Genomic DNA, 253,127 nt, shown 5'->3' with positions numbered 1-253,127 from the left:
CCATCATGCCATATATATTAAAAAAAAGAAAAAAACCTACTTCTTCTTATATGGATTTTAAAAACACATTGCCTTTCAATTTCATTAATTCACTGTTAGTTCTATACTTCAGAAATGCTAGCTTAATGAAAATTTATGGGCACAGAACAACTTACTTACTTAGTCACTTAATTATGTTTACAGCCTAATTTGTCCTCCCAGTAAAGCTTAAATCTGGTAATAGGGTAATAGAGTATCCTATTGATTTCCAGGATTCCATCATTTCAACATACCAACTAAGTTTATCTTCTGCAACAGCTATCCCACTTTAGTTGTATTTATTTGCTTTCTGAAATACAAGTTGGCAAAGCCAACTATAAGTAAGTGTTGTTTCAGTTTTAATCAACAGCCACCCCAGTATTTCAGCTGGCATCCTGCTATTTTTCTTAAATGTGCTTAACACAACCTGGAAACTTCAGGCTTACCTAATTATACTAGCTGTGTAATATGAACAAATTTTTGTCTACAGGGCAATGCTGCTGCAAATGAAAACTAATGCATCAGCAAACAAAAACAAGACCACATAGAAAAATGTTTCCAAACAGGCTTAAGTAAGTGCAGCTTCATTCCAAGCTTCTGCCTTGATGCATTAGAAGTGCAGAGAGAGAGCCCTGTTTCTTACTTTCTGATACATTTAAAAAAAGAACTCAAATGAAAAAATCATTAGTAAATTACACAACATGTGCAATTTGAAAGGCTACTTTTATGAAATCCCATCAGTTGACTGTGTAAGGTCTTGCTCAGGGCTTGCTCCCCCCCCCCCAAAAAATATATATATATATATATATATATTTCTCCATAGAAATACTGTATGTCTTTCTGTTCACTAGAAATAATGATTTTTGTTGAGCTGGGAGTATAGCTTAGTGCATGTTCCTTCGCATAAGCGGAAAGCATTCACTGTAATTACTGTACCACACTCACACCAGTGGAAGTTAGACAGCTGCACAGGTTGCTTATGACTCGCCTCACGAGGCATGTTCTTCAATGCAGAAATGACTGATCAGTTAAAGTGATTTCACAAAAAACTCCCTGGTATTTTTTTTCTGCAGAAACTGCTGTTGAGACAGAATGATTTGTTATTACAGAAGTGCTTAACAGAGACAGACATCAGTGTACATGCAAGTAAAGGAATAATTTGAAAAGATAGGACCTTACCCAATATAAAGCTCCTATTTCCATGGAATTCCCTAGGATTTATACAGGACTATATTCCCAATTAGTGTAGGACTTGGTTCCCGTGACAGCGAACAGAGGAAAGTATATAATTTTATCTATATAAAAACTAAAAGTTTAGTACAAGGTACAATATTAAAAAAAAACAACCAAACAAAAAACAAACAAAAAAAAACCAAAAAACCAAACACTCTAAAGTAAAAACTGTTAACATGTATTACTTACTTATGTATTTATTTTACCATGCTGCCAGTGATAAAGTTTTAGGTGTAAAAAGTATTCGTCCTGAAGTTACTGCAAGTTACTACAGAAATAAAGGGATGTCAGGAACTAGCCTGTGAAAGTCTATTTATTTAGCTGCACCTCATTTCCCTCCTCCACAAATACACTTGGCTGTAAAGCTCAAGCCCGTAGCTGCTCCAGACCGGCTACCTGTACCTGTGCTGCTTACGGCACACACGGATACTTGGTTAATCACGGACCCAGTCTGCCAAATCCAGAGGGAAAGAAGTGTCTGTATTTTATAGCATTAAGTGCCCAAGAGCAGGCAACTTGTGTGGGTTTAGGCAGCTTAGGTTTGCCACTGCATTAGGAGACCACAGCCCCTACACAGGAGAGAAAAACAAGTAGTGTAACCATGTCACCCTACTTAGAAACCTAACCAGGGAGTAAATCTGAATTGCTCTCTGAATGTCCTGTTTCCCTGTACAAGCCAGCAAACTGGCAGAGGAGTACTGTTACCAAGAGGCACTGCCACCGGTTGCTTCGCTTTTCCAAAGAGATGACTAATATTGCCGGCAGTTCCCCCCTGCCCCACCATCTTTTTTTGCTTTACCTAGGAAACTCACTCAGTGCTAGTTTATCATCCACACACATAATTAATTAATTGACTGATTCTGATTACTACATCTCAGTTTGGATAATAAGCCTGTAGGACACTGAACTGGCTGAAAAAAACCCACCTTAACCTAGAAACATTCCCATCGCTGTTCCTTTGGAAAGCCCACATGCCGCCACCCACTACTGAGGTGAGTGAGTGGAACGGGGTATGAGCCCCACATTTGTCACTGTGGTAGCTTGGCAAGGTAAATTCTACCCTGACTCCCCCCCTCCCCAAAATGTTTTCAGATGTCTTTCATTTTTCAAGGAACTGAACCCATCTCCCCGCCCCAGAGGGAGTTAAATTAAGCAGCAGCATCCATAAACAGAGCTCTTTCTTTAAGTATGGTCCAGGTTCTAGTGCTTTCTTGGAAACCCTCCTCTAGCTCACTCTCTGAGCAGAAACCAGGTATTTATGACATTCAAAGCCCCTAGAAGTTTCTCTAAAATCTTTGCAGGCCCACACAGCCCCTCTCTCCCTCCCCACTGATGGTCACTATCTCTGCAACTACCGTGCAGTGATTTAACTGGAAAGTGATGTTGGTATTAGCTAAGTAGGCAGACTGCATGGAGCCACATGTGATGACAGGGTTTCTTGGGGAAAGCCAGCTGTGAGCTCAGCTGCAGGAATAGGACTCAAGAGTTTATCAGAAAGAGAAACAGAATCAGCCTGCCCCTGCCCTCCCTAGACTCCCCATGAACAGCTACGTTACACTGCTTGGTTTTTCAAGAGCAGGGATGTCCCTAAGTAAGTCTCACGGTTAAAACTGGTCCTGCTCTTCAGGGAAAACAGAAATTGTGAACTCAGGCCTGTGCACAACTGAAGGAATCGCAGATTTGCAAATGCAACAGAAAAACTGGATCGATGTGTCATATAATTACCCACTCACTTTCCATAAACAAAATAACTCACCAGCTTGAAAGTGCAGTTTGTTGTCATGGAACTTGCTTGATATTTGGTGCTAATAAAAAATGAAGTTTTAAAACTCCTTCCTGTGAAGTTCATGCATTAACATTTTTCCCCATTAAACACCTTCTTACTCGTAACTGTGCACCACAGCTGGTTACCTTGACACAATACACATCACACAATTCCCTCTGGTTTAAAAGAAGAAATACCACATGGAAAGCTGGCATTATTAAAGGCTTATTGCAAATCATACTACCTTGTTTCCGATGGAATCACGAGTTAATGTACATTCAAAAATCCATGTATGTACATTCTTCTCAGAACGATATCGAGTATAAGTATATTCCAATACAAGCAATCTTTGGCTGCTATGGATGACACAAGACTGTGGTTTTCCAAACTTCTATGCTATTACACTGTAGAAGGTGAGAGAGAAACTAAAAATGACAGGTAAGAAGAAAATGCAGATGAAAAACATGGGAGAATGCTGGCAACAGAGGAAAGAGCTAGGGGCATAATACCTGGCACCTGAGCAGAGCCTTTTTTCCTCCTTTTAAGGTACAGAAATAGAGCAGCATCTCATGAACTACATGGTAGCCCTTTTATGACAAACACTGTCTTCTTTTAAAAAGATGCTCAAAAGATGCTCCCAGAACCAAAAATTCTCTCTATAAACTGTTCCATCTAATCCCTATGATTTAGTGGATTTCAGCTTTTCGAGTCTTCTAAAAACTCCCAGACAGTGATTCCTGAAGTCCTAGGACTGACACAACCCTTATATATAATGTGCTGTTATTCAGATCTACAGAACTGAAGCGGTGATGTCCTATCGTACTGCAGCCTGGGACAACCTGCTGCTCCTTGGGATCCTCCTATTGCCCAGGGCAATCATACAGGTGACTTCCGAGCCCTGGCAAAGTAGTTGCTACTGTCCCTGGAGAAAGAGGAGAAGCTACCAACTCACCTTGAATACACAGTGGTGAAAGGTCTGCAGGTAACTGCTCAGTGCAGCTTCATTTACCTGTTTTTCCTTCATCCTGCTTTCCTGTCCTCTTCCAAATTTCACACTGAAAACCCATCTACTCCCTTCGTAGGTGACCCAGGTTCATGGAGCTGCTGAAGGACACTTGGAACAGTCAGATGACAAAAATGGTTACATGGGTTACAGACATTTCTCTTGCATCCTCCAACCTTTAGTACTTCCGGCCTCCCAGGGAGATCAATCCAGGCAGCAGTGGGGATGAAATTGTATGCAACTTAAACATTACTGAAAACTGCTGAGATCCATGATACTTAAAATAACTCAGCGTGTCCCAGCCAGTGTGTCACTGGTCCACATACTCACATGGAGTATAGCATACTGCAAGTTAAAAAAGATTTGTCAGCATCAGTGTAATTATACAGAGCATGAGGACATTCAGCTTTGCAATCAGACCTAATACCAAACAGCAGAGTGCCCTGGTGCCTTATTTATACAAGCAGCTCCTTGCTAAGCATAGACAGAAATATGGGACAATACTGCTATTGTCAGTCCTGATGGTGCAAGCTCATTTCATTTTCATTTTTATTTATTGAGTTCTCACTGAAAATTAAAGATTCCCTGAGAGCTTCAGAGCATGAAGTGAAGTGGCAAATTAAATTGAAAATTGAGATAATCCCCAGAAATGTGAACACAAGTAAAGCAGCTTTAAGCCCAATAACCTTTCAGACTGGTAAATTCTTGCATAAATAATAATAATTAAAAAAAAATCTCCTACAATGAAAATATTCTCAAGGCTTTCAATTTGCCTGAAGACATCCCAGAATGCAACACATTGTATCTACACTATCATCTGCAGTGAGATCTCTCAGATCTCTATCAAAGAATGATAAAAGTACTGATGTGGGTTAAGTGAATCCACACTTAAAAAAAAAAAGGAACAAGTCCAACAGAGCAGGTCTTTTTTGAATTTCTTCTGGTTAGCTTACTAAAAGTACACATCTCTAGCCTCAACACAATTTTCATTTCAGCTCTGCATTCACCCTCAGTATTTCCACACAGCAACGTTTGCTGATTTGAAAGCATCAAGATCTCTGTTCAGGTAAGAAAGTTGCTCAGTTTGGCTCTGCAGCTCTTTCTAAAGCCTCGATAAAACTGGTCCCGCAGCAACAATGTAATAATAAGTGAAAACCCTGAAGGAATGACATTCTGAGCACACAGGCATGCAGAGGTGGGATTTAAGCCCCAGGAATGAAAGTAGATTTGCCCGTAGGCAAGACTGTGCTGTAGTTTCCGTTACATCTTCAATGCAATTTTTGAAGCAGAGAACATGATGAATCCCCAGGGAAACTGCACAATCACAATGCCTAAGCATATTTAAAGATTATCATTCAGGGCTTTTAAATCCTACTCTATGTTTCCACTTATCCACTGAGCTGGCAGCCCAATCTCACATTGGCAGGCTTGCTCTCCCTCTAACAGTAGAGAGCTTATTAAATATTAAGGTCTTAATCTTCGGTACCTCTGTATGACTGAAAAATTCTGAGCAGGGCACAGAAGATAAACATTTTCCAAGAAGAAAAAAAACAAAAACAAAAAAACCTCTCAAAAGTGGTATTAGATAGAAGCAAATATCCCCAAAATGGCTGGAAAGCTGTGTAATAAATCTATTCATTTTAAAGTAGCTGCTTTATCCCTGCAGTCACATGCTCCCCAGTTGTCTAGACAGTGTTCACTGGCTCACTTCTGCAGGACAAAAGCTCACCTTTCTCCGGCCCTGAAATCCCAACTTAGCAATTAGAAAGGGGTTCACAGCAGGATTCACGCTATTCTGATAATGCTGATGCAAAACCCTGGACAGGTAAAGAGAAACACTTGGCAAAGGGTAGAGGGACCAGTGGCATGTCTGATACTTGATCTCCACTATTTTCCATATTTTTGAAATTTGATTTTCCACCTAACAAGGATGGGGAGAGTCCAAGTCAGATGGATTTCCCCTCCCCCCCTATATTTCAAGTGGATCACTTCAGATCTAGCACAACTTGGGGCAAAAAAAAAGGAAAGCTTTTAGCTGAGATTTTTAGCTTTTCGTACTGTTAAGCCATTCCACTGGATCCAACAGTAAATCAGATGGTCTCCAGGAAAACAGTAGCAAATCAAGTTCCTTCTTTGGATGCTCTTCTGCAGAAAAAGGCCAGGAAGCACCGACAAGGGTGCCAGAAACCTGATGGGTCCCTCAGATCAAAGATAACCCCCCATAGGGAGCGCAAGCAAACCTGCTGTGCCCTGGCCAGTCCTGGGAGCCTGTCTTGGGAGTGTGGCTTACTGTACAGCCTGAGGAACGAAGACCTTTCTGGTTTCAAATAGGTCCTTGGTCTTCTTTCTCTCTATGCCCTTGCCTCCAACCCAAGTTTTCCACTGCAGTCAGATTCTCAGCTCTCAATTCTAAATCCATGAAGCAGATGAAGGGTCTTCTGTCTCCTTTACAAGCAAACTACTCCCTGCAGATCACCATCCCCTGTGGGCTGGCACGCTGAAGCCCCGCCACCTTTCCAACCACAACCAGAGGCACTTTGTCTTCCCCACAGACAGAAATGTCAATTTGAATTTCCCGTTCTAGACTCGAGACATGCTCAGATTTCAAACAACGGTCAGACAGACGTTACACTACTGGCAGCAAAACCTGGATATTTCCCAAAAGGAAAGAATTACGGGACATAAGGGTTCTGCATGTGCATACACCATCCCAGCAATCAATCAAGGCTCAACCATGATGAAGCAAAACCTAAGCAGCTGCCCGAGGTACAGCGGAACTGCACCTTAGCACAGACCGACGGAGACAACCCTGCGCTCTGCGCTACAGGACGCTGCCTTGGCAATGCCCATAGCTGCCGGGCACTGCCATTCCTAATACGCTACTTGCAGGTGGGCCTGAGAGAGTACTTGCAAACGTCATGCACACACACGCACAAATTTTCCATGGTGCTGTCAGATCTCAAAATGCAAAGCTACAGTTAGGATGTATTTGGCTAGAGGCTCAGCTTAGGCTCAGCTTCATGTTTCCCTGGTCTATGTCATGTATATGCTCATCAGTATGGAACAAAGTATTTCACTGTTCATGTTTGAGGAACACAATTAACATTCATAAAAATGAGCTCATCTCCATTGGCAGGTACTACAATAAAGTAAGAAGGTCTTGAGGGCTAGAAAATACATGAGGCTTCAAAATCTTGGGAGGGATAAAATAGCATTCACAATTCTGTAAGGGGTTTTGTACTGCAACTCAATCCCTTTATTAATAGGGGATTACAACAATCACAGCATTTGGTATCATTCAGCACACACACACACAACTCGTGTATTAACTCCTGTACATTCAAAACTCAATTCGGTTCTACCACAATGATACACTTATGCACTGTGCACTTCATGTGTGTACTAAGTTTAGTTTGCATACACCTCATTCCATAGCTGAACATCTATTTTATAAGAACAGTCTTTAGAAATGCTCATGACAGGTGCTTGCAGATACTACTTTATGTAGGAATAACAGAAACAAAAAACATAGAATCATTTTAATGGACAAAACAAGCTGCAAAAAAATAATTTTTTTTAAAATCACGTTAATTGCTCTGATATTGTGCAGATGTTAAGAACTTTCCAGTGCTTAATGGTCCGTGAGATATTAAATAAAAATTAGCTTTTCAGCTTCTTTATAGTATCACAGTTACTAAGTTCTTTTATACTCTGATAGGTAAGCCAAGCTTACCTATAAGCCATAAATTTTATGTACCCGAATATAAAACTTTGCAGGTCTATCTCATCATAATTTAATTTCTTTCCTTATCCCTCTTAATTCTCAAAGTTTAATTTAACATTGGCAGAAATTAACTGGACTAGTTAAAATGGAGAACAGCCATCATTAAGAATGCACATTTTACTAGCCTCCATTCCAAACACTCTGGCAAATAATAGGGATTTGTTCTTGAAAGCAGTCTTCAGATCAAGATCCTGCATACAGACCTATTAGCACTAACTTGCATTTTGACAAAGACCATATATGGGACACAATCCATGACAAAGACTCAAAACAAGAGGTATTGTTTAAGACAATACTACACAGCACCATAGAGTTCATTAATTTTGTGCAAATAATTAACCTCAGCTTCACTTTAATTTCTAACTGCTTCTGTTTGCAAGTTTCTGATGTACATTTTCAATAGGAACGGCAAAAGGATGAGATATTTATCAGACCATGGATAATTCTGAAACTAAACCAAAGGTCTGTCCTCAAGGTGATGCACATTTGAGGGGCTGCATACAAAACACCGCCTTTCAGCTGGATAACATCAGCAGTTCTGCTGTCTTGACAGAAAACCAAGCTTTACAGTGAAAAAAGAAGCCTCAGATGGAGACATGTCATTGGAGAATTCAGAAGGCTTACCAGGTGGTAGCTCTCTTTCAACGCTGTAGCAACTTCTCACTAAGCAAAAATTTCATTATGTTTGTTTTGCTCTGAAAATAGAAGTAAGTTCTTTCAAACGCAACTGTTTAGTGTCAGAATAGCCCAGAAAGAGCAATTTGATGCTGCCAGGGGAAATACCTTAAAAAGGGCAAAAGGGCATTATCATGAAAGCAGCACTATCAATAGAAGTGGGCTGAGCTATACAACTGCCTGAGGTAGTTCTGTTCTCAGAAGTGTGCTCCTCCTCATCAGGTAGGGCCATGCTGCTATTCCAAATAATGTTTTTAAATTTTGTGCAGAAAGGGGGAAAGCCCTTGTTCCTTCCTTTGATTCCTCCTGTTCTTCCTGAGTCAATACAACTACAAGCTGGATTCTCTTCCGGTTTGAGATTCATTAAAAGACTACAGTCAAGCTGCAGCTGTATTGATAATTTCTGTTTTAATTATAAACAACAGTAAAAACCCTTGGACACAACTTGGGCTCCAGACATCCAAATCGGTGGCAAAACAGGGCTGGTGGCATCTTTAAGCAGCAATGGTGCCTGAATAGCAACAACACTTGAACACAGACACACAGACACAGCCACAAAAAAAAGTTATTCAGTTCCTACAAGGAAAATGCCTTGGGCCAGAAAGTTGAGCAACAGTTGACTCAGATGTCATAGAAACACGAAAAGCACACCGCCGCTTTCTGAAGGATACAAACATATCCTCTGATGTGCATAGTCAAGCAAGAGCAAAAAGCACAAGGCTAGCCGTGCAAATGTGATCAATTCCAGATCCCTTTCTCTGTTTTCAGTGATCCAGGTAAAATGCAGGAAATGCCAGAAGTTCCAAGGCACCGGAAAAAAAAAAAGTGTGCATATATTGGAGGTTTGGCTTGGAGAGAAGGTGCCTTACAGGAAGAACAACTTAGCTAATGGCAACAGAACTAAAACGCTGTCACCATATAATCAGTGACTTTGTCACTGGGGAAATATTCAGGCCTTTCAAAAATCTATCTACTGTCTCTGGTTTTCTGGCTTCTTCCTGTAGTTTATTCCTCCACCAAACAGTCTGCTGTGCAAATAACTATTTCCATTTATCAACTGTAAATTTATTGATCTCCGTATCTACAAGGAAACCCATTTCCTCTTATTCTATGGTGGAGAAAGGAGGGACTCATTGCTTTTCCCCATAGAGTTCAGAACAGCAGCATGCTAAACTCACCCCTTCTGTTCACTCAAGCATGCACACAATCCTATTTCATTGCCAATAGATTATTTTGAAGGGAATAATTTTGAGAATACTCTCACAGAGCCCAGCGAGGAAAAGACCCTATTTTGGCTTGTCTTGTTCTAGTTTCCAATGATTCAGCAGCTGGATCTAGCTGGCAGGTTAAAGGACAGAGAGACAGAAACCTTGGCTCCCGTTTGGCTTTATGATGGACTTAGCACATAACTATGAAAAAACAATTTTCTCCTTTGTTTCTCCATCATCCTTTATCTGTCAGATTTGTTTAGGCTATGGACACCTAAGAACACTACGTTCTTCTAAAGTATACACTTTTCCCTTCTCTCCTTTCCTGCATTTTCTGATTACTTTCCACTCTGAGAAGCCTACCTGTTACTTCAGTTTAGTTACTGTCCCTAACAACCAAGGGCTCCTAAATACCTTGTGAGAGCGAGAGCGTGCGCACCTTCTGATAAATCATGACAGATGAGTTTAACACTGCACACTCTTGCAATTCAAATTATACACCAATACCCAAATCTGGGAAGGCAGCAAGTATTTACAGTATTCATTTTGCGAGCTACAAAATTCACTCAGTAACTTCATTCTGTGCCAAAAAAGCATCAAGTGAATCCATCAGAACATCACTCTTATTTTTTACAAGTATATTGGCCAAGACCAGAGAACTGATTCTGCCAAAGTATTTCCTACTCCTTAGCTCCAAGAAAGAAAAGGCTCAATGCACAGAGAAAATCTGGGGAATGCAGGGGTTTGGGTTTCTTTTGCCAAGTCTAAGCTGAAAAGAGAAAGCACATCTCCAAAACCAGTTTCTTCCCGCTGCCTCTCCCACTTCTCTCCAGCAGCAGTGAGCACTCTGTTTCTCCTTCCTGCACTCTCCACTGCTGAAGAGGTGCAGGCAGATAAGCCCAATAGCTGCTCTCAGGAGGAGGAGACTGAGTCTGACAAGAAATCTGGATCTCTCCATGTCAAAGGTGTGTGCACTTGATGTCAGAGAAAACAGGAGACTTCTCACTCTCCTAGGGATCATGAACACTATTCTTATCACTTTATTTGTATTATTATTTTTTGCTTGTATTCAAGTAACTGATAAACCTGGCTAAGTGAAAGTCAAACGTTACTGCACATTCCCTCTTTTATCAGATGCAGTAATTCCAATTCCTAAAGCAAATACTAATGGCATAATTTAGCCTTCAGTGCTTTCAAATAGTTCATGCTTCCAAACTGGGCTTTAAAGACTTGAGCTCAGCCCACCTCCCCTGTGCAACTGCATCTTCATGTCAACTACAATTTCAAGGTTGGTATGAACACCGAAAGAAGGAATTAGATAGAATTGTAAACCACAGCACACTGTTTGACAAAGAAAGTCTATCTAAAACAATTCCAAACTAACAGCAAAAGCAATTTAATTTTAATAGAAAGTTCTGAGTTGAAAAGCTTAAGCAGCATGCAAAGGAATGATAAAGCAGATGACCAGTTAGTGCCATAATTCTAAAAGCATCACTGAATAAAACGCTTTCTATTGTTAATTCAAATTAATTACACCAGTAAGCTAGCCAGATTCTGAAAAAGAAAAAAAAACTGTCTGGTTTTAAGTCATATCTACAATCACAATACAAGACAATACCTTCAAAAAGACAGGTACTTGCCACAGGGACTTCAAAAGAAGCTTATTTGTGTACTTGCATGCGCAGAATTTGTCTGCATCAATTATTCCAAACGCCTCCAGCTGGGGCATCACCAGCTCTAAGGCTAGTGTAAAACAAGGGCACTTCAGCCTCTGCCTAGAGCAAAGGCACTAGGGTATGGTACAGCAGGGTCAAAACAACACAACTGCCTGTTTTACACAACAGCTTTTAACACTACTGGAACAGCAGATACTTTCACGGGGGAAATCAGCCCAGAGGTGGCATCTCTGAGCAGAGTTGAGCACTGTCAGCCTACCGCAGTATCACTGGAGTGGAAATGGGGATAGAAAGCCAATTCCGCAAATAAAATGGTATAAATCGCTTCTCCCTTCACTGCAGTTAGGCCGTGCTCCTGGGCACCTTTTCCCTAACTTTCACTGTGCTACAATGCTGGCAGTGCTACTGCTGGGCCTTCATTCACTTATGAAATACAAGCTTGTCCAAGCATTTATTTTGTACAGCCTCCAGAAGAAACAAAGGAAAACACGCAAAGGTAATGCAAAACGTAACACCAGTCAACTAACTTAAAGCATCTGACCTTTACTGTCCCGCAAAGGTTCACTTAATAAAAAAAATATTAAAGACTGGGTAAAAACATACCTGTCCTAAATACTTTCCCAAGTTGGGCAGAGATTGCCTCTTTGCTATTTCTAGACACAGTTCCATTCATCATACCTGCAGAGGGAGCACGTGCCAGAGCAGGCTCTCCTGCACTGCAGGAAAACTCACGGAAACGTATCAAAAGACCCTTCCGATTTGCAGATTGTAAGGAAGAACAGAGGAGAAAATCAGTGTTTTACATTCTATCCTGTTCTTGGGGTATTTTTTTCAACTACTTTAACACTTCCAATGCAATAAGGAAGGGAAAACAACATACTCTATCTTACCTTTTGGAGCAGGATGAGTGGCAGAGATATTCATAATCTATAAATTTACATATTGGAGGAAAGCTGTGAAACGGCACAGTCGTCTGACTTCCACACCATGCATGCTGATCTTGAAGTAGGTGAGATATATCACTCAATTAATCCCAGATGCAATCACACACATAGCAGGAACATCACAATAGGAGATGACACAGCAGGAACATTAAATAGAGCTGGTCCAAGAAAGCGTGCCCAGATTTACAGAAAAATGCAGCAATCCGCAAGCAATCTTACAGCAAGTTACTTACACAAAAAGTACTTGCATATATTTTAGAAACTTGGAGGGTCTGTGCCCTTCCACCACTACTTGCACATCTGTTGTGATTTCAGGTAAACGAAATGAGGCAAGTTAGGAAGTCTCCAGAAAGTCAGTATGTTCCTTATCTACACTGAACATTTACACATGAGCTTCATCACCTCCCTTCAAAACAAGCTGCGAGCAATGTAATGCACCATGACAAAGTTCTGCCGCCACCTGGGCAGTTGGCTGAGAATTCATAGAGAGAGAGGCAGCTTTCTAATTCATTCTATGCTTTGCCTTCCTACCTTAGACAATTGCTAAATCTCATCTTATTAAAACTCCACACAGTGAACGGATCAAAATACGATCGTTTATATGCCACATAAAGGTGATTCACAAGCAGCACTCTGCTCTGCTCTCAGCAGTCAATGTGGAGAATTAGTCCTAACTTCTTGGAAATTGGAGTCAGGAAGAGCTTTTTTTTTTTACTAACAGCTTTTAAGGAATATTTTTTGGTTTCTGTGAAAATGCTGTACAGATATACCATAAACAAACATTAAAATAAATCTAGAAAAGGTAAATGACATGAATAAAAATGTAAAACAACTAAATGCTTTACAGTTTTAGTCTTAGATTCCATCCAGCTATATTTTTTTGAAAAATAACATTCTGTAATAGTATTCTAGTTCCAATGTAATACATTTAAAGGCAGATTTTCAGCTTTTAATCTCAAATGCTAACACTCATAGTAAGTGATCTTACTTATTTTTGCAACTTTTTGAATAAACAGTGTTAATCAAATTCTATTCCTTTTTTTTTTTTTTTCCTAAAGCAAAGGTTCCTCCCAACAGAGACTATCAAAGTGACTGCATGGTAGACTACAGAAAACTGATCCAGGCTCATTTAGTTGTACCTGCTAAAAGGTCGTACAGTATACTATCTTAGCTCTAATGGTGTTGATTTTCATTCAGCACCTAGAAAAGATCACTGAGAATTTTGAGGAATAAGTAAAATAGCTACAAAGAGTCTCTTCAAGCTGCAAAAGTAGAGTTCATCTGCTTTGTGCTGCCATGTGTTTAACTGAAGGCAAATAGCTGCACTGTGCATTAATCAAAAGAATAAAGTTTACCAGACATCTCCTAAATTCAGGAGCAACTGTAAATAATGTTCCCAACGAAAAGCCATTAACTTTGCAGTCTCCACAGATAAATATGCACAAAACACCACCCTCCTGCAAAAAATAATCACCACTAGTAGCTCGTAACAGAAGCGGAAAAAGCTATTCCATGTTTTCACCCAAGCCCATAAACATCACTAAATTATTACCATTTGATCAGCAACTTTTTATAACTAAAAAGCAGTAAAGAAGCTGTTTTCCTATTGCCATCCTTCCCTCCGCCTCGCCTCTTCTCTCACTCCCAACTTTCTTACCTGGCAACTACCAAGAAAGAAATATTGATGTATTTTCTGGCCATTAATTCTGGAACTTTTAACCTACATATGAATACAAAGTGGAACAATAAAATAAGGTACAGAAGAAATTTTCCACAATAAAGTACCATCTCACAATGACAGAGACTAAACAATTTAGTTTGTACAACTCTCTGTTAAAACTGTGATTACAAAGATTCTGTGCAAGCTCCAGTTTTTGAGACAGTTACACTTAACATAAGAGATGCCTTTCTGGAGATAACACAAGATACCATTATCCCATGAGTATCTCTTGTGATCTTCCCAGTCTGCAGATAACTCTTTTCTGTCTTGATAAAAGATAGCCCCAGCTCTGCTAACAGTTAAAATGATTTTTAGAACAATAATTGACAATAAAAATATTAGCTTCATATAAAAGGCTGACTATAACAGAACCTTTTTTTCTCAATGAATGCAACAAAAGCCCCAAAGAAAAACGAATTTATCTGAACTTTGCATGAATCTAACCCCAAAAAGTGAAAAATGGAGAAAGACAAGAGCATGCACCCATTGTAAGAAAGCTCTGCTTTGCATGAGATAGACAAAACTTCATGTTATTTTCATAGCATATTATGCTAATACACAGAAATTTGCTCTTAAAACAGAATCTGATGACATAGTACAGTTTGTTTTCTTAAAAGTATCTTAGAAAACTGAGTGATGGAATACTGTGTTGAAATAAACACACTTCCACTTACCATTTGCTCTACTAGATATATGCTGTATTAGCAGGAACACTAGATACTTGTACCTCAGTCACATCCTTGATTCTTCACATCTGATTTCTTTGGCCCTGCAAGTACTTAATTTAAGGACTACTTGCTTCTAAGCAAGAACACACACTTTACATGCATTTTTTTTTCCTTTGTAGATGAGGAAAAAATACATTTCTCAGCATTGTAAAACAATGCTTGCCTTGTTTCAAGAAAAACAGAAAGCCACCTACCTAGTGTCATGGTTCGTAGAGCTGCACCACCACAGCCCTTCCACCCACCTTCTGCCCTTTGCTCAGCCTGCCCTGTTTGTCCAAGGAAAAGTTACAAACACAGGTTCACTGCTGACTCCACTTCCACACTAGCATTTCTCTCCTGTGTGATCCTTTCATACATGCACTGAGTTACAAACTCCAAAAGAAACCTGTCCTCCTGCAGGATCACTGATGGCATGTAATTCTGTGGATTCTCTAGTATCTAATAAAAGGCAAGTGGACACTGCCATGCACTGGAAAGTTAAACAAACACAAGACACAAATCCACTAGAAGTCAGTCTTCATTCATTCTAGGAGCTCACCTGTCTTCTAGTGCTCACTTTTCTTTTTGAACACTGAGTTCACAATAAAGAATTATGCCTACTTTGTTTCTTTTGGAACATTATAAAGTAACAAACATGTCTGGCCCTTTACAGAAGAAGGGCAGCATCCTTGGCCTCAGTCACTTCTATACCATGGATACCTCAAACTCACAGTGCACTTACCATCTGGTATTTATTTTCCATGACGCAGCAAAGGTTAATTTGATCTTTTGACACAGAGGTATCCATTCTGTCTCTAAGGATGGAAAAGATACTTCATTCTAACATATAGCTGAGCTCAGAGACAAATATTAGCACTTGAACTTCTCAGAGAACCACCATGGAGTATAAAAAATGATGAAAAACATGAGACAAATTGCATGCCTCTTTTCTACACATAAACAACAAGCTAAAATGAAGCACTCTTTTCTTCTCCAACCGTCCAATTTTGAAATCTCTAGTTATTAGATGGTATAAAAATGGATGCCATTTCATATCATAATCCTATCACAATCCCTTCCATTTTTTACTGACCATCTTTTTCTGAAACACTCTGGTTCAGTAGTGCCACTGAAAGTAGAGAAAAACAACTAAATAGAGTTTAATTCTTGTGCTATTCTAGATACTTTTGCCCAAGTGACTTGAAATTGCTTTTGAATGAACTAGAAAGCTCAAGTTAATTGAACATGAGGATTCACACAGCAAATTATCTTAGCAGTAATGGTTTGGAAAAAAAAAGCTTGATTAGTAAACTCTGCTGGATACTTGCAATGTGAGAAGTCAAGAGATACCAGAACTGTATCAGAAAGGTGAAGATCAATAGTTCTTTAATCAATGGTGGATTACAGTAGGATTTATTCTGCTGAAACCAGCAGGTGCAGATAAATCCCCCTCAGAGATTAACTACTGGAAGAGTGGATGCAAAGAGAGGCGTATGGTTATCTTTGTGACAACTAAGTGGCAAGAAGAGCACCAGAGGCTGTACAGAGCTATTGCCTGGATCTCCGCTGGTGACTGGCAACTTCCTCATCAAATTCTCAGCACTTCTTCTTAGTTCCTTCCAAAAAACTGCCTTGAAGCCCATAGATTTCTACAAACACAAAGCCTATAAAGTGAAAAGTAGGGACAATTTCAGAATGGTTTTTGGTCTTTGTTTTTAAATTGATGGATTGTTAGAGCTTTAGGTTAATATAAATTCCATATCGTGGAGGTTAAAGTGTCGATGGGAATGGTAAAGGAACAACAGCTTTATTTGGACAGATGCTGACCACATTCACACCACCCACTTAAGCCAAGGGACAGTCAGCTCTGGGACTCTGAGTATGGGACTATCCACAAAATAATCCACCACTGTATGCCTACACCATTTTCATTATAACCTTTGGTGATAAAAGCTACAGTTCCCACAAACTTACCACTAATGCATAATGCACTAGTATTATAAACTGAGACATTAAACAGGCTAAGCACAAGAGAGAAACCACGGAACACCTCCGGGATGCAAAAGTGAGTTAGAAACAAGTCATGAACTGAAATTACTGTGATTTTGTACTACTTACGGAATTTATTAAAATGAAGAACATAGCTACCAAGCAGAGCTTGTCAACGTTTGATTCTCTATCAGAAAGATATCCAACTGGTCCCCCCATCCTTATTTTATGTTTACTTACATTAACAACAAAAGACAGCAAAATGTAGAGAGTCCATCATATATTAAACTCGCTGGACATAATCTGATGGAGATATTTGTTCACTTACCAGCAATTGTTTCAACAGGCCTCTATCTTAAATCTTGATCAGATGGTATCCACTTCTCAGTGTTGTTTTCTTGTAGAAAATATTCCAGAAAATACTCTGAATTCTACTGCCATCCCAGTTGTGCTGTTCTGTTTTCAATTACTGTGAATTCAGGAACTTTCAAAGAAACTTCTATGTTTTATCTCTGGATTTTATCAGATACTAACAGTCATGTTTATATAATAAATCAGAAAAGGTTCTTTATTGGGAAAAATTGAAGTTTAATACACATGATATAAATTACAAAAGTTATTTTTAAAAATCAGCTCTTCAGAATACCCAAATTAATTGAAGGTGGAGTCTCAATGAAGCAAATAAAGTCTTTTGCAGATCATCTCCTATTTTAAAGCAGGTCATAAAAATAATCCAGGCCTTGTCCCAGCTCCCAGATGGATATTCCAGTGCCCAATTCTTTTGCAAGCTCTAAACGCAATTGGATGGACTAAGACAAAGACACACAAAGCAATTAGCTTTTACTTAAAAGCATTAGACATTCCCTGCTGCTATTTCTTCACACCATTATCAGGTTTTTAAAAAATAACTATCCTTGAACCAGATGCTGAAAAGTCTAACATGTATTTCAAATATTCTCTAGTTACTAAGCATTCGGCAAGAGACAGTTAATTGCACCAGTTAATTCAATGATCTAATACATGATAGCTACCTAAATAGACAAAATATCACCAAAATAAGTTAGATTTATGAACTATGCAAAGAACTATTCTAAATTAGGCTATCATTTTGCAATGTACAGAAATTCTGACTCTTCACAGAAGTTTCCCAAGGGTAAAATAAAAATTTCTCACTGAAGACAATTAGAACAACTTGTCAAACACCATCAAGGTCTCTTACCTATCCTTGCCTTCTCCCAGGACAGAGTCATAATTTTCCATGTCAGAATTTCATTTAAAAGAGATTCTGGGAGATTAACACTGAAAAATATCCTTATCTTTGCTACAGGCACTGATTTATACATTTATAACAGAAGTAATGTTCCAATTTATATTCTGCACTTCCCTCAGTTCAATCAAAATAGTTTTTGAATCTTCTACTTTCACATTTTCATACTTTGAAGTGTAGCACTGAGATGTCTGAACTGCTCATATCACAAGGCTGTGTTTAAAGCTCATTTCCAGAGGAAACAGAACCAAATATCAAGACGTCATTAAGAGATCTGCTGGGACTATAGTTCATGACCGCTTTTAATTAATCACAAACAAGTCAGTTCCGAGCAGACAACCTACCACTGATGACAGTTAAAAGAGGGAAGAAACACACTTGCGAAGGGGACATAAAACAGTATTTAGTGTTCCACTGACCAACCTTACGCGAACAATTTGTTTTGCCTCAGCGTACAAATCTTGTAAAATATTTCACTACAAATTTGTCAAAATTGGAAGGAAATTCTGTTTCTCTATAAAATTTACCAAACACCACAGTTGAGTATCTGCTATTATTATGAGAAAATTTAATTTTAAACAAATGTTAAGGGATAAACGTTCCTTAATAAACTTAATTAACCCAGTTAGTACTGACAATAGTCTGGTGAAATCATTCCACACAACCAAGAGAGAATGCAGCATGGCAATACTCAGAGCAATGTATCTATTCTCTGGGAGGTTTGCAATGAGACTTTCCACACTGGTACTAGCAAGAACATAGTTAGACATGGTAATTACTAACCCATATGTGTTAGCACTTCAACTAGTATTAGATTACTGAAGGAAGTATCTTCATCCTAATGGAACTTAGGGGAATATTTGCATTTAGAAAAAAGGAGTTTTGATAATTTCACACTGGTTTAACCATATACAATGTCTGTTCTCTCTAAACATAATATACTTCTATCACAGAAGTAATTTCCTTCCAATATTAAAAGCAAGCAGAGGCTTAAGATACTGCCTTTAGATTAATATAAGAAAATATAAGACAGCTTCCTAGGAAGGCTGAAACCTGGCTGAAATAACCATTGTATCACATATACTGGCATACTGGAGATCATTATGTGGACAGAAATTATATGCTTCACCACAGGATTACAATACGGCCAAGCATTTCAGTTTTCAAAACCCTAAAATATGTTCCGGGGGAAAGAATTGGAAAAAATGGGGTGATGCAAGGCTACAGTGTGAAAAAGACCCTGCTACAGAGGAAGACAAAAACTCCCTCAAGCTTCCAGCCAACATGATCAGAGAGAAATTTTCTTCCATGCTTCTTCTCCGACAATCAGCACGTCTGTACGCACGTGAACACTGTACTCGAATAGATCCCCTCAGAGCACTGCTTCACCCTTATGTGTCTCTAGACATGGCTAATCTTCAAAGATCCCCCAAACCAAATTATGCATTAGATAGAAAACCTAAACTTGTCGTACAGGCAAGCAGCTGAAGCCTTGAATTGTAACTAGTATGTCAGGGTGAACTTCTTTCACAAAAGCCCCGTTCAGCATTTTGTAGAGAGTCTCAATAATCCAATATGTCAAGGAAACACCTCTTTCTTTTTCCTACCCTCTAACCAGAAAAAGGGGCACCTACCTTCAGTGTTGGATAGAAGACAGCATGTTTTCCTCCTTTATTTCTGCAAAGCACAAAAATGAAATAGTCACAAGAGGCTTGGTAGATTCCCATAGGATTTTTAGCTGAGGTTAGAATTCAAAGACAGTTCTTTCCCATAAAAAGGAAACAAAAGCAGACAGTGCTGGAGAAATCTACTAATTTTATTCTGAAGAAGCTACTATCATTTAAAAAAAAAAGATACATTGGGATGTTCAGCACAAGGGACTTTGCCAATGTCAAAGGCAGAGACTACTTGCCATTTGGTAACTGGTATATTTGAAATTTCTTACCTAGTGGCCATTTCGCACTGGAGGCTCAGGGGTTCTTTCTCCAAAACCAGGCACTTCTACTATCAATGTCCATTTGGTTCATACTTGCACTCTAGCTACTTTAGTTACAGAGAGTGGGGCCAAAATTTTCTCTTACTTCTCTTCCTTTTCTATTGCAGATAAAAACTTCTGTCCTGTTCCTGCTCTACTGAAGATACAGACACAGCACACAAATCCAAAGTGGAAGGGAAGCAAGGGCAGGTAGGAGAAGGTATGCCTGAACAAGGTATCTAGAAAGTCAAGTATGCAAGCTTGGCACTATCCTGCACATACTAGTTCCAGGAACATTTGTCAGAAAGGTTCCCAGGACAACCTCTCCCAGCTTCAAAAAGCTTTGATGAAGCTAGCAGGACTAGCGTTAGAAAGTTCAAAAGAAGACTGTGTACAGTCAGAGACCTGATTTTCAGATCCAGTGTGTTTTATGCATCAAAACTTCTTCCAGAAAGCCCCAAAATAAGAATTTCCAAAGACTGCCTTTCAAAGGCAAACAGTGTAGTAATGACAGGCTTTCCCTTTCCCACATGTTCAGTTTGCAAGGAAATATTTAGGAAATGTGTTTGAGGAGTGAATCCCAGATGCTTGCCATTCAAAGCCTTCAGGTTTACTTTTGTGAGTGCAAGCTTTTATCCAGTGGTCACTGGGCCTCCAATTAGATTTTGCACTGAAGATGAGTGAAACAACATTCTGATTTATTCCTTTTTAGTTAACAGAAATGACCTTGTAATTGACACAGACAAAATAATTTCAAAACAGGATATCAAAGAACTCAAAATGAAAGGTCATAGAGTCCAGTCCTCCCATGCAATTACATGAAAAAAAAAAAAAAAGAAAAAGAAAAAGAAATACTGCCAGCCAAAAGTAAATATTTTTTTCTGATAAGGAATACATAAAGCTGAGATGTCTAAAAGCACTGCAGGGTGAAAGAAGCTTGGAAAATTAAATTTAAGATATGAAGGTAGTACAAGTTTTAGGGTTTTTTTTAAGTTTAAAAATATTTAAATCAAGAAGGTATTTAGGAAGAAAGCAATGTAGTTGTATTGAATTTTTTCTTAAAGCCTCATAAAATGCGTTTTGTTTTCAGCAGTGTCTCTTCTTTACATTACCAATACATTGTATAATACACAAAATAAAATTTTGTAGATGTAATAAAGTTTTGTTTATATAATTTTATCAAAAAGAGAGTGAATAAAAACAGTGAATTATTAGAGTCTTGATTAGCACCCGCTGTTCACTTAAAATCTGTTGTAAATGGAATTTTCCAAGCATCAACAATCCTCTTGTCATTTCAGTATGAGAAAGATGGAACAAAGAAAGCTACTTCTCTTTTTCTTCAGGCTCTTTCTAAAGAAAACACCCCCAGTCTTTTTAACTACTCCATCTGAAAGTCCCTTGATCTTATTCCTTCTCTATAGTCCATTCGAGTTGATGCAAGTTTGTTGCTTGGCCATTCTCATCACTAGGACTTATAAAACCAGGGTCTTATTCCACAATCTTTTCTCAGAACTACTTTTGGCTGAGTTACTGGTAATCACCTACCATCTTGCAGTACTAATCTCAGATGTTCTGAACAACTGACACTTAGTAGATACCTTTAGATGGATAGCTTCTTAAGATGTAACTCTCTAAATTTCTATTCTTATGCTTGCATTAGCTTGTATGCTTCAATTTATTTCTCCCTCTTGAAGCACTCTTATGCTACAATTCAGCACTGCCATACAGATCACAAACAGCAGAATTGCCATTTACTGAATTCGGTTGCATACTATAGTTAACTAGTAATTCATTGTGTACTGGACCATGCCTGAGAATATCTGCAGAACAGTAGGTAAATAACTGTAACTCACTTTTTATATTCAAGGTAGTGTTCAGCAATTTGCTCATCCCAGATAATTTTTGGTTTGTGCTCCTTCAAGGTTTCAATATACCTACAAATTAAAAACACAGATATGGAATTAACTTCTTTGCTAAAAGCAGTTACAAAATTAAGTAACAGAAATTTCTGAAAAAGCAATTTACTGTGTTTAGATGTTGAACATTTATAAAAAAAATATCCTCTAGCTAACAATTTCAGGTATCAAGTACAAATAATTTTCTCAGCCACATTTATATTTTGCCATGTTTGCATTTTTAGACTTTTTCTGAGGCAATGAATGAATTAATATTCATCAGTTGACAAGATCTATAATGACATAATTACAGCACTTCAATATTTCTGCAATTTGATTCTTACATGCCAAAACACATAACTGAAGTCATTTCTAGGAGGGACCTAATTAGGTCCTCTAAGGTCAATCAACGCAATTCTAAATTATAAACCACTATTATGTGATGAGAAAAGCTCCTTTATAAATGGGGCTCAGTAAATCTTCTTAGAATGAACTGAAAAAGTATGAAGACTATCTGCAATGAAAAGCTACTGCCAAATAATAACCTTACACATGAGTTTTCACCACCACTAGCTTCTTGGCATTAATTTCTTGTACAGTCACTTTAAAAGTGCCAATGACTCCTACATACTGCCAAAGCTCCTGTTGATGATAAAGGCCATATGGACATCATAGTATTAGTCTCTCTCATATGCTCCTCTCTCTCCTATGCATAGAAGTCTTCTACATCTGCATCTCTAGCCACCAAGAAAGCTGAATTTAGCTCTGCTGACATTTTTCCTGACTAAACATTAGGGATTATCTAGCCACTGCTCAAGGAGCATTGTTTTTTTCTTTTTTTCCTTGGGCACTGTAATAGTAATTCGAATCCAAATTCCCATTAGCAGTACTCCATCTTTATGGCAATTACATAAAGATATCACAAGTAAACAAGTTGGTTGTAAGGTAACATTAATTAAGAATAGATTTCTATTTCTGCAAGATCAATTAAAACCATATCTTCCATAATACATCTCATCATTGACATACTTTATCTGCTCATGATAGGATTCACAAGGAGAAATTAGGCTTCAAATCTTACTTTTAAATAAAAAAATCCATCTCCTAAGTAAATAATGTTATAACTGATTTCCATCAACCATTATCTTGATCCTATCAGTGCTGAAATTCCATCTCACTATATACTTTCAAAAAAAGGGAATCAGTTCATATTTCTGAATTTGTGAAAGATTTATTCTCTCCTTCTGCATTATTCTTAATGCAATTACAATGTTCAGTATCGGAGGGAATATTTTCTTTCTTTTGCTGTGGCTTGCTCAGTCATATATTGCTAAATAGTCAATCCACTATAAGAAACTTTAGACAACGTTTTCATTTCATATTTAAGCCAAATGAAGTATCTCATCACCCAAACCAGGCATGCTATTTTAGTATCTACGTAAGCAAACATATGGTAGCAGCTACTACTTAGTTCCTCAATACACCCATGCCCTGGAAGAGTACAACTTTTCAAATAATGCAGTTAAGCCTTAGGTCTTTTCCTCCCTTAAGAAATACAAATCTTAAGTTGCCCTGCTAGACAAATATGCAAAGTGATCCAGTTTTGTATATTTAAAATTCAGGGATCACATTTAACACTTCCAGAATCAGTAATAACAAGAGACATCCCTCATGTGGAATGTAGGACCAAGAGGTTGCAGCCGAAAGACAAGTGTTATCAGTCAAGCCATCCTGGCACATAGTTTTCTTCCTGTACATGTGATTTTAGGATCGGAAATACTAACTTCTCTTGCTAAAATCCCAATCAAATTAAAGAATGATCAGCAAAAAAAAGAACATTTTTTTTTAAGTATGAAATGTAACTTGTAGCAATTTTTATAGCCTATTATATGTAAGGTGAACTGTACAACTAGAATTGTACACAGAGAATTTACTTCCCCTTCTCCAGCTCTGGACATTTACTACCATAGTATGCAACAAGATCATCTTCAAATCACATCTATGGTGATGATACAACCTTGTGTAGTAGAAAAAAAAGGAATAAATATTAGAGCCAAAATTGTCACAATTACCCTCTAATCTTGGGTGGTCTGACTGAAACATGTTAATTTGATTTTTACATTGTCTCTATATAGGACAATAAAAATTCAAAGTTACTACGTTTAAAACAGTGAGCTCCCATTTACTTCTGCAAATCAATCATCAGACCTTTCAACCAGACAACAAGGCTGCTGTGAAAAGTCTGGAAAAGCTGCCAGTGCAGCAACACACCAAAGCAGTCACAGAGGCTTCCTACTGCCCTAACCCGGGAATAATCCGTTCCTTTCCCGCAGCCCTATGCCATAGTCGCAGCTCATTTTCTCGCAGTAAGACAGACAGGTGCTTTACAGACAACATCTCCCATTTACATCACATCTCCTGTTATCTCTGGGCTCACCCAATAGGTGCATTGTAAGAGGAAGGGTCCCTGTAGCACCTGTATCATAGCACACTTGCCTGACTCAGATCAATGCTACCCAGACACTCTTAATATATAATTTCCTAACTGAGGCAGTTCTTGACTTAACGAGTGCTTGAAATATGTAATTATTTTATTAAAAAAAAAAAGGCAGACTGAAAAGAGCAGATTTCCTTCACACCGAGCTGCACAATTGTGGGCAATCAGTATGCATGGGATGCAGGCATAGAAATTCAATTCCAGCTTCCTAAGGAGGGAAAGGGACAGGCAAAGATAATCAATCTCATCGCACACAGCCCTCCATCTTCTTTCCACCTCTCACCTCATTCTACTCCTTTCTGCTTGTATTTATTGCTTTTTCTCTCTCCTTTCTTCTTATCTAATTTCTCCCTGTCTCTCTTCACTGCCAGTGTCCCAGCTCTCAGCTGCTTTTATGTTCCTATCCAGACTCTAATTTATTTGATTCCTCATCCATCAGCTTTTGCTAGGCTTCTTTTACCAAGCTGCCTCACCAACTACAGCAGGATAAACACTGAGAAAGCTCAACTTCACTATCTGGCACTACATATTCCCTAGGAATTTGTGGCCGTTTGCAGAGACAGTTATGCTCAACTTCTCCAGCCCTGGCCTGAAGCACAGTCAGTGCTGATGAAGTATCTGGAGAATGTTGATGCTAGCCCTAAGGAACCTCCAAGGCAGCCTGTGGAAGCGATAAATGTACATGGATTATCAGTAATAGGAACAAAAGGCACACACCACCTGCATGTTCACCCTGCAAATTTCAAAATAATTTTCTAAAGCACCTAACTACCATCCTGGCTCAGTTAAATAGGTCTGGGTTTAACTTAATCAAAGCAACACATTTCTCCCCAAAACTTTCCTTCTGAAATAGCTAAACATTTAAAATATCAGTTCAGTTCTGACAACTGGCTTTGAAAGTGTAAAAGTTACAGCCTACTAAAAGTAATGTGAGCGTGTCTGGGAATGTGATTTTAAGTCTGCCTGCCACCTTTTATCCAAGACTCAAGATCTGCAACACTTACTGCAATTTACAACTGTGGCTCTGCCAAAAAAGACATTTCTTGGTCTACAGACATAGTCTATTATTCTTACATGACTCCGTTCGTTACAAAGCCACTGGGCAGGGTTGTACTTGAACACAGCCTCTTCCAGCATTCCCGTTGGTGGAACAAAACATACACATGATGGAGTACCTGTAAAGTCAGTTCTGTTAAATGAATAGCACTAATACAGCTGTGCCTACACACCACTGCACTTTGCAGCACATTCAACTAATAAATAAAGGATCCAAGAGAAAGATTCTTAGAGTTTATGGCTGGTGCTCCTTTTCTAAGATGCTTGTCCACCAAAGTATGAAAAATGGTATGGCGCCTTAGGGAAAAAACAGGCTTCTACAGCCCTCTCCAAAAAAGATATTCATCTTCAAGGGTGATGCCTTTTTCACCAACAATATGAAGCAACAGGTCTTTAGTATTGTATCTTTTGAGTGAAGAATATACATGCTAGGAAAATATATAGCTTTGTACATAATTTTTAGACGAGGATTTATTTACTAATGTACACATTTTTAATCCTCAGGTGCTTTGCTTTACTAAAACCAAGTCACTCTTCAAAATGGTAAGAAAAACAGCTTCAGAGAAAAGGAAATCAATACTGAGCATGCATCTAAATTTCATGCTTTTTTCTAACACTAAATTCTCTCCTCAAGCCTCACGTGAGCAAAACTCTGACTAGAAGCAACAGGTCTCTAAATATACAAGAAAAACTCAGGCTTTTGCTCTCTTTGGGGCATTCAGACTATGTGATCTTTGATGATGTATTCCTGATTTTCTATTTCTGGAGACTGTCATTTGCTCCTGCTGCAGCACACTGGGCCTGTCTTCCAGTGCAACAAACACAAATGACTCAGTGAAAGGATATAAAATGACTGTCTAGTTTGTGGAAGGGTTGGGCGCTGGGAGGAAAAAAAAAGGGGAAACGCAGACTCAGGCTCATCTTTATATGGAATAAGTACCACCCAAGTCCTTATGCCAAGTGCTGGTCCAAACTTTCAGGGTTGCTGAGTTAATAGCAACCATTAGGTTGACAAGTTTGACAGGAATTTCAGAAAGTTAAACCAGGGCCTCAAAAGCAATGAGTTAAGCAAATACAAAGAATAAATTAGTCCATCCCTACCCTCGGGTACAGACTTGTTCCCAGTTAGGACGAGACTATGCATGGATGCACCGGAGAAGATCTGTAGCATGCATTTTTTTTTCTAGACAGCTTCAGTTACAATGGCTGCACCTTGACCACATCACAAGTGCATCACACAGCAACAGTGCATATACATGGTAATAAAAGTTAAGTTTTAGACTAAACTAGACATAGTCTATCTTCCTCCTTTTCCAAGTATTGTCTCTCTTCATAAAAGTATAAGAAATTGTGTAGAAAGCTGTACTCTGAAGCTCAGGAGTCTAGATTTCTGATGTAAAATAAATACACAGAAATACCTCCAAAACAACTTTCGTAGTAGTACCCAGAGAACATTGCTCAGCTTGGTCCATAACTCCCAAGCAGGATGGGTCAACCTCCCCACTGCTCTGTACATCAGGGCACTGTGCAAAAAGACAAATATGCATCTTCAAAACAAGCTTTTTTCAGGAAGGATATAGCCTGTAGGTCAAAAAGGTTCTACTTAACGTTGAATTTTAATTACCATGACACATTTTCATCTTTTACCTGTTCAGCCTTTTCTTAATCTATTTCCTATTTCATGTGAGAAAATATCATGCAATGATCTGATCTAGAGACATTTCAAGTTTTTAAACAGAAAAGGTTTTAAAATTGGGTAAAACATAATCAATGATAAGAGGAACACTCTTTTTAGAAGGTACTTTTGTACTGGTGGTGAGAAAAGAGCTGGAAAGATGGGCATGGGCCAAAAGAAATAACATAAAACTGTCTGATGGGTTGCTATAGTTATGAAATTGTCAAAAATAAGTTTTATATTCAAATATTCCATTTTACAGCTGCAGTAGAAATGTTTTACTGAATCTAGCAGTTGAATCTCAAGAATATTTTTATCCTTCTCTGTTTTCTTTGTAGAGGATAATTTCTAAATAGCCCCTGCAAAATTGCTGAATATACTGCTAGCTATTAACCAAATTCAACCATGAAACTAGCAGTTCTGATAAATAACTCTTTAAATAGTAATAAATGAAAACATGAAAGGAAAATTTGATAAATTATATATATAAAGTTCCTGCTCATTTGATGCCCAAGATTCACAGAATCATAGAATCGGTAAGGCTGGAAGGGACCTCTGGAGATCATCTAGTCCAACCCCCCTGCTCAAGCAGGGTCACCTACAGCATATTAGACAGGGTTGCATCCAGGCGGACCTTCAAGATCTCCAGAGAAGGAGACTCCATAACCTCTCTGCGCAACCTGTGCCAGGGCTCTGTCACTCTCACAGCGAAGAAACTCCCCCTCACGTTCAGGCAGAACTTCCTGTGCTTCGGTTTCTGCCCATTGCCTCTTGTCCTGTCACACGGCACCACTGAAAAGAGTTTGTCCCTGTCCCCTTGACACCCTCCCTTCAGGTACTTGTACACATTGATAAGATCCCCCCTCAGACTTCTCTTCCCCAGGCTAAACAGGCCCAGCTCTCACAGTGATTCCTCAGAGGGCAGATGCTCCAGCCCTCTGATCATCTTTGTATGCCTACGCTGGACTCTCTCCAGTAGCTCCATGTCTCTCTTGTACTGGGCAGCCCAGAACTGGACGCAGTGCTCAAGATGAGGCCTCCCCAGGGCTGAGGAGAGGGGCAGGATCACCTCCCTCGACCTGCTGGCAACAGCCTTCTTAATGCACCCCAGGAGACTATTGGCCTTCTTGGCCACAAGGGCACGTTGCAGGCTCATAGTCAACTTGTCATCCACCAGCACTCCCAGGTCCTTCTCTGCAGAGCTGCTCTCCAGAAGATCAGCCCCCACCTCGTACTGGTGGGTTAGAGTTAGGGTTAGGTTAGGGTTAGGTTAGTTAGTGAACCTCACTGAACACTTGTCTAACCCATGCTTCCTGGGCTTATCTAGTAGAATGCCATGGGAGACATGGTGTCAAAAGCCCTGCTGAAGTCAAGGTAGACAACGTCCACTGTTCTCACCTCATTTACCCAGCCAGCCATTCCATCAGAGAAGGCTATCAAATTGGTTAAGCAGGATTTCCCCTTGGTGAATCCATGCTGGCTACTCCTCATCACCTTCAAGATTCCAGCATGCAAAAGGTAAAGAAGTCTTGCAATTTAACTATCTTTAGATATTAGTCTTCAAAAGTTTTGTGAGTATGCAAAAATTTATGAAAAGAGTAGTTATACAGTCAGTAACAGTATAATACTACATACAGGTGCTTAGAAATACACACACACACACACAGAGAGAGAAAGAGATTTGAATAACAAAGTTCAATAATAAATAGAACTGTGAAGCAAGTTTTCACGACAAAGGTTCCACCACAGTCATTTTGGCACTTTTTAACTCATCTCCTCTCACAACTCGATGTTCAGTAGCATCATATTTACTATATATAACTATAAAATACAAACTTAAAAGGATGGTGAAGTTGTATCCCATTCTACCCCTTTCTTAGGCATTGAAGAATCTGGACTTAACACAAATTTCAAAAGTTCTTTCAAAATCAGAGAGATTATCCAAGAAAAATATAGCTAGTGTGTATTTTCTGGAGGAACAAAAGAATGTAGTAAAGAAATACAAGTAGAAATATTAGCTAATATTAAATCAGTTTTTACTCCAAGGATTTATGCATGAGTAGAGCGGAAAGCACATTCTCGAAACCTTACTTATTCAGAATGCATAGTATGTTATTCAGAAATAGGTATGATCTTCATATTATTTCATGTAAGACAACCTAAAATTGAACACCATTTGCAAGAGGCACCAATCTGTTCATTTGCACTATTGCGTGGTGCCTTGGGTAAAAGCTGTTAAAGGATTCAAGTGGCAGTTCAGAATAGAAAAAAATCTATAAACAAGCATCATCCTTCTCTATTAATCTTCTTTCTGTTGTTGCCCAGTCCTTTGTTCTGTCAGTTTTTAAAAGGCAGTAACAGTATTTTTAAGACTTCCAACAGAGTAGCTCCACTTGTGCGAATGTTGCTTTTAAGTTCTATAAAGTAATTTGCATTGATTTCTCCCCAATACTTCATTGCTGTCCTCGTATATGACACTTTTCAGTGAAGTTCTACTTATTGCCAACCTTTCCCACCAACCTAAGACAAGCTACTACCTTGTACTATGGTGCCAAGCCAGGAAGCGCCAGCACCATGAGAAGGGGCAGGACAACGTCAGCAAGAGTTCTTACGTTGCTCTGGGAACTTGGAAAATGCCCCTTGTTCAGCACTCTCATTGCAGTTTAGAAATAATAATACTTCAGTGAATTAATTCCTGAGGGGCAGCCATGCAGTCCTGTTTTACAGGACTTTGGAGACACTAAATACAAGGTCAGGCTTTTCAAAAGCATGGCTGAATGAAGAAATCATCTTGCTTCTGTCTCAAGGAAACAATCATCATTAACTCCTAAAGTCTTATTCTGGATACAGCAAACAATATAAACATTACAGCATTTCCACACATACAGGTTTAGGTTTTAATGATGTCCATTACACTCCTTTAAATCCACTTTTTTTTTTTTTTTTTTTTTTTTTTTTTTTTTTTTTTTTTTTAAGAGAAAAAGCCCTGTTTTATAGCATAGCAATGGTATTGAAGACAGAAAATCTCTCTTTTATGGAAAGAAAAAAGAATTACCTAAGATCACCTTGACTTACTGCTAGAATCCAACTTTTCTTTTTCTAAGCTAAAGAAGATAAAACACTGGTTTGTTTGGACTAATCTTTCTTTCTCTTGTTAGAAAGTCTGTGTTCCAACTGGATCAAGGCCTTTATTACTTTGGGCTATTTAGTGCATTTGTTTCTGTAAAACATACCTCAAAATGGAACACTGAAGTGAATCAACAGTTGACTATTCTGACCCCAAAATTGCCAAACATCTCACAACTGAGTTAGGGACTATAAAGGAAGGGCCCCTCTGCAAATTCTGTAATCTAATCCAGCCACCCAAAACATTTTCAATTTCAGATAATATGGAGAAAATGTTTTTGTTCTTTTTTATTGAATATTGTGTAAATCTGGTGAATTCAAAGTGTTCTAGGAAAAATTTCATCTTTGTGGGCACTATAAATCCACCTGAAAGTACTCTAAAATGCATAACTGATTTTTCTTGGTACAACAGAATGGTTTTCTTTCACAGAAAACAATTAAAGTCAGATATGGATCAAAGAATACAATTACTCATGCACATGCTGATCCTGGAAAAGAAAGTGTCAACATTTATATGCTTAAGGTTTTGATTCAGTCTGACAGATATGTAAAAGGAATATATGAAAATATTCTGAAACAAAACAAGATCTTCATTTCTAAGCCAACAGATATTTCCCAGATAATAGAGATATAACAAACTGAGGCAGAGCTTTGCAGATCTGTTTGCATACTTTCTGTTTTGTGTCTATAGAGATTTCATTTATTCTTTTTTTTTTTTCTATTTTTCAAGACATTTACCTGCGGCTACAAAATATGAACTTTTTTTCACTGCAAATCATTCATGATAACAGCTGTTTACTAAGTTGTTTTTTGTCATATGCATCAACTTGGCATATTTTCTATGAAGAATCTTCCTTGTTCTGACTATAACCAAAGTTTCAACTTCTTTCTATCTAAAATATCAGACAATCTTTACCCTTGTATTTGTTCTGTTAGTCATAAATCTTTTCTTTTTGATTTATCAAATCTAACACATGACAGGTCACTATTTCCAGTGGAGTTTGGTTTGACATCTTTTGCTGTCTTGACAAAATGAGTTCTTTGTCTTTAACAGCCTGCTATACAGTTGAGGCATCTATGTCTGCTCCAGCCAAAGGGCACCTCCCTATCAGGCAGAAAACAGGTTAATGGTAGAGTAGTTCACTATGCCAGAAAAAAAAAAAAAAAACATGATTCAGACAACCTCCAAGAAACAGAAAAACTCTAGAGAACTGAATGGAGTAAACACAGATTTATGGATTAGCTCACAGAATTAGTCTATTTACTCACATTGAATAAGCTATCAGATACATGCTGGTTCCACAAGCAATGGATTTTTTCGTAATGAACTCAGTATATCAGTCAATTTGAAGTCTTCAGTAAATGCATATCTTAATTTGGTACTGATTATCTTTACACACATTTTGAAAACTAAATTTTTCAAATGTTGTATTGCCTAAACTGACTATTTCAACAAAAACGTGACATTGTCTTTGCTATTCATCAGAAAAATATTATAAATTACACGTTCCCCTGGGCAAAGATGAACATAATTCTCTCTCCAATTAGGAAATAGGTCACCTTAAGGTTAATATATATATTTTTCTATTCATTTCTGTTATAAATTGCACCAAATAAGTTTATTACACGCTCACATTTAAGCAAGGATCTTCTCTGTCCATCTCCAGTTTTAAGTTGAATTAAGCAGCAAAGAGAAAAATTAGATGTCTAAAACATTAATGTGAATCCTTTAATAATTTAAAAACTGATCTGAGGTACATGGTTCTCTCTCATATGTCCAATTTTCTAATTCAAAATGTTTTCCTCAACCATTACAATTGCCCCTGGTATACATTCAGGACAACTCGAAAAGCCTTGTTTAAATCAGATAGCCAGAATATATTTTGCAAATCTGTTAATGCATTATAATGAGAAAGCAAACTGATTTTCCTCCAAATTCATACCATCCACCATCAAAAACACAAACCATGGACAATACTGAACCTAATATAAAACCTAAGGACACATCAATTGCCCCTAAAAAAACCAGGAAAATATTTTTCATCAATTATTAAAAGTCATTGCAATTGCACCACAGGGAGTCACTAGTCCCCCACCTGCTGATAAACAATCATTATTTATACAAACATAATTAAAGTACCGCATGCTGTCTTTTGCAATATCTAAGTTGATTCCTCTGCTCTATAGTGTCTGATTTCTACAATGTAGCTTGTTTACACTACACAGGAAAGTGCCAGTTCAATATTGTCCTATTGTACCAGCACAATATAGCTATTTCTTGTAGTGCTGATCAAAAGCCAAGTGCTATTTGGTGAGATATTTAGCATCTGCACACATGCAAATTGTTTTAAATTGGTTTGAAAACCTATTGTTATATTACTCATGAAAGGGCAATTTCAATAAAATGGGAAAAGCTGACATATCACATGTCCGTAGTTGTCACATGTCAGATCATATCATCTATACTTAGCTATTAAAATACTGTATTATTTCTACACTTCATTTTAAAATCAAAGGAACATTACCACTATTTATTATGATATGAGGAAAAAGTAGTAGGAGGATATACTGATTTTGCTAATTCTAGTGACAAAAGTATTATGGTAAAGTATTATTAAGGAGAATATTCAGCAAAAAGACTCTTGTCAAAGTCCCTAAGTTTCTTTTAGGATGCCATTTTTTGAGCAGAACTTCCACCATTCTGAAGAAAGAAAAAAATCATGGTTTCTTGCTTCTTTTCTTAATTGCTTGCCTCATTAGGTCTCTCTAAAGCTAGGTATCAGGGATTTCTTCTCTCTTTGGACAGGATTTCTTAGCTGGTTATTTTGTAGCATATGAAAACAAAGATTAGAATATGGAAGTTCGTATCAAACCAAAATCTTTCTAGAGGCCTCCGCTACACAGATGACTCCCCTTGGAAAATAACCCTCTTGTCAGGACAAGCTTCAGACTATTGATGCTATTTCAGAACAATTATATCAGCACATGCAATTCGCACTGCCAGAACTTGCTTTGAGGGCAGTGAAAGCAGTCCTACCACACCAAGGTAGTTTTCAACATAATCCAGGATGAGAATCAGCTCAGCATCAAAGGCTTTAGCATAAAATATGAATTTCCACTGGAGACTAGGAATAGTAAATGAAAGATGAAATCAACTATATTGAGTAATAAATAATAAATCCTGCTGTCAAAATGAAATACACATAACGTATAAGTTATGTAACAAGCATCTACCATGTGGAAGAGAAGAAGCTGAGTCACAGAACTGTTAACCTTACAGAATTCGAAATACTTAAAATTGCCTCCAGGCTTCTAAGAGAATGAGTATATCTAAGGAATACTTGAAAATCTGAATTGTTGAGAAGTCTGGGTGATTTTTTTCCTGAAAGTCAGAAGCAAACTACCACACTAGCATTACTGCAGCTTAACTGCTATCTCTCATAAAGGAAACACAAGTCATAGTCAATTCTTAAAGATGTATCATCTTGCAACAGTAGAGATATTAGTCCCTCTTTGACTGGACAACACAAGTTTAAGTCTTGCTCCAGCTCATCCAATATTTTGGCTTGCTATGCAGTCTGAGATAAGATATAGTCCCTCTGCTTAAAGCTTTTTCTCAGTGTGATGAAAACTAATGCTTCTTTATCCTTACAGGCTTGTTTGAAGTATCAGTAGTTTAATCCTAGCAATAGTCCTTGAAGATAATATTGCTTGTTTAAGGGCACAATTTCTGAAATGCTTATGTGACTCTCAAGTGAGGTTGAAGTATTTTTCAGATACATTAGTCTAAGTACAATATTGTGTTCCGCTCCTCCAGGAACTGACATTATAGCCAAAGCATACAAAAGAATGATGCTGTATATCTTTCGTTGTGAGACTGAAAAAATGTAGATACACAAATATATCTGCAGTTCAGCTGCAGCTGTAAATAACAAAACACAGAATTACATCAGTTCTGTTGCACGTCAAGTTGAATTTTTCTGTTCAGATTTTAAAAACCTTTCAAACTTTCCTCGTGCTCTAACCATTCTTACCAGTTTTATTCATAGTTGAGCCACGAACGTTGCCTTATACCGAATTTGGACCCTGGTCCAGGGCAAACTTAGATGATCTTAATTCAGTGTGTAGGAGACTAAGTGCAATCCACATCAAGTATGAAAATGAAGGTTGATGGAACAAACATCTACTTTGATATCTTGAATTCTTCCAAAGCCCATTTGTTGAAAAAGGTAGAGAGGAAGAGACCTATGTTACTTCCCCCCTCTTGACTAAAAGGTCAGACATTCTTGAAGCCAGTGCTAACATCACTGCTAATTCTTCCAGTTGGTTCTTGCATCCCAGTCTTCTCAACCTTACCTTGATTAAAGCCATCCGAACACAAATTTGAGGTCAATAGCAATGTTGCCCACCAGATTAAACCATAAAACCCAGCAGGAACAACTCTTCCTCATTGTGTGTTAGGAAAGGAGCAGCACAGCTCTTTCAAGCCCATCTCAGTCCTGACTGTACAAGAGGCAACATTCATGGTTGCCAGGAGGCCTGTGTGAGGTAGGTGGGCACTCAGCCCCACTGTTCTCACAAGGTTGCTAGGAGGCCCTGGTGAACACAGAGGATCAAGACCAAAGCCCATGTAGAGCACACCTACAGAAAGGTTATGCTTTCAGTAGGGGGAAAGGGGAAGGAAAGCGAACGTATACAGGATGCGAGCAGCTGGAAGCACAAAGGACAGAAGGCGGCTGTAGCTCCCAGGCATCCTTCTCTAGTCAGGCAGAGAGCAAAACTCACAGGCTGCAGGACTCTGAGGACATAACGCTGGCCCAGGGTAGCAGCAGCCTGAGGAGATAAAGGCTGGCTCTGTTCCTTCTCCAGAAACAGAGTTACATCCAAACAGAAGCAACACTGTTTGCAAGGAACTAGAACTTCAAGTCACGAACAAAACCAACTAGAGTAAGAGGGCACAGCCTGAGTAAAGTGATCACTATTTGGATTTTATCTCCTTCACAAATGCTGAGAATGAGACAGCAATATTTCCAGCGAGCCTCAGATAATAGTGTTCAAATCCTTTCACAACAATCATGTCAGATTAAACATTTCCATGACAAGTATCACTGCCTGCTCCTCCTTAGCCCCTTTAAATGGCCAAGCTCAATATGTCAGGAAGTTTATCTTCATCTGAAAGAAATCATAAATTCAGTCCCTGATTGAGTGGACTCTAATTCAGGAAGGCAACTATGCTAAAGGAAAATCTGTGGCCCATCAGTAAACTCCATAAGTCTCCAGTGTCCTAGGAAGCTATGAACTACATATTTTAGGACCAAGTTAAATGAAGAATGAAGAACATTTCTGCTAACTGATGACTTTTCAGTTCATTTTCCATACTTAGTAGAGGGTTTTTTTCCTCTCAGTAGACCAGATTTTAGTAACAGTTAAATGGAATTATTCTCGATTTATACCAACATAAGTAAGACAAGTCTTTCAGCCTTTGTTTTTGAAAAGACAGAATGATGACAAATTAATGCAAATGAATATTAATGTCTCATAAATAATGCAAATCTCATAGGGCTAGTATATTTTTAACGTGCCTTAGAATAATCTGGATGGGGTATAATTCCTCTACTCTTGGCATGACTTGAATTGAAGATGGGATATGAAATAATAAAGCATACCTTATCTAATGAGTGTGGAAATTTATGTCTTTTTAGGAAACTATCTTCATCAGGGCAGTTAAGTGAATACTTAAGAACATAGATTTTAAATCTCTTGATATTTGGCTAAACTAATACAAATTCATGTGGCAATATTTAAAGAAAACTGACACTTTTCATCACAAAAAAATAGCAGAGCATATTTCCTATCTTTGCTTTAACTCAGACAAATATTTGTGTATTTTCGTTTAGTATCTGCTGGACAAACATACCTGTACTACTGCTAAAATTTGTTAAGGTTAAGATTAATTTTTAAAGCAACCAACAATATGTATATATTTATTTGAAAGGTTTTTCAAAAGAATATTCACTCAACTCAAATGACATCACTCTGCAGCCCAAATTAAGGGACAAAATAATAAGTGTTAACCCATTCATCCTTGTACACTGGCAAAGGTAAAACAATTAGGCATTTATAGATCTAAAGAGGTTTCATATGCAAATATATTAAATTGCAATTAACACTATCTCTTTTCACTCCACATATGATTCATTCAACACATGGAATAATGACGAATCCAGATATGTAATTAATAAAAGAAGAAACTCCTTAAAACACCTACCAGTTATAAATCTAAACAAGTTAAACATTAACAAAGATGATGATATGCATGTAACAGAAGTCCAATCCCATAAGGCCCAAAGAAAAATGAAACAGTGAAGACTCCCACTAGGATATTAATAAATAAAAATCATAGTGGAGAAGAGATTCATATGATGTAGAAGGAAGAAATACTGCCCTTTTTTTAAAAAAAATGCACAATTTTGAAATAAGCGTTGGGGGGAAAAAGGTTATCACGTTTTTTTTCATGCTTTCAATTCTAACCACTTTTTCCAAATGCTCAAGAAAAACATTTGATACTTTTATTTAAAAATGGATGATGTTGAATATGTCTGGCAAGAAATCAAGCAGATTTACTGCCACAAATAAGTAAATTTTTCTACTTTGCGGCAGATCTGAGGGGAGAAGTAAACCTTTACTTTTCATTACAATGCGCCATTTCAAAACCATATGGCAGAGGTGTAATCTGGGAATAATTCTTTATGCCCCTACATGCCTAATTATTATAAGCTCCTGCTACAGTCATATACACAGGGATGAAGTATGAATGACCTTGTTAAGTAAAGAAAACATAAAAAGAGAATGATAGCAAAGGTAGAAGATGAAGAGAAACAGATGGCACTGTCAACTGTAAAACTGCCAAGCCCTAGAATGTAAGAACATGAACAATTTGCAGAGAATATTGCTTGGATTAGATGAAAAAGGTCTAACTGCAATCATTGAAGGGCTTACTGACCTGTATTTGGGATTCTAAGGCTTTTGCTGAGCATTATTTCAACTGTGCTTTTTCGTATACAAGGTGGAGGGCTGTAATCTGTTTCATTCATTCTCCATTGCAGCTGCTGTTTCTGAACCATAAAACTCATTCCTGCTTAACAAACATTGTAGTCTAGCATATTGCTACCGCACCATTTCAGAAGCTCTTTTATTTTTATTACCCTCCTCAGAATGGCATAGTTTTTTCACTTTATGCAAAGAACTATCCCTGCTGGATAATGGATTCTGTACTTAGCATCAAAAGATACTTGGTTAATCAAATCCAGAAATTCTGAAGAGGAACTAAAATTACCTCCTTAAAACATGAAAAGAAAAATCAGGTTCTTGGCTTTTCAATAGCTCTGATTCCATGAAGTGGTATCAGTTGAACTAGTTTTTCTGACTGGTTTTTGTATTTGTTGGCTCAAAATCCCCAATACTGCATTGTGAATAATCCTTTCCTCCCCAAAGCTCTACAGAAACCAGTGTGGATTATCACAATTGCTCTCTCTGATCAAAGTTCAAGGAGTTTCAGTACAGGAGAGAAAACTAGGAGGAAAAATAAAAAGAACCTGTAGAAATACACTAGAAAGAGCGCAGTAGATTTTATTTTGCACTTTAACCGGGTGGCTATCAAAACAGGGAAGCACAAAATGCATGTCATAGGTTTCTTAAGTAGACAGGAAGAGATACAGGACAAAAAAGAGTGAGGTCCAGAGACTGTTTTTATCCTTTAATCTTTCAGAGTAAAAGCAGGAATTCAAATATGCTGAAAACTGGTTTGGATAAGGGGAATGAAGAGACAGTTAAATTATTAGAATAATTAATTCATATTCACAAAATATATTACAATTACAATTTGTTCCTGACCCTTTTTGGTCCTGTAACCATGGCAAGAACCTCTTTAATTACTTGCCTCATTTGCAATAAAATACAATTAAGTGGTACTAATTATTTGACACAAGGTATTTTAAATATGAAAAAGGCTAGAGAGTTGCTACAACAACAAAATTTAATGAAGACGATTGGCAAGTATTACAGATTCATGACTATAATTGTTCCTCCTATATCATAAGAGTTTTGAACTAGATCCTCATTTTCAAACCCATCAGCTTTGCTGCAATTTGCTATTGTGCACCGGACTATACTGAATACAACTGTACTCAAAGAATTCAAAAAGTCATCAAACTGTTACATCATTTCAGGCCTCACAGTGACGCATAAACATTAAGCAATTCAGATAGAGGTTGGTAGCTAGCAATTAAAATAAAGAAGCTATCCAGAAACAACTTCTTCCTCCAAAAGAGTCCGAGATAATGTTATAAATTAAACTAGACAAAAGCAATACCAATCCAATTAGAACTTGTAGGGATTTTGTATAATAAAGCAGTGACTTCTCTTTACAAGGTCTCAATGTATAAATATTTATTCAGAAATATTGTAACAATGTTAACAGATATCTAGAAGAAAATAACTCAAAGTACATATTGAAAAATTATAAGAAGTCTGCAATTTCTTTACATGATTACAGATATCTTCACTGTGTCCCAAAAGGACACTTGATCATGAAGGGAAAGAGGAATCTAAGATTTTACCAAGTTAATATATGGGATTTGGTTTAAGGAAAATATCCTATACAATGAAACTATAATTTCAAGAGCATTTTGCTCTTGTTTATACTTAAAGCAAATTACTGTTCACCATCTGAATTTGGCTGATCACTCAAGTTCAAATTTTATTTTTAATATAATCAGAGGATTCAAGAGGAATTAGAAAGCTGCCTTAATTTTACAGATACTGAAGTACCATTCTCTAAACAAATGATTGAGTGCTAAAGGTAATTCCTAAGCTGCATGGAACCAGAAATACTCTTTCATTCCAGCAAACAGGTTTATATTGCTTATAATTAAATAAAAATAACATATCCAAGTTTTCACACTTTTGCATTTGAATTACTGTATCTGAAGCTTACACAGTATATTTCCTTTTTACCCAGAGGCTAAATCAGTTCCTGAAAAGTTTCAGCACTAACGATTAAAATTGATGTCAATCACTGGAATTTTTCATGTGTTATCTATCATTAGCTACAACCTCATACAGAATAGAGGAAAAAAATCTTGACTCATGTCTGATATTCATCTTCAAATGAATATCCAAATCTTCCTTTGTGGCCTTCCGCTTTCTTTAGCAAGTCAAATCAAATGAGGCAAAACAGCAGACTTTGATAAAACAAGAGTAATACTAACAAGCGCTTTTGAAAACCCACAGCTACCACTTTGCAATATTTTAAGAAAGTATCAAATGTTTCTCTCATTCCTTGAAAAAATGAGCAAAACTCTTTTCTCCACTGATAGCCCATTTTAACAGAGCACAAACACATTTATTTCAACAAGTATATCCAAAAAAGAAGTTAGCTAAATCCTAAATGAAAACTATCCAAAACATTAAGACATTTTAGTAACATGAAAGTAAAACCAAAAATATAGAAGTAAATCCAAAAAGTCTATCTAGAAGTCATTAGAAAAATGAAAGCAATAGTAACTCCACCAGTCCAAAACTAGTTATTTTGCGATGTGTAGACAGCAACAGCTTTTTTGCTGTTTCATTTGATTCTCTGTGTATCTCCTATTAGGTGTAATATTCTGGTTCTATGACAAAAATCAATTTAACCAATTTAAGCTTATTTTACACTTAAAATGCATATGGAATTTCAAATGTTCATGTCTTCAAGTGTAAGAAATATTTCAATAACCTACTTGACTATTTTCACATAAAAGTTAGTAAGAGGACATATTCTATCAATTTGGGGTAAATATCAGGGCAGTATCATCATCTTCACCACCCCAGCACAAAAATCAGCAAAAAGCTGATGGAATATTTGCTTTACAATTGCCACGGGATTGATCAATCAAGCTATCTAAAATATTTTTAAAATGGAAATGAAAAGATTCAAAGAAGTGTGTGGTTGGAAGAATGAAAGTATATCAGAATTAAAACCATTTCGCATACACAAAAAAAGGTATTAGAAACTGATGCATGTGGAACTTTGTATTTTATCTTCAATATTACTGCTGACACACATATCACTCATGAAGAACAGAAGAGTTATGCATAATGCAAGTATCTGCAATCTTTTCACTCAATACTTAAGTCTACTGTCTTAGAATTTTCACAACTATTTAAACAAGAATCAATTGCTAGCGGATTTCCTCCTAAAACATTTCCAAGCGGATGTAGAAGATTATGTGATCTCTTACTTAGTTTGATTTTCACAGCTACTGGGAAAACAACACATTCATTATAGCCAAAGTCACATCTTACAGTCCAGATCTGGTAGACTTTAAGATGCCACGATTGAGCATACTTCATTCCACCCCTGCAAATACCGAAGATCATCATCCTTATGTATAAAAATAATCCTTCTGCACAGTCAAGTATTGAAAAATGAAATTGGAACATCATATATTTTACTGAAAACAGCCAAGATGATGATTTCCATTAGCACAAGCAAACAGAACAATTTAATTTCAGCAACTCTTGAACTTGACTAAACGACTGCTTAACTTTCATTGCCTTCAAAGTGTATTTTAATGTAATTATACAATCACTGTATGCAAAACATCCTAATAACTTTCATAATTTATGCATTCTAAAACATTATGAAGGCTAATGAACCTTGCTGGTTTGATTTATCATGCAAGATAACCTGGTTAGAAAGATAATCAATTATTAAGAAGCCACTTTCTCATAATGCAAAACAGAATAAGTCTTCTCTACTGCAGCAAATACTATAAAGTACATCCCACTGATAAATAAAGGCTACTTTATTCATTTCAGAATTTTCTATAAAACTATCATGACTTCAGAGGTGTGAACAACTATTTGTCAAAAATCTATTCATATTTTAGAGACAGAAGAGATGATACTTATTTTAACGCTGCTCTGGCACCTTCAGGCTGCCTCACCAGCACTACCCGCTTAATCTTCTGAGCATCCCATCTTCCAGAGAGAGGAAGAGGCAGAGATGTCAATTTATGTATTGCACTGTACTCAAAATCATCACAGGAAAAGGAGCCCACTATGGTAGAACAAGGTGTTTCTAGACTAGTAAATGACTAATTAACAAACAGGTTCTTGAAGCAGACCTAATCCACAACTCTAATACAATTATACACACACAAACACACACACACATATATATAAAGAAGTAACTGAAAAAAAAAGTAACTGATTGCATTTCTTTCTTTACAGTCTATACACAGTGTATATCATCCCTCCCCTAAAAACTGTGTTTAACAAAGTCTATTATGAACAGCCCCACAACATACCAAGCGCCAAATCAAACTGCATTGTAACGATTACAAAGACCACCTGGATAACCCGATTTATCCCAGGAGATGAGTATCCTAAACATGCACGTATAAGATTTTGATTCTATTCCTAAACACTGTTAAAAATCAGTCAGACTAGTAAAACTTAAGGGAGCAGGACCTAGGAGTTAGTATACAGAACAGCTTTCAGAGTAAAACACTTTATTGCTAGTTTGCTGCTCATACCCCTCTTTTTTAATAACAGGCAATTCACTTCTGAATATGGAATATTCCCATCATAAAACAAGGTTATGTCTGCTTTTACACAACGTATTGAAACTTTAGACTGAGTAGCATACACACATAAAGTACTTCCAAGGCTCTTTTAGAAGCTTGCACAGATTCAATTCTAACTTGTACATATCACTCATGAAGAAATTCTGTATTTTTATAGCATAGGAGAGGACATTGAAGCATTTAGCAGTAATCTTTGACAGAAGTTTGATTTTGTCCTGTTCTATATATGCAAGCCCAATAATTAAAAACTCCTTGCAGTATGTAAACAGCAAGCTAGCAACTATTAGAAAATACTCCTAACTATAGAAACAATGTGACCAATAACAACTTTTATATGAAGCTTTGTTTCAGTTATCTTTCTTAGGCATCTATTGATATTCATGCTTCAACAAATCTAAGATTTATCCTGATTTATCAGTTAACTCCTTGAAACTTGGGGAGAAATCCAAAGGTAAAACAAGATGTTGGAAAAAGCAACAGTCAGGCTGCAGTTACGGTGTCTAATCAATGCCAGCACGACCATCTCTCATCAGAGAGAACCAAGTAAACCAACACTGTGAAGACAAAAAACAACACTGGGCACACCACTATTAAAATAAAATCACACTGAAGTCTAACAAACCTTCTGTTTGTACTGAGTTAGCTCCTATCTGCCTTCAAAAGGCATTAGGTATCTGTTAAATACTATACAAAAAAGACACAGACTGTGAGGTACCTAATGTAATGCTTCAGAGAAGATACTTGATGGTTGTTAGGCTCTTCAGTTTGCCTTTGAATAGCCCCAAACGGCCAGCTGGAGAATCTTTGTAATTAGCATTCAAGCAGCAGCTTCCAGTTGTTGATCAAGCCTCTCACAGCTAGAATTGGATGGTAAAGGGGTCTGGCTTAGCACACTTCCATAACCCAGGAAAGGAAGTCTGCAGCTCAGGAGGCCGACCAGATGAAGCGAAATAGAATTGGACGGCAAGAGCCTTATTACAGAAGCTCAAAGTGGCCCCAGAGACATTCATTATGCACTGAATATCAAACCCTGCTTTAACCCACTAATAGAATGTTAAATACATCAAAGAAAATGCTGATGAGTGACAATCTGGCACCGGCTGTCCCACTGAGGCATGTGAGCAATGAGAATTAAGTAATTTGTGGAACACTCCCTAGCTTAGCTAGGTCAAATGCAGGGGAGGACCTTGTAGAAATAAATATGCAGTCCATTACAACAGATATGTCAGACAGAACAATGGCTGCATTTAAATATGATTTCAGGGCAAATAAGGAACTATTTGGAAGGGCAAGCTTCTTCCTATTGGTTACACTGTGTTTAAAACTGATGTCTACTCTGTGACAGTATTAGTTGCTTCACTTGAACTATTTATACATCAAAACCCTAAGCAGCTCCCTTCAAGAACATTACTAAAATGAAAAAAAAATACATTTCTGTGCATCATAAAATCAGATGCACAGAAATAGATGAATAAATAAAACTACATCTACATAGGTTCTCAAAACCCCAGAGAGCAGTCCCAACACAGGAGAGTGAGGAATGCAGGTACATTGAGATAATCTTGCTAACAGAAAGGGTGTTCAATTTGCAACTCTAAATCAGAAAAAAATAAAGGCTTGTTAAAAACAGTAAATAACGAAGTTCAAGTACAGTCTTATCGCTCCAATCCCAGCAAAACGTCTTGCTAAGTTATTTCAGACAAATCAGCTGTAATCATCATAGATGAGTCTCAAATGACTAGCTGTTGAAATTCACGCATGGCTTTGGTCAAGTTGGTTCATTTTACGGGAAAAAAGAGCAACAGGAGCCACAATGACAGCTCAGGAAGTAGAAAGACAGACATTGGAATATAATGGCAAGTATAACCTGTGGTTTGCAATTGATTGTCTCAAAACTAGCGAAGTACAGAGCTTCAAAGAACTGACTGTCAAAAATATCAAGTCTTTTAAACTGAAACATTTCAAAACCTGTGTTTGAAAGACATATCTGAGGATTGCTCTCAAGGGAAACCTGAAGCCCTATTAAAAACAAATAAAAAAACATTTCCTCATTTCACCCTGATTACTCAAAATAGCTAAAGCAGTACAAAGTTCCTCCAAGTGTCCTATTTAGGATATCAACGACAAACACAACTTCTAAGGCATTTAAAATGCAGAAAATAAAGCTATAGTGCCTAGAGCTGGGTTCACATAGGAGACTGAGAAGAAAGTCAGAAGCAGCACACAATTACTCTTGTCTATCATTTGGATGTCACAATCCAGATCTGATAAATCTTGTTTTATTACTGTTTTTTTTTTTTTAATTTTTAATTTTGAATGCTATTTCTCCATGTTAGTTACCAAGAAGAATGCTGTTTATAAGAAATCCTCATTGTCAAAATATGTCAAAAATACACTGACTAGAGAGGTACAAATACAAGGCCTAGAAACACAAAATGAATGTTTCTGTCCCTGATTTGCACATGGCACCGCAACACAAAACTTGCATCTGGGGTTTCATTCCCTAACACGCTAAGCACCACCTTGCAGGTATTAAGGCCTAGATCCTCAAAAGTTTCACAGGTTTCACTTCTATTAAGGCCCCTAATTTTAAGACTTCAGTAAGAGCTAGGTGCCCAAATGCCTTGGACAACCTGGTCTGCAGACCCCAGAGCACATATTTAAATGTACTGGGAGAAGAGGAGGCTCAAGACTTTAGCATTCCAAACCCATCGTATTTCATTTAAATGGTCAATAAGTGACAGAGTGGTCATCTATCATATTATTTAAATATACTGACAAACTTAAAAAGCATTGAAATGAATAATTAAGGTAGCATAAATTTTGCATTGCCCACAAAATGAATATACTTTATGTTTCTCTAATATAAAAGAAATGCATATTTCATTATAAAACAACATGGATTGTTGCTGGCAGTAAGACTGGGTTTATGCATTATTCACTGATGAAAAAAAAATCATTAATTCTAAGATTTTTTGATGTCATTCATGCCCTCCCACAATGCTAAATCTATGACACTCAAATGAGGAATGAAGGAGTTTCAAAACTTCTGTATCATCTCCTTCTGCTGGCAGCAAAAGGCTGAGAAATTGTATGGTTGTATGTTGTCCGGTCATTACATGCTGATTTGCAGTCTACAGTGGGATAAATACGAAGACTGTGACAAAGCTGTAATTGTAGTGGACAATGTTTCTGTGAGGAGTAAGTTTCTTGGCCTGACCCCCAAACAGAGAAGAGGTGCCTAGCATTTTGAGAGAGATCACAGCAATGAATTACCTAGCAGTAAAACAGTAACCGAAATCCTACACTACGAAATGCGAAACAGTAACTATTCTTTTCACTTCTCCCTTTGTGAGCATTACCTGGTCTCAAAACAAACCGGTTACCACCTAAAACTGACTCTAAAAAGAACATTTCGTGTCATTAAATATAATACATATAAAGATCTGTTAGAATGATTTTAACTTCTCTCCCTTATTTAAAAAAAAAAAACAACAAAGTTAAAACCATTTCCAACTGGTGGCTTAAAAAAACCAGTGCATCACTTGCAATAAAACTCCCAACATCATTTCAAGAATGTAATCATAGTATATTAAAGTTTATTTAAACAACCCACTATCATAAACAGAGCCAGGATTAAAATGGAAGCCTGTTCATAACATTATAACTTCAGTTTGATAAACTTTGGAGATTTCAGAACTGGAACACCATGTGCACGAGTGAAACACCAAGAAGATATTGCAAAATTTGATGAGTCCAAAAAAGATGTCCAGAAAGAAAAGACTCTGGGAACTTGTAAGACAGACTGAAAGACAGGAATTCTTTACTTTTGCAATTACAAGTAATAAAAAAATATATAAATAATGAACACTTTAAAGAACATAGAACAGGATTATGTGTCACTTTGCAGTTCTGAAGTATAAATAAGATAATCCTGTTGTTCTAATAAATGTATATCATCCATTTCTGGATGAGATATAAAATCATAAAATTTTGAAAGTATTTCCATTGTCAAGAAGAGTAGGCTAGTCCATCACGTGGTACATACTGAACCTAAGTAGCAAATCACAGTTTAACCACCCTATGACACTCAAATGAGGAATGAAGGTGTTTCAAAACTTCTGTATCATCTCCTTCTGCTGGCAGCAAAAGGCTGAGAAATTGTATGGTTGTATGTTGTCCGGTCATTACATGCTGACTTGCAGTCTACAGTGGGATAAATAGGAAGACTGTGACAAAGCTGTAATTTTGTGGACAATGTTTCTGTGAGGAGTAAGTTTCTTGGCCTGACCCCCACACAGAGAAGAGGTGCCTAGCATTTTGAGAGAGATCACAGCAATGAATTACCTAGCAGTTAAACGGTAACTGAAATCCAAAACAAATATATGCTTTATAAGCTGATGCAGTTCACATCAGCAGAGCCTACATAAGTTATTCATACAGAATAGGAATAGATAGAATAGGAAAAAGAATAAACTCAAACTTGCCTCTTATCTGTGAAACTGAAAGATTTCAATGCAATTTGCTTTCCTCATTTCACTATGGAAGTATGAAAAAAAAACAATGAATTAAGCCACTTGTCATTCTGCATAGATGAGTACCAATAATAATAAAATAGCAAACTACAGAAACATAGAAATTGAAGATTTTCCAAGTAAAGAAATAGGATTTAGACACCTAAATGAAAGTCAGAAGCTGGACAATTTAATGCACCTCCTGTTTCTCTTCTGCTTTTGTGAGCAAATTTTTGTTAATTAGTAGCAATTTAAAAACTATGATGTATGCAGGCTGTCTCTTCATTATGAAGTACAATATTTACAGAGTTAAACAGAAAGGGATTCCAGAATCCTTGCAATGACAATTTTAATTTTGCAAAAGTAATAAACAGACTTGTCTTCATTCGCCTCACATTTTTTCACATTATATGCAAATACCATACTGTTTCCATTTGCATTAACAAGCCCTTCCATTGCCATTCCATGCTTCCTTGTTTTATTAAAGGGCAACATCGCAATAAGCATTTTAGAACTTTTTGTCATTTTTTCTGCACTGGAGGTCATACAAAGTACCTTCAATAAATCTTTTAAATTTCATTTCTTCAAGATGCATTTCCATCAACAACTTTTGACAAGTGAAGACTCTCACTGAGTTACAGATTTTGGTTAAGGTTATGGAACTGCAGCTTTACTGAATGCCTCAGGGCGAACACACTCAGCAGTACTCTATCAGACTGCACCCCATCGCCCAGATCACATACAATAAAGTGTTTGCTGACTAGCTATTCAAATGGAGCAACCTTGGAGAAGGGCAAGCTACACAGGGCGAAACTTGCTTTACATTTGAACTGTAACAGGTTTTAAATAAAAGTATGAACTTTGATCTTCACACAAGGCTGTCTGGGAAAGAATCACCTGACAAAAAGAGTCAGGGGATTATAAAAGGAGACTTACTTAATGGCTCTTACAGAGAAAAAGCATTCAAGGGAACTACTTCCTCCCCTTACCTTCCCACCTCCTCCTCTCCTCCTACCAGCAAAGTAGGAGAGGAAAACGTATGTGCAGGATGGGAACAATGAACAATGAACTCTTAAAGCCTTTGATGTTAACTTCAAATAATGCTTTTTGATGGAAGTGAATCCCTGAGAAATACATAGATGTTTATTATTTTGTCTTCCTCCAGCTTTTCCTTAGCTTTTCTAGCTAAAGTGAAGAGTGTTTCTTTTCTTGGAACCATTAGCAAGTCCCAGTGGGTATCTGCTTGTTTGCTTTCCCTTCAAATATCGCAAATACCTAGTAAGACAAGCTGCAAAATCAAAAGGTACAACAGGAGCTCATTGCTAGCAATGAGTCTGCAGGATCCATGCTCATCTGGGAACTTAAAGAAGCTGGTTAAAGGGTATACTACACTAGTGGGGAACAAACAAGGGATCTATCTACAGGAGATCTGTCAGAGAACGAAGAAGTCCTGTAGCCAACCAATTGAGACCCAGTAAAATTTGAGAGCACAAGGATGACGGTGACTTTCAAACTCAACAGTGCACACAGAGTATCACTTCTGTTCCTTGACGATGCCCTTTTTCCAAATCCTAAAGAGATTTTCATAGTTAAGTCTTACCTACAGAAACCTCATTTTTCTGTGAAATCCCTAAGGGAATCTCACAGGATTAACAGCACTAATTAGTTTAATTAGAACTGCCACAAGCTGAAAATAAACATCTGCGTCTAATCTCAAAAGGTCAGGTCAGCTGCACTGAAGAACACAGAATCATAGAATAGATATCTATGTTCTCATTTTATTTCACAGGAACAGACTTTTACAGATGTATTTTTCTCTTGAACTCAGTCTAGCCACTCATTTCAATGTTTCTCAGAACTTATGCACCAGATTAAAGATTTGGCTACGGCTTACATGAGAAAGCGTAAGTACTTGACTGCACTGCAGGTGGAATCAGAACAACTACCAAACATAATCTTACATGCTTTACTGTTTTGAATTTAGACTGTGCATATTCACACTGACTGCAGAACAACACCGACCTGCTGAAGTCAGCTGAACCCAGTTCTTTGCTAAGGTCACTATATTGGTTCTGTTTGTCTTGTAGACAAGTCTTAAGTTGTTCTAGTAATAGATTTCACCCCAAGGCTTGTCTTAATAGGGTGACTTTTATGTTTTATTTTTCATACCTTAAATTAACTTGCTGCCAAGAAAACAGTGATAATTTTCTAGCAATCACTGTAGCTTAAATGAAGGTTTTATTGGGACAACAGTGTTGCTTATGGGTGTGATTCTTTTTTCGTTACAGTATCTCACCTGGCAAAAGAGACATCATATGTGACATCACATGAAACTCACATATTCCTGCAAAAATTTCACACTCAAACTCTTAAATGGGTTTTATGCAACTGTATAACATCAAAACATTTAGGTGTTTTCTATGCTTATAAATAGAGGGCATGAATTAAGAAAAACTGTTTTCAGTCTTTACACATGTACACACATAGATAACAGTGATTTTTCTGAAAAACAATCCAAATTTTCAACAGAACTGGCATTTCAATAATGATACCACTGAAACAGCAGTGCTGGACTAAACACAAGTAAACAGGATATCAGAAATTAAAGAAATGTAAATTGTTAATTAGTCACTGGTTTGAAATTCGGCGAAGACCTCAAGAATCCACAGACTTTCATTTTATTCTCTGTCCTCTGTTCTGACTCCTAGAAATACCAGTGAGCTTAGAATGTAACACCTCTTGAGTTGTTTACCACCTATGGTATTTTTAAACTTTAACCAATATCCTATGTATCTACACTTCACTTCTACAACTTCCTTAAGTATCTGTTAGCCTTCCATTTATCTGTGCTTAAAAACCAAAATATTAGGGTGTAACATAAAAGAAATCATTTTGATGGAGAAAAATAATATTCAGCCAATCAATTACAGTACCAGGCAATTAGATACTAAGGTTAATTAAGCCCTGTGCTTTTGAACTGTATTTTCCCTAATAATGGCTTTGTTTCATATTACCTGTATAGAACATCAGCACCTCCGACCCCACCACCTCCTCCCCCTTCCAAAAAAATTTGTCTGTTTTTCTTTACCAGCTTTTCTGCAATTCTGCTGTGACTACATAGCTTGAAGGCTCAGGCTTGACTTAATGCCACGGAAAACTAAAAAGATTCCCTAAGCCATACTTTTCAAAGGCATTGCTTTATCTACTGAAGTAAATTATAAATATTTCCTAAACCACCAAAATTTGTTTATTTGGAAGTATGTCTCCACTCTTAAATCTGGCATACAGTCTACTTACTTCTTCATCTTCCAAACAATAACGTTAGTTGGATTTAGTAAGCAGTGGTTATGATCCAGCCTGTTAATAGCAAGATTGATCCATGGGGTGTTTTATAGCTTGTTGAAGTTTATTAGCCATTGCAGATCATCAATAGTAACTATTTAACCAGCTAATTACTAAATCTGTTGTTGTCAGTGATGCTCGAGGTTCTCCCCATATACCTAGTAACATCTACTCCTGAAAAACACCTACCTGATATTCCTTTTATAGGAGATTTTTATTGTAATTTTGTACTCTGGGATAACACAGTTTTTACTTGACATTTCTTTGAGAAACACTAGACCAGGTAACAGCTGCAGTCATGAGAAGCTTTTTAAAAATACAGGAAAAATTCAAATATTAAATGTCTTTCGGTACCTTAGTTCGATAAGCAATGATTTTAAAAAGTCAGTGCTCTGACGGGCAGGCTAGGGATTATGACAGCATCTAATAATCTTCTCCATCAACAATTTATTCTTAGTAGAGTGTCTGTAATATGAAGACGGCATTTAGAAACATCAAGAATCTCTTTAATAACTGTTGCATAGGAGCAGGTAACTACTGTACTGTACTTCAGATGTCTGTACACAATTATTGACTCCTCTGATGCTCTAAGAGCAAACCAAAAGTCAGTAACACATTAGGAATGTCATCAAGATTTGAGATTTTCCCTATTAGAAGCGAACACAGAATCATGTTTGTTCAATACTATATATACTTCAAAGTTTCAAATTTACACAAATCAGGTACAGCAGTTTTATCAATATACATTCTGGGCAGCAGTGCCCAAGCTTTCACCAGCAAAGAGCAGAGGCCAAGCATTCTTCTGAAACAGAGTTATACTTGTAGAAATTCCTAGGGAAGAAAATGCATACATAACATTAATTCACCTATTTATTCCTTCATTTATTCCTCCTGAAAATATAATTACTAGTCTTGCTTTCACTCAGGCACCATTCTAAAGCAGGGATTTCTACAGCACCCTTCCTTAATGGTTCTGTGGGAAAAGCAGCAGCAAATCAGCTGACAATAGCATGTCATGCTTGCAAATTCCTCTATTTATAAAAATGTAAATGGACTAAGGGGCAGGGGAGCATTTCTAACCACAAGTCCCTCTAGGATTTCCACTGTTGTCCACCTGCACAAGGAAGGTGCTCTTAAGATAGTAAAACAGAAAAATGAAAAGAGATATATTTTCTTTTCACTCATTCTTACAGATCATCTAAGATTCATTGTAAGACTACACGTCCCTAATGTAACAGACCTAGAGTTAGGCATTCCTCTTATTCGTAGTCTAAGACTGTACGCCATACACTGCCTATTTCTTCTACTTTGCTTTCCAGTAATAACTTGACACTGATATAATACACAAGTATGATACTTTGAAAAACAGTAACACATTATCTTTGCTTGTTCAACAACATGAGTGCAGTTATGAAAATCTCTCTTGTGCCCTCTCTCTGCTCTAGGTTTTGTGAGACATGAGCACAACAGTAGGCAGTAGAGAGTACTGTCCCAGTGGATTGTTAAATCTTCTCACTAATTATATTTTAAGCGTTGATCAATGCTGAAAGTGAACTATTGCATTACAAATACCTGACATGGCATGTATCTTAAGCTACTATTAAGTCTACAATCCTATGAATAACCAAGTAACAAAAGTTTTTTAACCACGGTTTAACAGAATAACCACATTTGAGAGAAACAGTTTATTTTACTGAAATTTGATTGTTTCAAAAGCTACATATCAAGTCTAGCTCAACCATAATTCAAATCACTGTTTTATATTCTCAAACATGTCATTGTAGCTTGTCTCTACTAATAAATGCAAAAATTTGTTTTTTAATTATGTAACAATACTCCTTACCCTTCCAAAAGTCAACTTTTAAGTCTATTTACATGGCAAGGCAAGAAAAGTAGAATGAAAGATGTAATAATTAGACATTTGATAAGCATTAACACCTCTATTTTGTAGACAATAAAGCATATTCACTTCTCAATTTTCAGCTGCTACCTCCAGTCCAGACCCACTTATCTTCTCACCTATTTTCTAAGCTAGGAATTCCACCAGCACAGTGTACAAACTTAAGATGACCCTTACAAATACTAATCCTGCATAAATATAACATATCAGAACCTGGGAAGAGTATATTGTCTACAATTCTGCTTTTCTGAGAGTTTGAAAGATTCACATTCCTGGATTTCAGTTCCTTGCTCGAAATAGCTAGAAACTCTTGAAGCTCCTAGGAGTTCTTATGGTGGCCACTTGCTTTGTGGAAAAACGTGAAGGAAAACAGAAAATGAAGAAAAGGCACAACTTCCACAGGAACTGTTTTCTAAGATGAAGTCAAAGTGGACATGCACCAAAGACTATGGATAAGCTTAGAGCAGAGCATACAGCCACTGGCAGTGCCACTTACATTGCAGTCTATCGCTCACTCTCTTAAGACAAAAACTCTACGAGAGCCTAGCAAGCAATCTTCTACCAAGAAACCGAAATCTGAAAACAAGGATCATGACAGATGGTATCTTGAGACAGAGCAGCCAGCCCTACGATGTGTGTCAGAATCCTAGTTTTGTCAAACTTCGACTTTTAAGTGAAATTTCTTAAGATGGAGCTCTACCGAATAGGAATCTATGCAGAGAAATTTTGCTTCTAAAGTAGCAGACTATAAGTCTCATGAAAGCCCATACAGAACCTCTTATAATGCCATTTGCTAATACAAATGACTGGGAGTACTGGGTTTATGCTTGCAATCATTACTGTGTTTTTCAGTTGTACTTTGATAAACCCCCCATTTTGGTTAATGACACAGATGGTCTGCAAAGTGCTGAAAAGGTCCAGCTAGGCTCATTAAGAAAGCTCAGATGGAGAAGCAACTTTTTACAGCACTGCAGTTTTTAAAAGGCTACTATTTTCCTCCAACACAAAGAACTTAAAGACCTCACGTTTGTAAACCTGAGTGAAAACACAATCCAGGGTGAAGCAAAGATGTAACAAAATCCATACACGGGATTCTTGTGATTTGCTGAAAGACAGCTCTTGTCTAAAATGACATAAAACTGCATCACATACAAAGTGGTTATTCACTCAGTCTTGTACTAAGAACTCAAGCCATTACAAATGATATCGAGCAGCCCTTCCTGACCACTAACTGAAACGGGAAGCAGTATCTCTCTCTACCTTTTAATGAATATGACACCGTTGGCCAAAGCAAAGAAGTAACACTGCAGTTTGGTGAGGGTAGAGCAAAGGAAGAATCCGTGCTTTTTGGAATAACTTTTTTAAGCTATGAACTCCTGACACAATAAATAGTTAACCTCACTGCATCTTTTCCCCAACATCGTGATAAACAGAGAGCAGGGAATATCATTCATCCAACCCCTTATAAACACTCCTTTTGACTATGATAGCAGAATTTGTATTGATAACCTGGTCAGAAAAGTAAGCATCTTACAGAAAATCCTCTCTCATAGACCAGTATAGTAGCATTCAGAACAAAAAAGTTTCAAAGTTAAAAACTAGAGCTTCGAGACTGAGAAATAAGAAAAGTATCCTTCAAGTAATCTAAAGTATTTCATGTACTTTGGACAGGCATTAGTAATTTGAGATTTGTGTTTAAGAACTCGCTTCAAATGAAACTGGACTTCTACTCAACTCCATGAAAATTCAGCAAGAGTGTATTGGGCTCATGTCCCTACCAATAAAGAAGTTAAAGATTACTACACTACTCAAAAGCATGGCTTTCTGAAAGAAAAATATTTTTTTTTCAAATATCTTATTTAACTTAAACTTCATGCAAACTGTAGTATTTAGACAACTAACTCTATCCTGAAAAAAAAACTCGAGACCACCATGTATTAGCCCAAAATAAAATGACTAAAGATACTTCTCTCTTTTTTTTTTTTTCTTCCAAGTATGCCATTATTATGGCTGACTGCAGAACAGGAATCACCATAAAAGTACTTGTTCATTTATGTAAGTCATTTCTGCTCATGAAAAATTAGGCATCATATCTGGATACTGGATATTAGCTAATTATAAAAGATTACAGTGTAAGAAATATCATTATTACTCTTCAGTATAAAATAGAAAAAATGCAAGTTACAAAAAAGTTAATTCATCACCTCTACAAACCTCCAAATTACCCAGAACTCTGTAACATGTCCTCAGGATAGAATCAGTACAATTCATATAACCATCTTTAGCTAAAGGATGGATGAACGTGCATAATCTGTTTATAAAACTGATCTCATACAAACCAACAAGTTTGAATGAATATTTTTCAGTCTGTAGGACAGCAACAATTTTTGGTAGAATGCAAGTCTATATGCTTGCAGCCTTTTAGTTTAACCTAAAAGAAAATAGTGACCTATTTTGGTTCATCATTCAAAAATGCTTAACACACTGGGTAAGAGAGGAAATTACATTATACCAGTCATTATCTATGCCCCAAATGTTTTTATTTGTTACACTCAGCTTTACCATTACCAAGCCACCTTTCCACTTCAGCAAGCCTTGATGTCCTACATCTGTCCTACATGTTCTTTTCAGTACCATCACCACTAAATGATCACTGTGCAACAGTACTATCATTGGCTTTGCAAAATAAATGTGCATGTTGGAACATTAAATTCTTCAAATCTAATTACCAGCACATACATGACATTGGGGGTTTTTGTTGCTGTCATTTTTACGCTGTCTGATGAAGAGATACTGGGCAACCCTACCTAATGCTCAGATGTCAAGTTCATAGCTGGTGCATGAATTCCACAAATTAAAGTAATTTGAGTTGGTTACAATTCCCCGTGCAAGTATATAATTAATAAAGTGGGAATAAATCTTGATGTACAATTTGTGCCAGCACTTGCTCTGATTTCCCAGACAGCCACAGCCTCATTACCTCCAGATTTGTGCATCTCATTATGATGCTGACACTCACACTTGTGTGATTAGCGCCAGAATTACAGATTCATCCTGATTTAGTGTGGCCTTTATTGCTGTTAATTAGGCAAAGAAATGTGAAAACTGTTACAGCATTTTAACTATCTGAATGCAATGAGATTTGTACACTTAAAAAACAGAACAAGAGACAGAAAAGTAACATAATCTTTTCCTCGAACAGCAGTTGCTGGTTGTGATGGGAACAACCGACTGACAGAAGTCTGACAGTTTGTTTTGCTCCTATTTAAGGTGATAATTTTTTTTAACCTATTCTGGCTTGTAAAAGATAGACTAAAAATGGCCTTAATTAATAAAGATTAAGAAAAAGAATAAAGATGATATGAAACAACCCTATAGCCTTTTTTCCCCAAACTAGTCTGTATATCATACCTGTAAGCAGTCTCTAAGTGAGTGTCTATAAATAATATAAAAAGCTTTACCGAGATTAAACCCACAGTTCACTCTTGGCTTTCTTACTGTGTAATCAGGAATGTTTGATTGCTTACAGACACTCACTTAGAGAAAATTCACAGAAAAGACTTTTTATGGGACTACATCCAGTAGGTCATAAAGCAGCAGCATTCAGCACAGGCACTTACTAGAAAAGCTTTGTTGCCCCTGTTATGAGAAGGGTAATGCATGTTACACTGGGAAAGCCATTTAAATCTCATACAACTGATAAACCAATAAACAGAGAAGCAAAAAAATATTAATTTACTTGGTAAATCTGTTAAGACTTAAATTTTCTTGTTAAAAGTGTTCTGATCATTTGAGATGAAAGCAGGACAGCGATTTTATTTGCCTTGAAAAGGAAGTTTGGAAATTGTGAGGATATTCCTTTCGATGGTTGTGTCTCTGTTAAAGTGAATGTAGTCATGCAGGTTGTAAAAGACCTCTGGAGGTGCTTAGACCAACGTCCTGGTCAGAGCAGGTCAAGTCACAGAAGGTTGCTCAGGGAGTCATACAGTCAAGTTTTAAGCATCTCCAAGGAAGAAGATTCCACAACCTCTCCGGTCTCTTGGTCTATTGTTTGACCACCTTCACAGAGAAGATATTTCTTCCAATACCTAGCTGAAGTTTCCCACATTGCAGCTGAGTCTGTTGCCTGTTGTCATTCCACTGCGTACCTTTGAGAAGAGCCTGGCTCTGTTTTCTCTACATCTTCCCATCAGGTAGCTGCAGATGACAATAGGATCTCCCCTTTACTTTCTCTTCATAAGGCTGAATGACAGCAATTCCCTCAGGCTGTCCTTGTACATTGTGTGCTCCAGCCCCTAACCATCTTGGTGGCCCTCCACTGGACTCGCTGTAGAATGTCAAAATCTTTTTTGTCCTGGGGAGTTCAAAGCTGAACAGATTATTCCACATGCAGTTTCATGAGTGCCAAATAGAGGGAAATAATCGCTTCTCTTGACCTATCAACATAGTCAATGGGGCACAGAGGTTGCAGGTGAGTCTACACTGCCTCCCCTTGGTGCCATGACTCTGCCAGGGACCTTTGTATGTAGTAACCTTTAGAACTAGACTGTAAGAAAGGAGAACTAAGCATGACTGGCAGAAGGAAGGAAATAAGATTGCCTGGAGATTAGAGATTGTAGCCTCTCACTGTAGTAGTCACTGGACCTGGGTTGACCTAAGTTTGTGCGTATTGCACCCTGATATGTACCGTGGTCAGCATGACACCATCCTTATCAGCGATCTCAGCCAACATGGCTGCCCTGCTGCAGTCATCTGTCATGGCACGTGCACAGATGCACAATTTCCCAAGCGTAGCTGTGGTATGACCTGTATATAACTGTACAGAGCACAAACTATAATGGGTCACTTGTGAGTGAGGGAGGTGTTGCATTATTTGATCTCACTGTTCTTTAAAGTAGATGTTTTGTTTAAAATTAGTTTGCTTTACTAGTTTTAATTAATTGATTTTTGATAATAAAATATATTCACACTAATTGATCAATTGTCACAACACATTATGATAGAACTTGGTTCATAGTTAGAAAGGCATTAAAAGTATTGAGAGCCATGTATTGATCTTTACATGCCAGCACCATGACTGCCCTACAACAGCTTGTTGGAGAAGGCAGGCAGCAAGTGGCTGCCCCTATGACAGTGGACTATTGAGCCAGTACTCCATCAGTGGCTGGTACCTCTGGCTCTGCTTGCTAAAATGCTAGTTTATGCACATAGTGCACACAGGCTCATACACATACACACATAAATGTGCGCATTTAAATACTGAACTGCACCACACCCCTTGTGTTTATTTTTCTACAGATACTTAATTAGGGCAAACTGTTTTCACAAGCAGTGTGGCAAGCTGCAGAGACTGCAAGAGTAGAATCTGTAAAAAAAGCAGTGGAGCTGTCCCACAGTTTTTGTTATAGACTCAGATTTGTCTGGACATTATGTAGGACATTATTCTCACTATGTAAATTTAGTTAACCATTTAAATCATTCTTCAACAGTTTAACCTATATAAATATTATCATGCTAGACCATGAATAATTTTCTGTACATAATACTTTCACAATTCTGTTAAAGGTCTCTTAAGCCTTTCTCCTCCTTTCATCACACATTTGATACAATTTTGGGAATCTTCTTTTGCAGGATCACAAAAAAAGATCAGTATTACCTTTATTTTCAAAAAGGAAATTGAACTAGTGTTACAGTTTTTAGATTTCGAGTAGACAGATTTTACATGGACAAGCATCAGGAAATTCAAACAGTAAGGTCCTCAAAGGAATACTAACTTTAATATATTTTATGCACTAACCTATATAGCAAATACATTCATCAATAGCCCATAACATTAGAATAAGTGGTGTGGTGATGCTCTGAGATTTTCTCTGACCTCCATGCACTTAAATTCTCTCTTAATTATACATTTGTATCTTCGTATTTTTAAATAAAAGTCAAGGAAAATATTTACAAGTAAGACTATTTCTTATTGTTCTACACTCTTCTAGTGATAATAAACTCAGAATACTGTGATGAACATACTGAAGTACTTCCATTATTGCTACTACAGAGCTAATAATATTTAACACGTAAAAGCCCATCATGCCTTTACCCAGATATTTAGTGTTCAAAAAGCATAGAAAACTGAGGGCTTCAGAGAGAAGTCAGCAATAACTTCTTTTATATAGAGAAAAGAAATGGCATCCTTTTCAGCACGGTCATCTATCATTTTCCCTGCACACTGATCAGACAAGACAGTCCACTTTTACTCAAATTAAAAATCAGAGGTGCTTCCTTCAGTATTTGGGTTAAAACTCTGCTAGAGAAATGGTATTCTCTCACTTGCAAGGTAATATATTTCCTCCAGTGTACTTCTAGAGTGCTAATACATTGTCTTTTCCTTGCTTTGCCACAGGTCTGCCTAGATATTCTGCTATAAAACAGAAACACTGCGATATTTAGAATTAAATTCTGCTCTACTGGAGCAAAGTAGGAATATGTGAAAGTATTATGTGATTCCCCTCCTCCTGCCTCCCCTCTACTTTAGTATTACAGTCAATCCCCTGAAAATAATTTTGGGAACAGTACCACAAAGAATATATTATTGAATTGAGTACCTGCCAGAGGAGCTACGGAAGAAAACCAAGATTGATTGATTTAATATACAGAAATAAATACAAATTTATCCAACTCTTTTTCATGCTAAAGCCAGTTTCCCCTAAAAACATTTTACAAGATTAAATACCAGCACCTTCCAGTACCAGATGTGTAAATATTACACAGTTTGCCAAAGGCTACACAATTCAATACCACAGTCATGCGTGAGGTTGAGTTCCTTGCCGAGTCCCTTAAACCACTAATCAGTGAAATCCTTAAGTAAAGGCAAGCAATACATATTCCTAATATCAGCATGAAAATGTTGATGAAACACACACACGCTGCAGTCAGCGTGAAACTACTACAGCTCTTTAAGCCTCTTGAAAAAGTAGACACCAAAACTAAACTGGTCTTCTCTCTCCTAATTTCTCCTCAGAGATACTGCATAGCTGCTTGTTTTACTTTAAATAGTGCTTGTTTAGCCCTTTATGCATTGTTCCACAGGATTTGTCTTCTGGGTTCAAAAATGTAGACAAGCTTAGCATAGATATTCTTAATAAGCATCCTTTCTCCCTTGCCCCTTAAACTTTACTAGATCGTAATTATTTTACTTGCCAAACTTTCCATTTTTGACCTTCTATTTGCACACATACTACTACAATCTCCAACTTCAGAGAAAACATTACAGCTATCACAGAAGACTAGAGAAGACAGCACTGGCTCCATTAGGCCAGCTGACCATCCCATGTCGATGCACATTTTCCCAGGGAAATAGATTTATCTTCCTGGGAATATGATGGTCTCTTTAACACCAATGATGAGCATAGCCAGGCAGTGTAAAATGGTAAGACTGATTCACAAATGTGAAGTCAAACACATCAGAAGGTCCACCCTAGCCAGCCTCACTAAACCAGCTCAGAAAAACAGATCTCTTCCAATTGAAAGATGAATTAATTATAAATAATGAATAAAATCTATTTTACAGCCACAGTTTCATACGGCTTTTTTCAAAGACAATTAAGAGCAGTATGAAGTTATTACTGCCTTCCCTCCCGACCATTTTTTGGCTTTGTGAAGAATAAGAACTGTTATTTCTCTGGCTGAAAAATCAAAAAGTTGATGTTTTACCCTAACGTCTAGAAGGTGTTTCTCTCTGTAACTTTTGCACATTAATGGCTCACATTTTCATAATCTTGCAGACTGCTACACAAGTTTATTTTCCACACAATAATATCTAAGTAGCACAAGATGGTTAAATTAATTTTTAGCACTGCAGGACTGGAGGCACTTAAACCAATTCCTAAAACTCATTTAAAAACAAAACCTACCACATATTGAAATGTTATAGGACAATTGAAAAAGAACTGTTAAACTAGACCTACCTACAAAAATTACACTGGATAAAAATTTATTCAGCTTCTGAAAGTGTCTTAGTCACACCTGAAATAGTCATTTGATACTACTGCATTCAACTTTCCTCTTTTATAAATTCTTTCTCCACACTGATAGTTTTCAATACTTGAGGTACAGAATACAGTCACAGTTCTGATTTCATACATAAACAACTTGAGAATGTCTTTTGTGAAGGAAATCAGTCATTTTATGAAGCAATTTTCTGCTAAGCAAGAAGAGAAAACAACCCCTAAAATTTGCCACCAGCAGCTTAGGCTGCAAAACCACTCCACTGCAAAGTAATGGAATACACTAGGCAACTACAGAACTTCTGTTTCAAATAAATAAATAAACAAACACTGAGTGTCTACAACAGCCAGCCTGGGTTAATAACATCAGAGTGGACTATCAATGATGACGTACTCTCTCCCTGAGCCTGTATTTCTTGTATTACCAGATAGGAATCCTCCTTTTCTATATGCTTTGCTTTCATTGATAAGTTGAGACTCATTGGATGTGACAGTCTCTTGTACAAAGAAAGGAAAGAGATGTTGTACAAGAAGCTTATATTATTGAGAAGTTTGAATTTGCTGAAGAAGTGTCATCAAGAATCTAGAGTCTTCCATTCAGTAAGATGGACTCGTACCAAGTTTGTACCAAGCCAAAGATCCCTACAGCAAGCTTATGTTTTCTCAGAGAGGAAAGTTGCTTAAGAATACATTCTAAATCCTAGGCATACTTATTCTGCCACTTGTCCTCAGCCTCAAGATGACTGCCACATCCTCCATTGTTATCTATCAAATTTTCCCCCAAAATAGACATTTAAAGCCTGTAATTTAAAAGTAAAATGCTCAAGAGCAGGAAAAGATGGGGATTACAGTAAAAAATAAAGCATCAGTATTGCTCAAGTGTTTGGTAAGACAACCAAAGAGGCACTGAGAACATGGACAGACCACAGCATTCAAGTCCATCAATGCTATTCAAGATGGTGACTCAAATAAAAGAATTTACTATCGCTTGTAAATCATGTATCACCTGAAGGCAAGCCAATTCTAGTTTTAAAGAAGTCAAAATGCTAGGCCTTCATATATCACTTAGATCTTGAAAGACTTCTTTAATGTGAGATAGTTACACTTCTACCGGTCCATCAAAAGGATTATGCCTTTTTATCTAATACTGGTTCCCTGGCACTGCTCATGGGCCATCAGCATAATATCACTTAAGAAATATTGACCCATCTCTCCCTGGATACTACTTCCAAAATTGTGTCATCTTGAAAGAAAACATAAAATGTCAAGTATACTCATTCTACTAATGGCCACTGTTAAAGGAATTACACTTATCCAGTGTAATGAGCTGCAAGTTTCTGAATGTTAATTCACCATGCAAGACTAAATGACAGGAGGGGAACAGTTAGCTTGACCACTGAGGCCTTTATGAATTGCAGACATTCGCAAATCTCCGTATGAAAATGCCCTGAAGTATGTATTTGCAATTTTACTGCTGTTACAGAGTATTAAAAGTCATTCATATGCCACAGCTAGAATGAGACAAAACGAGAAAGCTTATACAAACATCTATTATGAAGAATGAGTACTGAATGTAAAAATAATTGAAAATTAGATTGTATGCAGCCACTGGAAGGCTAGACTTGTCAGAGCTCTAAAAATACACAATAATGTATTTGTTTGTTAGTAGCTGTAAAGAACATGCAGCTCTTCTGCACCAATTTATACACACTGGTTACTGAGATAGTTACTATATGCATACATCAATTCACTTTAGGAATAGAGCTGTTAGGAAGCTCTCTAGAACCACTGCATTAGCAATATTTGCCAGGTTGTCAATCAGGTGCCTAGTAAACATCACTCATGGAAATATTAAGAGGTCTTAAAGCTTCAACAATAGCTGCAAGACTTATTTTGCCAAAATGGGAAAGCAAAGATCTAAAGGACAATAAACAACCAGGAAGTCATTCTCAGCTTTCAACTAAGCAAAAATCATTGCAGGGGCCTGATAAGTAATCACAGGTTGCACACAAGTGAATCACCTAGCACTCCCTTTAAAAATGAATTCTCCTGCAGATGAAGAAAGTAAAATTAAGTCAAGTGGGACCATTCAGCTAGAGGAGAAAAGGAGCAAGAACAGCAGCTAATACAAGCATCCTAACAGAGACGTTAGTGTCGTTTCAGGTAGAATGTCAAGCCTCCGGAAGTTTGCCTTAAGAAACTTCCCTTTATTTTTCCCTAGTATTAAGAATTCGCAACATTCAACATCATATATGGATTCACTAGCATCAATTAGTGATCTAATGGCTTAAAACACACTGTGCAACTAACCTAAATGCTGTTTGTTAACATCAATATGTTCTGTGCTTATCTAATAATTATAAAAGTACACATGCAAAGAAAACATTGTTTAAAGAAAGTATTTCCAGAGGACAACTCTTTTTCCTCAAATCATTCAAAGTAATTCCAACATCAGGAACCATCATGCCCACCTACACATACACAAAGTAGACATAGCTCCCATGGAAATTAATAATGGAAGATACACTCTATGAATAGCAACCTATACTTTCACCAAATCATACTGCCCATTACTTCATTTCAACCATCAGTTAGAGAACCTTCTTACCAGCAAGAAAGTGTCACTAAAAGAATGAGGCAGTTTGGAGGAGAGTAAAAATGATTTTGTCTTCTGATATTCAGAGATCACGGTAAAAATTAACAAGCATGTGTTGCCATAAATGCTATACTCAAGAATTCAAGCTGTCTGGAGATGAAAGGATAGAAATTAAAGCTCAACTCTGGCTGAACAGATAGGCTAGGAACATCCTCCTTTGATTTTCAACTGGCCACTTTGCATAATATACTGTGTGTAAGGGAGTTGTTACCTCTGAATATGACACAGTAGAGAACTGGCAAAATACTTGTTATAGAATGTATTAAGGTTTGAGGCAACTTTTTAAATGTGTTTCTGGGATACACTGCCCTTTGTGAGCACATTTTGCTAAGCTTCAAATGTATCATTGCAATTTAAGAGCTAAACTATGTACCAATCGCTGATACACTGGTTTGCTGAAAGATACAAAACAAGTCCAAAACGCAACAGAAAAGTACATTAGCCTCAACGGAGTTCTCTTTTCAATGTCAAAACTACAGAAGTACAGCACCAATAGGTATTTACAATTAAAGAAAAAGGCTTTTGAATCTTACAGTCCTTAAAAGTACATTAGCGATAATGTCATTCAATATCAAATGTCACAGAGCTTTACAAAATGTCACTCTGAAATGGAGCACATCTCTGCAAATGAACACATTCAGAATAATGCACATAATCATGTCAAAATTGGGCAAACCCACTGCTGACATAGTGCCATAGGTTACCTTGTGTGAGTGGAAATAACCTTTGATTTTCAGGTCTGATAGAAGATTGTGGTAAACTGCATTTACTAGAAACTTACAAAAATTAACACAAGTTTCTAATTTGTACACAAAAGTAGACGAGTTAATAGCATGGACAAATAGGGTTTTTTTTTATTATTAACATCTTTTTTAAGCAAAGTGCTTAAATTACATTATCTCTGGCATCCAGCACCAGAGAAGGCAAAAAATCTTTCAAATTAAAACTCAAATTTTCATTCTTTTGCACTAGTTGAGATGGGGCAACTATGCTGCAGAGATCAACCCTGCGTTGCTTGACCAACATATAATATAAACAAAATAGCTACCCTGCATTTTCTGTGAAGATATCTTCTCTAATATTTCATGATAAGCCATACATACACATACATACATAGCCCAAACTCTTATCATTCTAATATCTGCCTCTTCAAAATAAAACCTGAATTTATAATGACAGAAGTGTTTAACTCTGAAGTTATAAATTGAAAACATTCTTTACCAAGTCTTATTCTGGAAGGCTACCCAAGCCTCTTCTGAAAAATCCTTTTAAAGAAATTGTATCATGGATCAGTTATGATTCCAAATATTGACTACTGTGTTCCTACTATCTCAATGACTGCAATTATATGTAACACAAAGACAGTTTAACTTTTCTACTAGTATGTTTCTTTATTGATCTTTTGAGGCAATTTATCAGATGCTTTCTGAAAAGATCAAAATACAAACTAAGTTATTACTCATAACATACCTTTTTCAAATAAGTCCTGCAGGCAGAAGGTCACAGCATATCCTTAGAGATACCATGATGGTTATCCTTCAGTACTATTAAAAACCTATTTATCTGATGATGCTGATACATTTTATTCCTGTAGAAATACTTCTGTAAATTCACTACCCTTATGTTTTCCATTCAGTCTTGCCCTTTTAGAGATATATTCTGCTTAGCAATGTTACTGAAATATGTATTCTGCACTCTTACAGTGACCTAAAATAAGACTTCCCCACAGCAGATTGCAATGGTCTTGTTCTGACATGGCTAAAACAAACAACAGAAAGTTCGACATCCAAGCGCCCAGTATAACCTCTGAGACAGGCACTAGTGACCAAAAGACTTACTGAAACATGACCACGTAATACATGAGAGGGCCAAGTCAGCCATCAATTGTGACTCTTCATGAACAGCAGTTCACCAACTCCATTAATGAAGAAGAATGAAGTGCTTACATTGCTTTTTGTTTCTTTCTCCATCATTATTATTTCATTCTCATCTGCATTCAGCTTTCACCAGTTTGCTCTCACTCACTCCATAACCTCAGAAGACATTAACCAAGACACTCAGCTGCCTCAAAGGTGACCACTAGAGAGAAAGGGAGGCATGACCAGTGTACTAGCCATGTTATTTCCAGCAACACCTTACTAAGCTCTCTGTTTATCATAAGATGGGAATGGAAATAACTACAATTCAATAGTTTTTAATCACCTTACTCTAAACTTTGAAAATGTGCACTGTCCTACATTTCTTCATTGACTGAGGAAAAAAAAAAGTTAACTGGCAATCCTGGAAGCACTACTTGGCATGATGAAATCCTGACAAGTAGCACCGAAGTCTTTAAGGGGTAATCAAAAGCTTGCTACAGGCAAAAAGCACTTCAATACCTTTGTATGATTGTTCTTCCCCCTCATTCATGTTTCATCAGGCAAATATAACCTGACCATATCCTGCATGAGGTAGGAGGTCAAAATTACCTAAAGTGCTGCAAGAATGATTTCAATAATACTGGAAAATAAAACGAGTCTGCAGAATTAATCTAGTTTACCTCTTTCAAAATCAATTTAGATGTTTTGAATTCTCTTTCTGTTAATGCAGGAGGTCACTAAATGAGTTAAGTTTGTTCTTATTAGCAGCAATCTCTGAATCAAAGCTGGGTTACAAAGTACATTCGGATCCTAAATTCATGAGCTGGCAACTTGTAAAGATCTGTATGTTCTAAGCATAGCAGAGTGCTTTGTAGCACAGCCGAGCTTACAAAGATTGAGAGATGTGTGTATTAATGAATACTATATGCATATTAATACTTTGATCGTGGAAAACTCCATCAGGCCTTTCTAACTTTTAAATGCATTTATTTTAAGGTATACAATAAATCATAAAAGGTATAATACTATTATTTAATAAATATTACTCTTACCTAGCTTGAAATAACAGACAAATGTCCTAATAATGGCAGCTGATAATGATAGCTCTGAGTAACAAACTGCAACTTTTTTGAAAGCAGTATTTTCCATTTCAGGTCATCATATTAAATGATTCAAAAGCATTATTTCATAGTTCTTCAAAAACCACGTAACATGGAAATTCCCCTTTCTGCTAACATTAACAGATAAATACACATAAAAATGTATTGCCGGTAAAGGGTCATTTGCAACTTGTTTTAAAGATTTTAACTGGCATTTGCATCAAGCTTGAGTAGAAGCTTTGTAATACAACTCATGCAGAATGAATTCCCTCTTACTCAAATTATTCAGATGGAATACTAAATACTGCTTATTCTCAGTGGAGGTCAAAGACAATGGAGGAGATATTTCATCCCCCCTCATACGCTAAACTCTACTCTACCTGGACTTAAACACGATGCTTTAATATTTGGTTCCATTTGCATCTGCCTGAACAGGATTTAATATCCTATAAATACTTAATCCTGACTACATTAAAATATCACTGGTCTAGGACAACTCCTGCAAGTTCTACTGCAGTTAGGCATAAAATATACATCATATTCTGTATACACAATACTTTATATACCCATATATAGAAAATGTAATAATAAAATAAACATCATTTTTCATACTGTAAGTGCTTGTATTTCCACATAGATAGCTTTTTAAAAATCAAATAGTTCTGGATTAATACAATTTTTGTTACTTCTAACGGAAAAAAACACTTAACAACTTACCATATCAATTAAAGGGAACTAAGTCGAGTAAGAAATCCACTATTGTTTCAAAATAAAAAAAATGTTAATTCTTTTATGTTAACTGGCCTTTGGGGATTTCTAATAGGCTGAATCTAGCATACAGTGGGATTTTAGCATTGACATTATTCTAATGAGCAGTTAATGAAACTAATCTCTCATACTATGATGAAACACAAGACTGATTCAGGGAGCCAGTTCTGATAGTGTTTGGCTGTGTTCCAGTTGAGTGTACTTATTTATGAACAACTTTCCATCAGATGCTTCATTTCTTACTGAAAAATGAAGTGAACTGGGAGAAAATTGTCCCTGCAGTGCAAGAGAGACTGACAGCGACCCAAGGAAAAGGCCAAATTAAAATAAAAATTCATTAGCCTTAGCATCTGTCAAATAGAGTTGTGAAAGAGGCGGGGGAGGGTAGTGAGGAAAAATACAGGTGACTAAGAGACAAACAGAATTACCACTCCACTTGCTTCCCACAAACAAGCTACTAGATCAATAGTTCTAATTCTTTAAGAAGAGTACCTGCATTTGATGAAAGAGAAATGATGTGATTTAGTTAAGTACTATTCTTCCCTGAAAACTCCACTCATCTGCCTGGTATTTGAATGTGATGAAAATACTTTTGTCAGTCTTCCCTTTTGTACTTCTTTTCCAATAAAATCTTTTCAAATCTTTTTGAAAACCTTTTGTTAAGAAGTATAAAATCTAATACCAGTTCACAGTCCTATAAGGTACCTTGCAAGAGAAATCACGAAAAAAAAAAGAAAGATTATTTAGGGATGATGAAGCATCTACACAGGGCAAAACCACCGAGGCTGAGACACTTTTCATTTGTACAGAGCTTACGAGTCCACATCTGGATTTCCTATGTGATACTGCACTGTAAATAACAAGACAGAAGTTTGGCCAAAACAAAACAAAAAAACCACCATCACTTTGTTCTACTGCTTTTTCCATAGAGCACAGGTCAAAACACTTCTTAACTTGTTGATTTTCCAAAGACTTCACAATGTTCCTTTTTCCCTGTTCATGCAGGATAATGCCATCTTCTCTCCTTATACTCCTCATCCTGCTTCCTCGCTGCAGTCTACCTGCTTTGTTACCTTTGCTAAGCCCAGTCTGTGGCTGCCAGACAGCAAAGTGACAGCTCATAGGTTACCAGCTTTTTGAGACAAATCTTCAGTTGAGCTGGTAGCTCAACTACACTTAGCCATCTGGGACTCTTGAAAATAATAATTCATCAGATGTAACAAAGGCTGCACTCTCTGAACACTTGCCAGAAGAGAGGCTGATGCTCAGAGCCTTAGAGTTAGCTTTCCCAGTAGAGGAGCAGTGAATCACACCGTCTGGATACTCTCACAGCTTCCCATCCCTGCGCATCACATGCTAGTCCTGAAGCTCGAGCAAAACAGCGTGCAGAGAACCCTCGAGACATCTCACTTAAACATACATGCTCAGTCTTTAAGTAGCAGGTTTTCCTCCAGATTTTCACTAAACACAAGAAAAGGCAAAGATATTCTGTAGTTTGAAACCAGCCCTCCCCAAAGACTGTAGTCTCTACCTTCAAAACTTAAACCCGACTGAGCAAGTCCTCCAAAAAACTGAACATTCACTCATGCCTTGGTTGAAACAAACCTGGATGATAGTATCAGCAACAGCGCCTGGCACAACGGTATGGTACGGTAACATATGAACACTCTGTCTTCTGGTGTAGGTCAAAATGAAAACCATTTGGTTCTGCCTCACGAAGTTACATGGCACAAAGAAACCTCTCTTACCTGGCTGGAGGGTGTCAAATACATGAGTTTCAGGGTTTGTATGCTGCTTATCAACACAGTAACCAAGCATTTGCCTGAGGAAAATGGTGACAATTAACACTCTCCCACAAAGAGAGCACACTGACACCAGATCAATGCCTAGTTCAGAGCTGTTCTCTCAGTTGCTTCCTGCCATTTTAAGATCTATGCTGAAACAAAATCCAAACATATAACCACTATAACTGAGGTAGAACTTTGAGATAAGAAATGCCTTACTAAGTTAATAAAAGTTGTAGTGATATTCAGTTTAAAAAATTCTCATAGCTAAGAGCAATACTGAATACTTAAAAACTGGTATCACCTGAGCTTTACAGAGCTTCTCTAGTTTAAATTAAGTTGAAGTTCCAAAACTGTTTCAGAAGTAGAAATAAATTATGCGGGAATTTCAATCAGAGCGCTGCATTTCATAGCCTTGTAATATATGTATTTAATAAACTAACTTTAAGATGAAAGTTTTCCTATCATGTTCTAATAGGAAATATGGATATTGGCAAGGATGTGAGATCATAATTTTTTTTTTCACATCTAATTCACGAATTGAGTCTGGGTTCTCTTTGCTCTCAAGTCTTCTGTAGAAATCATTTAACTGAAATAAATGAATATTAAAAGATAAATTATCAGAAGTAATAATATTCGACCTTATGTAAGACAAAGATTTAAGGAGATTTTGTCAGAAACATTCCTGTTGGTGGGATAGACTGAGAGGTCTCAAATCTTTCTTGTGCAAGCCATGATGCGACACTGCCACCCAAAAGGCAGCGCTCTGACAAATGCACCCGTTACACCTGTCCTACACGACACTGTCTATTCAGAAATCAGCATCTTTTTTAAAGCATTTGGTGGGACTTAATAATGAAAGACTATAATACATGAAAAAAAGACTTGTTCAGTTTTACTTTGACAAGCACTAAGACTAGCACTACCTATGCAAAAGAAAAACAATAAAAGCTAGGCATAGAATTAAAATTTTCCCTACAAAATATACCGATTATTAGACACCTACCTAGTATTACATTATCTGCATTTAAAATATCAAATAAATAATTTTTAAGGTCTAGTGCACAAACTTGAGAAAAACAGGACATTAATGACAAGCTTTATCATTTAAAAATAGCTTTGTGAAGTAACCTGCTTTGTTTTTAGCAGAATTTTTAATATTGAATATTACTTTTATCCACTGTTCAAAAACTCATGTGGATAAGTTGATTCTGATCAGCTTCAGTACCAAGAAGAACTGAAGAAGCCATGTGTAACGATTTGTCCTCACGAGATAAAAGTTACTGACAGCCACTGAAAGTTTACATTAAGTCCACAATTAAGTGCACAGTTAAAACAGACAGGAGAGTCTAAGTATCTGCTACAGCAAAGCTTCATGCAATTATTTCCCATAAAAATCAGTCATTAGTTACGCTGTCTGTGTTACTCGTGAGCTCTGAAGAAACAAGCAGTGTTGTGCACAGCACAACTAAGGATATCTGACTTCCTGTAACTGTGTATTTCTCTACCTAGAGTCCCCTCTACCTACCTAATCAAGCGCTTACTCCGCTTGAAATTTTTCTTTGCATGGATTCTCTGGTAACTAGTAAGAGATACAACCCACAGCGAGGGGGCTTGTTCTCTCCACAGCTCTTAACTTACAATATACAGCTCTGCCAAGCCATCCGCATTCAGTAAAGTCCTCATATGTTTGAGAATTTCAGTCTTTGCAAATTCTGGCTTAAATGGACCCGTATTTCTAACAGGTACTGCAGGGAAGCAGCAGGGACAAGATGTCGTCATGATTCATAAATCTCATTTTCTTAAGAGACTACAGAAAATAATAATAATATGGATGAGTCTGACTACAGAATAATCAAGATAGCAAGTTTATCAAATGAAAGCCAAGCAATGTATTTGAACACTAATATATTTGAAAAGATTTACACCTAAATACCTCACAGCAATTGGAACTCAGTCAAACTTCAAGCAGTTTCTGAAGTGATAACTGTTTATTGCAAATTCAAAAAACAATCTGTAACGTCTCAATATATAATTTTATTTAGCTCTGACCTCAAAATAGTTGTTTTTTGCAGACTACTAAAATCATACAATCAGTAAGGTTGGAAAGGACCTCAGGAGATCATCTAGTCCAACCCCTCTGCTCAAGCAGGGTCACCTAGAGCATGTTAGACAGGGTTGCATCCAGGCGGACCTTCAAGATCTCCAGAGAAGGAGACTCCACAACCTCTCTGGGTAACCTGTTTCAGGGCTCCGTCACTCTCACAGGGAAGAAATTCCCCCTCGCGTTCAGGTGGAACTGCCTGTGCTTCAGTTTTTGCCCATTGCCTCTTGTCCTGTCACACAGGACAACTGAAAAGAGTTTGTCCCCATCCCCTTGACACCCTCCCTTCAGGTACTTATACACATTGATAAGATCCCCCCTCAGGCTTCTCTTCCCCAGGCTAAACAGGCCCAGCTCTCACAGACGTTTCTCGTAGGTCAGATGCTCCAGCCCTCTGATCATCTTTGCAGCCCTACGCTGGACTCTCTCCAGTAGCTCCATGGTCTCTCTCGTACTGGGGAAAGCAGAACTGGACACAGTACTCCAGAAGTGCCCCCCCCTCTCCCCCGGGGCTGAGGAGAGGGGCAGGATCACCTCCCTCGACCTGCTGGCAACACTCTTCCTAATGCAGCCCAGGAGACCATTGGCCTTCTTGGCCACAAGGGCACATGGCTGCCTCGTGGTCAACTTGTCATCCACCAGTACTCCCAGGTCCTTCTCTGCAGACCTGCTCTCCAGAAGGTCGGCCCCCACCTTGTGCCGGCACCTAGGATTACTTTTCCCTAGGTGCAGGACTCTGTGCTTGCCCTTGTTGAACCTCAGGAGGTTCCTCTCCACCCAACTCTCCAGCCTGGCCAGGTCTCTCTGAATGGCAGCACAGCCCTCAGCTGTAGCAGCCACTCTTCCCACCTTGGTATCATCAGCAAACTTGCTGTGGAGGCACTCTGTCCCCTCATCCAGGTCACTGATGAATAAGTTGAACAGGATGGGACCCAGTACTGAGCCCTGGGGGATACCACTAGCCACAGGCCTCCAACTAGACTCCATGCCACTGATGACAACCCTCTGAGCTCTGCCTTTCAGCCAGTTCTCAATCCACCTCACTGTCCACTCGTCTAACCCACACTTCCTGAGCTTCTCTACGAGGAGGTTATGGGAGACGGTGTCAAAAGCCTTGCTGAAGTCAAGGTACACAACGTCCATTGCTCTCCCCTCATCTACCCAGCCAATCATGCCATCATAGAAGGCTACCAGTTTGTTTAAGCAGGATTTCCCCTTGCTGAATCCATGCTGACCACTCCTGATCACATTCTTTTCCTCCATATGCTTGGAGATGATGACATCCAGAATGAGCTGTTCCACCACCTTTCCAGGGATGGAGGTGAGGCTGACTGGCCTAGAGTTGCCTGGGTCCTCCTTCTTGCCCTTCCTGAAGAATGGAGTGACACTGGCTTTCTTCCAGTCCTCAGGCACCTCTCCAGTTCTCCAGGACCTTCCAAAGATGATGGAGAGCGGCCTGGCAACAACATCCACCAGCTCCCTCAGGACCCGTGGGTGCATCTCATCTGGGCCCATGGATTTGTGGATGTCAAGCTTGCCCAGAAGGTCTCTAATCATATCCTCCTCAACCAAAGGAAAGTCTTCCCTTCTCCAGACTTTCTCCCTTACGTCCAGGCTCTGGGATTCTTGAGGGCTGCCCTTAGCAGTGAAGACTGAAGCAAACAAGGCATTCAGTAATTCTGCCTTGTTACCAGGGCCCCCGCCCCATTCAGTAGCGAGCCCACTTTTTCCGTAGTCCTCCTCTTGCTGCTGATGTATTTGAAGAAGCCCTTCCTGTTGTCCTTGACATCTCTTGCCAGACTCAACTCCAAATGGGTCTTAGCCTTCTTCGCAACATCTCTACGTACTCTGACTGCATTCCTATAATTCTCCCAAGCGGCCTGTCCCCTCTTCCACATTCTGTGTATTTTCTTCTTCTGTCTGAATTTGGCCAAGAAATCCTTGCTCACCCATGCAGGTCTCCTGCCCCTTTTGCTGCACTTCTTACTCACAGGGACACACCGCTCTTGAGCTTGGAGGAAGTGATGCTCGAATACAAGCCAGCTCTCCTGGACTCCCCTTCCTTCTAGGGCCTTAACCCATGAGATTCCACTAATTAGGTCTCTGAAGAGCCCACAGTCCGCTCTCCAGAAGTCCAGGGCTGCAATCCTGCTTGTTGCCTTACTTCTTTCCCACAGGATCCTGAACTCCACCATCTCATGGTCACTGCAGCCAAGGCTACCCCCAACCTTCACATCTCTAACCAGTTCATCTCTGTTGGTAAATAAATACTTAGAATTCATTTTCATATTTTTTAAGTTTCCTAGCAATTGGAAATACAATTCTGCAATTTAACAGTGCCACTGCATGGGTAAATAACTACATTTTATGCAAGTTATGCAGCAAGTTGTACCGCTTTTCAAATGTTGTTACATTTCTATTATGTAATTGTGAATTTCTAGCATCCCTCTCTCATCCCTCTGTGCTTAGCTCCCTTCCAAGTTTTTTCTTGCCTGGAATAAAGCTGTTTTTCAATACGAGTAGGTCACAGCGATGCAAAGTCTTGTAATATTTCATATACTTGATTTATATTTCCAATTTATTTTAAGATTAATGTGCCCTTCTGTCCCCCTCATGAGATCTTGAGTTGAATTTCATAATCCCAAGTTTCTTCATATGGGAATGTTGTTCTTTGGTGTTGTAAGCATCAGTTCTGAGGCTGGGCAGCTGCCCTTAAGGGTACTCCTTAAGGGTAGTGCAACACTAGGGCAACCCTTAGGCTGCCTGAAAGCAACCCGCTCCTCCTAATTTGAAGCATTCTTATTTGAGAACTTTTTCTTTCACATTATAAACTTTTTAAATGAGTAGAATTTCAAAGTATAAATAGAATCTCTTAAGGGAAGAAAAAAAAATCCGTATGGGATAAGAGATAATGCATGAGTATAGTGAAGTTTGCATGAGATGAACATAAAATTTAAAAATGTAGATGTTTTAAAGATTTTGGATGCATAGCAGAAAAATCACATATCAAAACAATAAGCCTAAACAGAAAAGTACGCAAATATAATAAAATTTACAACATCAATAATATTATTGTATTGTTATGTGATTCCAGCAGAGCAGAATCCTATTTAAAAACGGCCTCCAAGACAGTACTGCTGCAAGCTAACAGTGTACATTCTTGGCTAACAAGGATTACTCTTTCTTGTAGTGGCTACATTCAAAACGTTTACCCTCTAAAACATGAGCATAAAAAAAAGAAGCAAGCCCAACTTGGAACCTACTCAAATTATAATCAGTTCAAAGTAGGTAGAAATACTACAACATCCCTAGACTCAGAAATATCATTTTAACATCACCTTCTCCTTTAAAAAAAAAAGGAGAGGAAAAAAAAAAGAAAAAAAATAAAGATATTCTATTATGAAGGGAACACTACAACTTGCCCCATTTAGCTATCAGGGAGGAAAATGCTGCCAGTCAATCATGTGAAAGAAGAGAAAGTATCAAATGTTTTCAACATTTCAAAACAAGATCTCTTGTAGCAAAATACTCTAGGATGATTTTTAGAAAAGACAAAAATCTCGCAATAAATTAACTTACTTGCAAAAGTCCTGTGTTCCAACTCCATTCTTTAAAAGGCTGCAAGGTGGCCAGAAAAGCTCACCTGCTGCAGGCTATCAAGGGAAGGCAGAATATTCCATGCCTGCCCTATGCTTACTCTCTCCCAGAAGTTCTGTCAGCCAGAAACAGAAGGGAACTGAGGGCAGAGTTATTATCCACTGGAGGGCTGAAAGAAGGGTAATTTCTCCAGATCGTTTGAGATGAGTCTTGCTCTCTTACCTGCACTATAAAAACTTTGACCTGAGCCAATATTGATGTGAAACATGTTTACAAACCAAAAAGTACAGTTTATTACACATCACAGTTCATTTTTTTCAACTTAATTGCAAATGTCCAGAGAGTGTCACTTGTTTAAAAGACTACATTTATTTTCCATGTCAAAATCTACCAGTTGATCAAATTATCTGGAGATAAAAGGCAACGTGACTCTACTCATGAAGATTATCTACAGCAATAAACTAAGCGAAACAGCTAAAAAGACTATCATTGGGAACTGGAGGAATTAGGAATTAAAAGAACAGGAGAAAATGGCTAGGATTAATTAAATAACTGATGAAAAGTATCTGATTAAAGTAATTTGGGAAACTGGAACACAGGAAAAGCTATGATTGTGTCAGTAACGTAAAACTTGTATCCGCTTTCAGTGAAAAGTTCAGATGTTCCTTCTAGTGTTCTTGAATTCTGCATTACCTATATCATATCTATCATTGCTCTGAAGAACTACCCCAATCTTGCTATGTTAAATGGTTTTTTTAATTTTAGATATAGAACGGCCACAAAACCACAGAATGCTTATCAAAAAATTAATTCTAAGTTGTTTCACATTGTACTAAAAAACATCACTATCTGCAAAAGTTTAAATTCAGATTTCTTGCCAGCAAAACTGCTGGAAGTAAAATGCATGCATGTGTTTGCTTTTCTGACAGGTCAAATAAAGAGGAAGAGGTTAAATAAGCTGCTGAGGTTTCACAGTAACACCAATATCAAACAGGAAATGAAAAAAGAGCATTTAAAATTCTATTAAAAATTCTACTTATTCCTTTTCATGCCTTTCAACATGAACTTGGATTTTATCTTACGTTAGTCAAAGGAACAAGGGTCTCTTTACAAAGACACATGATTATTTTAAATAAACTTTCCTAACACTAGCTTTCCAGACTGCACAGCATCTCTAGTCTTAATTACAGCTTGCTTTTGAGAGCACGGGAGGTTTTGCTCCCCTGGCAAAGCACAGGCAGTTACCAGGCATATTGACTGGAAATACAGATTTAGCAAAGATATTGACAAAGGAAAAGAAAACACTTAGAGTGCTGTTTTCCTCAAATACCATGTTGGCAGCAGTTAGCAGGATAAACTCAGGATAATAAAGTCATATTTAAACATAAACAGAAACTGTTCAACTGAGGTTGCAAAAGACACAGTAGGATATCTAGTTAGAAGTGTAGCTTCAGGCTGTGAGATTTGATATGGGATTTGATCCTGGTCTAAGGTCACAAATACACCCCTTAGATTAGCAGACATCGATTTCAGGACAAAATGAGTATCTGAAGCAGTTATTAAAAGTCTTAAAAAGTTTTGGAATCTGTGCTTGCACATGTAGTTTTTATTAAAGCAGTGGAATAGTAATTCCAAGTATAGATTCCATTACTCAGTGACTATTCAGCATTATATAAAATTCGGGAACAGTGAGTACACTAAAATGATTAAAATGGCAAAAGAGTAAAGGAAAGAGTACAGGAAGCTGTGAGGAGTTTTACACTACAGCATCATAATATGGTCATCCAGGATGTTACATTGTATCTACCATCCTTACACTGCAACTACTTGTTTCTGACCATCCTTAAATAGACACTCATGTTAAATGACATGCTCCAACCTTTAATAGCTCTGAAAGAGCACACATACAGGAAATCACAGCTTCACATACTAAAACGAACTTTACAAAGTAGTTAAATTCAGAATTTCAGTATTTCACAGTAAATGCACAACTATAGAATTTCATCTCTTATGGCATGACTTTACGTATTTTATTTCTGTAAGGCTCAGGACTTGCTTAGAAACAGTCAAGCTACTATTTTTTTAAAAATACAACTCACTCATGAGACTGATTTCTGCAATAATTTTTTTCTTACTTTGCTATAAATATTTCTAGTTCAAGTTCTCTATTAATGGCTTCTAGAGGACAAAACTTGACAGCAAAAAGTAAAAATTAGCTTTAACATTGACATAATAGTACTGAATAAACATACCATTTTGTATAAACAGGTAAGGTTAATTTCAAAAGTCTTCTCTTTCCCATTAGTCTTCTTGCCTTTACATCTGTTTTTGTGCAGGCTGAGAACTCATAAAATCAATAGGTTTTAAATGGATATGAACCACCTGAGCTACAGGCTTCCCAGTGTAAAATATGGTCAAAGAGATCAATTCAAAAATGTGTTCCTAGTTCCTAACAGCAATGAAAACAAAGATTTCAAGTTAGAAATTTAATGTGAAAATAAACTGTGAAAATACATTTATTATCCTGTGAACAAAAAGTTTTTATCGTGCCTGTTTTTTTAAATCAGTATCTTGTTTTTAACTTTCAACTCAAACAATATGCTAACATTTGGATACCACAGTAAATTTAAAGCTATCAAAATACTTTAATTGCAGAGATATCAAAACTCATGCACGAAGGAACAAACTGATCAGAGACGTTTAATCAGCAGATAAACATGCCAGAATCAAAGAAAGATTGTGAACACTCATCTCTATATAAACAGCCGAGCAGGCTACCTAGATTAGCAGATGACCTAGATTAGCTAATATTACTCTAGTGTTCTGCAAGGACATTTTGCAATAGAACATACTAAAGAAGTAGAAAAACAAACAAACCACTTTGGAAATAATCCTACTCCCTTGAAATTTTAAATCCTGTAAAGGTGTAAGAGTGAGTTACGCTAGACTGCTTCTGTGACTTTCTACACAGAACGTGCAGAAACAATGCTATTAAAACTACAAAAATACCTCCCATCAGACCCAAGCCAAGAAAAATATTCTAAAATTTCAAATGACAAGCAGTTCACATGTAAGAGAGAGATGGTCATCCTGATTTGTGCACATTGCTAAGAAGGGAAGTCTAATAACCTAGCGCACTGAACTCAAAAGGATGGAAGAATAAACTTTTAAAAACATACTTCTGACAGCCCACGTCAAAGTATGCATATTCATGTCAGTTAAGGCAAACAACACATTAAAGTATACATATTATTTGAAGAAAATGTCTCTGTGTCAGATCTAGAAAACAAAATTCCTTTCCTTATTGAAGTTAAAAAAAAAAAAAACAAAAAAACATCTTTTCCCATTCAACTACAAGATTACTAAGGAGTGCTTTTGAACAAATTATTTCCTCTATTGCCATAGAATGCCTACTGCTTAAATCTATCTTCTAAAGTACTTGAAATTTTCAAGTTTATGTCCCTACCACATTCATTTTCATTTATATATATCTCCTAGCTCTACAGATCAGATCCTAACAAAATGTTACTGATTTTGGAAGATCTTACAGTAGATGATAAAACATGCAATTCTTCCTTTGTTATGCAGCTTGATAATGACCATTTCACCAAATAGTAATGGCAAATGGTTACTTTGCAAACTACTAGTGTTTTACATTAGGCAAGCTCATGATTCAAAACAAGGCTGTTCTTTAAAAAAAAGATTTTCAGTTATTTTTAATGCAACTGCTAATAAATACTATTAGACAATTACAGGGTTGCAGGCATAACTTATGCTTAATATTCTCCTTACAGATTTTCTCAGGGAAGACGCTAATCTAATGAACAAGAAAACGCTTCACTTTTGAAGAAGTTTTCAGATCTGGTTGAAAAACATTGGCAAGGCTCTCTGTCAAGCCAGCTTTCTGTTTAGTTTAGACTTACCAAGCATTTAGGTTCCTTTTGACCTAAATTTTAATAAAATTTCTTGAGATAAAGCCCTTTTTGGTTGACCTTCCATCACCAGAGTGATGAGTTTTCCTTCATGATTAAATTCACTTGGAAGAGTAAAAAGAACATCTAAAATATTCCTAAGTATGACTGTTTCTCAACCAATGCATCACACATACTGCTATATTTGACTACACTTTTAAATGGACTCACTGTGTTTTCTGCTCTGATCAGTTCATAGTTTTAGAGGCCTTTTAATTGGCATCTTCTAGTAAGGAATACGGAGAAGTTGACACTTTTAGGTGTTTAAACTCTTGCAATATTATATTCATTTTACACATGCAGATGCTTATAATTTTGGTTTCTAGAGTCAAAAGGAGGCACAACTATGAGCGATAAACAATTTACCATTCATCTTTAACTATTTTACTCATTCCTCTGTCCCCTAATTCATACTCCAAAGGAATACACACATCAGCAAAACAGAATTGCTCAGGAGGCCTTCAGCATGGAAGCTAAAATACATAAGCAAAATAGGGTAAAATAGACACATCAGAACACCTGTATCCAGTAAAGAGTTAATGTCAATAAAATGAAAAAATAAAATAAAGTAATCCAAGTACAGAAGAAATTAGATTTTTAGTTAGCAACTAAACAACAATCACAGTGATGTAGGATATCTATATTACATTTACAACTGAAGATTTCAGTGTTAACTGCAGAGATATTATACTCCCCCATGATGTTTCACCACATCATGTATTCACTGTGTAACAAGGGCTTAGCAATCTCAACCCGCAATGAACATATTACTTTTCAGATTTGGTACATAATAGTTTCCCTGAAGATGCATGTCTCACCAATTTCTCTCCACATATTCCTAACTCACAAATGCTAAAATCTAGAACCAATTCCATAATTTGTTGTTCCCAATAATAACTTTTCATCCACATTGTCAATACTAAAGCACATTCCACCGTAATATTAAAGTTTACCAAACTCTCTATAGCTTATTATAAAATGCAGATTTCAGTGAACATAACTACATATCTAAGTCATTAAAACTAATTCAAATCAGGGAAAGAATATGAAAACTGACAGCTTCATTGACCTTTTCCTATTTATTGCTTCAAGTGACCAGCACATTTAGCACAGGCCTCTAATCCAAAACTACTCCTCAGCAGGAAACATTAGGTGAAAACAAGTTATTGGGACTCAGCCAGCATTTACTTAGACTACTGCTGACTCAAAGAAGTTTTACTTTTACGCAAATATGAAAAAATTAATCTTGCAAAACACTGCTGTCTTGCTGTCTCTGTAAAGGCCTGTATTTTAGTAAATACAAGAAAACATTAATGATAAAATGATCTCCTCTGTGTTTTAATTATTGCAGCAGAATTACTGAATTAATTCAGTAGTACACTTTATAGTCAAAACTCCTTTAAAAAAAAAAGTTTAACTTATTCCATGTCTTTGTTTTTAAATCTTTGGTCGTTCTGGTTTCATTTTTAAAAATGAAATTATTTTTTAAAATACTTGAGGTTGGTGATAGGGCAGGGTCACAGAACTTAGATTTCATTCTACTTTTCCTTTCTGATCAACTTTTTACACATACCACTTGTGAACTATGAATATCTGCTCCAACCTGAGCAATAGAGCTATCTTGAACTTCATGCAAAATAAAATTCTGGAATTTTAGGCAATTTTCTTTTTCCTCCCCAACCTGAAGGACAGGTAAATACAAAAGGCAGAAGAGCTAAAGAGCATGCAAACACAAAAGGCAGAAGCTATTTGCGAAGAGTTTTCAACAATTTGGTGTACGGAGATATTTTAAGGTTTTTCCCAGGACAGTTCCCTTTTGAAATAGAATAATAAAAGTTACATTTGATTTAAACTTCGAAACACCACACAAACAGGAAGAAAGAGGTAACTATTTAGGATACATACATAATTTGTGAGAATTCTGCATATTTCATTCAGCTTCCAAATAACTTGAATATAATAGCTTTCATAATACTGTATTTTTTAAAAAAGAAAATTAAGTAGTACAGAGTCCTCCTTGATTTCCATGATAGCCATAAACAATATGTTCCAGTAACATTCTGAAATGCAACTCTCCTGTTTTTACAGAGTACAAAATCCAGGACTACTTTAGCCAAGATTTGTTACCCAACATTTCTAGAACCATCTGCATAGAAAAGGCACAAATGAACTTAGGGAAAAAAAAAACACAGAAACAAAACCAAAGTTTCCCTCTACTTTCTTATGTTAATAACATACTGAAATGTCTCATACAAATGTAAAGACAAAGACTCACTGCTCCTGAATGTTATCAGCAGAAGCCTCATTCAATCACCTGCTGTATAACTCCCAGTATAGACAAGTAGTTTGCACAAATCAAAAGCTGTTAGTGTTGTGGAACATACTTGCACTTCTACCACTTCAAAGACTGTAGCTATACGCTCCATTACTGCTCTCTGTAAGGATTACTTCAAGGCTTCAAGTCTATTCCTAGCCTTACATATTTCACACTTTGGTTCTTCACTTGCTTATCAAGTCCTTCCGCAAGGAATTAGATCACTCCACATACTTTGCTGCTGTGATTGCTACTTTTCTCAGGAAAAGTAATAAACAAACATTTCTTCTTGCCCTCTGAAATGACAGTGCATAGAAAAGCTGCTGTGATAAATTTTGATTTTTTTTCCTACAAATTCTTCTAGTGACTTAAGCAAAATGTTATCAATATTTTTGCAATTTTGTAGTTTTTTGCAATGTACTGTTTAAAAGTATTGTGTTAAAGCAAACAGAGGCACTTAGATTGCACGAATCTGTCTATACCAACCTCCTAGTTCAGATCAAGAGTGAGCTTATAAAGTGAAACTCCCAAACATCTCAAGCTACCACACTTTGGTCTGTACCACGAAGCACTCTTGGAGTGCATGATTATTTTATTTATTTATTTTTATTTTTTTGGATGAAACTACAGCAGAAGAGACATTCTGAGGGATTTCAGTCTGCAGGATCAGATTAGAAGCCTGAAGAAGAATGCCCCCCCCACACACAGTGTGAGCACCAGGTCCTCAGCACCACCATTCTGTCACACTGCTTGCCAACATACAAACAGCCAGATAGCAAGCACATGACTAACAGATCAGAAAAAAGCAAGGAACTCTGCTTTTATCAGGATATAATTAAAGTTTCAGAGCTTGCTAAATAAAGCTTTAAAAGTGTTTCTCTTTAGCAAATGAAGGAATATATAACTGTCCTCTTAAAAATTCTATTACTAAAATTATGTTTGAGTTCCAAAGAAAGTTTCTCTCAACCTTTAAATCCATACTGATGATACTCAAATTAGTTTCAAAAGGCCTGTAAAAGGGGGTCTAACATCAGAACTGATCTTTCAATCCACCAAAAAAGGTAAAGTTATATGTGGCTTATGCAGACACTCAGGACGTATGAGAGAAGTATTTATGAAAGTCAGCCAATCCCTTTAGACCACCTCTTAAAATTTATCTGAGTTGAAGAGCAGCAGGAAATGTTTTGTAACAGAGTTCATTACTTCAACTATTACACTAACAATCATTTTATTCAGTAGCTTTTCTCCTTTGAAGTTACAACGGTGGGTTTTCTGTTTGTCTGGAACTTTTGGTAGCAGGGAAGAACAGGGATGATGTGATTTTTTTTCTGAGCATGCACTATCTTTCTATATAGCTGACAGTACTAAGTAAAATTTCCATTCTTTAACCACACACACCTTCTTCTTCTTCTTTTACACAGTGACATACCATGCCAGTGCCTTTCAGATTTTTTTTTTTTCTTTTTTGGAGACTCTCATCAATTTTCTTCTTTCATGCACTACTTACAGTAAACAGGAAAGAAGGGGATGATGGCAAGCAGATCTCATGCAAGCCCTGGGGTTCTACCCCCTCTCAAAAAGAGGCTTTTTTCTATTAACAAGGGCTGCAAGGGAAAAGCACTCAGTCACCCACTCACCCACCAGAGAGATTTGCAGTTACAGTTTAAACAGCAGGAAAAAAATTACCTGAAAGTGGTTGAGTATAGGCTACAGCTGCTAATCCATTACAGGATGAGAAGAGTGAACGCTCTGGCACTTATGGATTCACACACACAATCTGTAATTACTTCAACCAAGAATGAAACAATTTTTGTGGTACCTGAAAACTGATCATAGTCTGGGTCAAGTCTAAAAACATCTCACAGGGTAGACGGTCTTAAGTCCTTAGATTGATATTTTTATGCCCTCATTTACTTCTACTTCAAATAAGATATTGATCTGTTCTACTACATTTTCTAAACAAGGTTTTTGCTGAGACTGTGTATCACTTGTTTAATTTTAGAAGTAGAACTACAACAGCTAAAGGACAGAAAGCCATTCTGAATGATAAAGATCATGTTAGATCTTGTTTTTAATTCTGCTTCCTTAGCAATCACAGAAACTGAATTCATTGAACAGATTAATGTTAAAAGTAGGAAATGAGGATTACAAAATCAGTTTAAGATTAGAAAAACTCCAAGTTGCTTTCTCTTAAGACTTAGCAGAGAAGCCTGCCTATTCAAAAACCACATATTATACATCGAAGAGTGTTCCTCCTTTAACAATACACAAATGATCTCATTACTGTCCATTTTGTAGCAAAGAGCACAGACAATCAGAGTCTGGCACTATTCAAGTTGTATGATAAACAAGCCTTGTATCTGTATTCAGAAACATGTATTCCATTATTTTTAAAGCCAGACCAGTTCTTCAATCAGACACATTAATCAACAAAAAAAAAACCCTCGGCCCACCTCCCCAAAAATCAACGGGGGAAATAGACATAAAACACATTTTGAAAGTAAAAACAAAAACTAGGTATGTGTTTTTCTTGAGGAGGGGATGCACACAACTAACAGGTTAGAAATAAGAAAAAAAAAAAAATACCAGCTGCCTAGAGTGAACAGCCTAGTCCATGCACTGCCATGAGTGGTGGCTAGGCCCCAGTCTGATGGGACCTAGTAACTAATGAGCCTCATCCAGTCCTCGGCAATAGACCAGGCTGTTTTGGCTCAAAAAGAGGAGGACTTTGTGCCTACAGAACCAAAAGGTTCCTGGTCCAATTCACACTGTTCAGTATCCAGCAAGTACACAGCACGGCCATGCAGAAGGTACAGCAGCTCTGAAGACAAGCAGCTCTGCAGCTTGCTCTAGGCTAATCCCGACACACTAAGCACTTCCAGGAGGCCCTTTTCACACCCATCTCCAACAGAACTGCAGAAGAACTGAGCCTAGCAAACATTGTGTGGGGGACAGGCAACACCAGGCAGCAAGTAACCATCATCTTTTCAGTACATAGCGTAACACAGATAAGGCAATGGGAGCTAAGGGATTAACAGCAGAGGAATTTGGACACCCACACAGAGTTATCTGTCCTATATTGTGTGTTAATTACCATGTATTTGAAGAGAGTCAGTCAGGGCTGAACAAGTTTTTAAGTCCACTAGTAGTGATCTCACTAGTCCAAATAAGGCTTCTGAAACCCCAAGCTTCTTTCACTTTGGTACACTGAGTGCAGACACCCACATACAGCATCTGTGAACTCGAGCCAAATTTAACTTACAGCAAAGGCTTCTTGTTTGATTTAAACCATGGAAGTATTCTTCCCAATTCCATCAACTTAGACTAGTCTGCTATCTGCTACTGGTTCAAGAACAACAATGAGACAGTAAAGAATAATTATAGCTTTATTATTTTGTTAGCATCAGACTGCCTAAATATCACCTGCAGCAAGCAAATCTACTACTCAAAAAGAATGAGAGTCAGAAGACCACATTCCAGAACAGCAATATGCCCATTTAAAATGTATATCACAACTGACTACATTATTTTTAACAGCTACGCTGAGATAAATACACTCACCCATAGCCAATATGCCAGCATCCGCGAGCGCAACTGAACTTCAGAACTGTTAATTTGCCTACTAAGCACAAGGTACCTTTCCTGCACATTTCAAAACAAAATATGGAATGTGTTTTACATAAAAAATAACAACTTTGTATTTAACTTCATAACCTAGACAAGCTGATGTATAATAGCAATAATAATTTTATATGATTTTCTATCTACGTTATATGAATTAGGCAGTTTTTCATTTTCAGATAATAGCTGAAACTTCATCTTCCATTCCTGAAGGGAGGAAAGAACAGATATGCCATGAAAGCCACTCAGCACATCTCAGAGGTGTATTCTGTTAAATTCCCTCTCAAAATACCCTGAAATTATTTAGACATCTGTAATACAGAAATAACTTCTTTTCTGATTCCAAGATCAATTGTAACTTCGTTCTATGACTGCCATAGATTTTACATCTGACCAAGCAGTACAATTTAGGAGACAGGAGCCTAAGATTTTTTTTTTTTAAGAACGGGAGAGGTAGACAAAACATCAAGATGATGTTTGATCCTACAGGCTTGATTGGGCCATCATTTATCTTAAATATCAGCATCTCCCTGAAGCTGCATAAACTATGAGCAAACTGGAAGAAATCAGGTGACAGAATCATGGTATGCGAGGAAGTAATGGAAATTCTGATAGAAGTATAACATCACGCTAAAGAGTAAAAGCCTCCCTTGCACAAGTTCTTTGCTACCTCTTTTAAGACAAAATCACGAGGCACAGATGGCTCAAGTCTTCTTATATTGCTGTAAGTACACTGTCATGATAATTCAGGGAAAAAGCTCACCACTAACTGCTTATGAGTACTATGTTTTATTACTTGCTATTTACAGAGTGGTAGGCAGCCAACAAAAGTTTCAGCAGAACTCTGCATCCACACATAGCTTGCAAGTCATCTTATTTTCCATCTCTGTGTAGCACAATGCCTTGTCAAATTAGTCTCTCCCACGCCTCAACTACAAATTTATTACAGCAGTCGCAAGTGTTTAAAAATTCAGATAAAAATCCCTATTCAGATTCCCTTAAATAAAAGGTAAGCACACACAGTACTGTCTCACAACAATGGAATTATTCACATATCTATTTTCAACGGCTACAGTTGGAACAAAAGAAGCCTGGATGCAGAAAATACTCAAAAGTTATTTACAACCAGGTGGAACATCAGAGATATATCTTTCCTCTTGTAGCATTACACACAAAAAAGGCAAAATGTCTGTAATATATTAAATTTACCAGAGATGTGCTCAATGAAGAAGGCTGATTTATTAAACTGAGGTGGCCCTATTGCCACATGATAGTCTTTGATTTACATTGCTTCCAACTCCCAGCTGGCAATAAAGCTTACCAGCTCCCATTTTGTTCAGGTCATAAAGACTCCAGATTGTAGATGGCATGGAATGGAAAACATCCCTGGACGGCAGTCTAACCTCCCATGAGGAGGCAAGAGAAAGCAGCGGGTATTATGGCAATTGAAATATAGCATCCTAATGATTAAGAGAGAATCTGAAGAGCAGATAGCTAAAGGGAAAAAAAAAAAAAAAAAAGTACATCAGAAGCAAGAAGCTTGTTAGACTGTGGTCTTGTTGACTTATTACAGATCTTAGAAAGGACTCCAGGGTAAAGACGCTGCAGAAAGGCTAAATGACTTCTCAGCCTTCAGAGCATACTGAAGAATTATTTACTGAAGACATACTCTTTCGAGGTGAAGATGAAATATTGTCAGGTTGAGATATCAGTAGAGGACATGCTGGAAACAAACTGATCATTAAAGCAGCAAGTCAGCAACACCAGATGGTTATGTTCTGTCAGGATTTTAACACAGTGGTAGGTTTTACTGACTGCACCTTCACAGTCCAGACACCTGATTCTTGACAGCCAGAGGGCAGCAAAGACTGCCAGAGGCACCAGGGTGATTTGGAGAATCACAGACGTATAATCCTTAGTTCAGTTCAGCATTTCATAAAAATTATGTCAGAACTAAATATACACAGGAATAACTTCCCAGCAGCCAAATCATGCTGGTACTTACTTGGTTGATTATAGCACCAGAATGTCCTACCATCTCCAAGACAGACTCACCGTATAAACAAATAATATTTACAACTGAGCTGCAAGGGAATGATGAACACATTGTTACTGCAAACATAAGCTGCAGCTCCTAGTGTAACAACTCCCAAAGACTACACTGTGCTGTAAGAGAAAAATTGTTTTCATTTCATTTAATTCTGATATATATACGTGCACAAGCACATACACATACATATTTTTTATGGCATGCAAGAAAGAGTAAGGATGTTATATAGACAGGTTATATATCTTTTCGGTCAAATGGCAACAAAGCACTTCTACATTTACATTACATTCTGCAAAAAACACAAACAGCCAGATAATATTTTATGCAAGTAGAAATTCTATTCAAAACTTTTATAAAGTTCCTGACCCAAAAAATACTCTGAATGAAATCTGCCTATGTTCAGAGCCTCCTTCCATCACGTAATTCCTACCTGAAGAAAAGCACAAACATGAGGCCAACAAAGGTTTCTGTACTCTGCATCTCTACATGCTATTCTAAATATATGCTATACTAATAAATAATTTTAACTGCATACTATGTTTACATCAAATAACCTGAAAAACATACAGTTTGCCACTGAACTGTACAACTTTCCAGCTCTCTTGTTAAAGGTGATCAGACTCAAATCATTAAGTTTCAACCAAGACACTGCATACCATACAGTTTGTCAAGGAATACTGGACTGCTGCAAACTTTAATGGGCAATAAATCTCAAATGCAAAAGTCTAAAGAAAAATCTACTATAAAAATATTGACATCAACCAAACTGCACTTAACTGATTTGTATTTAATTTTAATACAAGCATTTTAGCTTAATTTCACTATCACTATGCATATGAGAGTCTTAAAAAAAAAAAAAAAAAAAAAAAAAAAAAAAAAAAAGCCTCAAGTCTTGACATGTAATAAACTGGATTAAATTATGGCCACCAAAAAACGTGGGAGCTTAAATTCACTAAGAAGCCAAGATGAGAAAAATAAATAAGCAAGTCATACACTTCTACACTGGACATAATTAATGAGCAGCCTTTGGATGCAGTATGAAGGAGACACAAAAATAAGAATAGGCTCAATCTTAGCTACATATCTTACTAGAGAAAGACAAAACCTGATATAGACAACATATTAAAATCCAATGTCAAATAAGGGAGAAGCCTTATCACGGGAGGGTGGTAGAGGAACTCAGAACGAGCCATGCCCATTTGTGGGATTCAGCTAGATGCGATATTGGTGGTTTTCAAAGATTCACAGATGCTAGAAATTGAGACTTCTGTACAAACAGCCTGTTACCAGTTAAAATGGAAAAAGTCTATTCATTCCAGTACCCTTTAATTTTTTCATTCAGAAGCTTGGCCAATCTATGTCACTGTTACATTACTATATATGGCACATTCAGCAAAGATTAAACATAACTGTGCAGGCTCAAGACATTTTTGGAAAAATAAGCTTAACCATTGACAGGTGTTTAATAGTTAAGGCAGTAAAGTCCTAATTACAGGGTTTTGTGTATAAACTCAAATAGTCTTTTGAAGTTAATCACTTTGCCCAGAATACTGTTTCTAGTAGATATCTGAAAAATGACAGTATCATAGACAGTCACTGCAGTATGTTAACAGGACCATTCTCTGTTTAATACTTACTATTCTTTATTGCATACCAATGCCCTATATACAAATCAACACATTTTCTTTTAAAATAGAAAGAGAAGTAAAAATTGGATTAGTTTGATTATGTATGACTCTTACTTAGGAGATTTTTGCTTTTAATTCAAAAACAGCATGAATTAATTCGATAATATATTCCAGACTATCCAAAGAAAAGCAAAAGGAGATACTACACAAGTGTGCAGTATGTCTTCTAGTAGAAATTTCATCGCAATAAGTTGTAGCCCAGAAAAAAAAAAAGCAGCAAACCCTTTTTTTATTCTGCCAGATACTGTGATACTCCTGCTGGAAAATGGAACTGTAAATATTACAATGAAACTACATTAGTCATGCTGAACTTGTACAATTAGGCTTGTAAATCAATAGTCCTTTGGACTATAATAGCACTATTCCCACCTAACCACTACAACTTACTCTATGGAAGCCATTCTCATATATCCTGCAATAATCATTCAGCACTTACAACCGTTAACTCCAGGCAATGGCTTTATGTCCTCCATTTTGTAGTCATTTTCTATTATTCAGTCAGATTTGGACACAATTGAGCCACTGTGTCTGCAGTATTATACCTCAACAAACAGCCACAGTGAAGCAGAAAGACAGTGCAGACAAGTGCAATTCATATGATGACGAAGTGTTTGCCTAACTGAAAGCATGGACTGAAACAAATTCAGGCTCTCACCTTAGACTTACAATCTCATATTGTATTTCAAAAGCCTCACAAGCAATCTGTTACCATATTGAAATATCCTGGTGTAACAAACTTAGTAATCTATGAGTGAAAATGAAAACAGTCGCCTCTTGTGCTTCAGGATTGTTTCCATTTGGCTTGATTTTGTTTCATAAATTAATAGTAAATTTCTGAACAAACTTATTTTCCTGTCAAATTCACACTGATTTTTCTTGCTTTCTCTTCTGACTCAATGTGCTATACGCCATCTTGGTAGCATATTGTTGTTTTAAACAAATATCAAATTTCCAAGCAACAGGTAATGACTTCAGAAGCTGAGAGAACCAATCTGTAGGTCAACTGCATGAACCCATAACTCATACAGACCATAAGAAAATACCTCAGAATATTTTAACACAAAGATGGTAAACTATGTGTATGGGCATGTAGAGAGGAAGGAGGAAAAATTACATAGATCATTTATCCATAGGAGTGCTGGCAGAATATCTGCATCCTTTATTTGCACTTCTGTACAGAAAACAGGTCTTTTCACTGCAACTGCTGAGTTACTGTTTCATGTGCAGATTTACCACTTTTGTCATTTCTCTGTTACAAAGTCTGTATTTGTAAACTGGAACATCTATGAATTTCTAAGGTTGCGAGAACACCTGATGCATAATTACTCACTATTCAGAGAAGTCTCACCTGCTACCAAGAATTGGCTCCCCAGAGGCTCCCAAAGCAGAATAGTCCATGCCATAGAAATTCAGCCCCAGAAGTATTTTATTCCTCCATTTTGAATCAGGATCCAGCACCTGAACACAGGCTCGTACCCATGGAAGAGGGGCATTCGGACCAGGTCTGTTGGGTTAGCAAAAAACAAACAGGCTGTTAGAAAGAGTGCATATTCATTCTCATCAGCTTTCTCTTTTTAACTGGTGTTACTGCAGAGAGCAATGTACAGCACACTAAAAAGAGTGAAGGTTAACTCATGATCTTATGATGATTAAATACATATTTATCTGTGGGTTGAATTGCTGATGCCCAAAACATGTTGTCTCACTCTTCAGTTGACTTCATGATCCATTTCTGAGGTGAAGGAGTATGAGTCTTCTTAAAGGAGTATGATTCTTCTTACAGTAAGTAAGAAGAGCTTTCCACCTAGCAGGTTTCCTGTATTATCGGGTCTAGCATAACTCTCGCAATAGAATTCAAAACACTAACTTCAGTTGTTTTCCATACTGTAATCCAGCGTAACACAATGGGACAAAATCTACCATTTATTTATAAAAAGAACTAAAAGAAAATATGCATGTTTCAATGGTTGCTTAGCATTTGTATAGTTTATTTCTGAAAAAAACCCTAGACGGGCAATTACCTGACAATGAAAAGCCACACCTACAAAATGAGTGCAGTCAGAATACACAGTGGTAAAATTGTGGTATACACAATATCAGGATATCATGCTTGCTCTCTCTCTCTCTCCCTAGGTTCATTGGAAAGGAAAAAAACAGGCTTCCTTGCAAACACTCTGTAGCATAATAAAAGGAAAAGCATATTCCAATCTCCATATTCCAATTTTTTTTTTTTTTTAAACCTGTCTTAAACTAAAAGCATTACACCTCACAAACCAGGTGTGTTTCAGATACAATGGGTGCATTACCCTGAAGACAGCCTCCACCTCTCTTTCAAGTACAGGAGGATTAGCAGCTCAAACTCAGAAGTAACCTAATGCACCAGTGCAAGCACACAGGATATGAGTGTACCATAGCAGAATCTGTGATTTTAGCAAGGCATAAAACACAGTGCAGCTTCACCACACAGGAAAGACACAGAGAAAGTCTATTAGAGACTTGTATCTCAGAATGCATCCAGGGTTCCAAACAGGTTTGTACAACCTGTACCAAAGCTCATATCATCTTATCTTCATAGATGTCAGCATTAATTAGAAGAAAGTGAAACCATATATTTATGCCACAACCACTCCACTGATTGCAATGTAGATGGATTCTGACATACAAATCTCAGTAACAGACTTTTTTGAACAAACGCACTTGCCATTTTAGCAAAATTTCACTTTGAGTTAAAATCCTGACTTGTGAATGTTTGACCTTAAGACCCACCTAAAAATGAAGAAAAAAAATGAGGCACTGTGATATACATCCACTGAACTGACTTGTGATTTTAGTCACTGTATAGATATATTCCTAAGTCGTCTATTTCATTAATACACGCAAAAGATGATGCAACACTAATCTAGCCAAAAAAATATACTTTAATACAACAGTCTTGTCATTCTGTGTTCAGTTGAAGGTAAATGTTAGTCCAAGACTCACAACAGAATTATCATGGTCACTGCAATAAGAATTAACGTTGCTGATATCCTTCCCCTCGTATTTTGAAGCCATAAGCAATTTAGCTGGGAATGGAACGTATTCCAGCAGGAAAGACTAACAAAAAGCTCTTCTAGTTTCAGTACAGATTACTACCCATATGTTTGCAGTTCTCCTAGGGCACTGGACTTCAAGATCTAGAGACAGATACTCGTGAGAGATAGGAAGAAGTTATATAAATTCTTTCCAGAAGAGACAAATTTTCCTTTTGTTAAATCTGTTAGATGTTTTCAAGAGGCTTATATACTAAAGATGACAAAGGGGCTAGTGATACAGAACACACAAAACCGATAATGTTTCCAAAGCTGCCAGTTCACCACAAGCATTAATTCTGGACAGCCACTTTGAGGCAAGGTGCACAGAATCTCCTAGGAATTCCAAAAGTGCAGCGTTCTCTGCAATTTGGAGGTAAAATGAACTGTGCTTTTGGAAAATGGTAACATTACAGTCTCAGCAGAGCTAAAGCACGCATCACCTCCAGAGCCATTCAGCTTTCACACAGTTAAGAATACGGAGCTACAGGAAACAAACATTTACATACAAGGTTAGGGTTTTGCCTTATTTTTCAGTCAGATCCATTCCCTGCTCTGGATCACAAATAGCTTTATCAGACAAGGGAGGGACTAGTGGAAGAATGAAAAAAGGTGTTTAAGCACGTCTACATTAGCAGCGCTGCCAAAAGGCAGGCCGCTGTCTCAGGATGAAACAGACAAATGAAGCTGTCAATTGTGCTTAAAAGCTAAGTTCTCCTGGAAGGGTATGTACTGGATTATTCATACACCAATCATGCAAAACTGTGCCAAAAACCTAAAAATTGAAGAACCTTGCCTAGAAAAAAATAAGTGTCACAGTACCAGTAAAAAGCATAAATCCTTAGAAGTGCAAAGCACTTCACAACATCCGGTTGTCAAATCTAAATGGCAGTTAAACACTGTTCCAAGTTCTCAACTACCCAAAAAAAAAAAAACAAAACAAAACAAAACAAAAAACAAACAACAAACTTAAAATCTTAAGTACTAATCCCCAAATTTGGTATTTGACACACTGAAAGCAAACTGCCCATTTTACCAAAAAAAAAAACAACTGATATTGTAGATTTGAACCAGGAATCAGTTGCTTCAGCAACCTTTTGCTAATTTTAGAGTCTTACCGCTGTGGTGTTGAATAGTCATATGTCATGAGACTGAAGCTGTCTATCGCTGACACCAACTGATCAAATTCTTTCTTTGTGAACATTCCTGGCTGGTTAGTCCTTTCAAAACAAAACAAAAAAGCAATCAGAAAGAGAGAAATTATTATATAACGTATCTTGCTCTCTCCTTTGGGTTTTGTTCCATTGTATCAAAATCAAAAACCCAAGCAAACACAAAAACACCTTTAACTGTGCTGTGGAAAAAAAGACATGTCAGTGCCATCTTATTATGTTGCAGTGAAAGGAATCAGACTTCCATAGCATACTTGAGAAATTAGCATTGCCAGTATGGATATAATAGTGACTCTATGGGCTGTGTGCTAATCAAATTGCCTCGGGCAACAATCAACCGAACCTTTAATTGCCTGGCTTGTTTTTGTTTCTTTTAAGACCAAATAACTGAGCCATATGTAAACAAACAGGTGGGGCTGTTGAAACAAAGGTAATTTTTTGATTAATCTCTAAATGAAAGATGATTTCAGCTTGTACTCTACTTAAGATATTTCTTCTAACAGGTAAAGGATTCGTTAATTTCCTTTCAGACACTGCTAAAAAAGTCCTAAAAAGCAGAACATCAATATAATTTCAAGCTTTCAGTGAAAGACTATACAACTGTGTTTTCTTCAGATAAATCCACATTTTTTCTTTTTTGTTTGGGGGTTGGGGTGGAGAGGAGGAGAAGAAACAGTAGTGGGAAGGAGAACTTTTATACTGGTGCATGCCACTAACAGTAATAAGATAAGGGGAAGTAATTACCAGTTTCTAAGAACTGGCTTAAGAATTCAAGTCATCTGAAAGCACTCAGCAAGACATGTTGTTCGAAGAAGCAATGTTCATTCTTCTTTTGAGAGCTAATACTTTTTTATATCAGCCTATGCAGGAGCACAGACACATACGCTTATGAAATGTTCTCATTTTTCAAACAATGGTTCATTACCATACATAAGGAAGACAGAAATCTGTCAGTCCAAAGGGCTCCAAAGAGGAAGACGGTGATAAAGGGAGGGAAATTCTACAGGTTGAAATTCTGCAAGTGAAAATTGAAGCCTAACATTCTACTCACTTTGGGAAAATCCTCTGTAATGAACCAGAAGGAAAATCTAGTTGTGTCTTCAATATACTTTTGCACGAACAGCCGAACACAGTCTCACACCTTTCTTGTTCTTTCTTTCCTCATGTACAAAATCTAGCACTGGGCTCAATAGGTACCCTCTCTTCATGGGTGAAAGGGTATCTTTTTGACAGTTTTGGAGCTGAATAAACTCCTGACTTCTTCAGCCATTTCAACTCATAGACAATGACTGCTGGAAAACACTGTTTCAAAGAGAATTCATAACCTCAAGCTAACAGCATGCACAGAACAGCAAGGAACATAAGGAGGGCTTAATCACATGGCAAAGATGGGACTGAACTAAAGAGAAGAAGCTGCTGCAAGAACCTTGTCCTCAGTCAGAGGGCTCCTGAGCATCTAAGACGGGACAGACAGGAAGAGTGGCAGCATGTTACTCTAAATAGTCTCGGAGAACGGGATTCATACAGGAACACTACATACAAAAAAAAGCGTGGTTTAACATTTACGAACCCTGTGGTGCTACTATGTTATTCTAAAAGACTTGGAGGATTGCACAAGACTCCTCTAGAGGGTTGAAGAGAGACTGAAGAATACAGAACTTGCCAATGGTATCAGAATCCACCACTTCATCTAGAAATTAGCAGTTAGAATTACAATTAACCATTCCAATTCCACAGCAAGTGGGGAAAAAACAGGGGGGGGAAAAGATGATTCTCAGTGACAAATGCAAGTAATAAATTGAAAAATCACTTATTTTGACCTTCATCACAGTGTTTAGATTCCATATCCAACAATATGTTAGACAAATGGATATGAATGGATTACCAGAGCATAACTGCATTCGCTTACAGGTTTACTAGAACAGATTTTGTTCCATCACGTTAGGAAGGAAGTTAACAGAGTACAGGTTATTAAGGGTTGCAAAATAAATCTTCTAACATGTCTGCCGTATTATAAGAGAGCTAAGCATAAAAGACATTGGCAAGTCAGGTCAATGAACCTGATCATATACACTTTGGCTCACACAGCTCTAATATGTACGAAGTGTAGCGATGTTCTGGCACTCTCAAGTTTTCAGAATCAACGACTCACTTGTCAGGTTAAGCAGAAAACCGATCCCTTTCCTTCTGAGGTTTCATGTACAAATTGAAAACACAAGCTTTCACTTCTGGAACCCATCAGCAGACCTCAATTTTTTTGAGACTTATCTGCTTGTGTTTATTGCAATTGCAGTGTTTATTGCAATTCCAAATTACAATTCTTCCACAAGAAGAAAATGAAGGGCATCTTTAAAACTATGTCATGGCAACCTGGATGCCCGTAGGCAAAGCAATTCCCCAATGCAAACCCTAGCAAAACATATTTTCCGTAAATTGATTTTGATTACTCATGAGGGGAAATGCATAAAAAGTAATTATAATGTGCATCAGATACTATGGCAAGTTGGATTGCTTTACAGATTAAGCAGGGTAATATTTTAATGAAACTTTGACAAACGACTTGTCCTCTACACCCACTTTTAACATACACTGCCAAGGAATGAGAACACAATCAGGTTAAAATGGATATCTCATATAATTTTCTCTAAAGTAAGCTTGTAAGTAAACTCCTTCATCTACAAAGAAATGCCATCTGAGGAGCAAGGACATGAATTTCCAACTTGGATCAAATCTGGCAGCAATAAATAAGCCCTATCCTATTATGGAGGGAGTTAAAATACCACTGCTCTTAAAAAGCAAGCATCTCCCATCAGTTCACTCACACTAGCCAATTCTGCTTTAGTCAAGCACTGTGGGAAACTGCTGGTGTAAAAACAAGATTCTTAGACTCATGCCTTGAAGAATGATTCTAATTCAAAAAACTGGCACCCAAGGATTAAAAAAAAAGAAAAAGAAAAAAAAGATTTTTGCATGGTTATTAGGCCTCTAATTCGAGGCTTTCCAATCATTCTGATACCTAAATTAATCCTAAAGTCAATTCAAAAGCAGATTCATACTACTGAGTATGTAGCTGCAAAAGCCAGTACAGAGAAAGTAAAAAGACTTGGCACAAAATACACAACAGAAGTCCAAGAGAATAGAAGTTCCCAAGTCTTAACCAAAAGCCTGTCATTCTCCTGTGCCTGGAACAATGTTTCCAAAATACTCAGTGAAGTGACAGAGACTCCATCAGTATTTATCAGCAGTATACAGTATACATACTAAAGACAGCTTGTTATTAAGTTGTCAGATGACAAAAACTTTGGTCATTTAATCTGCTCACCATCACAGCTCTGAAGGGGCAAAAGCCAGGTGTTCACACATGAATAATAAAAAAGCTGATTATTTAAGATCTTGCAAATCTCTTTGCCTGGAATTAACCCTGATCTCTGAACTGCTTTGCTTGCTTTATCATTGAGTTCACCTGAAATCACAGTTCAAATATTACATCTCATCTGGAGCCTAACAAAATATATTGGTTTAAAGAGTGAAGTTGAGCACTGAATATGAGAGAAATCTACCTTGCAGAGAAACTTGCTCCTACTGCACTGCAAATATATTGTAATTATGCAATATGCCTTGTAAACATGAAAGAATTCAGATTCAGAAAAACACAAGTTTAAAGAGGAAAAGGCACTCCTTTTTATGTTAGTTTATACTAAATTCTTTTTATATATTTTCTAAGAGCTAGACACCTCATATAGATATTTGCATTTGTATTTTTTTGCGTCAACACATCAAGCAAGTGTTGTTCAGTTTCCTTAACATCATGCTCAGATGCACTAGTGCAGTCTTACTTCATTCTTATATCAATTGTTCAAAGTTAACTCTAAAATTTATTCAGTACTAACAAAAAAAACCCTTGGTTATGTAGCTTTGGAAATGGCCACTTAATCTAGACCAAATTTGCATGTATATGGACTTTAAAAGTCACTCTAAGAAGAGAAAATCACCACAGAGATTACACTTAAGGCACTTAAGTAACTGTAGTTAAAAAAAAAAAAGAGTAAACAAAACCTTCTCTGAATCTCCGTATACAATACATCACTCCTTTCAGTTGAGGTCTAGATATGTCTAGACCTAGTTGAGGTCTAGATTATCCCAGGTGGCTGACGAACTTGCACACTTCCTCTGTCACCTTACAGGAAACTACTGAGTTATAGAAAAAGCACTTTTTGAATATAATGCTTAAGAGATGGTAACATTCCAAAAGGTGACACAGTCCATTGCATCCACAGAGCACAGCTGTTCCTGAAGTACAGCAATACTTTTGCATCAGTCCAGCCCATTTCCTAGAGAAATGATGAAGACTCTACCACATGCTTCTAAGAGACCATTTTCTTGGCTGAAAACTGATTTTTCTGCCAAGAAAATTTCCTGCTGAAACTTTGTTTACATGACTCACTATTCACTTCTTTCCATTCTTAGCTAAGTCTCTTTTCACTTGACCAAAGCAGCTCGTTCTTGAGATTCTCACTCTTTCTATTTGTAGGCTCCTGATCCAAATTTTCCGTTAGACAACACAGGAAGAGAAGAACAACTATTCCCTTGAGAACATGTGTTTTATTTGCACATATTCCCTTCAATTTATCAGTATTTTTCTGATGGTGGATTGCTATACACACATGTGTACATACACAGAAACGATTACATGGACAGTCAACATCACTGTTTTCCTTGGTATTGCAGTATACACAGCTCAGAATTACATGGCCCCTTTTTACTCTACTACCCTTATCACTTCTCAAGTAAGCGCAGGGTTGTTTGTTTCATAGCTTAGAGTGCCTGTTACCTGACTCTTCTAAATAGCATATGGCCATATGTATCACAATTCCCATTAGTGTTTTACTGATAAGTATTTCTAAGGTTTTGACTTAGTAACCTTTCATACTGAAAGACTGGAAAAAATACTTCAGTATCTCAACTGTGCAAGCCACTTTCACTTGCTTTCAAATGAATCCACATTGTCAATTACTTCTTGTCTCACTATGATTACTCCCAAATGAAATAAGTTAAGTAGGAAAAGGTCTTGTAATGCCCTGTGATTCCCTGCAAGTTTGAATTGCCTTCTTGTTTGGTTACCTCACCTTCCCCTTCCCTGTAAACAGTTTTTTCTGTTTGTTTGTTTTCTGTATCCTCACATCTTTGGGGAGTCCTTCATAAAGGAAGGCCGATTGATTTTTTTTTCTGATTGCTGTATATATTTATTTCAGAAGTCAGCTACTCTAATTTTTTTTTAATGAAATTTCTCTGTTCTCTCTGTAAGGTATCTCTTTGCCAATCTTCTCTCCTCCTGACTTTCTTCATCATCAGCTATTGCTGGCTTTCATAACTCCTTGCAGTTAGCTGCATTAAAGTACAATACTACTGTATTTTATGAACACAGACTGCTGAATTCAGTTAGTTCATGATCACTGATTACAAATACACTGTTTCTTCCTACATCCAGTCTGTTCTCATCTCTTTCTCCTATTGGATGCAAACATCTACCCTGTAGATCATGCAATCGTAGGCATCAATAATGAGGCAGTCAAATGCGTAAGCAAGCTAAAAATCCTAAGCCATTTTCTTCTCAGGAAAAAATCTTCTTGGCAGTTCTGTAACTACTCTACCTAATTTTAGGTGCACGAAAATTCTGGGAGGATGACCGCTCACTTAAGTATTTCTCCACCATTAATATTTAGAAAGTAGTTCTGTGACCAGCAGGATTAATGAAGCTTAGTTTCCCACAGATGTTTTGTGACTGTCTTAGAAACTCTCCATTTACACTGCTTTCTCACAGCTGGGTCTCAGGAAAAACGATAGGTCTTCATCTCTCCAGCTGCCTATTTTCATGAAGTGGCAGGGATCTGACTATTAAAAATTGCATGCGTACGTCAATTTTATTCAAAACTGGACAAATGGTGAAAAACCTTCTGTGGATGGACAAAGAACAGGATAGACAGAGCTTACAGACACCTTGTTTTCTTCAGATATCAGGCTAAAAATACAACTTATTTGCACTTGCAGTAGCACTGGATGAAGCAGGCAAGTCAACACCAGAACCTTGATATGATTTTGCTGTTTTGAGCCATGAACAATAAATACAAATCTAATCCTTGCTGACAGAAAAGAACGTGATCATACTGAACAATTAAGAAAGAGAGAGATTTTCAGACTGATGAAAACAGATTTAATACATAGTGGGGGCTGAATTCCATGCAGCTGGTTGTAGATTTTAAAGCCGCACAGCATGATCTCCATATTTGACCTCTCTCCCTCAGTGAGCACATCCTTGCAGACAATATATTATGGCTTTTACAGAGATGCTTGCTACTCAGCAAACATCTCAGAAAATGTGCATGCTCAGTATTCAAATAAGCTCATAGGCATTTGCAATACAGCATTCTTTGCCTTTTCTAAGGGCAAATAGTTTCAAGAGCTGAAGAGCTGCATACAATGATATGCCCAAAATCTCAGTTACATCACAGCTCAAATACAGTACCTGATTCTTTGGCCCGCATACTCAGACCTGTGCAATGTAAAAGGGACTGTACACTGCAAAATCAAAAATGTTAGTTCACTGAACCACAGAACCATAGTTTTGAAGTCAGTCCACTGTAGGAGAAAAACAACAGAAATTTCACATTAGTAAATTTCTTCCCTTGTTTACACTGTGTATGCAAGTCTCATTCCCCTTAAAATCGAAAGAACAATCAAACTGAAACACAATTCCATAAAACTAGTTCAATTATCACTGCCCTATATGCTCTTCCAGTCCTGGCTTTCATCTAATTTACTTTCAGAACACAGAAGCTGATTTGATGTACAATAACTCATAGAAAGGCCTTAAGAAAGGTGAGCATGTGATGTCACAAAATTGAAATCTAAAAGAACATTGGCAAAAAAATACTAGCAAAAGAAAAAAAAAAACTACAAGCCATAAAATTACTCTACATTTGCATCCTCAATTGCTTCCTTCCCCCTATTCTTCTTAAGAATAGTCTTATTTTGGATAGAATCTGAGTGCAGGGTAGAAGAAACCATTGTAACTAAGAACGAACAACACTAACCATAAACAGCACTTTTAACCTTTGACTTACAAGTCTAGCCATGGATCAGCCTTCGGTTTATGAATTGCCTTCCTTTCTCTCTGGGTTTAAAATGCACTACAGCTACCAGAGGAACATGGAGCTTTAGATCGCCTGCACATTGGCTGCAGTACAGATGTGAACAAAGAATTTATACTGACATGGTTTTAGTGTCTAATTTACTGATAACTGCATGTTTGTAAACAAGGAATGTAATTTTTTAACATACATGTGTATACCATTACATTAGTAAGTATACACAAACAGGATTGGCAACTACCAGCTTATAAAAAGCACCAGACTGAGTAACTTGTTTAATTTTTTTTTTTTATTACTTAAGTTCATGTTTTCTGGTTTGATTTCATAAAGGCCTGCCATTTCACACACAAAAGCTTTTACAGTCACAAGAAATTGGGGGATAGAATTTTGATTTTTGAACTGAAAGCTACCACAAGTTTATCAGCCTGGGATACCATCGTATATAACCACCACTACTGCACATGTATTTTCAAAAATGTTACTGAACAGATACAGCCTTCCTATTCAACAATGTTATTACTGGCCTTGAAATAAAATCTTGGGCAACTAATAGCTGGAGTTATCAAGCCTTTCTGGTGAAACTGGACTAGTTTTCTTTAACAATAACAGAGCACCAACACCATAGGAGAGATCACTGCAAGTTATCTTATTAACAAAAGTTAACTTGCATTCGTAAGAGTGACGTTTAGATAACTGCATGATTAGAAATATAGAAAACTTATCCTCCTAATGCTATTTTACATCTTTCTGTTTTTTCCCCTTGACTTCTATGTATTTGTAACTTTACCTAATATTCCAATGGTTAGCCATCTGATAACATTTATGTCCCTGTATTATTTTGGACAGACATTTACACCTTATGTATCTTTTGGGGACCTCTTGCAACCAGCCATCAAAATCATGCTGTCAGTAGTGTGAGCAGTCTCGTCTGTTCATGTATTGAATTCACATTCCAGACTATAATTTAGCAGAAGTGCAGAGTATTTTCGGAATACAACTCATGCTCATACATATTAATGAAAGGAAGAGGAAAACCTGTTAAACTCAAGAATGAACACTTACAGAAGCATAACTTGTTTAAGGGGCATATATAAATGTTAGGACATTTTATATTAACAATCACACACCCTATGTGGAAATCATCGTATCACACTTTTGAAGAATAGTCCTGGACTATGCACACTTCTGAGCAGGGACTGTCCCCACGCTAATCTCTCAGTTTGTTGATACAGACTAAATGGACAGTCTATTGTCTTTTGAATTCAAATCATCAGCTCTCAGACACACTAAATCTTAGTGCAGTGTAAGGGGGACAGTCTCCAACAGCAATCTCCACCGGGGACAGGACAAAAATTGGCTTTAAACTACAAAAAAGGAGATCTATGTTAGATGTGAGGAAGAACATTTTAACAGTGCAGACAGCCTGGGGACACTGTGGTAACATTCATTCATTAGTGGAGTTTCAGAGTTTGTAGATTAGCTTGTTTTCTATTGGAAGTGGCTTAGTCACAGTTTATTTTGCCTTAGAAAAATGCATTTTTCAATAATATTCTCTATTATACAGAATAGTAGCTTACATTCAGAAAAACAAAATAAAACAAAACCCTTTAACTCTTCTTATGCACTGCCCTCAACTACTGTAGTCATTTCATGAGAGAATTTTTAAAAAACAGATGTCTTCAGAGACAGGGGCTATCTCAGTTGTTCACTGAAAAGACCACAGTTTAAAATACATAAATATCTCAACCAAGGGCATCCTAAGAAAACCCCAAGCCTTACTTTCCATTCCAGACCTTGTTCAACCTTTTTTAATGGCAAGAACTTCTTTACCAATTTCTCAGATTTGATCAGAGTGGCTATTAAAAAAAAGGGGGGGAGGGGGAAACCCTGAACCCAGTCAGGTGGTCAATTAAGAATACTTCAACCAAGTGCTTTAGATTCACAACGCAAAAGTCCTGGAAGTGGTCACTTCAAAAAAATAAGGAAGCTTCAGATCACTGGGAGATTGTAAATAACTGACAACTAAAAACTTGCTGATTCTGATCAGAAAACAAAATGGTATTTATGTACCAAATGAAATTTTTGCAGAACATTGAGGGCTGGCATTTTTCCTTAATATACATATCCCATCCCAGCTGTTGCCTTTGCACTACATTATCTCCAAACAGGGAGAAACACAATATCTGTTTTTGTCATGAAGCAGCCTACAGAGTTTTCATGAAGCCAAACCAATTTCCTGTGGCCCATCTGGTTTAAACCAGTAACAGAAGTCAAGAAGGATAAAGTGCCAACAATTACATGTCCTGGACAGAAAGTGTAATATTCCCTAGCAGACACCTAGGGATGAACCTAGAAACTGCTGTCCTTTCTTTCTACTAATAGAGATTATTCCAGGTCAGGGCTGAGGCATGCTGGCAGACCAATATGCGCTGTTTACACTGTATTTTTTTTAAATAACTTAAGAATTTGTATATGAAACTCTTAAGCCAACATTAAAAAAATTCATCCAGCTGACAAAACCAGACAACCTGAATAGCAAAGAAGAAAGTTTCTTTCACCACTTGTCACGGTATTCACTGTTTCCCTTTATGGGAAGGTCAGCTACTCTCTTAATGCTGTCCCTGCTACTTTGCTGCAGCCTCTTTAGAGGAGTCATTTAAGCAAGAATATGCATAAATGAACATCCATTGTGTCACCATTTGGTTCTGCTAATTTTCAGACTATTTCAGTGCTGCTGATGCCAGGGCTTAATGCCCAAGCAAGTCATGCTCCAATAGCAGAACATCACGCAAAACAAGCCTATACCCTGGAGCATATGAGCTTGATTTAAAAACACTAACACACCAAATGCAGGCTTAATTCCTCCTTGCAAATATTAAAATGCTAATTTATTTTTTAGCACAATTTTCCAACATGACACAAACTTATGCACTAATTCCTCTGTAGCAGTTGGCTCAGAATTGGTAGTGCTGCAAATGCTAGGCATGGGGAGGAATGCATTCTACTGCACCGTGTCCCATGTCAGTTGACCTACAGATTATTTTAATGATCCTCCCTAGTGGGAATTCAAAAGCTAACACATATACCTGCTTCAACACATGGGAGTGCAGCCAGATCTTGGCTGCATTAATTTTATATGGAGAAGCACAGTCTTTAAAAAGCTACTTACCTCTGAGAATAGACTTGTTCCTATCAAGCCCTCTCCCAGTCTATACAAAAACACACTGAACCTCTGACAGCTGCAATCAGAGCCATGGTGTACTGAGCTGGCAGTCCAACAAACAGCAGCAAACACAGGGAAAACACTGGTAAGGGAAACACAGATGTAGCTGAGATCTATTCACATGCATTCAGATTTACTCTAGCTAACACTAACAGAATCCAATTTATACCAATTTATAAAGAGATCTGACTAGCAGATCTATACTTTAAGCTTTTTTATAGGGCAGAAACAAAACCCATGAGCAAAATGGCATAGCTCTAAGTATGGTTCAGAAGATTTACTATAACTGGAGGAGGTCATTAAATTTTCCCCAATAAGAGTTGCTTAGAAGTAGTCATTCCCTACCCAGTTTTCCGCTCTCCTCATAATAGACTCGTATCTCAAACTGTATCCTGTGATCCAAGTCACACGTATTTTGCAGGTTCTCTAATAAGCAGTAAAAACTATTATGCTAGTCAGCTAGCCTAGACAGCTCATGAAAGAGTCATTTCTACTCCTTCAGTACTGAATTTTATGCACCGAGTCCAATTTCAAAAATCTCTTGATACACAACCATACCTTCCATATCCTGACAGTGTCTTTTCTAGAAGATGTACAGAAGAGTGATGACTACTGAAAAGATGGAGAGTAGTCCCTTATGATAAACTAGCTATAACAAACAGGAAAGTGTTACAACGAATTCACAACCTGGTGCTTCCCAGGTCACCTTTTATGTATATTGCTTGTCCAAAGTGATTGTCTTCCTGTATTAAATTCCTTCATTAGCAACAGCAAGCATGGAAGAAAATACTTGACGTACATACTAGCTAACTATACAATGAATGCACAATGACCATGTTTAGAATTGCTCACTTATTATTCCTTCCAATCTTATGCAGAAGTCACATAAAAAAAAAGATAATGTGGCCTATAGAAAGATCAGAAAAATAGAGCAATAAAAATCTGATTCCAAACAAAATTAGTTTATTATGACCAGGTCTGTCATAAACATTTCAACCTTTCACAGTGTGAAGTGCAGATACTGGTAAAACGGAATCCAACACTCTCAAAGTTATTCTTCTAGTATATGTATGTTGTCTAGTACATGTATGCTGACATAACCTGCTAACATAAAACTCCATCTGATCCCTGTTATTATTTACTGAACGAAATTTTAAGGATCTGCATTTGCCCCACACAGCTCCGCCTAACAATGATGTTAAAACCAAGTGGTGGTTCTCATTTCACTCTGAAACAAATTCAGCTTAGTTGTTCAGCTTAGTATTTAAGTGAATCTGGATACCATCTATTATGATAAAAATACCCTGTTGTTTAGCTATGTGCTCTGCATCAAAATTACAATTTGCTAAGCTTGTTTCTGAGAAAAATCATCCACATGCTAGAATAGTGAACCCAAATACATCATTTCATATACACAAAGCTACAGTAAGGCAATTATATTTGCAACAAACACTGTAGAAATTTTTGATGACAGGTTCCTAGTGAAAAACAAATTACTTGAACAATTATGATTACCCTTTCATAATAAACTTTTAAGAGACTAAACCACTCATTTCCTTTGTCACATATGCAAAGCACTGGTTAGTTGTGGCATCCTTTGACCCAGGAAACTGTGAGGGCAAAAAGCAATTTTCCATCACATATGCTTCCCACTTACCAGTGAAGTATGTATGTACACTTGTAGGAAAGAAGGTGGGGGGGGGGAGGGAGGGGAGACTCGGTAGCACAAAGTAAAAGGGGGAGAACAGCTACCAATAGCTTCAGTTCTTTTCCTTGCTGCCCATCTTTCCCAAGATGCACAGTAGCAAAACTGAACTGATTTCTACTGCTATCTAAAGTGTTCTAAATAGCAGTAATGAAGATTGAATAGATCCTGGTAATTTTCATTGCATAGCAACTCTGGAAAGGAAGTGCTGAAGCTACTTAAGACAGTCCTTCACATCTGCAATGTGTTCTGCAGCCAAAGTAAAGACTAAACTGAATAGCTAAAAATTTAATTTTGGAGAAGTAGAAGTTTAAAGGCTGAAAAAAATGACAGCACATACCTAGAGAAATGGAGGGAAGCTGTAGACTTCTTTTACTCTTACATATTCAAACACAAACATCTAAAGCTAGGGATGCTTGCTGTATTTCGAATGAAGAGCATACACTATGTTCAAATATTTGAAGACAGAAAAGTGGCTTGGGTTCCTGTGACTTTCAAATGAAAGCAACAGCAGCACAACTGCTGTGTGTCTCATGAAACCAATAAGGGCTAACAATTTGATAGGGACTATTTGCCAAGAATGTAGTGGCTTTAATATGTTCTCTTCAGAGCCTAGATTCTCAAAAACAGGAAAACATGCTCAATTAAAAATTTAACTGTACTTGTTTCACTAGCAAGTAACAGGTATGGACAAGACTGCTGCTCAGTAGAGAAGCATTCTGCAAACTCTTTACAGAATGAACAGCTAATAAAACAGCATTACAGCACAGTCAGTTGAAGGACTTGAATATCTAAACTTCTTTTTTTGCAGGATGTTTTGACAGAAACTGTAAACTCTAATCTCAGGACCCAGCTGCTTAACAACTGGTCTAGCTATCTTTTAAAGTTCTGAGAACAAATGCATACTATTTGAGCATTTTCTTCTTGTATTTAAGTTTAGCATAACAAAAGTGGCAATAATTTAAACTTTAACAACACCATCTTAAAATTTAAAGATATTCTTGTCTGTTTGCTTAAAAAGATACTCTCGATTGCTTCAAAATCCTATGCTTTTTCTCCCCTCTCCCAAACTCATTTTATATACCTTTCTAACAGCTTAAATGCAGAACAATTCTAGCATTCCCCCTTACATAAAGGTGGATACTGATCCACAAATTTTACAGCAAAGCCTAAGAGACAATGAATTACTGTAACCAATGAAAAACACCGAGAAACATCTATGTATTCTGAACGGTCAGAAAAACAGTGTTCCAAACCTTCTGATACATAAATATCTCTTCATAAACAGCAGAGAAGCCTACAGAAGACTTCTCAAAAAAAGATTTTCCCTTCACTTCCTACTCTACCAGAAGAACCATTTTTAACAAGACAATGTCTTATTTTGCCAGAACTACAATTTCTCCATTCCCAAAGAAGAGATTAGTATACCCTACCTTTTACAGCCCTCACAAAAATCCACAAAGGACTGCAAAGATGTGATATAGAGTTGATAAACTGTTCAGAGAGAAATTGTAAATCTGTAATTCAGAGTGCATGATCTTTTGAGAGACTAGGAGTCACCATCTAAACACTGTATTAAGACAGTTGAAGACAATGAATTAGATTAAACAAGGGGTGATTTTCAATAAAGCAACCTGCAAAACAGGAGATTACAGCTCCCGCTGTAAATTAGCTACATTCACAGCTAAGTTTAGTAATCTCTTCTACAACCTTGAAGAAATGTACACATGAAGTAGCAGCTAAACACAAATTGCTGTGGCTTAAGTTGAAACTGTCTCTCCAAATAAGCCTTTACTGATGCTGAGAAATTTAATAGCTGCTATCTGGAGGCAGAGCATATTCATTTACAAAATGTGTCTGTATATTAAAGCATAACCACTCAAATTTCTGCGATAAGTAGATATATGTACAAAGAAAGGGTAAAAATGACAAAAGCAATAACAACTCTTGATTGATAAGAATTTGAGAACTATGACCCACGTATTTGCATTGAAATCTAGTGAAGATAATGAAGAATATTTTCAAAGTTATAAAAACGCAAACTAAAATAAAGGTTTTCTACCTCTTTCACTGGCATCTCCTAGAATCTTCTAGCAAGCCTTACTGCTCAATGAATGAAGAATGCAGTTTCAAAACTTTCAAAGAAAAAGATGAGTCTTTTCAGGATGAAAATACAGAAATTCAGATTCAGCCTTGTATGCTCTCCACTATAAATGCTACAAAGACAAAATCAAAGCAAAACCAGTTTAGAGCATTCTTCCTGACATTGTTCAGGAATGTCAACAGATCCAGGTCTTAAAACAATGAGCACACTACAATGAAAATTATCAAAATAAAACTAGCTGCCATTTGAATATGAAATGAATTCTCTTTCATGCCTTAATTCCAAGGCACATTAGAGCAGAAAACGGGAAAAGAGCTGAATCATAGTAAAAAAAATGTGAAGGCTTTATGATCTCTCTGCTCTAAGAACAGTGATACAATAATTGTTCTTGGGGTATTTTCAGCTTTCCTGAAAGTCCCTTGCCTCAAAATGCATATGTAAAACAAATACACCCTCTGCCAGCAACTTTCCATTGCTTTCAAAAAACGTAGTTTCAAGAGCACTTAGCCTCAGCATACAACAAATGAGTTATCAAATTTTCAGGCTTCAGACTTTTGAAATGCAAAAAGCCCTTTGATTTTCAACTTCTTTCTGTCAAACAAGAAATCATTCTCAGTAAAAAAAAGCAGTAGTTAAAAATAATGGTTAGGACATAACTGCACTTAGCTGGGAATGAATGGCAAGCAAAAAGACACAAGGATTCTGTGCTTAACATACAGATGTGGCAAACAGCTCAGAGTAGGGAGAAAGCAGCCAGTACAGTACCTGTCAGAAAATGTTTTGTAATAGGCATGTTTTTCAGCTCCAGATAACTTAAGAAAATTCACATTAGATTACAAATTTAACAGTATGAGCCTCCTCGGTGTTTTAGACACCATTTTGGAAATGTTTACCTCACTCATTTTAATTCACTGAAGCTAACAGCATGCCTATAAAATCTCAATTTAAGAACACAATGCCAAAACCTGACATGAGTATCTTCAACTGCCTTCTCTCCTTTGCTGTCTTTCCCCACCACAACCATTGCTTTTTCTTTCTTTCTCTTTTTTTTTTAATCACAATTCAAAGGAAAGCTTCTCTAGATTTCCCGCCTTCCTCAAACTTTAGAAGGCCTAATAAAGTCTTGAGAAGCAGCTACTTAAAAAAAAAATCTAAGGCTAGTCTGAGTCCCAGGTGTAACCCCTGCCTAAGGAGCAACCCACAGCTCTGCTACAGCAAGTGAAACAGGGGAAGGTGTAATTATGAATGCTTCATTTTTCCTGGAGAGAGGAAGAAAGTTACATAACCAGAGCTTCCTCGTGCTACTCCGCAGAACAGGCATTTATGGAGGATTAATACTGACACCTATGGAAACTAACACAGGTGCTGCTCTTCCTTCTTCCCTTGCGCAGATGTGCACGGACTGCTACCTAGATGTGTCCGAAGAAGAGCGAGAATGATCCAAGGTTTAGAAAGTATGACCGTAGTGTAAAGCATCAAAAGACTTTGGTTTATTTAGTTTATATAACACTTGCTGACGGGTCCCACTTGAAATGTCACACCAGTCTGACAGTCACACATCTGCAGAGCGTACTATTTTAAGATAGCTGGGCACTTATGTCAAATTCACACAGAGAGCTTTTGCTTTAGAGACAACAGGGAGGCATACCTCACACATACACTTAACGCTTTCAGATCTGAAAACTATAAGGTTAAATGTACATGCTAGAGACAAGCATGTTCGTTTTTAATGTAAATAATACTTCAATAAGATACCAAAGGCCTGCATCATAGTATACTATCAGCAGCAGACTGCGTGCAATTTACCAGTAGTACTATTTTCAAGACCTTTCTCTGAAGGGAAGTAAAGGCTCCATTGACTTGTTCACAATGTACATCATTCTTGTTTATAATCCTAAATACCATGTCCCCTAAGGCTAAATGAAAACATACTGCCCAATGACCTCTGCTTTGTTCTGAAAAGAATGTCATTAAGACACGGGTAAGAACACCTGCTACATTTGTATAGTATTTTTTAAGCCAAGGCCTCATATATAGCATTATCATGCTAGACTTCTTAAAATCAATGAGACTGCATGAATCCTCCCTTGTGTTATTTCAGACTTCTTGAACAGTTGCAACAATCTATTTTTAGAATCTTTTTCTTCCATAGTATTTTAATTGTTATGATTCACACATATAGAAGTCCAAAATTTGGAGGTTTTAAATCAATTTCTTTTCCCAAAAATGCAGTGATCATTGCTTTAACAGGCTTTCCATATGTAACTGGAAGACTCTTTAATACAGTAACCTGTGCCTTTTGTAGCTCATTATATACTCAAAGTGAGACAATACAAATTATGAGCATCTTAAATGTGATCTTCTTTAAACAAAAAAGACAAAAAATTTCCAATGGTATGTCAAATGAAAGTTGAGGAATTTCATTGTTTACTTTATCCCACTTACAGATTCCATAAAACTTCAAGGGATAAACAATCATCTGCTATTCAGGAAGCAGCTACTGCCTTGTACCTGCCTGAAGACAGGTGTTGTAAAAGAACATCCATCACATGGGATATAAACTGCTCAGTGCATGTCCTAACCATCAATATGCAAAGAAAGAGCATAGTGTTACATTATAAAGCCAGTGACAGAGCCAATGCCATTTTTATTGCTAGTTTGTGCAAAGAACTCTACCTCAGGGGACAATAAATGTCCAACAAAGTGACCGCTAACAACCTGTCTGCAAATACTATCATTTAACACTATGTGTAGCAGAAATAATGGCTTTTAATGACTTAGGGTCTACAGAGCTGATCCTTAACACAATTATACCATATGTTTACTGTCCGTAATAAAGTACAAATGCCAGAAATACCCCAACTGTATAACCACAGAATCATGCAAAGACAACATCCTATCTGCAGCTTCTGTGAGATTTTGTCTGCCTTTGCTCTCTCTCAGATCAGCACAAAACAGGAGTATTACTAATTTTCTTCCTGATGCCTTCACATCTAAAAAACTTAAGATTTTTCTTTACACTTTGTTTTCTTCATAGTAACTGGGAATCACAGAGGATAAAACCATTACTGAACCTGGACAAAATAACAAAATACAGAATAATCTAGTCAGATTAAATTCCGTTAACTTCCAAACAAGAACAAACTACTCTTAAAAAAAAAAAAAAAGAAAAAAGGAAAACAAAGTCTCACTTTTTGCTTATGAAAATGCACACATAATATATCCTAAAGCATATAAGGAGTAAGAAATAGAAGTAACTAACTTAATTCCTTTGATTTACAGACTCAGAAGAACAGATGCAACCAAATTTCAAGTCTCCTTTGCCATCTTTTTTGTTTTAACAGCTTTTTTAACCCCTAAGCGATGCCTATATTTATCAGCCTTTTTTAAAGGCTGGTCTCTGCCAAAAACAAGTTTAAAAAAATCCCCCCCCCCCCCCAAAAAAAAAAAGAGAGATCAACTAGTACCACCAAATAAAGAGGAGGAAAGAATAAAGGTAGTTCACTCCAGCACAACTATCCTATTCAGAGAAAGACTTGTGATAGCAATGTAAAAGGCATCCATATACCTTTCACCAGTAAAGTTACTGTAGTACATTAATTGCTGAATTAGTTCCATCATTAAAAATAAACAAGCATATTATAAATATGTTAAGACCAGTGCTAGAACCCACATACCTAAGCCAGGAATTTTATCAAGACCAGGATTACTCAGCACAAACAGAGTCACCCAACATTGTCAATTACTTGGCAATCAATAGGGAGATTGCGCCTAGCCACTCACTGCTATTTTAGATATGGTATTTGTATAATTTATACATGCATTCATGTATGCTGGAGCAGTAACGCTCTCTAGCATTTTGAGACAATCTGTTAAAAGACAGGCTGGAAATCTTCAGCAAACCATCTGCACTAGCAAGCATTTACATAATACAGCAATCCTAGTACCTCTCGTCAGACAAACGTGATCGCAAGTGTCTCATCCCAAAGAGGAGTTATAGCACATGCGCTCTTTACATCAAAACTTTGGTTCTCACTGTTGATTTGTCTTGCAAATCACTTATGTTTGCAGGAAAATCATGCAGTTCCTGGAGATTAGGTGGGAAGAAATGCTAGCTATCCCAATCTGTGTTTGCCAGCATGATAGCTCCACGTGTATTCTTTCCGGCAGCAAAACTCACTAGAGAGATTGCTGTTCTCCCCTCCACACACACTCCATGCATTCCCACCTTCAGATTGTGCCAGCATAACTGCCTCTCGACAATGCTGTAAACAGTTAAAAGAAGTTATCTGCATGCATTTTTTTTTCAATAGAGGTTTTCCCTTAGCCTAGAACACATTCCAAGCAAAACAAAAAGCAAAGGCTTCCTGGAATCTTTGAGTTATAAATGCAAGCTTCAGCTAGCAGATCATTCTCATTTAGTTTTGTCCACAAGAGTTCCCTTTGAGAAGTTAAATAGATGTCCCAGTATGCTCCCTTCCTGCATCATACAACCGATCTCATGTGCAATGCTGTATTTTCCAGACTGTTTTTTGCCTAAACAAATCAGTATTTTTAGCTCTTAAAAGTGCCTCTTTTCAGATACCATTTGCTGCCAGACTACTTTGATCTTAATGCTTATCAAAGGAGTATAAATTACAAATTCCTAAATAAACTGCTTACATTTAACCATGCCTTCTCTTTAAATTTTAATCAGGATAGAACACAAAAGGAACAATATTTCAGACCTTAAGATCCCAGCTGCAAAGGGTATTTGACATACAGCTCATGCCTTCTTTATCAGTCTTTTGCCAGCCACTGAACTCTAAAATATTATTTGATGCTTGATGGTACTTATTTCCATGCCTTTTGCTGTATTTTTCATTAACAGTCTACAGCGATTCCAACAAATAAAGGACAAGATGCATTAAAGCACTTCCAATCATGTTTAAGTGTTAAAATTCAAAGTGATTTTCAAAGAATCTGATAACATGAGATATTTAATACACAATGGAAAGCATATTTCAGTAGAAGCCTTGTTATCTTATAAAACTAAATTTTCAAGTATAGCTGCTATCTAAAAGGTAAAGTAAGGCAGAAACAAAGTTTCAGGATTCTGCTTACGGATATCAATAAACCCAACATATTTCTCAGCTCTAAAGCATTCATGGACATTGCATACATTCTAGGACTTTTCCGTAACTTTTGCTACCCATATACTCAAGAATTTAAGTGTTTTTTTCTAGTTAACGCAGCTGTAGGACATAAGCAAGACAAAGACACATAGGTTAAAAAATAGTATTAATTTAAAAGAATGTGACTAACGTTCTCCTGGGCAATTAAGATTTATGAATAAATCCCAGAATTTTTGAGAATGCATGAAGTAAAAAATTAGTAGAGCTAAAGGAATGGGCCTTTTAGATTCTTCCATATAAACTCTGAGTGTTATTTCCCAGTGTTAGAAAACACAAGTACTGAAGTATTGTGTATTCCTCTATAGATCAAGACTACTTAGAGACAAACATATAACATTTTTCAGAGTAAAATTTGCGCTTTAAATAAAGAGCTCTTCCCAGCTCTACAGGACAACCCGAAAAACCATTTCACAAAAGTTTTAGAATTGTGAACCCACTAGCTTTTCAATATTCACAACAGCAGCAGCAATGGCAACACAAGGTCCAAACCTCAGTGTGCTGTTTAACTTCTTAGAAGTCCTGAAAGATACTAGTTACTGTAATAAAGCAAAATCTAGTCAAGGCAAAATGTATTTAAGAATCTAAAGGGCTTATGTGGGGCCTTCAACTCTTGTTTCAGGATCTAGAAAAAACAGATTGTAGACACCTATGCAACTGTACCTAAACAAAACAGCTATATCCCTTTGGGTGTGGGATTGAATCTGCTAATGGTAATAGGTATAATAATGAACAGGTATCTTACAGTTTGTGATATTCTCTGCCTTCTCCCCAACACCAAAAGGAGTGATTGTACTTCACTGTAACTACTGTTTTCAGCAATTACTTAAGTTCTACCAGAGCGTGCATTAGCGCTTTAAAAAGCATTTTTGTGATGAAGTGATTGACAAAGTGTTTTAGTAAAATGTTTTTAAGTGTTCTCCCTTGCTTTATGTGTAACAGACTACAATTAACAGCAACAGAAAATTACTTTAAAAAGTAACTATCAATTGGGATGAAATGCTATCGTAGAGGGCAGAAGGGAATTTCATCCCAGCATGACAGATTGGAATAAGCCACAGACACAGTGAAGATCTATTTTTTTTCCTCATTATTTTTGATTTAACCAAAGCAAGAGGATCTCAAAACATTTTTATCACCACAATTCAGCATGCATGTGAGGTTAAGGTGTACAACCCCCCAATTTTCCAGAGAAATCTGCAAGAAATGAGATTATTCATAGTCGGCCCATGCTGCAAAAGCCAGGATTTAATTTCCATGTCTCTATTTGAAAATAAGTTTTGAGATTATTGCTCTGTTGTGTGACGCTTTAACACAACACTGCATCTAACAATTTGGTTTACTGGAAGACATGCTAGCATTTCATATGTCAATAGTCAAAACTGTGGTTCAGATACCTTCTCTATAGTAGAAAGTTTTAACAGTTAATCTATCCATGCATCAGTAGAAGCTCCCAAACATTTACACTCTGAAGTAAGCCCTAATGATCCTCAACCTGGCTCCCTGAGCCTTAAGTATCATCAGCCACAAGAATGGCTTGCAACAGCTGCACAAAGATATCCACGATAAAAAGAAATAACATACCTGTCCTGTAGCTCTGACTAGATGCAAACAGATATTAGATGACTCATCTTGAGGAACAGTGCTAATTAAAAGCTCCCTCTAAAATCTTTTACATCTTTCACAAAATCTGCTACTTTTATCATCTCTACAACCATAGCTTGAGTCTTCCCTCATTCTGCTGTGGTGCTCAGTTGTTGTCCCATGTTTACACGAGACAATGAAGGAGAGAGGCATGTGCAGAGTTGTAGACCAGTAAATACTATAGTGACCTAACAAAATACAGCCTTAGCGCTCATCTTGGACTGAACTGGATTCAGCCTAACAGCTACATAGTGGTGAAGTGATTGCCCATCTGTGGTAGCTTCAGCTCTGCAAATATCACATACAGGTCTGTTAGACCTAAGCAGTCTATACAACAAACAGCAGCCCTTTGTGAGCAAAGGTTTGAGGCTGAGGGAGGCTACCATGCAACTTTCAAACTTCAGCTGGGACTCAATGAAAAGGAAGCAAACTGTTACAACAGAACAAGTAAAATAGCCCCAAGTGGACCCCAGTGCTGAGGGGAAATAAATCTCTGCCATGACTATCACACTGCTCCTAGCAAAGACCTCAGGATGCTGATGACTTCTGCTTGAGGAATACTGTAGCGTCAACCTTAGGACCAAGAGCAACACCGGAAGGATATCAGAGAAAAGGGGTAGAAAGTAGGAAGGTTCTATCTAAATTCTAACTGTATTATTGAGGCTTTTCTATATTAGCTAGATCATTTAGACCATTAGAGAGCTAAAACATTAACTGGACTGACAATAAATTCTTGGCCCCACTTACACAGTGTATACAAGAGTTGGAGAGTAATAAGCTTTTGAACTGCCTCAGCCATATGGGGTGTGTATTCTGATGTGGGAAGACCACAGAAAATACAAAGCACAGGGAAGAAGTGGGAACCAGCCACAAAAAGCTTAGAGAAAAAGTAACACCAGCATAAATGTAGTGTTGTCATGAGAGTTAGATCTACTCTTTTACTGTTGTAATGCAGTAGAATTGCAATACTGTTCCACAAATAAAATGTCTTGCAAAATATGATGTAAATGACACCAGAACTGGTGACTGAGGTAGAAACAGGGGGGCAACAGTGATAGATAAAAAGCTTCTCAAACCGTAAGCTAGGCTGTCAGAGTTCTTCAGTCTCTAAAGAAAATTGCTCTGGTGAATGCATTTTTACAGGACTGTCCACTTTACCAATTTACACAGAATTCCTTCCATATAATTACATACCAATTTTCCACAGAGGCTTTTTCCCTCCCAAATAAATAATATCTTGGGAAGTAAATATCTCTCTGCTATACATACCAGAAGATAATAACTGCTTACAGCTATTGAACCAGAAGAACACATATACTGTCATATTTCTCAGATTCAAATCACTGCACAAATAAAATTATTAACATTTCTAAATATTATCCTCCTAATGTATTTTCTGTACATATGAACTACCAAGTCAAAACAGAAATAAACAAACATATGCAGCTCCATTACAGATAATTTCTTCTGGTAGTTCTGCCTTTCTTGCTTAAAGAATAAGCATTATCCATCACAGCTGAAATTGTGCCCAGAGGCTCAGGAAGATTTTTTTTATGATACCTTTATGAGATCCCTTTCACTCTTTGGCAATAAGTCATTAAGCTTCACAATTGTTTCTTCTCTTGTGCTCCAGGATATTCTTATCAGATATTTTCAGCTAACACCACAATAAGAGGCCTCTCTTGAGGCATGTTATTTTGAAATCAGAAGTCATAAGATATATATGAATAAACATAATTACTAAGACTATTCAGTGTGACATGCACGAGGACATGACCACCAATCAAACTCAAGTAATTTCCTACTCATTTAAATCACACAGCCATAAACAAAGCTTTGAATTTATTCCATATCAAACAGGAAAGTATTTCTCATTTGGAATCTGCCATCTAAATAGGAATACTCACCCTGCTGCTACTGCAGGAGGGATGACCAGGATGAGTTTAAGCTCTGCTTCATGCAGAGCTTCAGAAAGGTGAGTGAGCAAATGAACCAGTTCCCTGAAATATAAACATATTGTTAGGGGTACAGGCAGTAAAACTGGTGCTATATTGACACAAACAAGTTAGCAAGTAATAGTAGGAATGCAGCTGGTAAGAGATCCAAACTTAAAGTTGCTAGTGAATGACCACAGCAGAGAGACTTGAGACAGATTGATCAAGGTTACCCCCTTCCAGGAGGAAGAATACTGAACTGCTGAGAAGAATCTTAGTTCAAATGTAACTAGCAGTCACCTTGTAGTTAAATGTTTCCCAGGTTTATTTTAACTGTGCATTGTTAGCATGTAAAACGGGTGTCTCTTACCAGAGCAGGGTAACCATTGAGGTCACATTCGTTAAAAAGCATGAATCACTAGAACCACACACTGCTCTAAAACTAGCAGCTGTTGAACAGATTCAGGTTGCCACTGTGCTACTATGCTTGAGGTCAGAGAGTTTGTAAAGATGCTTTCACAGCTAGATGTGCAATCTTTGATAGGTATTTCTGGGGGACCGTATTTACAAAAATTTCTGCTGCTATATTTTTTTTGCTGTGAATAAACCTTTTGTTTCTAAATATATTACTGTATAGCTGCAAGATAAATGCCTGGCAATGTTGTACCTAGAAGTATCATCTTCCTTTTGACATATAATTTAAAGATTTACACAAAAGCTTATTTTCATATCAGTATTCTAAACGTTTCAATGGTAAAAAAAAAACCCTCCAATATTCTCTTCACAGAAGCTGCTTCTAGTTTGCCTCAATTCATGGGTGACATTAATAGTAAATGCTTCAGAGACAGACTGCAGAAACAAAAAAGCTTAATGCCTGTTCTTATTTCAAGAGGAGTCCAACATTATCTTCAATTCACACTATAAATACAGCCCTTCTGTGTGTCATGCTTAAGTTATTAGATTTTTCAGAATAAAGTCAACTTCCCTATTTATTTGCTGGCAAGATGGATTCCAGAAAGGGAGCTGCATAGACAATGTTAATAGGGAATTCCAGATCTGTTTAGAGTTATGCTTTAACCTAAATTGAGTAGAAATCAAATTCACAACTCATTGCAGCAGGCTGGAAGTGCCTGAGAAGAAAAGGCAGGACAAACACAAATGATCATCCAAGCTGTACTCTCCATTTATTAAACTGGTTTAGACCTGAACCCTCAGAAACAAAATCTGATACTGTAATGCCCTTCGAGTCAGTAACATCCCAGAGATATTCTTCTGAAATCAGTTATCACAGCATTGTGATGTTTGACTTGTGCAAAGCAGTCACTATCCAACGGTAATCAAATACTTTTATTTTTTCCCAAACAGTTTCATGCCTGAGGAAAACTTCCTAAGGAGACTACACAAACCATTAAGCTTAAATCCTGGCAAACAAACAAAGCAAGTTTTATCATAGTCCCAGTCCCACCAATATTTTGCGCTTACCATTTGAGACCTGGCTGTTCTGAACAGCTCCTGTCAATGAAATATCACAGCCTGCCACCTATATTGTTCAAACAAGGTTGAAAGATGAGATTACAAGTATCAGCTTTTGGTCTGTCTCCAGCATGTACTTCTACCATTCTTGCTCTGTGAAAATAACAGCTTTTCTTCCCGTTCTTTATCATGTGTGTTCCACATTAAGAGCATCACTATTCAGACAAATAAATTACAGCAAAGAAGAACCCTTTTCCATATGAAGCCATTCAAGAATTACAATAAACTGAACAGACACTCATTGACTCCAATATACACATCACAGCTTCCACACATCATAGTCTTATCAAAAACTATAATCAGTACTAAAACTAGCCAAGCCTTTTTTCCTACTGATTTATGTCTCATGGCTAGGTGACCTTTTAAATAATTTTGCCCAAAATGGAGTACGAATGCACTCTTTATTAGATGTCAAGAGATACTACGTAGAAGATGAATTTGACCGAAGAATCAACTCCTCTGGTGCTGAGCTTGTTCTGCACTCTTCATCAGCAGGACCTCTCATCCCTGCCTTTTTATTTATAGGAACTTTGAGACCTCCACACCACACAAAACGCTTGCTGACTTTAAATCTAATTATTTAGAGTGAGGAGAAGGAGTGGCAGAACAGGGCAAAAAAATGCAACACAGGTGGACACTAAGGTAATATCAGCTATTTTTCATTTAGAAACAAGGCTACACCTCACTCCCCAGCGCTGCACATCTGCCTCAGCTCCTGAAATTCTGCTATCCACACAGCAAACTTTGCAGCATGAGAAGAAAAGCATTTGGTATTATTTTGAACCAGATGCAGAGAAAAAAGTCAAGTGAATGTTAAATGCACAGTTTTTTCCCTTCCCACTGCAATGCAAGTGGCTGCTTCCAGCAGAGGTAAAGATGTACCCACAAAAGCAGTCACTTTTTAAAACCAGAAGGGGCTACAGCATAGAACCACAGCCTGCAACTGTAAATGAAGGACAGAAATTACAGCCAGGCAGGAAAGCAGCTTGGATTACTGGCTTTATTTGGTGGATAGCAGATGGGACTATAACCAAAGCTCTTTTTTTCCTTCAAACTCCATCAAAACAGCTTCCACTTCCTCTCCTCCCCTGACAAATACAAGTAGTATAGCTCTGGCCAAAGAATAATTAGCTTCAGCTTAGAGTAGGACAGGAAGAAAGCAGGTCAGGAAGAAAGCAGTCAGCAGAGCAGCTGCAAATTCTTGCTCAAGAAACTCAGATTAGCAACTAGTCACTAACCAGTTGAGCCAGGTCTCTCAGCCCCAGGAACTTTACGGTGAATCAAACAGGATCAACAGTTAATGCCTAAAGACTTCATTTAGGCTCACTTCCATTTGTCAGCCAAGACAGTATGTAAATCAAACGTGTGCTCCTCCCTTCTTCCCATAACAACAATAGTGGAATGCTCAATTATTGTTTGCAATAAATTAAAACTTTACTGTGTCCCAACAGTGCTTTCCAGTGTTTTAACACAACGTTTTCCCATATTACTACTAGCAATTTTGAAAGAAAAACTACTGACATTTTAAACATTATAATGAGGTGTAGAAAAGTAGGAATAGAATCCATCTTCCTGTAAAGGCTTCATTAAATATTTACCAGAGACTTCACCATTGACAAAGTTAACTTCAGAGCAGCTACTAAAATATTGGCAGCTTTAAGACTCTATTGTGAGCTAATTAAGGTTTACATCAATCCTACTCTGCCAGGCCTTCTATTATCACTATCATGCAAAAGGTCATTTTACCAAATGCTCATGATTTCAAAGTATTTTATCTCCTATAAAATACGCAGACTTCCAAATTTTTACCACCCAAAATCAGAGGGAAATAGCTGTCTTTCATAACTTACTTTTTCTGACACTGATAGTTGTTTCAGGAAAAAAAATAACTCTTACAAGGTGACACCTCATAATACAGCTTACTTCAACGCACAAGAGTGGCCTCCCAGTGTACTTAAAAAGCTTTGCAGAAGACACATCTGGTTGTTATGGCATCCTCTCCAGCTATGTGACCCATCAGAACTCTGCATGTTTCCAACTTCAGCCATTTTATTGCTTAAGTTGGAAGTCAGTACTCCCCAAAATTTATGTCTTGTCAAGAAAATTGGATAGAATAAAGCTGTCTACTTCAAGAAGAAATTGCCCTTTTGTTCCATTTCATTGCCTAGTTAATACCAGGAAACTAGAGTGAATTATAGCAAATCTTTGATTAATAGATTAATTTTTCAGGGACTAACATGAATGATAGATCTACCAGGAGAAGAATTTGCTCCTATACTCCTACCAACATTAATAAGATGCCTGAAGGTCATTTTTTACATGATGCCAAACGCCTACAGCATGTGATGAGAAAAATCATGTTTTACACATGGATTCTATGCCCATAGTGCCATCTGTCAGCTAATGTCATACTGATCAGAATAACATAGGCACTTTTATGTGTGCTGTGAAATTCTGATGGGCTCATTCATGCCTTTTTGACAACATGACCTAGGCCTTTGAGTGGAGAAAAAAAAAAAAAAAAAAAAAGGCAATAAATCCACGTGTGAGATTAGCAAAAGAGAAATTGTCCTGTCTAGCTGTAAGCTGAATAAACTGAGAAAGCACAAGTTCTCTTGGTATCTCAATGCCTGTTCTCCTCCCTGCATATTTCTAAATTTAAACACCACAGGATGTTTAGAAAACCTTGGAATATTTCAATGCAAAATCATTAAAAGGAGTTTTAGATAAAAACAGGACAGATTAATTAAAGAAGCAGGTTTAAACTATCACAAAAAAGAAAAGACATTTGAATTAAGGTATCATCTGCATAGAGGATTTGGCCAGGTTAAACTATGTAGTAGGAGACTCATTTCTTGTATGTTAGAATAAACAATGGGAATATGAGTAACAACTTTCTCCACTGCGTACCACTTGTAATGATTGTCAGCTTGTGAGGAGGCATCAGCCAAATACTATTAAATTTAACTTAAATATGATTTGGGTATCAAGAATTAGTTTATATTCCCAGAAGCCATAGGAAATAAGCAGGTACAGGTACTTCGAGGTACCTGTATTAGACCTCTACAGGAGCCTAAACTGGCCAGTACAAGTTCCCTACTCTTCACTTCACCATGTACATTTCAAGACAATTCAGGTTCTTTGGATAGAATAAATATAGGCACCTAACACCATTTTAGGCATCCTAAGGCATCTTAAAGCCTATTGAGAAGACAGCTTCAGCTATAATTAATCCAGCTTTCTGATACACATAGTACTTAAATCATTAGCCCGTTTATTAGTGTGTTTGAAGACTAATTTGCAATTTTCAGATTCTTTTGCCTATCTTCATGTTCTTTCTTGTGTCTCAAGAAACATAGGTGTACTAGTGTTTATGACATACAGCAATACCTCTGCTAAAAAGCATCACTCTACGTAGTCTTTAAAAGAGAGTGGATGCTGATTTCATGGTGGGAACACAGTAAAGGTTTCCTGTATTACAGGAAAAAGAGGAAAGAATCACAGAATGGTTGAGTTGGAAGGGACCTCTGGAGATCATCTAGTCCAACTCCGCCTGCAGTCCCATAAGGCACATTCACAGGATCACATCCAGGCGGATTTTGAGTATCTCCAGAGAAGGAGACTCCACAACCTCTCTGGGCAACCTATTCCAGAGCTCTGTGACCCCCACAGTAAAGAAATTCCTTCTCATATTCAGGCAGAACTTCCTGTGATTCAGTTTGTTCCAATTGCCTCTTGTCCTGTTGGTGGGTACCACTGGGAAGAGTTTGGCCCCATCCTCTAGCCACCCTCCCTTCAGGAACCTGTACACATTGATAAGATCCCCCCCTCAGGCTTCTCTTCCCCAGGCTCAACAGGCCCAGCTCTTGCAATCTTTCCTCGTAGGGCAGGTGCTCCAGTCTTCACAGCCTACACTGGACTCTGTCCAGTAGCTCCATGTCTCTCTTGTGCTGGGGAGCCCAGAACTGGACACAGTACTCGAGATGAGGCCTCCCCAGGGCTGAGGAGAGGGGCAGGATCACCTCCCTCGACCTGCTGGCAACAGCCTTCCTAATGCACCCCACAGTACCACTGGCCTTCTTGGCCACAAGGGCACATGGCTGCCTCATGGTCAACTTGTCATCCACCAGTACTCCCAGGTCCTTCTCTGCAGACCTGCTCTCCAGAAGGTCGGCCCCCACCTTGTACTGGTGCCTAGGGTTATTCCTCCCTAGGTGCAGGACTCTGCACTTGCCCTTGTTGAACCTCAGGATGTTCCTCTCTGCCCAGCTCTCCAGCCTGGCCAGGTCTCTCTGAATGGCAGCACAGCCCTCTGGTGCATCAGCCACTCCTCCCACCTTGGTATCATCGGCAAATTTGCTACGGAGGCACTCCGTCCCCTCATCCAGGTCACTGATGAATACGTTGAACAGGACGGGACCCAGTACTGAGAGCCCTGGTGGACACCACTAGCCACAGGCCTCCAACTAGACTCCATGCCACTGATGACAACCCTCTGAGCTCTGCCTTTCCGCCAGTTCTCAATCCACCTCGCTGTCCACTCATCTAACCCACACTTCCTGAGCTTCTCTAGGAGGAGGTTACGGGAGACAGTGTCAAAAGTCTTGCTGCTCTCCCCTCATCTACCCAGCCAGTCATGCCATCATAGAAGGCTAGCAGATTGGTTAAGCAGGATTTCCTCTTGGTGAATCCATGCTGACTACTATTACCTTCTTTTCCTCCACACACTTAAAAGATGACATCCGGGATGAGCTGTTCCATTACCTTTCCAGGGATGGAGGTGAGGCTGACTGGCCTGTAGTTTCCTAAGTCCCTCTTCTATCCCTTTTTAAAGACTAGGGTGACATTGGCTTTCTTCCAGTCTTCAGGCACCTCTTCTGTTCTCCATGACCTTTCCAAGATAATGGAGAGTAGCCCAGCAATAACATCCTCCAGCTCCTTCAGCATTCATGAGTGCATCCCATCAGGACCTGTGGATTTGTGGGTGTCAAGTTCGCCTAAATGATCTCCAACCTGATCCTCCCTGACCAAAGGAAAGTCTTCCTGCTATTCCTAACCATAAATAAGGCAATGTCCCAAGCACATAAGCAAATTCCACTCCCTAGTCATTTCAAACCTGATCAAAGAAATGTGTACTGAATTCTACCACCACTAAGGTAGTGCACTAGATGGACTCATGGGTCTTCACAGTGCTATTAAAAAAACAACAGGAAACATTCCCACTGCTTTCCCCTTAACACAGATTCACAAAAGGATGCACTAGCATAATTGAGTGCCATTTCATTATTTATTAATTTAATGCTAAATATCTACTTACTTTAGGTTTTGAAAGAGGAAAAGCATAATGATTCTAACTGAAATACTTTTTGCTTACAAATCTACAGCACTAATTCCATTCAAAAAGCAAAATTTGATAGAATTCCATTTTCTTCTGTCATGTCATAAGCAAGCTGGCAGCTGCTGCATCTCTGTAGTTATTTTTACATACCCGCATTGAGTCTCCATATCCTACTGCTGACTGCTAAAACGAATAGTCGTAAGCTCACATTACTTCAGGAAAAAAGCTCTCAAAAAAAAAAATAAAAAAGAAGACATTAACACTAAAAGGTAAGAATAAATCCTATTAGCTAGGCAGGTCTCCTTGTACTGTCAGAGAGTTCTGGAAGTAATTTGAAGGCAAAAACCATTTCTTCCTAGGAGCATCATTATGATCTTTTGTTCCTTTACCTAGGAGTAGGTTAAGCTATTTTCAGGTGTTTGACCTTGAAAGATCTGAATCAGCAAAGCCTACATGATGTAACCAGCAGCTGAGAGAGCTGCTTTATATGGAACATACAGCTACTGTTTTGTCAGAGCCTTGCATCTTCAAAGAATTAGGGTTCATCTCTATGTGGACACCTACCATTCAGCTGCCCCCCAACCTTTTAATATGAAAAATATGTTTTACTATTTCCGTTTGTCATTTTTGCGATACACAATGTGAGAGGGATCACACAGGAATCATGTTACAATGCTGCCACTCTGTGGGCTGAAGAGGTCATGGGCTGCCCTAATCTTTATCTATTTTTGGTAGGAATAAGCAAAGCAAAAAGGCAAACCACGATTAGCCATTTATCAGGAATAACTCTGTTCTGCCGCTTGAAGGGAAATTAACAGATCCGAAAATAAAAGCACTCAAAGTGCAATACAAAGAACAGGCTTGCCAAGGTGCTGAATTCATTTAATCCTGCTGCTTACCGCTGTTCACAGCATTTGCTTGATCCCAAGAATGGCGATAGTGAAATCTCCTGTGACGTTCGACAAGCAAACCAGTTTCAAAGTAGATTAGTAACAATAGACAAACTGACTTAAGTTCTCAGAATGAACATACTTGTCCCATAACTTACCAGTGTCATGAGACAATTTCAATCTTAATGATGTGCATCTCCTCTTTTCCTAAATCTTAAATTGCTGTTATTTCTTACAGACAAACTTAGGGAAGAGTAGTTGTAGCTTCAGAATGCTGCATAGATGAGTTTTATTCAGAATACTTGTCTCTAAGGATGCAAGCCCAACACAAAGCATTTTGCATAGAGCGGCAATAAAGGAAAGAAAAAGCACAGATGAAATTAAGCATTTAAATCAGAACTGGTGCTGAAGAGGAGGAAGATCATAACTTCATAACTTTTGCTTCTATTCAGGCTTTTCTGCCAAACATCTGCTTTAAGGCTCTTGATTACAATAACCTGAGGTCTTGTTTACAGGATGCCACATACAATAAATGTTACTATCTCAAAGCAAAGGAGGCAGTCATCTTTCTTTCCTACTAGGATAAGCCTCTCCCTCTCGGAAGTCATGGAAAGTACCTCCCATCTCTGTGTGGCCGTAGAAACTAGGAGACACTGAATATGAGTGCTGCTTCTAGTTCTATACTTTGCCTCCAACAGCATTCTGGTAAAGCAACTACATAGCAGCCAACTCGTACAATACTGTATGGGACAAGCACAGCTTGAACCAACATTACTGTTGGGGAAAAAAGTAACATTCTTACCATGCCACAGGTAAACATACTATCGAGTTAATTAAGATGCATAACTTATTCAGTCTAATTGTGTGCCTCTCGCAATACAGCATTTTCCAGTTAGTAGCTAAACTGGTCTTCGACGACTATTAAAATTGCAGTAATGCAGTCTATCTTACATGAATGTAAGCCAACTGATAGCAAAAGTATCTGTTTTACTGAATTACAGTAAGTACAGCAAGTAGAGTAATTACAGTTGCAGCCAACTTCTCACTTCCAGTTACCAAGCAGTTGCTATTTGCTTAAATCACCTTGCTGGCCATCTTAAGAAACTGCAATAGATACAAAACTGAGAACAGAGACCAGTTCTCAGTAACAACCTGGAAAATTACCTAATTATGAGTAAGAGCATCTAGTTTAAGGATTATTCATTCCATTGCAACTGGTGGGGCTCCGAAAAGGCTACAAAGATTCTACACATTTAATTGTTTCTAACTATTAAATTTACAGGGGAAAGGCAAGACTCTATTATTAGCATCCTCAGCTCCAGAAAGTAAGTATTACATACCATCAGCTAATATCCTTCACCCTGAATAGACTAACCTGAAATAACCTTTTTTGAAAAGTTAAAAGTCTGCCATAATCATTGTACATTCTGTTTATTTCTTCTAAGCTACTTCCCCCAAGATATTTTAGGCAACAGAGAGCTAGCAGGAATATTGTGTTTTAGAGAATGGATGCATGAATTTCCTGAGCAAACTAACACAAAATCTTTAGGTTACTGCACTGAATTATTCATCACACCATACATTCTGCCTTTTTGGAGCTTACCTTACCTTGAATCTATCCAAGGTGTTAAGACAGCTCAAGTGGCTTTTGCACAAAGATAATGTATTTGAGTATGTCAGGAAGCTGCTTAACATGGATAAGCCCTTGAGTTTTAGCAGCTACAAACAATTTAGTCCCTGTGAAACTTCCTAACAGATCTACCAAAAGGCAGATGACTACTCCAAACTTTGAAATATAGTGTGCTTGCAAGAACTGGCAGCCTGTTTCTTCAACGGTGTGCTTCAGGTTAGGGATTTCCATTTTAGTTTCAGCATGTCTAAAAGATTTCTATAGAAAGTTTTTGAAAATCGCCTAAATAAACTCAAAGATAGTGAGTCTTGAAAGCATCACACGCTTTGAAACTTCACTCAGTAATCCAAATCAATGATGTGACAAAGGCCTGTGTCAATAGCTGAGTTTATATAAAGCTGTAGCACCCTCTTCTCCCTCATGCAACAGTAACATCTGCAGAACTGAGGCATGAAAGGCTAAATGTGGTCCACTAGATCCACTATGAAGTTTATTATTTAACTTTTGAGTTCATTTAGAGTGAGCAGACTCTTCTCCGCAAATTTAAGACACGGGGAAAAACTTTCAGTTGTCCTAGAATGAATTGTTTATTGTTTATAGAGAATAACAAATTCAAATCAATATGGCCAAATCAAGCTTTAAAAAAAATGCTTAAAAAGAATTGATTTTTAGGAATTGTATCCTAGAGACTTATACTTACGTTTGCTTTCGATTTCCCAGCTGACTCCAAACTTCAACTACAAAACCATCAAAATTTTCTTTCTTAAAAAAAATAAAAAAAAGTTCTGACAACAATATAGGGTTAATTACCACACTAACTTTGTTATACTGCTATCAGAGATACAGAAGCACAATTACTTTACGTTTTCTTGCAGTATTACAGATTGAACACACTTTGCAGTCTTATACAGCTTCATCTTTGCACTCTTATACAGCATTTCATGAAGAAGTCAAAGTGAAGCACAGATTATTTAAGAACTGTGCAAAAATTGAAATTGAAATGAATCTCTACTAGTTGTCCACAACTTCTACTCTGACAGGATAAACTAGTATCACACTGGGAAAAAAATTAACTATTAATGAAAGCTGGTTGTTAAGTAAATCAAGCAGCACACATTTATACACATATTGGGAAATAACTCAAAAGGTATTAAATCTAAAAATCTAAATACTAATTTTGGCATACGAATGATTTCAAACATTTCCCATAATTAATCTCACTTGGGATACCTGATGTTTAGCATGATCGAGATACTGTTGGACTAGAGGATCCTTTCCTTAAGAGACTGACTGCTACACAGAAGACCTAAAACTGATGTACTAAATACAAATTTTAAGGAAGTATTCAGTTGATCTCTGCATCCATCTTCCTCTGAAAACATTAAGTTTTCTTTACAGTCTCTACCAAGTGAGAACACTTACTCTAACAGTAATTAGGAAAGATCCCATGAACCAACCACTGAATTTGAATGTCTGCTGGGTGCAAATTGTCTAGACCTATACACACATAGGTCTAAAGCCATTATTTAAGGAACTGCACAGAAAATCTTGGCGAACAGCAACTAATCCTTGAAGGAGACTCTCTTTCTCCTCTTCTCACACAGTCTCTTAACATTTTAAAGAAACTCTGAGGAAAATGTACCATAATAGATATTCAGTGAGTTATACTTGTTACTAAAATTAGCTCATTAAGTCTAGCACATTGAGCCTAAAGTTATTCCTGTAGCACAGGACACAGCACTCATTGCACCAGTGACCTTTTGTCAGCCCATTAAAAACAAAACAAAACAAAAAATAGCCCATGCTTAACAGACTACTTAAAACGAAGTTTAAGAAAAATCAATCTGCTCACTAGATGACCTCCATGAGAAGTTTCTCAGGTATCCACTATTGCCTCAATGATGATTTGTCAGCTATCTGACAAAGGTTTTATCAATCATTCTTTATACCTGACAAAAGTCATCAGTGCAGCAGCAACTAACATCTTAATAGGATTATGTTGATCAGACTTACTTAGCTTTACTTTAGATTGGTAAGTAACTGTACAGAAGTATTTCTATACTTCATATTTATAGGAACTGGACACATTCCAGAACACACCTGCATCATTACTTATTTTGAATATAGTTTTGTATAAAAAAACTACTGGAAATGAGAAAACACACTTTACAAAAGGAATCAGTAATTATCTCATACCATTTGAAAAGCATTTGTGACAAGTCTTTTTACCTTGGCTAGCAGAACCATATTCTTGGAAAGTTCTTCTATCTCATCTTCACTGCCAAAAACACTCTCAAAGTCTTGGTAAGTCCAGCCATCAAACAAAATTCGGGGCACTGTCAAGCAAAGAAACCAATCAGTAGTGAAAATTAAGAATTTATTATCTACACTGGGATATTCCTGCAGAATAAGAATGAAACTATAATTTCATACCAGACATCAGCAACGGTACCACTGAACAAGATATCCCACATCTAAGATCACTGCTCTTTTACTCTGATCAACTTTATCAGAGCAGAAAAATTAACATTGTACAATATTCTTTTTTTTTTCCCAGAAAAAAGGGAGAATAGAGGACTTTCCTGTACTATCACACCAGAAATTCTTACTGACTTGGATTTGCAAATCCATTCCCCCTCCCCCTCAAACTAAACAAAATCCGTGAGTACCAGGTTTGAAACCTGCTCCCCAGGTAAGTTTGCTGAGTCATGTGCAGAGGGAACCATGTGACACAGGGTTTATCAGGAGAGAATAAGCTAGGGAAAAGCATTAGGGCACCAACAGAATTAGCACTTCTGTCACTTAACTATCACAGTTACTTGCCTTTAACTTTATGGGGGCTTTTTTCCCTTCAGACTTCTTCCTTTATATAGCTATGCTAAAATAATCTCCCTTCTCCCATATGTTCCTGGAACAAAGTCTTTTATCTCCTAGTGGCTAAAAACAAAACAAATAAATATACATAAAACAGAGACTCACCTATTTTGATCTTTTGGGAGTTTCTTCTGACATCTTTCATCCAGCCTGTCAAACAGTATCAAATAATAGAACAGCAATTAGAATATGACTGAAGATGACAATGACAGTATGTTTTCAAGCATTCTTCATATAATGTAGCATAATTTCCTTGTATCTGTTGTCTTGCCACAGATTACCACTCCATAAGCAATGCAATGGAAACACAGGCTTTGATATCCAGAAATTGACTGTTTACCTCCACCACAGCCATAACCTTCAAGAGTCCCTCTCTCTACTATCTGCCTCATCACGGAAATTTACACTACTGCCTATTGAGAATAACACTTCTGTAGTCATGAAGCACTACTTAGGAGATTGGTCTTTTTTTTTTTTTTTTTTTTTTCCAGATGGCTAGTTTTAAGTCATTGTATAAACTTAGTAGTAGGCACCAACATGATCAAAACTGAACTGTTTTGAATTAAATTCCACAGAAATATTTCAATAAAGTTCAAAAGCATACATTAGTCAGTATTTAAAAACATACAATCTGAAATCTGAACTGACTGAAAATTTCTTGAATTTCTTCATACAGGAGAGGTGGTTTCTTTCTTAAAAAAGAAAAAAAAAATCTTTCATTCCCAAAACTAAGTCACCCAAAGGTTTTGCAAGTGGAAAAACAGGTATACAATTGCATAGTGAAAAAAATAAGGACTACTGCTGGCAGTATGTATTTTCTGCCTCATCTTCTTTGAAGGAAGACTAGTGGAAGAGCCAATCTTTCTACTTATTTTCAGACAGACAAACCATGTGCTTACATGAAAGCCTGTGAGGGCAGAAAGAAGTTCACCCTGAAGAAAATCTCCCATCAATTTAATGGCAGAAAGTACTCCACTGCGAATCAGCAGGAGAAAAATACACATGCATAAACTGCGAAAACCACCAATAAGCCTACAAGACCAATGATCTTACTTGCAAAGTATATACAAATCAAAAGAAAATAAAACCTTGGTCAGCATCATGGAGCCCAGTGAACTGGAACCTTTCCTTTCCTCTCCTTTTCACCTGTAGCCAAACTGGTGAGATCAGCGTAAATTTATTTCCAAATATTTTAGCAATGTCATAGCCATGGCTGTTCCACTTGCAAAAGAAAGAAAAAAAGAAGTGAGAAGCACACAAGCAAAATATATCCATTTTATGGTTTTACAGATAACACAAACACAATTTGTCAGATCCCCACTTGCTAGTTTGAGAAAAAACCTTCTGATATACTATTTTCTTTTGATTAAGAAAGGTACTCTGGAAATTCTCTGGTATCTGCATAAATTTCAGCTCTTCAAATTGTGTAAATTCACTTGAACTACAAGAATTTGCAGGTTGATTCCAATAAATCTTTGAATTAATAGGCTCTGCATTAGTTTCAACAGAACTTGAGAAATGTGAGCTTTATAGGACATCTATTTCTCTTATATTGAATAGAGTAAGACTGAAACAAGTGAGAAGCATCCTCTACACAAAAAGAAGGAACACTTATTATTCAAGTTCTGAATAATAACAAGACTCTATAGTAAAAGAGATCTATTTGATAGCAGCTTAGAAGCTTTAATGTTTATTTACAAGTTTCAGATTGGTAGCCACATAGTACAAGGATGCTGTAGTACTCCTGGTCTGACTTTACTGCAACTTCACATGGCTCAACGAGGAAAAAGAAATACTATCATCTCCATTTTAATCAGTGAGAAGAACAACAAGACTTAGACATCCTACAGGAGGCAGGCAGAACAGCAGTGTGAGACCACCTGAACCCCAAGCCAGCCTCTCAAATAGTCCTCTGACTACTTGACTATAGACCGGAAGTTCCCAGTACTTTTATATCAGTGATGCAAGACTGCTGATTATCACAGTCTGCTGCATATTCATTTCAAATGTCGATTTTAATAAACCTACATTTTATTAACTTACAGGAGTAATATAACCCAGAATGTCTCCTGAGAAGTGCCTTTCCTTTATTTTCTTGAAGCAGTAACTTTTGTGTTCCAGTATAATGTCCTTTGCCTTTGGATCAACAACTACCAGTCCCCGGTCCTGTACGTTTTTATCAGGATGAAGTGTCTGAGGGGAGAAGACAGTTTTTAGAACAGCTATATGAAGCAGCTACTTTCAATGGCAACAGACTTGAAAAAGAACTACATTAAACTCTGAGCACCTCCTTTAAACAAGGCAGAGCAGTTTGATTTAAAAGTGAAAGAGGAAAGAGTTTGGAAGTGATTTGTCATCATCAGTAAACCTACTTTGTTTGCAAGATGAAAAAGCATAAATAAAAAAAAAATCAAGAACTCACAACATTAAAAAATATCAGTTACCACAGCTGATGAATGCTATATCAATAGCTTAAAAAGCAATAGGGCAAGAAAAGTTCAAGCATGTAACAGAGCAGTTTTCATAATTAGAGTGGGGCTCTAGGACAACCTCTGGTAGTTGGGCCCACCTTGGCATTTGCACTTTCTAAATTCTCATCTAGGATAAAGAAATCTGAAAATGATGCAACAGCAAGGAAAAAATAAATCTCAAGATATTCATTGCCAGTTCTGCAGGTCCGTATTAAGTTTGCATGAAATTCCAGTTCAGCTCCTAATCCTTTATAAAATTTAAGGGTATCAATTGGGTATTATTTGGGCTGCATAAACCTACATCATGCATGACAGCAATTTTCCAGTCTTGCTAAACACAGCCATTTAGTCTGAGTAGCTACAAACTTTACAGTACCTGTAGAGAAGCTAGTCGCCTTATTAGCTCTTGAATTCTGTTTAAAGTGCCTTCATGTTCTTCTCCGCTCTCTAATCACTGCTGACATATTCCCCCAAATAATAAAAAGGGGGGTTGGAGTTATTAATCAGGATTTTAAGAAGCCTTTTAAACTGGAGATATTTTATCTAGAGTAAGTTGCACTGTAGTTACTAGAGGCAGAAGTTCCTGACATCTTTCTTTACAGAAGGTCTGCTTGAACTACAACGTAATGCAGCATAATAAGACGCACACGGCAAGCAGAATCTGTCTATTGATTCAACTAAGGACTTTCGGGATAAAGCTTTGAGGTATTACCTTGGTGCCTAGTAGTAATAGCTGCAGACTCACTTTCCTCCTGGTAGACACCGAGCAAGTAAGTAACAAAACAATGAGAGATGCGTATGCATTAATTATCCTTTAATTTAAGGGACAGGATTTTGAATGGATTACATATCTACTTTTCTATGCAAGGTGCTTAGCAACACTAAGTATACACACTTGGGGTGTGTGTGTGTGTGTGTGTGTGTGTATACACACACACATATACATACATACACACACACATATACACCCATATACATACACACACACACCAAGTGTGTATACTGTTATATATATATATAGTGTGTGTGTATACAGTGTGTGTGTGTGTATCACACACTTAGTATGTACACTTGTGTATGTACTTTCTGTCCATATACACCTTTCCTCTTGCACTGCTGTGCCTTCTTGCAGTTTTGATAGAGACCAGGCAAGAAACAGGAGCATGCTCAGCAAGTTAAGAGAGACTTCAGCATGTTGAGTCCTCTTGCTCAGGCTACTGTGGGAATCTGAATCATTTCTGCCTGAAAAGCAACTGCTGGTTGGTAGGCCCTCCAAACTCTTCTGCCAGGATAAAGCCTTCCTGTAGGCCAAGCTAAGAACACCTTCCCCTCCACCTGTAAGTGACCTAGCACTCTTAGCCCAAACCACTGCTCCCATAGGCACAGGAATGGAAGTGTCTCCATTAGTGCAGTTAGCTGCACATGCAGGGGACAAAGAGTTCTTAATTCTGCAGCTTGCATGAGGGATGAAAGCTCCAGAAGTCTAGACTGTACTGGTTCATGGAGTAAAGCTTTTGTGATACTCAGAAAAGTCAAAGAAATTGACAGCTTCTGGTAGTTTTCTTTGTGAGCACAAGCTTCAATGGAAACTCATAGTCACATTTAATTTTGTATTGAGAAAATGAGAATCCCTTTACCATATCTCAAAGTCTGAATAGCTCACCACATACATTACACACCAGCATTTCAGTTATTTCTCTTACCTTTTCCTCTAGTTTTTTTGAAGTGCCCTTCTTTGCATCTGTCTTTGACAAGGTACCTTCAGCTAGCCAACAGATTGCAATTAGAAAAAGTGAGCTACAGAGAAGCCTCATCTTGGATTTCCCAATGTCAGGTTTCTCCTATCTTGAAAATGCAAGAGTTCAAATCTCTGTGAAGAAAAAAATTTAACAGCTTAAGAGGAATTCAGCTTTGCTGTCTATGAAAAGTCAAGTGTTTGTCTGATCTTCTGTTCTCAGACTTAGGAGGGTTCTGGTTTAACACTTCTTTTGCTCTAGGAGTAAAACAATAGAGTATTGACAGAGCTTCCTAAACCCAGCTTGAACATCATTTCTTGTTCTTTGTTTTACTAGCTGTATCATGGAAAAGGGTGGGAAGGGGCATTTGCAGCTTCCCTTTTAAAGGATACCTAATGAAGTATAAGAGTTCACAGCTGAAACTAAGATAGATGTCTGCTGCCCAGAATAATTACACTTCAGCCTTACCTTTTCTATGCCAAATAAGAGACACCATTTGTTTCTGCTCCTGCCTAAACCAGTCATCAAGGCAAAAGTTAAATGAGGGACAGACAGAATTACAGCTATAAACCTTTTACTCTTATAGGTAACAACTTTGCTTTCAATCCCTTGCTAAATCAGTGAAACAGATAAAATCAAAAAAAAAAGGGGGGGGCGGTCCTATTCTCTCTCCTAGAAGAATGACTTTGGCAGTTTGTTCCAGCTTAAGACAAAAGAAATAACAATTAATTGAGAGCAGTTCTGTTCAGTGTTACTTATCTATCAGACCAAAGTCCTGTCAGAAGAGGGATTTTCAAAAATAAATAAGTAAAAAGAGTACAGCCAGACTGATTTCCATCCTCCCTGTATTCATGAGTTGCACTGGTTTCCCTATTTAGTTCCCTAAAATTGGATAAGGAAACCGAAAAAAATATTTTGGCTTTAGGGAAAGTGGGGCGGAAGGAGATAAAATACCAGGATGGAGAGAAGTAACTTGCTATTGATTCTGGAAGTGCTCAGAATCACAGTGGGACTGGCCTTCAACCTATAACTGATTACTGGCTCTAGATATATACTAGCCTGCTTCTCATAATTCTGAGATCCTAATGGAGAAGAAAAAAAGAAACCTTAGCCTTCCCATAATTGCCTGAAGTTTTCTGTCAAACACACCCCCTAGTTCTTAAAAAATTCTTGCTCTTCTTGTATTATTTACAATTAATGTTTCTGCTACTCTCTCCAAAGACCTACAAGCTCATTTCTTCAAGAGTTATATCTAAAAGACTCGTCGTTTTGTTGGCCCTGATAAGAAGTGCTGCTCAACATTTGAGTATTTTGTTCCACACAGAACATCAAGGGATCCCACAACAGCAGACTGTGCACTCCAAAGGAGTATAGTGGCAGTAACGTATGGGCAGAGAAACTTTAAAGGTTAAATGGGAGTGTACTCAATGAAACAGCAGCTATTTGAGGCCAAGATGGGTAGAACAGAGATGTATGAATATTTGAACAAGGCTGGCTTAGCAGTGAAAGTTTGGAAAAGCAGGGAGGTGTGTTTCAGGAGTTAGGAATTTTGCAGAAGAATAGAGGGGAACATGTGATTAGGGAACAAAGCAGAAGAACGACCGTGGAGAGAGTGCTTGAAAACAACCAATACCACTAGCATCAAAAACAGAGGGCATCAAAAAACTCAGGTATAAAATGACTTTAAAGATTCAGTCAAGCCTTAAAGACAGAGGGGGGAAAAAAAGCATCAAATATTCTAATGCTTCTTGGATCCAGGCCGTGGGGTAAAATGTAAACTGCTATACCATTTGAAGTTCACTATTATCAATAGTTAATATGTTACCCTTCTACTTTGTTTTCAAGTTCACTAGTTATTGCCTTGTTTTCTACATCCTAAAAGATTAAATAAAGTAGGTTGCTCTTGATAGCATCTTCTCTAGTCTCTCTAGCCTAGTAGGATTTACACACTACTGCAGAGAGGAACAACTGAGAACCTGGATAATCAATAAAAGCCTTAACAATTTGGACAGGATATCAATTCTTCTAGAAGCTGATATATATTGATCTGGAGACGTTTGATTTCACTTTCAGAAACAATTAGCAATAACATTCACTTCCTTGAAGAGAAGTTAGTGTTTAACAGCTGAAGCACCTAAGTTTAAAAACCCTTCACTGAACTCTAATTAGACATCAAAAAGGGTTCGTTTCATTCACATGATCTGCCAATTACCACAGGTCAACATTCACTCCTGGATCTACAGGAACTGCTGAGCTGTAGCAATGGCTTCTGCCAATGGTAGTTCAATATTGGCTCATGCTTATTTTAATAATTTGTTCTCTAGCAACAAATCATTAAACATAAGGAGTTACTACTGCTCTACTACATGGTGATGAACTAGCTGAACTTTAACTCTTAACTGCAACCATAAGCATGGACTTAAGCTTTACAAAAATTGTATCTCCATCAAATCTGTCTTCAGCAAACTTTCCTTCTATAATTTTTAATTCTGTTTATACTAACTCACTGAGTAGAACAGCATCAGCTTGGCACTCTTGCTTCCTATCTGTACCACTGCAACCTACATGAAGGATTAAATAGAACTTTGACTTTTTCTAGTTCCTTGTGCAACTGAAAAATTTAGTAACAAATTTTTTTTCGGGTGGGGGGGGAGGGGTGGAACTGACCTGAAATCAAGCTTTATCTTTAAGACAAGTCACAAATGTTGTATAACCAAGCTGCGTCTCCACATGAGGTAATGCCCTTTTTACTCAGCTGTTTTAAATTCTCTTTTATTTTAGAGAGAGAAGAAAGCAGGCATAGATTTAGGCTGCCCAAAAGAAGCAACCAATGAAACTGAATAATCTCAGAGGCTGGCACAGTAAGCATTCGGAAACCAGAGTTAATGCTTACACTTTGCTTCTGAAGAAGAAAATAGCTATGCCTATTACTGCAGAAGAATTCTATGCGAGATACCAAGTATCACTTAGTAAAGCAAGCCCGGGAAGCATGTTGTTGATGGCATTCTTACCGAAATTCACAGGAGCTAGATCCAGGAGTGAAAATAAACCTGTTTCCAGGGTAAACCTCTCTGCCTTTCCTCTGGTGATATCACTGCAGGAACCACCCCCGCACGCCTTCGGCTCCGAGCCGCCCGGGCGCCCCCGCAGCCCGCAGGGCGGCCGGGCCCGCGCGACACAGCCAGCTCCCGCCGCGGCCTATCCGCGCCCGGCGGGTGGCCACGCCGCTGCGGCCCGGCCCGGCCCACCGCTACCGCCTCGTCCAGCCTCCCGCGGGGGCGGCGCGGCCGCCGCGGAAGTGGAAGTCGGGGCGGGCGGCGCGAGCCAGCGGGCGGCTGCCGGGGCCGGCGGCCGTTGAGCGCGCGGGAGCCATCATGGCGCCGCGGCCCGCGACGGTCACGCGCTCAGCCCGGCCTCCCCCGCCGAGCAGCGCGGTTATGCCGGGCCGCAGGCCGCAAGCGGCGCAGGCAGGCAGCGGGGCTGGGTGAGAGCACGCGCAGCGGCCCGCACAGCGAGGGGCCGAGAGGCTCCTGCTCGCAGGGGAGCCAGCGAGCGGGAAGGGAGGGGAGTCAAATCCTGAATGGCTTTAAAATACGTGTTTTCTGTTTTGAGCTTCTACAGGGCATGTTTTTTAAGTTTATGGCCATGCAGCTACTATTTTTACTGGAGCGAAAAGCTTGATGTAACCCTGTGGTTTTACGGGCTGCTTACAGTAAGTAAATACCATATTAGAAGGCTTGATTTTTTTAAAAAAAAGGTAGTTTTGAGCATCAGGATGCAGTGGAAAACGAAGCAGATGATGGCTGTGCTCCTTCCAACACAAGCCTTTCTGTGAGCTACCTCCTATCTTACAGCTGGGTGCAATCTCTCTCTTACCTTACTTCCTCCTGATCTGTACTTTTCTCTCTCTTTCCCTCTTGCGTAATGAAGATCTCATGAATATGCTTCAGTACTGAAAAGAAAAAAAGAACATTTTTACTCTGAACAGAAGTCTTGCTATGGACACAGGCATACAATATCTCTGGCAAGTGCCAAGTGTATCTATTTTTTTCTGCACTCTAGATCATCCAAATTTAAATTTCAGCAAGGAATTTCCTTCTGAAAGGAAACTGATACTGCTTATGTGTTTGGACCTACAACTGAAACACTAGTATCACACTTAGAAACCAGAAAGCAGGAAACAAAATGTCTCATCACACTTTTTTTTTGTGTCACTAAAACACCTCTGAATCCCATACAGGCTTCCACTGAACAAGTGGTGCTTTTTTTCATCTCATAGGATTGCTTAATGGCTGTTTTTGAAACATAATACATTTTCATTTATGTACTGTCCCAACTGGGAAAGGTACATTATGCTATCTAAAAACATTTACAACCTATGAGACACTAGGTGTCTGCTGTTCTGTAAAATGCTGTTGTTCATTTCCCACAAACTTTAAACACTGCCAGGAATGTTCTAAATAGCAGGAAGTACAGACATAAGACATGATGATATGAGAAAGCAGGTTTGTTTTTAGGCTCCCTGTAATGAAAATCTTTCATTTCCTGTGCTGTATTCTTCATCATACTCCCTTATTGGCCCTCTTTTATTTTAGCTATATGGGACTGATCCAAAAGTTTGCTGCAGATACTTCATGAGGTGCATGCTACCACTGAGGAGACCTGTAGTTGCATATAACAGAATCACATTTTTTTTTCTCTAAGATGTAAGGAAGTCACTGAACTTGGGACTATGGATTCCTCTCCTGAAGCCCAAGTACTTAAAAGCTTGGGGCCACAATGCTGAGCATCTCAGCACTGAAGTTTCCCCTATGTAACTAACTGTAACTCATTAAATTCCTCTTTGCTTTTCCTGGGATTATGTTTCATGTTTAGTAACTCAGGTCTTATTTATTTATTATTTATTTTCCCTGGAGATGAGAAGGCCACTGAGCCATGAAATTGACCATTTTACATAAAAATGCTGATCAGTCTTCTGCTTGTATTTTCGACACACTCTAGAAGCTAGTCATTTTTAATATTAGGTCTTTTTCTTTAATTCTATGTATTTTTGTCCTGCTCAAAGAGGTAGAGTTAAGTTTAATAATGGTACGGATGCCTGTAGATTTGATTTGTTTGTTCTCAGTTTGTAAAAAGGCAGTGCCTGGGAGAGGGAGCACACCTGGGGGAAGAGCAGAAGAGTGCTCCTTTCCTGAGGAGTACCTATCTTTACTGTGGAAAGAAAAGCTTGGAAATAAAAAAGCGTGGCAGCAAAAAATGAGTGGAAGCCTGTATCGTAAGGAGTAAAAAGGGTGAGAGAAAAACACAGAAAAGCTTCAAGGATGAAAGGATAGAAAACTCATAGGAACTAGAAGGAATTATTGAGAGTCCACTGCAACCCACAAAGCCACTGAGCTGGCTGACACATCTCTACTAGCACACAGGTAGCAAGGGGGAGCTTGTTTGTACACCCATTTTTGACTCTCATTTTATGTTGTCTACTCTCTTAGAATTTATTTTAAAACTTAAGTATTTTACATTTTAATATAAACCTGTTTTTTTGAATTTAAAATCCTCTGGTCCTTGACAAGCTCATTGAAAAGACACAGATCCATCCCAAATCTCTAGAAGTTTGGGACCTCTTTTTAGTGACATTATCCTAACTTTGTATTTCTTAATCTTGACACTGGTACATGTGATATCCTGACATGGCACAAAGGCATTGCTGATAAAGCCATGTTCTCTGTTGATGGATAATGAACGTTGTCAGATAGAGAAACATGATTGAGTGTACTTGTGGAGGAGCTACTAATCTTGTTTTATCCTCAGCTCTTTTTGGTTTCCCTATGGTTAGAACAACCATGGGGAGGGAAGAAAGTGGTAAGAGACACTGAGGGGTGAGAAGCAAATTTTTCTGACAGAAGTAACAGAGGGAAGGGAACAACAGAGACCCTTTCTCTATCTAGAAGTTTATTACAAGAGATACAGACTTTGTACTTGAGAAGCAGTTCATTCATTCCAATTGCACATTTTTGGAAGAAAAAATAACCCATGGCAATGAATAATGCCTCGAGCAACTGGGATTTTCACATATTTATTCATTTCAGTGACTGTTTTCCACCTTGGCCACTGCCTCAGGTCTTGGCAACTGTGTGTTTGAGTCACACATGCCTGCTCTCAACTCATCCCTCCAGTCCCATCAGCTACATCGATGTTAGCAGATCCGAGTATGTTTTATTTCCTGGGTCTCTATGTGTCTGAACTGTTTCCCAGTGTTACACTGAGTCATACACGGGCACATACACAATCTGTGTCCATGCCCTGGTTTTCAAAGAAGGAACTCAAATGTGTGCAGAAGTTACCATGTTCTCTTTCTGTCATTTCCCTAACCTGATGGGGGTATCAGAACTGACAGAGTCCACAGTGGGTGCACTAATACAAGGGTCCAACACCCATCTTGATCACCTTCTCTAATCCTCTTTCATGGGTTTTGAAGAATACTCTCTCAAGAGAGATACAATTCATTCTCTATCAGCATTTGTGATCAGGGGAGGGCAGCATATCTCTATACTATAGTGTTTAACTCCATATCCTCAAATTATTCTAGAATGCCATTGTGGCAGAAACACAGATGGGAGTGAAAGTACATGTGTTGGGTGCTAAAATTCTCAGAATAATATAACTACATGCAAAAAAGAATCATATTTTGGCTTCAGAAACCAAAGAATGCTCATTGTGAACAACACATCAAACTTCAAAGAAAAACAGTTAAACACTATCTGTAAATCACTACACAGATCTAAGTGTTAGGCAGAAAAGAATTATAGTGAAGGCTGGAGTTCTCACAAATGGAAACTCACCAGCTGAATCCACTCAATTTAATGGCATTAGTTTTGTAAAGGTTAGTCTAATTTTTCCGGTCTTTGTAACAAAGTGTAATAAAGTTCTGAAAACTATTAAAGCAATTAATGTATGACACAGGAAAGAAGTGACAGACATTGTGGACTTTTTGGCAAACAGATATTCAAGTAAACATTTTGTGTAATAGAAAAACATTTCTTGGGACTCTTTCCTCATTAATGCTGACTTTACAGTAATTAGAAATCTCTTAGAAAATCAAGTCATTTTGGAATGGATGGAACTAATGAAATCTGCTTTCTCACAGATTGATGTGTTGTACATAGTTTTAAGCTCAAACTCAAACATTTCCCACATTTATGAACTCAGTGCACTTGTAAAGGTCTTTGGATAGCATGAACTCTGTACTGACTACACCTGAGCTCATGTTACAATCTTTTTATTTTATTTTTTATTTATTTATTTATTTTTTCAGTCAGGATACATCTAGAGATTATTGATGGGTCTCTTTCCTCCAGCTGGCTATTTATTCATACAAAATTTGTAGAAGCCTAATTATCTTCTCTATACCAAAACAGTCTGAAACTGGCTAGTGAGTTCTAAATTATGAGGAAGGAGAGATGGACAGATACACTTACACATTCACCATAATTGCATAAGCCTTTGGGGGGCAGAGAAAGAAGGCAGGAAGTAACAATATGTATAGTAGAGTGTCTATAGTCAGTCGAAGCAGGTTAAAATAAAATATTTAGGCATGTATATGCTGTTTCACTGCACCTTATGAATACCGAGTCACTTTGAAATGAACTAGCTAGTAGTGTAGCTGCAATAGTATAGATCTCCACATGGGTTAACTACTTGAAATTTAACCGACTTCTCAAGTAGAATTTGCAATCCATGATGAGCTTTGTATGGCCATAGCTATTCTGCCAGCAGTCTTTAAGCTACCTATTAAAACATGGTTTAAGTACTGTGCCTGCATGAATTCCAGTCACAGTATTGACTGAAATGCAGCCACCCAGGGCTGATATACTTGGCCTCTAGGTGTCACTTTGCTCGTGAGAGTAGAAATTAGTTCAATGTCTTGTTTTGGCTAACTCATTTTTTTTTCTGAAACAGAAAACCTTTCATACTGAATTCTTAAGTTTTCAGTTTCAAAGGTAATGAAAATTACTGTTAAAAATCAAAATCTGATCATAAAGCTATAAAAAGGACAATTTTCTCTATGCAAGTCTGCAGAATATAAGACTAATTGTGTGTAACTGCCAGTAGTTGCACATGCTCTACAAAACCTGAGGACAAATGCATACATTTGTGACTACCACTCACTGTCATCTTCTCTGTCTAGTAGGTACATACACAAATAAAAAGCACTCATATAACAACTACTTCTAAAACCATGCAGGACAGATGCTTTAGAGGTGACTTGAGTGAGGTGTTCAGTCACTATCAGAGAGCCAGTACTGACTTTTAGATAGTTCTTTATGAACAAAAGATGTAACACTGAATAGGCACTTAAGTTTGATTAATTTAAGTTAGATGTAAACTTTAAATGAGGAGGATTAACCATGGGAACAAACTACCCAGGGAAACAGTGAACTCTGTATCTTTTATGTTGTCAGATCAAGACTAAGTCTCTTTCTGAAAGATAAGCTTTACTAAAAGCTATTTACTGGAGTCAGTTCAGGAAAAAAAAAAACAGGTGAAACAAAATGGCTTGGAATATATGGGAAAATAGATGAAATGACTAAGTCATCTCTGGTAGTCCTAAAACTCATGATTCTAAAGATCACTATAGTCCACTAAGTGTACTAATCATCTGCATTACAACTGCACTTCTCAGCACACTTTGGTTTAGACGGGTTAAGCCAATTTTGATACCCTTTATATATATATATTCTCAACTGATGAGACTAAATATTCTGCACTATGCTGGGTTGCATCTCTTTGAGTTGTTAAGAAAGTTTAACCTTGCAATGTTTTCAATCTCAGGAATAGATTTGGTGTGAGATGACTTTATACTGCATTTTCACAGCCTTTGTAAGAAACATGTGGCCCTGGTTTTGCACATTTGCATGCTCAGAAAGTAAAAAGACTATGCATGTAACAGAGCAACTGCATCACTGAAAGAAGTGATGACAGACACACTAGGTATGTGACACAGAATGGTTCTACATATACATATACATAGGCGGGCTAAACTTTTGGGCTTGCAAATGATCAGAGCACTCTGATCATTATACAAAGCATGTTAAGTAGATCCCATGCACTCTTTTGGGACCTCTTCTGAGCTAGAGGACTAAGGTATGGTCACCATGGGCCCATGCCTGCAGACACTATGGTTTTACACTTCACAAGGTAGAGAGTCTGTACCCCGCTCTCCACATTATAGCCAGCCTGAGGCTGCATCCAGCTGGAATGGGACTTACATGATCTAAATAAGATCCTACGTGAGCACACTGCTCAAAGCTTACCGCTGAAATGACATTTTCTTCTCTGAAGGTGCAATCTGCCATCCCTCTCTCTCTCCCGTGGAAGTTATATTCTCTGAGGCATCTGCACAGCACATGATTTCTCCTTTAAAAAGAATTCTCCTTTAAAGAAAAAAAAGCCTCTATTATTTAGGCACGGAGAGGGGAACTGGGCCGTTTCTGAGCAGCAGCTGTTCAGAGGAATCACCTGAGGATTCAGGGGGTTTGAACCGCCCTGCCAGCGCCTCACAGAGGAGCGGCCCTCGCCGCCGCCCACACAGGCCTGGGCCCGCTCGACCTGATGGCGCCGACTGGAAATCACGCCTCTGCAGCGGGGCCGCCGGACCTCAATCCCTTCGCGGGCCGCAGGACCCCCCGGGGCTCCGGGGGCGATGCTGGAGGCGCCCGCGGCGGCCTAGGGGGCGCCGCTACGCGAGCAGCGGCCGCGCCGCGGCCTGCGCAGGGGCAAGCGCCGCGGCCCGCAGCGCCGCCGCCTCCGGGCAGCAGGTGGCGCCGGAGCGTCGCGCGCCCGGCGGGGGCGGGGGCGGCGCGGCGCTTGCGCGCTGCGGAGGCGGCGGCCGCGGCAGCAGCGGCGGCAGCAGAGGCGGCGGCGGCCTGAAGAGCCCCGGGGGGGGGGGGAGAGAGCGGGCGGCGGCGGCGGCAGTTGCGGCGGTTTGGCGTGTCGCTGCGCGGCCGTGATCGCGCGCCACAATGCCGGCGGTGTCGAAGGGCGATGGCATGCGGGGCCTGGCGGTCTTCATCTCCGACATCAGGAATTGTGAGTGCGGGCGCGGCGGGGCCTGGGCCGGGCCGGGCCGTGGGGCCGTCGCGGCGTTGCCCGGTTCCGTGGCGGCGTGCGGCCGCTGCGCCGGGGCGTCCCCCGCCGCCCCTCCCCCCGGCGCGAGCTGCGCGGGGCGCTCGCGGCTCGCGAAATGGCGGCGCGCCCCGGGGGGCAGCGGTGCGCAGGAGCCGCCTGAGGCTTCGCACTGTTTTCTTTTTCTTTTTTTTTTTTTTTTTCGTTTAAGGGTTTTAGTAGTGGCCCCGAGGGAAGGGGGGGGAGAGGCGGGCGTCTGTCGTTATTATCGTTTGTAAGGCGCAGAAGTGAAGCTGAGGTGCAGTCGTGGGGGGGGAGAGGGTTGCGGAGGGCCGAGGGAGGCCTCTGTGGCCTTCCTCCAAAGCTGTAGAGCGGTTTCAGCTCGAAATGTCATTGAAGGGAAGGAGGTCTCTGTGTCAGAGTGACTGTGCACAGGCCCTTTCTTAGATGCTTTTACATTTGTCTCTAAACGGTTTTTCAAATTCTGTCTTTGTAGCAAGCAGCCCTTAGAAGCGGTTTAGTTAAAACTAGGGTGGAGAGTGGTGCTGGTAGCGTTCCCCGAGGTGTGTGGGGACGTGCAGTGGCTAGTAAGTGCCTGTGGAGAGGAAAAGGGGGGAATGTGTGGGGTGATGTGGGGTGCTAATTTGCCGGGGGGAAGGCAAGAGTGTGTGTCCGAGAGGGGAAGCCTAAGCACGTAGCTTTCCTTCCTGACTCGAGATTGCATGTGGTTTAATATTAATCCGAGTTCGGGCCCGGAGTGCATGATGTGGCAAGAACTGCCTGGGGAAGGGCTAAGGTCACAGGAGTTGGCGTGATGAAACTGCTTTATATTTTGCCCATGTCTACCTCTCCAGATAACTTAAGGCTATTTTAAAAGCAGTGACAGCAAAGCTCCCTCCCCAGCAGATGGGACTGGCTTGGGAGTGGGTTGGGAGACTGTTTTATGTATTTTGTTGATCTAACTAGGCTTGCATTGGGATAACCAAACTGGCTTGGAAAACTTTTCTTTATCTTCAGAGGGCTTCACATTGATGGCTTCTAAATTAATCCAGGAGTATTTTAAAAGGTTGGGGAGAAAGTGGTACTGATAATCTGAGACTAGTTAAATTAGGTCAGTGCAATTTCCTTAAACTAAATTCAGATGATCTACACCTTTGCGCATGTAACCAGGGACCTCATAAGTAAATTTCAAGGTCCTTTTCAAGGCAAATGTTGTCTCAATGGGTGGAGTGTTTTGTTTTGGAGACCAAAGTTGCAGGTCTTTGATTTTTTTTTTTTAAAAAAAACTTACTGTTATATTGTGTAGAAGAAGAACTGAAGAAAATGAAATGTTATGTATCAGTTCAAGGTTACTTGACTGCTGTTGTGCTTTGATTGGCCCAAATGTTTACTGAAGATCATCTAGCGCTCTACAACTCCATGCAAACTCCGTATGATACCATGTGAAACTATGTTACATATCACTTAAAACTTGTTGCTGTAACATCTCCTCAATATTTTTGAATGACTATTCTCACTCATTTACCTAGAAGTACAATGACTTTTTTTTGAATGTCTTTATTTCTTGCGGTTGGAGAATATGTTTCTCCGCTCTCCTTGTATTGGATTCCATTGGCAAAAGAAATGCTCAGGCTCTTCTTAACCTAAATTTATAGATAAGGAATAAAAAAAAAATTTGATATAGTGGGGCATAATAGATTTACTGCCCATTGCTCCTAGGTTTGCCAGTATGTAGCCAGTGCGGGAATGCTGATGGAACAACTATATTTACATCCAATTTGGAAGAAGGAGCATCTCTTGCAAAGATGCAACTGACTTGTGAAACAAATAAAGCATTAGCTGTACTTGTAAAACTGTGAAAGGATTATATCTAAATTTTTATCTCCGGATACCTATTTGGAAGCTGTTACTGCCTTCTTCATAATGACGATGGGGAAAATTCAAAATAATTATGACTCCCAAATAGCTGTACCAGAGTTGGTAGTTCAAGCTAGTGTGGGGTATATGTAGCTTTCAAATAACTGTTCAATAGCATTTGACTCTTTTTTTTCCAAGGATACTCCAGAGGTGTTGCCAACTAACCAGGAGCTGGTGGGTGCTGAGTAAGATACCCAGATGTACTTAGTCACGCTCTCTAGAGACTCTATGCTTTGCAAGCACAATTATTAGCTTAAGCTGTATCTTCTCCATTTTGAAGTAAGGAAACTTGGTGACACACTGATATATGTGCTAGCATCCTGAATTTTTCTTAGCTTTGACTTTGTTGGACTCTCATCTTTCTGCCCTACTACTACTACCACCAATATTTGAATGTTTTTAGCTTGCTTACAGCCCTTTCAGGTTATCATAAATAACAGCTGAAACATTACTCTTTTTTTTTTTTGAAAGATCTTGCAGAGTTAATGGGTTTGTAATATATGTGTTGCTGAATAAAAATGTAGATATTGCCTGTAAACTGTACTCGGGTGGGTACACAGCAGGTACTTCCAAGGTGACAACGTAAGTACACTTGAAGCTTGGGTTACATAACTGTAGACCTTCTGGTTTTGGAAATACTTAATCTTCTTGCATCAGATATTTCTTCCTGGACATGTATACCAACAATTCCTGCAGCACTGAACAGTATATCATTCTCTTACAAATTTATAAATGACTAATTTGGGAATTGTGCTAGTCTTGTCCATCTCTTGTTACTGGCCTATCAGAGGGTTTCAATTAACCATCTTTAAAAGCAATTTTCAGTACTTGCGGTTCTAGCTGATAATGAGTAAATGAAGAGCTAACACTGCCAGTCTGCATTTAATAGTTAATGATACATTATCACTTCCGTGACTCAGGTATGTTTTTGGGGCTTGGGGTATCTATAAACTTCTTGACCATGTTGTAAATTTTTTTGTGGAATATTTTTATATCATGTGTGTCTTAAATGTTTTGAATATAAAATATAACTTTCCACATGATTAAAGAAAGTCTACTTAAGAAAAGATGCTAGTTCTGCAAAAGTGTATAAAGCTTTTTTTTTTTTTAAGTCAGTAGACTACTTATAGCGAGTCATAAAATGTGTGAGAAGCAAGAGCTTCTTATGCTTACTGACTTTGTTAGTCTAGTCTCTGTAAAACTGAGCGACCTTGTGAGGTGTTCACTTTTTTTATTCTTAATTTATCTTGAGCAAGTATAATGTGAATTTTTAAAACCCAATAGTATAAGAAACTGAATTATCCAGCACTTCATGGTGGCTCTTCAGATTTGTTGCATGTCCTGTATTTTTGCATATAGAGCTCCTGGTGGAGGTGGCAGAAGGAAGAGTGATTAAGAAATGTGAAAACAACCCTATTAGATTCTTGACAACTTGCCAGTAGATAATATGGGCTTTTCTAGAAGCCTTGTTCAACTAGATTGCTTTAACATATATGAAATAGCTTTTTGCTTATCATTTCTAGACCCCAGAAAAGAGACTAGAAGGCTATAAATTGAAAGCTGAAATAATGCTCTTAGTTAGGAGATGTAACTTGGCCCAATGAGACAACAGCAAGACATGGCTATACTGTGAAATATATTGTGGTATAGAGATAGCAGACATGGAAAGTTCATGTGGTCTATCAAGTGCTGTTCAAGTCTGAAAGAATCTTTGTCACTGCTTGGATACCTCATTAACTGTACAAAAATTGGCATGTCTTAAATGTGAGTATATGAACTCTTGTAAGAAATCCTTATTCCTTAATGTATGTTAAATCTATTTTCTTACCTGCACTGAAGAGCTGCTAAAGTAAATTGACTTATGCAAAATGGTGCTTTATAAACTCTATAGCCATCTTAGCTACAGAACAGTTGGACTCATGCACAGGATTTGGGGTGATGGGAGTAGTGGTTGATAATGGCTTTATGCTCATCTAGTTCTCAGAACTGTCTGGGTGACAGATGACTATTACAACAACAATATTATTGCAAATTCACTCCTAAAAACTAGGAAAGCTTATCTCTTTCTTTGCTTTGGGGGAGGGAGAAATAGTTTTTATTACAGTATTAAGTGTACTACTTGTAACCCCATCCTCCACTGTAAAGTGAGGAAGCATCTATTCTTGAGATGGTGGAATGTTCCTATGCAGAGACAAAGTCTGCTGCCACAACAGGTTGGAAGAAGACAAATTTTCTTGCTTTCTTTCATTATCTTAGGTGACTGCCTTATTAATCTAGTCTCTAAATGTTTTTCTATCTGTTTGAAGGCACTATTCTTGTTTATTTTAGAGAGGAGATAGGCTAAGGAGAAGTAAACTCAACACGTATTAAAACAATGTATCTCCCCTCTGAGAATTTTATGCATTAATTCTTCTTTGTACTAGGCATGGGGGAGTGCTCAGCCTCTTGAGGCATTTGACTTCAGTAGCTTTACTTTGCTAAATCTGTACCCATGCATAGGGTAAAGAGCATCAGGTTACTGAGAAACAAGTATGTGGGAGGAATAAAAGTGCACCATACTGTTCAGATTATGATCACCCTTTTGAGTGGGTAGTGGACATCAGAGTGGATATGTGAGAGGGGTATGCAAGTAATTTAAGTTACTAAATACTTACCTATTTTGAGGTATTCTTCTTGGTGAGAACAGTCACAGTGAAACAAATTTCACATTGGATGAGGTGAGCTAGCACAAGCTGTTTCGGTGTTCTGCATCAGTGATGTGGTTTTCAACAAGGAGGCTACAGTTAATGCACTGCTCCTCTGAGATGAAGACTCTCCCCTTTGGATGGGGCACAATTCCGAAGTAAGATTTGTGCTACCTCTGTAGGCAGTTCAGGACTTTTCTATGCATCTAAACACTTGGACTATATAACTTTCTGAGGAAATTTGAAAGCAAAGATGGGGGTTGATTTGCTGTCCTTTTTGCAAGGCTATATTCACCTTACCAGTACAGCCTTTTTCCTGTCAGTTGCTGATACAAGAAAACTAGAAGGAGGTGCTCAGATGTATAGTAAGCAAGCGTGAAAAAGTATTTTCATTACTTGTGTCTACTTGCAGAAGAGTGATTTAAGGAAAACACAAGTAGCATGAGATTAATCTGAGAGGGATGTGTAAAACAAAGCTAGTATTCTGTGCAGCACTCATCTAAACTTTCGTTTGGTCTTTTCACTGAGCTCCAAAGGGTTTGTTACGCTGTTGGATTTGTGCCCATTTGGCTGAGAAAGGGGGAAGAATAGGCAAAGATGATCATAGGTAGCTGAGAGGTAATAAACAGCTAGGATCTTTGTGACGTGCGACCTCCATTATGTCATTGGAATAACAAAAAATGCCTGGTAGATTTGAAATACCTCGAATAAGGGCTGCCCATGTGTATTAGTAACAAGTTTGATTGCTGCAGAGAATGTGATGTTACTTGCATCAGTTTGTCTTCTTTATGAATGTGCTTTAATGGGTTTTTTTTGTAAGGTCCCTGAAGTACCCCCACACAGTAGTTTCAGATAAACTAGGAGACTTTGGGCAAGCCCCCAACTGTTCTTCTGTTATTTGAACCTGAACTAAGGTGAAAAAGAGCATACAGTGACTTATACTGCGTCAGTGCAATATTGCCACACCTGCTTGAAGAGAAGGTGTAGCAGTATAGCATGTACACTGTTCAAGGAAATGACTAGTTAAATGTTGATTCCTCAATGAAAGAGGAAGAACTGCTTTGTGTAATAGCCCAATGTGCTTCTGCTTTTATGTATTTTCTCAGTTTAAAGCTTCTTTTGAAAAGAGCCAATGTCTTTTTATTAACTAAATTGTAAAATAGATGTTCCAGTTGTCATAAAGTTACTCGGATAGGAGCTTCCAGTAAGCTTTCTCTTCACTTGGGGATCTAATCTTAATTAATGCTAGACCCTGCTACTTATTGCTGAAACAACTCTTTCACAGACTTGAACTGCAGTGCTTTTCTTCATTTGTGGTGTCTAATTAGAAAAAAAAAAAAAAAGTAGTACATGGTAACACTTAAAATGACTGAGCTCACATTAGATTACTGCAATTAGAAGATTCTAATTGCAGATGACGAAACGTGGAAGCTGGTGTGTGCTCTTTTGCATTTATTCCCCCTTCCTTTAGGGGACAAGGAGTTAATAGCATGCTAGATTACAGTAAAGCCTATGACTCCCTGCTGTTTCATGAGAAGTCTTATAGGGGAAAACTACTAGGAGCATGCTGGAGAAAATTCAGTTCTGTGGATAGCAGTTCACTTTGTAGTGCGCATTTTCAAATGCACTACAAGTGTGCATCAAGTGTGATGATTTCCTAAGTGTGATCAGTAGGTCACTGAAGTTTTCCATTGTGGTAATGGATATGTAATCACAACAGGATGTCCAGAAGCACAACAAGCGTGAGCTGCCTTTACGCCTCTTTTTGAGGGAGGCGGAAGGAACACAGAACAGTGCTAGGAGTCCAGAGCTGCTGTCTTCTAAGAAGTATGGCCTTGAATTGAACTGATTGTGAAACTACATCAACATACCTTACTGAAGGGACGCTAGTAGTGCTTTGACTGCAGTGTCCCTCCCACTTAATTGACCAATTGTCTAAGTTATTTCTAATGTAGGTGCTAGGAAAGCGTACAAACGCAGGAAAAACTGTTTGGGAAACAGTGATATGTTTTTACCTGTGGTATGTTATCTCATGCTTCTAAGGAAAATTCCTAACAGTATCTTTAATATGGAGAGTTTCTGCTTCAAGTAAGAACTCCTACACTTTTCCCAAGTAGAGATTTCTAACCACTAGAGAACTCGGAGGGGAAGCTGCTGCTCTTAGCATTGACAATATTTATAGTACTGCTTTCTTAAACAGAAAACTGAATAGAATTGTCATGTCTCAAAGGCCTGTTCGATACTCAATGTGAACAGAAAGGCATATTCTGTTAGACAAATGGCAGTGCCACAATAGTCACTGCTACTACTACTTGCCTTCAAGAAAACTCACACGATGCTGGCAAGTTTTCTCATGCTCATATAGCTTCCTATCCAACATGCTTCATAGTCTTTTTATTTATTTATTTATTTATTTTTGCACTAGTGATGGCACATCTCTAATTGTTGTATCATCAGATGTCCTACCTTTTACCCGGAGCAACTGAGGCTAAGAGGTAACACAGTGAAACAATTCTGCCTTATGCACAAATTAAAAAGTAAATGCATTAGCAGGTGGTTTCAATTATATTGTTTGCTAATTATAAGCAAATTGGAGCTGAATGGGTGGTGGGGCTATCTAAATTTACTTGAAGCTTATCGGTCTTAACAATACTGAAATAGTTACTTGTGTCATGGGTAAAGTATTGATTTAAACTCCAGCATTGGGCTTTCCCCCTCCCCCCAAGTAAAACTTTTTAAGTAATAATTAATAGGCAATGTTACCAGTCTCTTAGCTAAGATTCCAGTGTTTTTCATGTCTGCTGGTAACTGACAGCACAGTAATGACAAACAGCTCCTAATTCTGTGGCCTGGTTGAGTGACCTACCTGGTAAGAGGACTGGAGAGAGAAACTGATTCATTTAAAGGAAGGTCTGAATCCTGGAAAAGAATTCTGAGAACCTGAATTAGGAGGGTTTTCTGGACAGCTGAAGTCTTTCTGATGAGGCTTGAGTAACCCAGGCTTTAAAGGTCATGAAAAAGTTCAATAATAGGCTAGGAGCTTGGTTTATCTTCTAGTATCATCCAGCTTTTGCTTTAGGAATGGCACTTCTGACTCTACTGAGTGTTCCATCCTTGCAGGAATCTGAACTTTGAAGATGAGGCTGGGAGAGAAAAGTAACTACTAAAACAAGCCAGACCAGATAACTGTTTTTCCTGCTGCATAAGGTGAAAGACTTAGTTTACAGCCTAGCTGTCTTGATTCAGTAGCTAGAACCTTCAGGTCTTATCTTCATTATATAGCATCTGATAGGCAAGCTAGCTTTCATCTCAGATGTCTGTATACTACTATTGCATGAATAAATGGCACCAATCAATCTTTTTTTTAAAAAATACAGACTTTTAGTGTTTCTACTTAATCAACATGGATGCTCTTTGTGCATCAAGTGTGGTTTGAGGCAGTTTACACTTAGTGCTGCAGCAAATTAATCCTGCTGGACTAGATGACCATCTAAATGAGCCACAAGCAGCACACTAGTTCCACCCTTGGAACATTCAATTAGTCTTGCAGCTCTTCTGCCAAGTTACTATCATGATGCATCTGAAATACTGTCCTAAGATGAACAGATTGTCAACATATCCCTTTCCATAACTCCTATTTTCTTTTTGTTATGTAGATTTTAATGCAGAGTTACTAACTTGATTAAGGTGGTGTTATTCGTGTAGTATTGAAGCTCTGACTACAGACTGGGTTACTAAGAGATTAAGAACAGTAACACTTTATTCTTCCAAAGAGTTGGATGACTTGTGATACTCCGTACTCTTAAACAAGATGGTAATCGAAGATGAAAGTACACTGCAGACTACCTCACATAATGAAGTCTGTAGGTAGTGCAGTGGATAGTCTGGCAAACTGCCAAATATGATTTACTTGACTGCTGAGCACCTCAGACAGTGCTGTGGCTGGTATCTGTTTGCTCAGGTATTCATCTTGGATAAGATTAACAGCATTGTTATATACTTTGTTGCTTTACAGCTGTAATATATGTCTTATCATCCACAAAATAGCCAGCCAAGACTTACAGGCTTGCAATCGCTGCTTTTAATCTCTTGTTACGGATATTTAATCAGTCTTATTAAACTGGAAAAGTCTAATAAGTGAAAGAGAGAAGGATGTGGCCTAAGCTGATGTGGGATATGAAAATCTTAGTATCTGTGTGTACTCTGGTTTAAATGTTGCCCCAACCATCAGTTTGTATACATGGTGTAACCTTTATTAAGCCTCTCCAAGCTGAGTAGCTTGGCTACAGTAGATAATTTCTTTAAACAAGAAGCTGCCTTACAGCCTGGAAATGAGACAGATGAAGCAATTGCCTTGCCAAGCTTGAAATGTAGGCTTCCAGTTCTGCTACCGACAACTTCTCAACTTTAATCAATAATGGTTTTATCTTCCTTTCTGACCAGCCTTAAGGGTGCTTAAGTATTTTAATAGTAGTAAAACAAATGTGCTTGTAGAAATTCTCCAGCAAGTGTTAACATGGCCAAGTAATGTGAAGGAAACTTGTAAGTTAAATGTTTCTCAAACAGGCTGCCCTTTGGTGGGTCAGAAAACCTAGCTAAAACTGATGTCTCTTGATTGTTTTTTTTTTTCCTTTCCCTTGTATACAGAACAACGTGAAGCCACCTGTTCCTGTGAGAATTTATCTCACTTTGTCGTCATCTAATGCAAACAATAATGAGTTAGACTGTGATTACCATACAACACTACTGCTGGAGTTCTAGGAAATTTGTTAATTCAAAAGTTAGAATTAAGCTGAAGTATCCCAAGCATTATGTGGCTGTCCTCAGTGGCACGTGGCACTCTGTACTAGTGCTGCTCTGAGACTGCAATTTCAGGCATGTATATACTGTGGTTGGTGATAGTGCTGCCTCTATTCTTCAAGTGCTTGCATTAGCTTAGATGCTGACATTGAGAGAATCTTTTGCTCGTCTTCAGAATGGGGGTGGAATTTAATTTATTGACTTAAACTTTATTTGGGCCATTTTAGCTGAACTTTACTGGTGTGAAGGGTTGCAAAATGGGGTAGGCTAATTGAAAAAAAGCAGTTACTTAGTCTTCTCCTTTAATGGGGAACAGCTAGCAAACTATGCTAATTTGCCAAGCATCATCATGGCTCCTTTTAGACAAGTCTCCAGCCTATTAAACTAAGATATTTAAATAGTTGCTTTATTCATGTTAAGATGCTTGCTTTCTGGATGAAAGTGATGTAGTAAGGAGACAATTTAGGGCTTGATTATGAATCCAACTTGTGTTTCCAATATGTGGAATTGTATTTGTATCACCAGGTAGTTAATACTGTGTTTATGTTTTGTTAAAGCTTAGATGAGATTATGTAGTACATTCAAAAATGGAGCAGCTTGTTGGAATTAAGAACAGACTTTTGTTTTATGTTAACGTGCTACAGGTCTTGGGCTTCATAGGTGTGCTAACTTTAAGGGAAACGAAAACTTCAGACCCAAGGTTACTGTTTGTTATGGGCATTCTGGTCAACTCAATGGGGGTGCTGATTGCAGCCTCAGCAAAGCAGTACATATCTGCCAAAGGGTGCTGATTTCACAAATTCGTAAAGTATTTCAGTGAAGCTTCCCTTAATGCTCTGTTGCTTGCTTAGGAAACAAAAAACATAGTTTTTAGAAGCAACTGATGATGTGTGAGTCTAATGGGTAAAAATGCAGCTAGAAATGCTCGGAGAGAGGAGAAGGTGGCTTTGGGCTTTGAAAGAAAAACAAACAAAAAAGCCGAAAAACATCAAGCCATTGGTTCCATCTTAGATTAAGAAAGCTGACTAAGATTGATGTTCTTGTCTTGTTTTCCTCTTCTCTATTCCCAATTTTTAACTTTAGTTATTATTGTCACACTTACTGAGGTTAGAGGAAACAATTGCTAATAAATTCAAAGTGCATATTGCAACTCTTTATTTTCAGATAGAAGAACTTTAAGATGTAAAGCAAGGACCTAGCTTCCAAACCATCTAGCTAGTTAAATATCATACTCAGTTTAGTGACATCCCAGACTGAGATCAGTATTCTCTGCCCATTTACCTGAAGGAAATATGAAATCTGTAGTCTCAATTCATTAAAGTATGAGTTATGTGCCCTTTCATTTGAAAAGGAAAAGACATTGGTAGTTTTAGCTGAAATTAAAACTTTATCTTCTAGTTTCTGATAATACTGGGACAAGTTAAGTGTTGAAAATGAAACTAAGGGGGGTGTTTTTAGGTCTTTAAAAGAAGTGTTCTTATTGAAGATTGTTTATCAGTCTTGGACTTCTTATTTATTTACTTATCATTTTGGCATATTACTTACTACAGCACTCTATTCATAGAGGATATGGACCTAAAAGCTGAAGACTTGCTTTCATCTGGCTGTGATTTCTTAATGATGGCAGGTATCTTAAACATAATGCTTGAATATATCCAGCCTGTGCACAGGACAAATAGTCTAATAAGATTGAGACAAATCTAAGATCTGTCATGGAAGACACTGCAAGCTTTAAATTCTCCCTGCTGTTGTGAGTAGCACTACTGTTTAAAAATCAGTTTATTTTGGCCATGTTTAATTTGAAGAAAAATCCTTATATATATTGTGTGAAATATTGGTGGAAATTTGGTTAAACTTGTTGATCTGAACAGATGCCTCTTATGTTTGGAGGGAACTATACTGTAGTCTTTAGCCCTGTCAGTCCAGGAATGAATAGGAGATTCTAGGCTAAATTAAAATTAAGGATATACCTCCAAGTTTGCCTGAAAACTGAGAGGCACATAGATAGAAACTATAATTTATGGTTCAGAATAGGTATCAGGAATTGAGCTCTGAAAAGGCCTAAATTTTTAAAAATGGTAAGTGCACGAGTAACTGAAAGTAACCTTTTCTTTTGGGCTGAGTGTGTAGTGCATTGCTTCTTTTTTTGGGGGGGGGAGGGGGGAGCTGGGGGGGGGGGAATTGTAGTTTGGAGTGCCTGCCAAAGCTCCTTGCACCTCAGTATTTTGAGCAGTGTCCCTTATAAAGCAGTATTGCAGAATGAAAAAATTAATTTTAAGCAAATTGTGGCTATTACTGCTAAAATGACAAGGCAAGCCTATATAGTTGCTGCTGTTCTGTGCCTAAGTTGTTTGTGTAGCCTGCTTCTCTTGCCACATGCTCTGCTCTTATTACTATTATTAGACCCTATTGCATAATTATAGACCATTATTATATGTAGAAGACCAATTGTTTGCTGCAACATATGCAAAAGTTGCTTTCATAAGTGCTTAACTTTTGAGTTTTTTGAGTCTAAATCAAGACCTGAAAAAAGCTGTTTTAAATTGTATTTAGCCTGGGATTCCCTTAAACTTTAATGCATCTTTGCTATTTTTAACATGTCTTGAAGCCCTTGCTTCCTTGAGTTACTTGGTTGTCTTTCATCTGCCCTGCTGTCAAATCATCTTTGAAATGGGGAAGTAGTGGGAAATATTCATTGTGTGGCATACAAAGTTTTGCCATGTACCTCCTGCCACTTGCAAATGAAGAAGGATATTTAACAGCTATCAGCCATGAGTTGTTGCTTTCCTTATGTGGAAGGAAGGTATGAATTGGGGGTGTTGTAAAACTGCTCTGACTGTTGGTCCTGATCTGTTCTTCAAGTGTTGTTGCACACCTTCCCCCCACTAACATGGCTGCATTTTATGACTAGGTGTCTGGCCATGCCTAAGGGCAGTGAGGAGGTATTTTGCAGGCTGGGAACTTAGGTAACATGCTACCTGAGTGGAGCAGAGGGGTATGTGAAAGCAGGCATCTGATCCCTGCTACTGATGAGGTTGGTTTGCTTTCAAGCAGAGCAAGGAAACTTATTGACAAACTTTTAGCCAAATATAAGTGGTGGAGGTAGGGGAAGCAGTTTGTTTCTGCTGCTAGTTGAGACTTTTATTTTTTGAAAAAAGTACTATAAAGTTTGAGTACGTATTGGTCTGAATTTGCAACACAACTAGATGACTGGTTCTATGTTGCTAAAATGGGCTTTGCTTGTTTCGAGAAATTATTTGTGATTCCTGGGTTAGATATTTCATCCTAATGCGCTCACTGAGGTAGGAGGTAACTTACACAGACCACTGTAGCTTCTGAAACTCCAGAAACCAAGATGCTGAGAAGTAGTAAGCTTCTTGTGTACTTGCATTGTTCAAACCAAAGTGACTTTACCATCATCTTAGTTTAAAGTGTAACTCATTTCTCTGAATACCTAACTTGAGTTGGCACCAGAAAAATTAATACTTATTTTTGGAAGCAAAAGTTGATGTGAAGTACAAGCTCTGCTGAGAGGGTAATGTGTTTTCTAATAAAATGTGAATGCATACATTTCTGTTTTTGCAAGTGACTTACGGAGCATGTGGAAAGTCCAGTCAACATTAGCACATACCACTTCTGCCTGACATTTTTCAGTCTTTTGGATGTTTGAGTTTACTGCTTTTCTTTTTTTAGTGTCTGTTAGGAACTTAGGCTTTTTTTTTTTCCTTTGATATTAAACAGAATGACCATTTGGTTGTGGGCCGGGGGGGGGGAGGGGGGGAACCTTAATGTGCTCTTAGCAACCTGAGGAATAACGCAAGCTACTGATTTAGATTATTTTGCTTATCTTTTTAAAGAAAGGGATCTTCCTGAGCAATTAAGAGGACTGACACCCTGGTAATCAAATTGGAAGTGAAATTCATTTTTTTTTCTTACCAATTTAAGGAATTGAGAAGATCTATTACTGGACTTCCATATTTTAAAGGCATCTCAACTTACTTGTATGAGGTTTTGATAGTGACTAGAGTCTGCAGGTAACATTTCTTAGAACAGGGAAGTCAGGATTCTTAGTGTCTCAATTCCATCCTAAAGCAATGCTTAAGTTACCTGTGTGATGTTTCCAGTCATCTAGTCCTAACACTGCTTTGGGAAGGGAGAGTAGTAATTCCTCTTAATGCTTGTGTGTTCGTTCAATATGATTGAGTGGAAAGAAGCTTGGGCCAGTAGAGAGCTATTTGAAACACCATATTCTGATCTATGTTCTTTTGATTTCAGGCAAAAGTAAAGAAGCAGAGATAAAGAGAATAAACAAAGAACTAGCAAACATTCGCTCAAAATTTAAAGGTAAGTGACTTGACCATTCTAAAAACTGTACTACTCACTCTCTTTATGTGACACTTTCTCTTATTCTATGGGGGATTTGTTTTGTTTTTACATGTTTGGATTTTTTTTTTCTGTGAACTGTTGTGACTAGCAAAAAGCTAGAGGAGGCTGTTAGACTAACTATTGAAAATAGACTAGTAACTGCAGAACTTGACAGTTCTGTGACGCTTGGCCATAGTGGAAGAAAATGTTCTTCATTATCAAAGAACTAAGCTACTGTTCACAAGCTGTGCATTTTCTAATGCTTTGCCACCTGACCTTGTGACTACTCACCATGTTTACCTGTGGAAGGCTATGAATTAAAGAAATGTGTGATCATTCTTAGCAAAATTAAATCTATCTGAAACCCTCTACACATGCTTGTGCACACTCACATACGTGCGTATTCACTCACGTGTGCTTTCTTTCTCCCTCACTCTTGGAATTAATGTGTTAGGTAGTCTTCTAGTGGAATATGCAGTGACTTTGACGCCATCCCGGTAAATTCAGGCAGCAGTTAAGCAACACGTGATAATACTCATACAGTAACTGTATTCCTAGTTGTTTAGTTGTGTATGTGGCACTGTGGATTTTTTTGTTAAGATATCTTAGCTACTCCTGAGTTTTTGAACAGCGTTCCATCAGTAATGCCCATGGTGAAATAAGCTTTCTGTTTAAATAGATACAGGGCTATGTGTAGCTAGATAAAATGGTGCAGTGTGATGTGTGGTGGCTTAAATGGCTTAGAGGTGATATATGGGGCCTAAAACTTACTATCTTTGGAGTAAACTTGTTTACCTTAATTATCTATCCTGCCTCTTAGCCTGATGTTTCTCATAGGAATATTTACTGCTTTAACAAAGCCTGAAATAACTTTCCTGAACTTCATAGTGATCTGTCGATATTAGTGATCTGAGTGTGATGCATCTCTAGAGGGCATGCTGCAATGTGAAATTAGAAAGATGAAGTAACATGAAACTTTTCTTGATTCACCTCTCAAACATACAAAAACTACTTTAAACTATTTTGAACTAAACTCAGCCTCTTTACCTGGAAGGCATATTTAATCTATCTAATATAGATGGTGCTTGGAGACTAAACTGCTTTATTTAGAAGTCTATGACTTTACACACAAACATTGACTTGGAAATGAAGAAGGTCACTCGAACATAAAGCCAAAATTAGCAAAAATGACTTTTGTTTTGTATTCAGGTTTCTATTAGACCCTTGAACTATGTGCTGGTCACTCGGTGTGCATACATACTTTGTACTTGAAAGTAATGTCTGCTTGGTCATTACCGCTGAACAATATTATAAGTGTTAGCCTTGGATTGGATGAGGGAATAAGCTGTAGAATCGACTGTGCAAAGCATGCCAAAACTTAGACCAGCGCTGGTGTCTGGTGGAACCTTTGCAATAAAAAGGAAGTGAAAATGTGACAACATATGGAGATGCCAAAATGAAAGCGGAGCTTTTGTTTTGCTCTTTTTTTCCCCTAGAAAAATAGCCACACACAAATACTTCCTCAGTTATCTTATGGCTGAAGTTACACATCTGGATAAAGTATTCTGAAGTTTGTAAAATAATAGTGCTAGCACAGAGGCATGTGAGTGCTTGTAATATTAGAACTTCTTAACTCTCCTAGAGTATCCTGTACTGTAGTCAACTTGTCAGCTCCAAGCTTTTGTTGATACTTAAGAACTTTTACAGGTCTCTAAATGGAGGCTTCTGACTCTTTGTCAGTGCTAGCCTTTCTTGCTCTGAGTTAGACCTGCTCTTAGATTCAAGAGCTACAATTGCTTTGACCTCACTTGGACAATGAGAATCATGAGCTTTGTTTAATGTATGTTTCTTTAGGAGAGCATGGTTTTTGTGGCGTCTAGAACAGGAGAAATCACCTGGTTGTGAATGGCAAGATTTGTGTGCAGGTGAGATCTAGGGGAAGCTGAAGTTTACCTTTCCAAGCAGCAGAAGGTAAAGGTACTCCATCAGCACTGCAGAAATAGACAGACATAACTTCTGTTGTCTGACTGCTCTGAAATTAGTTTTCTGAAAAGAGAAAGCTGTTAATTTTTTTTTCTTTTTGCCGGAGCTTTTGTTTATTTTGCAGCAAGTATAACTGAATGAACAAGTTTGACTTAAGGACTCCTTTAGGTAAAACTGAGAAGGCAGTTGTCTGTATTTCTAGTCTTATGACTATCAGAAACTTGATCCTTCTTGAATAAGGACTCAAGTAGCACAAAGCACAACCAGTTGTAGCACTCATGCTGGGTAACTTGTTTGTTAGCACTCGTATACCATTTGTGTTCAGTGTAGCCATGCTGTTGTCTGAAACTTAACAAATTACAAATATTTGACTTGATTATGTCAAACTTGTATCTCAAGGTCTGTGAATAAATTCTAAATTTCCTTGCCTCCACTGGCAAGCTGCTCTTCCTGAGTCTCAGATTTCTATATTATGGTGCTCTGATTCTCTTGGCTGTTTGAAAGTTTATTTGGCAATCTGGAAGATTCAGCCTCAGAGACTGTTTTCTGTTGGTCAGTGTTTATAAAACTACTTGCTGTGAGCTGTTGCTGAAGTAGTTTTTCTGTAGCTATTTGTTTTTTACTTAGTAGCTTAGAAAGGACAGATTCTGTAGAAAGCATCGTGCAACTCTACTTTTGTACCTTTACTTCTGTAGGTATTCTAATAGTTATTCTGCCTGCGTCCTTCCGTTATCGACAAGAATTTGAGGTTAATGCCTAGCCACAAAACTTATTACATTTATTTGGTAGAGAGACTGCAGTATTTTCAACAACTTGACGTAAACACTCTTATTTTTTTTAAACCTTGACTTACTTGGTTGATGGGGCAAACTTTACTTTGTTTACATAACTCAATTGTTTATTTGCATTTCTCACTAATAAAAGAGGAATTTGATAACAAACTAATATCATCAAACTTTTACCTCAGTTTGAAGTGAGGGACTAAAACTTTAAACATATGAAAATCCAAATTACAGAAGCTTCAACAAACTAGGGCTCCTGCAGAACCTTACTGCATACTGCATTTTCTGGACTCCTTAAGTGTGAAGGAGATTCTGTTGGACCTGTTTGCCTCCCTGCTGGAGTTAAATGTGTTGTCATGAATGTGATAACTAACTGCAGAAAAGTTCCTAATAGCTCAAACTGTTTAAGTTATGACTTACAGAGTTACAGCCCAGTTCTTACTGTGTGCTTGTAGTCGGATCCTGTTAAACTCTCTTCTTCAGATAGAAGTAATTAGTATCTTACTTCCTGTGTACTAGCCCAACTCTTGACCCTTGTACCTGACTCAGAAAAGCTCTGATCATATCTACCTTCAAATTTAAATGGGGCCAATGGATTTTAAACCTCTATAACCATAAGAAAGCTAAGCATTCTAAAAAAGAAAAAAGATAGCTTATGTTCTCATAATGCATGACCACCCGCTCCATTTTGGGTCCATCCATACCCAATTGGTGAATTGTGTGCTGCAGCCAACACCCCACAATTTATGTGGATTTTATCCACAATTTATGTGGATAAAATTGTATAAGCCAGTATGCTATAAACTGTAGGAAAACTTTGCTGTAACAGAGCTTTTAGTGCGCTAAATTATCATAACAGGATTCTCTGGTTAACCTAGGAGTTTTGTAGCCATGTTGTGTAATTGAATATTTGTAGGTTAAACACTGCTAATGGTACAGTTCATAAAAACTTACAAGTTCTATTGCTAAGTGTTTTGCAAGATATTTCATGGCTTAAATACAAAGACTTTTAAAAATTTGTATACGTCCAGTTAATTTGGCTTCTGTGATTAATCATGATGCAGGGGAGAAATGATTGTAGGAAGCTTCAGCTGTGTGCAGCCATGAAACAGGCGATGATAATGGAGTTGCTTTTACTGAAAGTAATGTCACAACTTCAACTTGAGCACCTTGTGTAGCACACTTCAAGCAGATTGAAATAACTCTGATAAATGTAAATTTTGCTGTGCTCAACCAGTAACCTGAGTAAAACATCTTATGACTATATCTTCCTGTAAGTTGTTTTTGCTTTTTATTACATAGTAAGTGTGGATTTCAGGTTAAAATCCTCACTTAGCTGCGAAGGCAATAAGTTGATGCACTTTGAAGGAAAACAAATATAAATACTGTGGGTTGGAAACAGCAGGATTTGGACAATTTGTGTAGCTGTTTGGCCTTTACAATGTAGGGAGGTGATAATGGTTTATCTGTCCTCTGCAGAAACTCCCTATGGGTTGTGTGCTGCTTGGGTCTTTCTTGCAGAACAACAACGTAGAAATATATAGATCTTAGTGACGCATTATAGTCCTAAGTGGAGAAAGTTAAATTGAACCCAGTTCCTTTTTACGTAGCTGTGACTTTTCTGAATGTATTAAATTTGTTTGGGTTCTTAGGTCAGATGTTTGATTATGATACGAGGTAGTCCCTTGCTGACTAATATGGGAAATAGTGGGGCATTGTGTTTAATTACCTGTCTGAAGATTTAGCTGTTGGACTGGCTATGTGTCTGTAATCGGGGAAAGATGCAACTACAAGAAACAAGACTGGTAGTTATACATCTTGTCACGATCATGTTCTTGCTTGAAAAACCTATGGAAGAGACTCATATACCATTGTTTTCTTCCTTTGGGCCTTCATACCCTTTCAGAGTGGTCTATTGCAATATCTAGGCCCAAGCCCTACCTCCCAAGAGATATTCTGATACTGTCACAGAAAAAGATCAAGTATTTTTTGCTTTGTTCTCATCAGACAAGCATTTCAGAGTAGATAGCAGGCTTGTTACCCACATCGTGTTTGCAGAAGCTTCTATTTACCCTTACACCTAACAAACTGGGATGGGCTTGCAAATCTCTGGAAAGGCCATTTTTTTTCTTGAACTGGTGGAACATAGGCTTTGGGGTTGGACACAGATCTGGCTTCTGTACTCTAGCTCAGAAGGAATATAGTACTTAAAGTCACTTTATCTCATGTTTTAGCATAAGGAAACACTATCACTGAGGTCAGTGTCCTTGACTGTTGCTTTAAATACTTCTGCACAAACTGAGACAAGATGCATGTAGCAGGAAGAAAAACTACACCAGTGTAATACAAGAGAAGTTGTGGAGCTAAGAATTAAGCCTAGTAAAAATATACCTTTTGTTTTAGATCTTTAGACTTATAAGTATGGGTTGGTTGTTTTTCCAGTTTGACTCAAAAATGGAAGGATGATTAATTAATACTCTGACCTCAGAGTATTAATTAGTTTGTAAAGGAGACCTTCTGGCTTTTTGAGGAAAACTAGATGGTATAGTAATTTGTTACTAGATTTTTGATATCTCAAAGCAAATTTTGTGTAGTGAGGAAATTGTACAGACAGTGGAGCTTTTGTTTTCTCCTTGATGCAGGCTTCTTGTTTTTTCCAGATCTGGTTTAAGAGCCTAGTTTTATTCTGGTTAGTTGATAGGTTTTCTCCTTAGAGTAGCCCTTGGATTTAAGACATGCTGGTGTGTCTTAGCAGTTTTTTAGCTGTGTAGGAGAAATAACTCTGTCAGCTAATAATGTCTGCTTGTTTGCCTCTGGCTAACTTGTTTTGCCAAGTTTGAGCAAGTCTCCTTTGTCATCCCAAACTACATACAGCAACCTATTGTAAGAAGCTCCAGAATAAGCCTCTAAATACGTCTTTTAAACAGAAACTGTTCAACAGTGAATTGCTTTCCTGCTGTACTGGAAAAGCATAGAGAGTCTTCCACCACTGGTATTTTAGTTGGCAGATGTCTGTCAGGTTGCCTCCTGTTTGTCATCAGAAATGTGTGAAAGCAAAGCATGTCTTCACTGACAAAGCAAACTATAGGAAGCAGAACCAGTCTTTGAACATCAACTGAGTTGTAGGGCTGTTCTAGTAATATTCTGTTTTGGTGGTGGTAGTGCGGTAGCTAAATGATAACTTACAGACTTATGGATTTTCAGCCACAAATCTTTAATCTTTCTTTTAGAGGATTTGACTGAACTGCACGCTTATGGAAAAGACAATTCTTGTCATGCCTTAAAAGATGTAGATAATCTTAAAAAGGCAGTTTAGTATTTTTGTTGGCCTCTAAGCTCTGAGTAGGCCTTCTGTTATGGTATTGCACTGGACTGCTGTGCCAAGTGTGTGAACATAGATCAGTGTATAAACTATACAACTTAAGTAACCTAGGAAGGAAGTACTTTGAATGCAAAGAAACATTTAAGGATATTGTCCTTTCTACTGCAGCTTTAAAAGTTAAGATATATCTAGTTTATATGGCGAGGTTAGACCCAATCTAGTTGGTAGCACGCTGTACAACAGGGTGGGTTTTGAAGAGTCCTCATTTAGATTTGAAAAGCAAGTGATGCTTTTTAACTCATGGACCGGATTAGAGACGGAAGGAACTGCTTGGAGACTGAAAAGTTCAGTAATGTTAGTGCTTTATTTCTTCCTTTTTGGAAGGCTACCTGAAAGAGTTTCCACTGTAAATTCCTGCAGTGTTAATAGAGCTCAAATCAAACAAAACCCAAATCTGTGGTAGATAGGAGATGTACACAAATGTGGAAGTAATATCTCTGTTTTAATTCATAAAAATACTCTTTGCTGATCAGCTGCTAGTAGTCTCTTCGCCATCCCCCACCCCTCTAAAAAGGACTGGCAGGCTTTCCAGGGAAAGGAAGTAGTCTTCGATGTGCTTGTTGTGCTTTAAAAGCTGCTGACATGTTCTTTGGATCCTTCCTGTTTCTGCTGACTTGATGTGCAGTGTTTGAAAATTCACAAAAGCATTTGAAAACAAGCCGAGTTAGAGAAGTAATTCTTTATTGCAATAAAGACAACATAGAATAAGCAAAATCTCTTGTTGTCAAGAGGTTTTCTTGGGATTGGGGGAAGCTGTGTGTAGGGTTTTTTCCTTTTGAAAGCACATACTTAAGTGCTGAGACTTGTTAGTAACATTTCTAATAGAACCTTGTATAAATACTACTTGGGAGGGAGTGGACTTGAGTAGTTAAACTTGAAACTTCGTAACAAACTGAAAGCCAGGCTTATTCAGAACACAATTGGAATTGGACATGTACAGTAAGACCTTTTACTGGAAAGTTGTCTTTTCAAATTGTACAGCTAAATAAATGGTATACAAAATTCTATTATCCTGTTTTATGTATGTGCTATTAATGCTGAAAACTAAAAGTTTTAAAGAGAACAAGTGGCTGTTATTTGGCTTATTTTGTAAGCTTACCCATTAATGAGAATCTTCAGTTTCCTGCAGGAAAAAGCAGCTTTCTTACTCTCTATCACAATCTAGCGAAGAACAGTACTGTAAAATCAATACCTGGAACATTCTTTCTTTGGGACAGAGATACTTCAAAGCATCTACTTTCAAAAACTCTGTCCCTTGTAAAGAACTAGCAACATGTGAACGTCACTGTATGGCATAGTTTCTATCAAAGATGCTTCAGATTGAATTCTTCCAATACAATTCTTACAGATTAGCATGGTCATTGTATCTTGGGTATCTTGTAAGGATATAATGCTTTAAATATCTAGGTCCTGACTTGGGGCGCGGGGAGAGGAAGGAAGGAATTGCCAAACAATGACAAATACTTTCTTGTGAAAGTCAGTGCAGTTCAGTGCATTCATAGTTTCATCTGCTCATGTTCTTCATTAAGCAATTGAGTTTCTTTATTCTATACTCACTGTTTTTTGTGATCTCAGGAAGTCAGCAGCTGAGCAATTCCAGAAAACAAGAGAAGGCAGTCTATATATGTAAATACCATGTTTCAGCTGACTGATTGTACACTGTCAAGCAGCAACATTTTAATATTGGCCCCCTGGAAGCTCCACTCTTGGAAACTGCTGTGTGTTGCTGTGTGTGGTGGTTTTTTTTCCTTTTCTTTTTTTTTTTTTTTTTTTTTTTTTTTGCTTATCCTAAATAGATGTAAAACTACTTTCTGACGCCTTTTGATGTATCTGCCTATTGCACTTTTGAGAGAAGCAACCAGTGATATTAATGACACTAAACTCCCTAAGCATGATAACAGGTTCTCAACTGCATAGATTTGCTCTGCTAGAGGAACCCAGACTATTTAGTGTCCACTTCTGTAAATCTTAATAGAATTTGGTAAATGTTTCCAGCATCATGTGTTCCTTTAATCAGTGACCTGAAAACAGCTGGCTTGTAACTAGTTGTCACCTTTTTTCATTGTCTCCTTAAGGTCCAAAAAGAGAAAGTATCAAAGAGCTGTTAGAAACCTGAAGTTAGCAATGGAAAAGTGTTAGCGCTCACTCTCATGCTCTCACCCCCTCCCCTCCACCCCCCCCCCCAAGGTATTTTTGATCTGCATGAATTTGTACACCTGTTATGATGGTATGGGAAGGAAGCATCTGCTGTTGAATTCCATTTTGTTGGAAAGATAGTATAATAGGGGAAAATGGTATTTCACATTATAATTACAAAGAGCTTTCTTCCTTTGTTTCTCAAGCCATAGTTTGAAGACCACAGTGGATAAACATGGCTGAATATATCTTGCATATTTTTTCCCTTTGGTCGTACTGCTTCCAAAGAAGAAAAAATGGATTTTTCCTAATCTGAGTCTTACCCTGGTTCTCCTAATGTTAATTCGTATATCCACTAAAGCAAACTCTGGATTCTTTTTGCTACTGACTCATCAGGAAAATAGCCTTATGTCAGCAAACTGAAAGAAAACTGGTTTTAGGCAGCTTTATGCAGAAATGGCTGTTGTCAGCGTATCCTGTGCAGGAGGACTTTACCAGCATGATTACCTTAGTAACACTGTTTCCTGTATCCATATAAAATATTTGAGTGGCATGTCCTGGCTTCCATGGTATGGATCTGAAGGTTTCTTTTGCCTTAAAGTTATTTTTATGCTGTGCGAAGTTGTTTGTTTGTTTGTTCTGGCAACTGTTGCCTGTGCCAGTTCCATATATACATGTATTTATCAAGATCAGCTATTCTCTAAAGACTCCGATTTTGAAAGGTATTACAGTCTGTATTAAATTTCTGAAATCACCTGCTTAAATTAGGGATTTTGACAGAAAGACTGGTCTGTCACACACAGAAAAATGGCAGCTTGAAGTCTAGAGATTCAAAAGAGAAAGCAACCTCCTAAAACACTGATGTAATAGCAGCCTGTAGGCATAAACTTTTATCTGCTTCAGTGTGCCAGTACACTTTCTCCTAATTCGTTAACATTATAGGACTTAACGTCAATGCAGCTAACTGCATGTTAATCTTCATTCCTTCAAAAACTTTGTAAGTTAAACTTACAGCAGTGGGGTTTCTCTTGTTTAGATTTCACACTAAATTGACTGCATCAATAAGAGCTATAGATGCTTGTGTTGTGGGAAGTCTATTCTGCTTTTCCACTAGTGAGTGGGGAGGAAGAAGGTGAAACTTACGGGCTATTAAGGTTATTTGTATATATCTGATTTTAAAAAATACAGCTTAGAGCTTTCTTGATAAACACAAGGACTTGGAGATATTTTCTTTAAACTTCATTTTATGCAATGCTATTATGGCAGAACTTGCCTGTCACTGAGGAATGCACACTGATCTGACAGATCAGTTATTCTGGACCCCAAGTGCAGAAGCTAAGGAGCCTATGTAGCCTTCTAGGCAGCAGCCTCTAAAATAACTTTCTTGCCTGACTGAACCAAAGAATTTCATCATCTTGATTTACTGATGCTCCTTTGTCTTCTGATGGGGGAAGGGAGGACATGTTGCTCAAAAAGCATGTATTCATATTTATCCATTTCCTTATGGAGAAGCAATGGTTTGCCTGATAAGCTATGAACTGTTGCACTGTTGTAGCTGGAGATGGAAGAAAATGGTTTAAAAGACCATGCTCTCAAACTTCTAAAAATATCTCTGTACATCAAGCTAAGGGCAAACCCTCATGGAATACTTCATTCTTCTAAAACTGAAACACTTGTGAATACTTATATTTTATGAATACTTTAAAGCTGACTTGGTAATCTCATTTTTATGTTTTAGACTTCGGGATGTATCTGAATCATTCTACCTTTCTAAAAAAGACTTACTGTCTTGTTTTGTTTTGTTGCTGCTTAATTCTACTGTGGAACATTTAATCTGCTGTAAATAGTATTCAGTCATAACTAAAAAGAAAATTCACTTATAAAACTTACAGAGCCAGTACAACACAAGTAAGTTAGAGGCCTGTGGTCTTCCTACTGTATGTATTAGTAATAATAGTTGGGAAGGGTACTTTCCTGTGATAAAGTCTGAACAGTTGGTTTAACAGGAGAGCAGGTATACAGAAGACACATACCTGCTCTTTGATCAATTTTTATTTTTTCTATTTTTAAGATGTGTGTGCTGACTCATAGTAAGAAAACCTTTTAAGGATATATCAGGAGAATTCAGAGACTAGGTGGAAGGATTGACTTATTTCATGACTGGGTCCTTTAGGATTTAGATAATGGGAATAGTAAATGGAGCTAATGATGAAGTCTTAAGGTTCTTTTCTCATACAAATGTTTGTCTAAACACTGCATTAACATAAAACCGATATGGTGTGAATGTTTTGGAGATTCAGTGACCACTCAGCTTTTTCAGTCCTGCCTTTTTTCCTCCTGTCTCAGACCATTAGAAAGTGCTATGAGCTACTTGTATCCCAGAACTGGGAATAATTTTGTTTAAGTTCAAGTGGCAAGTTGTTTGACTTGTCTAGCATCTGTTAGTAATAGTTTGTGACAACTTTCATGTGCTTAGCACAAAATGGTGCAAAGATTTGTAGTGCTTAGGTGAGTATTAAGTAGATTTTTCACAATTTATTGACTGTAGAATTGTTCACTCTGTAGGTCTCATAAATTACCTTTCCACCAAAATGATGGAAATGCCTCTATCCTATGCTTGTGCATGGGTTGATACTTCTGAGATTATAAAAAGCCAACACTACAATAAGCTTTGCATTTTACATAACACTAGTCTTAGCAGTCAGTCAACAGTAAACGAATGACCTTAGTTTTAGTGATATCTCAAAGTTTGTATCTCTAAAGCAGCTTTGTACATAGTAAATCAAATGTCAATCATCATTACTAAATACTACTATAAATCTTTTTACCTTATTTAAGACATGGTATACTTAATGGAACTGTTTAGCTTTGCAGGGGGCAGGCCTCAGGGCTCAGTGAGGGGCCTGAAATGTAGGAACAATAGGGGCTTAATTGCTTTTTGTTTCCTTACTTTCTAGGTGACAAGGCTCTGGATGGCTACAGTAAGAAAAAATATGTCTGCAAGCTGCTTTTCATCTTTCTGCTTGGGCATGACATTGACTTTGGTCACATGGAGGCTGTAAACCTGCTCAGTTCTAATAGATATACAGAAAAACAAATAGTGAGTAATCGCCAGCTCTGTAAAAGACAAGGCATACTGTCTAATATCCTGCCTCAGCTGTATAGTCTGTATTTACAGTGGGATTATCATAGAATGGTAAGGTTGGAAGGGACCTCTGGAGATCATCTAGTCCAACCCTCAGCATAGCCCGTACAGGGACTGAACCCATGACCTTGGCATTAGCAGCACCATGCTCTAACCAACTGAGCTAAACCTGCCCCCTACTCCCCCCCACCCCTTCTCAAACTTTCTTCGAATTAAAGCCTTGTTTTGGATATAGCAGAGACTTGAAAACAGCACCTGTTTGTGCAGAGGGATTCTTGTTTTAGTTAATGACTTAAGAGGCTGTGTTCCTTTACTGCCTAAGTAAATTATGCTATTTGCAACAGCTAAAACATGTACTCTGCCTAAAAGTTACTTGTTAGGAAACTGCCTTGACTCTTGTGTCCGGGTAGAAATTAAAGTTTTATAGAAAGTCATTCCAAGAAATGTGTTAGCTCCTACTGACAAACTGTAGTGCAAGCATGAATTCCAGTGCAAGTTTTGTGTGGTGGCTAGCTATAAAGTGTTTGAACCAGAGTAAGGCAAGCACCAGGTAGATACAGTCCAATGATGTCTGAATAGTGAGCCAAATTCTGGATTTGCTTCCCATTTAAATACCATCCCATTCACAAGAAATGATCTTACTGGGTATATACTGAAACAGACTGTGATCTGCAGGCCTTGAGCCTTGCATCTTTTTCACTAAAAAGTGATAAACAGGGGAAACGCTAAATTATATGCATGTGCACTTCACCTTGATCTTTTTAACCTATTCCTGCCCATCCCTCCAGTATTGGAGGAGAACTGTATTTGCTCAAAGAATTATTTGTGACATTAAAGGAAAACATAAACTAAGTCATCTGAAATGAATTTTCATTTTCCTTTCTCTGAATCACAGGGATATCTCTTCATCTCTGTACTAGTGAACTCTAACAGTGAGCTGATTCGCTTAATAAACAACGCGATCAAGAATGATCTGGCCAGCCGCAACCCCACCTTCATGGGGCTAGCTCTGCATTGTATTGCTAACGTGGGTAGCCGGGAGATGGCAGAAGCATTTGCTGGAGAAATTCCCAAAATACTCGTAGCTGGGTAGGTATAACATGCCTCCTTCAAAAACAATGCCAATAAGCCTTTTAAGCCACCTAGTTCATCAAGAGCAGCTGAATCTGTACTTAGATGTATGCAGCCTCGTGTCTTGTAATGAGAACAGTGACAGTTCCCAGTAATTGTGGATGCTCTGACATACCTGAGCATGGGATTTCTTGTACAAGTGTATAAATGAAACATGGAAATTAGGACTATGTCACTATCTCAAACTTTTATAGCTCTGTGCAACAATTGAGTCTGTTCTTTTAAAAAAGTGTAGTAGTGAACATCTCTGAAGTATGTATGTTTTACTTTTCACCTCTTTGATGATGAAAAGAGCAGCATTAAATAGATTTAAATATAGAGACTTAAACTACAAATCTTACTATAAAATGAAACTGTTCTTGAGCGTTTTGACCATTTGAATGTGCAAATATTCTTTGTACAAGAAGCATTCTTCTGCTTGCTATGTGAGTTGTCTGGGGTAAAAGTAGCAATTTCTGAATGAAATGAAGAAGATGACTACTTTTAGTTAAATAGCCATGCAATCACAGGTTTCACTATGTTTATTTTATTTTGAAACTTAAGCCTCCTGTACTGTACCTATAGATATTACATGTTTTGAAGTTTATATAGATCTTTGTTTTACAGTAAGCTGATATCCAACGCTAATGTTACAAAGTAATGTGTTGCATTAAAAACTGTATTAATAGTCTAAATGTCAAGCCCTGGAGCTTAAAAATGTTAAGAACACATTTGTTTATGCAGTGCTAATTCTGACTTTGTCACGTACGCTGAGTTGGGGATAAAGGGAAGAATACGATGTGTGTATTTAGGAGCTGTTCAAGAATTTCACTTGAATTTTGCTATTACTGAAATAGTGCCACTGCAATGCCACATCTCTGTCAATTTCTTGTGTATAACAAGTAAGGTTTGAACACTATTAGTGTTTTGTAGTGCTGAAACTTAATATGGGCCAGAAAGAGAAGAGGAATAAGCAGCCAGCACTTGATGCTTGCTGTATGTCTGGGCTGGTGGAGGAAATGGCAGAGAATCCATCCCAGAACTTCACCTTTCTCAGTAGATGTGGCACTTCCACAGTAAGAGTGTATGTCTGACGAAAACAAACTCTGAGGCTATGTCAGGCTTGCTGCTTTCCTTTCCTGCAATGTATTCTGCAATGTCTTTGTCAGTTGTTGGGGATGTAGAGTTTTGCGGATACCTGAGCAATTAACCAAGATTGCAGTGTATAAACTGTCTCTTAAAACTTTCAGCACTAGTAGACCATACATTCTTAACTGTGGTGATTGACTGTATGTGTTTAAAAAAAAAAAATAAAAAATATTTAATTGTTTTGTGAAAGGGAGTTGACTGAACTATGGTATTATAGCATGTGGCTGTCAACAACTTGAATGACAAAGTAAAAAGATCTGTAGGTAGCATGGTAGGTGATATTTAGCTTGCTTGCTAGCCAAAGTTCCTGAAACTTTTAAGTGGTCCAGTGTATTAGAGAAATTGTTAACAAACTGGAGATTCAGGTTGATTCCCATGCATAACTTGAAATGCACCTTAACTGTGTGACTTGAGTCTCTTCAGAAGCTTGTTCTCATGATGCCTAGTGAACTTTTGACTTACTATAAATGACTTTCAGCTCTAATGAAGAGGTGTGAAGTGTCAGTCCAACTTGTCCTTAAAAAAAAAAAAAAGGATACCCCACAAACATTACAGAGGATACAAGACACAGTGATTTAACTAGTCAAGTTTTCAACCTGCCTGACAATTACAAAGAACAAATACTCTTAACATAGTATAGTTAACTAACTTCTGTTTCTGTGTACTTGAAAAGATACTAGCTCACTAAGGATGTTGCAGCAGTGTAAAGACTATCATAATACTGACCTGCAAGTATTTCTGCAACCTTAATATGAATTAAAACATGATTGTGTCTTGCAGTGATACGATGGATAGTGTGAAACAGAGTGCTGCGTTATGCTTGCTACGTCTATATAGAACTTCTCCTGACCTTGTCCCCATGGGAGACTGGACGTCCAGGGTGGTGCATCTCCTCAATGACCAGCACTTGGTAAACTACTTTTGTTTCTTGGACCTTCTCTATATAGAGAACTAGTAACTGTTAAATGCATTCTGAATTTATTCTCTTCTGAGTCTTTCAAGTTAGTTAGTGGGTTGATGTTTTATTCAGGTTTGGGGATAGAGATGGAAGAATGTTGTCCGTCTCATAATTAATATGTATGTTTCTGATAAAGCCCTGTTTTATTTGACTTCTCAGTATGAGAAGTGGTATGCATAAGCTTGTCTTTCTTTGCTCTGACTGTAAATTAATTAGTATTTTGCCTTGTGATCATAAATAACATGCACAGGTATAGTGTTAACTGTTTTCAGGCCTCTCTGAGAATTAAAGCTGCACTGAAAATGTAAAGCTTGCTTTGCCATGCTTGGACTTCACTGTCCTATTGTCTCCAAGAGGTCATTTTTATCCTGCTGGTTCAAAATGAACCTGTTGTTCTAAATAAGAGAGCCTATTTTCCATTATCTAGCTACTTCACGAATATAAGACTACTTAGACTTGCGCTTCAACAGTAATAATACTTTAATTTGTAGTGATATCAAATGCAAAATACTAAAATTTAATGAAACATAGTTAAAATTATTTTTAAAACTATATAATTTACATGTATGCTTATGATATTTTATTTACTATTTTAGTAATCATGTTCAAATCTCTCCTTTTTTCTTTCTTTATTTGTGTGGGGTTGTCAGAATTCTTTCCTGGATGATCTGCTGCTTTTTAAGTATATCTCTAAGTTTATGAACCACATGAGCCATAATACATGAACCACAAATAATACAAAAATGGTATAAAATTGTTTGCAAGCATGACAGTATCATACTGCCAATGCTCAAAAAAAAAATGCTCATGGAGTTTTAAAATTTATAATTGGTCTAACCGTTGGAAAAGTGAAGGGTTTTCCTTTTTAGAGTCTTGTCATGGGGATTAAACTTTAGTTTTCTTGCATATTAGAAATACTTCCAATGAAAGATGCTGTTAATTAGGACCAAAGTTTTAAGTTCAGTTTTGTAACAGTTTAAGATGTTCTTCTTTCTAGGGTGTGGTTACTGCAGCTACAAGTCTGATTACTACTTTGGCACAGAAGAACCCAGAAGAATTCAAAACTTCAGTCTCCTTGGCAGTATCTAGATTAAGCAGAGTATGTGAACCTTGATACTACTTCATTGTTTAATTTACTCGGCTCTCTAGGTCACGTTAACTTACTGTTGATTATTTACTTGATTTTCTAGATCAGATTAGCTTGCTGTCCTGTTAAAAATGGGGATCATTCAGTTTCACTATATGTGTGTGTGTGTGTGTATAGGGATGTATATTGTACATATATTCACATGCAGAACTAGTTCATTTAGCCTGTCTTAATATCAGTTTCTTACAGTGATGGAAAACTATATTAGCTTGCACAAACTTCTTGTGGTATAATCCTTATTACACACCAAGTCTATGTACTTGAACAGAGCCCAACGTTCATCCTACAGCAGCAATCCCAACAAGGCCATTAAGACTTTTATCCTTTTTTTTCCTGTTACCGTAACACTGAAGAGTAATTAGATCAAACACTGATCCTGGAAACTTCTGCATGGAATTCCCAAAAATACAGCCTATGCTTTTAATTTTATATAAACTTCACAAAAGGTAATCTTCCTATTCATTCTTGTGTTGCTACTAAACTAATAGTCACAAACACTTAGCCTCATACATCCATTTACAGAATATTAAGCCAAGGGAAGGAGCTGTAAGACACTTCTTTACACATGAAATTGAATTTCCCCACTCCAGTCCTCCAAGTTAGCATCTTTGTGCTGGAAAACTTGCATTACTGTTTTGTTTGCTTTTGTCACCTCTTTAAGGTAGAGGAGAGGAAACCCACCCTTTTAAGGTATTACTTAACAGATTAATTCTAGGCATCAATTTATGCAATCTTAGATCCAAAATTACATGTAGTTCAGAGAAATTTAATTTCATCTTGGATGTGAAGAGTTCTTTATTATTTCTCAAAAGCCAGGGAATTCTAAGGAAAATGAATAGCCATTTCGTAATGGAGCAGCAAACATAAGGTGGAATGTCTTTGAGCAAAGCTAATGTCAAACTTGTGCTTACTCTGTAATCAAAGGTATGTAGGATGGGAGGAATCTAAGAAGAGAAGTAGTTCCTCTGAAACTTAATGTAATCCTTGACACGCTTCACTATGTGTGTAAACCTTTTCTGTAAAAGCGAACTGTTCTTCACTATAGAGTGTGAATGTTAATGGAGGAATAATTGGTCCTTCAGCTTTTTAAGTTCAGTCTATCAGTAATTCTCATATTTAAAGTTGCCATGTTCACCTATCTATGGTCAATAAGGTATAATGCTACATTTTAATGTTTTGACTGAATCTCAGTAGTTGTGGTCAAGATGAATCATTAAACCAGTTCAAGCCAAGCTTCTAGTTAAACATTTGGTGTTACAAGATGGTCATATTTCTCTTTAAGGAAAGCACAATGACTTTTAGGAGGAAACTCCCTGGACTACTGTATCAATAAAACTGAATTCATCTGATTAGAGAACGTGACAGAGTACTGATACTATAACAGCTGGAACCTAATTAATCTACTTGATCAAACATTACAAGTAGCATAGTTCTTTCAGCCTCTATCAAAGGTGACCTACAATGCTCTTTTTTTTTTTTTTCTTTGTTGGGTGCTTCTATTAATTGCAAATCACTTGAAACTGAAGTAACTTAGGCGCTATCTGCTTATTTTACAGATTGTAACCTCTGCATCAACAGATCTTCAGGACTATACTTACTACTTTGTTCCTGCTCCTTGGTTATCTGTGAAACTTCTGAGGCTGTTACAGTGCTATCCACCTCCAGGTAACGCACAAATCATAACAGTGGTCACCTCTTATGCAGTGCATCATACCCAGAGAGCCGTTGTGGTGGTAATACAACTTGGAGAGCAAGCACAGTGTCTTAAGATCTAGATACTTAAGCTTGTACTCTTTGGGAGTTTCAGTTTGTTCAAATGGCTGTTGCACCTGGATTGCAAGATGCGTGTTGATTTAACACTTTGCTCTAAGACAACTAGCTCTTTGAATTATGTTGCAAGTATCTTTAATGTTATCAATGATATTAAGGTCTTGAAATATATTACAGTGCAGATAATGTTTGGCTTTTGTTCTTGCCCAGATAGAAATGTGGCCTAGACTTTTGTCAAATGTATATTAGGAGAGGGTAAGCTGTTTAAGAGAATAAATTGAGGTAAAATTAATGTGTGAGATTAGCAAGGTGGAAGGCCTGAAGTAGGGGTTGGGGTGTTGAGCAAAATGAAGTTGTCCAACAGCTTGTTCTTCTCCAGAAGACCCTGCGGTACGTGGTCGTCTCACAGAATGCCTGGAAACTATTCTTAACAAAGCTCAGGAGCCACCAAAATCTAAGAAAGTGCAACACTCAAATGCAAAGAATGCTGTGCTGTTTGAGGCAATAAGCTTAATTATACATCATGACAGGTGAGCAGTGAGACTATTTCTATTACAGAGCTTTTTTATTTTTTTGATGGAAAATCATGAAAGGAAGGACTTCACATACGTCAACAGCAAGAGGAGGACTAGGGAAAATGTGGGCCCACTACTGAATGGGGTGAGGGCCCCCCTGGTGACAAGGGATACAGAGAAGGCAGAATTACTGAATACCTTCTTTGCTTCAGTCTTCACTGCTAAGGGCAACCCTCAAGAATCCTGCAGCCTGGACATGAGGGAGAAAGTCTGGAGAAGGGAAGACTTTCCTTTGGTTGAGGAGGATAGGTTTAGAGACCTTCTGGACAGGCTAGACATTAACAAATCCATGGGCCCACGGGTCCTGAGGGAGCTGGTGGATGGTTGTTGCCAGGCTGCTCTCCATCTTTGGAAGGTCCTGGAGAACTGCAGAGGTGCCTGAGGACTGGAAGAAAGCCAGTGTCACTCCAGTCTTCAAAAAGGGCAAGGAGGAGGACCCAGGCAACTCTAGGCCAGTCAGCCTCACCTCCATCCCTGGTATGGTGATGGAATAGCTCATTCTGGATGTCATCATCTCCAGGGATATGGAGGAAAAGAATGTGATCAGGAGTGGTCAGCATGGATTCAGCAAGGGGAAATCCTGCTTAACTAATCTGCTAGCCTTCTATGATGGCATGACTGGCTGGGTAGATGAGGGGAGAGCAGTGGACGTTGTGTACCTTGACTTCGGCAAGGCTTTTGACACTGTCTCCCATAACCTCCTCGTAGAGAAGCTCAGGAAGTGTGGGTTAGACGAGTGGACAGTGAGGTGGACTGAGAACTGGCTGAAAGGCAGAGCTCAGAGGGTTGTCATCAGTGGTGTGGAGTCCAGTTGGAGGCCTGTGGCTAGTGGTATCCCCCAGGGCTCAGTACTGGGTCCCATCCTGTTCAGCTTATTCATCAGTGACCTGGATGAGGGGACAGAGTGCCTCCGCAGCAAGTTTGCTGATGATACCAAGGTGGGAGGAGTGGCTGATACACCAGAGGGCTGTGCTGCCATTCAGAGGCCTGGCCAGGCTGGAGAGGTGGGTGGAGAGGAACCTCCTGAGGTTCAACAAGGGCAAGTGCAGAGTCCTGCACCTAGGGAAAAGTAAGCCCATGCACCAGTACAGGCTGGGGGCCGACCTTCTGGAGAGCAGGTCTGCAGAGAAGGACCTGGGAGTACTGGTGGATGACAAGTTGACCATGAAGCAGCCATGTGCCCTTGTGTCCAGGAAGGCCAATGGTCTCCTGGGGTGCATTAGGAAGAGTGTTGCCAGCAGGTCGAGGGAGGTGATCCTGCTCCACTCCTCAGCCCTGGGGAGGCCTCATCTCGAGTACTGTGCCCAGTTCTGGGCTCCCCAGTACGAGAGAGACATGGAGCTACTGGAGGGAGTCCAGCGCAGGGCTACAAAGATGATCAGAGGGCTGCAGCATCTGCCCTCTGAGGAATCACTGTGAGATCTGGGCCTGTTTAGCCTGGGGAAGAGAAGCCTGAGGGGGGGATCTTATCAATGTGTACAAATACCTGAAGAGAGGGTGTCAAGGGGACGGGGCCAAACTCTTTTCAGTTGCCCCATGTGACAGGACAAGAGGCAATGGGCAGAAACTGAAGCACAGGCAGTTCCACCTGAACGTGAGGGGGAATTTCTTTGCTGTGAGAGTTACGGAGCCCTGGCACAGGTGGCGCATAGAGATTGTGGAGTTTCCTCTGGAGATACTCAAAATCCGCCTGAATGCAACCCTGTCTACCATGCTCTAGGTGATCCTGCTGAGCAGGGAGGTTGGACTAGATGATCTCCGGAGGTCCCTTCCAACCTTACTGATTCTATGATTTTATGAATTTATTTTGAATGCTAGATAGAATTTTACTGAAAGGAAAAATAGTGTGTGGAGTTATTTGCCAGGTTGGAGCATTAGCTGCAGCACTGGATTTGAAAATGAACTGTGTCACTACTAGCAATTTTCATTGTTGTTTCTTGCTCTTTTCTGGTGTTTAGTTTTGTGTCGTGACCCACGACTAATCTAATAAAGATGATTCACTCACAGTATCCAAATTTCATTTCACCAGCAGGATGCTCTAGCAGACACTTTTTGAGGCACTTTAAGAAACGTGCACTGCAGAAACAGTATTCTGTATCCAGTATTCTTGTATCTGTTGCTTTTAACCCTTTCACTTTCTCTCTGTTCTGTGCAGTGAGCCAAATCTACTAGTCCGTGCCTGTAACCAGCTAGGTCAGTTCTTGCAGCACCGAGAAACTAATTTGCGTTACCTAGCACTGGAAAGCATGTGCACGCTTGCCAGCTCTGAATTCTCACATGAGGCTGTGAAAACACACATAGAAACAGTTATCAATGCATTGAAGGTAAATATTAAGTGTACAGTCTGTTTTGAGTCTCTTCCTCGTGTCTCCCTTCCTTCCTCGCCCCATTTAGGCTAATAATACTTGGGGACCAAATTAGTTATTTTTAGAAGTTTGCTGTAGTGTTTCTTTAATTCTGCAAAACTATGCTTGCTTGTAACAATAAAAGTTAACTGTGATTTACTTCTGCAGATTACTGGTGGATCTGATACTTGTAGTTCAGGCTCCAAAATGTTACACAAGTCATAAACTGGAGACTGAAGGCAAATGAGTCTTTCAAAAGAAGACTCATTCAAACATGAACAGAAATTCAAAACAAAGAATACTCAGGAAAACTTGGTCCTATTGCTGTCTCTGCCGAAATAAAAACTGACATTACCCCTTCACTATAGCAGCTTGTGAGAAGCAGTGGAGGAGGTGATCAGCTTCCCCTAGAGAATCTTAATTTTTTTCAAAAGTCAAGAAACTATAAAGCTGCAGCTCCAGCAGAAATTGAAACAGGAATTCTGATTTGTACCTGTTTTTGTTTGGCAGTGTAAAATGCTTCAGTGTTTACATGTAATATTTCCTTCCAAGCCCATACTGCAGCATATTAATACATGCTTTAAGGTTAGATATATTTATCTGTTGCATTTTAGCTGAGCCTCTATCAATTTGAGGCAAGCTCAGTGCTAAAGCTGCAGGTAGTTAATTGCCCATCGACCTGATGAGTTTGGCTGTTTTGGCTGGTTCTTAATGCGTTTGAAAAGTGGCACAGGTTATCCTATGTATAGTGCACCACAAGCTCATTAACCCTTGGAGTGCAATAGTAGAGTCCTGTGCAAACTCCTCCATACTCTTGGCACTTGCCTGGATTTGAATATGTATAATGTGTAAACAAAGTCTCGAGGTCTGATTTTAAGATTAAATACTAGGTAAAACCAGTAAGACTTCTGAGTCTCCCGTAACCTCTCCCTAAGTGACTGAAAGTGGAAATAACATGAGAAACTTGTAGCTCATGTCTATGGTATATCAAAGCTTTAACAACTTAATTCTGCAGCTGAAAGCTTATTAAAGGCATTTGTCTTAAATTTGACTATGAATAATAATGTGAAAGCTTAATCTTTTCAGCAAGTTGCACATGTTTTCCAAAAAAAGGTGAAATCATCTTGACCTTCTGCTCTGTGCGCCTTTACAGACTGAAAGGGATGTGAGTGTACGACAGAGAGCTGTAGATCTTCTGTATGCTATGTGTGACCGAAGCAATGCTCAACAGATTGTGGCTGAAATGCTGAATTATTTGGAGACTGCTGATTATTCCATTAGAGAAGAAATTGTGAGTTACTTGTACTTCCTTAGTTTTTTGTATCTGGCTTTGGCACCATATGGGATACAGAGTAGTCTGTGATGATTCTTTGAAGGTGGCTTAAAAAAAAAAGTGAAACTTCATGAAGGCTGTATCTATTAGTTTAACCTAATAAAAACCACTTGAGGAATTTTTAAAAGTAACTTTGGTCTTGGACCATTGCATAGCAACACTGAAGTGAACTTTATTAGTGCTCGAGCCAATACAATCTCTAGTTCTATCAAGTTGTGTCTAGACAGCTATTTTTGTTTCAAAACCTACTGTGATAAATACTTATTTTTGTATGTAGATTTTAAACTATGTGCTGTGAGAACATTCCCCTATTCAAAGGATTCCCAAGAACTCTACCTTGTATGATGAGGTAGAAGAGAGGAGTATTTTCTACCTTTTTCTACTCCCAGTAGAAAAAGCACAGAAGAATAAATACAGAGTGAGTGACGTTCCAAGAAGTGTAGCAATAGTCTATTTACAGTAATTATTTAGTTAGGACTAAGATGCTAAAAGTTCTTGATCAGATAAACTAACATAGAATAGAAAGTTACTTGATTTACTTCTTACACGGTTTTGTTGCTATTGGCAGCCTACACTGGCTTTGCAGAGAACATGACTTTCATTCTGTTAATTTACTACTCCTAAAAGTATTGGCTAGTACAGATGCAACCCAGTCCAAATGATGTGGTAGTCTCTTCCTATTGCTGAGCCTTTGCTGAGCCTTTGCTTCAGGATATATGAATCTTGATGTGATCTGAAATGACAACTGTTTTGGTGACTCTGGCTTATCTCTACTACCTTGAACATCCAATTTTTTGAAGAGTTCTTCAAACTCCTACTTAGTGCTGTCTTGATGGTTTAAATGCTTTTATAGCAAAGAGTATTTTTCCAATAGCTTGTTCTTAATCACTTAATTAACCTGTGGCTCTTCAACTGTGTAGTGCTTGCAGTACACTCTAATGCACCCCTTATGTGCCTGACAGCAAGCACTTTCTGGCCCAGTGGCAATATTCATTTATCTTAGCCTTGGGAACAAGTGAGCTAGCAGAGAGCGCTGAAAAAGGTGTTTCTGAGTTGCTGTGAGGCTTCACTGGATATATAAATGTGAATCTTGATTCACAGCTTTTAGAATCAAGAAGATAGACTGACTAGCTTCTGCTGTCTTGTCTTCTGTATTTTTTCAGGTTCTGAAAGTTGCAATTTTAGCTGAAAAGTATGCAGTGGATTACACCTGGTATGTGGATACAATCTTGAATCTGATTCGGATCGCTGGTGACTATGTCAGTGAAGAAGTATGGTACCGTGTTATTCAGATTGTCATTAACAGGGATGACGTTCAAGGGTATGCAGCAAAGACTGTTTTTGAGGTGAGAATAACTCTTCTGTATTTGTTTTCCAAACAGTGTGGAAATTAAGCAAATGCCATGTAGTCAGGCAGCTGTGCGAGCTTCCTCATGTTAGGAAGGAATAAAAATTTGCTTGTGAATTTTTCAAGAAAATTATTTTGGAGGGAGGATGGGTTGTGCTTTAAAACTTTTTTTTTTTTTTTTATTGCCACATTGAAAAAAATGATTTTTTTTTTAGCAAATAGCTTAGTAAGGGAACTATGTTACTTGGAGAACTACTGAAACAAAATAAAAACAGGAGTTTTTTGCAAGCTTTCTAGTTTTCTGGGCCGTAGGAATCCAAACACTCAAGATACTCTAGAAATTATGTGCCCATTCCTGCTGTGCAGGATCTCATACAACTGGAATTTGAACTATTAAGGGAGACTTTTCCAAATGGTTGACCTTATTGCTCTGACTCTGTTTGGGTTCCTCGTTTGGACTCTCTGCTGTCTTGATCTCCTTTTTTGAATGCTTAAGCTGACTCTCAGAACTCATTCCTGCTGTGGATGTCTTCATGCTTAAAAAGGCAAAATTTACATTTTGGACAACTTCAGCACATTCCTGGAAGAATCAAATTAAACATATTGATACACTTCTGACTCTCCTGAGGATGTTAAGAAATGGTTGTATCTGTCCTCAGAAGCCCACAGTGCTGCTAGGTGGACTTCAAGAATACTCTTGGGTTAGTAATAGTTTTGTTAGATATGACTTAGCTGGGTTAATCTTTGTATATTTTCTATAAAAATCTCCACCATGTCTGTGGCATAAGTGGCTCTCTACGTCCTAGACCTATGATCTGCTGTTCTAGGAAAGTAGACCAGGAAACTGGGCATTGAACTAACACATGAAGTAGCTCTTCTTGACATATTACAGATCAATGACCAGCTATTAATGTATTCTTACAGGCCCTTCAAGCTCCAGCATGCCATGAGAATCTTGTAAAAGTAGGTGGCTACATTTTGGGAGAATTTGGAAATCTGATAGCAGGTGATCCAAGGTCAAGGTAAAATGCCTTTTAAAGACAACTGCTTGAAATATGCAGTTGGAATAGTAATACCTATTTGTAAAGAATTACTGTCTGTTTACTATTCTTAAAAGCTCATAAACAAATAATTTGGCACTTGATAGTAATGCATTAAGAATTACCATCTCTATGAAAACTGAGCAAATGACTTTTCTCCCTTATCTTTTTAAGTCCTCTCATCCAGTTCAACTTGCTACACTCCAAATTTCATCTGTGCAGCGTTCCTACTCGTGCTCTGCTTCTGTCTACCTACATCAAGTTTGTGAACCTGTTTCCAGAAATCAAAACTACAATTCAAGATGTATTGCGCAGTGACAGTCAGCTGAAGAATGCTGATGTTGAGCTGCAGCAGAGAGCTGTTGAGTATCTGAGGCTCAGTACCATTGCCAGTACTGATATCTTGGTAGGTATAGAGATTTTTTTCTTCATTATTATTATTCTGTTATGGAGAATTCCTTAACTACATGAACATCAAATCTAATTCTGGACCTTCTGTCGATGAATAAAACTCAATTAAACCTTAGCTGATTGCTTAAAATCTTCATTCAAATTAAGGATCCGCAAATTGGCTGCTTTATTTTTTATGTATTGACTTTAGCTGCAGCCATCTTTGACTTAGAGCTTAAAAAGATCAAAGTTGTTATTGCTCTTGTGGAAAAGTCAGAGTTAGTGCATGTTAATTTGGGCATGGTGAAAGCTGGCATAGTACAAAACCCTACAGTATTTGTACACTGAAAGGCTGGTGTGTTAGATTCTGATGACATACATAATTGTATGTTCTTCTGTAGTGTGCTCACCAGGTAGCTGTAACTTTGAAATTAGAGCTAGCTGACAGCTGCAGTTAATGCAGAGGCCTGTGTCCCTGGACAGGTCAGGTTACTAAAGTGCTGAACTCTGGCTTGAGAGAAACCTATGTGCTAAGGGAGAAGCCTTGCCGTGGGCATTGTAGTGGTCAAATGACATGCGTACTGTCTTTAAAGATTAACTGAGGCTTTTAGTAAAGCATATGAAGCTGGAGTTCTTGCCTCAATGCAAGTGAGCTGTCAAAGTCTGGAAGTAGATGATAATTGCTTAAAAAAAATATGCACACTACGACTATATGCTTGTGGAACCTGTAAGATGTCAACAGAGTATTACATAAAGAATAGTATGAGAGCTGTGTGTTGATGGTTTGTATACTAGCACAATATTTTGTTTTTCAGAGATTTGACTAGTGTTTCAAAAATGGAATTACTGGCTCGCCCTTTCAAAGTCTGAAATTTCTTTTCCCTTTGTGAGTCACTGACCTAGTTATTTTGGATCATTTAGCTCTGCAATGATTGAAAAGTTCCACCAATATATCACGCAGTATATTAGGATTTTTCTTCAAATTAAACATGGCCAAAATAAACTGATTTTAAAACAGTAGTGCTAATGGCATCTCTTTGAGATGGAAATATGTCTTTGCAAAGGAAATATGTCAAAGGGTTCTTTAAGCTATGCTAAAGTGAATACAGGACTCAAGACTAAATGACAGTATAAGTCTGCCACTTAATTCTTAGATTTTTGTTAATAATTAGTCAAAACGTGTGTAGGCTATTCCCGAAAATCCGCCTGTAGGTTGGTGGGCAGGAAACTTGCAACTCCCTGTACAGAAATGTTTTGTCCCCAGAAGTTCCAAACTGTGTTTTAACTTGATGTTCTCAGGTCTGGCCAGAGCATATCACCCTCGGTCTTGCGACTAGTAATAAATGTTTAGGCCTGAGTAGGCCCTAGTTTGAGTAGTATTCAGTGGCTCCAGCCTAGGTCTGCTGTTCATAACAGTTCTGTTATGATCCAAACTTGGTGGTGGTGGTGTGTGTTGTGTTTAGGTGTGGGGGGGGGGTTTAATAGCACTTTACTAGAGAGGTAATCTGCAAAAAAAAAACTAGTTTGGTAATCACTTCCTTTAAGAAGACTGTTTTCAAGATTATGCTCTGTGTATCTTCAAGGATAGGTCTGTTCTCTGTGGAAGGTATCATGAAGAAGGTGAAAGAGGAGGAATGGCATTCCTGGGAGCTCACCAATCAGAAAGTAAACTTCAGAAAGTTTTGAATGATTTCTTTTTAAACATAAATCTACTCTACCACTGTACAGCAGACTGTAGTGGCTTTCTGTATAGGTAGTTATTTCTACTCTTGACTGAACATCATGCAGTGTATAAGCATGTTTCTCTTCAAAGACTGGAAAGTTCATTTGGCTTTCTTTGTTAATGTAACTAATATTACTACTTCTGTGATAAGGCTACAGTGCTAGAAGAAATGCCACCCTTCCCAGAGAGGGAATCTTCTATTTTGGCTAAGCTCAAGAAGAAGAAGGGTCCTGGCACAGTTACTGACTTGGAAGAGATCAAAAAGGAGAGGAGCTCTGATATGAATGGAAGTGCTGAACCTGCCTCTGTCAATGCCAGTGCTGTTGTGAGTTTAAGAACTTCTTACGTTTCAGTAGTTCACAAGATGTGGAAGTGAAGAAGGAATTATTTCCTTAAAGTGACTTCAAACTTTTGGTGTTAAAACTATGGATGTTTGCCCTGAAGTATCTGGGAAATCCATAGCTGCTTCCCCTGCATGCTTGTATTCAACTTTCCTTTGGAAAACTTACCCACAGTGTAAATAGGGAAGAATTGTCTGCAGTATGCAGAGGGATTTGTTTATGTTTTGTACTTTGAGAAATGTTGCTGCAACCATAGAAATGGGAATATCCTTACTCTGGTTAAATTGCAGTGAAGGTGAGGTGCTAAAATTAGCATGTTTAAAAGAAGCAACTTGAATTTCCAAGCATTAGTGTTCTTCTGCCTCTTCTAATGTGATATCTATTTTTGCATCTTTGTTTCACTAGAACTGAACATTTCTTTACTTAATGTGGGTGCCCATAAATTATAATGATGAAGTTATATAAGCTTAGCTGACACAATAGTTTGAGTTCTGTTATGGTAGACAATGCCACTATCTTGTTTGTTGAGCTTAAACTTCTCACTTTGTTGTCAATTAAGGCTAGTAGGATGAATCACTATCCTAACATAATACTTAAATAATAATTCCAATTTTAATAACAAAGATAACTTATTACAGTTGAGATGTAGTAGTGGATTGCTTAAGAGGAAGTGCTTTGGCACATTCCATACACATCTTTTTTAAAACGTAATCCTTTAACCTTGTCACTGCAGTATCTAGGAGTATTTGTGCTGCTTATTCGTCACTTAAGTGCAACATTTTTGAACAGTTGGAAATCCTTTTCACTAGAGAAGAGACGTGGGGTTTTTTTTGCATGCCAAGCTGACTGGGGTGACTAGTATTTTAAATTGTGGGATGCCTTAATAGCTTCACTTTCAGTAAGTTAATAGCAGCATAAGAAAATCTACTACATTACTTTCAGTGCCTTTGTGACCCTTTCTTACATGCCAAGAATATTTGAACGATTCTTACTGACTGGCTTCTGAAATCTCAGGGAATTTTTGGTTATCCTGCATCAAATTCAGTCTTTGGTGTACATGATAACTTTGAGTTGACTTACATTTGGATGAGCTGCTTAACAGACATGACAGCTTTATTATGGGCCTAAAATTTTATTCTTTTATCTTGAAACTTATTTTAGCATATCTGGCGTGTGGTAGACTTAATATCTAATGCATGAACACTCTGGCTACTACTAATCTGTGCTTTGTTCTTGTGTGCGCTCAGGAGTCACATACATGAAGCCTCTGATGGTGCATGATTCTGTGCCATGGCTACTTGATTTGCTTCACTTAATCTTCAGGGTCTTGCCTTTACTGCTTGTAGTCTAAATTAACTACAGGCTGTGTTTGCTTGTTGTTTTGTTTTCTTCTCTCTGGTTAGGTTTTGCAGTGCTTCTAAGACTTGTCAAACTCCAAAACCTTCAGGACTAAACTGATGGTCAGCTTAAGATGCCGTGTGATGTTTTGGGCAGGTTTAGCTCAGTTGGTTGGAGTGTGGTGCTGCTAATGCCAACGTCAAGGGTTCAGTCCCCCTACGGGGCTATGCTGAGGGTTGGACTAGATGACCTCCAGAAATCCTGTCCAACCTTACCATTCTATGATTCTTATGTAAAGGCAGTGCTGAACTCTTCAGGAAAGAAAAGGAACATGTTAAACTTTTAATTTCTCTTGATTTCCACAGAATCAGAATCCATGTGTACAGGTTTTGTTTTTAATTAATTACTAGGTGATGATAACTCAATTCAAAGGGGAGGGGGAAGGAACCTGTTAATGACTTAAATTGAAGCATAAGGTGGTAGCTGTATTTATGAAGCCTTCCTTTGTCTGCCCAAACCTTGATGGGGGAGGGAAGCACTTTTCCAGAAACACCTGAGCTATGGCAAAGACAGCTCTGTTTTAGTCTTTTTATAGTTCAACTCTGAAGTGTCTTGTCTTCCCTAGTCTACTCCTTCTCCATCTGCGGATCTGCTGGGTCTGGGTGCAGCCCCTCTCACCAATTCAGCTCCCCCACCTGCCTCTAGTGGTAGCCTGCTCGTGGATGTATTTTCAGATTCGGCTTCTGCAGTTGCACCTCTTGCTCCTGGTTCTGATGACAACTTTGCAAGGTAATTGAAAATGAGACACTCTAAGGACCCTAGGGAAATATTTGCCTGTGTGTTTTTTTGTTTCCTTGTTTTTTTTAAAAAAAAAAGGATTAGAGAAGAGATTACATCTAATGAATAACTTCCAGTTTTCTTCCAGCTACTTGATTGCATTCCTGGGTGGTAGTTGTGGAGCATAAGGGGTGTTCTTGAACTCTTTATGCTGGATATGCTGTCTTTATTGAATACTTTTGTTCATGCAAAACTGAGTCTGTAGTAGTCAGCCTGAGGATATTAGCCACACAGTCTTGCTTAGTTCTCTTGCTGGTTTTGCTGCTTTGTTAAATTAAGCTGCTCGTGCATCTCAGTAATACATGCTAAACTTTGGGGTTGTCTGCCCCAACATAAATACATTGTTCTTGTACATCGTATCTTGTTTTCATAAAGTGTTCTTGCATCACGTCACTTATAGCAAACTTGCACTGGAACAGTGAGTTGGTTGTTCCTTGCTGTGTATTCAGAAATATTGTGTCTCAGTTTCAAGGAATGCTGATGTTGCTCTGCTACTGTCTGACAGATGGGTCTGAAAAGAAAAAAATGGTTTTCTTTTTTGGGAGAGGGAGATTTGATTAAAACTATCTTCCTACTTACATTGCCAACTGTAGTATCAGACATAGTGTGCCATTAATCCTTTGAATATTAAATAGCCTGTAGCTATACTCAAATGTACCTTGGCTAAAATTTTGGAAGTAAATAAAATAAGATGACAGTGTCTTTCAAAATCTATCTTATTACTGGCCAAAGAGCATAATATTAATATTATCACATGTGATGATGCGCTTGCAGGGCATCCTAACATGAGAGGCATAATTTAGTGAAACTAATCTGCCAGGACCATGTTGCCTTTCAAAGTTTTATACAAGGCCAAGCACTGTTGCAGGTTTGCAGTGATTAAAACATGATCCTACATTTCTCTTGAAAAGCAGTAAGTGATGTTTAATTGTGCTATGCTGTACCAAAATTTTAAGAAGCTATACAAGCTTCTTAAAGCTTTGTTTAAAAAAAAATCATAAATTTTTTAAAACCAGGCTAGTAGTTTCATAAGAAAGTTACTTAAACTGAGATTCCTCTTGCTGCAGAGGAAAGCTGAGCATTGTCCAACCTTGAACCTTTCTGCATAAGGTGAAACACTCCTTCAGCACTATTGCAAAGTTGCCTTCTATAGTTTCCTGCTTCTTTTTTTTAGTGCTGTTGTCACTTCTGCTTCTAATCTGTTACTTGGCTTAGTCATACACCATGTGCCCTTGTACTGTTGCCTACGCTTGAAATATTTGTGGGTTTCTTTTTAAGAACAGACTGTGCAATAATCATTAGAAATTCAATTAATGTTGATGAAGTCTGTTTTCAAAATGCAGGTTTGTAGTGGTTAATATACGCCTCCATTTATGGTTTCAAACTAAACTGTCACAAATAGTTAAATGCCTAAAAGGACTTGATTGCTTAAGAGATATAAACTTAAGCTGCTGAACATCTTCAGCATCTCCTGTCTTCAGGAGGAATTCCTGGTTCCTAATAGTCATGGAGTGGGGTGGGGGAAAGAAAAGGAGGAAAATAATCACTTAATGCCTAAAACCTTTCCAGGTGTTCTCAACTAGGGCAGCTAATAAACTTCTCATGCAATAAATTCTCACAAGTGCCACTTTTGAGGAAGGAGGTAAAGGAAATAACTAAGCACTAAGCTGTCTTTACTAACTCCTGCTATCTCTGTCGCTACCGCCTTTCTTCCTTTGTGCTGCCTGAACTAGCCCTGACCTGGCTTCATCTGAGGTAGTTTCTGAGGAACCAGCTGATACTGTGCATGATGCTGATGAGCTTTTTCACAAGTAAGCAACACTAAAACCTTGCAAGGCTGGGCAAATTCCAGAATATAGTTACAAAGAAAAACTATAAAGTGCATTAAGTTAATGCTAGCAAAATTGGGCAGAAACATATATATGTGCATATATTGTCAGACTTCTTGTGACCAGAACATTTCTGTAGATGCTGTATGTTATGACACGCTCGTGAGTCAACAGCTTAGAGTTGCCTGTTAAGAGTCAGTGCTATCACATACTACTCTAAAATGAGACATTTATGGCAACTCTAGCTGTATGTTAAGCTTTGCAACTATTGGCAAATACAACTGTTTTAAAAGGGTAAGAATTTACCAAAAGTACTGATATTTGCAAGCATGTTTTTGTGTAGTGCCATGTATGAAAAAGGCTAATATTCATTGACCACCTCTTCTGCTTTTAAGTGAATGGTAGGAAGACTGAAGTACCTGCAGAATGGGCTTGCTCTCTCAAAATAAAAAAAACACAACTGTCAAGTCAACATATGTGATACAGAATTGATGAAACAAGGGGGTCTTTTGTGTTTAAACAGTCAGAGCTTCAAACTTTTAATTTTGCACCAGCCTAGTGAATTCCAGAAGTTGCCAAAAATAAGAATAGTCTGTTGCCTAGTCCTTCTTAGTGTGTGTCTATAGCATATTGTGGCTTCCTCTGTAGTTTCTCAGGTATCCTATTGAATAGCAACTCAGTTATTTTAGTGTTCTACAATTGATGGATTTAATTGTAAAATGTATTCATCTTTTAACTCTGCAATTTTCTGCAAAGGCCTCTCTCGCAGACTGATGCACTTTAGGTTAACCAGTCTTCATCGTCTGTATAAACCCTGAATTTTGTGGTTCTGAACTCTTAAGTTGTTTCAGTTAAAATGCGTGTTGCCTGTTTTTTGTCTAGGTTTGTGTGTAAAAATAATGGAGTCCTATTTGAAAATCAGTTGCTACAAATTGGACTGAAATCTGAATTTCGACAGAACCTGGGTAAGAGTTTTCAGGCAGAGTGGTTAGCTATTTGTGCATCAACTTCAACATCAACATGATATTTAGCATAAGGCTGACTTTTTACCTGCTTTAAAAGATGAGTCTGATTTCAAGCCTAACTGTCTTAAGATCTTCTCTGTTTGTGGATTCTGTGTGGGTTCTTGTTTTCTTTAACTTTTCAGCTGCTTTTGGTAGCTGAGATGAAATGGGAGTGTGGGTGGTACTGTGCGTTGTAGTTCTTGCTGCCTTATAACCCAGGCTGTATCAGCCTTATGACAAGTGACCTTTCTCTTGAGAGTGTCTGTTTTACAGTAGAGCTTTTTGTAACCATATGGTATAGAATATATTTCAAGCAGACTTCTGCCAAAATATATTAATGCACAGGGCACTGAAAGTGTCTAGTAAAGAGTTGAGAGTAGAACATAAGCCAGAACAAGAAGTACTTGCTTCTCTCCTGCATCACTTTTAGTACCACAATAACATTTTTATATCAAAAAAATAAGTGATTGAAAGACTTCCATGGATTATTTTAGCACCTATGTGACAACTGCAGTGGGAAAGCTCTGATGATTTGCTTTCATGTTACTTCATTTTGAGTTGTGAATATCCCAGCAAGATAGAGCAGAAGTATTACATATAACTATAGTGCTTAACATTTTAACTGGAAGTAGGTTAAATCTTGAAGTATACATTGAAGGCCTCTCAGTGAAGTTTCCTATGGGTTGATCTATTAGGTTATACGTACTGTATGAGTGTATACATCTGTGTATATAAATACTGTGTGATATATTAAAAATACATATGTCATGTCTGTTCTTGGATGAATAATTTATGCTTTCTCTTTAAGTTATTTCAAAGAAAGGTAGAAAGGCAATGTGTTAGGTCCTTGAACCACATAGTGCAATATAATTGCCTGTGATATACCTAAACTTCTGATGCCTTTACACTCTTTTTCTTTTTCTTTTTAATAGGACGTATGTTCATATTCTATGGTAATAAGACATCAACGCAGTTCCTGAATTTTACTCCAACAGTAATCTGCTCAGATGACCTTCAGTCAAATATCCTTAAATGCAATAGTGTCTGTTTATTCTTTGGTTTTGTGCTGTATGCAGCACAAAAGTGCAATATAGCTGCCAGATCAAGGTTTGATGTCCTCAAACAAAAGAAATGAACAATTTGCTGAATAACTTAAATATTTTGTAGAAAAAACACATCTTTAAGCAGAAACAGATCTTTGAGCTGTGGTTACTGGGAGAGCTTTAACTGCTGAACTCAGGATATATTATTCTGAATAAATATGTAACATAACTCTGTAGCTTTGTCCACTGATGTGAAGTAGCAGAGTTATAGGTATGATGTCCTTCTAGTCCTGCATTAGCAGATAACTTCTGATTTGAAAGGGAGGTAGAGGAATGTGTCTGCAGAAGCATACCGATACCTTAAAATAAGCTTTTGAGTGTGTATGTGCATGTTTTACACTTAACTGATGGTATTGACAATTTAAGATTTCTGGGAGAGCATGCAATCTAGCTTGTTTGACTCAAAGCATCACTGTAACATTTGGATCAAAATAAGATAGCACTGGGGTTTTATTTTACAGTTTGGGCCTTAATACCATTTTGATGGCATCCTTTTTTTTGAGGATATTCCTATAACTAGAAATTTGATGGAACTTTTGCTTTTTGATGTGTGAACGGAAAAAATATTTCACTGTGTAAGAGTTGAGCTTTGGATTTTCAGTAGCAGAGAACCAGCAGATGCAATGTTAATTCCTTTATGTAATTTGCCAGTAGAAATTGGTATTTTTAAGCTATTAGTTCATTGATTGGTTTTCTTAATTGCATCTCATGCCTGAATCTTCAGACAAAACCTGTTGACCCTACAGTGGATGGAGGTGCACAGGTGCAGCAAGTTGTGAACATTGAGTGCGTGTCAGACTTTATGGAAGCACCAATCCTAAACATTCAGTTCAGGTAAAACAGTATTTTAAAGCCACTGAATTAATTACCTAAATGTTTAAGTTGGCCTGGGCCTCTGACTGAAGTGTAGAATAGATGCACAAAATCAAAAGTTGTCTTGGGCAGATGACTTTCCTGAAAACTTGATCTAACAAAGCTTTAAACTACTGAGGTAGGGAAGGAAGCAACTTTTGGAACAGTAACTTTAAAACTGAAAATCTTATCAAGAAGAGCTTCTGTTAAAGTGTCTCTATGACTTCTCTCTCCACTGTCTGTATAAAAGAGTGATCTTCCTGTTTGATGAAGAAACCTTGACAGGAATATATGTCATAGATTAATCTCTCTTCTAGAGATGAACATCTCTTAAATAATAATAAACCCTGGAATGAAGAGTGCACACAGCCAAAAACAGAATCTTATGTCCACACAATGGCAGCCTTTCGGAAAGACTCATGTTTGCAGTCCTGATTTCTGGACTATGTTCTGTTGCTCTAGCCTAAACTGGAGGCTTTTTTAATTGGTGCATGTTCACAAGACTATCTCTTTGCCTCCTTGCTGGGTGCTAACTAGAGGGATAAGTGCCTGTGTTAAGACTGAGTGACATCCTCATAAGAAGTTCTACCAATTCAGTACCTTACTATTCATCCTCAATTGTTTGTTTGATATACTCTGAGACTGCTGACAGCTTGTACTACATGCTCCACGTTCTATCTTTTTTGCATGCAGGTATGGCGGAACATTTCAAAATCTTTCGGTGAAGTTACCCATCACACTGAATAAGTTTTTTCAGCCTACAGAGATGTCTTCTCAAGACTTTTTCCAGCGTTGGAAGCAACTGAGCAAGTAAGACCCTGCTTATGCTTAGACTTGGGGCTTTTGGAGTGGATCAAAGAGGAAAAAGATTTACTGTGAATGCAGCTAGTGCAGCACCCCATTCTGTACTTAACCTGTAAGTTAGAACCTCCCCCAATTCAAGTAGTACAGATAGCTGTTAAACGATGTTGTGAATTACACGATACGCCAAAATATTCATTTGTGCTTTTTCTTGCAGTCCTAAACAAGAAGTACAGAATATCTTTAAAGCAAAACACCCAATGGATGCAGAGATCACTAAGGCAAAGGTGGGTAGTAGCATGGTATTTAGTATAAAGGTAGTGGTATAAGCAGACCTTGCCTGACTTGGTCTTTGTGGCAGTTGGCTCATGCTATCAAACAGTAAGTGTATGTGGTGTAACTGGCCCTTGGCAAGCTGGGTTGGATGGACTATTTCTCAGTATGGCTTGAGTCAGATAGTCTTTAACAGCAGCTGGAAACTGCTGGAAAATGAATATGTGAATTCCATGCTTAAGGCTTAAAGTATCTTTGCTAGAGTTTGTACTATATTTGTGCTAATTTCAAAAGAAAAGAAGATAGTATTGAGACTCTTCTGCTGAAGACAGTTAGCTTTATGAATAGAGATAATGAGTAAAGCAGGGAAATTTGTATCATAATTAAATGGGAGAATTAAGTCACATCAAAATTTTCTCAATTGTTTTCCAGTAGAATCTTATTTCAGGAGCAGCTTAATAGCAGGAGTCACTCTGTCCTTTCAAAAAGGTTTCTATTGTAATAAAATTGGTATTGGGTAGCTGCTAGAGTTCTTTAATTTCTTGAACACTTCAAGTAAAAACTAAGGAGCCTCCTACTTGACTTGTTGTGGCTGTGCTGGCGTAGACAGTCGATTCCATTAGTGATCAAGGTTACTTGATGCTGCTGTCCTTCTGTTATTACATCTAAAAAATTTTCTGGGTTTCTTTGGTAGATAATTGGCTTTGGATCTGCCCTGCTTGAGGAGGTAGATCCCAACCCTGCTAACTTTGTTGGTGCTGGTATCATACATACAAAAACTACTCAGATTGGATGCTTGCTGCGTCTTGAACCCAACCTGCAGGCACAGGTATCTGTTCTGTATCTACAGCTTAAGTATAAGTTCTTGTTTGCACTAAATAAGAATGTATATATGCAAAAATCTGTAAGGTGTTTTAGAATCACTATTGTAATAGCTAATTGTGACTGCAGACTAACAAGGCGATTAAATATTAGCAGCCAGTCCTGGCTTAGCTTGCTAAGCTACTTTTCAATAGTAATCCTTTTCCAGGTTGTCAGGGGTCACAATGTTATTGTAGACTGTCCACAATGTCATCTTTGCTTGAAGGTTGGAAACATTTAGGTTTTTCCTTTTATGCACCTTGGGCAAGATTAAATACAATTGTATGTCATATTAAATTAATGGAAGACTGCTTTGGCTGAAAGAAAACATTAGCACATGGACACAAAGCTGATAAGATTCTTTTGTCTGACTCAAAGCCTCTTGATAGAGCTTTTGTCTTAAGTTCCTTGAGGCTATCTTGTCTCATATGGTAGTAACCATTTGTCTTTAAAAATAAGCTTTGGGTGATGGGTCTCCTGTTTTCTGATCAAGTAGTGGTAAAGAGTCTTTGGACTATTCAAGAACACTTTCTTCCCTTAAAGGCAAAAACAAATTCACAGCTGTTAAAAGCTGTGAAATAGAAGAACAATGTTTGTTTCTATTTTTCCAACAAGAAATTAAAGACTTACTCCATCCTTTATTTTAAGAGTTGTATTACTTGCTAGCCAGCTGATTTTTGAATGTTTTAACTTGAGGTCATTCCTACCAAATCTAACAAAGCTAAGTGGTGACTGGTTATTTGTGCAGTTCGTTTAACATCAAACTATATGCAAAAATAATAATATTTTATGTTTTTTTCCAGATGTATAGGCTCACACTACGAACAAGTAAAGAAGCTGTATCTCAGAGATTATGTGAACTGCTGTCAGAACAATTTTAATATTAACCATGTCATTGTTTTGTTTTTCCATTTATATCATTGTTATCATACTGCAAATAAATGTCTTGTACATCACTGTCTGAGTACTGCAATGTTAACAAATACCAGCTCCCTGCCTTAATAGGACTTGCCCCTTGTTTGAAATTAAGACTATAAAATGTACAGTATGGGGAAGTGGCTTTTTATATTAAAAATGGCTTTTGTGTCCATTACACAAAGGATGGGAGAGCTGTCTTTGTGCTCCATTTTGCAGAGGTCAGGCTTTTAAATGTATTAAAGGGAAACTAATTAGATGTGATACTAAGGTTTTCAACTGGAAATGGCTAGTAACATTCTGCCTTAATGCCTTTAATAGGTACTCCCTTTGCTCTGAGCTAGAAGAAACCAACATAATGCAGCTCAGTTAGATTAATTTGGATGTTACTATAAAGCTAAAATGACTGAGAGCAATGAAGTCAAGAGTCACCTTATTGTTGCATGGCTTCTGTTTTAACCGAATTTGTCAAAGTTTTGAAAACATTACCACAAGCTTTGGATTGGATGAAAGGGGCAGATTACAAGATATATTTGAATCTGGTTTTAAGTGAGCACTTACGCTGAATGTCACTTTGTTGTTGCATGTGGAAAAATACCACAGGACCAAGCTCTTAAATTAATGATCTTGTAATCCTTTACACCTTTTCTTCCACTTTTTGAAAAGTGGATGCAATACAAAGGCTATTCTTAATCTTTCTGTTCATCTCAATGAGATGAGCTTCTGTGGTGGGGCGGTGAACCAGTACACCTGTTCATTGTTAGTCAAAAAGAGGTTAAAAAGTCTGTTCTAGGGTTTCTGTTTCCATCAGAGTTAGCAAATAGCAGTCCTGATGATGTGATGTAACTAGATGCAGAGAGAATGGGTTCTGATCACTGTGGTATTCTATAAAAATAGAGGGAAGAAACAGGCCCTTGAAGGCTGCAAGGCATGCACTTTTTTTGCAGACACAAATCTAATTTTAAATATTTTTTTCCCCAGTGTATAGTTATGACAGAACTCAGTTGGTTGAATAGCTGATACCTGAACAATTTCTTGTCTGTCAGTGGTGATAAAAATATCCAGCATGATGTAGGAGGTTTGTGTTGGTTTCTTCTAGATCAAGAGCAGAAAGGCTGAAAATGTTCAGCTTTTACAGTGGCTTTTACAACCAAAGCCGTTGTAGCTTGTTCCATATCAGCTAGCAAACTCTTTGCAGCTTCTCTGCAGAAATAATTGGATATAACTTTGGTGACATCATTCAAGCTTTCAGATGCCCCAAAGGCTACTAAAGCAAGGCAGGTGAGGCACAGCAGTTAAACTGTGGACAGTTATCAGCAAGGTAGCGCTGGTCAGGGTGAACCAAGTCAGCTGCTGCGCACATTAAAAGTGAATCTCATATCAAGACTCCCTGAAGGTTATTTAAAGGAAGCTTGTGACTGTCTCACAATGCATACAGCCAAGTTTGTCCATGCAATGAAGATTTGAAATAATAGTGATGAAGTTGAAACTGCACATTTGAATGAGGCTCCTGTCATGCTGCCCAGTGCACTCTGGGGAGAGGAGTCTACGTGGCTGCATGTGCCTTGCTCCCCCCACCCTGTGCTTAGAGTTAAGTGATAGAACTGGATGATTCTCATTTGATTCAGTTTAGGGCCAGTGATCACACTTGAATGCCAGTGAAAAGTGAGGAACAAAGCTTTTTGCTCCAGCAGCAGTTGGTAATTATGGATGTTATAACTGAAAGCTTGTCTGTAGACTAGAGCATTCTGAAAGTTTTCTTGAGCAATTGGCCATTGGGTAGCCTTTCTATTAGCTAATCAAAGCTCATCACAAAAATTCTTTGAAAAATCTTTATGAGAACTTCCTGCAGTCAGCTTGGGCAGTTGTAAAAAAATGCTACTGAACTACCTTGTTTTTTGTCTTTTGGACGCAGTAGGTCCCTTTACTAGTCCTATGATCTTGTCCCGTACTATTAACTGCTGTGTTGGACATCTGATATGCTGAACTAAGCTCTGCAAAAGGGAGTTTTAGCAGGGACAGGGGAAAGAGCTGCTATTTTGTCTTTTTTCAAATCATGATGTACATCTGTCCCTCTGAAAACATTGTGCCCTCATTAAAGAACACCTTGAGACACGCTGTACTACTTTATTTCTCTTAGCTTTGGTTCAAGCTGTGCTAAAATGTGCATTAAACATCAAGGAGGGGGGAAAGGGTAAGTGTCTTTTGCGTGGTGGCTGTATTAAGCTTATGACTGTTCACATTTTGTGTTAGATGATGTCAGCTCAGTGAAGCCATGGGCAGAACAGTGAACAAACTAAGGACAAATACTTGATGAATTTGTGTGTGTGAATGATGGTTGACTTACCAAAGTGATGTATCCTTTCAAGCAGACAAAGTAACTTTCTGCAGTAAACAGTGTTATTGTTTTAAAGTACAGTATTTTCAGGCGTTGACATGTGAAAATAACTGAATAGCAAGACAGATAGCATATGTGCATTCTTGACCTACACTCCAGTATGTAACACTTATGGTGATTGTCTTATTTGTATAAAACAAAAGTTCTGTCAAATTAAGTGGAGAATTTTCATATAGAAGACTATATATTAGACAATATATTCATCAGAACATGTGAAGATTAAATAAAGATTAGAACAGTAATCAGATTGTCCTTTTTTGTCTGGGGGAGTGGGAGCATAAAGAACTTGGAACGGTTGATTTGTGCAAAGTGTAATGTTATAAAACAAAAACTTTGCATGTAATGTGAAAATTTTTGTTGCAGATGACTGTTGGATTGTGTTCAGTTCAGTCTTACTTGGTCCGCGGGCTTCTCGTCTCCCACAGAGTTAGTTTTTAATTGTCACATGTTATAACTTAAAATTCTAATGTTTCTTTATAGGAAGAAAGACTTTCTATTGTCTATAACACCAAGTATACCAGCAGCGTATGCTACAATAAACAGGTGTAACTCAACAGAATACCTTTGTGTACCTTCACAATTGCTCTATTTACACTTGCTCTTTGGATGTCCGTTTATTTCAAGACAGCAGTTTTGTTACTGTTTTTGTTGATCTACAAGGAGCAAATGCCCATTTACATGGCCTCTCATGTGTTACCTTCCATGTTACTGCATTTGAACAGCTGAGTAAGGCAGAGTCCATAAAGTCTGCACTGATATACATAGACAGGATTTAGGAAGAGTTGGGTGTCCTTGTAAAAGAAAACTGGAAGAGTAACTGAACACTTAAGTAACTTGACTCAAACTTTACTTTTAGGCTTGATTCTTAGAACTCCTTTAAAACTTTTTTTTTAATAATCCCTAGGCACTATGAGCTTTTATAATTTCATATAACTTTTTCTCAAATTAATTGCAAACAGAAATTGCTTGTGTGAACTACCTGTCTTCTGTTAAACTTGCCATCTGGTCCTGGTAATTATTTTGGACTCTTAGTTTGCAGGGCATTTTTCTGCAACAGGTGTACCACTTTATCCAGAAGTCAGTACACTTCTGGATTAATGGCATTTTTGAAAGTGTTAATTGAATTCATAACCTTCCACCACACTGGGGGTGCGTTTAGAAACCGCACTGCCGTGAGCTCTTTGGTTCACATAGCACCTTGCTTTCTAATAGCAGCTGTTTGCTGATGATGACAAAAGGAAGCATTGAATCTGCTTTCAAAGAGAAGGGAAGAGCACAGCTCATGTGCCTCTACTCCCCATTTGTGTAGTACTGGGCTACTCTACAGCTTCTAGGTCAACTGTAGTGAACTTTACAGACTATTTTCAGTTAAAAAAAAAATCAAACCATGAGAAATGAGTTAACAAATTCAATTCCTTCTACTTTATTTGAAAATCAAATGTCTATTATTGAACAGTGCGTAGGCAAGCTTAGCCTCTGGTTAAATATTGCCCTGAGCAAGGCCAGACTATCTCAGACATGGTCTTCCCTCCCATCCCCCGCTCATCCTTTTTTCCTCTGCCCCAGGATTAGGCATAATTTATCATTCAGTGAACTTCATTGACATTCCAGGTAGCTGCTCAGGAAGTCTCCTGGCCAGGCTAACCTTTATAATCAATACAGGAGAGAACTCCCAGCAATGAGCAGTCATTGCAGAAGTGTTAAATGTTAAGTTATAATCAGCATTTAATTAAAAAACAAAACTCTATCTGAGGCAGTCTGGAGGTCGGGCTAGTGTGTGCAGCTGTGAAAGTCACAAACACAGCCACCAAATATGATTATTTCTGTAATGAGCCTTTTTCCAGGATTATCTGGGTCTTGGCATGGTAGCTGGAATTCCTTCTTTTGAAGTGTAAGTGGCATACAGCAGCCACATACTGTGTTGACCGTCATGTTTTCAACATTCAGCCTGTTCGGAAGAGAGAGAGGACCAGTTAGGACTTGTACACAGCTCTTTATTCTCCACTCAGGAATTGAGAGGATGAGTTGTGGCCATTCTTACCCAATGTATGTAAAAGTAGTTGAACTGGATGGTGCTGTGCCATTAAAATGCAGAAAAAGTGAAACAAAAATCCTGGGGGTTGTATGGAGGATTAACAGGCTTATAATATTTTAAAAGGCAATATACAGAATTGGTTATTTCAGATCTGTACTTGGTTAGCCCTGAAGTCAAAATGCTTTTTTAAGCTTCTTTAATGTTTGGCCCTAACATGTCAAAATGCAAGATGGGGGGGGAGGGGGGAGCGAACCACCATGCAAGTAGATCTCTTTAAAAGCCTAATAGCTTTTCTTTAACCAAAATATTTGAACATCGTTTCTTTTTGCATCTGTACATTTGGAGGAAAGAGCACCATGCTTAGTTTAAGGGTTCTACCAATCTACACAGTGCAGCAATTCACTCTATTTTATGTTCTGATGATGACTTTTATTGCAGGAGGAATTCAGATATATCAAACTTTGGCCATCCTTTCTAGAGCTGAATTTTTGAAGGGCTTATAGATAATAGGCCTCAGACCTCATTGGAAAATAATACGATTTGATTTCCTCATTCTTCTTAAACATCACTGAAAAATCCTAAAGTAACATAAATACTTCAATCTTAAAGCTGTGCACTGGAATAGCTATACTTTGTAAAAGGCCTCTGGTACAATCTGTTAATAAAGACGTTAAAGTGTACATGATTCTTTCACGCAGTTCATGGAAGAGGAAAGAAGAAAAAATCTTTTTCTTCTTCCTCTGAAATGCAAGCACCAGTGTCTAAGTTGATGGCTGAATAGTGTTATTTACTGGCTGTAAGATCAGTTATCAGACAAAATTGGCACAGTTTTTGTTGCTTTAACGGGAATAAAACGCAGGTTAAATAAATGATAGCTTGAATAAACAGATAAGATTTAGATTCTCTTCCAAAAGTACTATTACTCCTACAGTTGCTTTTTTGACCATGCTTGGCCACATGTTCAAGAGCCACTGTGCTGCCAGACTTGTTCCAACTTTTTTTTTTTCCTGTCAGTGGGAAGTTGCGCAGATGTAGGCTAGAATTTGGCTAGAAGTGTCGCCTTCAGCTAAGAGAACTATGAACTCATGGGGAAAAACTATTTGCTGTAAGAAGGGCAGTAAAGCAGAGAAAAGACTACATGACTTCCATTAAAACAAAACATTTTAATCACCACTTTCTTAGTGATTCTGGTGAACGTTAAAGCTGCTCTAGGCTTAACAGCCCTTTTGTGAACTCTGAAGATAAAAAGCTGATTACTCGCTTTTCAAAACGCTGAGGGACACCTGAGCTTACTTTGAAAGGCAAAGGTTTTTGCTTCAGGATTAAATTAATTATTATAAAAGCAGAACTCTTCACTGCCTTCCCTTTCTTGAGCATACTATTTGCCAAGACTACTGGGACTATCATAGCAGTTCTAACTTCTTTTTCCTAAATAAATATGAGCCCTGCAATAGTGCTGCAGCTGAATTCAAGACTTAGTTTTATTGAAGCTGTGATTTCCTGTCTGAAATAGCCTCCTAATAAGCAAGTGGAACTGCACAAACTGAGAGATATCACACTTGTAACAGTAAAATGCCCCTGAGTTAGACTATCAGGAAAACATTGTGAGGCACCTGAAATTGCACTACGTGCTTAGATGAGAGTAGTCTGTCTGATCTTTTCTTTCTTCTAAAAGCCAGCAGCTTTGTCAGTCTATGCATTGGCCTGTGTTTTCTAAATCTTGAGGAAGTGAGAAGACATTAATTGTTTAAATTGCAAATCTCTCCATGCTAATTTACCTAATTACTGCTCGTAGACTCTTTCTAGTTAGCTGGCTTGTACTGCAAAAGTACATTGCTGGATAGATACCAAATTCATTTTTCTGCTTGCATTGTAAAGGAGTGGTAGTTAACAAATAATAGTGCTTAAAGATTGCCAAATAATAAAATGAAACAATTGTAGTATCTGTGCTACAGAAGTTCTCAAATATCCTTACTTTGCAGAAGATGGACACGATCCTTCGCATCGGACCAAAGTAACGTTTACAGAACAGCCTTTGTAAGTTATTTTGTCTTCATATTCAACCTCTCTGCAAATCTCTGTCAAATGTAAAAACAAAAAAATAATGATAGCAGAAATTTATCTTGGTCTAAATTTTAGAGTGACCTTGCTGGATGCAAAAGCCTCTTCACTGAGTTTCACAGAAAACTGTTCCTATTGCATGACTTAAGTGGGACTGAGGGATAACTGACAAATCACAAGGGAATACCAGAGCAAGAAAAGATTTAAAGCAGGCCCTGAAGTTGCATAAGGTAGGGGGGCTCAGGAGGACAACTAAGAAAAAACAAACAGCTGGAAATGCAGAAGAGTAAGACTTCCCTTTAAAAATGACGTACAAATTATATCTAGGAGGAAAAAAACTCTAATCCACTGATGAGAACATACAGAGGTAAATAAACCAAACATCTGGCTAATTCTGGTGGAATTATTTCTGGTCTATAAACTCCTTAATAGGTTTGATACATTAAAAAAAATGCATATATTTGCTTTAAAGGAGATATTTATTTCTAGACGTGCTATGTAATTGTCAGTCAAAAGCTCACCCCTAAAATGCCTGCCCCACAAAATTTCTTTCCTTCTTCCTTTACTAGATACAACACATAGTGCTCCATGTCAGGTAATAATTATATGTACTCATATTGCCTTTTTTCTGGTCACCTCTTCACTTAAAGTGAGATGTTAAGCCTTGTATTCATACAAGAAGTTCACTGGAGGCCTAAGCTGTCCAGAGTTGAAGACTGAAAGACTGTGTTTAAAAGTTGCTCTATGAAGGAATACAAAGAGGGTTACGATACTACAAAGGCAGTTTATGCAAGTGTACCTCTTGCACTATGTCCTGTACTGTATTCTTTGTGCACACTTAGGTTCCCTGCTTGAAGAAAGATTATGGATGGAACTTGAATGTTTCTTACTTTTCAGTTAATACTATAGTAGGAAGCTGATAGCTCATCCCTGGAAAATAAGGAAACTCACTGGACAATAGGGTAAGGTACATTCCTCTGCTGGTATCTCACAATCGAAGCTTAGAACTAGACAAACACTTAACCTGTAACCTTTCTTTCTGGACTGAACGTTACTGTTTTGAAAGATATTGTAAATATTCTGCAAGACTTGGAAGCACCTGCACCTGCACCTTGGAAGCACAGCACAGTTAGGGCTGAAAAACATGCAGAGAAGGGAAAACAATTCATAGGCAATCCTCTGAACTCATGAAACAAGTAATAGGAGGTACTGCCTGTTAATTGCAAGGAAGTAACCTGGTAATGGTATGGTTGGGAAGGTACTGTTACGAAGCACTTCTCTTAGAAAATGCAAATGAACATAAACGAAACCCAAAGCAGGCATCAAAACAAGTAAGATCAGAGATTAGGAAAAATCCTTCTGTTTACAAAAGCTCATACTTAGAATCCCTTTCTGTGAGATGAAAATAGTGGGAATATGGGGGAAGGAGGGTCAAAGACAGTGGAACAATAAAAAGTATCACATACGAATGTGTTAGACTGCCATTTCCTGATGTGCCTCCTTTCAGCCAATTCTAGCTTGCTCTCTGCTAAGAAGGTTGAAACTGAGCTGTTTGGTATTGCGTTATTTGGGAATAATAACAATGGGAATGGAAGAAACTATTAAGCTTTAAATCTATTAAAATAAAAGCTGGGTTTCTGCATGGAAGGGAATTAGGTATGACAACTAAATAATCTAAAGCATCTTGAAAAAGGTAAAAAGTTGAAGGAGGAAATATGGCATGTATGCTTCCCAAAATTCTTGTTTTTCCTACAGATTTCTGACCTTTTTAATAGTATTATTTTCATAATAAAAGGGTGGCCTAAATAAAATCAGGTTACATTAACTAAATGAATAAGAAAACTGCTTTATATGAGAGGATGAATGACAGATTCCACACTCAACTGCTTGCTCTAAACATACTCTCAGTGCACAATTCTACCATGCCTCGTGGCTGATTTCTACATGCTGCACTCTGCTGACAAGGTTAACAGTGAAAATGTAGATGAAACAGGTTTCTGCTACAGATGACTAAACCTACTATTATATATAGTGATGGTCACATTACTGTTTGAAAAAAGTAGTTAGTCACAAATACAGTTTATTTAATTTTTGGGAACTCTGTATATAGATCAGTTTTGTGGGGTAAGACTCAGCAGATGACCTAGTTGGATGAGTGTGGTGTTCTGCTTTGCACATTTTTTGTTGCTGTTAAGGACAGGGATAAGCTTCTGATTTAGTTGATCTGATTGTAATGAAGGAAGGATGGACTTCCTGTGAAGCTTCAGTATGACTAAGGAAATGGTATACAGGTTTGATAAAAGATTTTGGATGTTTGACTCAAAGATTAAAAAATGCAAACACTGATAGTCCCCTCATTATCAAGCACTGTAACAAAAGGCAGGCCTCCAAGAATGTCACGTACCTCCCATAACTCTTGAAAAAGATGATGAAGCAAGTGAAGACAGTAACCTGTCAGAGGTGAGCTTGCACTTTCTTTAGGAAGTGTGCAAACAGAAAAAGGAGACAAATAGTGAAAGAAGTATGTGACAGTGAAGATGGAGCAGTAACAAGAAGAAGGCAGTATGTAAAGGGTAAAGCACACTTTTCCAATAGCTTCTCCCTTGTATAATGAACTAACCCAAAACTGTAATAAGTAGCTGAAATTCAGAAATTAACTCTTCTCTGCATCCTCTTAACAATGGTCAAAACAAATAAATACACCAACCCCCCCCAAAAAAAAAAACTAGTAAATCCTACTTCCATTCACAGATTGAAATACACATCATTCATTCTTTTTTTCCTTAAAATGGTTAATCTGTATTACAGTTGTTGAATGAAAACTGCCATCTTCACTTGTTTTTCATAGGAGCAGAAACTATGGTTCTGCTACACATATAGAATACTATTATAAATGCCCAGGTATCTCTGTGCATTCACATCAGTGTTCCTGATTCCTCTACTCTAGTTCTTAAAGTAGGATAGTTCTCCTTCAGAGCAGTAGAGAGGCCAATAGGAGGCTGTGTGCCTTTCTTTCCAAGTTATGCAGGAACTGTTAAGAGTATGGTATTTCTTCAAGTCACTACATGTTAGGTTATAATTATGCACAGGAACCAAAGACAATCACTGCACCTAAAAAACCAAGAAAAAGGTACCCTGCAGAGGAAGCACTAGTGAAGTTCATGTGTTAAAGAAGACAATATGAGAGATAACGAGAGACTGCAGGAAGAGTCAAAGGATGGTCTGTCCAGATAAATGATGTCTTAAAAGGCTTAAGTGGGATTTTAAGATAAGAAACACTCTTGATTCTACAGCTCTCATTCTGATTTCATCTTGTGACCAGCCTTAACTCATTTTTCTTCATGTCTGCATCAGTATATAACTACAAGCCTGCTGTTACAGCACAAAGACATTCAGAAAGATACTCTACCAAAAAAAAAAAAAAAAAAAAAAAGGCTGTAGGAAGGCAAAAACAGAGCAAATGTATATATGTTCTTTGGTTATGATATCACTTGTACCATTTCAGAAGATCTCATATACTTATGAAAATATACGGCTAAAGGCAAAAAGATGATATAGGAAGTGACACATTACCTTGCGGCACTGTTACTGATCTAGCAGAAGCTGAAGATGTTCTGAGTTTGGAAGTGACTGAAGGAAAAGATGTGGTGCGGGTGGTGGTTGGTGTTGTTGTTTGCAACGAAGTTCTTTCAATGGATGGGATCTCTGTAGAAGCATTAGTAATAATGACAGTTGGAGCAAAAGTAATTCTTGTTGGTAATGCACTTGTAATGACAACTGGAGTGGATTTGCCAGAGATACTAGTAGGAACTATTACTGATGACGTTTTGCTGTATGCAGTAGACAAACTTGTAGTGCTTGCAGACAAAGAAAAAGATGTAGTACTCCTCCTAGACGTGAAGGTTGAAGGATGAAGGCCTGTTGACAAAGGCTTTGGCGTAGCTGTTGTGGGAGACGTGGTTGAGACTGTGGACGGGGCGGCAAATGGCAGGTGCGTGCTGAGCGGCGTGCTGGAGGCCGAGGTGGAGGGAGGAGAGCTGGGGATCCGAGTTGTCCTTGTCAGCGGCACTTTGGGGCTGCTGGTGGGGCTGGTCTCTCTGGACACAGAGGTCTTGGAGGTGCTGCTGACGGAAGTGGCCGGGGTGGTCCTCCGGGTGGTCAGAGGCAGCACGGTTGTCTTTTTACGGGTGACGGCTGCCGGGAGGAAAGTGCAGCATGACTGACAGCGGTAGGGAAGAGGCGGAAGGCAAGCGAGGCAAGCAGTTGTCTCAGCACCAAGCCCCGCTTGGGGGGCAGCGAGAGGAAAGGCAGGCTTGGGCCTCTCCCAGTCTTGGGAGGCACAGAGAGAGGAATGGGGCAATGCCTGGGGCCGTGTCCATGACCTCCTTCTGTCCTGACATGCGGGGCAGGGACGGGGCCTGAGGGATGCCCACCACCAAGTGAGCTCCTCCTGCCTCTTCCTGGAGCTCCTGAGCAAGGAAGAAGAGCCTCCATGGACGTGTGTGACTCCCTCCAAGCAGCAAGCACAGGGTCCGACCGCCTGCTCCAGCCTTAGCCTGGGTGGGGAAGGCACCCTGGCAGAGGCTTGTGGCCCTGACAAAGACCGTCAAGGGTCGAGGGCAGAGCACACAGTCAGGGGCAATGGGTGCGCCAGGTCCAGGACCTTCCAGATCCAAGGAGTCCCAATGCCAGAGGCAAGGGGGAGTGGAGCACAGCCACACTAACCGGAAACCCCTGCAGGACGTGCTGCTAGGGAGAGGAGGGCGCGAGCTGGACCAAGACCAGGCAGAGAAGCGGGAGGGCAGGAGCAAGACTTACCAGTAGGCGATGGGCTTGGCGGTGTTGAGGACGCAGTTGAGGAGGAGGGAGGAGCAGACGACGGGAGGGGGCTCGTTTTGGCCGTTGTAGGTGCAAAGGACTCAGCTGGCAGTGTCTCTGTTGAAACACTGGTCGTGGTGGGAGAGGCTCTGGACGTTAGTGTTGTAGGTGTGAGCTTTGGCCTAGTTGTTGTGGGAGACGTGGTTGAGACTGTGGACGGGGCGGCAAATGGCAGGTGCGTGCTGAGCGGCGTGCTGGAGGCCGAGGTGGAGGGAGGAGAGCTGGGGATCCGAGTTGTCCTTGTCAGCGGCACTTTGGGGCTGCTGGTGGGGCTGGTCTCTCTGGACACAGAGGTCTTGGAGGTGCTGCTGACGGAAGTGGCCGGGGTGGTCCTCCGGGTGGTCAGAGGCTGCACGGTTGTCTTTTTATGGGTGACGGCTGCCGGGAGGAAAGTGCAGCATGACTGACAGCGGTAGGGAAGAGGCGGAAGGCAAGCGAGGCAAGCAGTTGTCTCAGCACCAAGCCCCGCTTGGGGGGCAGCGAGAGGAAAGGCAGGCTTGGGCCTCTCCCAGTCTTGGGAGGCACAGAGGGAGGAATGGGGCAATGCCTGGGGCCGTGTCCATGACCTCCTTCTGTCCTGACATGCGGGGCAGGGACGGGGCCTGAGGGATGCCCACCACCAAGTGAGCTCCTCCTGCCTCTTCCTGGAGCTCCTGAGCAAGGAAGAAGAGCCTCCATGGACGTGTGTGACTCCCTCCAAGCAGCAAGCACAGGGTCCGACCGCCTGCTCCAGCCTTAGCCTGGGTGGGGAAGGCTCCCTGGCAGAGGCTTGTGGCCCTGACAAAGACCGTCAAGGGTCGAGGGCAGAGCACACAGTCAGGGGCAATGGGTGCGCCAGGTCCAGGACCTTCCAGATCCAAGGAGTCCCAATGCCAGAGGCAAGGGGGAGTGGAGCACAGCCACACTAACCGGAAACCCCTGCAGGACGTGCTGCTAGGGAAAGGAGGGCGCGAGCTGGACCAAGACCAGGCAGAGAAGCAGGAGGGCAGGAGCAAGACTCACCGGGAGGTGATGGGCCTGGCGGTGTTGAGGACACAGTTGAGGAGGGGGGAGGAGCAGACGACGGGAAGGGGCTCGTTTTGGCCGTTGTAGGTGCAAAGGACTCAGCTGGCAGTGTCTCTGTTGAAACACTGGTCGTGGTGGGAGAGGCTCTGGACGTTAGTGTTGTAGGTGTGAGCTTTGGCCTAGTTGTTGTGGGAGACGTGGTTGAGACTGTGGACGGGGTGGCAAATGGCAGGTGCGTGCTGAGCGGCGTGCTGGAGGCCGAGGTGGAGGGAGGAGAGCTGGGGATCCGAGTTGTCCTTGTCAGCGGCACTTTGGGGCTGCTGGTGGGGCTGGTCTCTCTGGACACAGAAGTCTTGGAGGTGCTGCTGACGGAAGTGGCCGGGGTGGTCCTCCGGGTGGTCAGAGGCAGCACGGTTGTCTTTTTATGGGTGACGGCTGCCGGGAGGAAAGTGCAGCATGACTGACAGCGGTAGGGAAGAGGCGGAAGGCAAGCGAGGCAAGCAGTTGTCTCAGCACCAAGCCCCGCTTGGGGGGCAGCGAGAGGAAAGGCAGGCTTGGGCCTCTCCCAGTCTTGGGAGGCACAGAGGGAGGAATGGGGCAATGCCTGGGGCCGTGTCCATGACCTCCTTCTGTCCTGACATGCGGGGCAGGGACGGGGCCTGAGGGATGCCCACCACCAAGTGAGCTCCTCCTGCCTCTTCCTGGAGCTCCTGAGCAAGGAAGAAGAGCCTCCATGGACGTGTGTGACTCCCTCCAAGCAGCAAGCACAGGGTCCGACCGCCTGCTCCAGCCTTAGCCTGGGTGGGGAAGGCTCCCTGGCAGAGGCTTGTGGCCCTGACAAAGACCGTCAAGGGTCGAGGGCAGAGCACACAGTCAGGGGCAATGGGTGCGCCAGGTCCAGGACCTTCCAGATCCAAGGAGTCCCAATGCCAGAGGCAAGGGGGAGTGGAGCACAGCCACACTAACCGGAAACCCCTGCAGGACGTGCTGCTAGGGAGAGGAGGGTGCAAGCTGGACCAAGACCAGGCAGAGAAGCGGGAGGGCAGGAGCAAGACTCACCGGGAGGCGATGGGCCTGGCGGTGTTGAGGACGCAGTTGAGGAGGGGGGAGGAGCAGACGACGGGAGGGGGCTCGTTTTGGCCGTTGTAGGTGCAAAGGACTCAGCTGGCAGTGTCTCTGTTGAAACACTGGTCGTGGTGGGAGAGGCTCTGGACGTTAGTGTTGTAGGTGTGAGCTTTGGCCTAGTTGTTGTGGGAGACGTGGTTGAGACTGTGGACGGGGCGGCAAATGGCAGGTGCGTGCTGAGCGGCGTGCTGGAGGCCGAGGTGGAGGGAGGAGAGCTGGGGATCCGAGCTGTCCTTGTCAGCGGCACTTTGGGGCTGCTGGTGGGGCTGGTCTCTCTGGACACAGAAGTCTTGGAGGTGCTGCTGACGGAAGTGGCCGGGGTGGTCCTCCGGGTGGTCAGAGGCAGCACGGTTGTCTTTTTATGGGTGACGGCTGCCGGGAGGAAAGTGCAGCATGACTGACAGCGGTAGGGAAGAGGCGGAAGGCAAGCGAGGCAAGCAGTTGTCTCAGCACCAAGCCCCGCTTGGGGGGCAGCGAGAGGAAAGGCAGGCTTGGGCCTCTCCCAGTCTTGGGAGGCACAGAGGGAGGAATGGGGCAATGCCTGGGGCCGTGTCCATGACCTCCTTCTGTCCTGACATGCGGGGCAGGGACGGGGCCTGAGGGATGCCCACCACCAAGTGAGCTCCTCCTGCCTCTTCCTGGAGCTCCTGAGCAAGGAAGAAGAGCCTCCATGGACGTGTGTGACTCCCTCCAAGCAGCAAGCACAGGGTCCGACCGCCTGCTCCAGCCTTAGCCTGGGTGGGGAAGGCTCCCTGGCAGAGGCTTGTGGCCCTGACAAAGACCGTCAAGGGTCGAGGGCAGAGCACACAGTCAGGGGCAATGGGTGCGCCAGGTCCAGGACCTTCCAGATCCAAGGAGTCCCAATGCCAGAGGCAAGGGGGAGTGGAGCACAGCCACACTAACCGGAAACCCCTGCAGGACGTGCTGCTAGGGAGAGGAGGGCGCGAGCTGGACCAAGACCAGGCAGAGAAGCGGGAGGGCAGGAGCAAGACTCACCGGGAGGCGATGGGCCTGGCGGTGTTGAGGACGCAGTTGAGGAGGGGGGAGGAGCAGACGACGGGAGGGGGCTCGTTTTGGCCGTTGTAGGTGCAAAGGACTCAGCTGGCAGTGTCTCTGTTGAAACACTGGTCGTGGTGGGAGAGGCTCTGGACGTTAGTGTTGTAGGTGTGAGCTTTGGCCTAGTTGTTGTGGGAGACGTGGTTGAGACTGTGGACGGGGCGGCAAATGGCAGGTGCGTGCTGAGCGGCGTGCTGGAGGCCGAGGTGGAGGGAGGAGAGCTGGGGATCCGAGTTGTCCTTGTCAGCGGCACTTTGGGGCTGCTGGTGGGGCTGGTCTCTCTGGACACAGAAGTCTTGGAGGTGCTGCTGACGGAAGTGGCCGGGGTGGTCCTCCGGGTGGTCAGAGGCAGCACGGTTGTCTTTTTATGGGTTACAGCTGCCGGGGGGAAAGTGCAGCATGACTGACAGTGGTAGGGAAGAGGCGGAAGGCAAGCGAGGCAAGCAGTTGTCTCAGCACCAAGCCCCGCTTGGGGGGCAGCGAGAGGAAAGGCAGGCTTGGGCCTCTCCCAGTCTTGGGAGGCACAGAGGGAGGAATGGGGCAATGCCTGGGGCCGTGTCCATGACCTCCTTCTGTCCTGACATGCGGGGCAGGGACGGGGCCTGAGGGATGCCCACCACCAAGTGAGCTCCTCCTGCCTCTTCCTGGAGCTCCTGAGCAAGGAAGAAGAGCCTCCATGGACGTGTGTGACTCCCTCCAAGCAGCAAGCACAGGGTCCGACCGCCTGCTCCAGCCTTAGCCTGGGTGGGGAAGGCACCCTGGCAGAGGCTTGTGGCCCTGACAAAGACCGTCAAGGGTCGAGGGCAGAGCACACAGTCAGGGGCAATGGGTGCGCCAGGTCCAGGACCTTCCAGATCCAAGGAGTCCCAATGCCAGAGGCAAGGGGGAGTGGAGCACAGCCACACTAACCGGAAACCCCTGCAGGACGTGCTGCTAGGGAGAGGAGGGTGCGAGCTGGACCAAGACCAGGCAGAGAAGCGGGAGGGCAGGAGCAAGACTCACCGGGAGGCGATGGGCCTGGCGGTGTTGAGGACGCAGTTGAGGAGGGGGGAGGAGCAGACGACGGGAGGGGGCTCGTTTTGGCCGTTGTAGGTGCAAAGGACTCAGCTGGCAGTGTCTCTGTTGAAACACTGGTCGTGGTGGGAGAGGCTCTGGACGTTAGTGTTGTAGGTGTGAGCTTTGGCCTAGTTGTTGTGGGAGACGTGGTTGAGACTGTGGACGGGGCGGCAAATGGCAGGTGCGTGCTGAGCGGCGTGCTGGAGGCCGAGGTGGAGGGAGGAGAGCTGGGGATCCGAGCTGTCCTTGTCAGCGGCACTTTGGGGCTGCTGGTGGGGCTGGTCTCTCTGGACACAGAAGTCTTGGAGGTGCTGCTGACGGAAGTGGCCGGGGTGGTCCTCCGGGTGGTCAGAGGCAGCACGGTTGTCTTTTTATGGGTGACGGCTGCCGGGAGGAAAGTGCAGCATGACTGACAGTGGTAGGGAAGAGGCGGAAGGCAAGCGAGGCAAGCAGTTGTCTCAGCACCAAGCCCCGCTTGGGGGGCAGCGAGAGGAAAGGCAGGCTTGGGCCTCTCCCAGTCTTGGGAGGCACAGAGGGAGGAATGGGGCAATGCCTGGGGCCGTGTCCATGACCTCCTTCTGTCCTGACATGCGGGGCAGGGACGGGGCCTGAGGGATGCCCACCACCAAGTGAGCTCCTCCTGCCTCTTCCTGGAGCTCCTGAGCAAGGAAGAAGAGCCTCCATGGACGTGTGTGACTCCCTCCAAGCAGCAAGCACAGGGTCCGACCGCCTGCTCCAGCCTTAGCCTGGGTGGGGAAGGCTCCCTGGCAGAGGCTTGTGGCCCTGACAAAGACCATCAAGGGTCGAGGGCAGAGCACACAGTCAGGGGCAATGGGTGCGCCAGGTCCAGGACCTTCCAGATCCAAGGAGTCCCAATGCCAGAGGCAAGGGGGAGTGGAGCACAGCCACACTAACCGGAAACCCCTGCAGGACGTGCTGCTAGGGAGAGGAGGGCGCGAGCTGGACCAAGACCAGGCAGAGAAGCGGGAGGGCAGGAGCAAGACTCACCGGGAGGCGATGGGCCTGGCGGTGTTGAGGACGCAGTTGAGGAGGGGGGAGGAGCAGACGACGGGAGGGGGCTCGTTTTGGCCGTTGTAGGTGCAAAGGACTCAGCTGGCAGTGTCTCTGTTGAAACACTGGTCGTGGTGGGAGAGGCTCTGGACGTTAGTGTTGTAGGTGTGAGCTTTGGCCTAGTTGTTGTGGGAGACGTGGTTGAGACTGTGGACGGGGCGGCAAATGGCAGGTGCGTGCTGAGCGGCGTGCTGGAGGCCGAGGTGGAGGGAGGAGAGCTGGGGATCCGAGCTGTCCTTGTCAGCGGCACTTTGGGGCTGCTGGTGGGGCTGGTCTCTCTGGACACAGAAGTCTTGGAGGTGCTGCTGACGGAAGTGGCCGGGGTGGTCCTCCGGGTGGTCAGAGGCAGCACGGTTGTCTTTTTATGGGTGACGGCTGCCGGGAGGAAAGTGCAGCATGACTGACAGCGGTAGGGAAGAGGCGGAAGGCAAGCGAGGCAAGCAGTTGTCTCAGCACCAAGCCCCGCTTGGGGGGCAGCGAGAGGAAAGGCAGGCTTGGGCCTCTCCCAGTCTTGGGAGGCACAGAGGGAGGAATGGGGCAATGCCTGGGGCCGTGTCCATGACCTCCTTCTGTCCTGACATGCGGGGCAGGGACGGGGCCTGAGGGATGCCCACCACCAAGTGAGCTCCTCCTGCCTCTTCCTGGAGCTCCTGAGCAAGGAAGAAGAGCCTCCATGGACGTGTGTGACTCCCTCCAAGCAGCAAGCACAGGGTCCGACCGCCTGCTCCAGCCTTAGCCTGGGTGGGGAAGGCTCCCTGGCAGAGGCTTGTGGCCCTGACAAAGACCGTCAAGGGTCGAGGGCAGAGCACACAGTCAGGGGCAATGGGTGCGCCAGGTCCAGGACCTTCCAGATCCAAGGAGTCCCAATGCCAGAGGCAAGGGGGAGTGGAGCACAGCCACACTAACCGGAAACCCCTGCAGGACGTGCTGCTAGGGAGAGGAGGGCGCGAGCTGGACCAAGACCAGGCAGAGAAGCGGGAGGGCAGGAGCAAGACTCACCGGGAGGCGATGGGCCTGGCGGTGTTGAGGACGCAGTTGAGGAGGGGGGAGGAGCAGACGACGGGAGGGGGCTCGTTTTGGCCGTTGTAGGTGCAAAGGACTCAGCTGGCAGTGTCTCTGTTGAAACACTGGTCGTGGTGGGAGAGGCTCTGGACGTTAGTGTTGTAGGTGTGAGCTTTGGCCTAGTTGTTGTGGGAGACGTGGTTGAGACTGTGGACGGGGCGGCAAATGGCAGGTGCGTGCTGAGCGGCGTGCTGGAGGCCGAGGTGGAGGGAGGAGAGCTGGGGATCCGAGTTGTCCTTGTCAGCGGCACTTTGGGGCTGCTGGTGGGGCTGGTCTCTCTGGACACAGAAGTCTTGGAGGTGCTGCTGACGGAAGTGGCCGGAGTGGTCCTCCGGGTGGTCAGAGGCGGCATGGTTGATGTTTTGTGTGTGATGGCTGCCGGGAGGAAAGTGAAGTTTATTGACTGTGGTAGAGCAAGAGGTGGAATGTGAATGAGGTGGGGAGCTCCCAGGCAGAAGCACCGGGTGGGGGCAGTGAAAAGAAAAGCAGGACTGGGACCCACTGAACCTTTAGGCAAAAATAGCAGGGTCTGGGCCCTCAGTATCTCCCATCCGATTACTTTTTTGCCAATAGAAGCAAGAAATCCATTTGGTCTGAATGTTGCACCCCAATAATTGAATTCCATCTTCGTTTTTCTTGGGGATCCTAGTGCAGCATAGGAACCTCCTTTTGTGTGCCCAAGGGACATCTGATAATCTGTTATCAACATGCTCCAGACTCTGCTGGAAAGGGTCCATGGGAGAGCAGAGGCTATTGGACAGACAGGCATAGGCCGTGGAGGACTCTTAGCTCTCTCTGAACCAGAGCACTCACCTGTTACTACTTTACTAGTTGGAGTCTTAGCTCTGGTTGGCTCCCTTGCTACAAAGAAAGGGATGAGAGAAAAGAATGGTTGAGTCCTGGGAAAATGCCTAGGGAAAGCATGTTGCGGCACCTCCTCAAAGGAGGGTGTTGTTGGTATCAAGAAGATCCGGACATGGGGAGCCCGACTGGCCTGAATATGAGAGGTGCAGCTGGAGTGTGAATGTACATCTGCGTGCCCACCCTCCACAGCTGATTTTTCCATAGCCTTGGTCATCATACGGCATCCTTAGCTAAGGGGCAGACACCTGGCTTTTTTTTTGGCCAGCGCTTGTCAAGAGTATGTCAGGACCTGTGCATTCCTCGCTCAAGGGCATGTCTTGGCCTTTGTCCCTTGCCTCGTATTTCCGAAAACTGTTCTAGACTTCTCTGAATTGTGTTGAACTGGAAACAGGTGACTTTACACTCTCATTTTCTTCTCTTCCCTACCCTGAGTGTTCTAAGGACAGCATTGCAAGGGGAGATAGCGGGTGTTAGCTAGCCTCCTGCTGTTGAATGCAAGGGCAGGAGGTGGAAGGGGACTCTACCCCAAAGAAGGCCTGTGTCCAGAGGAAAACCCATGAAGGGTTGAGGACAGAGGACACAGTCGGGCCGGGTCCAGGACCCTTCCAGGTCGAAGGAGTCCCAATGCCAGAGGCAAGGGGAGCGGAGCACAGCCACACTAACCGGAAACCCCTGCAGGACGTGCTGCTAGGGAGAGGAGGGCGCGAGCTGGACCAAGACCAGGCAGAGAAGCGGGAGGGCAGGAGCAAGACTCACCGGGAGGCGATGGGCTTGGTGGTGTTGAGGACGCAGTTGAGGAGAGGGGAGGAGCAGACGACGGGAGGGGGCTCGTTTTGGCCGTTGTAGGTGCAAAGGACTCAGCTGGCAGTGTCTCTGTTGAAACACTGGTCGTGGTGGGAGAGGCTCTGGACGTTAGTGTTGTAGGTGTGAGCTTTGGCCTAGTTGTTGTGGGAGACGTGGTTGAGACTGTGGACGGGGCGGCAAATGGCAGGTGCGTGCTGAGCGGCGTGCTGGAGGCCGAGGTGGAGGGAGGAGAGCTGGGGATCCGAGTTGTCCTTGTCAGCGGCACTTTGGGGCTGCTGGTGGGGCTGGTCTCTCTGGACACAGAGGTCTTGGAGGTGCTGCTGACGGAAGTGGCCGGGGTGGTCCTCCGGGTGGTCAGAGGCAGCACGGTTGTCTTTTTATGGGTGACGGCTGCCGGGAGGAAAGTGCAGCATGACTGACAGCGGTAGGGAAGAGGCGGAAGGCAAGCGAGGCAAGCAGTTGTCTCAGCACCAAGCCCCGCTTGGGGGGCAGCGAGAGGAAAGGCAGGCTTGGGCCTCTCCCAGTCTTGGGAGGCACAGAGGGAGGAATGGGGCAATGCCTGGGGCCGTGTCCATGACCTCCTTCTGTCCTGACATGCGGGGCAGGGACGGGGCCTGAGGGATGCCCACCACCAAGTGAGCTCCTCCTGCCTCTTCCTGGAGCTCCTGAGCAAGGAAGAAAAGTCTTTATGGATGTATGTGACTCCATCCAAGTGGCTGAAGGAGAGTAAGGTCTGCCTGCTGCAGTCTGGGTGAGGAAACACCATGATATTGGCTAACGTAGGAACTGGCTCAAGCAATGGGCGACTCTTACCACCCTTCCAGCCGCAGCACTCACTTATTGGTTTCCCAGTGGTGTAGAATGTAGCCTGGGCTCCTTGCAAAGGGAAGGATGCATAAGAAAGAATGGTCGAGCCTTCGGAAGGTGCTTAGGCATAGTAGAAAGTGACACTTCCTCCAAGGAATCTGTCACTATGGACACAAGAGTATCTGTATGTGGGCACCCCAACAGGACCGGGTGGGAGAGACGTGGACTGGGGCAGAGTGTGTACCTGTCCTCCTGTCATAGCTGACTTCCCTGCACTGTGTATCAGCCTCTGGCATCACTTTCTAGCCCAAGCAAAAGAGGCTGTGATACTGTTTCCATGGAGGCTGTCCTTGTTGGCATATGGAGAATTTGACACTAAGGTGTAATTTCCCTTTTTTGTAGACAAGATTTATATTTTTGGGAGAGGTTGTTGCAATGACTAGGGACACTCACTCTGCCATACTTGAGTTTTCAAGAAGTTATGTCACTTTCTGATACAGGCAGGTTTTTCCCTAACATGGAGGTGTTTGATTTGTGGGTATGGCATCCCCAAAAAATGTTAGGTTTAAAATGGTATTTGGATATTAGATGTTGGAAGGACACTGAAATTTATTTTTTTTTAATTTCTTGTTCAGTCATCCATATCTTTTCCTATGTATTTGCAATTTTAAGACATCTAATGAGAATAACTTTATTTCTTAACAGACACATTAAGAAAATATCCATTGATCTGTGCATGATGGCTTCACCCAGGAGATATAAAAATGTGATATTTACCTAGTGTTGTTAGTTTAGGCTTTCTGAAAGTTGCAATCTGAGATGTAGTAGGAGCAGGTACTGATGTGGTTGATTTCCTTTTGATAGTGGTCTTGGTGGGTGGTGTGGTAAACCTTAGTTTTTCTGTCTCTGCTGATGGAGTGGTTGCTGAGGCAGTAGGTGTAGGCTTCAGTTTCATGGTCATGGCTCTTTCTGTTGAGGTAGTTACGGAAGGTGTAGCCATTGTTGTGGTCATGGTTGGTGTGATAAAAACTGATGTTGTATGTTCTTTTGGGAAAAAGAATATAATGTGAGTAATCAATTTATTTAGTAATTAAAAATAACTAAGTTATGGAGAAGCTAAACTTATTACAGAGACACAATTTTTACCCTAGTATTTTTAACATTTTCTGTGAAATTGTTTGTATTTATGTTCTCATAAACTTATCAAATCTTTTTCTACTCATATTTATTTTCTCATGTCTTTTATCTTTGTTTCAATTTCTTTTTCTTGTGCTAAACTATTTTTTATACAATTTTTATAAGAAGCTAGTTTCATTATCACTCATTCGCTAAAGTCTGTATGATCTTGTGGTCTTTTCCCAAAGGGCAATTTCACCGACCAATCTCATGTTCTGAATTGGCCACAGTTTCAGCTTTTAAATTTGTATTGTAAGGCCAAATAACATCATACTAATAATCTGAACAATGCCAGCCTTTGAAGCTGTGTTTTGATTTCTTTTTCACCTCTACTTTCCCTGATGGCCTGGTTCCAGGATGGCTTATTAGTTATGTCAGTGTGAAGTCTCATTTTATTATGAGTCTGCACAAGCCACAGAATTAGAAAATAATTTATACTGAAGGAGTCATCTAGTCCAATGCCCTGCTGAGAGCAACACCAGCTTCAAAGATAGATCCAACTCCATGCTTCTGGAGTCTTCAATCCTGTATAAAGTCACTGCACTGATACCTACGTTATTTTGCTTTGGAGCTTGCTTAAGTCATTCTCTGTTAATAGCCTGAGTGTTACTCGAACATGACTGTGTTACTGAACCGGTTATGGAAACTGCACATGTATGGGGCTGAAGCTGGGCTAATAAATCCAAATGGAGCTGAGCTGACTTCTTGTTTATGGAACTCATAATGGTCTTCCCATGTAAGAGTCACACAGATAAATAATTTTTTGTTTGTATTTTTACCTATTATCTTACCACACACCTCCTGCCTACACTTCAGAACATTTCTGGTTTGCCCCTCTTCTTACAAACCTATTTCTACAAGGTTATTTTGTCTGCTTCATAATCTGGAGTCTTGTTCTTGGGTGTTAAGCTAGTTTCATAGAATCAGTAAGGTTGGAAGGGACCTCTGGAGATCATCTAGTCCAACACCTCTGCTCAAGCAGGGTCACCTAGAGTACTCTTCTCCTAGCATACTGATTTCTTAACTATGCATAGAATGGCTTTAACACTTATTTTATTCAGTAACACTAACAACCTACCAGTTGTTGACTTGACTGTAACAAGAAGTGATGCTGATGATGTTCTTGGAATTGTGATTTTTGAAGTTATTGTTGGAGTAGTGGTCTCTGTTGATATAGTAGCTGCAGAAAAAGTACTTGGTGCTGTTGGCAGCACAGTCATCGGTATTGTGACTGAAGTAGAGCCTCTTGTTACTTTAGGTTGCACTGTTTTTACAATGAGAAGAAAAAATCCAAGGTTAAGAAATAATTCTTGATAATCCATTAGAACATGCTTATGTAAATTAAAAAATATTTTTGGAAGTATTAGCACTATCTGTAGTAATAACAACTTGTAATAACTACCTTCATTTTAAAAGAAAAAATTGAGAAAATTTAGCTAGGTAGCTCTTTTGCTATTATTTTTGGTCAATATATTGAGCATGAACTCTAGCAGAAGCTTTAAAATTTTTTTCATTCCTTTAAAGTGAATTTGGTATGCAAATTTGTGCATATTAAGAGAGATGGAATTGTGTAATTAGCATTTTATAATTCAGGCAGCTAACAGTGTAATTTTTTTTCCCAGCCCTTCCACTGGCCAATACAAAAATACCACTTGTCAGTAAAATTAATGGAAAAATTTTAGATCAGTATATATGGATTCCTTTCCTGGATCAGGCTATAGGTGCTTATTAAACTTAGTCATAAGTTTCCATGAAGACCTTCTTAAAATGTCAGCGTTACATTACCAGTCACCACTACGAACTGTGCTGAAATTTTTTGGGGATTTTATATGCCAGAGATGAGATAGAAGTCCTTATCCACTAACAGAGATATTTGATTATTGGTATCTGGAAATGCCTAAATATACTCAAGAAACATTGTTCTCTCTGTAACTTTATTTCGCAATTTAAGATGTCTATCATATTTCTGGTAAAATTTTTGTGATAATTGTGATATTGAGTTATTTTTCATTATTGTGCCTTATGCATATGAAACTGGTGAAGTCATTTTATCAGGCCAGAAAGTGTATTGCTTACCTCAGAAACACATATTAGGACATATATCAGTGCTTAAGTAGTAGTTTAGTCACTGACTTAAACTAACCTGTTGAAGGTGAAGATGTCTCAGGTGTAGTAGTAGTGCTTTCCTCTGCTGTTTTATAAAGGTAGAACAGATTAAATTTGTGAATTAAAACAATATATTAAGAATACTCCAAATATGGTAAATTTCAGATAAGAAGATAAATAAACTGCATTCAAAGTATCGTGTTAATTAGTGAGATATTCCTCAAGGTGCTTACTATTATATTTCAGTATTAAAATTCACACTGAAAGAATTAAACAATTATAAGAAATCAACACACCTCATAATAATCACAAATATGAGCATGTTTTTACTGCTTCTGTTATGATATTCATGCTTAAGGGCAGCCTCACTTTTGAGGGATAATTCAAACATGTTTTCTGTATGTAAGTAAGGACACTGACTGTCCTGGGACACAGGTTAGAATTGTGTAACATTAAAAAACATTGGCCTTAAGTTTTTTTACATCTGCATGAAACTCCAAACTGTGCAGCTGGAGTCTAGCCATAACATTATCTAATCACCAGGTTTCATAGCAGTACACTGTATCATAATAAACCATGAGATAAAATAATAAAAACATATCTTAAAAAGGGAATTGCTAGGTAGAGTTCATTAGCTAGATCCTCTTCCAGATGTTCCTTTTGTTTAAGAAAGACGTTGAATATATCTGGGATATACATCTCTGCTGTGTCAACCCCTCAGGCAGATCAGAACATCCGTATACTTGCAGGAACACCCCAACTTTGGAAAGTACTGATATTTACACAGAAGGCAATTTTTAATCTTGCTAAATAAATCAATTAGGATGATCCAATGCCTGTATTTTAGCAGTCCCTCACCTAATCCTTTCTAAAATTTAGGTTTTTTCCTTCCATTGTTTATCAATCGAAGTTTTACATAATAGAAGTACAGCAATAAGGTTATTTCAAAGGAGAATGGTGCCTGGATTAATCAAGAGATACTAAGAAAAATATCCTCCTTGAGAATATACAGTGGTTTTAGTATTATTTTCTAGTTACTGTAGAGAAGGAGGGTGAGTATATAGATCTCTGCTTACCACATGGCATGCATTGTCCCTTCTCATGGTCAAAGTATTCATCATGAGAACAGTTGTAACAGCCTGAAGGAAGATAATTTTGTTTTACATTTCTCAGAGAACAACACTGCATTTGTATCATTTATAATCTAACTTTGTACACTTCTGATATTAAAAAATTGCATTGATCATAACATCATATATTTAAAAAAGCACTTCCAGTGCCATCCTCTGAAAAATGGTCTGCATAAAAAACAACTTTTCTGTTTTCTTCAACTATATTCATTGTCTAATAAAAATATTCTCTTTCCTTCCACATATTTCCTTCTTAAGCAGAACATATACCCTTGACTGGTACAAATTCTTCAAGATAGGCTGAGCTCAATGCTAGATGTAATACTGATATTGATAATAATGATATCATATCAATTACATATTAACATTGTAGTAGTAATGTAAAGATCAGTAAAAACTGCCTCAAAGATAGCGTTGATTAGAACACCTTTAGAACACCTTTATCTAACTGTGGTATGACTGATTAAAACAATAGCAGTAAAAGTAATTATCTTACTGTTTTCCGGTTTACAACAATATAGATTATTACCTTCAATGTTGACATATTTGTAGTTTTGATTTGGACAGTTACATGGTCTGTAGTGCCAGGTGCAGTTGTCACTGCTATAGTCATAAGAGTAAGCAGTCTCACTTCCTGATTTTTTATGAGAATTGTAATAGTCACAATAGACAGCTAAAAAAAAGTGGGGGGGGGGGGGGGCAAAACAGGAGAAAAGTTTAAATTTTTCAATTCTTGACACATGTTTTCTCAAAGGACTAGGAACAGCGAGGACAAAATTATTCAGTAGTGTTTGAGCCAAAAATTTTGTCATTGAAGTAATCACTTATGATGCAAATTGACATTTATGCTCTAGCAAAGTGAGTTTATCCTTCTTGCAAGTATACTGTACAGGCATTTCTATATATTTTTAATGTATAATATAGTGACATGTTAAAAAGAAACCATCAAAGATGACAACTCCAAATATTGATTTACAACATTCTAATCCTTTTTTCTCTCCTGTGTATAGTGTTCTGGAACATATTGCTATTTTTTCCTGTTTTACAGTGTTCTAGTCAACACAGCTGTCTTTATTTCCTTGAAATCCACAGAGAAAGTGATTTTATCATAGTTAAAACGAATACGTACATATTGTTCACAGTTTCATGTTCCTTCTGATGACAAAATGACTTGTTCATGGAGAAATATATGGCTTGTCCATGACTACTTTATTTTTTTCTCTTATTGCTCCATGACTAAAAAATACCATAACTTGATTAACTTATTACTAATGAAAAGTACAAAGTTCAAAACCAAAGTGACAAAAGTCAACTATTTGTCCATACAGAAGATGCAACTTTGGGCATATTTAGATAAGCCATTCCCTATGCTGAGGTATTAATATACTCATAGTAATAATTGTCTCTTACACCTCTTTATGTTTTGACCGAACAAAAATCCCACTAAAAGCAAAAAGTTATCAATGTATATCACATGTACCTTAAAAACAACTTGAAGAAACTTACGACAGAACTCAGGGGTCCTCCAGTCAATGCAGAGACCTTTATCTAAGCATGCCATGGCATACACTGCAACAGCATCACACATGCACTCGCAATCCCCTCCAATGTCACAACCACAAGAGTCTCGGACACAGGCCTCATAATAGGGCATACGGTTCACCTATGTTGGAAAATTAAGTAGTAAAAATTCTAAGATTCTTCTGTTCTTGTCTATTTGTTAAGAAGTTTTTTTTCCAGGGCTAAATAATAGCCCTTAATTCAGCAGAAAGTGAAGTGCACTTGTTCCATTAAGTGATGGTAGCTAGTATTTCCTCTAAACATTAAAATGGTCAAAGCAATAGCACAATCTCACTTCAGACAATCATTTTTAGTAAGAATATAGGTCCCCGAAAACTAACAATAGAAGCTGATGATATTTTACCAGATATGAACTTCTAAATCCATACTGATCTTGAACACACTATAACTAAACAAAGCCACATTCATTCAGGTATAAATGTGCAAGTTCATCAGCAGTATACCCTCCACGGATATGTATAATCACTGCAGCATTATGCATATTTCTCTCTTGTGTTCACCTCTGGAAAATGGAGATTTTTTCCTTCACAAGGCTTGGTTCTGATGAATTTTGTGGTATTTTCATTGACAAAGTGGGTAACTTAAAACAAATAGAAGGGTTGATGATATCTTGATTTCCTACATCTTCTAAATAATGCTGTTGATTTACTAATGAGAACAAGGTCTGGGGGTTTTTGTTTTTTTTTTTTCTAACAAACCTAATGTTTTCAGAAAGAATAAATGGTGTATTAATCAATGTCAGGTATCATCAATAGACTCACTAATTTATGATACTTAAGTCTTCATGTTTTTTTTCATTCTAGTATTTTAATTATTCAGCCTTGCTTAGCTTTTGTGCTAACAAAAGGGCGGGTGAAGGGCCAATAGGAAGGATTAAGATTAATAAAAGGCAGAATATATTTCATATATGTATTATTAAAACATTTGGGAGAAGAGAAAATCAAGTGTTGGACTGTGAGCAAATACTATTTGGCAGACTGTAGATTATGTCTACATAAGAGAAAGCCAAAACAATTCTTACCTTATTGTGACAGGCAGAAAAAACTTGGCTGTTGATGATGGAACATGTCTTTTCTGCCCAGGCTTTTCGGTAAGGGTTCTTGCTACAGGGGTCCACTACAAAGTACACATCCCCACAGAGAGGATTCTCTTTCCAAGAATTGACAAACTCCAATTCATTTGATGCCACATACTTGCTTCGAGTCTCAAAGTCATCTTTCATATTGCCATTATAGTTCCCACACAGGCCACAGATAGTTTCCTAAATGGAATAAAGGCATTAATGTAAGTTGAATGAGTTACAATAGCTTGCCTTCCCTTTTTATTATTGTCATTGTTTCCTGTGTTTAGTAGTAAATGTGATCTATAAATACTCTAATATGTTGGTAAAGTCTGTGCATGAAGTCCTGTTTATCAGTGGATGAATGTGTTTTTCCTCTTGAGTGTAATCTGCTATAATTTAGAGATAAAATTCAACCAAAAGATGTTATTGTTGCATATAGCAAAAACTCTTAGCCCAAAGATTCCTCTTATACAGTAAGGCAATTGTTTAGTCATCAGTCTCTACCGAAAACCTCTACTGTTTTGGAGATAAGGCTGAGCAGAAAATGAATCACTAGTGGCTCCTCTGAAAAGCTGTGCCATCACAGAGAGTTGAGACAACTGTAATCAAGTGCGCAGTTCAATCTGAATTGAAGGACAGTTTACTGAGGAAGTTATTTTTTAGTACCTGTGTTTCTCTGGAGATCTTGATGAAGAAGTTCATGTGCTTGTTCCAGATAAGGGTCATGTTGTATTTTCCTGGGATAACAATATCGAACATCACATGAAGGGCATTTCTTTTCACTTTATATCGCACTAGAGGATTTTCCCCAGAAACAGAGAAGGTTTCATCTCGCAGTATGAATGTCATGTTCTGAAAGAAAATTTTTCCAGATATTGTAACTTATCAAGTTCTAGTACTTTCCATACTTGGCCTGTGGTATTACTAGAGATATTGTACCACTACAGATTATCGTGTCATTCACGCTTATCTTATGGTAGCCAGAAGCTGCAGAATAATGTATTGTCAGTGGTGACACAGATCTTACAGGATAAGTGAGTTTCTTCAGCTTGCTATCCTATCTCAGAATAAGTGAATTTTTTTCTTTTATATTATTTCTTTAAGCATATGCAAGTTTTGATGAGAAATACACACAAAAAATCTGTCTTTGTAATACTCTCATTGTTAGATGCAGCAGCTTTCTGACTGCATTTGGTGGAAATAATACTGACACCTACATGTAACCAGAAGAGGAAAAGAGGTCTGTTTCCATGCATTTTTAGGAATAAATGAATAGTTATAGAGAGAAATTAGCTGTCTCACTTGAGTATTTTCACCATCTCCCGATCTCATTTGTACTCTTACATCTTTTCTCCTGTCATATCACAGTGTTTCAACTGCCTAAACAGCCAACAGAAAGATTAGTCTGGATCATGCACTTACAAAACTGTAAGCAAAGAAAACAACAAACTTTTCCATCACAACATTGATCAGCTGACCCTGCTTATGTTACTCAGAAAAGTGGCACATGTGCATTACATGTAGTGACCATTCCTTGGGATAAAAATCTCATCTGTCTGTATTCTTTCTGTCTGACAAAGAAGGACTCTGAGATTATCTGATACTAAGGGGCATTACTGTCCCATAGAGCTGAGAATGGCAAAACTGATCTGATTTAGGAAGATTTCAGACAACAGTGGGAATGAGACTAACTGTTCATTGCTGTAGTGTCACAAATATATCTTGGGTAAGTTAATAGAGAACTGGAGATATTTTGAAAAAGCAGATTATTAGCTGGGCTTAGAAAAATCTGTAGAGGTTTTGCCCATCATCCATGATAAGAATGCCTTCATTTTAAATTACTGTTTTCCTGACTGAGTTTGGGAAAAAAATCAGTACCTTTTGACTGACTGATTCACCATTAAGTGGTTAAATTCAAAATTTTATGGTTCCTAGATAGATCAGAAATCAGAAATCCAAGGACTGAAATACTGAGGGGAAAAAAAAAAAAAACCCACTGAAGCTCTAGATTAAGCACATTAACTTAACTTTGCTTACAAGGTACTGCTTACAAGACACTGCTAAAGTTTCCAAAAGTGAAGCACTGGGCTGAAATGGCTATTCAGATGAGTAAAAGTAGAACAGTAGAATGAGGATCTTACCCCAAGGTAAATGTAGATGGATCTGGAGCAAGTAACCCCAGATTTCCCACAGATGACATTCTCCGTTACAATTTTAAAGGAGGAAAGAGGTCTATTAACACTGCAGCCATCCTAAAAAAAACAAACAAACAAACAAACAAAAAAAAAAAAAAAAAAAAACAAACAAAAAACCAGATTCTGTGCCTGAAGTTTTCCGAGTTACAACAGAGGAAAAGAAAGCTTAAGCATGCCATAGCTGTGATTCTGCCTTTCAGCATAGCAGGCAATCTTTATTTCATATCCTCACTCTCAATGTGAGAGATGGCCTATCTGTGACCATCTCAAAACTCACTGCTGGTTATTAATGCAGAGGTTTTACGTATCTTATAGCTTTGGCAGCTTAAGAATTTTATTCATTTCAGAACCTGCATCTTTGTATGGAGAAAGGAAATTGTCAATGGAGTATTATGCTTTAGTTGGTGGGTGTTTTTTTTTTTTTTTTTTTTTTTGGGGAGACCTCTGATTTGGTAGTCAAGGTGACATTACTTTGCTGAAAGATATACTTGGCTAGTATATAATGGGTATTCATCAGTGAATATTCAAACATTTTAGTAAATTCAAAATGCTTGCAATTTCATGAAAACCTACATCTTTAAAAGTAAAGGCTTTTGAACTTGAGTTTTGAAATAAACAGAAAATATTAAAACATGTAAGTGTACATAAAGATTCTAAGTGCTCTATGGAATATAGATGCTTCCTAGGATATATTCATCGGCCATTTAAATCCAGCTATTTCTTGATGCTGAGGTGCTGCTAGAAGAAGCAGTAAGGTGGACATTACCATAGCTAGTATGTATTCACAGTTCCCGTCAAACACAAAGCGCTGTCCATCAAAAGTGGTAATGTGACCTTCTCCATAGAGATTACATGTTGAGGAACACCTAGACTTCTGAACACATTTCCATTTGCCTCTTGTGCAAGTGCTGGGAGTGAGAAGAAAAACCATGCTCAGATTACAAAGGCATGCCACTTCAACATTTCTTTTTATATTCATGCATTTTATAGGTAAGACATTCACTTAACTGACTTGTGTACACTCTAGCCAAGTTATAATTAATAAAGGAATCATACCAAAAAGCTAAGGACTGCTGAGAAAACTTATGCATGATAAAGAAAAAAATCTTAAGTCTCTTTTTGCTTTCTTTTTTCATTGAAGAAAGAACATGAAGCTCATTTCTTTCTGTTTTTGCTAAGAATAGATGCCACTGTCCTGTGTAGTTTGGGTGGCGGTGTTTTCTTAAACTAGATTAGAAACTGCAAAGGGAAGAGAGTTGTTGAGAATATTGCTAAAAAACTGAAATATTTTTGAGAGAGAGGAGAAAGACTGTCTACTCATCTTTATTTGGGTATAGCTGTTAATACTTGATCTTATATAGTTTACAGTTACAGACTGTCCTCAATGCCATCTTATTCCTGGATATGCAGACTGCAAAGATTATCCTTGAAGCCAGTGCAGCTGACTAGTAGACCATGACCTTTTCATTTATGCATATACATTGCCAGGTGTTATGCTTGTCTTTATCACCTCAATTCTTTGTTGCTTAGTTCAGCTGTTGCCATTTCCTATTCTCCTGCCAATTAAATCCTTTTATCGTCCTTTGTGCAGTTTAGTGAAACAGGATCACTAATGGAAAACTGCGACTCTTACCAAATCTCACATTCAGTATGGATCTGCTCATCTCTTCCATAAGCAAGACCACCATATTCACAGGGACACTCTTCAGCTGGTACACACCTGCCATCAAGATTCTCATATAGCCCGTTAGTACAGACACAGCCTGATTCACATTTAGTAGGTACCTGGTAAAGATAAATAGATTCCAGAATGAAAAGAAATGTAACGAGATCTGTTACAGTTTATGTTGTACGTGACTAGTGTCAAGAGTCAATATGTGCTAAGTTTTGATCTGAATTTTATGATTTTACTAGTGCTAATATACTACTTAATTATACTAGTTTCACTAAAGCTGTAAAATATGTTTGTTGTGTGAGATAGCAAATATTCTTGAAGACTCTGAAAAAATTATCTTTCCATGTTACTAACTTTCTGGACAAATACAGTATAAGTTTATTTTTATGAAGGAAGCCTCTTACATTATAATTCTTCCAGTCAGTCAATTTCCTTAAAAGTGTAAGAAAAGCCATAACAGGACAGACCAAAATTTCCTCTAGCCTACATCTCCTGCAACCTGTAACTGTCACTAGCAGGTATTTGGGGAAGAATAGAACAGGAAGCTTATACTTAATGTTCTAACAGTTTCCAGTGACATGCAGGTTATGGAGTACCTGAGCCAGAAGTGATAGTCATGGATTTTTACTCAATGAATTCAGTTAATCACTTTCTGAAGTTTATATACATTGTTAGTGTCTACAGTCTGTGCAAACAAGTCTGATGTTTAACTATTTCATGTTAGAAGAAGTATCTCCATTCATTATACTAGAAGGAGCTGAATCCTGGACTTCTTGAGTTCAACGTAACAACTAGAATATTCTTCCTCTCAGAGTATTTATATCACAGAGCTGTGAAACTCACACAGTCAATTCCAGTGGCTAACATCTGACAGGTAGGGGCACATGTAGCTCCATACTTGTTTTCTAACCTGTCAGAACATGATATATATTTCTTAGGAGCTTTGCAGCTTTCTAGAAAAAAGGAAGACAAAGAAACAGCAGATTGTGAAGTTATGAATTTATAATATAGAGGAAAAGAATATTATTCAAAGTAAGCTGTAGCCAGACCCATACCTGCAGGATTTTGAGGTTTGCCAGTGCAACTTAGCCTCCCATTAACACAGTAGCTAGGGGGGAAAAAAAGCAGGGGGGAATTTCAGTGCAATTCTCTCCTAATAAAGAAATTTTTAAGTTTTTGCATGATGAGTTCGCATTTTTCACCACTGGAAATCTTTCATCTATATTACTAGCTCCTCCTCCAAAATGAAACATGTCAATTTGCTTCTCTATTTTCTGCAGTATACAGTAACATCAGTTTTGAAAGTGAATAGTGAGCTATCATCTGGTTTGTAGATAGTTGTACAAATGCTGTTGGGAAAATCTTGTACTATGATCTACCAGAAATGATCAGATTTTACTTAATATTCTCCAATTTTTTCCTTAGCATTGAGAAGCTTAAAGTCGTTTGTTTTTTCAAGTAATTCCTTTAATGGTGTTTGTATTTTAGGAAGGAGCGCAAAAGATGTCTCAGAAAATAATCCTTTTCTATTAAAAGCAAAGCAGACACATGAAGACACCTCCTTCTCATTTTCAGTTTGCTCATCTTTGAACCTGACAAACTTACCAGGTAATCCCACCAGTTATTGTTGACTGGTCTGGTAAAATGTATTTTCTATCTTCTAAATAGCAGGGACAATGAGATTTACGAACACATTCATTTTTGTGGTTTAAGTACATTCCTTTAGGACAATGGCAGCCTTCAATTGGAATGTCAGTCGGATGGCATTCCAGGGCTCGATTGGAGAGTGACAAGCATGTCCTGTCACATGCCTGAGCATTGTAGCTGAACGTTTGATTGCCAGTACAAGTAATGGCTGCAAAACAAGACAAGAGTTTCTGTTAAATTTCATTTTCTTCTCCTCTTCCCTGTGAAAGATGCTAGGTTCAGAGCCATGTGCTGCACACATTCTACCAATAGCTTCAACGCTTATTCTATTGAGACCTTCAATGCTCTTACTCCTCTGCCTGAGGATATGAATCTGCAGTGAAAGACACTTCAGAGAAGGTCTTAAAACCTACCTTGGAGCTGTTGGTAATTTTATAAAGGTTAAATATTATTTTATTAATTCTTCGTGTATCTTGAAATGCAATTATGCAAAAAGAAGCTCTACGGAAATACCAGTATTTTTAATATAACTTTGAAAATGGTGCTGCTGTCTAAATTGCATAATAACAAAATCACATCTGCAACCAGAGCCCTTCTTTGTTCTTTCTTATCCTGTGGCACACTACAGATTCATTTACCTGTTAGTTTCATTATTTAAATATCAAGTCCTGGAATCATCCACGTATTCACCTTAAAGCCTATGAGCAGTTACTCTGATACAATCTTAAACGACAACCCTTTTTTCCAGCAGCCAAAATAGAGCAGGAAAACATGTTTTTTTCCACTTTCAGGCACTGTAGTCTTGATCTCTAGCAGAGCGTTTATGTATTGGATATCTGCTATTCCATTTCTGTTTTCCTTTTCTTTCCTTTGTCTATTTTTTCATTGCTCTTAAGGTGATTTGGACACTCTTTAGGATACTACTTTACTGTTTAAGGTGTTTTGTTGAGTTTTGACATATCTGTGAGGTCAGCAGCTCCTGGGAATATGGCTTTTATGCCAGCTAGTTGGCCTACTGGAGCAATAAGTAGTTATAATGACTAATCTGTAGTTTTAAAATATGGATTCTCATTCAACTTTGTCAAAGGTGAATCAAGCATGGGAATTTTCATGATGGCATACTTTCAGGATTTGGTTCAATTACTTACTGCAATTGTCCATACTGTTTCTCCAGTTTTCAAGGATTAAACCCATTGAACTACACACTCGTGCGTATGATCCCAGAGCAGAACAAATATAGGGAAAAGTCTCCTCATAATTACAGGCTTGGTAGACGCATCTCTGAAACCCAACACATAGAGAATACTCTGTAACTACGGAGCAGACATCTGAAAATGTTAAAATTCCTGACCAGCAGAGGTAAGCCATGCAAAATACATTTTTTGTGTAACTAGAACACAGATCAAAATGATCAGATTAACTGTGTGGTTGACCGGAATAAAATATTCTAAGTAGCTAAAACAATGCCTTTGTTTATTCACTGCTTTTCATTTTTAATTTTCAAAATGTTTCATACAGATAGGCAAATATAATGAGCTCAGTTATACATATGGGAAAATCAGTATTTTACATGGTTAAAGCTGTTGATAAGCAGAATTGCAGTGTGAGCAAAAATATCTTCTGATTCCTAAGGTTCAGATTGGCAGTCTATGGTTAAGCCAGGCTTATAGTACAGTGGAAATGTAATTTTCAGAAACACTCTTGTTCCTGACCTATTGCATGTTGCTGATTAACATTAGTGGCATACTGTACATGAGTACATTCTGGTCCATATTTGGACTACCTCTGTGCACCATCTATCTTAAGTTCCTACCTTATAGAAAGGAATAGGGTTCACCACAGCATGGCATTTCTCAAACACTGTACCCTTCTTAGTAAGAACAGAGCAATGAGTCTCAGCAGATATTTCTAAGAAAAAAAAGTTGTGGATATTAAATACTAGAGGAAGTTAGGAAAATGGGATGAAGAAGAGAGAGAGAGGCTTAGAAAGGATCTCAAAAGCCCCCCAAAAGACCAGAAGTGCTTCTGTTATTACTGACTAAAAGTGGACTAGCTACTGTTAAAGCCCTCCAGTAATACAGATTCCATAACATGCTAGCACAATCTGCCGATCATCAGAAAATTAATCTTCCAGAAAAACTGGCTATGTTGCAGATTATTTCTTATCCTTCCTACCAGTGATATGGAAGGCAATATATTATTTTCATTTTAATGGATCTGAAAACAACAATTGCACTCCCACTCATTTTTCTCTTTGTTGAGTTATATTCTCCCCTTTTGTTTAATCCTTCATCTTAGGCCATGCTTTCTAAACCACTGATTATCCTTTCTGATCTTCTCTGGATTCCCTCCAGCTGGTCACTGATTTTCTCAAACTATATTTTTATTTTCTAGCAGCAAAACTGGATGCTTCACTCCAGCTGAATTGTTAGCAAGGATAGACAGAACAAAAGGATAACTTTGTATGTCTTGCAGACTATACTCTTGTTCATACAGCACTTATTTTTTCCCTTTGTGTACAACAGCAACGCAGCCCTGAGAAGGTAAAATCTGGATTTCAGCCACAATACTGGTGAACAACAGTTTAAGACTTCCATGGCTACCACAACTTCACTTTCAAATATCAGCACAAACCTCTGATTCACCTTTTTGATCACAGATCTCTAGAATGGGATCTGGTAAGTTCTTCCAGTAAAGGTATATTCTCAGAAACTTCTTGGCCGTGGTGAAGGAATCTGTGAGACTCAATCCTCTCATTTTCTCAAGCCCTTTTCACTCCTTTGCTTTGGGTTTATGAAGGAGTTGACAAAGCTAGCTAGAAAGATCACTCAGAACAGGATCAACTACTTACTGTTCAGTTGACTCATAGCACAAGGGTCAGTCTCTCTCTCTAAAGCAGGCTGACAATTTCCTGCCCTCCAGGAATCTACAAACAGGGAAGCTGTCCCTTCAGTGATATCCATGCTAGTCATGAAGTCATCTGTCGTGTCTCCATTGTAATTGCCACACAAACCTAGCAACATGAGAAATGCAAGAGATGACTGAAAATCAAAGAATATGTACACAATGGTCTATGTTTCATTCCTGTACACAGTGATAAAAATGTGGTGGAGTGTTAACGAATACTGTAGGTAAAGTAGCCACCAAACCTTGAGCATGTATCTTCTGCATTCAGTCATTCTGACCTTTTAAATTCTCAGGTTAAAATAATCCAGCTTTATTTGCTAACACGAATTCATATAGAAATTTCTATTATTTGCCTTGGTTTTGGTAAAAAGAACTTTTCAGTGATTTTAAGCTATGTAAAAGAGAAAGGCCATGAAATACTTGTATAGTTGTGCATGTGTTTTCTGAAGTATATAATATCTGTAATGGCACAGACTATATATTTAACCTTTTTTCACATCTAAAGCCTCTCTGTAAATCCACACAGATAATTAGAATGTAGGATATGCCTTGGTGGCTAATATTGTTTCAAAGTAAACATACGCATGTCCATCTAGTTCTTATCAGCTAGAGAGCTTCTGGATTCTTTAATGGTTTATCATGTTCATAGTGATGGTTCATTGCGTTCAAAGCTCAGTGTGCTCCAAGATGTAGAGACCAGCCAGGCTAATTCATTGCTCCTTCATTATGTCAAGAAGACATATTTGAAAAAGTCATGTATAAAACAGACATAAAAATCAGTATTTTATTATGCATCAAAAATGTCACCCATCAAATTCCATTGATTATCTTAAAAGTTACCAGGACAAAACAAATTCTTAAAAATGCACAGTAGTTTTCTGACACAGGTAATTTTGTTGGGTATTTTTGAATCCAGAGAAGAAAGTTTATTCTTAAAGGATGACTACTAATCTTTCAAAATTACACTCCTTACATTCTCTCTTTCACATGGGGACTAGATTTCTTACCTCGGGTTCTGCCTTTGAACTGTTGTCCAACTTTCACATGAGCCTGGAACACAGGTGATGTTTGAACTACAAGTTCTAGCCCAAAGGTTGTATACATTTGAATGTAGACTGAGGACTGTTTGAAAATAGTGATGTCACCTAGAAGAATAAGAATATTTTAAAATAGAGATTTTGGTGCATAAATAAATGTTATAGCATTCTGTCTACACATGTGTTCTCCTTCCACATACAATGCTCCCGAGAGGAGTAACAGTACTGGGAAAGATTTTTGACCTTCCTCTAAAACCTCTGCTATTGGCAGTAGTTAGAGAAAAGATGTAAAATAGAGATGTAATATAACATGCATTTAACATACATTCCCTTTTTCTTTACCTGATCTGTAAGGTAGCCGCTTCAGTTCATCATCATCAGTAAGGAGTTCATTTTGAGAAATCACAATTTTGTCCTGTATGAATGAGGACACGGAATGAGAAGTAAATATCTACACTGATGGTATTTATGTTTTCTTTAACAGAAGCACTCTATTGCCAATCACCTATCTAATAAGAAAAGATGGATACAAGCTTTTTCTCACACACTATTCCATACTGTTTTGAGCTTTCACTTTGAAAATCCTGTAGTTTTCTGCACAGAAACTCTACCTTCCTGAACTGATGTGGCACCACAGATCTTTGCTGCATATGCATGCACTGAAACATGTATCTATCCCTCAAATTTTTTCAGTTCAGCCTACTAGCAATGCCTTTAAATACTTACTTTGCCAGTCTGGTTACTGAAATGCTGGCTAGACTGTGGGATGATTGCTTACCTTTGTTGACAGGTAAATTAGAGCACTAAGTGATGTCTCAGAATGAGAGTAACCAGACTTCCCATACACAGCCATTAGGGTTCCATTGTGTGGCAGGCTGGAACTCTGAAAGAAAATAATGAAAAGGTGTGTTTGTGTAAAAGTATTTGTAGGATAAATGCACATCACAGGAAGACCTCAGTTTGTGTAACAAAACGAAATCAAAGACTGACTAAAAGCATATACATTTGTGCATTTCTAGATTTCAGAAAATTACCTTCATAAGAACATAAGTGCAAACTCCATGGAACCTGTAGGATCTAGAATCAAACGTGGTAACAAAGGATCCTCCTTCCAGAGAACACCTTCCAGGGCAAGGTAAGTCTATGCAGTTCCACTGACCCATTGTACATTTACTGAGGAAAACAAGAAATTCTATGTAAGATTATTCCTGTATTAAGTCACTGTGTATCAGCAAAGATGATTAAAACTGCTGAGACTGCCAGAAAGAAGTTGTAAGTACTGATATTTATTTTGTACTAATTTTACCTGCCCTTTCACACAGCAGCTAAAAATAATACTGCTTTGTATGGTATGAAAGAACATTTATATTTGTAGAAATGAACCAGGAAATGAGACAAATGTAGTTCCATCTTCAATTACCAATATATGGTTTATGGCTTTCAAACAAGGTGAGTTTGGAGATTGTTTGATACACTTGTAGCTGCCAATAGAAAAGTTAGGCTAAATTTTCCAATCATTTGGTGAGGATGTTTTCCGCTCTCTCTTGAAAGAACCTGTTTCTACTTACCAACTTCTACATGCTGCTTTCATTGTCTCACCAGGAGCATATTTTTTCCCATTGAGTGAACATGGGCACTGCTTAATGTGAACACATGTTCGATTCTTTGAGATGTCATCAAGAACAGTCCCTGAGAAGGGGGATTAACAAAAAAAATACACTTTTCCATATCTTTACTGAACACTAAGGCTAGTATAACTTGCATCCTGCTTAGCACCCCTTCCAAAATTGGCATGAGAATGGTATTCTTGCACAGTCACTGCCCATAGAAATATTAGAATATGTGCTGGACATTTGCCCTTAATTAAAATTAAACTGACTTTCTACAAGTGATAACAGGGCTTGGCTACTTTGTTATATGAAAGTGTAAATAATTGTCTTCATTTCAAAATTGAACTTAATCTGAAATAATGGTAAGCTTGAATGTTATTTTTTCCAATTGCCTCTATATGACACTGTAATTAAGTTGGAAATCTTACACATTCGAGTGTTTATAGTCCTAAATCTATTTCCGAATGTGTAGCTCACAACATATTATTTTTGACTACTTTAAAATGGTGATGATATAAATACCTATATCACAGTAACCCGAGAGAATATTTCAGTTCTGAAATTTCAAGAGAAGATCCAAATAATAGTCATAATTACAGTTTTTACAGACAATTTCATCTTGAATTGTTTTAAAAGGAATATTCAAGATGTCTATAATATTTCAGAACTTCTCTGAGGTACACTACTTCTTGAGAGAAGAAATAAATTATATCTAACTCAATTTATACTGTAAAACAGAACTTCAAGCAGATAGTACATAATTATTCCATCACATATTACGGTCCTGAGAGGAAGATGCTTTCATGGCTCTCTTGTGAACAGTAACCACGGATCTTTCATGACTGAGACTGTTCATGACTCCAGTTATCTCATGTTATCTGAGAAACTGCAGTTCTAATAGCATAATGGCCTGAAATGCACTGCTGAATCATTGTTTAACAAGATTATTTCAGCTGACTGGCTATAGGCTAAAAAAGATTTGTATAGGTCATACAGGATAAGATGAACACAAAACTGATACCTTCTGGACAAAAGCAACCATAGGTACAGTGACTGGAACAGCTGTACTCTGGGTTGGAACAGGTTTTAACACATGGAGAACCACATTCCTCATAGATTTGGTTAGCAGAACATTTTCCCACAGCTGTAACAAACAACCATGCAAAGTGTTAAGATATTTTAAATAGTAAACTGGAGATTCTCTCATCTACCACAAAGGAGGGAGAAGACCTTGTGAACTCTTGACACTAACCTTCTCTTACCCTGTCCTGATACTCAGTTCAACATCTGAGTATTCATCATCATCATATTCACTCTAGTCTTTATTCATTTTTCAAATCAGATTTAAGAGAAACTCCTTTTAGAAGTTTGAAGGATGGCAAGCAGGTTATAATGCAGTCTAGCAAACTACCATAAATCAGATTTTCTGTAGTACTTGAAGTACTGGAAGAATACAATTCCCTGATCTTCTGTATTGTGCTTCTCAGACATTATTTATTTTTCAGATTGCAACTACCTAACAATATTAACGTCTAGAACTGAAAACACATGTTTTATTGTGTGATAACAAGCAGAATTTTCTCTCCATCTGAAAGAGGAAAATAAGTGAGCTAGGAAAATGGGAAAGTTAGCAGTGAATATGACAAAAAACAATAAAGACTAAATAGTTCATTACCTTTGTATGCTTGGCATTCATTTGCAAGTTCTGTTTCTCACCTTTTGTTTTTTGGGAGACAAGGGCTCCCATTCACTAACTTGCAAATCCTTATTTTTTTACTTCCTTAGTTTTGCATTTTATCACTTTACTACAAGTTCTAGTAATTGTCTATTGCCAGTTTTATTTTACTGTGATAAGTAAGAATTTTTGTACAGTTCTGTGACTGTACATGGTGCCTTACCAATATTTATCGAAGTCTATAAAATGCTCTGAGGAATTACAATTTTGGAGGACTAAAACCAGTCCAGAACAACCAAAAAATAAAATGGGTTACAATTTATTTAAGATAACATTGGAGAAGTGGTGGGGAAGAATGATTTCAGGAAGAAGTGCAATTTTAGGATAACAACGGAACTTATAGGTAAAGCTTTCAGTAAGTACAAGGAAAGAATGAAAGAAAATTCCCGACTAAATTCAAAGCAAAAAAATGAAGAGCAACACCAGTACATGAAGATCAAGAGAAGAATAGAAGAATATGACACGAGAAACACAGATACTGCAAAATCATGCAAAGTCGGGAAAGTAACAATGATGAGATGATAGACTATGGCAAGTCAAGCAATGATGTCAGGAATATAATTCAATTGGGACTTCACTACTCTCATGCTAAAATCTAAATCGTAGCCAATCTCAAAGACTTCTGCAAGAGGATAAGAAGCAAGGGGTAAGGAAAAATATGTCCCTGTTAAAGCAATTTATTTTAAAAATTGCTGCTCATGGCCATGTAGATATATAAAGGTTAAACAGAAATATGATTAAGCAATGTATTTCTGAAGGACAGCACGACATTATGCAACGTCATTTTGAAAGTTCCTCTTTCTTGGTATGAGCTGCATCTCTGGTAATCTAATGTGTGAGTTGGTTTAGAAGTAACATCAGTTTAGGTTACTTTTGACTCTCTTATGGCCAGCATCTTCTAAAACAATGAATCTGTGCTATGTAATACTGATTATAGGTTAAACTTTCAGGCAGATCCATTTCAAAAAGTGAATCAAAACTTGATTAACAAGAAGACACTTGAAAAAATATGTGTCTAATCATGTACACTTTGGAGAGTAGCTGAAGATTTATTCTGTTTTCTTTGTATTGGTAGTTACAGCTAAGAAGATTGGTGGAAAAAAAGGATGAGAGACTGCAGTGACAGTTTACAAGTTGTCTCTCTTTGCTGGCTAATTTACTGAGTAGAAAAACAAACAAAAATATGCTAAGTAGAAAGAAAAGACTCCTGCTGGAAGTTTGGGAAATTCAACAGTTTTCACATGGTGAGTACTTCTCTTTAAATTGAACAGCCTCTGATGTAGATCTAGGAGCCACCTTTCATGCTTCCTCTTTCTTTGAGAAGAATGTCTCCCCTCTTAACGCTTTACCCAAGACCACTGCTGTTTCTTTAAGAAAATCATTTCTGCTTGATTCATGTCAGCAGAGACTTCTATAATCAGTTGTAATAAATTCCAGTAAAGAATCATTCTCTCTATATAAAATATACAGCAAGCTTGTGTAAAACCTTGTGCCTATAAAACATTTAAACTTACAGCAGAAGTTTTCATTCCTCCAGTTTAACACCATTTGATGGGACATAGCACATTGTCTTGAATACTCTGACAGGGTAGAGCAAGTACAATTGTTTTGTCCTGGCTCACTGCAGTCCTGCATATCAAGCTGACAGCGAACAATAAACCCGTCCTTTGGCACACTGCAGGTTGGTGACACCAGGTTGAGTAGCTGGGAGCAGATCATTGCCTAAATAAAAACAAAATCAAAATTGTTCCCGGTAGCATTTTTCTCATGTGAAAACCACAACACAACATCACTGCTAATTACGATTTTCTTGTTGATTGTCTGCTACACCTTAGTAATGTTTAGCTAAATTAAAATGCATGAGAAGTTCTGCAAATGGAAGGGAATATAAATCCACTGTATAATGGATGGATCTTGTATGTTGAATTAGTTCCACTTCTCATTAAATTGAAAATGAGTCATCAATCTCCCCTAATAATTGGTGAGAATATTACAGATGAAGTATTTTGTCTTACGGAGATCCAGTCTGAAGAGGAAAGTGTTCAGGGCAAACACCATGTGGCAATAACATATTTCCTCTTTGAACATGCCTTTGATGTGTTGATATTGCCCATAATGTTGCCTGCTGAAATATCACATTTCAAAGAGAAACAGTATTAAAAGGTTCAAATTCTGAGTCAAAGCGAGTTCTCCAGGGAATCAAATTAGTTTTTCAATATGAATACAAGTAATATTTACAACCCTTCTCCAGAAATGCATCTTTCTCACCACACCTTCAGATACTCCTGTTCTTGAAGCCTGCTTTTAAGTCATACAAATCCAGCCTCAATAATACCTCTAGGCCCTTTTCAAAATCTGTTCTGATGCAATGAAGTCCTTTTCTTTCTCATATCATGCTATATACATCTTTTGACTTTATTTTTTTCCATTTAGATTTATGAAATCACTGCCACTCTGCTGATGGTTTCTAATCTGTTTTTCCTTCTCTGTTAAAATTATGGTGCAGAAAAGCCAAGAAGATCTTTCTTACATATTTTTTGTGACGAATGGCGGAAATTGATATCTCCTCAGACAGGCAGATCTCTGATGGATCATCCATTTTTTGTAACGCAGCAAATTTGTATGTATCCAGCAATTTACCTGTAAATTGAAGGGTTATGATTTGTCAGGAAAAAAAAGTATCAATTTCTTTAATGGTTGCTTTGACATAGTAAAAGCCAGATTCTGCTTTCTCATTGTGAAAGGTCCTATCAAGTCCAATTTCCTGTGATGGTACCTCTTTTGTCCTCTATCCGGAGTCTACTCAGTAAAGTGTACTTTTAACACCTTGATCATTTCTCTGAGCTATTTCCTTATCTATCACTTCTACAACCTTACAAGGTATCAGCTGCTAACATTTTTCTATCAGTGGTGTTATCTTTTCCATCTGCCAGTTCATGCCTCCTCTCCCCATTCCACATTCTTGTGTTTTCCCTACATGTGGCGTTAAACCCATCACAATCTAAAAATAAATTGTATTCATTTTAGAACTCTTCTTTGTGACGTGTACAGAAAACTCCAGTGTTGATCTGAGATTGCAGCTTACTGTGCAGCTTAGTGTCTCCAAACTAGCACTGCAGTTCAGATAAGCAGTGTGCTTCTGAAGTAGATCTTCCAGTCATCCTGACTTACAGCAGTTTGGTTTGAGTTTAGTGTGGTCTTGGTATATTGCGTTCTTTCCAAAGAAACCAAACCAGAAGATGTACTCTAAGAGCATGCCCAATGGGCTCCACCTGCTAATGGGCACAAGTTCATCAGACAAGACTAGAGCAAATCTGAAGTAGAATCATAGAATCATAGAATTGGTAAGGTTGGAAGGGACCTCTGGAGATCATCTAGTCCAACCCCCCTGCTCAGCAGGGTCACTTAAGAGCATGGTAGACAGGGTTGCATCCAGGTGGGCCTTCAAGATCTCCAGAGAAGGAGACTCCACAACCTCTCTGGGCAACCTGTTCCAGTGCTCCGTAACTCTCACAGTGAAGAAATTCCCCCTCACGTTCAGGCGGAACTTCCTGTGCTTCAGTTTCTGCCCATTGCCTCTTGTCCTGTCACACAGGACAACTGAAAAGAGTTTGGCCCCATCCCCTTGACACCCTCCCTTCAGGTACTTGTACACATTGATAAGATCCCCCCTCAGGCTTCTCTTCCCCAGGCTAAACAGGCCCAGCTCTCGCAGCCGTTCCTCAGAGGGCAGATGCTCCAGCCCTCTGATCATCTTTGTAGCCCTGCGCTGGACTCCCTCCAGTAGCTCCATGTCTTTCTTGTACTGGGGAGCCCAGAACTAGGTGCAGTGCTCAAAATGAGGCCTCCCCAGGGCTGAGGAGAGGGGCAGGATCACCTCCCTTGACCTGCTGGCAACACTCTTCCTAATGCAGCCCAGAAGACCATTGGCCTTCTTGGCCACAAGGGCACATGGCTGCCTCATGGTCAACTTGTCACCCACCAGCACTCCCAGGTCCTTCTCTGCAGACCTGCTCTCCAGAAGGTCAGCCCCCAGCTTGTACTGGTGCCTAGGGTTATTTCTCCCTAGGTGCAGGACTCTGCACTTGCCCTTGTTGAACCTCAGGATGTTCCTCTCTGCCCAGCTCTCTAGCCTGTCCATGTCTCTCTGAATGGCAGCACAGCCCTCTGGTGCATCAGCCACTCTTCCCACCTTGGTATCATTGGCAAACTTGCTGCAGAGGCACTCTGCCCCCTCATCCAGGTCACTGATGAATAAGCTGAACAGGATGGGAACCAGTACTGAGAGCCCAGGGGGATTCAGGCCTCCAACTAGACTTCACGCCACTGATGACAACCCTCTGAGGGCCTTTCAGCCAGTTCTCAATCCACCTCACTGTCCACTCATCTAACCCACACTTCCTGAGCTTCTCTAGGAGGATGTTATGGGAGACAGTGTCAAAAGCCTTGCTGAAGTCAAGGTACAGTAAAACCCCTGAACTACATATAGGGTGGATGTCAAGTCCTCAGCACCACTTTGTTGTAAAGATCCACCCCTACTGGGACATGTTACTTGTTAATGTTCTTGTCCACTATGTTAATCTTACTATAGCCTCATTCTTGTTGCCAGCTAATGCCACCATTTCACCCACATATTGTTCCTTTCTATGGACCTGTATTTTTCTGAAAGTTAGGTGAGGCAGACACAGTATGATCCTTACCATATGTTCCAAAATATAATCATAGCAAATAACAGTGGCAAAAAAAGTGTTTGGCATAATCGTATATTATGTTCATAATCATATATCAAGATAAGTTTATTGGTGAGCTATTTTACTCAGTTCTAAAATCGTCCGAACAGTCAGAGAAAAGCGAGTACAGCATTACATTTTTACTTTGACTCAGTTTAATTAGCCCTTCTTCCATTTGGACTGTCCTTTAGATCTTACCTTCATTCATAAAATCATTCAGCTCTTGGCCATCATAATTTCCACACATTCCACAGGTTTTCCCCATATATTTTTTCTCAGTCAAAACCTGAAATAAAACAAAACATTCAAAAGGAGCACTCTAATTAAAATTATGTATGCAGCATTACCTTTCTTGTACAAATTCAGTTCAAGAACATGATTAGAGGTGACCCTTCTGATTAATTTCAGTGATTTGACCGGGGCAAGAGGTTTGAAAGCAGTAACTTCTTTTCTGAACCAGCAAGTAGTGATTGTTATGTTTCTTTTACTCAATAAAAGAATAAGATTTGGAGACATTTCCAGGTAAATGATGGAGGATAATATTCTAAGGAGATGGAAAAAAATAGAAAAGGAAATGATGATGTTTCATTGCTTACATTACTTTTAAATGAGCACACATTTCAGGTTTGTTCTCTTAAGAAATTGAAGGTTACACGAAGAAAGGTTTTTTTTCAGAAGAATGTTATTCAGTTATCTATTGCTCTAGATGATGAAGTGGTAAAATTGCAACTGGCTACAATCAGTGAATTCTCACAAAAACCTTAGATCAAGGAAAAGAGTCTGACTGTCTACAGAATATAGCATGTACCCATCATAGAAGTGTTTCCTGTTACATAGGTGACAGTAGCACTGGCAAATCTCCCAGACAATTTACAAGGTTACAATCTCTCTGTTCTAGCAGACTTATCAATTCAGAATTCAGTGTCTTATGTGGCATTAATACCACACGAGGAAAGGTCTTCTGTTCTCTAAACTACATCAGAATCTTTTGGGGAAAAATATGAAAACTTATAGGAACTGGCCACCTGTTAGATATCAAAAGATGTCCAAATGAAGCACACCAGAAATGGCACATACTACTAAATTCTGCCTAACTGTAAACAAATGCAACATCCCTTTGGCAAAATATTTAAGCTGCTGAATCAGCCAGAGGAAAGGTTAAAATCCAAGGAAAATGCCCACAAATCACAATATTGGTGGCTTTAGTTAGCTATCAATGCTGGAAGTAAAAGGAAATGCAAGTATAAGAAGCACATTTATTTACTTCAGGGGGAATGGATGAAGCAAGAAAAGAATAAATACCCAAATAACAAACACATGCAAAAAGCATCCATTAAATCTAAAGAGATCCTATCATTCCAATAAGTCAGTGAGAATTTTCTCTTCTGCTGTATGAGATATTTTACTAACCATGAGATAGTCATCATTGTTCCACATGACGACTAGCTCCATCTCCATCATCTTGGCCACCAGGCGGATGTTACGCCCATAAGGCGCTATCTGAATTCCATTGCTGGTATAAGGCAATTTAACGACACTGTAAGGAGAAAGAAGAGAAAATTAACCCTCTTATGTCAGTATGTTATGCAGGTATTGGTAATCATTTTTAGAAGTAACACGCATAGTAATCTGAGTACTTGTAGCAACACAATATAGATTTTTTTCCCATATCTGTAATATTTCGAGATACACACAAATTTCTACTGACTATAAGTCAGTATTAGCTGTTTCAAAGGACCACCAGGCTATGGTTGCACACTGACCATAAAGAATAAAAGAGAGTATATTTGCACAGAACTTGGGATCTGCACTTGGTTTGGTTTTATTAGGGCCTAGCTACACGTTTCAAGAACTTGTGCTTATGTATTTTTTGTGGTGGAACTATTGATAACTATCCCAGAGAGTTTCTGTAAACAACAGACTGTTAATATAGAAATTATTGCTAAGGCTGAGAACTGGGAAGGTCAGAGAAAAATATAATGGGAATGGTGTAGCAGAATTAGGTCTTCATTGTTGTGGCTGAATTCTAACGCTACAAACAAACAACACTGAATAAGAAATATATTTTCTTACGGTACATATGTCTTAAAATACAAGAAATGCTAATTGAGGGGGACCCCTGGAGGTTACTGAAAACAATCTTCCACTTAAAGTAGGGCTATCAACAACGTTAGACCACATCAACTATGGCATTTAATTCTTGTGAATGCAAGACCACAAATTTAAAATGTAGATCATTGAGTTAGGTCCATATATTTGTATAGTTCTCCTGGAAAATAAACTAATAAGGAAATTGTTCCAGAGTACAGTTTACTAAATTAAGGTACAGCTGCAAGTCATCTTTTTATGATGATGGTCAGTGTACAAACCCAGATAAATTTAACAAAATACGGATAATCCATAGTAACTGCAATTACCTATAGGCAAATATTCAATGCTGTCTATCAGACAAAAAAATGCTGAAAACTTTCCTGGGGGTGGAGAGGGATTTCCTTGTGTGGGAACAGTTTGTCTAGAAGAATGAATGAGGTAGAACCCAAAGTTTCCTATCAATGTAATTCGTAGTAAAATAGTTGTTTTCTGGAGATGGTAATCCCTGGAATAATGTAAACAGTCAGCAGCCTTGTACACAAGAACTTCTCTGTAGACCCTTCCAGTATTTCCTCTGTTAGCTGAATAGTTTGAAGTTTGTATTGTATCCTAAAGACATATTACCTTCAGCTCAGAGAGCTCACTGTTACTTAAGTCTCTAGTCAAACAAGTTGCAAGCAAAACTCAGAAATTTCAAGTAATAAACTGTTTCAACTGTACTTGAAAGAGAGATCAAACAGACTGGTAGTGTTTAGGAGACCATAGTTTCAATTGGAGAGCTATTTTGGTCCATGAAGGTTAGCTTATCTCTCTGCCTACACAAATATACTATAAACTTTATTCAAATAACTGCTAACGGATACACATCCAGAGAGATATCTTGGTAGGAACAAATGGGAACAGAGTGTGTTTATTTGTCTTCTGTAATTTGTTAATTCATTTTTGGTATAAAGTAGTCGTCTTTGGTATAAATTCTGTACAGCTGCTTGCTTTTTTTAACATATTTTTTTCCCCATTCATCCCAGAATCTTACCCAACACTTCTGACTGAAATGCTGCCTTTCTCAACAGTGATGACAGAAGGTCCCAGCTCAATAATGATCCTTGCAATTTTTTTGTTCAGCCCACGGCGGAACTGAATGTTGAAGTCTGGGCTGGTTTCATCGCATATGGTAGCAAAGATATAGTTGCAGGTCCCAGTGAAGTCATACTGGTATTTATCAAAGGTTGAGAAATGCCCTCCACCCCAGGTAGAACAGGAATCCTTGCCCAAAACTACAGAAGTGAAAGAGAAAAATGGATTTAGCTCTCCTTACAGCATATCTGCTCATTCTGATTCTCATTTCAAACATAAATAGCTGGAAGAGCCAGTTAGTTTCTACTCAAATTAACTACTATTGCCTCATAAAAAAATCTTTTTTTTTATTCCCTCAATGTAGGACTTATTCTGTTGCCAAGCTGTCTATGACCTTCTCCTTCTTTCAACTCTGTTTTGTCTTTAGGTGGCATTTTCATTGAATAGTCTAATTTATTTCAACAGTCTCGAAGATCCCTTGTTGTCATAAGCATTAATATGATGTGAACAACCTTCCAGCATTTTTTTTTGTAACCCCAAATACTATCTCAACTCAGGAAATGAAATGACAGCTGGAATGACAGCAATACGCTCACATTTACTGTATGCAGAGGAGAGCTCCCTAGACTCCTTTATCTTGGGAAACACCATTTTATCTCCATTATTGGTGATATAAAGGTTTACCTTCTTATTTCAGTCTGCCCAATCTGTTTGCAAAGGCCACAACTTGCTATGGAGAGACCATTTAATACCCCATAACATTTACAGGACTATGTATGGGTTTACTATATAATAACTCACTGCACAGTCCGATCATTAGATTCCCAAAGACAATCTTAAAAGCTCAGTTTGTAAATCCACACTTTTGGGGCTCTGTGCGCATGTGTAACAAAATTCAAGCCAACTTTGTTAATATATTGAATGTTTTAATTGGTTTTCACTGTTAACAAGTAATCACTTCTGGTCTGAAGGGACAGATTTTAGCAAACTGAAATGAATCTTAAGAGGAGATACAACTCCAGCGCTTGATGCTACAGATGTTTCTATACCTACTTAATGCATTTGAACAGTCTCTCTGAAGTTGACAGGACTACTAAAGTAAGTGAAGCTATGAACTTTGTTAAGTAATTGAAACTTTGATCATTATTTTTCATTTTAAAATGATTTTTTCTTGAGTTTTCTGAAACTCCAATATCCTAGAATTTATCTTAGAAGTGCTATCTATCAGAAAAGTTTTGCAAAACCTACCTCCAATTTATACATAGTGTTTAAAAGCTAAAACACTTTTCTAATTCTTAAAGAGTGATGAATGACTACCAAACACTATTGTTTTTATCCACGTGATGTAGAAAAAGCTGATTTCCAATGAGCTAATTACCTGTTGGCAGAAAGTACTCCTCTTCCATACTTCTGTGCTGTCCAGAACGTCTGACTGGAAAATATGAGTTGGCTAATTGTTATCGTTGATGCCTTATGCCAAATTCTAGTTAGTTTAATACTGTGTTTAACTCATACTGACCAGCAAACCCCAGCTTGTTCAGAATGCGCCAAGAAATAATTACATGGGATTATACAATGGTCAGAGTGCAATAGGTGTTTTTTTTCTATAAATAAAGGAGTACCTTCAGAATGAAGTATAACGGGTTTTATTTAGATTTTATTGTAGAAAAATAACAAATGGTAATGTCAGTAACTCAAGAAAGCTTAAAAACAGATTTTTTATCTTTTGATATATATATTTCTTTTGAGTTCTGTTTTTAGTAGGTGGTGTCTACTGATTTTTTTTAAGTCTGTATTCTACTCCTCAAGCTGTAAGAGCAGACAGAAGGCAGAGACAAGGTAGATTTTTCTTTTTTTGGCTGATCAAAAGTGCTCAATCTTTTTTTTCCTTTATGATATATTTCATGTGCTTTTTCATGCTTATGCTGAATGCAAATTTACCTCATGCAAACCACTCTTTGTTTCTTCTGCCTAAAGAAATGCCTCTCGTTATCAAACATTTTCATTTTATATCATTCTTTTTTTGTTCTCCACCTCTACATTTTCCACAAACTAAAGAATTTCATTGTTAATGACTGAAATGCAGGAACTTCCGGACAGTATGCAAGACCAAGGCACAGTATTTTACAGCAAGACATGAAGAAAATAGGTTATTAGGAAGAATGTCAGTAAGCAAAATATGGTAGATACTCTTCCAGAACATCGGGACTGAGAGCCATATTTACTTTAGAAAAGATCTAATGTTCTTTCTCAATGAGCCTATATTTTCAGAAGGACTGCTTCATAACTATCATTGTGTTTATCTGGAACAGAAAATCGTACAATTACCACTATAAAAAGTTGTCATTTTAATTATAAATTCACATTTTAATTATATCCACTCCTCTTACTGTACTTTTGATAGCTAATATTTATAGTATTTTAAAGCTATACAAAGTAATTATTTTCTATGCTCACGTGGCACATATTTTCAAATGAGTAAGATCATTTCCTACCATCTTCTTTTTTACATCTTAGATTCAGGAAGACTAGCACAAATTTGCAGTAAGTAGGTGGCTGGAGTTAATTTTGCTTACTGGGTATTAAGATGCATGCACACAAGCCCTTCTTAGCAGCTAAGGGAAAACTTCCAGGAAATTACCAGGAACGGTGGCAATAACAGCTTCACCTGGCACAGCTGGATGTTAAAGGGGTATCTGCCTGACTTCCTCTTGGGTATAAAGGTAAGGAAGAAGTATTTCCTGTTCTGCTAGAATCTATTTGGGAAAGTTCTTCTACAACCTACATGTATAGCTCTGGTTATGGACAGAGACCATGCTACTGCAGTCTTTTGGTATAATAATGTAAGTACATCACGTTGAATGCCTCTTTAAATGTAGCTCTCTAATTACCTGCTGTATATTATGGATAATATGTGCTTTAGAATAAGTTGGTATTCACTTTGGTATTTTCAGCCCCAGTGTCTTTAAGTAGATCAGTATGTTACATTGATCCTTCTTTTGTGCATAAATCTAGTTTGACATGCAACCTTTAAGATAACTTAGCCTACACAGAGAATCAGGTTTCCTTCATTTTCTGGATTTTGCAGAATCAGAAGAATCCATTTTCTAATTTCTTAGATAATATTAAGCAATGATCTACAAGAAAAAAATCAAATAGATTGCAAGAACAACTTCAAGAGCAAATTTCCAAATGTGGATTCCATCAGCTGAAAGCTGCTATAACTGCTCATATTTGCCATCCTTAAACATCAAAATCTCAGCATGGCAGACCATAATATTTTCCAGTCATTATAAAACTTACCATACCAGGTAACAAGTTCTTTACCACCTCTTCAGCAAGCCCTTCAGTCAAAATTTCTAAAACTAAAGCTTTTAATTATAAGCTCCTGGAAGCAAAGACTTATATTGAGCATGTGTTTTGTACAGGGTCTTCTGCACTACAGAACTGTTGCTGACTAGAGCTGTTAGTCATACCTGCAACATGAACATTAAATACCAGGTTCAGTACTTACTTCTTTGCAGAGATTCCTTCTGTCTTTGGAGAAGGAAGTGGGGCCAATAATTTCCTTCAAAAGCTGTAGAAGCGAAAGGACAACACTGATAAATTATCCTCTAAGCACACAGAAGGTGAATATTTGTACATTTATTTCTTTAAAAACATAGTACAAGCAGAGTCAGCATTTATAATTGTCCTGTCACACAACACTGAACAGAAACTACAGTGGAAAACCACATACTTCAGTTTGCAAGAAAATATTCTTCTGCAATTAGTGTTACCAAAGGCTGTCAGAAACCCACTGCAATATGGGATTTCCAGTAGTTTAGTCTCAAATCCTGTTTTCCTCGTTAAAAACATACGGGATATATCTTTTCCCATGCTTTTTAATTCTTAGTCCACCATCTGGGCAGAAGTAATGGAGAGAACAACCAAAACTGGGAAAATACAAGTAATTTTCCATCTGTTCTTCACAGGAATCATGGCTGAAGAGTGGGAAATCCCCAGGCCTGGTTCCTGCTTTTACTGCTATAGCCAAGGCAATAATAATACCATTGGGTATCACCTGAGGTGTAAATGCCAAGACAGAAGTTTAGTGAGATGTATCCCCTTTTTCTTTCTCCCTAGGCATTGCAACCATTTCAGTGGGATAGTACTCCACAAACTAAAATGGAAACTCAAGAGCATAATGTAACAGAATTTCTATAAATCCAAATATGTTAGGTTAACAGCTCAGTAACTTGTTGATGGCCTGAACAAGAACATTCCCAAAGAAAGAAACGACATACAGTGATCTCAGCTGCTGAGTTGCAAGCTGCTACACTCAGCTGCATGGCTAGCACTACAAGTTCTGCATGAAAACATTTTAAATTCTACTCACACAGGCTTGTGCTCTGTAGCTGGTAATTACTGTCTAGTAATCGTTTGAAATTGTGCCAATGTTTTAGTGCACACTTCATGGTTGGCCTGTAACTCAGGAGCCATCTCAAGAATACAACACACTTCTTCCTCTGGCCTTGCATATTCTTACCGTGCCCCATATCACGGCAAGTATCCCACAAAGAGCAGTAGAATCAGTCTGTGTGGCTACTGAGCATTCACTAAACCTCAGGTGGTTACTGCATTTTTTGAAGTCCTTGACTTTAAAATCTCCATTTGTTCAATGATCTATTATCACTGGACTCAAAAGCTTTGTAGCTTGGGATTAAACCACAGTAATTGCAAAAACTATATTCACAGGATTTAAGAGTAGGCACAGTTTTCTTCAGAGGATATTTGACTGGCAGGAATTGAAGATAAGTCTTACCTGAAATGATGTTTCAGGCATATCTAGAGACCTTGATGTAAAACAAGAAGTCTAGTACTTAATGGATAAACATTTTAGATCAGAGCAGATAATGTATTGGTTCACAAAGCTTATTTGTAAGCTTCTCTAACTTACAAATTTGTAAGTATAAGCACACTAAACAGTTACAAAATGTTACAAATACTCCCAGCTAGATTAAAAAAAATAAATGTAATAATCATCACGGACATTATAGAGAACATATAGAATAGATTAAAAAAAAAAAAAAAAAAAAAAACATGATTTTAAGCAATACTAAACTATGGCAAAAAAGGCTCTCAAAGAATCCGCTGAAAACACTACAGGAATAGGAATAAATAAGAAAGTGGAGTAGCTAGAACACCAAGGCATTTACTTATCGAGTCTTTAAAAAAAAAAAAAAAAAAAAAAAAAAAGATAGTCATCTGATATTTATGTGGGCTCGATCAAAACATAAGACAGAACTCTCTGAATGATTAAAAAATTACATGAAGGGATATTTTGAGAGTCAAGGAAAATTTGATAGGCTGGAATATTTTGCCTGTTTTCTAGCTCAAGATTCTTTCTACTAGAACATTCTTTAGAAAGTAATGCCATCTCATAGTTCATACTTAATACTTTCTGCAGTTTGTTTAAAAAAGCAGAAAGTTTTTGATCATAATTCTGCACAGGAGAGCTGTTCAGCTTCCCCATTAACATCACTAGAGCACTGTATGAGGAACATCTGTAAGATGAAGACATTCTGCACTTTGACAACACAACAGAAGTCTATGAAGAAAAAAAAAAGATGCCAACTATTTACGGAATGTATTGTAATATCTGTGCTTTGCATCAGTTCTAGGGAATGATCCACCAATGATATCAGTAAATGTAATTCAAAAGAAAAGTTAAGAAGGAAAAAAAATAACAAAAAATAGTTCTATTTCAGTTACATTTATTAAATATGTAGTTGCATTTTAACATCTAATGAGGGAGAAGAAAACATATATATATATGTTTCTGCTGGTAGTGGGAATGGAAAGCAAGACCTGAATCACATGATTTGTAGTATTATAATGGAGTGTCCCACTTGGTTTCAAAACATGCATTATTTTCCTCCAAACAGTATGCAGAGAGGGATAGAGGTATCTAGACTTACCTGTACATCGCAGAAAACTGAAGAAGATAGGCAGCAATACTGTCAGAAACATGATGCATGCCCTAACGGGAATTTTTTTTCTGGACTCTCCTCCACTCAAAACAGGCAGTGCTGCTGCTGCCACCTATTAGGCTTACTTTTTCAAGCTTGGATGCCTTATATATAGAATTGCAATGCCCTCCCTCATTCCCATGTCTTTCAGAAATTTCAACAGCAAAGTACCCGCCAAACAGGATCTCCTCTTTATCAAGTTCAACACACCTAAATGCCATTTAAAAAGAAAAGAAAAAAGAAAACATAAACCTCCTCCAGTTCATTATCATTTTACAGGTTTTTTTAATGGCTACTATTTGTCACAGCTCAAACACATTTAACTTCATTTACTGAACAAATTTGGTATTATATCCAAAAGCAATACAGATCAATAATACACAAATTATCATCACTACCTGATAAGGAGAGGAATAATATTGTATCAGTAAACAAAGCAGAAGGATGAAGTGCAGGAATTTCAGAATTGCTGAAAGGAATGTGTAGATAAAAGGTGGCAAAGCCTGAATGAACAGAGATCCAGTTCTCAGATTTTTTTTTGTAATAAACTTTTGTATTTATTCACTCTCCTTAACAACTGTGTTCTCCATCATTTGACTTCTCAAGCAAAATGATGAACTTTGATTCAGCAAAAAGGGTACTCCGTGGTACAAGAACAGGAAGAATACAGCTTCTCTCCCAAGTTGTCAGAGGAGCTAAGAAAGTTCTTGTTTACTGTCTTAGCACTGCCAAGGGCAGTCTATGGTACAGGGTCTGGTCAAAAACTGGGAGGGCCACTGAACTGAAGTATTTTGGCAACTTCGACAAATTCATCATCTCTACTTTCTCACCAATATCCTCAAAAGATCAGTTCCACCTCTATTACAGCACATGTATCTATCTATAAGAGTTGAAACATGTTGAACACACTGGATATGCTCACAGCATCATTCCCACTGCTGAACTGAATCAGTACAAACAGAACTTCACCCGCTTGATCCTGTCGTTTTTCACTACCACTATGACTACTTTAAGCAAAAATAGTGCAATTACAGGGCATCTTCCCCACAGACATAGAGAAGGTATGGATTACTTCTCTGTATTAGCCTTTCCCATTTCACCCATGCAATACTTACTCAATTTACTACATTTTTGGGTTCCTATTGTTCTGTCCTTCTGTTCTGTGAAAAAGTGGCTCCTCACCATGTTCCTGGAGTGATCCGTTCTGAGTGACAGAAGTGCAGTGCAGACACTGAAGACCCTTTAACCTAATATCAGAACTGGCTGGACCTGGCAGCAATTAAAATAGAAAGATCAAATTTTAATTGACATAAAGGTTTACTTTCAGTTTTTGGAGTGTTTTTTGGCAACTGGAAGCTAAAATACATGGCTCTTGATAACACAATTGTGATACCAAATTGAAAACATTTCAGTTAAAGTTTTTCTGGATCTTTCTTATGACAAAACAAAGCAAATGAACAAAATGGAGCAAAATGTATTTTCAGTGGGAAAAAAATCTATTTGAAATCCAGGCATTTAAGAATAATTTGACACTACATATTTGACCAGATATGTATGCTGATCATTAACATACTCTATGGTTTCAGCTGGATTGAGTATTTGGTATTATAATCATCCACCTGTTAGATACCAGCTTTGACTCTGTTGCACTTGATGATTCTTTTTATTTACATATCCTTTTCAGAGATTTCACACCAATATAGTAAAAATAATTAACTTTTTAAAATTACATGTAGCAATGAGAGGATTTCCATTTGACTCCAATATTCAAATCTTGTATGTGACTTTGGGATAAAACCCTTCTGGGATGCTGGAGTTTCTGTATTTAAAAAGGACATAATGACTCCTTAGCACTTTCTGAATAAACAGGACCTTTTCCTTAAAGGTGTCATCATAAATACACCTTATCACTAGTTACTTCTGAAAACCTTGATCAAGCAGCAAAAATACTGAGTCTTAAAAACTACTTGATCTAAAAAAAAGTAAATAATTAGTTAACTACTAAAATAAATCTACATCTATTAATATTTTACCCATAGATATTACACTCAGTTCTGGCTAATCAGCTGTATGTTCTTATTAATGAAACTCAAAACGGAATTTCATTTCTTCACTTTTAGAAAATAACTGCTCTATACAGATCAGAAACTAACAACTCCGTAACAACTCATGAACTTGATCACTGATAGCGTTATACAAAGTTACCTTCCTCCGACTACACAGAGAAAAAACTTTCATCATTTCTGTGAAACAGGTGCTTTTCTTTTACTATATAATCCTTCTGTCAAGCAATTCTACTTAAAAACAATGAGCATTCCATGAGCTGATCCTTTCCAGAGCTGGGCATTTAAGAGCAAATTTTGTGCTGTCAAACATATCAGACTGACACCATGCAGAGCCAAGATCACTGATAATGAGTGAGAAGGCATCAAAGCTGCCACATACCACCTAACAGCTTATTTTCCTCTTAACTCATCCTTAAGCTTTTCTCCACAGTCTTTGTCAAAATCTTTTACGTCTTTCTTTCATGAACCTTCAGAAGAACTCATCAAGTTCAGATACTGGTAAAAGTTACTACAAATCCTTCTTACACAGTATTGTTATTTTCTGTTCCCAGGATTTGTAGCAGTGTTCTTAGCTGCCATTCATTCTATTAGAGAGATCAGGATAAAAGTTTTCCCCTCAGCCATCCAGGAAGGAATTTCACTGAATCAGCCTAAATGCTTATAATTCAGTAAGCAAGTTAGTATTTTATGAGGATATTCAATGATGATGTAAATAAAATGAACTGAAAGGAGCATCTAGAACTATATTTAATCAGACAAGTTAGGACCATCGACCAAAAATAAAGCATCTGCTGGAAGACAGTGAGAAATAAATAGGCCCTTAGTAAAAGAATAGTTACTTAGGAAAGTACAAAAGTATTCTTTTATACTTTACGAAAGTATAAAAGAGTTTTGCGGAAAACTGTATTTAGCTTTAGATATAAAAAATGCTATTCTACAGGCATTTATTCAGTTTTGTCCAGTTCTAAGAGAGAATGACACCTTTTCCATGTCACCATTATAAACAATTTGCTGACATTGTAACTGTTGGAAACCAGCACTGTACAGGTGAGCAAAGACTATTATGGCTGTATATAATGTTAAGTAATAATTGCTCAATATTTAGCTGTATTTCACTTTCCAGCATCATGCATACTTCTAGAAGATTGTGAAATGGCAAAGGAGTTAATGTAAAGTTACAAATTAAGCATATTGAGAGAGCTATAACAGTTAAACTAAGTAACAAGCCTTTTTGCACAGTACAATTTATGTAGGAGATACTATGTATGTCTACTTTAAGGCTATTCTGATGCCTTTAAAAAAATCCCTATGAAAACATTCCATTTGCAGTAATATATTGCTTGTGTATTATTTAGCAGACCCGAACATGTTTGAACATACAGCTACATTTCTTTCCACAGAGCCAAACCAATATACAGCATTTGATTAATTCTAGGCCTTGTGGATGTTCCAGTCATTTCCAACTTCTATAGCTTGCGCTAGTGTCTTAAGATGGTTTCCAGATTTGGTAAAATCCCAGGTATAAATATCAGCTACAGCTTGGTAGCAATCTATTTCACACAGCAGCTGGTGGGGGATGTGTGTGTGTAGTAATATTTGATTTTCCACATTATCCAAATTTTGAATCATGGCAAAATATAGTATTTTAACATGAGACAATTAAAATATATATTAAATTCTAGATTATTTTAGATAACTGGTCTTTGAGCAAATGTTTTAGAATATTGATAAAAGTAGTAGTTGTCATTGAATATGACCTTTAATCTCAGAAATGTTGTATCAGAATAAGGTAAAATGAAATTTTAACTGATAGGCTCTTGAATACCACTGGGGTTATTGTTATTCTTTATGACTGAGACATTGGCTGTGACTGACAATTCCAGCTTCTATCTGCCATCAAATGGACTGTGAAACTTCATTCCAGGGAAAAAATCAGTATCTGGCAGTGTTTTGTAGCAACTATTATGCTATGGAGAGTAACAAGCCATTCCTACACCCTTGCATACAGATTTAAAGGAAATGGTGATCAAATGGTGGGCTTTTCTAGTGTAGATTGTTTCAAGGTATCTCTATTTTCTGTGAATACCCCTTAACTTCTATGCATATTTGAACATATCTGGTGTGGATTGAGATTTGGAAAGAAGTTTGAAATATCTGGAAAATGAAATTGGAAAATAAGATTGCCACATAAAACAGATTTCAGGTGCCCTCACATCCAGTATCTTATCCAAAATAGCACCTGAAGTTAGAATGTTAAAATTTCACAATATGTATATATGAGAGAATCTTTCCTTCAATATCTAATCTATCTTTAAATCTTACTAAGTTCATGTTGTGGCAAATTAAACTCTGTACAGTTGTCACAAATGAGGACATTCCTCAGAAACATCTAAATTTCTTTAAAGAATTTTGCATATGACAAGAACAGAAACATATCTGTATCACTCATGATTTTAACTGATCATTAGTACCACTGCTTTATAGGGCAGAAACACAAAATTCCTACAGAGACGACTGAATATATGCTGACTACATCTCCCATGCACAAGTTTGTGAATTATTAATATAAACAGAATTTAACTCCAGATTAAAAAAGCTTTAAACAATGAATGAAAGTATTTTGTCTTGTACAGGGATAACTGAAAAAAGTACAGATTATCTTTTTCTGTGTGTTATTGTAAAATAATGGATTTTTTTTGACTTTTCTGCTACAATGGAAAAGAGTTAAAAGGAGATTTTCTTAGTCTGTAATGCATATTGAGTATTTTGTGTCCAATTAGATAATCTCCGGGTCTTTTGCTCTCACAGAAACAGTTTAACTTAAAAAAGTAAAGAAAAAAGGTAAGTAGTAAATATTTAGTACTTCAGATAAAATTCTCTGAATAATTACCAGAATAGCCAGTACACTGAACATATGAGAGGAAGGAAAAGAGGAATGCAAAGACTAGACCAATTCTGCCAAGTCAGAATTAAATGGAGTATTATGCGTTTTACCTTACACAACTTAATTTCACTGGCATTCCATTACCTCAAAATAAACCGAAAGATCAACGTATCTGGCACCACTATGCTGGATATGAGGAAAACCAGCTCTCGTTTTGTCTGCCTGTTTCTCATTGTTATCTTCCATGTAATCTACCTAGGGAGTAAAGGATTACACATACTATTACTGCTGTAGGCTAAGCTTATTGCACACATTGGAGGCTCCTGCTTGGCTGTCTGAGTAGCTAGCAGGCAATCAGGCAAACAGATAGGATAGCCAGATGGCTGCCCTGGCTGCCCACATGCTTTCCAAAGAAACTGACATTAAAATAGATATACACACATAGAATGTGTTCAAATTTTGATGAAGAAGAAAATCTGCCATTATCCTTTTCCCTTAGCCTACATCCTGCCTTCAGAAACCCCTAATATCTGCTTTATATTCCAGTCTCATTATGTTCCTTTATTCCTGTGTGCCTTTCTTCTTGAATCTCTTCATGGTCTTTGTACACTTCCTACAATTAAACTCTGTCTCCGAAGTAGTACTTAGAAGATGCCCAGTGTGATTGTGCCATCAGAGACTAACAATCCATCTTCTAATTTTAGTAGAAATCAGCACTTTCTGATTTCCTCATGGTCACAAAAATCAAGATAGTTCTTCTCCTCAGTATCTAAAAAATGTACCATAATTCCAAAATTTATCAGATGTAATCTTCAAAAGTTAGGCAATACGGGACACCAGAAAAATGCCATTGAATGGATTGTTAGGTCTCCAGTTCTGCTGTCCTCAGATATTTGACTATAGATATCTATGTAAATTATACTCTTGCAGTATACATAGAAACGGTGGTTATAAATGTTGTGAAAGATTTTATTTCTTGTATTACAGTGTGTGTAGACTAAAACAGAATATAAAATAGGAAGTATATAGTATATACAAAACTAACATAGAGCATTCTGTCATTGTTGCCAGCAGTACTTCCATGGCTTAAATGAGTATACAGTCAAGTCTTTCTCATATACTTAAGAAAAAAACCTAGAACACCATCTTAAAAATACATGCTTCTAAAGTGGTAAGGAATTCATCAGTTTGTAATTTCTTGGGACAATAGCCTGAGACCTCCCTGTGTTGGCTTTGTGCCTTTGGCATTCACCCTGACGAATATCTCGGATACTGTGGCTGTGGGGACCTCCTTTGCTGTCATTCACTCTTTGTATCCTGCCAGCATGAGAGGCTGAGAAAATCTGCCACTCCCACAGTGCTCTGAAGCATATCTGCTGGCCTGAAGACAGGAACTGAGACAAAACATTTAAAGACTTTTTGGAGTAAAATGTGTGAAGTTTTTTTTTGTTTTTGTTTTTTTTTAAAAAAAGGCAGTTCTTAAACAACATGTTTTCCTTTCTGTGGACAGGAACAAGAGGAAGGCAAACTCCCCTCTTATCTCCTGCAGTCTGTTACCTTTCTGAATTCTGTGGTGTTGATTCTGGGCTCAATTGCTTTGGATTTTGACCTCTTTAGTAGTTTGGGTTGCAGAGTTTGTTCTGTAACACTGAGCTTTAGTCAATTTAGTTACAGTGCTGACAGAAAAGCACAGAATCACATATTGTGAAAAGATAAACAAACTCTCAAATACTATCATGATCAATATCTGTGCAGTATCTCACAGAGTCAAGTTTTCTTTTTTAGATTAGCTGATCTGTGGAGGAAAACACTGGTTCTATCATTTCAGTTTCATTTGCTTCCAGTAGTGAAAATAAAGGTACTCTTTCTCACTATTTCTTGACTATTCAGGATGATCTCACATCAAAAGATAAAGACAGATTAGACTTTATGCTGCACAAAATCAAAACCAGGTCTGCTCCCTTTTCACCCAGATAGATAAAATGTCAATACTAATTATCTTTGTAGTTCCTGATACGTCATTTTTTTCCTCTGGGCTGTATTAGTGTGGGCAATATGTAATCGTTAAGAGCAAAATTTAGAAAAGTGCAAGTCAACATTTTTCAGCTTTTAGGCTTTAACAATTGATCCGTATTCCTTTTTAAGGGAAACTCAAAAATTACTCTGAATCAGCAATTCTGTTGAGCAGCATACCTTTTAACTCCATACAGCAAATAAAGCAAATGAGTGGAAAGAAAAATATCAAGGTCCCATTGCTGAGTTTTAACAAACATACATAAAAGCAGATGTGATTGAAATGTTTCTAGCTTAGTTAGAAACCAGTTAATTAAGTCATAGAACAACAGGAAGCTGAAGTTCTTGTAATGGCTAGCCTCACAATTGCCATGCAGTTTTGAATTCATGATCAAGCTGGGTTTAGAATAAAAAGATACAATTATTTGCCACTTGTTACATCACAACTCCATTAATTTGATAATCAGATTTGATTAGCAGATACGAAATGAAAAGCAAATATATTGTCTGAACCAGGAATCCATTAAGTACAAGCTTTGACCTCTACTGCTACAGAAGGAAAATAAAACCTGTATTTACACAAATATTAAGAGCTGGCACCAGGAAGTCAATGACAATCACATTTTTACACTGCCCTTTAATGTGTGTGCATTTTATAACAGATAGTCTCCTATTGATCCTAATATAACATACATACTAAGAAAATACTTTCAAGCATATATTTTAATTTACCCTTAACTTGTTATGCTTTGATCCTTTTTCATGCTTCTTGGTTGACTTGGAACAAAAAAATGAATATTCACTATGAAAAAACCACTTTGACTTCTGAATTGTTTTAGAAGATATTTGAAAAATAGGACTTCTATTTTGTTCTGAAGTTTGGAAACCTCTTTCCAATTCTAAAAAAGTGTGAAGGTTTTAATGATGGTAGTTCCATGCACACAGTTTAGAGAACAAAGTAGTTTAGAGAACAGTATGCAAATGTAATTTTTTCTTGGCCGGGCAAGCACTGCATATGGAAAACTGTAAAGGAAATACATTCAGCTATTGCAGCAAGAATGAAT

The 253,127-nt window shown here is 38.5% G+C and overlaps 3 protein-coding genes across 8 annotated transcripts; 1 reads left to right on the top strand and 2 right to left on the bottom strand.

Moving 5' to 3' along the window:
• Positions 1–17,263: 17,263 nt before the first annotated feature.
• CHID1 (chitinase domain containing 1) lies at positions 17,264–140,457 on the bottom strand. 3 transcript variants are annotated; one of them, XM_062576892.1, is made up of 15 exons: positions 140,269–140,456; positions 140,064–140,183; positions 134,629–134,704; positions 130,720–130,886; positions 128,589–128,738; positions 127,634–127,766; positions 126,651–126,695; positions 125,901–126,007; positions 124,372–124,433; positions 114,254–114,346; positions 91,298–91,399; positions 88,460–88,615; positions 21,818–21,898; positions 19,624–19,666; positions 17,264–17,531 (listed from the first exon to the last, which is right to left on the bottom strand). In XM_062576892.1, the coding sequence occupies exons 4-15, from the start codon at positions 130,828–130,830 to the stop codon at positions 17,433–17,435; spliced, it is 1,182 nt and encodes a 393-aa protein (XP_062432876.1). In that variant the 5' UTR covers positions 130,831–130,886; positions 134,629–134,704; positions 140,064–140,183; positions 140,269–140,456; the 3' UTR covers positions 17,264–17,432. The 3 variants fall into 3 exon arrangements, with proteins under 3 accessions (XP_062432876.1, XP_062432878.1, XP_062432877.1); XM_062576894.1 differs by lacking the exon at positions 91,298–91,399 and having other exon boundaries at positions 140,269–140,457; XM_062576893.1 differs by lacking the exons at positions 134,629–134,704; positions 140,064–140,183; positions 140,269–140,456 and adding an exon at positions 133,764–133,959.
• A 216-nt stretch (positions 140,458–140,673) lies between these two features.
• AP2A2 (adaptor related protein complex 2 subunit alpha 2) lies at positions 140,674–193,750 on the top strand. Of its 4 annotated transcripts, XM_062575978.1 has the most exons (23): positions 140,674–140,838; positions 154,551–154,619; positions 165,881–166,023; positions 166,964–167,157; positions 169,108–169,237; positions 170,283–170,384; positions 171,989–172,097; positions 172,582–172,732; positions 174,933–175,101; positions 176,276–176,413; positions 177,619–177,801; positions 178,728–178,825; positions 179,018–179,249; positions 181,108–181,281; positions 183,261–183,424; positions 185,206–185,283; positions 186,184–186,266; positions 187,238–187,327; positions 188,119–188,242; positions 188,954–189,070; positions 189,279–189,348; positions 190,029–190,163; positions 190,999–193,750. In XM_062575978.1, exons 1-23 carry the CDS (start codon positions 140,772–140,774, stop codon positions 191,074–191,076), a joined length of 2,898 nt encoding a protein of 965 aa, XP_062431962.1. In that variant the 5' UTR covers positions 140,674–140,771; the 3' UTR covers positions 191,077–193,750. The 4 variants fall into 4 exon arrangements, with proteins under 4 accessions (XP_062431962.1, XP_062431961.1, XP_062431959.1 ...); XM_062575977.1 differs by lacking the exon at positions 185,206–185,283 and having other exon boundaries at positions 172,585–172,732; XM_062575975.1 differs by lacking the exon at positions 185,206–185,283.
• Positions 193,751–195,278: 1,528 nt separating this feature from the next.
• MUC6 (mucin 6, oligomeric mucus/gel-forming) lies at positions 195,279–245,101 on the bottom strand. Its single transcript, XM_062576355.1, has 41 exons — positions 245,050–245,101; positions 242,604–242,666; positions 239,049–239,289; positions 237,335–237,461; positions 236,123–236,210; positions 233,725–233,834; positions 232,709–232,916; positions 230,481–230,603; positions 229,418–229,538; positions 228,884–229,022; positions 228,628–228,732; positions 228,192–228,264; positions 227,820–227,957; positions 226,757–226,918; positions 225,719–225,813; positions 225,054–225,186; positions 223,864–224,113; positions 223,314–223,366; positions 223,102–223,211; positions 222,217–222,368; positions 221,350–221,491; positions 220,530–220,640; positions 219,055–219,240; positions 218,347–218,586; positions 217,251–217,407; positions 216,274–216,417; positions 215,691–215,753; positions 214,652–214,699; positions 214,294–214,302; positions 213,587–213,772; positions 212,110–212,376; positions 210,385–211,401; positions 209,671–209,718; positions 207,640–208,170; positions 206,578–207,108; positions 205,516–206,046; positions 204,547–204,984; positions 203,485–203,922; positions 201,178–201,798; positions 197,519–197,621; positions 195,279–195,456 (listed from the first exon to the last, which is right to left on the bottom strand). Exons 1-41 carry the CDS (start codon positions 245,099–245,101, stop codon positions 195,279–195,281), a joined length of 8,532 nt encoding a protein of 2,843 aa, XP_062432339.1.
• Between the last annotated feature and the right edge of the window lie 8,026 nt (positions 245,102–253,127).

This window comes from Rhea pennata, chromosome 5, assembly GCF_028389875.1.
Source record: "Rhea pennata isolate bPtePen1 chromosome 5, bPtePen1.pri, whole genome shotgun sequence".
In the NCBI taxonomy this organism is placed as follows: Eukaryota; Metazoa; Chordata; class Aves; order Rheiformes; family Rheidae; genus Rhea; species Rhea pennata.
This window is presented reverse-complemented; position numbering and strand designations above follow the sequence as displayed.

Excerpts from the sequence above, each read along its gene's own strand:
- MUC6 (XM_062576355.1), bottom strand. The coding sequence starts at position 245,101 with ATGTTTCTGACAGTATTGCTGCCTATCTTCTTCAGTTTTCTGCGATGT. Across the intron at positions 208,171-209,670 it reads AACTAGTAAAGTAGTAACAG|CCGTCACCCATAAAAAGACA; the intron begins GTGAGTGCTCTG and ends TCCTCCCGGCAG. Across the intron at positions 197,622-201,177 it reads ATCAGTAACAGTGCCGCAAG|AGATTTGCAGAGAGGTTGAA; the intron begins GTAATGTGTCAC and ends TACATTTGACAG.
- CHID1 (XM_062576892.1), bottom strand. The coding sequence starts at position 130,830 with ATGAGGCTTCTCTGTAGCTCACTTTTTCTAATTGCAATCTGTTGGCTA. Across the intron at positions 114,347-124,371 it reads CTGGGAAATCGAAAGCAAAC|GGAACTGGTTCATTTGCTCA; the intron begins GTAAGTATAAGT and ends TTTATATTTCAG. Across the intron at positions 91,400-114,253 it reads CCTCCTGCAGTAGCAGCAGG|GACTAACCAGCCAGGAATGT; the intron begins GTGAGTATTCCT and ends TTGTTTTGAAAG.
- AP2A2 (XM_062575978.1), top strand. The coding sequence starts at position 140,772 with ATGCCGGCGGTGTCGAAGGGCGATGGCATGCGGGGCCTGGCGGTCTTC. Across the intron at positions 140,839-154,550 it reads CATCTCCGACATCAGGAATT|GCAAAAGTAAAGAAGCAGAG; the intron begins GTGAGTGCGGGC and ends TTTTGATTTCAG. Across the intron at positions 167,158-169,107 it reads CCCAAAATACTCGTAGCTGG|TGATACGATGGATAGTGTGA; the intron begins GTAGGTATAACA and ends TGTGTCTTGCAG.